General features: G+C 37.2%; 19 protein-coding genes, 7 long non-coding RNA genes and 1 pseudogene across 38 annotated transcripts; 17 read left to right on the top strand and 10 right to left on the bottom strand.

Moving 5' to 3' along the window:
• Nucleotides 1-4458: 4458 nt before the first annotated feature.
• LOC125471191 (uncharacterized protein PB18E9.04c-like) lies at nt 4459-6558 on the bottom strand. The gene is made up of 6 exons (XM_048571354.1): nt 6513-6558; nt 5778-5908; nt 5065-5229; nt 4783-4959; nt 4580-4699; nt 4459-4497 (listed from the first exon to the last, which is right to left on the bottom strand). The coding sequence occupies exons 1-6, from the start codon at nt 6556-6558 to the stop codon at nt 4459-4461; spliced, it is 678 nt and encodes a 225-aa protein (XP_048427311.1).
• A 28811-nt stretch (nt 6559-35369) lies between these two features.
• On the bottom strand, nt 35370-37804 carry LOC103961617 (probable indole-3-acetic acid-amido synthetase GH3.1). Its single transcript, XM_009374187.3, has 3 exons — nt 37391-37804; nt 37206-37307; nt 35370-36995 (listed from the first exon to the last, which is right to left on the bottom strand). Exons 1-3 carry the CDS (start codon nt 37708-37710, stop codon nt 35618-35620), a joined length of 1800 nt encoding a protein of 599 aa, XP_009372462.2. The 5' UTR covers nt 37711-37804; the 3' UTR covers nt 35370-35617.
• A 24191-nt stretch (nt 37805-61995) lies between these two features.
• LOC103961616 (zinc finger protein 4-like) lies at nt 61996-63054 on the bottom strand. The gene has a single exon (XM_009374186.3). The coding sequence runs from the start codon at nt 62884-62886 to the stop codon at nt 62269-62271; it is 618 nt and encodes a 205-aa protein (XP_009372461.2). The 5' UTR covers nt 62887-63054; the 3' UTR covers nt 61996-62268.
• Nucleotides 63055-66572: 3518 nt separating this feature from the next.
• Nucleotides 66573-67985, bottom strand: LOC103961615 (protein NONRESPONDING TO OXYLIPINS 2, mitochondrial-like). Its single transcript, XM_018650977.2, has 2 exons — nt 67709-67985; nt 66573-66918 (listed from the first exon to the last, which is right to left on the bottom strand). Exons 1-2 carry the CDS (start codon nt 67983-67985, stop codon nt 66911-66913), a joined length of 285 nt encoding a protein of 94 aa, XP_018506493.2. The 3' UTR covers nt 66573-66910.
• Nucleotides 67986-86564: 18579 nt separating this feature from the next.
• LOC103961627 (pentatricopeptide repeat-containing protein ELI1, chloroplastic) lies at nt 86565-88723 on the top strand. The gene has a single exon (XM_018650984.2). The coding sequence runs from the start codon at nt 86712-86714 to the stop codon at nt 88581-88583; it is 1872 nt and encodes a 623-aa protein (XP_018506500.2). The 5' UTR covers nt 86565-86711; the 3' UTR covers nt 88584-88723.
• Nucleotides 88724-88794: 71 nt separating this feature from the next.
• LOC103961614 (WD40 repeat-containing protein HOS15-like) lies at nt 88795-97148 on the bottom strand. 3 transcript variants are annotated; one of them, XM_009374184.2, is made up of 14 exons: nt 96793-97148; nt 95949-96094; nt 95452-95827; nt 92869-92951; nt 92695-92741; nt 92062-92212; nt 91766-91829; nt 91491-91649; nt 91291-91412; nt 90688-90762; nt 90238-90291; nt 90067-90140; nt 89443-89517; nt 88795-89354 (listed from the first exon to the last, which is right to left on the bottom strand). In XM_009374184.2, the coding sequence occupies exons 1-14, from the start codon at nt 96851-96853 to the stop codon at nt 89135-89137; spliced, it is 1707 nt and encodes a 568-aa protein (XP_009372459.2). In that variant the 5' UTR covers nt 96854-97148; the 3' UTR covers nt 88795-89134. The 3 variants fall into 3 exon arrangements, with proteins under 3 accessions (XP_009372459.2, XP_009372460.2, XP_048427296.1); XM_009374185.2 differs by having other exon boundaries at nt 92869-92945; nt 96793-97124; XM_048571339.1 differs by lacking the exon at nt 96793-97148 and having other exon boundaries at nt 95452-95835; nt 95949-96091.
• A 3112-nt stretch (nt 97149-100260) lies between these two features.
• Nucleotides 100261-103822, top strand: LOC103961613 (cytochrome P450 81Q32). Its single transcript, XM_009374182.3, has 2 exons — nt 100261-101290; nt 103112-103822. Exons 1-2 carry the CDS (start codon nt 100394-100396, stop codon nt 103724-103726), a joined length of 1512 nt encoding a protein of 503 aa, XP_009372457.1. The 5' UTR covers nt 100261-100393; the 3' UTR covers nt 103727-103822.
• Nucleotides 103823-104680: 858 nt separating this feature from the next.
• On the top strand, nt 104681-107082 carry LOC125471190 (cytochrome P450 81D11-like). Its single transcript, XM_048571353.1, has 3 exons — nt 104681-104710; nt 104930-105361; nt 106840-107082. Exons 1-3 carry the CDS (start codon nt 104681-104683, stop codon nt 107080-107082), a joined length of 705 nt encoding a protein of 234 aa, XP_048427310.1.
• An 11066-nt stretch (nt 107083-118148) lies between these two features.
• On the top strand, nt 118149-121306 carry LOC103961612 (cytochrome P450 81Q32). Its single transcript, XM_048571381.1, is given in 3 exon segments — nt 118149-118730; nt 118733-118748; nt 120828-121306. Coding segments are annotated over 3 exon segments (852 nt in total). The 5' UTR covers nt 118149-118259; the 3' UTR covers nt 121193-121306.
• Nucleotides 121307-124750: 3444 nt separating this feature from the next.
• Nucleotides 124751-126951, top strand: LOC103961611 (cytochrome P450 81Q32). The gene is made up of 2 exons (XM_009374179.3): nt 124751-125732; nt 126187-126951. Exons 1-2 carry the CDS (start codon nt 124842-124844, stop codon nt 126793-126795), a joined length of 1500 nt encoding a protein of 499 aa, XP_009372454.2. The 5' UTR covers nt 124751-124841; the 3' UTR covers nt 126796-126951.
• Nucleotides 126952-131464: 4513 nt separating this feature from the next.
• LOC125471188 (probable receptor-like protein kinase At2g23200) lies at nt 131465-134140 on the top strand (the record flags this gene model as incomplete). The annotated part of the gene is made up of 1 exon (XM_048571352.1): nt 131465-134140. A coding segment is annotated over one exon (2448 nt), but the record flags the coding sequence as incomplete, so codon positions are not given.
• Nucleotides 134141-144969: 10829 nt separating this feature from the next.
• Nucleotides 144970-196061, top strand: LOC125471210. Of its 6 annotated transcripts, none has more exons than XR_007253521.1 (5): nt 144970-145456; nt 170985-171007; nt 195362-195440; nt 195597-195684; nt 195874-196061. It is a non-coding gene; the product is annotated as an uncharacterized LOC125471210 (long non-coding RNA). The 6 variants fall into 6 exon arrangements; XR_007253520.1 differs by lacking the exons at nt 170985-171007; nt 195362-195440; nt 195597-195684; nt 195874-196061 and adding exons at nt 145558-145631; nt 146342-146420; nt 171317-171404; nt 171592-171779; XR_007253519.1 differs by lacking the exons at nt 170985-171007; nt 195362-195440; nt 195597-195684; nt 195874-196061 and adding exons at nt 145558-145631; nt 146333-146420; nt 171317-171404; nt 171592-171779.
• LOC125471211 lies at nt 146429-147182 on the top strand. Its single transcript, XR_007253524.1, has 2 exons — nt 146429-146664; nt 146853-147182. It is a non-coding gene; the product is annotated as an uncharacterized LOC125471211 (long non-coding RNA).
• LOC125471212 lies at nt 151593-152833 on the top strand. The gene is made up of 2 exons (XR_007253525.1): nt 151593-151729; nt 152169-152833. It is a non-coding gene; the product is annotated as an uncharacterized LOC125471212 (long non-coding RNA).
• Nucleotides 151723-161114, bottom strand: LOC125471214. Its single transcript, XR_007253527.1, has 3 exons — nt 159920-161114; nt 159553-159591; nt 151723-152131 (listed from the first exon to the last, which is right to left on the bottom strand). It is a non-coding gene; the product is annotated as an uncharacterized LOC125471214 (long non-coding RNA).
• LOC125471207 (probable receptor-like protein kinase At2g23200) lies at nt 156218-159038 on the top strand. Its single transcript, XM_048571408.1, has one exon. It carries the CDS (start codon nt 156234-156236, stop codon nt 158808-158810), a length of 2577 nt encoding a protein of 858 aa, XP_048427365.1. The 5' UTR covers nt 156218-156233; the 3' UTR covers nt 158811-159038.
• LOC125471216 lies at nt 176428-177602 on the top strand. The gene is made up of 2 exons (XR_007253529.1): nt 176428-176499; nt 176938-177602. It is a non-coding gene; the product is annotated as an uncharacterized LOC125471216 (long non-coding RNA).
• LOC125471215 lies at nt 176571-185785 on the bottom strand. Its single transcript, XR_007253528.1, has 3 exons — nt 184182-185785; nt 183815-183853; nt 176571-176900 (listed from the first exon to the last, which is right to left on the bottom strand). It is a non-coding gene; the product is annotated as an uncharacterized LOC125471215 (long non-coding RNA).
• LOC125471208 (probable receptor-like protein kinase At2g23200) lies at nt 180481-183300 on the top strand. Its single transcript, XM_048571409.1, has one exon. It carries the CDS (start codon nt 180496-180498, stop codon nt 183070-183072), a length of 2577 nt encoding a protein of 858 aa, XP_048427366.1. The 5' UTR covers nt 180481-180495; the 3' UTR covers nt 183073-183300.
• Nucleotides 196062-200802: 4741 nt separating the features above from the next.
• On the top strand, nt 200803-202001 carry LOC125471213. The gene is made up of 2 exons (XR_007253526.1): nt 200803-201428; nt 201552-202001. It is a non-coding gene; the product is annotated as an uncharacterized LOC125471213 (long non-coding RNA).
• Nucleotides 202002-204698: 2697 nt separating this feature from the next.
• On the top strand, nt 204699-209220 carry LOC103961607 (probable receptor-like protein kinase At2g23200). 2 transcript variants are annotated; one of them, XM_048571411.1, is made up of 3 exons: nt 204699-207343; nt 208313-208450; nt 208542-209220. In XM_048571411.1, exon 1 carries the CDS (start codon nt 204778-204780, stop codon nt 207319-207321), a length of 2544 nt encoding a protein of 847 aa, XP_048427368.1. In that variant the 5' UTR covers nt 204699-204777; the 3' UTR covers nt 207322-207343; nt 208313-208450; nt 208542-209220. The 2 variants fall into 2 exon arrangements, with proteins under 2 accessions (XP_048427368.1, XP_048427367.1); XM_048571410.1 differs by having other exon boundaries at nt 204700-207343; nt 208318-208450.
• An 11437-nt stretch (nt 209221-220657) lies between these two features.
• On the bottom strand, nt 220658-221155 carry LOC125471187. The gene has a single exon (XM_048571351.1). The coding sequence runs from the start codon at nt 221153-221155 to the stop codon at nt 220658-220660; it is 498 nt and encodes a 165-aa protein (XP_048427308.1).
• Nucleotides 221156-242945: 21790 nt separating this feature from the next.
• On the top strand, nt 242946-247913 carry LOC103961605. Of its 2 annotated transcripts, none has more exons than XM_018650982.2 (9): nt 242946-243129; nt 243547-243600; nt 243725-243738; nt 244472-244617; nt 244769-244809; nt 245353-245451; nt 246041-246409; nt 246548-247156; nt 247268-247913. In XM_018650982.2, exons 1-9 carry the CDS (start codon nt 242992-242994, stop codon nt 247841-247843), a joined length of 2046 nt encoding a protein of 681 aa, XP_018506498.2. In that variant the 5' UTR covers nt 242946-242991; the 3' UTR covers nt 247844-247913. The 2 variants fall into 2 exon arrangements, with proteins under 2 accessions (XP_018506498.2, XP_009372448.2); XM_009374173.2 differs by having other exon boundaries at nt 244469-244617.
• A 1048-nt stretch (nt 247914-248961) lies between these two features.
• Nucleotides 248962-254757, top strand: LOC103961601 (protein MRG1). 3 transcript variants are annotated; one of them, XM_048571359.1, is made up of 11 exons: nt 248962-249240; nt 249706-249759; nt 249888-249901; nt 250631-250776; nt 251434-251469; nt 251600-251640; nt 252107-252205; nt 252416-252495; nt 252827-252996; nt 253750-253834; nt 254312-254757. In XM_048571359.1, the coding sequence occupies exons 1-11, from the start codon at nt 249103-249105 to the stop codon at nt 254400-254402; spliced, it is 954 nt and encodes a 317-aa protein (XP_048427316.1). In that variant the 5' UTR covers nt 248962-249102; the 3' UTR covers nt 254403-254757. The 3 variants fall into 3 exon arrangements, with proteins under 3 accessions (XP_048427316.1, XP_009372446.2, XP_048427317.1); XM_009374171.2 differs by having other exon boundaries at nt 248963-249240; nt 252104-252205; XM_048571360.1 differs by having other exon boundaries at nt 249106-249240; nt 250588-250776; nt 252104-252205.
• Nucleotides 254758-254785: 28 nt separating this feature from the next.
• LOC103961602 (cinnamyl alcohol dehydrogenase 1-like) lies at nt 254786-256922 on the bottom strand. 2 transcript variants are annotated; one of them, XM_048571357.1, is made up of 5 exons: nt 256661-256922; nt 256274-256387; nt 255887-256114; nt 255245-255684; nt 254786-255157 (listed from the first exon to the last, which is right to left on the bottom strand). In XM_048571357.1, the coding sequence occupies exons 1-5, from the start codon at nt 256735-256737 to the stop codon at nt 254898-254900; spliced, it is 1119 nt and encodes a 372-aa protein (XP_048427314.1). In that variant the 5' UTR covers nt 256738-256922; the 3' UTR covers nt 254786-254897. The 2 variants fall into 2 exon arrangements, with proteins under 2 accessions (XP_048427314.1, XP_048427315.1); XM_048571358.1 differs by having other exon boundaries at nt 255887-256103.
• A 1705-nt stretch (nt 256923-258627) lies between these two features.
• LOC103961603 lies at nt 258628-264589 on the top strand (annotated as a pseudogene).
• Nucleotides 264590-265833: 1244 nt separating this feature from the next.
• LOC103961604 (transcription factor MYB73) lies at nt 265834-267115 on the bottom strand. Its single transcript, XM_048571379.1, has 2 exons — nt 266976-267115; nt 265834-266938 (listed from the first exon to the last, which is right to left on the bottom strand). Exon 2 carries the CDS (start codon nt 266896-266898, stop codon nt 265960-265962), a length of 939 nt encoding a protein of 312 aa, XP_048427336.1. The 5' UTR covers nt 266899-266938; nt 266976-267115; the 3' UTR covers nt 265834-265959.
• Between the last annotated feature and the right edge of the window lie 21243 nt (nt 267116-288358).

Raw genomic sequence — 288358 nt, 5'->3', positions numbered from 1 at the left:
AACTTCTTTGGGTTTTGTAGTTTCAAATATGTCCTCTTTGATGCCTTCTACATCTTCTCCAGCCACTACCTTCTCTTGAATCATTCTTCTTGGTGTACAAAGTCCTTTGAAGAATTCAACACCATCTAAAACTTGCTGTGTTGCACCAAGAATTGGAATAGCATTCTGCACCTTTGGGAAGGCTTCCACGATGTCCTTTTTACTCTCTTCTTGGTTGGGAATCAAAAACCTGCTAGGAAAAGGGACATTGGGTGGAATAACATCAGAATAACATGGAATTGGGACGTCCTTACTTGTGGTGGGTGGTTTAGAGGGCTTAAGGGGCTGCGGCAAGGGTTGTTCTACCCTTGCCGTGTGAATGTCTTCTTCCTCATCCTCAATTAGCAGCTCCTCATCCACTTCTTGGTCACGAAATTGTCCTACAAATTCCGCTATCTGCCCAATTTGCTTTTCCAAGTGGTTCAACCTGTTGTCTCGATTTTGCATTGCTTTCTTTTGATTTTCTTGCCCCTGAGACAAATTGGTGAGTAACTTAATAAGCGTATCATTATACAAAGACGCACCTGAATTTGTTTGGGCAGGTTGTATATGAGGTTGTGGTGGCTGCATAGGGCTTGAATAGAACTCCTCATATGGCTGCCAATATGCTTCTTGTTGAGCCTCCTTGGCTTGATTTTGTGACCCCTGCACCAAAGAATTTAATTCATTAAGAATTTGATTATAATCTATTGACGAACTTGAATTTAATTGAGCATATTGCGTATGAAGTTGTGGTGGCTGCATAGGTCTTGAATAGAACTCCTCATATGGCTGCCAATATGCTTCACGTTGAACTTGTTGAGCTTCCCACCACATAGAGTTTGAATGATCCCTCCAATCTCTTTGTGGACATTGATTGGCTTGAAATCCTTGCCTATATGAAGCACCAAATGTAGGGACACTCTGCATTGTGGTCCTTTCGGCATACGGCGACAATTGAGAAGTAAGATTTGCCAATTGAGCTTGAATGCTAGATAAATCCATATCTTACTTCTCTAGTACCTAAAATCAAAGAAAGAGAACTAAATCAAATATCAAAAGTAACAACAAACAAAGAAAACAACACTAAGTTAGAAACTAAAACGAAAACAACTAAACCAAAAAGAAAAGAACCAAGGGATTAGCAAAGTTGCTAATCCCCGGCAACGGCGCCAAAAATTTGGTGCGAACTAATTAAGCACACAAATTAAAACCCTCTTGTGACAATTGTAGTATATAAATAAGTAGGGATCGTTCTAGACCGGGGATTAGGAGGGATTACTAAATCACTTGGAAACTGACTCAAAAACGTAAAACAAACGTTAAAAACACTAAACTAGACTCAAAGAATGCAAAGCTAAACAATAAAACACTAAAACAAATCAAAAGACTCAAAGAATACAAAACGCTTATAAACACAAACTAAGACACTTTCTAACTAAATTGGACACTAAAGTAAAGGGGGATTGAGGTTTTGACGAAATTAAACTAAATGCAACGATTGTAATTTAAAGGCAGAATGTAAATATGAATGTGATGAAAATATGGATGAATGCTATCTAGAAGGTTCTTCTCCACACATGTCACACTTGCATACACTTTGATTTTCAGTTGATCTTTCGATGAATTATGGAACTCGACACTCCAAGTTAATTAGGTCCGCTTAAATTAACCTTCAAATTTCCCTAGAATCATTGAATTGGATGAATATGCATCGCAAACAAATTATTCCTAACAAGTTCTCTATATGAACAGCATGATAAAGATACAAGTTAGAATCATTACGTTCTTTGGAAATTATAAGCATCGACAAGGCATTTGTAACTATGAAAAGCATGATACTCTTGCCAGGAATTCAAATAACGCGATTGTTTATAAGCAACCTCCACTACTTGTGAATATAAGTTCATAACTATTAGGTGAAACTCACTTATATTCTAGCGTCAAATTTATGCATGAACATTAAGCGTGCACTCTCAATAAACATACACAAACAAGTTATCAATCAAACAGTTAAATGAATTGAATCCAACATTCATGAAATTCCAACCAAATATAATCAATTCATATTGCAAGCTTAAACATGGTTTCGAATCACCCCCTAGCTAACTAGGGGGATTTAGCCTCTCATGTTCGCAACAAGAAAAATAAAATTGAATTTAAACATAAAGAACAAAGGATGGATTACACCTAGAACGCCCAACGAATCCACTTGAATTTCTGCGCGTCTAAGTCCTCTTTCCTCTTCTCCTTACTGCGGCAGTGAGGTTAAATGGATGATTTGGATGTTGTTTTGGGTTGGGGACGGATTTAGGGAGGTTTGGTGTTGCGGCAAGGTTATGGGGTGGTGTTGGAAGGTTTGGAAGGTGGCTGAGAAGGTGGAGGAAGCTGCGGCAGAGAAGAAAAAATGGGTGAAGGTGGCTGCGGCTGTTGGTTGTTTGGTGATGTTATGCACGGCTTTCTTTTGTGAGAAAGAATTAGGGTCAATGATGGGAATGAATGGAGTAAAAGTAAAATGGGATTTGCCCCTGGAATGAAATAAAGGTTAATGGTAAATGGGGGGGGGGGGGGCACGGCTTAGAAATTAGGGTGAATGATGAATGGAATTTAAAAGTTGCGGCTGATTAGTTTAGGGTGAATAATCTCGGCCTGTGAATGAATAATGGGAAGTCAAGGTGGCTGATTAAAACAAATGGAATAATTGGGAAATGGGGTGTATGTGTGACGGCTTAAATGAAAATGAAGGGTTAATGATTATGGAATGCACGGCTGGAATGATTTTTTAAAGGAGAGGTGCGGTTGCAAAGGTGTAGAACTAGGGTTTAAAAGCATGTGTTTTAAGTGCAACCCTAAGACAAAATTGCCTTCCCTTGCACGGCAAGGGAAGGGGAGAAAATAAAAGGGCACGGCAAGGATGGATAAGGAGCCTAGGGTCTTCGTTTTGTGTCCTAAAGTACCTACAAGGTCTTCAAAGTGGCTAGAAAATACGGACGTTTAGATTAGGAAAGGTTACCAAAACGGGAAACTTAGGGTTAACTTTCCTAAAATAGGAAACCTTGTTTGAGTAGGATTCCTCGTTTTAGTAAGAATTCATCGTTGGAGTAGGATTTCGTCATTTCTTCAAGTCTTCAACTCATTCATTCCTCTTTCGCTCCAAAAAGCTCCAATTTGCATCTTCTTGCACACTTTGGCCTTGTAATCTGAAAATACACAAAAGTGGCCTTAAACACTAAAACAACTAAATAAACACAACATAAATGCACGAGAACAAGCTAATTAAGTCGCATGAATATGCTCCTATCAGGAGGTAAACAAGAACAAGGCTCGAGCTATAATAGAGTCACCTTCTTCTACTAACAAAGTGCAGTTGCAAAGGTTACTAGAGAAGATCAACTTTGTAAGGAGGTTCATTGCTAACTTGGCGGGAAAGATTCAATTGTTCACTTCTTTACTAAGACAAAAAAACCAAGAAGAATTCGAGTAATGCCTACAACACCAAGAGGCTTTTAACAAAGTAAAGTCTTATCTAGCCTCTCTACCAGTGCTCATGCTTCATAAGAGAGGGAAACCTTTGAAGCTCTACATCTCTACCTCTGATAAGTCAATAGGAAGCCTGCTAGCTTAAAACAATGAAGGAGGAAGAAACAAGCAACATACTAACTTAGTAGGATCTTTACTGAGGTAGAAACCAAATATACCCCAATTTAGAAGCTATGTTTGGCTTTATTCTTCATTGCCTACAAGTTAAGGCATTACATGTTGCCCTGCCACATCCACATCATTGACAAAACTGATGTGATCAAGTATATGCTATCAAAGACAATGTTAGCTGGAAGAATTGGGAAATCGATTTGAGTACTATCAGAGTTCAGTTTCCAGTATGTAACTTAGAGAGCTATAAAGGGTCAAGATTGATGTGATCAAGTGTTCTCCTTATAACATTTCACCTTGTTGGATTGTTTTTCAGCCTTCTAGTGTTGATGCCTCAATGCCCTCAAATTCTCGAAGAAGTTGAAGAAGGATTCGAATTGATCTTTTGACATTTGCTGAGCCTTATATAGCTTATTCAAAGCCTTCTCAGCATCTTAGAGGGCTTTGAGGCTAAAAGAAGCTATGAAGTCCATCTGCATCCACTCCCTGAAGACTTTACGTGCATCTTGGAGAAGTTGGGATTCGGAATGGTGCCTTGGGGACCTTAGCTTGGTCTTGATTTGCCCAAACTCTCTAACAAGTTCGGGCAAGGAGGTCGTGGCTAGTATGGATGCGAAAGGTGGGGGTATCACTCTAACACCCCCGAAGGCAGCATCGGCGGATGTAGCTTCAGTTAAAATTGGAAGAGGAAGGCCAAAAGTAGCAGAAGCAGAAGTTGCATCAGTGTTGATCTTCTTCGGTCGAGGGATAGGAATCCTAGTGACGGCAGAGGAAGAGTTGCCTTGTGCACTACGGGCTGGAGAAGCTTGCCTGAACCATCACTAGAGCCTATTAAACCAAGAAAAGAATGAGTTAGGATGATGGTCTGCAATTGAAATTAAAGAAAACCACAAAAGAAAATATGGTATACCTGAGTCGAGCTTGGGGCTTCAGGAAGAAGTAGAGGTGGTGATGTGGCTTTTGATGGTTGAGGAGGGTCAACCTTGCTTGCTGAAGGGGGATGAGAGTTACCCGAGCCCTTACTAGAAGCCTGTTTTACAAGGAAAGGAAGAAGTTAGAATCTCAGTTTATATATAAACTAAAGAAAAGACAGAAGTAGGAATACTTCTATACCTGTGATGGAACTTTAATGGAAGGAAAAGGTACCTCTGTTCTTGCAGTAGCCTTAGAAGAAGCCGATGGACTTGCCCAAGAAGTAGCTTGGGAAGCCTGCGAGCTAGTCACTTCTGAGACCACAGGGATCTCAGGGACTATTGGTTCTCTAAAAGTGGTTGGTGGTAGTTGGTTGGCCTTATGCATTGGAGATGATTGAAAAAAGAAAAATATAATGATAAATATTAGTTAAGGAAGAATCTGAAGGAGATTTTAATAGAACTTAGGGAGAAAAGAGCTTACTGAGGTACTGTCATCCTTAACATAGTGAAGCATCTCCCTAGTCCTTGGATTGAACTGGCGAGTGGGAGTCAACACTATCGACGGAGTAGGAGTTAGAAAGACAGGAGTTAGAGAGATGGGGGATGAGTTCTGTCCGATTAAAGGCGCAGGTGCCCCAACCTTTGCCTAGAAAAAACAAAAGTGTTGGTTAATTCTGAAATTTGAGAAACCACAACCTAATTAAAGATCGAGAAGAATTATACCTGTGAAAGCTTGGCCTGACGAGGAGAAAGATGTGCTGCTCGGGCTAGAGGAAAAGAAGGCTCAGGTTGGGTGGTCCATTAGCTTTTAATGTCCTATTTCAAGAGAACAAGTAAAGAGTCAGTGTAAGTATTAAAGAAAATAAACTTCAAGAGTAATTTCTTACTTAAAATGAACAAAAGTTATACATTCAACTCCTCAAGGTTTGCCTTAAAGACTACTTTATCCTCAGGCTAGACTTCTCTGCCCGACTACCCCTCTTTAGGGGTGGGGGCATATTTCTTGGTTGCTAGAAGACCTAGTTACAAGAGAAGAAATGGGTGTTAGTTCACAACCTAAGAAAACAGAGACGAAGGAAAAAAAACTAAAAGTACTTACGAGAGGATTTTTGTTTCTTCCTGTCCACTTTAACTGGCAGGCCATGGGAGGATTTGGAGGCCTTGGATGTCTGAGCTCTTCCTGGTAGGAGTCACCCTCGGGCCAGGCAAAGCAAGTTGAGGTGTAGGCCTCTCTTCGGGCTCAGACTCCGAGGATTCCATTACAGTTGCCCTTGCCTGTCTAGGTGTCTGCTTATCGACTTCGGGCCCAGCCTCAGCCTCTGAATCTTCAAAAAGCTCGGAGAAGTCTTCAGCATTTTTGGTAGTATGGCTGGACCCTGCTTCTTGTCTTGCAACCTCGGCCACAGCCTCTTAGAGGACGAATGTGTTTGCAGCTTCCTCATCTAGCTCGACATCGACTTCTTCAATGTTGCCTTGGGCTGCAAAAAATAAGAATTAATGATTAATAGACTATTGATGTATCACAAAGAAAGGTAAAGTAGAAATGATAGAAAATATACCTATGAGTGAGAGTTGATTCTTCTGGTGGATCATCTCCTTTCAGTTCTCGAGCTCATCCTTCTTGGGGTAGGATTTGAAGAAGAGCTGCCCGAAAAAGCGATCATGGGCCTTCTTGATATCCCCTCCAAACTTCTTCGACCACTTGGCCTTCCATCAAGTGGCAAAGGATGAAGTGCACTCGAAGTTCAACGCCACGGGCTTGAGGGCGATTTTGCTCATCACTTCAAGACTATGCCGGGTTGCCTGAAACGTCATTTCCGAGCGAGAATGAAGGCGGTAAGAGGTTCCGCAGTGCATTGAATCGAAGAATGGTACTGAGATGGCATGCCTGAAGCTGAGCTGCCTACCACAAAAATTTAGGTGGTATACCTCCAGCTCGTGCTCGTATCCTATGCGGTCGCTTTGCACTCTCCATGCCAAATCTTTCTGCTGGATGCAACTCATGAACTTCTCCTTGTAGAGGCTACTGGCATCTTCCCCGAAAACGTCTTGGAAGATTTGGTCTGAGAACCATGGATATCTATGCAGCACAGAGGTGCCTTACTCTAAGTCCGTCCGAGTCCGTCAAACTCTGAAGAAATAGAGGCATGCGAATGTTGATTGATTGGTAGGAAATGCATTGGCCAAGGTGCAGCCATTTGTGGAGCCAAAAATAACCAAGAAAAATATGGATGTAACACGTGGATTCTTAGGTTAAAAAGACAAAATTACCCTCGAGGCACACCAGAACTCCCATGTGCAAGAAGTAGACAATAACGACTCAATCAAGGCCAAAGGTGATCAAAATATGTATTTATTCAAAACCTATTTCATCAATCCTCATCAAATCTTCCCCAAAAGGTAATTCCTATTTATTCTTTTCAAAATAGGATTAATTAGCTAATTAATTGATTAATTACCCAATTAATTGATTACAATTACACCCAAAAATCACCACAAGTGGTCGGACCCCCTTTTTTCAAAATAGGGGCCAACCACAACCCTATAAATAGCCACCATTTCTCTTAAAAACCTAAGTCCAACTCTCTTACAAAATTCTCCAAATTTCTCTAAACATTTTTCCCTCATATTCTAACTTTGGCATGAAAGGTTTTTCGGCCAAAGCTCCCCCCCACAAATTCATCGTGAGTATGTGAGGCTCTTGGCCAAATGTGTTAATTGTTTTGCAAGTGCATTTTCATCTAAGAAGATGAAGGCGGAAATTTGCATCCACAAATTGGTGCTTTCATTGAGAGTCTTGATATAACAATTCTTTGATAAAACGTAAAAGAAAAGTACAATGACAAGAAACTCGAAAACCACGACGAACGGAACTTTCTACGTTCAAGGATTTGGACCACGACGATCCGCGAGGCTTAACATGAGAACAAGTAGAGTGGCGCCACCACAGGGCACCACTGCAGTAGACACCACTGTGGCAACTTTTAGCAAGTCTCCAACCCACAGTGAGTAGCAAGCCCAGGTGCCAAAAGTTGCCCAAGCTGTTGCCCTAGCTGCACGAGCCCAAAATCAACGCACGGCCCAGTGTGAGGAGGCCTAGACCGCAATCGCAGCTACCTAATCAATAGCTCAGGTTTCGCGGGCCTAAGGCTAGCGTGAGCCCAAGGCGCCCCAAGGCCTAGCTGTGCAGTTCCAAGCTTCACGGGCCCAAGCATTGGACTTCCCGAGCCATACCCAAGCCTAAAGCGTTATGCAAGCCCATAATCTAAACTCCAAAAGGTGCGGGCCCAACCTCTGGTGTGAGCAGACCTTGTTAATGCACAAGCCTAATGCGCAATTAGTCCAGCCATAGTCAGCGGGTCAAGTTAACCCATATCCGTGATCATGCGCCCATGATCCAGATTCATGACTCCTAGCGCCCATACAAGCCTATTTTTAGGCTATTCTGATCCATTTTTGGTTGATCCGACCCATTTTAAAAATATTTTTGAACTATTTTATGTAGATTTGGCATATTTTAGCTCAAATCTCACTCTTGGAGTCCATTACACTTCCGCTACTCAAGAAGACACATACCGTCCAAGCTCTTCTCATCCCAATGACAAACAACACTTGCCCAAACAAGTCATAGAGTTAACAAGCACCCTCCCACATCAGACGACCTTGGTGAATCAGCTCTTGCAACGTACCAAGATGCATTGTGCCCTAGACGAGGTGTCCCGAAGTTGGACCAGGGTAGACTACGAATCTCTCTAACAGCATTCTGGCAAGCAACCGTTCGACTAGCCAAGAATTGAGCGTTCTAGCAGTGTACACTCTCGACTGGGCCCCTAAGATAGCGTATACTCCCGTCTTAGCGAACGGAGGAGCATGAACTCTCGACTAAGCCTACAGACGAACATACATTCATGGTTGGGATCACACTCCGATAGTCAACATGAGCAACATTCCGGGTGAAGTGTTTATTCATGACTAGGCCCGCAAGGAGCATCATTCACCTTACATCGAAGTAAGCAGCACGACAGACAGAGTGATGCAGTCACTTATTCAGGCTCAAGTTCAACTGGCAACTTGCGAGGAACATAGCACATGTACGTAGCCGCGACATCTAAAGCAGAAACAAGTTATCACCTCCTTACTATCCAAACCGAAAGCAGCGGAGGACTTATTCACATGTTTGAGGGTATCTGAAGCAGAAACAAGCTATACCCTCATACGAGAAGAGCTGGGGGCTCGACCACCTGTATTCCACAGTTCAAAAGCTAACTTTCGCGACAGTTGTTGCAACCTGGAAAATCAATTAATACCTTCAGATGCAAGTGATCATTTTCATGATGCACTATTCTGCCCAATCCAAATGCACGACAATAGAGGCACAGACACTGGCAGATGCAAAATTTTATGACGAACATAACAACTCAGCCCAAAAGGCTTGCCAAGGGCAGACCAACACTAGAAATACACACTTGGAAACGAGTTTTGTCCTCGTCGCCCAAAAGATTCTATATAGGTGCAACATGTTTAGGCAATTGAGCACCACCTCTTATTGTACGTCACACGGCCCCAATCGACCTTTGCAACATAATTCAACTCTAGAGTGGCTCGATACCGGCAGTTGAGCATCTCCTACAACGTGTAACATGGCCCCAGCTCTACGGCTCACTATTACGCCTTCACGCCTAACCTAGGCGACGCAACATAGCGACCCAATGACGCTTTAAAGGTACCTGAGCATACCCTAGCCATGCCTACTTCACCCGATGAAGATTTTTGGCTTTTGTACATCGACGACACATCCAATTACAAAAGCTCAGGAGCAAGCATGACTCTTGTCACCCCAGACGATTTGATGCTTAAGCAAGCAATCACTTTAGGCTTCAAAGCAGAGTACAATGCCCTACTAGCAGGCCTCTGAATGGTAAAAAACTTGACGGTGAAAAAGCTTGCAATTCATTTCGATTCCCAACTAATCACCAGCTAGACCACTAGAGAGTACATGGCAAAACATCCAAGGATGGCGCAATACTTAGAGAAAGTACGCAAGCAACTTGAGGCATTTTGGACTTACACTGCCACTCAACTTTCGCAGGCAGTTGATGCCCACGGGTACACATTAGCTGACCTAGACTTCGCCCTCGATTACCAACTCAAACGCTCTATCTCAGTGGAGTATCTAGACAAGCCAAGCATAGAGGCAGAGCCGGGAGCCGAAGTGTCACATGTTAGTACAACTCCAAACTGGCAAAGTTCTATTATAGACTACCTGGTCAATGGCACACTTTCCACGGAAAAGTTGGAGTCTAGAAAGCTCCAAATAAAGGCAGCACGCTACTACATGTGGAACTACATTCTTGCCCGAAGATCTACACTGGACCACATCTCTGCTCCTTAGCGCATCCCGATGACCTAAAGGTTCTAAGCTCGAACCACAAATGCGTTTGTGGAAATTACTCTGGAGGTCGATCTTTAGGGCAGCAGGCTCTTAACGCAGGCTACTACTAGCCTACCATGCATCAAGACGCTAAGGAATTAGTACAGAAGTGTGATCGCTACCAACACTACAAGTCAGTACCAGCACTTCCTACTAGCAAGCTACACCTATAAATGAGTCATTAGTCGTTCATGCAGTGGGCAATCGACTTGGTAAGGCCATTACCGCCCACTACTGGGGGTAGAGGTATGATGATCGTGGCAACCGATTACTTTACCAAACAGGTAGAAGTAAAACCCATGACAACCATGACTCAAACGGACATAGAGCACTTCATATAGAGGAACATCATTTGCTAATTTGGCATCCCTCAATTCATCGTCACCGACAACGGCCCACAATTCGTGGGCAAAGACCTGGTGAAATTCTTCCAAAAGTATGACATCAAGTACCACATGTCCACGTCGAGATATCCTCAAGGCAATAGACAAGCTAAAGCATCTAACAAGACGATCTTCGATTGCCTCAAGAAATCCCTTTCCGACAAGAAGGGAAAATGGCCAGATGAACTCCCCGGATGCCTATGGGTATATTACATGACCAAATGACGAGCCACTAAAGAGACTTTTTTATCTTTGGCATTTGGTTCAGAAGCTTTCATTCCTCCTAATGTCATCGTGCCAAGTATTAGTACTCTACTACCAAGCATTGAATAGAACAATAAAGAGATGGCAATAAACTTAGATCTGGCAGAGGAGAAATGCGAGCAGACCATCACCCTCATCACAGCCTACCAACAACAGCTCCTCTTTAACTACAATAAAAGGACCAAGATCTGGTAGTTCTAGTCCTGAGATCTAGTCCTAAGAAAAATATTCATCATTACTCGCAGAAAAGGCTCCAAAAAGATGAATCCCATCTGGGAAAGTCCATACAAGATCAACAGAGTAGGCGGCAAGGGTAATTACACCCTCGCCACCATGTACGACAAAAAAATCGAAAAATAGTGGAATGCCTACAATCTGAGGAAGTACCATGTGTGACCTTTCACTACATTAAAGATAGAAGACTCAAGCAGCTCTACAGACACCACCTCATAAGCCAAGGACTATCTAGTTGTTATACAATTCCTACCTTGCAACTAAGTTCTCATTCGTTTCACTCGTTTTTCAATGAGGAATTAAGAAGTAATATACAACTTGGCTCAGCTGCATGCTTACAACAACTTATCACTCTTGCATTTCAAAAGAAGATCACTCTTCTGATGGACTAATTGCAGGAATCACGCCTCTTGAAGGACCAACCATACCCTCCAATATGAGAGGGTAAACCAATTCCCCGACACCCAACTGGGTCTGCTCTCCAGTGTGAGAGGATAAACTAATTACTCTCCAGGGCAATAGGGTAAACCAATTTCCTAACACCCACATGGGTTTGCTCTCCAAGGCGAGAGGATAAACTTTAAACTCCAAATATTTAGACGTGCATAAGCTGGGCTACCCTAGTATAACTAGGTACACAATGGCTTGCGACGGCATTCCTAGAAGTAGCCATAATGGTCTTTTTCAAGGCTTAGCTAGCTGATGATTTTGGGTCTCTTGGCCTAATCCACGAGGAACCAGGCCTTAGAAATGGAGGGGGCATATTATGTAGTACGCCTACGGACGGCTGCCCTGGAAGCCTAAAGCTACTACCTAGTGCACTAAGGTAGCTTACGATTTCCAGAAGACTACCTATGGCTTGCCCTTCAAGCAGTAAGCCGTGTTAAACTTATACAGCCGCACACTCCTGTGAAAGGTTAAACAAGTCCTAAAGTGTTGTGATACTTGCTACACAACCTACGGAATTGAAAAAAGCTAAGGTTAATAGCTTAGTGATCACGCAAACTTGTCTGCTTTTGTAAGTAAGGTGTCCGGCTATTCCAGCCTGGGCATAAGCTTCTCCAACTACTTCACCAATGGAAGCCTCAAAAATACAGGTAAGCAAGTCTTCCAGAGAAATAGAGAAGGTTTTGAAGCCTTTCCCAGCAAACTCGAAGGTAGATGGCTTACCAAAGAAATGATCTCCATAACCCAGCTTGTAGAAATCGGCCTGACTCTGAACAAGCAAAGCCTGAACCTAGCCTTCTCACCTTTTAGCTACCCATTATCCTCGGGTAGACCAACATAGACACGTTACAGCTCATCCATTTTTTTCTTCAAAACTTTCGTTGATCTTCAGCGCGTCTTGGAGTTCCAACATTTGGGGCTCAAGCTTATCAATGACCTTCTTGAAGTGGATAACTTGGCTATAAGTAGCAATTAACTCTTCATCCTTTGCATAAACAGCGGAATGAAGCTCAGAAACGGCATGCTCAAGATCTTAAATCTGAGGTATGTAACATCCGATCTCATTCTTTGCACTTTCATACTTAACTTGGATCACGTCAAGCCTAGTCTTCAAGTCAACAATCTCTTCGATAGTGGTCTCAAGCTACAGAGAAGTGAGGGTAGAGATATTAAACCCCTTCAAAGCGATGAGCTTAGATTCCAACCTCTTGATCTTCTCGGTAGAAGAATAAGCTTTGGTTGCCACAGCCTTTACCATATCCTTGGCAGCCTTGATATCCTCTTGGTCAAGAAGCATAGACTCGATTGCCAGAATAGTCGTCTTTTGCATCATCGTAAGTGGAGCAGTCTTCCTATACTTAGCATATGCTTCGCAAAGGAACTAAGGCAAATAACCCATCTAACGCCCTCAACAAACATGACATAAGCGTCCATGTCTTCATGCATATCTAGTTTCAAAAGCGCACAGATCTCAATAACCTCCCCAGAAGCAAGCATAGTGGATTTTTCATAGTTGCCCACGCGAGCAGTTTCTTATTTCTCTGCAAACAAATCAGTCTCAGCAACAAGAAAAATGGACCTTGGAGCCACCTTATCGTTGTTCATAGTAGCAAGCCTTTCCAAAAGTGAACCAGACTTAGCTCCTAATGAACTTCTCAGTACAAACTTCGGCAATTAGGTCATAGTAGAACCTTTACGCTAAACCAATCCTATCAGTAATCGTACTAGCCATTTTCGACATGGCTGACGCCATAGGCTCAAATCTAATAGCTTCATTTTTCTTCCCATTGGAAGAAGTCAAATTAATCAGAAGCCTCTCGGCAACAGGCAGACCCTCACGAGCAGCGGAGGAAATCTTCAGTTTTTTCTCAATCGGCATCTCTTGAGCAAGTGGGGAAGATCTCTTCTTTCAACCATCATTCATACTAGGTTCCATGACAGTGTTCGGATGAACCAATGCATCTGCCTTGATCCTCTTAATCTCATCTCTCAGGAGCAGCCCATCTTTCTCCCAGCAAAGAGGACTAAGCAGCCAACGCCATTTACGGTACTCAACGGGAAACCTCTTTATTTTTTCTCAATTACCGGCCTGGCCTCCATCAGGTCCTAGAACCCAAAAGACATAAGCCATGCGCCTCACCTAGCACTGTGCCCTAGCGCCTTAATTCACGGCCCCAACCTCACAGCTACCTTTGGCTCTAGCCAAGCATAGTAGCCCAAGCAATGGTCCCTGCCACAACACTCATCAACCTATGCCTAGCCGACTCCTAGCCCTTGCCAGTTAACGTGCCACACCACCCCGACGGCTGCCCCGTGACAGCACTATCCAAGAAGAAGACAAGGAAAATTAAAATTTTCTTACCTCAGTGCGGCGCAGAAAATACGAAGAAAGCAATAAAAGATAGTCATTTTCACGAGCAAGTGTAGAAGATTGTTAGGGAAGGGGGAACAAATACCCTCTAGCTTTCTCTCTCTTGTAGGGTAGAATAAATTGCTCTTTGAAGTTGATTTAATCACCTACTTAAGGTAGACTTAAATAGACTTTGGAAGTGATTTATTTCCCTTTCCTAGAATGATCTAATTTCCAATTAAAGAGGGAATCTACATCAAAATAAGAAACAATACTATGTCTCCTAAAGCAAGAAGATCTCTACACCTACTGCCTTCTCCTGTGAGCAGCTTAACAGGTGTAGGGGCATTTGTGGAGCCAAAAATAACCAAGAAAAATATGGAGGCGGCACGTGAATTCTTGGGTTAAAAAGACAAAATTACCCTTGAGGCACACTAGAACTCCCACATGCAAGAAGTAGACAATAACGGCTCAATCAAGGTCAAAGGTGATCAAAATAGGTATTTATTCAAAACTTATTTCATCAATCCTCATCAAATCCTCCCCACAAGGTAATTCTTATTCATTCTTTTCAAAATAGGATTAATTAGCTAATTAATTGATTAATTACCCAATAAATTATTTAATTGCCTAATTGATTACAATTACACCAAAAAATCACCATAAGTGGCCGGACCCTTTTTTTTTTTCAAATAGGGGCCGGCCACACCCCTATAAATAGCCACCATTTTTCCCAACAACCTAAGTCCAACTCTTTTGCAAAATTCTCCAAAATTCTCTAAACACTTTTCCCTAAAATTCTAACTTTGGCATCAGAGGTTCTTCGGCCAAAGCCCCCTCCATTCATCGTGGGCTCGTGAGGCTCTTGGCTTTGACCAAAGGTGTTAATTATTTTGTAGGTGCATTTTCATCCAAGAAGAAGAATGTTGAAATTTGCATCCACACCACTCCTTCAGGGAACTCCAGGTTAGGTACCCAAAACTTGGGAAGTACCATTGTAGCCACTATTGGACCATCCAGGTTAGCCCATTAAGGTTGGTCTCAAAAGGCTCGCCTTTGGTCATCTCGAATAGATGCCTTCACCAAGGGAATCCCCTCCAATGTCACTCATTTGGATTTGTTGGGGAATACGTGCTTATTGAGCCAGTACACGATGAAGTACATATGTTCCTGATCTCTATTTGCAATGGTGAAAGGCGGGCTGAAAGCACTATTGGCAAAAGGGATAAAGCCAGTGAAAGACCTACCATAGCTTTTAAACGTCAAGGGAGTGTACTTTAACCAAATCAGGGAGTCAGAAGCGTCTGAGCCTTTAATAGTCAGGCAAGAAGAAAATGACCAATCGTGGGTCACGTCCGCGCATCTGCATAAGCTTTAGCTCGAAGAGTTGAGCCATATGGAGGATTGTTGGTGACATGGGACCCATTTGAAAGTCGAATATGTTAGTCCCAGTGTTCCAGAAAAGAAGAGTTGTGGTCAGGAGCTCGAGCTTGGTAATCATTGTGACCTTGGAAAGCATAATCAACTTGTATATGCCATTATTCATCCATTTCCTCTTCCAGATAGGCTCAAGCTCATCCACCCACTGCAACCATGACTCGTCTGTCATCAATGAGAAGCTTTTCCGATGAGTAAACCACTTGGAGGTCAAGATACCAGACTCGACGGAGTATGGGTTGGGGGTGAACCAATTAGCAGTGGGCATGTTGTTCTCCATTGCAATTAGGACCCTAGAGGTCCAGGCAGGTCCCAGAGAGTGGACAGTTCTTTCCTCAAAGAAAATTGAGGAGTTCAAGCCTGCTCGAGGACGATGAAGGTCATTGAGTCGGTGATGCATGGTGGCAATGCCCTCACCAGACTCACGTGCAGGACAAGTTTTGGGGGTCGGTAGGAATTATAAAAAATTGAGAGTAAAAAGCAAAGAAAAACTGCGAGGGCAAAAGAGTTCTGGAAAATCTGGGAATTCTGGAAACTCAGAGGATAAGAATTACTAAGGTATTTGGCCGAGAGGTTTAAATGGAGGTTATATAATAGGTAGTTAGTTAACATTGGAAACCGTGGGTTAGTTCAATGTTTTATTCGAAAATGGCTGTTTAAATGGTACAAGTCCCAAGGTAAAACATGCGGTTGGTGTTTAATCATTATTAATGTCTCAGTTTGCATACTTAACAATGATTAAAGGGGGCACTGTTTGGGTTAATATTTGAATATTAGGCTTTGTATAAGGGAAAGCCCAAATGCGACAAAACGAGTTGAATTTGCCCGAAGCCCAACGATGAAGCCTGAAACAAATTGAAGTCTTTTCAGCCAAGGCATAGGCCACATACTTATGATTGAAATGACAAGTGACAGAGACCAGCTTACTACCAACCAAAAAGCACTTTATGATGGCATAAAGGTGTAAATACAAGATGACTCACTGCCCCTAAGAGCCCTCTGCCAAGAACAAAGCCAAGACAGTCGAGCCAAACTGCCTATAAAAGGAGAAAGAGACAACAGAGATAACGACACTCAAACCAATCAAGCAAGCACATACAAACTCTACTCTCAAGCCATATTTGCACCTAAAAAGCTGAAACTCACCCAAATTCAGTCCTTTTTTCAATAATTCCTTTAGAAAAGCTATCTTTTGTCTAGTGTAAAAGCTCTGTTACCTTCCATAGTGTTGTAGTATCGATTCCCTCGTGTAAAACTTGTTTACCATCCATCCCTTTTAACATATAACCTCTGTAAATTCAAAGAGAAATGGTTGCAAGAAGTTCAACCTTGCCCGACAAGGTGAAATCTTGCCCAAGTCTCTTTGTTCATCATTTGCATTAGTAGATATGTTGCTTAAATGTACTTTTCAGCATATATTCAAGTTATTTCCAACTGTTCTCTACCTAAGAGTCCCATTTGCATTCGAATTTGGTTAACTTAATAAACCTGTTTTCATTAAGAACAGATTGGGATCAAGGAAATGGTTTAAATGGCTCTGGACTTCCTCATTTTTGGACATACAAGAAGAAGAAAAAACTTAATACAAACTTAACCCATTTGTGACAAACCTTTGATAACAAGAAGTTTAAGCAACTTAGGGTGCAAGTAATCGACTTAAATCACATTTGTTATATTGAGATAACAGTGGCACACAAATATCCTTGTTAGCCTTAATTGCGAGCCTCAAGGCTTAGTTCAAGCTAACTACTAACTTATTTTGCATCACACTAGCAAGAGCAAGCCCAACAACACGCCGAGTGCCAATTACCCCTTGGAAGTTATGCAAAGGAACAATTCCATCTTTGCCTCGAACAGATATATTCAATAAGTTAAGAAGGGTTATGTGGAGTATGATCATCTTTTTTAGTTGAGTTTTAATAAAAATTTGTTTCAACTAACCCTATTTTCTTGAGAGTATCATACCACACCAAGAAATGAAGTTGGGTAGGAATGTGATAAAAGCAAAAGCTGATTGGTCACAAAAAAACTCATTGATACCACATGATAATCACCTTAAAATTAGTTGGATGTAGTTACGAGAATAGTCTAATTCTTTATAAATACATAGTAAGGCTCTTTAATTTTGAGATGAAATTCATTTTTAATTTGTGTCGTCATGTGTGACGTCATTTAAGCCTAATGAGAAGAGTCGCATGTGGGTTGTTTGGCTCAATACATGAATAACCTGTTATGATAGCAGGAACGGAAGGGTTCACCCTAAATTCAATGAGTAATAGGGGGAAATCCCCAAGTACTTAATTATAAGCCCTTTAAAAATGTGAGACAATACTCCACATTTTCACATATAGTTATGTGTGATGATACAAGTAACAGCTTACAAAAACTATTAAACCATTCTATCACAATCACAAAGAGCCCCCCATGCGGAGGCATCGGGGGGGGGGGGGGGGGGGGGGGGCAGTGGCGAAGCCACGTCCCCTCGCTGGAAAAATAAGCCTGGTGCGCTGGTTCACCCCCTCCTCTCTTGGACTCCCACTACCACAATATTAGCTTTAGGTATCTGATGATGGTGGTGGTTTAATAAGCCATTATGTCGGATAAAAGATATCTGACACATCATCCAGTTAGTGTCGGATAACAATGAAATCTTGTCAGTTCTATCCGACATAAATTCTTGGCGGATCCGACATAAATTCTTGGCGGATATTTAATGTCGGATGCAATCGCCATAAAATTATTATAACCGCCAGTATTTTTTAGTTCTTTTTTTTTTATAAATATTTTTAACATATTCCGGTGGTTTTTAAGCTAATGGTGGCTGTTATAATTGACAGAAATTGACTATTTTATTATTTTAGTATTCTAGCGGTTATAACCGACCGAAATTGACTATTTTATTATTTTAAAATGTTATATTGATTAAAAATAAATAAACACATGGACTTGTCGGATGTAACTGACATGAACCAAGCAAAACCCTCACCCATTCTCATTTCAACTTTTGATGACCTCGAGCCCAAAGCCCGCACGGCTCTCTCCTTCTGTGAATGTCCACAGTCTCCTCAGTAAGCCCAGAAGCTTAAGATGCGCATACGTGTCGTGCATCAAGAAAAGGATCTCCCTAAGATTCTAAATGAAAAGCCATAGGTTTCTCTCATTGCTTTCATTTGTGAGTGTAATTAAAAACCCTAAGTCTTTCTCTCTCTAGAAACCGAAAGAGGTTTTCTCATTTCTCTTAACCCTTTCTCAAATCAACACAAACCCTAGGTAGAAGCCATAGCCGCTCCTTCATCAACCATGAGAAATGTCTTCATAACTCTCGACCTACACATAATCTAGCCTTCATTGCTGTTCAACACAAACCCTTCGCCTCAATTTCTCGAGATCTGAAACTGTAATCCATGCCACCATGGCTCTTGGTGCCATTCATGGAAGCCATCATCTGCACTAGATCTCGGTAGCGAAACCCCTAAGTCAAAGGTAAAAATCTCATTTTGCTACCATGGACTTCCATTGAGTTTATTGTCATGGAAAAAAACCAAAGAACTAACACATCCATGTTACATTTTTTTTTTGTGCGAGAGTACGCGGATCTACAACAAGGGAGGCGCACCAACACCCAAAAGTTCTAGACCCATGGCGGATCATCCAAGACTCCCCCATCTTTAGGTAAAAACACAATCACCCCCAAACTTCGGTTTTGATGTTATTTTCAAAGTTTTTTTGTGCTATGATTTTACACCCTTCTGTGTTCTGATGAATTCACAAGAGCGGACTCCAAAGCTTGGATACGACATTACGCAAAAGAGACAAAACACGGATCAAAATCCAAATTAAAGATTCATGCCCTCAGTTGACTGTGTTGGTTTTGCATGTCAAAGATATGTTGATTTGCAAGAATGATAAAGTTTGGGGCTAGTTTATGTAGGGTGCTCATGGATCCATTCGCTGGTTGTTTTGTTGCAGGAATACTTGAGATCCGTTTGCTGGAAAATGCAGATAATGCAGGGGAGGCCAACTTGAAAGGGAAAGAAATGATTCAGAAAGTGGTTTATATTTTTTTTATTATTAATATATTTTCTGTCAGTTTTATCCGACATATAATGCTTTTATTTATTCATTATTAATAAATTCTCAGTTGGTTAAATCAGACACAATTTCTATCGGTTTTAGAGTATTTTCTGTCAAAATTTCATTTCCTGACACTGGCAATTTTGTTGCTTATTATATCCACCACTACATCCATTTTTTGTCGGATTTTGCTTAAAATCCGACAGTAATATACGTTTCTTGTCGGTTATCATAGCGACACTAATAAATGGTTTCATAGCAGTGTCCTGAAATGCTGCGGTTGATTTTTGGAAGTAAGCTCTGAATCACCGACAGAGTCTCATTGGGTTCCGGCTTAAAGGCCAAAAAGGAGGTGCACATGCGACTTGTGTCCGTACAGTTCATGGGGCTTAGGGAGAAAGTTGTGGAAAGGGTAATTTAAAGGAGAAAAAGGTGTAAAAGTATTGGTATTGGATTCCATTGAAGCTTCATTGTCAAGAAAATTAGTTCAGATAGAAGGAAAAAGTTGAAGAATTGTGAAGTGGGTTATGGAAAAAATGGCGGCTTGATCAATTGGTGGGGTGAGATCAAAGATTTGACAAATTGGGTTCTGTTCAGCAGAATCATTGCAGTATATTGGTAGTAGAAAAAGAAAAAAGGGAAAAAAAAAAAGTAAGAACTGGAAAGTGGGTTGTTCTAATTAGCTCAATTTATGGGTGTGGAGTGTGGAAAAATGGTGTCTTGATCAATTGGTGGAGGGAGATCAAAGATTTGATGAACTGGGTTTTGTTCAGCACAACAGAGTGATAGCAAGAACTTTGATGGAGAAGCACAAAGTTGAGTTAAATTGATTTGATGGGTTTGGGAAGAAATAGTAAGACTTGCAGAGAGGCAGCCACCTGGGGATATTGTGGAGCGTTTGATTTTTCTGGCCAAATTGCCCCTTTATGGCTTTCTAATCTTTTATTTATCTCAATCAAAGAAAGGGAGGTGAAAAATATATTGGAAAATTGGAGCCTTTATTCACTCATTAAAAATAGAAGAGAGGTGATCTCAAGAACTCATTATACTCAATTTTAGTTTGGAAATCCTATCTACTTTGACCAAGTTCATATAAATTCAATAATAACTTAGAAAAATTAGGCTAAAACTCTAGTTGTGTACATCAATTTGGTTGAGCTTGAACAAGAAGTTATGAGGAATTTTGTCCCTCTCCAATGTGAAAGCAACCGTTTTGATTAAACTTTGCACTCTTTTGAATTTCACCCCTCCCCTCAATAAATCCTGGCTTCGCCACCCCGGGGGGAGAGGGGGAGCTAAAACATATTCGTTGTTAAATAATGATAAAAGATTAGTACATAAAACTGAAATCAAGACAAATTAGGCTGCCATGGACTCACAAAGTCACAAAGGCCCCGCACGATAATTCACCCGCTAAAAGCCTTGTGATGTGCTTCCAAGCAAGTAGTTAAAATTGTAAAGGGATACCGGTTATACATATATATGGAAGAGTAGCAACAATTAATTTAGATCCCACAAAAGAGAGATAAGGTTATTTATCTTGGCACTCACGAACTGTAAACCTAATTTTCTACCGTGTCTAGCTAGCACGTGCAGTATCAGCATCCATGCTCATGATGCCGACGGGGAGGCATGCATGGGCTTGGTGTGCCGTTTGGGGGATGGTCCTACATTGTTGTAGAAGGAGACTCATTGCATAAAGACTATTTGAACAACTTTAGGGTTGTATTCTGCATTAACTTTTATCATATTATAAATTAAACGAGATCTTTTGTCAAATTTCTGGATTTTCAGAAATTTATCAAAAGGAAATCGTTTATGAATCCTTAATTAGATACTTTCGTTGTGTCACATTATCTTATGTAAGACGCTTTTGTTCCTGATTATTGTAAAATCTCTCCATAGATTAAAATTCACAATTAGTCAAGGCAAAAAGTAAAATATGATGTGGTAAATATAAAAGTAAAGAATGATTAAGCCTCACAAGTATTTATGAACTCTATAGATTTACTTTAAAATACATAAAATTAGTGAACACGTACCCTTGAAATTAATATTTTAAAAACAAAATACAATATTTAATAGATAAAACTTACATTAATAACATAACTGAGATGATCACACTAAAGAATTTATCCATAGTCACCCCAGCCACCGTTCTAATTAAGCAAATCCACATTTCTTCGTGTTGTTGGATAAATCATGACAACAACAAAATAAATTTGTCCAATCTGACTTGGAGACGTGATAACTTTTCTCAAAGATTATTGATTTCTAAAGAAACAAACAAAATTGATGATTGAAGTTGTCGATCCCCCACTCGTGCAAGAAGTTAGTTTAAACCTTATTTTGTTTCTCTTTGAGATCTTGCAACTAATCAGCAATCTGCATGCGTGAACCAATCAACCTCTTCTCAAGAAGCGTATGGAACTCCAAAATATACAATAAGTACAAGAAAATTAGCAAAACGTTAAATGGCTGTACTATTGCGTTTTTTGTTTACAGAAATATGGCGTTCCAAATGATATGGAGTAACGCCACATCAAATTATTTGCCATGTTTAATTTAGCAAATAAATGTAGCATTGTTAAAAAAAAAAAAACTACGGTCTAGTGATATTTCTCTTCATTTGTAAGTAAGAGGTCTTAGGTTCGATTTTCACTAAAGGCGAATTTGAACCACATTATTGCTAGCTCATTGTGAGGGTTAGCTCATTCCTTTGATAATATCGTTTGTTAAAAAAAAAAAAAATTTCCTATGAAGTGGAATTCAATAATGCATTTTATTGAAAACATTAATGCCCTCTTTCAAATGCTTTCAAAGTGCTTTCTTTTCTCCTTTTTTTCCTTTTCAAATTGGGGATATTAGAGCAGTTATGAAGAGACGCAATTTGAAATGTAAATTTTACATCTCATTTACCTTCCATTTATATTTAGAAAAAAATAAAAAAATAAAAAAACTTCACATCTCATTTACATTTCAATCACATCCTTGGACGATGTAAATGTGAATTATACTCCAATAAGAGATGCTTAATAAAGGGCCAACGTAATCAATCTATAAGCTACATTGTTACCGAAATGTGAAATGTATCATGTGTGTGTGTGTGTATTGTTTGGTCCCAAAATAATATTTTGGGTTGAGTCCATGAGTTTCCTCGGTCCAATAAGAAGCATCAGGAATATCCTTATTTTTTTAGCCTAGTCCAGTAGAGTTTGGCCGAATCCTATCAAAAGATGGTTTTGCCTAGATAAGGGTGAAGCGGTCGAATCCTAGTACAATAAGGATTCTTCAGAAGCTAAAAAGGCTTCAAATCAAAAAAGATGTCGAAAGTCAAGGGTTGAATCTAAATGATTAAGGAGCTTGGTTCAAAATCCTATAGGAGTTAGAATTGGTCGAGACCAAATCAGATCAGGATGAGGAATTCCAGTCCGAGTAAAATTCTAACTCGGTTATCAAGGAAATTGCTACTATAAATAGAGAATAGAGTGCATCATTCAAAGCCCTCCAATTCAATACACAACTACCCTATGCAAACCTCTCAAACATCTTGAGATTTTTATTTTCTTTTTCCCGACCAACACATCTTTAGGTTGGATAAACAGCACTGAAGCTGTAGAATCAATCGACCAAGGAGCACCTTCAGTTTGGATAAACAGTACTGCTTCGAGACCGACTGATTATCCATCCAAATCTCGGTCAACGAGGATTTCCGAGTCCTTGTTGGACAAGGTCATCTCATCAGCCTTCTCGGCAAAGTGAGGTGTTACTAGGCTTGGCACATTGAAAGTCGAGTTTATTTTATGATTGGATATTCGCAAGTACATTTTAAAGTTCAGCATTTAGACGACTGAACCACATTTACAATTAAGATACTTATCTCTTTTTGAATATTTGTGTCCGTACAGTCTGATACCAGTCCGGTATACTTATATTTGCACAAATATAATTACTGAGTTCGAACCCAAGGCCGACGATTTGTGAACTTTGAAGAAACTAGCAACCTTGTCTTCATGCTCTAGAACCCAAAGACCGAGATAAGTTCCTTCCTCGGCCACAATCGCAAGACGCAAAAGTCAGTAGCGCGCCTAATGCCACATCAACACATTTTACTCCCCAGCCAAGCTCGGTAGATGAGTTAGCACGCCTCGTTTTCGACCGAATAACGTAGTTAGTTTATTAATTACTCAACATGTGCGCCAAGTAGGGTAGGTAGTTTTTAAGGCCAACATTTTGGCAGGCTCGGTGAGACCCAATGCTAAAGTTACGAAGTTCATGACCATTGAGACACGGTCAATAAAAAAGAAAACAACTATGGGTAAGTCGACTACCAGTGTAGCACCTATGGTTCAAAGTCCATTCCAAAGTAACACATCATATGTACATGATCTTCCTATTGCCGTGACACATGAAACCACATGCATGGTTTGTCGAGAAACAGAAATTAATCTCGGCGGTCAGAACCATGATGTCGTGGTCTTCACCCAGATTACCAGGGTGGCAAAAGATGGTTTTATTGAAGACCTAGTAGAGGTTGCGACGATTACAATGAAACCTCTGTGGACCGTCTAAATCTTTTTTCCGACGATGGTTTGAAGAACAATCTCGGCAATTTGAGCAAATTTTTGGCCGAGAGATGAAATGCGCACTTAAACCTGTGTGTGAGAATAACTTGGTGAATAATAAGTTGCTTGAAATTCTAGTTAACAAAGCTCACGAGAATGAGCCCGTCGATCAACCCAAGCAGCGCCTTTTTTCAAAGAATGCCCCTTTAGGAGGGGATAGGCTGCTGCCAGTACATGCTGAAGTAGAATTTACTCGGCCTAGGACGATTGATCTTGAAAAAATATACAGTGAGCCAAGCACCAGTTCGGCCGAATTTGGCCGAAGAATATAAATGACATCCGTGGATATGGTTAAAGTCCAGAGAATGATCGATTTGGCCTTGAAAAAATGGCCGAAATTCCTAAAGTTTATCCATCCATATCCAACCTTTGTCGAAAGGTTTGAATATCCCCGAGGATTCAAGATCCCAAATTTCAATCTCTTCGTTGGGGAATCATCTTTGTCCTTATTAGAACACATGGCTAGATTCATCGCCCAATGTGGAGATGTCAATAATGATTTCCATAAACTACAACTGTTTAATTTCTCGTTGACAGGCATCACGTTCGCATGGTACATCAACCTTCCACCGAATTATATATAAAATTAGGATGAACTGGTTGAGAAATTTCATGAGCAATTTTATCGGTATCTTCTTTAGCTATGATGGGTCAATCATCTGATGAGTCACCAATGGAATTTCTTACCAGGTTCAAATCGACCAGGAATTAGTGTCGAGTACCTCTCCTCGAGGTTGAAGTTGTTAGGCTCACCCAGAATGGCCTAGATGTGGAATACAAGAAGAAATTCTTGGGGGCAAACTTTCGAGATATGTATGAGTTGGCTTAACACGTCGAGCAATATGATTATTTGCTTAAAGAAGAAAAAATCTCGAACACTCCAACCCATGGGATGATTTATAAGAATCCAACAGTAAGTTATGCATCAACTGGGGTGATAAATCCCAATATGTTAGTATAGATGCGACCGAGATAGTGATTGACAAACCTCATGTATGCAAGGCACTGGCTCACACTAGTTCTAAAGACATCAAAACACGTTTGGCTTTTATTGAAGCAACCGTAAAAACATCAAGAGTGTATACTTTTGACATCACCAAGGCTAATGTTATCTTCAACCAGCTACTACTTGCAAAAATCATTAAGCTTTGGCCAGGGCATGACATTCCTAAGGCTGAAGATTTAAAAAGGAAAACATATTGCAAGTATCACAACTCAAATAAACACACGACGAATAACTGCATCATGTTCCGTGATGCTATTCAAAGTTGGATCGACAATGGAAAACTGAAGTTCCCAGAAAAAACATAAATGTTGGTTGATGTTGATCTTTTTCCTTCGGCAACGATGAGCATGGTAGACGCCCATCTGCCGAAGAATAAGAAAAAAGGAAAAGCTGGGTATATCCCAACATACCATGTCCTAAGACAAAATCCCCAGCCGCGTCTAAAGATAGATTAATCATCCCAAAACAATCATCCTAGTTTCATCTTGAATCTAGCTTATTTAGATAAGTCTGAAGGCCCATTGATCCTCTGCAGTAGATGCCAATCAAAAGTCATCATAGCCGAGCCAAAACCGCAGAAACCTTCGGCCAAATCTATAACCTGCACTTACGATTTCGACGAAACCTCAACCAGTGCTAAGCTTTGGTCAACGCTAGCAAAGGATTTTTGACAGATTTGGCCCTCAACAGCAAAATTACAAACCGCTTTCAGCTAGACGATGACTTGATTTCGACGGACCGTTCTATGATGAGGATTACTATGTACACAACTCTGGAAATTCAAGTACATCCACGACCCAGCGTACCTTCAAACCACCTGAGCCATATGACCACAGTTGGTATAGTTAGAACCCCTTACCGGTGAATATACCATTATGTCTAAGTCCCAGAAACATCGGCGACAAACGATGGACTGCATGGCCCGTCGGCAAGCGGCTCAGGAAGTTTTAGTCACAAAATGATAGCCTAAAAGAACGACAAAAAAAAGAAGATGATCGAGTTGCATCAAGGGAAGAAAGTAATTGATCGTGATTTTGAAACCAAGATTGAAGAAATTAATAAACCAATTAAACTTTTCCTCTAGCCTGGAGAAATGAAAGCTCGCATCGAGCATTTTAGGAATGAGGTCGAGAGCAAAGTTTCTCCATTACCGCCACAAGAGCCATTGATTAAAGTCTGACAGAATTGTCATTCGCCAATTTTTGGCGAGGCTACATAATACATACGGGAATTTCACAAGTAGAATTTGGTAAATGACTTATACAGCCTCCGAAATGCATGTCAGGAGTTTCTTGATTTAGCTTTGACCGGCTCCATCGCTGAACAAATTATCCAAAATGGTTTGATTTAAGAATGAAGGCCAGATTCTAACACATTCACGAAGCCAGTGTTCTCGACGTCGACCCATACACTGATTTAGACATTGCAAACCTCTCATTCTCCTTAAATGATCTGCAATATTTGCGACATCATTTTGAGGTTTTCTCAACCATATACTTATTCGACCTCACGGCAGAAGAAATGGAGCAAGTTAAAAGGTTGGATGCTTATCTGGACACACGAGATGCTCGTATCACATATCAAGAGCGGGTTGTGAACACAATACCAAGTCTTAGGGTTAGTGGAACAAGTTGCCGAAGCTGAAAATGAAACGGCCACGCCAGGTACACCAGATGGACATATTTTACCTGTGGTTGCAGACAACGAAGTTGGTCTGACCAAATATCAAGATATTCTGCCAAACGATCCAAAAGATGGAGATTGCGACCCAATAGGGCCCTCGATCTTCGACAACATGGAAATTAGTATGGCCCATGTCCTCTCTGCAGAATTCCAACCAACCACATCTCAACCAAGCTTTTTAGATGGTGATGTATTTGCTGAAGAAACCACACAAGTAAACATCATGGCTTTCGAAGAAGTTAAACCAATTAGCACGGAGGACAAGCTACGAGCAACCTTAGTTGACCTATTTCCCTGCTCTTCAGCCATCAACATTCATCACCTGAAGCCTTTGTACATAACGACTCATATTGAAGGATATCCGGTATCCAAAGTTTTCGTTGACATCATGTCTGTTTCTATAATGAAAGCTCTACGATGCTCCAAAAATGAAGTCATTCTATTCAGCGTAACCATGAGCAGCTTTGATGGCAATAAATCTCAGACGAAATAGGTTCTACCCTTAAAAGTAAATATCGCAGTTCGAAATTATGTGACCTCATTTTTATAGTTGATTTAAAGACCGAGTACAATGCATTGCTCGATCATGACTGGATCCACTAAATTATTTTTTCGTTACTATATCAAGTCCTTATTTTCGAGGAAGGCAAATCGGTCGTAATTCATCCGGCCGATAACCAGCTGTTTGAAGCTAGCATGATTCAAGCTCGTTATTACGACGACCAGGTAGGCTAAATCATTTTACAAGGCTTTGATGAATAAGGAAGGCCAACCAGAATCACTGTCCAGAAAGCCATCAAGGTTAACGCCGAAACCATTCAACGAGATTCGATGAGACCTGGATTGGTGACTTAGTCAATTATCTTGATGACTGAGACAACATGACAAGACAAACAAATGGTCGCGGTTTCATCTACAAGGGAACGACTGCTAGCCTACTGGTACACCATTTCCAAGCAGCTGAATTATGGCGTGAACTTAGTGAAGTTCCTAGTCGAAAAGAATAACGGCCCAGAGCTATCCTTCGATAAAGTTCGGGTTGCACCGGCGCAGCTCAAAGATAATCGGCCTGAAGTTAAAAATCAGTTAGAAGAGATAAATGTTAGAATGGCCAACAAACCTCGGCCTTTATTTATTAGTTCCTTGTTGCCTCAGCCTATGAAAGGCAAACTTTGTAAATTACTTGAGGAATTTAAATACTGTTTTGCTTGGAGTTACCATGAAATGCCTGGACTTGATCGAACACTGGTTAAACACGAACTATGCATCAAACCTGGATGTAAACTTTTCCGCCAACCTCCAAGACAATTCTCGACCAAAGTTCAACTCAATATACAAGATGAATTTGTTCGACTTTTAAAAGCCGACTTTATTCGGACAACTCGATACGTCAAATGGTTGGCAAATATTGTCCCAGTCTTGAACAAAAGTGGTGCTTTGCGCATCTGCATCGATTTTAGTAATTTAAATTTCCCAACCCCTAAAGATGAATATCCAATGCCGACTTTAGATTTATTAATTGACGCCATAGCAAACCATAAGATTTTATCTTTCATGGACGGCCACACCGATTACAATCAAATTTTTATCGACGAAGAAGATATTCATAAAACTGCTTTTCGATGCTTTAGGCACTAGGGACCTGCTAATGGGTCATCATGCCTTTCGAACTTAAGAACGCCGATGCCACATATCAAAGTGCCATGAATACCGTTTTCCATGACCTGATTAACACAATTGTTGAAGTACACACGACAATGTTGTAGTGAAGTCCAAACGCCGTCAAACACATTTAGAGGATAAACTCCAAATTAACTCTACTAAGTGTGCTTTTGGCGTATCTACAGAAAATTTTTTGGGTTTCCTTATGCATCATCGAGGAATTGAGGTGGATAAGAACAAGGCTCGTGTGATTATCGATGCTCCACCCCCAAAGAAAAAGAAATAGTTGCAATCCTTGCTCAGCAAGATCAAATTTCTTTGCTAATTTATTTCTAATTCGATGGGAAAAATAAAAGCTTTTTCCACGCTCCTAAAACTCAAAGATTCTGACCGATTCAAACGGCAAATGGAACATCAGGATGCCTTTACACAAATTAAGGTTTCTCTCACTTGCCCTTATGTTCTCATGCCACCTTAGTGTGGCAAGCTTCTCAAGTTATATATCTCATATGTCGAAAAATCCATTGGTTGTCTCCAAGCACAAGATAATGACACCAGTCAGGAATAGGCCATTTTTATCTTAACCGAAATCTCAACTCGGCTGAAATAAATTATTCAGCAGTCAAGAAACTTTGCTTGGCTCTATTCTTTATCGTATCCAAGCTCAAGCATTACATGATCCCCTTCGTCAGTCATTGCCTAAACCGATGTTATTCGTTACATCCTTACTCGGCCAATAGTCAAGGGCTGCATTGGAAAATGGACAATAGCTTTATCTGAATTTAGTTTGCAGTATATGCCCCAAAAAGCCATCAAGGGTCAGCCCATGGCCGATTTCCTTGCTTAACACCCTTTTCGGGGCAACGATGTAGAAATCGGCATGGTGTTAACACGCAACAATTATTGGACAATGTATTTCGATAGGTTTAGTACCGCAACCTTGATCGATGTCAACATTGTCATCCAATCACCTGACCACTATCGATGGTATTTTTCTCTCAAGTTAGATTTCGACTGTACCAACAACCAGACCAAATACGAAGCCTTTTGTTATCAATTTTAATATTCTTCATGACTGGAAAACAGCTCGAGTATTTATCCTCGGTGATTCAGAGATTGTGATTAACCAGCTCAATGAGATATTTTCTTGCATGAGTTGTACTCTAGTGCCCTATCGCATGGTCGTCAGCTATTTAGCTGAATCATTTATAGGCATCACACTCAAGCATATCTCTTGAATTCAGAATATTGATGCTGATGAGTTGGCTCAAATCACTTCCGGAGCATAACTCCTAGTGGGCAAGGTAGGCTGGGTTACACCAGTTGATTGACTTCCATACCCATCCTTGGTTAATCAACAAACTCTCAAACCAGATGGTGTAATTTGAACACAAATGATGTCTTTGTAATCATTACTCGAACGAGAGACTCTCATAGGTATATACACAGTCGGAACATTGCCAGATGATTAGAGAAGGTCGATCATACGATATCTCGATAATTCTAGTGACAAACATGACCACAAGACAAGGTACATGCTACGAATTATGTGGTATACCAGAACGAATTGTATTGAAAAGGTGAGGATGGTTTGTTTTTGTTATGTCTCGGCCCAGAAAAGGTTATTCAAGCGATTGCTGAGGTTCATAAAAAAATATGCGGTGCCTATCAATTCGGCCGAAAAATGCGTTGGTTGCTTCCTGTGACACGGATACTTCTAGCCAAGTATTTTGAAGGATTGCGTAGAATATGCACTTAGTTGCATACAATGTCAAATACACAGACATTCAAAGGATGGGCCATGGATGTGATTGGCAAAATCACACCATCATCTAGATCAGCAAAACATTTGTGGATACTTGTAGCAACAAATTACTTTACCAAGTGGGTAGAAGCAAAGTCGTATGCCGAGTTTCTAAAGAAGTTTGTGATTTGGTAAAAAAGAATATTGTAACAAGGTTCGGCATTCCATAAACAATTATCACAGAGAACAACACGATTTTCACAGTTGATAGGTTCAAAGACTACACAGCGAATTTGAAAATTCATCTCGAACAGTCCACGTTGTATTACCCACAAGCGAATGGACAGGCTGAAGCAAGTAACAAAGTTTTGATTGGTATCCTTAGGAAAATAGTGAACATCTATCATGTGGCATTTAAATTTAAACGAAGCATTATAGACATAACAGACTTCACTTCGATCAGCAACAGGAACAATTCCGTACGCTTTAACTTATGGGCACGATGCAATTTTTCCAGTCGAGTTGAATACAAACTCATGGTGAACTATCGAACAAAGTAGCTTGTTCAGTGCCAAATATAGTCAAGCAATGAGGTAGGATTTGGAGTATCTAGAGGAGGTTCGACTTAATGCCTATAATATGTTAGTAGCATAGAAAAAGATGTTCGACAAAGGTAACTTGGTTTAGCAAACGGTGTTGCCAGTTGGGATCAAGCATCCCAAATTTGGAAAATGATCGCCAAATCAGGAATGATCGCTTATCATTCACAAGGTTCTCGGCAAGGAGGCATTCAATATCAAGGATTGAACTGGTTTGATACATAAGTTGCCAATCAATGGGAAATTCTTAAAAAAAGTATTATCCAGTTACTTAGAAGATGCAAGAATAAGAAGATATTTCATTAAATTGGCAAAAAGTACAAGTGTGTGAATAAAAAAGTTAACTGGCTAACAAGTTGGCACCAGGAACATAATCTATGGGGTCGAAAGAAGGAAGGCATGTCGAGTCCTCTTGTCTACCTTCAGAGCTTGTATTCGCTTCATACTGGTCGCATATTCTGCCAGCCGAGGTTTATTTGCCTCGAAGTCCATCTCAAGCTCAGAGGCAATGGCAGATCTTTGAGATTAAAGCTCAACAATCTGACGGTCGAGATCTGCCATTTTCTCTTTCTTTGCTTTGATCACCTCTAACTCTGGTAAGATAGCTTCCTAAGCAGCCGTTGTAGCTTTCAGTTCCTCATCAGCTTGTAAAGCTTTCTCAAAAATATCAAAATATAGCCGAGTTCACTCCAAGATGGTTGTTAAGTGAACGACATTTTCATTCTCATGAGACCTTCAGCTGCAAGATTATTCAAACACTCTCCAACTGAGGCAAGGCTTTTCGTTTGAAGAGCTTGCAAAGCTAAGAAGGACAAAGTCTTTTGTAGTTTGGACAGAGCATTGGACTCAGTCGGGACGACAAAAGGGCCAGCTGTTCCTAATATGCTGGCGAGATAGGCGTTGAGTTCGACTTCCCATGAAGGCCACACAAAAGAAAGGTTAGATGAGGACGATGAAAGAGAAATGTTCTTAGACTTGTCGATAAGTAACTTCGACCATATCTTTTGGGTTGTTGGTCGAACCTAAAGAGTTTAATGGCTGAGCACAATGTTTAAGACAGCTCTTCAATTCATACGACCGATGAAGGTTATCTATGTTTGATGGCCATTGAGGCGGCCAAAAAATATAGACAATGCCCTTTGGCGCATAGAATTTTCTATTAAATGAACGACTGGGCACCTGACAGTTAACGTTTTTACTTCGGTTTAGCGTTATAGGACAAAAGTCATTCGAAATAGAAGAAAAAGACGTACAAAGGCTGAAGTGACATCTTATGTAGAGATGCCAAGATCTTAGTCCTAAGGGTGAACCGGTGTTTTTGTTATCGCTTCTGGTTTAGCAAGAATTGACGGTTCAACTGCTGGACTTTCAACGGCTACCTCAGAATCAGCATAGTTGGTCGCCTCGACCAACGAGTGGATATCACCTTGACTTAGACTCGGCATATAGGATACAACAGCCTTGCCTTTATTCAAAGGTAAGGGAACTACACTTGGTTGCCCACTTGGCCAAGGGCGTTTCACCAGAAGACTCATCTCATCATTACCGTCTTGACAACAAAGTTAGAAAATTTAGTAAAGTTAACTGAAATATATGTGATGGGTACTAGGGCATTTTCATTAGGGGTGGGCGCGATGCAGTTCGATGCAGTTTTGAGTGAAACCGCAACAGAAATCGAAACATTTTGCGGTGCGGTTCGATGTGGTTTTGAAGCCAAAATCGAAATGAAACAAAACCGTTTGGTTCAATTCGGTGCGGTTTCAAATGGTTTCGATTCGGTTTTTGAGATTTTTTTTTTCTCCTTGGATTTCTGGTTCTTCTGGTTTTGGTCCGAGAAAGAAGCGAAAATATTAAGTGCATCTTTTTTTGCAATCGCGGTAGCAACCATATTCCAAAACTGGTAGCTAAAAAAAGGCTTGCTTTACATGTTTGTGCTGGTTGTTTAGGACGAGCACAAGAATTAGCCATGAGAAGAAAAAGGAAAAAGATAACATTATGTCGAATAGAGGTGGAAAATGGAAAAGGATGACATTTCTAGTGTAGTTAAGTCTATACTATAAATGTATTGACTCTAATAAAGAACCAATTAAAACATGACATTTAATAAATGATGCGGTTTCGGTTCGATTTTGAAAACCCAAAACCGAAACCAAACCGTTTTCCTAATTGCGGTTTGGTTTCGAAACCGCAACCATTTCAAAATCGCAAAACCAAACCATTCGGTTCGATTTGATTTGATTCGTGTTTCGGTTTCGATTTTCGGTTCCAAATGCACACCCCTAGTTTTCATACCTCTTCATCCAAAATGAACAGTGTGGTAATGGTTTATGGATTGGACAAGGGAATTGCCGCAGTCGAGTCAGCCACTACCTCGACAGGAATGGTGCCAAGCTCTAAGCCAATAACGGCTGCGTCAAGTTGAGGATCAACTGAAGGTTGAATTACAGGTTTCTCGACCACTAGGTTTTGTATCGACTGATCAACCAAGTCAACAGGTTGTGTCATTGGCTATACAGTGGCCATTTGATCAGCAATTGGGGCTATGAACACTGGTAGCATCTCCATAGATACCTCGGTAATAGAAGGATAAGAGACATCAGGAGTGGTTGCTTCTGTGTCTTGGCTTGAGATGACAAGAATCTCACGATCCCCTTTCTTAGCCATTTTCTTCACTTTTTTTTAGGGTTGTGCGACGGCGCCAGTTGCCTTGGTCGAGGGACAAGGTCGTTTGATTGCCGATGTTGGCGCAGTAGCAATGCCCACTAGCCTTGGCATAGTCGAAGCCACTTTGTGAAAATGGTTGAGGTGGTAATGGCCTTCGTGGCAGTAGCATCTATTGGGGTTGGAGTGGTCAAAGTTATCTGGGGAGAGATGACCATGGCAGCAATGACTTTCTTTAAGGGAGAGGCGAGTTTTTTCTTGGCCGTAACCATCGCAACCACTTCGGCCCATTTTATCGAGCGACCAGCTATAAAAACTGATCGGGTTCGTTCATTGTATTCTTCTAGAGTTGAAGATTGTATTTATAAAACATCATCATAATTGGAGTTAGAATGACCGTTAAATCGTGTTTTTTCGCTTCTAACCGTTAAATGATTTTGTCCAGTTACCTAATCTTCCAACGTTTGTTTTTGGTGATTTTTGGCATATGTGATCACGAAGTATATACAAACATGTTTGATGGTTGGATTATGAAAACTAGTTTCTTAGAATGCATGTCTCACCAAAACAATGGATTCCAAAACACTTATCTTATACTTCCATTACGTAGAACGTAAGCTTTTTTTGTATTCACTAATGTAAATATTTTGTATTGATGATCTGGTTTGTCCATTGTATTCTTCTAGGGTTGAGGATTAATTTGTAAAAATATCATCATAATCGGAGCAAAAAAGACCGTTAAATCGTGATTTTTCGTTTCTAACCATCGAATGATTCCGTATGGCCTGTTACCTAATCTCCAAACATTTTTTTTTTATGGTTTATTGCATATGAGATCTTGGAGTATATACAAACATGTTTGACGGTTGTTTCATGGAAACTAGTTTTGTAGAATGCGTAACCCGTCAAAACAAAGATTTCAAAATATTTAGAGTTTATTCTATATTTCCATTAAGTAGAACATAAGCTTTTGTTAGAGTAAATCTTTTAAATTGATGACTGTTTGTTCATTGTATTCTTCTAGGGTTGAGGATTGTTTTGTAAAAAATCAAAATCTTATCTAAAACGACTATTAAATCGTGAATTTTTTTTCTAACCCTCAAATGATTTCGTTTTGTTATCTATCTCTGAACGTTTGTTTTTGGTGATTTAGCGTTTGAGATCTCAGAGTATATACAAATATGTTTGATAGTTGGATTGTTGAAATTAATTTTGCAGACTATGAAAATCTTCTCCCTCTCTCAAAAGTTTCTAAAGTCCACCCCTCTCCATCTTCCATGGCAGCAGCTGAAATTACAGAAGGGAGTAGTATTGGTGAAAAAATCAAAGGAATAAGTATGAGAAGAGGAACCTTATAGTTAAACCGTCGAGTTAAAAAGTGTCTGCATTTTCTTTGACACCTCATTGTTACACTTTGACCCCTCTGCATTTTTTTAAACGTCATTGTGGGTCTTTGCCCAATGAAATGAAAACTCGACGGTCGACCAATGAACTGGGTTGTTGGGCGATGTTAATCTAGTTGACGAACCTCAGTTACGTCAGGCAAACCTTCAGACATTACACGCCATTGTTTCCCCCTTGGTGCCAAAACATTGCCCGACGGATTCCACCTTGTTGTAGGACTCTCTTCCGTTACGTAAAGATTTTGGGAAACCCTAAATGTTGACCAGTTTTAGCTACCAACTAAATTTTGTCGTGTAAAGTTTTTTATCCGCCGAAATTTTGTTCGCTGGCCAAAATATTGTGGGGCAACCCCTAATTTTTAGCAGTGACGCTAATGGAGTGTTTTAGAGCTTGGGGTCCCCTAGTCAGTATAAAATCTTAAGACTCTCATTAATTTCAAAGAATCGCCCCCACCTTATTAAATGGGCATATCCATACCTGGGAGTGCTCGTGATATGCTTCCAAAACAAAAAGAAACCTAAGCTAGCTAGTTGTTAATCACTCATGATTAACTTATAGATACCATAATGCCCACCTAATTATCAAAATAACCTAATTATGCACTAAATTCTATGCAATTAAATCCCACATATTATCATAAAATAAACAATTGCACACACATGAAACACCAAATGCATTTTTACAAAATTTGACAGGAACATGAGAGACAGAGAGCTACTACACTTTTGCAACGTCTTTTTCACTCAACGTTAAGAAAGATGTTCGGTCCCAAAACAAAGACAAGACAAACAAACATATCTATATATATATATCGGTGATAATTACGTATCACCCATTGAAATACCCACAGATTACTTCGACTTATTGCAGACACAAGAACGACTTCAATTGAAAACAAAAATAAACCAAATAAAAGACACTTTCAAAAGCTATAGCTAGCTATAGGATCATGCTTAACAAAGGAAAATAAAAGCTATAGCCACCACGACATTTTTTTTTTTCATCTATTTGTACTCATGCAACGTTCAGCTTAACTACGTTGTTCTGGGGTCCACTGCGGTGCACTTGGGCTAAAGTGCACCGAAACAACCCTGGAGTCAAGAAGTTCCATGATGGGCGAGAAATTCACACACCTTGGTGCCTTGTACTGATTGATAGACGCACCTCTAGAGATTGCATAGTCCATAAGCTCCTCAAATGTGCCATTTTTTACCACCCTTATCTCAAGTGGTCCAATTGAGCTGTCAGCCACCCTGCCTTGTCTGTATACCGAGTTCAACGACTCTTCCATGGCTAAACAACACTTGTCCAGAACCTCGTGATTCGGGGAATTATTCGCCGGGTCCTTCACCAACAATTCCCAGTAAATCACATAATGCCCCGGAATTGTCTTTGTGTCCGCATAGCTTGTGTACTCAACTACGGTGGTATTGAACTCTCTCAACAACACCGAGGCATTGTCAATGGCCTTCTGCAGCTCAGCCTCATCCGTCTTGTCAGAGTCGATGCTCAACAAGACGTTCTTTCTCCTCACAAACCTAAACTGCGGCGCGGCGTTGTGGTAACCGGTGACCTCGAGAACATCTCCCACCCGGTAACGACACAGTCCGGCGTAGGTTGTTATGACGAGCTCGTACTCCTTCCCAACTTCGAGATCAGCAAGGTCGACAAGGCGGGGAGGGGAGTGTCTGGACAGCGGAGGAGCGGAAGGGTCGTGCGGGATGAACTCGAAGTACGCCATGTTCGGCATAATTGTGTAAGATACCTCGGACGGCTTGCACATTGGCTTGAGGTTGAGTCCGAAGTAACATTCGGACGATGCGTACATAGTACACGCCATCGGCAAGCCATTACTGTAGTATTCAAGCAAAGGAATGTACTGTGCCATTGCACCGGTGACAATCACGTCGAGGTACTTTGTGTTAGGCCAAACCCTTGTGATTATGCCTTCCCAGTTCTCCTCACAACACTCCTTTGTGATGAAATCTGCTAGCTCGGGGTCTGGTTTCAATATGCCGGACATTGTTTCACGGAGAGAAGGGTCTATGATTTTAGGGTTCAGGGTTCCATTGCAAATGTCAATTGCTAGTTGTTGCCAGTTGAGCTGGAGGAACCGAATCGCTCTTAGTAGGCCAGAGGCAAACACGGCGCCTACTCGGAGGACTTGTTGGCGCATAACGAGGCCGCAGACCATTTGGGTGTACATACTTTGGAATGAGTCGGGGCAGAGAATGGCCTCGTTCGGGCTGGTTAAGACATTGTAAGGGTCAATTGGCCTCGTCTTGAAGTGCTCACTCTTGTAGTAGCTTGTCAGCACCGGACGTGCTACGAGTCCTCCAGGCGTCTTGGTCTCCGCCTTGATGAACAAGAAGTAAAGCCCCTTTCCCTTGTCAAGGTCTGGCACGTAACTGTCGCATAAAATTCGATTTCATCATAAATTAGTACATCACTCTAATTTAATGAACAAAAAATAAATACAATTTGCTTTAGTGAAAAATAAAAGCAGTCCCATTTATGATTCTTAGTTAGAGTGACACAAAACGGAGATCTTAGGTTAGATTTTCTTTTATAATTAACATAAATAAATAAAAATTAGTGATTGGAGAAAGGAAAATTACAGATTCATCACTGGCTGAAGCAAGCTATATAGTAGTGTACGACGGTCCAACTCTTCATGTATTGTAGGCATCAATTTTCGTTCACCAGCTGAAGTCCCAGAACTGCATGCAAATTTACAAATATTAATTATTTTTTCGTACTTTAAATATCCCAATAAATTTTAAGCAAAATTTTTAATACATACCTAGTGAGAAACTCAGAGATGGGTTGAGAGCTCAAGATGGGAGAGCGGTCACCATTAGCAATACGTTGGATCTCCGGCTGAAGATCCTCGTACGTAACAACCGGGACTTTGGACTTGAACGAGTTCCGGTCGGTCGCACCGTCGAGGCTGAATCGTTTGAGGTACTCGGTCTCAGCGTTACGACTCAGAATCTCTCCCAGAACCCTCTCCTGCACCAAGTCCGTGTTCTTGGTCATCTCCTCTATGAACTGAAGCGCCTTGGCGTCCTTCTCGGTGGCCGGTGGGCCCAGGGGGGAGGATGTCACTGAATCGACGGCCATGATTGATTTGATCTGGGACTGTTACTGAAAAGCTTGATTAATGAAACGAGAGAGATGTGATGATCTAGGTTGCTGTGGTGTTGGGAGCTGATGGAGGGGGTGGGTTTATATAGGGAGCTGTTTGGTTCATTGCTTTGTGCCACTTAACCAGACCAATTGTTTCTTGGACGGACGCTGACGGATCCTAGTTGGTCAGACCGGACATAAGAAATACTTCGTCTCAGAGGGTGTCTAGTCAAGAGGGGACATGTGGGCCCAGTACACGTCGAATAGCTACATGGATCCCGACAGGTAGGGCCCATGAACTTGCCAGATCAGCAAAGAGTTTTGTCCGGGCCTACCAGTCAGCCGAATCACGCGGCCTTTTTTTCGAGCGAGGTTGTTTGCATATTTGAAAACTATAGTTGCCGGCAACGATACACTCTGTGAGAGGAGAAATTTTTCCAAGTGCCGGGAACACCATGACACATGGTGTTCCCTCACACATCAAGATATGACATCTTAAATATCCTTCAATTTTATATTTCAATAAATATAAAAAACTAAATCCTAATGTGTGAGGGAACACCATGTGTCATGGTGTTCCCGGCACATGGAAAAATTTTCCCTGTGAGAGAGGAAGCAGACGGCCCGAGCTATGCAAGTTGTTGTTGGAGAATTGGGGGAGAGAGAGAAACCTAAAGCTAAAAGCTTTGAGTAATCAGACAAATAGATTTATCATTGATTTTTTTATTATATTATAATAAAGAATTGTTGTTGGCACTTTGAGATCATCATACATATTAAATTTGTAAAAACACAAGAGTGAGTTTATATAAGATATGTAAGATGATTTTTGAGTGTAAATATTATTTGTTTGAAAGTATTTTTAAAATAATTAAAAGTGAATTCAGATCACCAAATATATACTATGTAGTAAATAGAAAGTTAAAAGTTGGTTTAAAAAAGTACTTGAATGCTTTCTAAAAGAAATAGATGTTATATGTCGTTTTTTAAGAAAGATTTTAAGTGCTTTTTGAAATTGCTTCTTTAAAATGTCATGTGTTTATAATAAAAACGACTTTGAGCTGAGTTAACTTTTGAAAAAGCATTTTCAAACAACTCTTAATATTTTAAATGTTTGGTTAAGATAGTGATGGGTGGGGAAGAAAAATGTACTCTAAGGGGGCAGCAAGCAATCACGTGAACAAGACCTTAATGATTTTTAATTTTTAATTTGGTTAGGAGTGTTTTGATTTCTACTTGTTGTATAACTTGTATGAATGTCTAGCTAGCTAATCAAGCGTTGTGGTAAGATTTTAATATGGTTAATTAGGGATAGGTGACAACTCTTGTTCATTTTTTGTACGTCATCACAGTTGCAATACAAAAACATTGTTTTCTTCGCTCTTTTTTCGGAATGATTAGGTTAAATCTTTTGAATAATTAATCACATATTAGCATATGTGGACATTTAGATTAGATTAATCAGTATTTTTTTAATTGTAAATAAAAATGACATCCATGGAATCCTATGGAATATCTTTTATTTTTAAGGGTTAAAATGGCTGGCATCATGACATGAAGTACATGCATGCTTGTATGCCAAATCATCTCTACTTCAACTCTCCCTTTAATAGGGTTAATGCTTGAGATGCCTTAAAATTTACGTTCGAATGTTAATCAATATTACGGTCTACTTTTTTCTCACTACTATTTTAATAGTTGAAACCAGATTGTCAGTATGAGCTATTGCCAAAGTGGATTATATTTGAATATTGTTTATTTCAAATTTGACTATATATATAACACGCTAGATTGTCGAACTTACGTAAGAGAACTTGGCTCGAGTAATATAATGTATTGTAACTCGATTTATACATTGGCTATGTAAGAAGTCAACAATTTATATATTCATAATTCAATCATCAACTTTCATGTTATTTAGTTTGCAATATTTTGTCTATAAATTTAGTCTCCCTAGCATTACCCATTTATTTAGGGTAGTTGAAGAAAGTTGAGGTTACACTATAAAACCAATTGGTAATATGGAGATTAGCCTAACTACTTATAAGCACATGCAAGATCCCTCCTCTCATCAATGTATTCATTTTCAATAGCCCCTCTTACATGTGGCGAATTTTCAAGCCTAACACGTGAACAACACAACTCAGGTGACATGGAGCACATGTGGCTGTGGGGCTTCACACACTACTACAAAAAAAAAACACTTTGAGCAACGAAATAAGTTTGTTGCGCAAAGTACCATTTCGCCGCGCAAAACCTTACACAATGAAATTTTGGTCGCGCATGGTTCGTCACACAAAGCTCGTGAAGATAGGGTTTGTGTGACAAAAATTAATTTTCGTTGCATAAAGCTACTTTGTGCAACAAAATATTTCGTCGCACAAATATTTTTGTTTTTTAATTTTTAAATAAATTAAATTAATTTAATAGCTTTGCGAGACGAAATATTTCGTCGCGCAAAGATTTAAATTTTTAAAATTTTAAATTAATTTAATATTTTGCACGACAAAATATTTTGTCGTGCAAGGTTTTTGACTTTTTTTTTATTATTTCTCTTATATTAATTGTTTGTGCAACGTAGTATATGGTAGTGCAAGATTTTTTGAATTTTTAATTTAATTTAATTGTATGATTTTATTTTTTTTTATTACTTTAATTTAAATTGACATATTCAAAATAAAATTACATATGAAAAATAGTGATCAAATTATCCAATATACATAATATATTCATATTGTACACATAAATTAACAAAGTACAATAATAAAATCCTAATACAAGTCTATTGTGGTGGTAGTGGCGGGGGATATGGTTCAATAGCATCCTAATCCTCAACTTTAGCCTTCAAAGTCTCGGCGATTCCTTACAAAAAAAAAAAAAAAAAAAAAAAAAAAAAACATGGTCAAATAACCAAAAAATAACATAAAATAATACCAAAAAATTGGCATAATCTCCCCTAAAATTGGTATACCCCAAACTCCACCCCTCACCCTATACTTGACCCCAAACCCCACCAAATAAATTAAATAAAAAACAAAAATAAATTGGCATAGGCAATGAAATATTTGGATTACATAGCGTAAAGATTTAAAAAATAAATTTATTTTATTTTATTTATTTTTGTAAAGACTTTGCGCGACGAAGTTTAAAGTTTCGTCGTGCAAAGTGACTTTGCATGACGTGTGTTTCGTCGAGTAAAATTTCATTGCACAAGACTTTGCGTGACAAAGTTTAAAATTTCGTCACACAAAGTGATTTTGCACTACAATGTGTGTTTCGTCGCGCAAAATTTCATTGCACAAGGGGTTTTTTTCACTAGTGACACGTGGGACAATTTGGCTCTTATACCATTAAGAAACTTGAGGTTCCATCATACAACCACTTGGTAATATAGGGAGTAGCCGAACTTTTTATAAGCACATGCAAGGTCCTTCCTTTCATCAATGTGGGATTCATTCTCAATAATGGTGTTATCCACACACTTCTTTTTACCTTCTACGCACCTTACCAATTTTCGGCCCTCAGATCGAATAAATTGAAGAAAATCAAATGACATAAGTTAACAGAAAATATGTAGAAGGTAAAAATATGTTTATGAATAGCACCACCCTTCAAATATAAAAGAGGAAACCACATCCGCCAACGGAGAGGCCTTTTGGTAACAAAATGATTCCCAATTGACGACGGATGACTAAGCTAGTTTAATCTATTGGCATGCATCATGCAGGAGTGTTGTACGTGTAGGCATGTGTGAGGTACATCGTCGGACTTTTCAGCAGGCTACACACTTAGAAGAGTTATGTGTAGGCTATCCCACAGCAACGTTGCAATGAGAGAATTACGCAAATATTTGTTAAATAAATACTGGAAAAATCTTTTGTACTATTCTACATGGAATTGGCTTGGAAGGTCATGTCGCTGTCCGTGGAAACCATATATATGCTTACACTGAAACAGCCAATAAGAACAGAAGAAGATAAAAGTGACACACAATTATGTCGAAGATGGCCCTATCTGAGGCAAGAGGAAAAGACAAATTCAATTTGTTTATTTGTAGGTTAAAAGAAATATATATGCTCTGAGACGTATATTAGGTATTCAGTGATTGCGAAGGTATCAATATCCATGTCAACAAGAAGAAAAAAGGTACTGCTATTCATTGTAGAGTGGTTTGATGATAGTCCGATTGAAAGACGTAAGTTTGGCAGTAAAATTCAAGCAAATTTGAATAAGGCCTCAATGTTAGATTTGGGTCATGATCAACCATTTTGAAGAGAATGCTATCGACATATAGACATTTTTTGCCGGATCCTAATGTTTAGAGGATATTTTTAATGCTTTTGTTGTTATCGTATTTAGTATTATGAAACTAATTATTTGTTTTTTTAACAACAATATTATTTATGTCAAGGGAGGGGTGGGCTTAACCTCACAATGGGCTAATAATAATGTGGTTCAAATTCACTTTTAGCAAGAATCGAACCTAAGTTCTTTCACTTTTACTACTAGACCGTACATACTAAATGGCAGTACTATTATGACACTAATTAAACCCTAGCAAGCTTAGGGTTCTGGTAGCCTATATCACACACTCGTTTTGTTCTCCTACAATATACATGCGTAAATAAATAAGGATGTGTAAGAAGAGAAAAATTATATGCGGTTATCATTTTCCTATGAATACATCCATTCATGGTGTCGTATATAAATAACTCTGAAGTTTTCTCCCTAGTTGATTTCAAATTTTTATGCTTTTAAGGTTACTCTTTGATTTTTTTTTTTTCTCCTTACCACGTTGTGGTGGCTGGTAAATAATTGTTCTGCATGCAATGCAATAATCCACATAGAGAAACATGGGAATTGAGCGCTCGACATATATCAAAAGATTTTGAAAGCTCCGGATGTTTTAATCATTAAATCTTAATTTTTGTATGTTTAAATAAAGTTCTAACAGTTAAAATATCTGAAATACTAAATAACTCCTCAACACTCAAAATAAATAAAATAAAATAAAAAACGAGAAAGGGAAAATAATAAAAATAAATAAATAAAGTAGAAGAGCACAGATTCCAAATCACCCTAAATATATAGATTGCGTGTAGAGCACCATCCTCCACACCATTGAGATTACGACTATAGCTCTTGTGAACTTTTAGAGCATCATCATGGTCAATATAATTGTACTGAAAAAGATAATATAGCATATGATGATGCACATTAACTCCTTTAAATGGGAACTCACGATGACTAATTACTAGTGGCCCTGAACAGCCATAACAAATATATTCAACTGCTGTACGTAAACCAATATATATTTGTTAATTTAATTATTTTTTATCTCAATTTTTAATTATTGTGTTTCTTCTTGATTGAGTTAAGGTATTAATATATGATAACTCTTACCGTTAAAAGGATTAAAAACTCAGTCCATTTTAAACCAAGTTATGAAAGTTCAGGGAAAAATATATAAACTGGCTTTTCTAGTAGAGTGTGACTTCTTAAGCCATGGAGAAGTAGTTGACATGGGTGGTAGGGATTAGGGAAGCTAATCTCCCTTATCAATTTGTAAACAAATTAAATTCGCATATTTTATATAAATACAGATTAACGGTTTTATTGTTTATTTTTTCAATTAACAAGACCTGAGAAAGAGAAAATAGAAAAAAAATTTACATGTGAGACTGTTTAAAATTGTTAATATGGTGGGTGACCGCCTTGCTAATCTGGCATTTGAACTGGGGTTTATATATTGTCCTCGTAAGTATTTCTAGCCCCGTGCCATTTTGTAGTTTCATTTTTAGCATTCGCCCCGTACTTAATAAATCATGTTTTACATCTTATTGTTTGATTGTCTTTCCACTTAGTGCAGATAATATCGTGTATTCAGAAGAAAAAAAAAACATTGTCCTTCCACCAATTTCAATTTTTTTTTTCTCCCCAACATCATCTGTCATATCTTTCTCCCTCTTCTTCCCCCACCATAAATTAAAGCAGTTGAAACATTACCATTATAGAGCAAATCAACAAATGGAGATGCTAGTTGTGTTCTTAGAAAAATTAAGAACATTCTGAGAGAACAATTTGTTGAGCACAAAAGTATTGGAAGAACCTGCAAATGATGTCTCGTCAATAATTGTACTTGTTAGCTAATTAATCCTCGTTTGCTCCACATACCTTCCCCACAAAAAGATAAAAGCCTTTAATTAAAGATGTTGAGTTTATTGTGGTAATGTAGTGCTTTACTCATTGGATATCCTTTAGAAAATTTTGTTTTGGTAACTTTCTACGTCTCACATGTTGAAATTTGATGTAGCATATTATCTACATGTTTGTTCATTTTTGGAGTAGATATGTAGCTGTGGTTTCTGCAAGTTGCATAAATCCAGCTCAGAAAGGAGATGAAGTACACACTTGTTGCAAGTGACATTGCTCCAATTACTCATTGTAATAGGATATGCTGAAATCATCTTTCAACAAAACGTTGACCACTGTGATCGACTTCTCTTTTTGGTTGTTTCACAATATGCCGCTATTCAAATATTTCGCACAAATTTTAGATTCGAACGAGTTCTTAGCGAGGGATAAATATTTTTGTTACAAGTTGATTTTCTGTGTTTAAATAGCATTACTTTTTTAGTATAAAACTATTTTATAAGTTATTAATTTGTATTTTTATATGCCAGTTATTATAAGATTAATTAGGCTAGAATATTGCATTATTTCTTGCCTCTTGGACGCTTTTCCTTGCAGGCCCGTTTATGTCGATAAAAAAAGTCACATTTTTGTTATGTTTGTCTCAGTAGCAAAATCATTAGTTAAAAAATATATATCTATTACTCAAAAAGTATATCAATATGTATCTAGAGAGAGTGGATCCTATCTATGTAACACATGATGTCTCCGTTTGTTGTTTGTTGTTGTATTCTATGAAATTATTTTTTATGAGTAATTCTTCTGATATTATTTTGTTCATTATAATATTTTTTTGTGTTTGAAAATGAACGATTGCTTTATTAATCGATTGAAATCAGTTACATAGTAGAATTTAATATTCATTACAATATCTGAATAATTATTCATTACAATATTTGAGAAAACAATTTTTTAGATTAAAGAAAGCAAGATACTGTAACAACTAACCAGGGCAAGGAGTCAAGGACTTGGAGTCTTGGACATGCAAAGAGGCAAGCATGTTTGACTAAGGACTCGGTCACATTCTCATCCCAAGCCAATCTTTTGCTCTCATAAGAAAACTACATACGTTGTAAATATTCAATGAATTAGATCTTCCATATGCGTAAAAATCGATTAAAGTCCATTTGGCCTAACTCTTTTCCCGAAATTTTACAACATAAAAGCTGATCAACCCTTAATTTCCAAATGATTGACTTTTACCAATTCATTACCTGCAAGTAACATTAAAACATGGTCAAGATGGTTGGCTGAAATAATGATCAGTGTTTTATATTCATGCATTATGTTATATGTATTATATACAATGATTTATTTATTACTTATTTTTTGTGGTTGGGACGGGATTGCATAGGAGAATATGAAATGATAAGGGGAAAGCATAAATTTGGTGAAGACAAATACAGTGCACTATACATGGATTGATTAATATAGCTAATAGCCAAGCGAAAGCGCAGAAGAAAATCGTGCGAAATGCACGTTTGGCTTGGTGCTCTGCATTTTCTTTTTTGGGTCAATATTTAGGGATAGTCATGCATACCTTTTGATGCTGTCCATGCAATACTCGTCAAACAATGGCATTTTTCAATGAAAACTCAACAAAAAAGAAAGCATGCTAATTACCTTGTGGGCTGCCAAATGGCATAACTCCATTTTGAGGTGGAGGTCTTGATCATTTTCACCCTTACAAAAGAGAAAGAATCTATTTTGTTTTAAAACATATTAGGCTAGACATTGTGAGGCTTGACTCACTCTTCTACCCCTTAGTATAGATATATCGTTTATTCAAAAAAGAAAAAAATACATTTTAGTTTTTTTTTTTTTAAGGTGAAACAGCAATGAATTTTTTTGTGTAGGCAAATTGGCTAAAATGATCATTTTTTAGCATGTGATCGATATAATTGCTATGTCATCAATATTTAATCATTATCTTGACAATATTAATCGATATTTCGTTACTATTTGATTTTATTTTTTGAACAAACAATAGTATCTACACTAAAAGATAAAATACTTATCTTTAAGATTCTTACAAACATATGATATAGTATATATTCTCAAAGGATAAGATACTTATCTTTAAGATTCTAAGATGATTCTATCCTTAACAAACTTTCTTATCTATTGACAAGTGTCATTTGTTGGACCTTCAATTTCATCACTCTTACATCCCCTCTCAAGCTCATGTCTGGTGGAACTAAGCATGAGATTGTCACAATGTTGGTGAAAAAGAGGTGCAAAAAGTTATTTAGTCAAAATGTCAACTTGATCCACAGAAAATACATGTTGAACATGGAGATCACCTCTTATAACTCTCTCACGAACAAAGGGGTAATCTATTTCAATGTGCTTAGACTAGAAATGGAACACAGGATTGGTAGACAAGGCTATAGCTGAGATATTGTCACAATATAGTATAGGAGTTAATGAAATTGGAACATATAAATCACAAAATAATTGTCTGGTCCAAGCAAGTTCTACTACTGTGATTGCAAGAGCTCTATACTCAACTTTTGTTGAAGACCTGGAAACAATATCTTACTTTTTCTAAGCCCAATAAAGTGAACTAAAGCCAAGAAAAACAACAAAACCTGAAGTGGATCTTCTCTCAATAGGATCCCCAACCTATATTTTATAGTTTTAAATTTCATAATGTCTTTTATGAAGTGTTTTTACATCATGCCATGCTTTTACTTACAAAAATAATTAGTGATGATGTTTAGATTCATGAAATTATGATAGCATGATCATGCATATTTTATCTGCTCATCATGCATGCTTACACTAGTGTCTACAATATTCTTCCAAATCAGGATTAGCTTCACGTGTATGTTCACATCGCACTGTTATACGCTTGTTTTGCATCCATTATAGGCGTACTAGCTATTTTTGCATCTAGAACTCATATGTGACGTGCTTAGAACTAGCTTCACGCTTATGCAGTACTCGACTGTAGATTATTACACAGTCTATTCACATAGCTACTTTCTGCGTAAAATTGTGTGTCTCCATAATTTTGATGAGCATATTATGTTATTGAGATACTTGTGTTTTACCCATATCATTAACACATCTTCTTTTATACCATTCACTTTGACTTTTCATACTTTTACGTAGTATGATTGTGAAAACTATATAGGTTTTATAGCGAGAGGTTACTCTGTTACGAAAAGCAAATGTTTTGATAAATTTTTATTTTTACCCACTCACACTTACTGTTTTGCACCCCTCTAGGACTTAGTAACAAGATTTTGTGGCGAGCGAGGGATCACTGCTGGTTCTGATATCCGCTTTAGTTCATGCAGGAAATTTATTTCCTATTAGTTGTGTAATATCCAACCTACTAAGGATGAGAATGTTCTATGTTCTGCTTCACTATATTTATGCTCTGGCGTTGCATGCATTGTAATAAGCGTTTATCTCATATTGCTAGTTCTTACTCTTAGCTTAATTTAGTTCCAGACTTGGTTTTAATTTATTCGTACTTTATATTAAGGGTAGTATTGTAAAATAACAATGAGTGGTATTGTTAGAGTTTGTTATAGGAGTTGGTTATACTTTACTTAGTCATTAAGATAGGTGGTTACTCTTATATGTAAATGTTGGTATACATATATATACCTAAGTGTAATCTTATTCAATATATGAAAAACACAATCTTATTTTACTTTCTCTCACTACATCTTTCTCTCACTAAATCTCTCTCTAGATTCTAACTTGGTATCTATCTATAGTGTCTAACGACTTCCGAAGATCCTCTCATTCCGCTTCTCTGCGTTCTCCCGATCTTCCTCTCTGAAACCCTAAGTCACAGACAATGGTGGTACCTCCTTCGCCTTTTTCTAATTCTACCCCTCAGCTTCCTCCTCCAACAGATTCTTCAGTCCCAAATTTGTGCCCTAGTTCAGCCAGTTCTTAGATCACAATCCAGAACATTGGCTCGCTTGTTTCAATCAAATTGACAACCACAAATTGGCTTACCTAGAGTGCTCTATTTGCACCGATCTTTCGCCAGTATAATCTCACCAGAATTGTTGATGGATCCATGGTGGCTCCGCCTAAGTATCTTCTTGATTTTTCAGAAAATCGTACTTCAACCGTGAATCCTCAGTATGTGGCGTGGTTTGAGAATGATCAAACATTCTGATTTAGATCAATTCTACACTCTCGGATTCCCTGATTCCTTACATTGTTGGTGTTACCACTATGCGAGAACTCTGGTCCAAATTGAAGTCATGCCTTGCGACAGCGTCTCATTCACACATACATGAACTTCGTTCTCGACTCAAGACACTCACCAAAAGTGATTCCATCGCAACTGCTTATCTTCAACAAATTGAAGAAATAGCAGACGCTCTTGTAAAGTGATGGAGCTCCGGTTGATGATTCGGAACTTATCTCTGTCACTCTTCATGGATTACTACCTGAATATAATTCCTTTGTGGATGCCATTCAATTTTGTCTTGGTTTAACCACCACTGATGAATTACATGGCCTATTGCTCAGTAACGAGATTCAGTTGACTAGTCGTAAGAAAGTTTCACCATCAACACCATTTCAAGCCTACAATTCATCCACTGGCATTCTTCCTACATCGCTCGGTGACTCCAATTCTCAGGTGTATTATGTTCAACAAGGCTCTAATTTCAACTCATCACAAGGCTGTGGCATGGACTGAAATTTCTATAACCCTAGAAATTCTCAGAATCGCCCTAATAATTCTCAATCCTTCAATCCTCGTTAGAATTTCTCTCTCCAAAATCATCAGAGGTACAATCGAGGATCCAAATCTAATTTCAATAATTTCAACAGAAGAAATTCCTGTCAAATATGTCATCAATCTGATCATGAAGCCATTGATTGCCCTCATCGGATGAATCTTGGTTATGGCAACAAGAATTCTCAAACTGCACTTCATGCTAGTACCTCTTCTAAAACACACTAAAAACACTTAAAAACAGTGAGAAACAACATTAGAAGTGATAGGTGATAAAATCCCACAAAAATCATGCAAAAACAACTTGTTTACCCCCCCCCACACTTAAACCAAACATTGTCCTCAATGTTTTAAGCATAGACTCACAAGCAAACAAACAAATAACACAACTAACAACATGACAAGCTTGGCAAAGTAAAAGCAATAAAGAGTAGGGTTTAGGAACGCAAATCTGGTTGTGGAGCTAGAGTTTCATCATCTCCTCGTTCGAGCACATGGGTTGCCTCCCAATAAGCGTTGCTTTAACGTCTTCCAGCCGGACGATAACTCCTTTTAATCTTCAATAGGGCTCACGGCATGGAGGGATATATCCTCCACTCCATGCTCCTCAAAGTGCTCATAGTATGGCTCAATGAATGGGAGGGGATAGTGATCCTCCCTGATTGTGGTGTTTTGGTTCCTAAAGTCCATGTAAACACTCCTACCACCTTAAAATTGATTGGGTACCTGCACCAAAGAAGGTAACAACCTATTAGTTGAAATGGGGATTGGAATTGGGATTGGAGACTTACTAGGATGTTGCGGCAATGCCCCTAGGGCAGGCACCATCTCGCCAATTTTATCACTAGGCACGGCCATATTGGGTGTTTTTAAGGTAGTGGCATGCTCCTTGTGCTCCACTCCAATTCCTTCCTCGATGGTGGTTCTAGATGCATCCTTCTTGATTGGTGTTGAACGTTCCTGCCCTATATTTTTAATTATACCAATGGCAAAACAAGAACGAACATCATTAGGATTAATAATGGATTCAAAAACTTTAAAGTTAATCATATCACCACCAAATTCCATAGTTAAGGCTCCCTTGGCCACGTCAATCTTGGTGTGGGCTGTTTTCATGAAAGGTCGTCCAAGTAAGAGTGGTGATGGTGGAGAGTGGGTTGAATCCTCCATGTCATGCACATAGAAATCTGTAGGAAAAATCAAGTGGTCTACCTACACCAAAACATCTTCCAAAACTCTTCTCGGGTATGCATTAGATCGATCGGCTAATTGAATAATAACACCATCATTTTTAAGCTCTCCTAGATTCATAGATGCATAAACAGAGTATGGCATGACATTAATTGATGCACCGAAATCTAGCATAGCATGTTCGAACCTTGTATTACCAATTACACAAGGGATAGTGAAACTACCTGGATTTTTGCATTTTGGTGGCAGCTTTCTTTGCAATATTGCAGAGACATTCTCACTTACATGTACCACTTCTTTTTCCCGAATCCGTTTCCTTGTTGTACAAATCTTCTTCAAAAACTTAACGTACTTTGGAATTTGTTTTATTGCATCAAGGAGCGGGATATTGACACGTACCTTCCTAAACGTCTCCAGGATGTCGTTTTCATCCTCATCTGTCTTTGATTGCCTAAACCTACTAAGGAAAGGCACATTTGGTGGAATCACATTAGAAACAATTGAGTTTGGACCTACCTTACATTTGTTGGACGGCCTAGGAGCTTGAAGTGGTAGCGGCAAAGGTTGCTCCACCCTTGCCATGGCTTTGCCCTTGCTCTCTTCCTCTTGCAGCAGCCTTTCATCCTCTTCTTGGCTTGATTTTGGTGGTTGTGGGGTGGTTCCAACTTCCTTGCCACTTCTTAAGGTGATTGCATTGGCGGTTTCAAAATTTCCTTTTGGATTGATAATGGTCGAGCTAGGTAGTTTGCCTTGGTCTCGGAATTGTCCTACAAACTCCGCTATCTACCCAATTTGTTTCTCCAACTAGTCGACCCTTTTGTCTTGATTTTGCATCGCTTTGTTTTGATTCTCTTACCCCTGAGACAAATTGGTAAGTAACTTAATAAGTGTATCATTGTCCAAAGACGCACCTGAATTTGGTTGGGCGGATTGTGGTGGAAGTTGTGGTGGTACGTATGGCCTTTAATAGAGCCCAGGGGGTGGCTGTCTATATCCTCCTTGTTGTTGAGGTTGTTGAGGTTCCCTCCACTTGAAGTTTGGATGATCTCTCCAACCCGGATTGTATGTATTTGAGTATGGATCATTCCTTTGATTTTGGCCTTGATAACCTATGGTATTTGTGCTTTCCCATCCTCCATTCTCTATCAATTGAGGACATTGATCATTGAGATGCCTTTGCATGGAGCACACTCCACAAATGGTCGCACCTTGCATTTTGGATCCATCGACCACCTGAGACATAAGCATAGTGAGATTAGCTAATTGACATTGAATTTCAGAAATTGCACTTACCTCATTCACTTGTTGTCGTGGGGTATCTCTTTGTCCAACACCTTCATATTGTTGTGCATTCAATACTCAGTTTGCAATTAAAAGCTTGGCAACCACCGGTGTTTTGTCAACCAAAGCACCTTCCGCTGAAGCATCTAGCATTTGTCTCTCAATTGAAATGAGTCCCTTATAGAAATATTGAATTAAGAGCTCTTCCTTCATTTGATGTTGAGGATATAATGCAACTAGAGTCTTGAAACGCTCATAATACGCTGGAAAAGACTCCCCTGGATTTTGTTGAATTCCGCTAATCTTCTTCCTCAAAAGAATCACTCTTGAAGTTGGGAAGAATTTCTCTAAGAATGCTCTCTTCATGCTTTCCCAAGAAGTAACGGTCCTGGGTGCCAATTCATAGAGCCAATCCTTAACCTTTTCCACAAGAGATAATGGAAAAGCTTTCATCTTCAAAATATTTCCATCGACGTTAATGGGTGTCATGCTTGAGCATACAACTTCAAACTCCTTCAAATGCTTGTTTGGATCTTCCATGGACAGCCCATGGTATTTGGGAATATGATGCAGCAAGCTTGACTTTAATTCGAACTCATCTGTCTTGCCTTGAGCCGCCCTAGGGTATTGAATGCAAATAGGCACAGCATTGTCCAACCCCGAGGCAGAAAGCTCCTTGATTGTTCGATTATCCGCAGCCATGGCTTGTTCTTCTTCTTCCACTTCTTCTTTAGATTCGGCCTCTGAACTTGAACTAGGTGGATTAGGTTCTAGTTGCTTCCTCTTTCTTCTCAAAGTTCGTTCAAAATTGTCGTCAAACTCCAAGATATTCTCACGAACGGGATCAGAACTACGAGTCATACACTTGTACCTAGAACAATGAAACAAAACAATTTAGCAACTCACTTAGAAGGCACGACGCACAACCAAAGACTAAGAAATAAGGCATGGCAAAAACAAAAAGAAAGAACAAATAAACACACGACACTCTTGACCTTAAGACACACTTTGACACTACACAAACACAAGGGATTAGCAAGTTTGCTAATCCCCGGCAACGGCGCCAAAATTTGATGTGAAAATTAACTTGACACACAAATTAAACCTTATTTGTGACAATTGTAGTATATATGCAAGTAGGGATCATTCTAACCGGGGATTAACTAGGGATGCTAATCTACTCTAAACTGGCTTAAAAACACAAAACTAAACTTTAAAACACTTAACTAGACCTATATGACTCAAAAAAAATTAAAAAGACTCAAAACAGCACAAAACAATCAAATAGACTCAAACTAGACTCTAAAGGGTGATTTGAACAAAATTTAACAAACTTAGACTCAAAACACTAATTTGGACAGATTCAAACACTTTTCTAACTAATCTAACACACTTAATAAAAGAGGGAATTGATTTGGACGAAATTAATTAAATTGGACAGATTGTAAACTAAACAAATTAGGCACTAAATTAGGTGAATTGAATGGGAAAAAGGCTAGTTAGAGGGTCCTTCTCCACACATGCACATATGTAACACAAATTGATTTCCAGATTTTATCCCTTTAAACCATGAATGACAATGCCCCAAATTAATTGTGAAAAGCACAAATTAACTTTCAGATTTTCCTAGTTTCATTGAATTGGATGGAATACGCATCGACAATCAAATTATTCTTATCAAATTCCCTACATGAACTGCATAATAGAGATAAAATCAAAGATCATTAAGCTTTTTGAAAACCCTAAGCATTGACTAGGCATTCGTAACTATGAATTGCATGATACTCTTGCCTAGAATTTACTTAATACAATCATAACTAGTGATTTTCACTACTTGTGAATATAATTTCGTAACGATTAGGTGAAATTCCCTTATATCCTAGCATCAAATTCATGCATGAAAACTAAGTATGCATCCTTAATCAACACACAAGAACAAGTTCTCAATAAATCAATTAAGTAAATCACATTCACAATTCAAGAAACAAAATCTGGAGAAAATCAATTCATATAAAACATATGTCCATGGCTTTGAATTCACCTCTAACTAAGAAAAACTTAGTTACACATGTTCATAACAATTGAAAAGCAAATTAAAATAAACATGGAAACGAAACGAGGGAAGAAAGAACTCCCAAAGTTACCAATGGATGCAGATTCTTGCGGCACAAGGGTCTCCTTCTCCCATGGAAGCCACGGCACTCCTTCTTCTCCCTAGGGTGCGGCACAAAGGTTTATTTCTGAATGGATGGTGTGTGTGTGTATGTGTGTGAATGAATGAACGAATTGAATGATGAATGGCTGCCTAGGGTGTGTAAGGGGGTGCGGCAACTTTTAGTTTCATATATATATAACATGGCAAAACCCTAGCAATCAGATTAGGGTTAAACCTAGTAGATACAAGCGCTTAGGGCCCCTAGGGTGCGACACATTCCTTAGAAATTAAGTCTTAGCCCAATTGGTTTCAAATATGGACTTATACAATCCAAATCCAAGAGGAAAAGGGCCAAATTAAATCAGAATCCAATCAGAAAAAGGTTTAGGAAATTCGTCCAAAATTGGGCCTTCTAGAAACTAAGTGTTTTATGGCTGATTTTGGGTGTTCTAGAAGGCATAAAAAGGGGGAAAGGTGCGGCACCCTTTTAGGGTCAGATAAGCTTCTAGAAATTAGGTTTTTAGGTCCACTTGCAGCTAGGATTAAGGTGGAACAAGATTAGGTTAGGATAAGATAGGATAAGGTTTGGATAAGATAAGGTTGTTAGGATAAGTTTCCATATTTCTTGCTTTTTCCTTATCTTCTTTGTCTTGAACTTTCCTTTTCTGATTTGTGGCATGTTTCTAACCTCTTTTGACTCCAAATTCGTCCATCCACCTTGCTCCATATACAAGCTATCCATAATAAGCCCAAAATTGCTCTAAAAGGCTCAAAATTGTCTTTTTTTTGCCAACTTTGTCATTAGGACCTACAAACAAACGAAAATAGCTTAAAACACTATAATAAGTAGTAATTAGCTCACTAAATGTAAGGAAATAACATAACTAAGTAGCATAAATATGCTCCTATCACCTCGATATGATTCCTTTGTGGATGCCATTCAATTTTGTCTTGGTTCAACCACCACTAATGAATTACATGGCCTATTGCTCAATAACGAGATTCAGTTGACTAGTCGCAAGAAAGTTTCACCATCGGCACCATTTCAAGCCTACAATTCATCCACTGGCATTCTTCCTACACCGCTTGGTGACTCCAATTCTCAGGTGTATTATGTTCAACAAGGCTCTAATTTCAACTCCTCACAAGGCTATGGCATGGATTGAAATTTCTATAACCCTAGGAATTCTCAGAATCGCCCTAATAATTCTCAATCCTTCAATCCTCGTTAGAATTTCTTTCGCCAAAATCATCAGAGGTACAATCAAGGATCCATATCTAATTTCAATAATTTCAACAGAAGAAATTCCTGTCAAATATGTCATCAATCTGATCATGAGGCCATTGATTGCCCTTATCGGATGAATCCTGGTTATGGCAACAAGAATTCTCAAACTGCACTTCATGCTAGTACCTCTTTTGTGAATCCTACATGGCTTCTTGATACTGGTGCAAGCTCCCACATGACGAATTCCTACAACAATCTGCAAAGTCCTAAAACCTACAATGGTCCTAAGCAACTCATTATGGTTCCTCTAGTCTTACTACATATAATCATATATTTGCCTTGAACAATGTGTTATATGTTCTTAATCTGAAACAAGATTTGATTTCTGCAAATCAATTTATTCTTGATAACTGGTGCTTCATTCATCTATATCTTTTTCACTTTATTGTGAAGGATCTTACTTCGGGGAAAGAGCTTTTTACAGTCCCTGTCAAAGCTGGATTCTATCCATTTCTTGCCTCCTCTGTTGCTGGAAATCACTATTCCTATGTAGCAAGTACTAAAGCTCCTCAGGATATATGGCATCAATGTTTGGGCCATCCATCCTTCAAAATCTTAAATAAACTAGCTTTCCAGACTAGTATTTCTCTTTCTGATAGGATCAATAAGTTTATGTTTTCAAGCTGTGCTCTAGGCAAATGCTCTAGGAAATCATTTACTTATGTTCCTTGTAACACAAGCAAGCCTCTTGAGCTACTACACACTGATGTATGGGGTCCCGCACCCATTTCTTCTATTAATGGATATCAGTATTACCTTATCTTGGTTGATGATTTCACCAAGTATTCTTGGTTTTTTCCACTCAAGTATAAATCTGAAGTTTATAGCACATTTGTTCACTTCAAATCTATGGTTGAAAACATGTTGGGTTCAAGATTATTACTGTGCGATCAAATTCTGGTGGTAAGTTTGTTAATCATACTTTCTCACATTTCTTTCAAGAACATAGGATTTCTCATCAACTCAGTTGTCCATATACCCCGGAGCAGAATGGTTATGCTGAAAGAAAGCATAGGCATTTGGTTGAAACTACTAGAACTCTTCTTGTAGCTTCTCAGGTTCCTCACATCTATTGGGTTAAGGCTTTTTCAACAGCCTTATATCTCATTAATCGAATGCCAACTGGTGTCAAATCATCTCCTTGGGAATCTCTATTTCATAAACCACCATATTACAGCACTCTCAAGATTTTTGGTTGTAGATGTTTCCCGTGATTAAAAACCCTACACTTCCTCTAAACTTGATCCAAAAACTAAACCCTGTGTTTTTTTTAGATATAGTCTAAATCATAAGGGCTATCGTTGTTTGGATGCTCAAACTAGAAAAAATCTATATTTCTAGGCATGTTATTTTTAATGAACTTACATTTCCTTTTCTTCATAAGCAAGCCATTGTGAGTTCAATTCCTTAATCTTTACCAATCCCTCTACTGCTCTTCCATCTTTTCTTTCCACACAAATTATACCTTTATCTACCACTTCCTCACCTACTCTATCACCCCCAGATCCCACTCTATCAGCTATTCCATCACCTATACCACCCTCTATTACTACCAATACTCATCCCATGACCACTCGGTCCAAATCGGGTATTTTCAAACCCAAGGCTCTCTTAACAACCAAGCGTTTTCTTCCATCTCATTTATCTCCTGATTTTACACCATCTAACTATCTCCAAGCATCCAAGCATTTGCATTGGAGACAATCTATGCAAGAGGAGTTTAATGCCCTGCTTCAAACCGGCATATGGTCTCTGGTACCTCCTCATTCTTCTCAAAACTTGGTAGGGTGTAAGTGTGTTTTTCGTATCAAAAGAAAACTTGATAGTTCAGTTGACAGATATAAAGCCAGGCTTGTTGCTAAAGGTTTCCATCAGCAACAAGGTCTGGACTACAATGAAATTTTCAATCCGGTTGCTAAACCAGTCACTACTAAACTTTTACTCACTTTAGTAGCTAAATTTGATTGGTTTCTAAATCAGTTAGATGTTAGTAATGCATTTATGCATAGCAATCTCGCTGAGTCTGTGTACATGGTTCAACCTCCCAGGTTTGAGGATTCTGCTAAACCACATCATGTTTGCAAATTGCATAAATCTCTGTATGGTCTGAAACAAGCTCCGCGAGGTTGGTATGATAAGTTAACAGCTGCTTTGTACTCTATTGGATTCTCCAGTTCACATAATGATCATTCATTGTTTGTTAAGAAAGATGTTCCTGTGGTGTATGTCTTAGTCTATATTGATGATATTCTAGTTACAGGACCAGATTCTGCAGCCTACAAAACTGTGATTTCTCAACTTTGTGCTCTATTTCATGTCAAGGACTTGGGATCTCTTCATTATTTTCTAGGACTTGAGGTCAAAAGGTCTTCCAAGGGTATTTTTATTTCTCAAACAAAATATATCCTGGATCTTCTCAAAAAGGCACACATGAATAGTGCTAAGCCATGTGCTACTACATTGAGCACATCCAAATTAGACCACTCTTCTCCATTCCTTTCAAATCCAGATGAATACAGATTTTTAGTAGGAGGGCTTTAATACTTAACTTGGACTAGACCTGACCTATCTTTTGCAGTTAATCTTGTGTGTTAGTTTATGCAAAGTCCAAGGCAATCTCACTTTCAGGCTGTTAAAAGGATTTTCAGATATTTGAAGGATTCTCTCTCCCCTGGTCTCTGGTTTCCAAAATGTTCACAACAACTCTACATAAATAGTTTCTCAGATGCAGATTGGGGAGGTTGTTTTTTAGATCGCCGATGTACATGTGGTTTTTGTGTGTTTCTGGGAGATTCACTCATTAGTTAGAGTGCTAAGAAACAACCTACTGTGGCTAGGTCCTCCATTGAAGCAGAATACAAATCATTGACCAACACAGCTGTTGAACTAACTTGGATTTGCAAATTATTGGTTGACATTGGACTTGTTCTTCCTTGTCCTCCCAAAATCTGGTGTGACAACATATCTGCCATCTCTTTACCTAAGAATCCAATCTTTCATGCTAGAACCAAGCATGTGGAGATTGATTATCATTATATCCGAGAGAAGGTTTTGGCACAATCTATTACAGTCCATTTTGTTTGTACACAGGATCAAACTGCAGACATTTGCACCAAAGCATTGTCCAAGGATCGTTTTTTTCTTCTTAGAGACAAACTTTCTCTTCAGTTACCTTAGTTTAGTTTGAAGGGGGATATTAAGGGTAGTACTGTAAAATAACAATGAGTGGTATTGTTAGAGTTTGTTATAAAAGTTGGTTATACCTTACTTAGTCATTAAGATAGGTGGTTACTCTTATATGTAAATGTTGGTATACATATACATACCTAAGTGTAATCTTATTCAATATATGGAATACACAATCTTATTTTACATTCTCTCTCTACATCTTTCTCTCACTAAATCTCTCTCTAGATTCTAACACTTTATATATATATATATATATATATATATATATATATTATTTGTGTGTTATGGTTTCATGACCCTCTAAATGTTGGCCAACTTCATTATGATGAGTCTTGTCTAACTTGTCATGGCTGCTGAGCCTGCTGCTATGTTTAGAGTGTTGGAAGATCGTTGATTGGCCGATACATTCCAATTAGCTTGTGCTTTTGTGAATGCCATCTAATTATTTTCTGCCCCTTAATCAGTGATAAGAACATGTATCCTACTTAACTCTATTTGCTGGAATTCCTTGACATATTCTTTAATGGAATTTCACTTGAAGGAATAAAGTTAGTCAAGTAGTAATATAGTTTCTAGCTTCTTATTTACAGTCTTATTTAGTTTCTTAAACCACCTTTAACGGGGAGTTGCTAAATACTAAAATTTGGCACATGAAAGACAAATTTTGGGTTTTCAAATTTTTTTTATCTCAAACCCTCCAATGCTAAAATTTAGCAACGCATCTGTATTTAAATGTTGGACGAGTATTTAGCCTTAATTTTTTTTCTTCTGATTAACTGTTTTTCAAATATTTTTTGTTAGATATCTTAATTTATTTTTATGAATATTTTAATAAATAAAAAATTTATTCCGACTAAGTTTGAGGTAAGATTGAGTTAAATATTTAAATATTATTTTAACCATTTCATTTAAATTTGGGCCGTTGATCATATCTTTCACCATTAAATATGATATCATCTATTGTATGTTCTACGAGATTTATGAATAGAAAATTGTTGGAGAGGAAAATTTCGGATACTCCAATTCTCCACCAACAAGTAATCTTGAACACGTTGAGAAGCCTTGGACACCATCTTCACTTGTCAACAATGAGAGTGGGGGGACCTGCAAGAAAACACTCCGACGCTCAAGTCAGTCGTTGTTCAAAATAATTGCAAGACATTGTAAAGCTATCAAATACTTCCCTTTTTTTTTCTCCCCCTAGGCTGGTGGGATTCTTGGCCTTTTATAGGCATTCAAGTCTTAGGCTCCAAGTCCCACTTTCCTTCTATTTCTCCATGTTCCATAGAGTGGGTATTATGTTACTTGAATGTAGCTCCACTCCTCATGTTTGGTGTGCTAGTGGCTTATTTAGTGGAGGAGTCATTTTTGGCTCCCACATTGCCCCCTTTTTTCTTTGCAAACACATATCGTTTAGAGTTTGTAGAGGAAAAATGTTTCTTTGCAAAAATTCATTCAACTTAAGATTTCATCATTAGTTTAGCCTTCGGCTACGATCATATGGTCTTTGACCATGAGTTTGGCCTCCGGCCACAGTCATATTGGTCTTCGACCATGAATTTTGGGTCTTCGACCTTCGGTCTTGAGCCTTCGGCTCTTATTCGGTCTAGGTCTTCAACCCACGGTCTCATGATCTTCGATCATCAATTTATATAGTAATAGTATGCCCCCATAGTAATTAAAATTTGAATAACATCGACAGTACTAAAGAGCATGTGTAAGATAGAAACTCTTATCTGTTGGGCAACTTTGTTGTTGTTGAATTAAATGGATTTCCTTTGCTAACAACCCTTGGGTGCTTGCCGAATAACTGTTAGGCAATTTCATTACATCCATTGCAACCAGAGTGAACTTTGATTGTGTTTCCTTGCTTTGAAACCTTGAACACATGTTCTGTTTGATGACTTGGTAAGAACTCATTGTCTCTTTGTGAAATTGTTTTCCCAAGCTAGAATTGAATGCTTCAGGCCTCGTCCTTCTCATCTCTTGAGTACTTGTTGTCCCAATGGAATGGTTTCTTCATGCAATTCCTCAAATGGTTTCTTCGTGCAATTCCTCAAGGACAAGTTGCTTATCAGGCATCATCTTTAACTGTCTGATCTTTTGGGCTTCTCTTTTCTCTTCATGCTTGTGTTTTCCACATATTCGTTGACCGCAATCCTCACGCTTACGTTTGCCGAATCCCTCGCCAGAGGCATCCCCGAACAATCTTCCTTCGTAGCTTGTGTAAGCGAAGGGACAGGTGCTCAACCAGCTTTCTTCGCCCTATCATATCTTCGTTTAATTTACGAGTGAGGGCTGACATCTTATGATACGAGCGAGGATTTACGAACGAGGACTGACATATGATTTACGAACAAGGATTTATGAACAAGGATTTATATATGATTTACGAATGAGGACTAACATATGATTTACGAACCCGTGATTTACAAATGAGGATTAACATATGATTTATGAACGAGGACTGACTTATGATTTACGAACAAGGATTTATGAATGAGGACATATGATTTACGAACAAGGATTTTGATTTACGAACGAGGATTTACGAATGAGGACTGACATATGATTTATGAACAAGGATTTACGAACCCGTGATTTACGAACAAGGATTTACGAACGAGGACTAACATATGATTTACGAACAAGGATTTATGAACCCGTGATTTACGAGGATTTACTAATGAAGACTAACAAAATTTGACTGAGAAGGTTGTCTGACAGGCTATACATATATGTATATATTATATAAACTTCTATCCTATCTTGTCGAACTGATGAAAGCAGCAGCTGCAACACAAAAGTCTAAAAGTGCGTCTCCCTTATCGAACACGCCTGGTCTGCACACCCATTATTTAGGGTTTTGGCCCGTACCCCCATTGTGGCTCAGGTGGAAACCATAACTTCTCGATACGGCTTTTGTACGAATTCCCACAGACGGCGCCAACTGTTGGAGAGGAAAATTTCGGATACTCCAATTCTCCACCAACAAGTAATCTTGAACACGTTGAGAAGCCTTGGACACCATCTTCACTTGTCAACAATGAGAGTGGGGGGACCTGCAAGAAAACACTCTGACGCTCAAGTCAGTCGTTGTTCAAAATAATTGCAAGACATTGTAAAGCTATCAAATACTTCCCTTTTTTTTTTTTCTCCCCCTAGGCTGGTGAGATTCTTGGCCTTTTATAGGCATTCAAGTCTTGGGCTCCAAGTCCCACTTTCCTTCTATTTCTCCATGTTCCATGGAGTGGGTATTATGTTACTTGATTGGAGCTCCACTCCTCATGTTTGGTGTGCTAGTGGCTTATTTAGTGGAGGAGTCATTTTTGGCTCCCACAAAAATATTATAAAAACTAACAACGGAATAACCAAACGAAGTGAATATCAGCCTTTGGATAAAAAACTCGCTCACTCTTTGAGTCAGGTTGACAATACTTCTAACTAGTATCCCATGTCATCTTAACTGAGATTTACCCTTTTGATGACGTTGTTTTCGGGCTAAATAAAACTATTTAGACCATGGCTAGAGATTAGCTAAACTTGCCATGAGTTTGGACCTCAGCTCTCTCCCTCTTCTATCTCTACGTTAAGTATAGTTCTTATGTAGTTCTTTTAGGTTTGTGTTTGTTACATACGATCAATATTTATAAAATAACTTTCTAACATAGAAAGAAATGGATGACAACTTTTATTTTGTATAAATTATACAGTTCTTCCAATCCTACCATGAATATCCATCATGAAATTCCCTCATGACTACTCGATCTTTCTTCAATATATCTCAATCCTGTGGAACAAAGGCAGGGAGCCTAATTGAATGGGCCTGCCTTAGAATCCAAAGGGCCCAAGAAAAAACAATATATGGGCCGTGCTTGACAACCCAATCAGGGTCCAATTTAGATGCTCAAACCAGCCTTCGAAGGATGAGCATTTCATTAAGCCATTGATCTGAGCATGATTTGAGAAGTAATCAGATCGAAGCCAATTATCAATTATGGTCCAGAGAGATTCTATTGGCCGAAAAAGACAATTCAAATTTTTGTTGCCACTTGCCACTCCAAATAGAATTTGGTTGCACTAAAAGCTCAAGCACAAACTGTTATTCTTTCTCTTTCACAAAAAGCAGAAGGAAACTGAATTATTTTCTAAGAGGAGTAGTTGAAAGTTCGGCGTTATAGCACTATACAATCAACAAACCGATAATTATAGGGAGACTTTAATTTAAACCATATTTTTGTAAACAGATGATTGAATTATTACATAAATATTAATTAACGTATTTATTTCATGTTGATGATACATCACACTGTCATATAAAAAGTTGATATGCCTAGTATTATTCTAAACAACGAACAGGAAACAATAGCAAAGGTTCCATCGACTACAGTACACGCACCAAAGCATTATTTATCAAATTACACATCCTGTCCAGAGAAAAAATGCACACAAATGCATTTATATGATCCTAAAACATGTATTATTTATTTAGACGAATTTAGATTGAAATACAAGCAATACTAGGATCAGAATTTAGGATCACAGCCGAAGATTTAAGTCCAGCTGCTTATTATGTACATCTGACTCTTGTCTGGGTAATTGATGATCCATCCGGAAACTTCCTGGCCATATATGATCCATGGTTTCTTCAAGCATGAAGGGTGTCCATGCCATCCCAAAACCTGCGGCGGCTTCCCTAATTCTCGCCACCATCGACGACCCATCTGACCTGCCGCTAGGTTTCTGCACGAGAGAGTGAGGCTGGACTCCGAGTGACCTAACTGCTGCAGCGACAGGGGTAAACCGAAACCCCAACGCTGACATCATCATTCTGTGAGACTGATAACTTTTGGCAGCTCCCCTCTCTCTCTTGTGTGCGTTTTGATGGCCTCCCAAGGCTTGTGAGCTGTAAAACTTCCTCAGGCAAAAGTTGCATGAGAAAACTTTATTGCTATTGGATGGTTTTGGTGACGGAAAATCGGCATCGACTTCCGCGTCTGATGGCTCGTTGGAGATGAGGCTTAAACTCAACCAGTCTCCGAAATTATCACCTCCACAATCATCACCTAATCTTTCATCATTGCTTTCTATAATCTCATCATTTGCTTCTTGTGCTTCTGCCACTGCTTCTTGTTCTTGCTCCCTTTTGGAAATCATTGCAAACCCTAGACAAAACTCAATTTAAAAGGTATAAGAAATGGAGATTTTGAGATAGAGGGTTGAAGAAGTGGGGGAGCTTGGACTTAAATAAGGGGTGTGATGGAAAAGAAGGGAGTTAAGTTAGTGTTCGAAATGCAAACGTGGACATAACTACATTGGCTGAATTTAAGTTATTTTCCTTGATGTTTATACTTGTTTAAAGTATAATATCGTTTGTATTAAAAAATATATAAAAAAAAATTAATGTTCTAAACAGTCCAAGAAGGAAAGGGAATATGATAATGGTGGGGAGGAAGTGTCATTGGATATCACCAAAATATTTTATCTCTAAATCTATATGGTGCTCCCACTTTTTGATGCTTGAGACTTTTAAGGGGACCAGTTGCTTGTGTCATGCATAATAGTATTGGCCATTCAAAGCTTAGGATTCCTTAGTTCCTTGCTCATCTTTTCTTTCACTCCTCTTAGTAGCATCAATATAATTTGATTCCATATGGATGAACTAATCACAAACACTTTAAATTAACTACTGAAAATGTGCAGATGCTGAAAATTCCATAAAAACTTTCCAATTTCCAAAGTGCTTCTAGTGATGGAAAATTGAAATAAAAAAGCACTTCTAGGTAAATGTTGCTATCTAGAAGAGCCCAAAAGGTGCTTGTAGTAAATAAAACTACGTACGTAGCTAGATTGATACAGAAATGGTCCCAACTCCTAACCCTAACCAGAACCCTACATCATTTGGACCCGTTACTGCAGATTTAAAGCCTCCAGCATATGTTTATGTTTATGGGGTCTTGTTTTCAGATGATCAAGGATTTACAGTCACTCACGGTTGAATTTAATATTAAATATTAAGTTTAAAAAATTAAAAACACATATATTTGTTCTCCACCATTGATTTTAAATAAAATGATAAGTAATCATCAAGTCTTTGATTATCGGATAATCGAGAGAACATTTTTGAATATTTATGTGATGGACTCTCTGCAGATTATGGACACTTATTCGATTTGTCATGCAAAATTAAGTTGGTCTTGCCAGAGGTTAGATATGTACATTATTAAAACTTACAGAGAGATGGAGATTGATCTGTCTACTGCAAGAAATTAAAAATCTTACAGGCCCAATATTCATTAACATGTGGTTTTTGTCCAGATAGGAGGCGGAGAAAAAGATCACAGTGTTGGCTGCTAATTACACCAAGGGGAATGAGAAGTTTGGCTAAATTACATAATAGACAATCTAATTTGGTATCTAATTCGTCATCCACAAGATTCTAACCTAAAACCTCTCACTTGCAGATGAAAAGGAATATCACCAGATCATAGTAATGAATAGCTAAACGTTTAACCCTAAACCAATTAACAATTCAATGGGTGCTACCTCTACGCACAAAGACAGACACCCCACAATCAATGAGTTGATACATGATGTCCACCAATGAGGAGAGTGGAGTTGTTAAAAGATGCTGCCAATAATTGCTTATACATATGGGGCTGAAATGCAATGCAATGGTAGCTTTATCAAGAGTTTGGGAGGACCCAGCAAACTGACATTTAAATAAGAGTAATGTTAGGTATATCAAATTTATAGATTAAATTTGTAAATTATAATGTGTCATTAATAGAAAATAAGTACGTTAATTAATATTTAAATAATAATCCAAACATTAACAATCATGTCATATGGTTTACAAAATGGTGAATAATGCTATTCACACACTATTTATACCTCTCACACATCCTTGTTAATTTTTGTCCATTGATTTTCTTCAATTCATTTAATATCACGGTCAGAAATAAATAAATAATATATATATATATATATATGTGTGACAAGTAAAAATAAATATGTGAATAACTCTGCTTAACAAAATTTGGTCAACAAACTTGATAACGTATGTGAGGACATATACAGATATACAGGTGGGATGTCTGTTTTTCCCATGTAGGGTTTCTGTGGATAATTGTTTGATCGTGTAGTAGTAGTGGGCTATGTGTGCAAATATACATCTGTACAATCAGAGCTGAGAAACCACCACCACACAATTCTTATAAAACAAATCAGAATCTTGGTGCTCATCTGATTAAATAGTAATAATAAAATAATAATAAATAATCATGAATTTAATATAGATGCCCTAGTTTTCTCGAAGGTGTGGCTCTGAATCTTGGTTGGGATTGAATTAAAAAATGTTTGTGTAGTGGAGTTGGATGGATGAATCAGATTATGTGTGCTTGGAGATTGGATTTGCTTTGTGCTTCTTGGGCTTGGGCCGTTTAATCATCAAGCAAAACAAGTGTTTTCTAATTCAATTTAAAGCATAAAAGGGAGAACCAAATGTTTAATGCTAAATTATAAAATAAGAATCGGTCATCGTTCATGAGATATGAACTCAAGACTTACTACGAAAGACATTGTCACTACGACGAAACCGGTGAAGACTAAGTGCTACGTAGTACCGACACTATTGCCTTCATACAAAACACCCTTCCCTCCTTCCACCTCTCAACCAAGAATCAGAGAAGGAATATGCAGGGCATACAGAAATAGTTTGAAGTGGTAGAGATTTGGTTCTCTAAGAAAGGCAAATAATCGTATCGTATCGAGGGATTATACGCAAATTATGTAGAGAGTCGTAATCTTATCCCGGCATCAAGTAAAGCAGTTGTCGATAAAGATCGAAACAAGGATATAAGTTTGGATGCCGAGCAAGTGGTGATTCGAGCGAAACATCAAAATATATGCCCTCAGCTTGTTCATGTACTGCAGGGATGCAAACATACCAGATTCTGAAGCCAACTCAAACCTTTTGCAGAAAGACAGGCTCTAAAGTAATTCTCGACGTATGACTTCTGAAATTAGACCCAACACTCTCTCCAATAAAATGGTATCCAACAATCTCGATATTTAAGTGCATTTCAATCTCAAATTTGAAATTTTCAGACTTCAATTTCGATTCATTAAAATTCGGAAATTTTTTATCAGAATTGGAAAATTTCGAATTGAGAAATTAATTGGATCGGAATCGAAATCTCCTATCGAGCTTGGATGGAATTCAAGCTGGCCCTCAAATTCGTGCAAATTGCAAACTCATGTCGGATGCAACATGTGAAATGCGAGACAAATTACGTAGTGATTTCCGTGGTGCGGGTCAGGGTGTGCCTGGTGCGGTTCAAACACCAGCATGTGAAGAAACAAGAAGCACAAATCACTCACTATATTGTTCATTTGAGTATAACTCATACACCGATGAACCCTTACGGTCCTTACACAAGAAACATTGATCGCATGTTGACTTACTACGTATGAGTATGAGAAGAGAATCATTCATGTTTCTTACTTCCTGACTGTGACGAATAAAAAAAAAGCGACTCCCAACTTAAAATTAGTAATCCAAAACCCTCAGAACCGAGAAGTGGTTCAACTGGTGAAGGGGAGGTAGTAAGTAAACATGGGATGAGAGATAAGAACAGGGAAGAGAGCAATTTCTCAACAAAGTTCACATGCAGTGTATGGACCCGACGAACAAGGTTGACATGCAAGTGTATGGACCCGATCAACATGAATTTGACCTGATTCATAAATGACGTTTGACATTTGGCTACGAACACAACTTGAACAATCATGACACCCTTTTACCATCCAGTGTAAAATCTATAAGATTAAGGCAAAACAAATGCAGCTTACGGGAACAACAATTGAACCCCTTTATGTCACATATTAAATTTCAATTTGGATCCATAGATTCAAATCGCAATAAACAGTAGTAAAATAACATGACCAGACAGATTAAGTAGTTGTATGGACTTGTAATTCTGAACAAAAAAGCCAACACGGGTCAAATGGCTTCTAAGAAAATGAACACATAGTTGTGAAACTAGAAATTATCCACTAAAATGTGAAATTACTTACTATACCCACCTCATCAAAGATAAGGAGTATAGAATGCTTTCACTATCAGAGCACCACGAAATGTAGCAATAACTGCTGCTGTGTTGATCCAACAGAAGCTTGTTCAAGTACCTACACAATACCCAGAAGACCAATAAGCTGAAAAGCAGATCAAAACAGACAGTACTTCCACACAGATAGACAATAACGTAGCCTTGTCAAGTTGGAATCGGATAACCCAACAAGCATTCACTTGGGATGGCACAACATAATAGATGGATAGTTGAATGTAGAGCAGCCACAATTCTGTTCAGTTAATTGGAATTTGAAGGAAAAATAACACCTATACACAAGCTTTCATTATCTACCACCAAAATTTTGGCGACAAAACAAACCGATGTAATTCCAAATGCAACAGAAAATCAGAAGTATTAAATACAAATTCCGCACTCAAGCAATTTCTATTTGGTTCAGAAACAACTATAAGCTTTATTTTCGATTAAACAAACACTGCATTGCATATACAATAAATTCAAATTTCCCATCTTTGCCCTATTTTCGATTGAAATTCTTATCATTTCACTACCATTTCTCAAAATCGAACATACAGATGACAAAAAAAAAATCAATAAGACCGAAAAAAATCCGTAAAAAGCAATAAGCTAGTGCAAAGTATCATGAATCACACGCTTCAGAAAAAACCATTAAGCGCTGACTAACAGTGCATTGCGCACACAAAATATTCAAAGTTCCCAATCGTTTTTTTTTTTTTTTTCCACTGAAAGTCCTTATCATTAAACTCCCATTTCAACAATCTACCACACAGCTAACAGTAAAATCAATGAAATTTAAGGGGGAAATAAACTGTCCATACAAGACGCACCGCAGAAAGAGAAAAACTACGAGGGATCAATGGAGGTACCCTGAGACAGCTCGCAGCAATGGCGCGCTTCGACGGAGATGTGGCTTGTGAGACGAGCCGAAGCCAGGGCGCTGTGCAATGGCATCAGCGAGTGCGCGCAGGCCAAATGGCCCGCATTGACCGGGAGGGAGAAGAGGGTACGGCGGGAGTTGCCGCCGAGGAGATTACGAAGCGGAGTGCGAGGGAGGGATGAGATCGACGGCGATGACCGGAATGTTGAAGCTCTTGCGGTTGAGATCAGAGACCTTGACAACGACGACCCAGATCGCCACGCCATATCTTTGCTGGCTGGAAATTTGGGAATTGTGAAAGGGGAATCGGAGGCAAGGGTTTTAGGGCATGTGGATTTAAACCCTAGAAGGCTAGAACTCAAGGTAGCTATCAGTTTTCTTCACTGTTGCAAAAATATAATTGGGCCTGTTTTAGATTTGTTTTTTTAAGCTCGGTCCAGTTATCATTGGGCCTGTTTTAGATCGGCTTTTTCCGATTATGGTCCAAATTGGGATTGGCCCATCAATATTGAGGTAAGTTTATTTACGTGTTGCGTGTACACTCAATTTCTGTCTCTAAACACTTTTTGTTTTATCAAATGTCAAATAACTTTTATACTTATGTGTCAAATTACTATAAAGGACTCTTACATTGTTTTTATTTCTTTCGGTTCATTTCTCGTCACCACTAAAAGTCTCATCAACACACAAAATAAGGAGTTGTGAGTTTATTTTTATCGTGCTTCAGAAACAGATAATGATTCGAGTTGCAGAGTCTATACTCAGTTGCCTTTAAAGACTTTGTGAACCTCCCAAGTCACCGCCTAAACGATTGCTTGAGACATACAAGAACGAACTTTGCTTACACCCCGATCAAACATTTCCAGTTTGCATATTACATCTATTGCATCCAGTGGGAACTCTGGAGACAACACTGCTTATGTTTTGTTGTCTCTGGCACACAAAAATTTGAGTAATCAAATTGTGATATCTCGTCCTGAGATTTATTATATTTTATTATTAGTAGTAGTTAAATTATCAAAATGCTCTTGAGATGCCACGTAGGCTTTTCACGTGGACCTCAATTTTTCTTTCATTTTACCACTTTTATTTTACTATTTCTGAATAATATTCATTTTTACTAACGCGTGAATACAAACGGAATTGAACTCGGAACGTGTATGATGTAATTATGCTTCCTTTTACAAGAAATAAATTCGAACGTTTTCGTATCCTATTACCATATATAATTAAGAGTGAGACCCGCGTTGAAATATTTTATGGGATTTGGAAATTCCATTTTCGTGATTCCCTGGAGTTGTCCCATTTTCCCTTATTTTAATCACCAATTTGCATTTCTGTCTTTTTTTAATCATATTTTCTTTCCACTTCCTCTTCCCTATGCTTCTCCTTCCCATGCACCATCACCACTCTCACATTCCTGGCTCCACCCATCAAATCAGCCAAACCCATCCTTTTCAGCCCACTATTTCCTCTCATCCTCTCCTCTCATACGTGGCTCTCTCTCTTCTCACTAACTTTCACTCAGTTCTTTATCCTTCTTTTTCTTTGGACAAGGATTGCTCTCGTGCCCTTCTGTTTTGTATGGTTATGGTTAAGTCACGTCAACATTTCATATTATTTTTTTTATAGAGATAATAAGACAAAAATGAATAGCAATATAAAATGTTGACGTGGCTTAACCGTGGTCACACAAACAGGAGGGCAGACAATCCTTGTCCCTTTTCTTTTCCCTTTAAACCCTTACTTCTCTCTCCTTCCACTCGAATCACTCCCTCTCTGTTGTAGCTCTCTCCTCACTCTCTCCCCCTCAGTGCATGTCAAAACCACCATGACACCACCTTCAAAAAATTCTCAAATCACCAGGAACACTAGGCAATTTGTTCAAACCCTCGTGGCCATGCCTAGCTTGGAAAAAAACATGAACTTTTCGTTACGTGTCTCGGTAAGCTTCGACTTTCTCCCTCAAGGTTTTCATCAAGTTTTAGTGAGATTTCACTCATGCATGCATGTTTTAGCGAACACATAGACAATTTCCTATTCCACCATGTTTGCCAGCAAGTTGTAGGATTTTTCCAAGCTAACCCAGGCCAAACCTTGTTAATTTGGTTGAGTTTGAAGGAGTAGGATGACTTCCCATAACCTGTAGGCTTAAGCTTGCATGCTCGAATCCACTGCGAAACCAAAGAAAATGAAGAACTTCAACACGGACCGTCACTTTCAGGTTATTTTTTTACGAGCTCCGGCCAACTTTTGGCCTTAAAATAGGTATAATCTTATTCCTCTCGTCCTAAGCTTCGTTTTGAAATATTATGAGCCAACTTTGGTTGTGTAGCGGCTCCGAACGGGGCGTTTGAATTTCTTCTCAAATTTCCGACGAAAATCTCGTTCTTGTGCAAACTAAGGAAAATTAAGTTTATTGCATTAATTATTATTTCTTTAATGATTAGTGTAGTAATTTTTCATTTAGGAGAGGACCATTCGAAGGTGTACCGCGAGCAGAATAGTTGGACGGTTATGACATGCATATACCTGTGAGTGGGTCTTTTCGTTTTTAGGTATATATATGTATATGTGATTTTTCCCAACAATTGCTTTTATTACTAAGATATCATATTTAGCTTTACAAATAGAATTTTCATACACTTTATGTTTTTAATATTATTTGTGAGCATAAACTTGTGGCATGATATCCTTGCGTTTTATCTGCTAATCATTACATTTTTGCACGGTGTCTCTTAGTTATTTGTATTGTCCTAGATTAAGGAACAGCTTCATGCGTAGTTCACATGCACCGTCTACATTCGCTTTGGATCCAGAGTTAGGTGTCAGCATGTCCCTTTGTCTGATGTTTTGGACTCGTATGTGATGCGACTACTTCAGCTTACATGATGTAGTACTAGAGTGTAATATCTACATCCAGCTTGTTCCATTGTCTGAATATCTCTGCAATGGACTTGTGTGCCTATGTAAATTAACGAGCATTGATTTCTTGTAATAACGATTTGAGATTTAATATTGAGATACCTTGTTGTTGTACCCTATATCTTCTGACTCACTTCTGTTGCAGAGTACCGTATCACATAATTGTATTAGAATATTTTTGGGAAACTTTAAACTTGTTTTATAGTGAGGGGTTACACATTTTTGAAAACGGTTTACAAAACTTTATTTTTCAGGCCCACTCGCTCTTATTTTTCACCCTTCCAGGATTTTAGTGGCAGAGGTTTCGTGATGACAATGATTCCTAATAAAAGCTATCATGTAGGAGACTTCTCATTTCGGTATAAATGCCCTTACTCTTCTTTTACTGCAAATTATCTATGCTCTGACATCACTTGTGTGATATGGGTTCAATCTAAGCTCACATGCACACTCTAAATTAGTCACATTTAGGTTTTAATTTATTCACATTTTCCACATCACTACACTTTATGGTTTCATCATCTTTCAAGTGTCGGCTAACACATTGCAATTCAAGTGCCCAGGTGGACATTGCAAATTGGGGTGTGTCAATTTGGTATCAGAGCATAGGTTAAGCAGTATCGCTATCATCACACATGTGATGTAAGCATTATCGGTTCTTGAATTCTAATGTCATAATTATGCCACCTCATCGAACATCAAATATGTCATCTTTTCATGACTTTTGGGCAACTTGGAATGACTATCACTAACACTTTTCTACGACTTATCGACCTTCTAGAAGCATGCTTTGGCGACTGCCATTAGACTCTTAAGTGAAGAACCTCCTTGCCTAAAGAAATACCTAAAACGAAGACGTTTTGTTGACCCTGAAGCACGGTAGACATATCGATAATTATGTACCACCAAAAATTTACTGATCAATACCAACTACAATCCAACCATCGTTACCAACCCCTCTTTGTTAGGAAACCACAAACGCTTTCATGCTTGACAGTCTTTATTTAATGTGCCACCTCCTAGAATTTCCTCGAGGTTTTGCTTCACGTCGATGTTTCGAAAATGTCTCCAGTGACTATGTCAGTTTAGAAGTGGTTGTATTTAACAGAAGAACATTCACATTGGGTCCCCGACAACGTCAAACTTTCAAACAAGTCAGTTATGATTCCGAATCTTCAGGAGGAATATCAAATTTCAACAAATCCCATTTTGAGGTAATGTTAACCACAATTCTCATTCTCGAGTTTAGGGCAGTTTCACCAACACTAGTTTTCATAATTACTTCTTATGCAGTATCCATCACTAAGGTGAATATTGGCACGAGAGTACAATTTGTTATACTTACAATTAACATACATACCAAAAGTAGTAGTCAACGTAACTAAAAGCAACAAAATCACCTCACATAAGCAGCCTTCCTAGAAAATCTTACTTACTCTTCCGACCATGCCTTTGGCAGTAACCAGCCTAGGTGACACTAATTGTCACTAGAACAAGACTGTCCTATATCCGAGAGTTGTGAACCAGTATCCAGGCGGTATGATCTCCTTATATTGAAAATACATTGTGATATATGGTTATCATACCTTATTGCTAGGACACTGGTTTACAGTTTCATAGAGGTAGACATTACTAGTGTAACATCCCACATTGTCCAAGGGAGTGGATCATGTAAGCTTTGTATGTATATTCTCATCTCTACCTAGCACGAGGCCTTTTGGGAGCTCACTGGCGTCGAAGTTCATCGTAACTCCGAAGTTAAGCGAGTTCGCGCAAGAGCAATCCCATGATGGGTGACCCATTGGGAAGTTCTCGTGTGAGTTCCTAAAAACAAAACCGTGAGGGTGTGGTCAAGGCCCAAAGCGGACAATATCGTGCTACGGTAGGGTCGAGCTTGGGATGTGATAATTTGGTATCAGAGCTTAACCCTGGCTGCGTGTGTGCCGACCAGGACGTCGGGCCCCTAAAGGGGGTGGATTGTAACATCCCACATCGACTAGAGGAGTGGATCCTGTAAGCCTTTTATGTATATTCTCATCTCTACCTAGCACGAGACCTTTTAGGAGCTCATTGGCTTCAGAGTTCATCGAAACTTCGAAGTTAAACGAGTTCACACGAGAACAATCCCATGATGGGTGACCCACTGGGAAGTTCTCATGTGAGTTCCCAGAAACAAAACCGTGAGGGTGTAGTCAGGGCCCAAAGCGGACAATATCGTGCTACGGTGAAGTCGAGTCAGGGATGTGACAACTAGAATACCAAAGAAACGTTAAGTTGTGGCACCACCAACATACACACATATCAAGACAAGTAGAGCCGACGGAATCACAATCATAAAAACTTAGGAGCAAGCTATGTAGGAGAACAGCAAACACGTAGTCATGTCAACGACATTAACCACCAGTCAATCATAGTATCCTTGTTTGTTCGAATACTTCAACCACATGGTACCTTAGTCAGGGACGTCTCGAGAATTCCAATGCCACAAGGCAAATTTGTTATGCCAGTGCGAGTATAGTGGTTACACAGTTTCTATTACCAATCCGATAATGCCTGTTAATCTTATTCTGTTGGATACCGTGGAATTCCACGTAATTCAATAGATGGATCGACTACATTATTATTATTCCTTTGGTGGAGCATCGATCGAAAGTAGTCATTTTTCGATGACCTGCATCCCTATGGTCAGCTCTACTGGCAAACATCAGAACTTGAAACACAAATTAATCCATATCATAAAGGCGAAACATTTATTGAGAAAAGTTGTGAAGGCTTATTAGCATATATTGTAGAGGAAGATGACAATCTGTTATAGCTAGAATTGTGAACCTGACGGACCATGCATTATGCCCATATCCCGAGAGATTCGTGATAACCTTATTGAGAACTTCCTTGTTTACTCCAATAATGAAGTCAAACTTTCTAAACACCGATGATTTGATCTGAAAATTTTCAAAGTGAATTAGCTTTACATTAAATTCCTCAAATGCCAGTTTTGTTTAGATCATGTGCCTTTCTTTTCTTTTTCTTTTTTTTCTTTTTTTTTTTTCCCTTTTTTTTTTTTTTTTTTCTGAGACATGACCTTAGAAGACGACATTCTTGCCAATCCCAAAAAATGTTGCAGTTGAAGAAAAAATTGGAAACCCCTACAAGGTTTTGTAAAATACTAGGTATCCTTGATCTTGTCGATAACCATTGATGGTTTGTTCTAACTTTCTCCACCATAGTCGTATTCCTACAAAGTTGACTAGGAAAAAAGTTAGTTTCGTTTGAGTTTTGGTTGTGATTAAGTTTCTAACAACTGAGGTGTTGTCACATTTCAACTATTATTCTTACACTTTTCGATGACAATAATAATTTTGAAACCTATAGTGATGTATCGCTGAATGATCTGGCTACATGCTGATGCAGCATGGTAGGGTAACCGCTTATGTTTTTTTTTTTTTTTTTACTACATTTGGAGCCACATGGAATGAATTATCTTACTTACGACTTAGAGTTGACAATTACTACCTTTACATTAGAAAACTTGATGGTTTCTCTATGGAAAAACGTGCTGAAATCTTCATCGACTCCCTTAACCGTCTCAAATACATCTTTACTTGGAAGAAGCTTAATTGCAGACAGTGGCGATGAAACAAAAAATCAATCAATGTCTACACTGCACCATCATGTACTACCCTAATTGTGTAAACGTAGTTGCTGACGACTTCAACAGAAAAACACATGAATGATCGAATACCTTTCAGCTTGTCCTATTCCATTTTAGTTACAACTCACGAGTATTGATGTGATGCTACTTACAGATCATCAAGAAACTTTGTCAACTAATTTCCAAGTTCGACCCTTCTACTTTTGACTTGGGATGAAAAAGGATATTGCTTAGTTATTAAGCAAATACCCGATTTGTCAGCAAGTCAAAGCAGAAAGAAAGAAATTGTTCGAGTTGTTACAGTCACTCCTCATATCTGGATAGATATGAGATAATATCACCATGGCTCATGTACGAGCCACATTTTTCATGTGGATGCTATGATGATGTTTTGGTGATTTTCGACTGACTCACTAGAGCACCCATCTTTTATCAGTCCATGGGAACACCCTCTAAAGCACTTGGCAAAATCTCGTCCCACGTTTATTCTTATTTTATTCCTTAATGCAGGAAAATTACGAAAAATCTCATGGCTGAATAAGTGGAAATCCTACGTGGATTTCATGTTCATGCGTGGACATATGAGTCCTTATCACTCTTTGTTCCTTTTCACATCTTTCTAGATAGTACGTGTTCTTCTGAACACATGAGTGTGAACGATGCGTAAATCGGACGATTTATGCATTTTTCTCAATGAAGGGCAAAATAATAATTTCGCACCCTTGGGATTCCAATCACTTGTTTATCGAGACAACCTTGAATTGTCAGTATTGCAGGTTGTAGACTGTAATATCAATAACTTATTCGTTAGGTTCGTTAAGCAAGTGGGCAAGTAGGCCTATTTCTAGTAGTATTTTATTAATTAGGTATCGTGCCTAATTAATTATTGTTTGGGCTTGACCCACACACACACACACCTCTACTCTCGTAGTGCTCACCACTACGATTGTGTGGACGCAAGCAATACCGAATTTGAAGATACCACTATGTTCACGAGTTTTCATGGGAAACGGAAGAAAGTGTGAGAGACATATATTTGTACTTCTCCTCTGATTAAATTATGTTGTTTATAATTTCGAGGATGAAATTTTCTTAAGGGGGTAGATTGTGACATCAATACTTAGTAGTAGTCAAATTATCAAAATACCCTTGAGATGCCACGTACGCCTTCCACATGGACCTCAATTTTCCTTTCACTTTTCCACTCTTATTTTACTATTTCTAAATAGTATTCATTTTTACGAATACATAGACGCTAGCAGAACCAAATTCGGAGTGTGTATGATGTAATTACACTTCATTTTACAGGAAATAAATTCGAACATTTTCCTTTTCTATTACAATAATTAAGAATGGTACCCGCATTGAATTATTTTATGAGTGCATTTTTGTTCACCACCATTCAGCCAGACCCATCATTTTCACCCCACTATTTCCTCTCACCTTATCCTCTCACACGTGACTCTTTCTCTTCTCACTAACTTTCACTCATTTCTCTATCCCTCTTTTCTTTTCCCTTGAACCCTCACTTCTCTATCCTTCCACACTAATCACTCCCTCTTTGTCGTAGCTCTCTCCTCATCTCTCCCTCTTGGTGCATGCCAAAACCACCATCACACCACCTTCAAAAAATTCTCAAATCACCAGGAACACTAGGCAATTCGTTCAAAACCTTGTGGCCATGCCTAGCTTGGAAAAAAAATATGAACTTTTCGTTACGCGTCTTTATGGAACCCGACAAACCAAACCACTTCAGTCTCGGTAAGCTTCAACTTTCTCCCTCATGGTTTTCTTCAAGTTTTAGTGAGATTTCACTCATGCATGCATGTTTTAGCGAACATATAGACGATTTCCTAACCCACCATGTTTTCCAGCGAGTTGTAAGATTTTTCCAAGCTAACCCAGGCCAAACCTTGTTGATTTGGTCGAGTTTAAAGGTGTAGGTTGACTTCCCATAACCCTTAGGGTGTAGGTTTGAGCTTGCATGCTAGAATCCACTTCGAAACCAAAGAAAACGAAGAACTCCAACTCAGATCGTCACTTTCAAGTCATTTTCCGATGAGCACGGGTCAACTTTTGGCCTTAAAATATGTATAATCTTATTCCTCTCGTCCTAAGCTTCATTTTGATAGATTATGGACCAACTTTGATTGTGTAACAACTCCAAACGAGGCGTTTGAATTTCTTTCCAAATTTCCGACGAAAATCTCATTCTTGTGCAAACTAAGAAAAATTAAGTTTCTTGCATTAATTATTATTACTTTAATGATTAGTGTACTAATTTTTCGTTTAGGAGAGGACTATCCGAAGGTGTATTGCGAGCAGAATAGTTGGACAGTTACGACATGCATGTACCTGCTAGTGGGTCTTTTCGTTTTTACATGTATATATATATGTGATTTTTCCCGACAATTGCTTTTATTACTAAGATGTGACATGCCATACTTGCTTTACAAATAAACTTTTTGTACACTTTATGTTTTTAATATTATTTGCGAGTATAAACTTGTGGCATGATATCTTTGCGTTTTATCTGCTCATTATTATATGTTTGCACAGTATCTCTTAGTTATTTGTATTATCATGGGCTAAGGACCAGCTTCACGTATAGTTCACATGCACCGTTTGCATTTGCTTTAGATCCAGAGTTAGGTGTCAGCTTGTCCTTTTGTGTGATGTTTTACACTCGTATGTGATGCGACTAGCGCATGTAGTACTAGAATGTAAAACTTACACCCAGCATGTTCCATTGTTTGAATATCTCTGCAATGGACTTGTGTGCCTACATAAATTAATGAGCATTGATTTCTTGTAATAACGATTTGAGATTTAATGTTGAGATAACTTATTGTTGTACCCTACATCTTTTGACTCACTTCTACTGTAGTGTACCATGTTACATACTAGTATTATAATATTTTTAAGAAATTTTATACTTGTTTTACAGCGAGGGGTTACACATTTTCAAAAACAGTTTACAAAACTTTATTTTTCAGGCCCATTCACCCTTGTTTTTCGCCCCTTAAGGATTTTAATGGCAGAGGTTTCGTGACGACGAGGATTTCTGGTAAAAGCTATCATGTAGGAGACTTCTCCCTTCGGTATAAATGTCCTTACTATTCTTTTACTGCAATTTATTTATGCTCTGACATCACTTGTGTGATATAGGTTCAATTCTGCTCACATGTGCACTCTAAATTAGTGACTTTTAGGTTTTAATTTATTTACATTTTTCACATCATTACACTTTATGGCTTCTTCACCTTCCAGGTGTCGACCATCACATCGCGATTCCAGTGTCAAGTGAACAATCTGGATCGGGGTGTCTCACAAATAAATACAGAGAGAATTCCGGATAAATGAATTCTATTGTAACCCTTTCTTTTTTAATATTTGATTCAAAATACATGAACAAAGAAAGTCGTTATATAAAATTTAGTTAAATAATAGTATAACATAGGGAATTTTCGTTGGGCTAGACTAGTTATCAAGTAAATTAAATTTTGGAGACAATCAACATGTTTGTCCAATCCAAGTTACCCAATTTGCCAACATTTGCTCAGCATCTCCAGGATCTATCATTCTTCCATAAGTTTTCATTTTGGGTGCATATGACCCATCATTCCCATCAAATTTTAAATGCACAAATAAAAATGTGACTTTTACGCACCCTTTTATAGGTTTTGCATACCGCGTCTTAATTTTGATTTTTTTTGTTTTTTTAAATTTGTTTAATTTAACGACTTAAAAAAGATTACAAAAGTTAAAAAGGTTTCCATGAACCATTTTGTACAAATAATATTTGACTAAATGATCCATAAAATCTTCTTTTTTATTTTTTTAATCGTGTTTTGTCTATAATTTAGATAGGGATGTGCTATCTACACATCTCATTTTACTTTTCACACATCCTTAGTTAATTTCTATCCGTTGATCTTTTTCAATTTATCCGATCCTACAGCCGAAAATTAGAAGGGTGTGCGAGATGTAAAAAATGGTGTGTGGATATCACATCCCTTTAGATATTGAGGTAAAACACAGTGATTAAAATGCACTTTTTTTTTTCCAAATTAAAATGCACTTAAGGGTAACCCGACTTTAATTTTTAAGAAAATTAATGAAAATAGTTTAAATACTTTAAATTTTAACTAAAAACCAAGTAATAACTTTATTTAATAGTTATGACAAAATCCAATACCAAACCAGCCTAATAAGACTAGCCCAAATAAAATAATTTATCAACCTTCCGATTTTACCCCTAACGCGTGTCGTGGCCTCTAAGGTTAGATTTGACGACTTGAATACCATTGTCATTGCTAAGCTCTGCACCCCAGGTCGACATTCTTATTTCATAGCATGTTTTACTTCTGAGCTCGGGAAGTTTAAATCCAACTTTATTTGCAGCATCTCAAACAAACAACCTGGAAATCCCAATTAATACAGATACAAATTCTATATACATCCCGTATGATTACGGCGCAGGGGAAGTAGACGATTGTTCATTTTTCACGGAGGTTCTCCAAGTCGAATCTGGATTTTCGTAAAGACCAAAATCTGAACATCGAAGTTGAAGACAACCCCTGATCCTCCCTTTGAGAACCCTCAGATTGTTGCCTTCCCGATTCCTCAATTCCCAATTGAATTGAATCAAAAAATAGAAAATGAAATCCCTTGTTTATTTTCTAATGCTAAACATGGGCACTAGTACAAACCTCCACGTAGTAGCCTTTCAAAAAGTATTTTGTCTTCGTCCACAATTTTTGACACACCTCGACCGGAGTCGAGACATGTTGGCTATCTCCTGAGGGTGACGTAACCATAAAGGAAAGCGAAGTGTAAAAGTATGTGTAAATTTAAACCAAAACTAACATTTATTTAATCTAAATAAGGAGATCGCAGTAGTGGGAATAACCCTTAAAACACAAATGTTAAGAGCATAGATGACATAAGTAGTGCAGTTGAAACTAGTTAAGTACTTATTACTCAACAGGAAAAGTTCCTACATTTATTTAGAGGTATGTCAAAATCGCCAGATATTCCTCGTATGCCACAGAGTAAATTAGCTAATTAGGACCTGGAGGGGCGAAAAACAGAAGGGTGAGTGGGCAAAAACAAAGGTTTATAAAATACATTTATTTTTAGAACATACTAACCCATCATCGTAAAACATGTATAGTTTCCGGAAAATCATACTACGTATAAGTATGAAATCAAATGTAAATCAACAATAAATCCAGAAATATGCCAAATCACAATATCGCAACAGTAGTATAATAAAATCAGGTGCTCATCAATCTATGTTACAAGTTCATGCAGAGGATTTCTGACATGAACAGGACTGGGTGTAATCATAATATACGCTCTAGTGCTACAATCACGTGAAGATTGGCACTATTTGCAGTCACATACGAGTCAGAGTTGCTTATTGCAACCTGTACGACATGACTGGCACCTACTTGGATTCAAGGTGAGCATGCAGTGCAGATGTGAACATACACGTGAAAGACTGGCTTTGGCCCTAAGCGAGCACTAACACCGTGTGTAGCAATGTATGATGAGCAGGTAAAATGCATATGAACATGCCATGATAGTATATAAATCTCAACCATGTAATAACATTTCTAAAATTAAATAAAACATGGGATGATAGGCATAAATCAATCCAAAAGCATTTGTGGAAACTATAAAATTATATATAAATATATATATATGCCCACTCACTGATACGTCGATGGATCGTAGCCTCCTAGCCTTGCTTAACCTATAACGTCCTCGGGATAAGTCTCACTTATGTGGGAAATAACTAAACTAATTAATTAATAAGGACATAAACAGAAAGGCTAGGAAAAACCCCCATAGTTTGCTTAAACGGAAGGTTTAAATATACCAAAACGTTCTACAAGAAGTCGTGGACCCATATAGGTCGGCCTCAGGCTGGACGCGCCCTTACTGTAAAACCCCTCCGCAAATTTATTGTGAATTTTATGTTTCCCCTAAAGGTTTACACCTTTTTACATTTTGGTCCCTTTACCCTTAACCAATCAGAATCTCTTTTAGATTTTCTCTTTTCTCTTTAGCTGCCACACAACAATTCCCTAACCCTTTCCCTTCTTCTCTATTTTCCCCACCCCGAGACTCTCTCTCTCAGCTTTTTATCTCTCACTCCTAAATCTTTCTCCTTTTCCCTTTCTCGATCAATGCAGCATCACCCTCACACCCAGAGACACACGACAACGTCGTAGTAGCACCACCACTCTCTCGGACTTTCTCTCGCTCTCCCTCAGGTCTTCTCTTAGTGAAACAAAGGTAACAAACTTCTTCCCCTCTCTTATATCTTCATGTTCGTAAGTAGATCGGCGAAATGGCGTCGACCGGAGCTTGGAAGGCTCCAACCTCTTTCGCCGACGAGTAATGGGCCGAATGACCCAAGCTTAGTGAACCTAGGCCCTTTGGACCGTTTAGGAGTTGGGCCTTAGGCCCGTTAGCCGTTAAGCCCAAGCCCAAAATCCTTTTACCTATTTATTTTCCTTTTATTTTTATTTAAACCCAAAACGCTTTTGTTGGGCCAGGCCTTCAACCCAAGACCAAAAAGCTTCGACCTGTAAGCTCTTAAGCCCAAAACCCATCAGATAAAGCCTTTAGGCCTTGGAACCCAAGCCCACTCCTTTAAGCCTAACCCAGTCCAACCTTAAGCCTAAACCGATTGACCCGACCTAGTTGACCCATTGACTTTGACTCGGTCTGACCATTGACTTTGACCAGTCAACAGTCAGCGTTGACTTTGATCGATCAACCGTCAACGTTGACTTTTTGGCCTTTTTTCAGGTTTTTGTCTGGGACCCATCCTAGGCTAATTTCGACGTCCTGAATCCGTTTTCCAAAATTCAATCGTTTGAATATAGTTTTATTAATTGGACCCTTATGTGCTTAGGGGCAATTATGGTGGCTTTTCCAGCTTCGGTAGTTTGCGTGGCTCTTCGGTGGCAAAATATCTGTGAGTGGACCCCTTCTAAAATGCATTTTTTAATAGTAGAAATGCATACATGAAAAGCATGCTTTAATGATTACGTTTTATGAGATATTATGCTTACTTAGAATATTTTGAATACCATATTTTCTATCAAACTCATGTTCTTATAGGGTATCTGATGGATGACAATATACTATTTAGAACATGTTTTTACATACTTCTTTATAGTATAGATGATGGATGACTTTATACTATGAAGATGTTCTTGAGATATATGTACCTATGTTTGGAAAGTCTATGTTAAATGTTTTTGTGCGTTTCTAGTGGTCACTATTCTGCCTTTGGGCGGGCATGTGTAGGGTATTGTTCTATGCATATGGAAGATGGTACTTATATTGCCTTCAGGCGGACGTGTGTAGGGCACTATTCTGTGCAGAAGAGAGATACTGATACTGATATCACTAGTTAACACATTATATACGAGATATGTTTTATGAAAATTTTAAGGCAAGCTAGGGATTTTTGGAGAAACCTATTACATATTATGCTATTAGTTTTCATAAAACTTTAGGGGTTATTATGTTGATAATTGTTTTATTATATATATATTAACTTGGTCCACTCATGTTTGTTTTGCACCCCCTCAGGATTTAGAATTGAGGCGTATGATCCTGGCGTCAAGGCATTTTTGTATCGGCATCTTCGAGTCCTGACCCATCCCTTTGTTCATTCAATTTTATATTATTCCTTTTTAGTGTCTAGGATTAGTTGTATATTCTGAACACGTTCCTCATTTGCATATTGATTATATTTAAATTTTTGTTATCTTATTCCTATTTTAGTTCCCATATTTTCAATAAATGGCTTGCGTCACCCTCGAGTGTCAACCAGCACATACCTACCCTGGTATTCAGGGAATATCAGGATCGGGGTGTGTCACTTACGCGTCGCCTTGCCCACGGCCACATATGTGCCCATGCGCAGGACATAAGCTAACAGACCTAGGGAATATTCCTTCAGACTTGACAGAATATTCCGTTAACGGTAATGACGTCAGTTAAAGGCGTTACTTGAGGGCGTCAGAATATTCCGTCAACTTTGACGGAATATTCTCCTTCTTCTCCGATGGTCTTCTGCCGTCTGCCGGTGCCACTGTCTAGTTCGCTAGTTTCTGAAAAAATTTCAGAACTTCATAACTTCTTCATTGCTTAACCATTCTTGACAAATTTTATACGGAAATGAAGCTTATGAAGAGTAGAACAAGTCTATACTTTTTGGAAATCCAAAAATGGACAAGAAATTGACTAAAAAAGCCTTGAACGTTTCGGCATTAACTCAAACGTCTCAACTCACGTGTTTCGACGTTGGCTTGCCTTTGACCTTGAGCTAGAGGCCTCAGGGAGTTGTGTAGGTGCTCCCAAAACTCCCAAAACCTTGTAACTCAAGCTGGAAATCGACGGGGAAAACTCCACCCGAGTTGAAGCTCCGAGTTGCGCACTCAAAACTCATCCATTTGAGAATAAATTGGTATAGATGGGTTCGTGGGGATGAGAGGATCTCGATGGTGGTAATTTTAGGCTTGATCCACGAAGTTTGGTGGTGGTATATGGTTGTTGCAGAGAGGAGAGGGTCTCAGGATAGAGAGAGAAGGAGAAGATGAAAGAGAGAGAGAGAAAGAGAGCTTTCTGATTGGCTGAGAAGAAGAACAAAAATTTGATTGGGTGCAATAGTGTCGGAAATGAAATGATCAGCGGTGAGGGAAAAATAATAGGGCTCGGGACAAATTTTTAAAGAGGGAAAATGGATAAGATTTGGTGCAATCCAAAGGTACACAAAATCTGTCCCCTTATCAAAAACAGTGTTTCCAACACTAAAAAATTAACACACACGTGTACAATTCTATCTGTTGTTAACGCACTTCAACCAAGCATAATTTTTTTCGTTACAAGTCTGATTCAGGTCTAACTCGCGCTCACGCGTTCGTAACAATGAGTACTATTTAATTACGATACTAGGAAAAATAAATTAAAAGGCGAATAAGTACGTCCACGTTATGTTCCACTTTTGCCGAAAAGGGCATAAACGTCAATTTACACTCGGGGAGAAAATTACATAGAAAATTAGGGACGGGTGATCATAATTTTTCTTACATAAAATAGTATTGAAATTATTCTGATTCTTGACTTGCTTGTGTTTGTGCATACATTTATACACATCATGGATCTTTAATCTAGTACATGAAAGCATATCAACTGAGGGGGCATTGATATGAAAATTGAACCAAAATTGTGAAATCGAACCAAAATAATTTACACTATTTTTGGAAGGAACAAAATAAACACTATTTCTGGAACTACAACAAAATAACTACACTATTTATGAAATTGAACCAAAATAACCCACACTATTTCTGGAACTACTGCAAAATAAACCACACTATTTATGAAACGAGACCAAAATAACCCATATTATTTATGAAACTATACCAAAATAACACACTATTTGTCACATCCCAGCCCGGGCGGGACCACTTCCTGGGCTCGACTCCACTGTAACACGATATTGTCCACTTTGGGCCCCTTGCACACCCTCATGGTTTTGTTTCTGGGAACTCACACGAGAACTTTCCGGTGGGTCACCCATCACGGGAGTGCTCTCGCGCGTTACTCGCTTAACTTCAGAGTTCCAACGGAACCCGAAGCCAGTGAGCTCCCAAAAGGCCTCGTGCTAGGTAGAGATGGAAATATACATATAAGGATCACTCCCCTGGGCGATGTGGGATGTCACAATCCACCCCCCTTAGGGGCCCGACGTCCTCGTCGGCACACCATGGCCAGGGTTAGGCTCTGATACCAAATTGTCACATCCCGGCCCGGGCGGGACTACTTCCCGAGCCCGACTCCACCATAGCACGATATTGTCCGCTTTGGGCCCCGAGCACACCCTCACTGTTTTGTTTCTGGGAACTCACACGAGAACTTCCCGGTGGGTCACCCATCATAGGAGTGCTCTCGCACGCTACTCGCTTAACTTCGGAGTTCCAACGAAACCCGAAGCCAGTGAGCTACCAAAAGGCCTCGTGCTAGGTAGAGATGGGCATATACATATAAGGATCACTCCCCTAGGCGATGTGGAATGTCACACTATTTATGAAACTAGACGAAAATAATCCACATTATTTATGATACTATAGCAAAATAACCCACACTATTTATGAAACTAGACCAAAATAACCACACTATTTATGAAACTAGTCCAAAATAACCGACATTATTTATGAAACAATAGCACAATACCCACACTATTTATGAAACTAGAACAAAATAACTCATACTATTTATGAAACTATAGCAAAATAACCCACAATATTTCTGGAAGTGAACAAAATTAAATTTATTTATGGAACTACATCAAAATAACCACACTATTTCTGATACTAAACCAAAATAAGCCACACTATTTTATAGAACTATAGCAAAAAAACTCGCACTATTTCTGAAATTAAACCAAAATAACCCACACTATTTATGACACTATAGTAAAATAACCCAGACTATTTTTGAAACTATACCAAAATAACCCATACTATTTATGAAGCTATAGCACAATCACCCACACTATTTATGAAACTAGACCAAAATAACCCACACTATTTATAAAACTATAGCAAAATAACTCACACCATTTTTGAAACTATATCAAAATAACCCACACTATTTATGAAACTAGACTAAAATAACCCACTCTATTTATGAAACTATAGCAAAATAACCCACATTATTTTTAAACCTAAACCAAAATAACCCACACTATTTCTAGAAATGAACAAAATATACATTATTTCTGGAACTACAGCAAAATAACCACATTACTTTTGATACTGAATCAAAATTAGCCACACTATTATGGAACTATAGCAAAATAACTCACATTATTTCTAAAACTAAACCAAAATAATCCACATTATTTATGAAATAGAACAAAATAAACGCTATTTCTAAAACTTTGTGGTATATTCTCTATATAAACGTGACAAATGCGTTATTTTCTATTACAAGTGTGAATTTCTCATGTCTCACTAATTCATAAAAAATATAGGGCGAGAGTGCCACACCAGCAAACAACAAGCTTTGCTATCATTCCCTGTCAAAGCACCTACCTTCTCTTTCTAGGTGAGTCTGGGTTCCCATTCTCTCATCACCCTCTCTTCCTCCGAACTGCAGAATTCTGCCACTTCTTCTTTTCTTGTCTTGGAATTTGTTACACAGATTTGCAAAGAACTCGACCATCACCTTTCCCCTCATTTTTATTTTCGAAAAATGTTACACACTGTCGCCATCAATAAAAAGACTGCAAATCCAATCTATCATCAATATCATGCCTGCTTGATTTAATTTAGAAATGGATGCATGGTTTAAATTCCATACTAATTGAAGGAATTCTTGCGATATTTATGCCTATTTTTCCAGATGGATATAAGACTAATTTCCTAGTTCGAGCCAGGCACTGAGCAAGAATCTAAATTATTTTTCTGTAATATTGTCGATTTCAATTTGTTTTCATGGCCTCTGAGATAAATTTTCAATAAATTTGATACTTCTCATTTCAAAATCACCATTTGATTCTTTGAGATCTATTAACATTTGTATTTGGGTTCGATTCTGAAAGAAGGTGGCTAACTGACTGTTATGGCGGAGAGAGAATGAGAGGAATAGTTCTTTTTTGTTTTTCGTTTTTTTCATTGAACTGGCAGACAAGAAGGAGATGAATAAGTAGAGAGAGAAACGGAAAAGAGAGGATGAAGATGATGGGTTAATGCTTCTTGGGTTTGATGGAGGGGAATAGCAGGAAATAAAAATAAAGAAAATTAATGAAAATAATTTGAAAAATTTGAATTTTAACAATAAGAATGAAATAAAAGGTAAAGTGAATAGTATCATGATTGATTTTTTAGTGTAAAAATGTGGTTTTTCATTAAATTGAACAGTATCGTGAATTTTTCGTTAAAACTCCCATAAAAGTAAATAAATAAAGCATCTATTGGGTTCGGCTAGCAATTCTCTCATAGTATTTGTGAATTGGCTAACGGGCTTCGGTTAGGATCTACTAGGGGTAATTATGAAAAAAAAGTATTTTAATACGGGTTGGGCTTTAATTCGGCCTGTGTTTTTAATGTTTGTAGGATTCATATGTAAATAGTTTTGTCTTTAGGTTTATTCTCAAGTTCTTTTAGTTAAATAAAAGCTTATGATGATTTTGTTAAGAAAAAATTGGTCCAATAGCTCCCCTAATTTTTCACTTTTTAGCGTGACTGACTAAACTTATTGAAAAATAGAAGAAATTGAGAAGAGAGAAATAAACACCGAGTAAATCACAAATAATATATACACAAGAAGATAAATAATTGAGGGCGCCAAATATTTTTGAGATAGCGTTGGCAAAACAATGTCCTCAACCGCCACTTTGGCCACCACCGCACCCACTCACCACCACCACCGCCGCCGCCACCCACCATCAATTGACAGACTCACATTCCTAATCGACAAGTCAAAATCCATCAACCACCTTCTCCAAACTCACGCCCTTCTCCTCCGCCACGGTCTCCACCACCACCCAATCCTGAACTTCAAGCTCCAACGTTCTTACGCCTCGTTTGGCCGCCTCGACCACTCCGTCGCCCTTTTCCACCGCACCGACAACCCCACTGTCTACTTCTGGACCTCCATTATCCACAGCCATGCCCAGTTGGGTCTTCAGAACCTTACCCTCATGTACTTCACCGAGATGCTCACCAATGGCGTTGAACCCAATTGCTTCACCTTCTCCGCTGTTATGAAAACTTGCCCGCTTGAGCCCGGAAAAGCACTCCATTCCCAGACGATTAAGCTCGGGTTCGATTCGGATTTGTATGTCAGGACCGGTCTTGTGGATGTTTACGCAAGAGCCGGCGATGTTGTGTCTGCAAGGCAGCTGTTTGATACAATGCCTGAGAAGAGTTTGGTTTCGCTGACGGCGATGATCACTAGCTATGTGAAAAGAGGGGCAATTGAGGCGGCCCGCAAACTGTTTGACGGAATGCAGGAGAGAGATGTGGTGTGTTGGAATGTGATGATTGATGGGTATGCTCAGCATGGGATGCCAAATGAGGCTTTGTTTTTGTTTAGGAAAATGCTGGCGGCAAAGTTTAAGCCAAACGAATTGACTGTGCTGTCTTTGCTCTCTGCTTGTGGGCAGCTTGGAGCTCTTGAGTCTGGTCGATGGCTTCATTCTTACATTGAAAATAATCGAATTCTAGTCAATGCTCATGTGGGCACTGCATTGATTGACATGTATAGTAAATGTGGTAGCTTGGAGGATGCTCGTCTGGTTTTTGATAGGATTGAGGAGAAGGACGTTGTTGTTTGGAATTCGATGGTTGTAGGATATGCGATGCACGGATTTAGCCAAGATGCGTTGCAGTTGTTCGTTGAAATGCGTAGAATTGGTTACCGTCCTACTGATATAACCTTCATCGGAGTTTTGAGTGCTTGTGCTTATGCTGGTTTGGTCAACAAGGGACGGGCTTTTTTCAGTTCAATGAAGGATGAATACGGAATAGAACCGAAGATTGAGCATTATGGGTGCATGGTAAATCTCCTTAGCCGTGCTGGGCAGCTGGAAGAAGCATACGAGTTTGTTAAGAAAATGAAGATTGATCCTGATCCCGTCCTATGGGGAACTTTACTTGGGGCTTGTAGACTCCATGGTAACATTGCTTTGGGAGAGGAGATAGCAGAGTTTCTCCTTGGCCAAAATCTTGCAAATTCAGGAACATATATTCTACTTTCCAACATCTACGCCACAGTGGGGAACTGGGATGGGGTGGCAAGGGTGAGGGCCTTGATGAAAAGCAGTGGGATTCAGAAGGAGCCTGGTTGCAGCTCCATCGAAGTGGATAATAAGGTACACGAGTTCCTTGCAGGGGATAGGAGAAACCCGAGGAGCAAAGAAATATACACGATGATCGAGGAGATGAACCGTTGGCTCAAGGCTCATGGTTACGCCCCACAGGTAGATACTGTGTTACATGATCTGGGGGACAAAGAAAAGGAGCAATCCCTTGAAGTTCACAGTGAGAAGCTTGCTCTTGCTTTCGGGCTAATCAGCACACAAGCTGGAACAACAATCAAAATTGTGAAAAACCTACGCGTGTGTTCGGATTGTCACGCTGTGACCAAGTTACTTTCGAAAATCACTGGCCGAAAGATTGTAATGCGGGACAGAAACAGGTTTCACCACTTTGTAAATGGTTCGTGCTCTTGTGGCGATTACTGGTAGTTCCTCTGAGATGCTCTCTTATATCTTGTAGTATGATCCTTCCACAAGTAACTAAATTTGTGTGTCTAATCCGAGCGATTACACACCCTTTTAACCGTGGTTTTGATCTATCAAGTGGAAGCAATCGACACATTCAACTGGTTCTAGTTCTGCTTCTTCAGTATCCGAATTGTATGGGGGCTTTCGCTTTCAAAGTAACCAACACAAAGCAAAACCACAAAAATAGTTGGAATAACAGCCTTCCTGAGAATCTTCAGTAGCATGCCGTACATACTTTGAGAAGCAAAGTACACTAACAAGCCTAACTAAAAATGTTGAAAACAATCCTGTACACCTCTCCTAGAAAAGCAGCTCGATTAACACTTGAATCAGGAAACGAGCTTACGAACAAAATGAACATTAGCGAGCCGAGCCTTGATCTACGGTTAAAATGCAATGCCTACGCACCTAACATACACTCGCCACCCATCCTAATCAAATACGAAGAGCTAATCTACGACTGGGATTTGACGACCAACTTCCAATACAAGACAGGTTTGGCATTTCCAGTTCTACATTCTAAAATCCAAGACGCACACAGTGTTGTTGGCAAAACACGCAGCAAGTTTGTCGCCTTCCTTGTTCCAGCAGACTTCAAATATACCGCCACTTCCAGTGTACGTTTTCACAATCTTGCGTTCCTTCAGTGACCAGATATGCATGGATTTATCAAGAGATCCACTGGCCAAATACTCACCATTTGGGCTAAAAGCAACAGAATAAACAGGTTCCCTGTTGATTCAAATTGAAGTATCAATACACAACGAAGTAAAGAAATTTTATCAAGCTTCAAACACCATCCGTTTGTTTTGTCCAGTACCTGTGTCCATCCAAGCTGCAGAGAAGCTTTCCTTGTTCCACATCCCATAGCTTCACAAAGGAGTCAAATGATGCACTGTCAAGAAGCACAATCACAAAACTTAGAACCATGACACAAACATTCAGTGTATTTTCTCCGCAGAAAGTACTCGGTGTAATTTCTCCACAGAGTATACATGCAGAACGAAAGTGCAAGTTTGAATACTATCAAGAAATAATATTTCTATATAAAGACAATTACGCTTGGGAGCGAAAAAACAGAAACCCGCAAATGCAAGAACATGAATACAAAAGAGCAGTGGCTTAACATACAGTTCTCACAGCACCATAGGGTTAATGGCAATAAGAAGTTAGACAAGAACTTCTTTCATGGCACAGAATGAATCAGGAGAATTACCACCCAACCAGGTTTTACACAGGTAGTAAACCATTTGCTGTCTTTATATAAAATTTCAATTGACAGCATTAAGCTTTTCTCAAAAAATATGAAAACCATGCAAAAGCTACTTATTGAAACAATTTGCAACTTCTAACTGAAATAATAAAGGAACACATGGCAAACACAATGCAAACAATACAGAGAAGCCAATGGTATCTCACTTCATCTGAGAAGCACCATATTTACCTAGCTAGGACCAACTGTTGGTTAGGGTTGTTTGTTCCTGGTCCGGTGGGACTCCATCTGATAGTGTATATCTCCTGCAATACAAATTTCCAACGCTTCTAAGATTCCAGAAAAGTAAATTCAAACGGCCATGATAGGCAAATTAAACTTGAATGACAATCTGAGGAGTACCTTAGAATGCTCTCTTAAATCATGAACATATTTTTCCTGCTTCATGCTCCATATCTACACAATAATTTTACATGAGTTGCAAATTCAATAGTCTTCTCAATGGAAATTAATGAACCAACTGAAACTGATCCATTTAATAGAAAATGGCTATATTCCATTGAATAGGGGCAAGATGAAGAAAAGTAGAATTATATATTATATATGAATTATCTGATTCAAAACTTTTAATCAAGCAGCAAACAAGATTGGTTTAATCAATCCTATCCTTCCCATGTTCCTGAGTAAACAAAACATATGACATTAACCCCATACCAGGTCTGTGTTCAACTTCAGTACCTATCTTTAATTATATATATAAGTATAGATTAAAAATATTATATGCAAACAACTATCTTATTGAACATAAAATGGAACTACTTTACTACAAATTGAGCAGGAAGCACAGATAACCTTTGCAGTGCTATCATCAGAACATGAAGCCAACAATGAACCAGTTGGATCCCATTTAACACAATTAACTTCTCCCTGAAACAGTGAAAACCCATTGATCAGCCACAAAATTTGAAAATTATAAAGTCTACTGTTTGCAAATAACACGTAAGTTTTAGCAGAAATTCAAAAACAAGTGAAACCATTTTTGCTACCTGAGCGAATTCCAGTAACTACAACCAGGCATGTTAAAAAAACTGGTCAGCTCAAGGTTTTCCAGTTGACCAAATCAAAGGCAGGTGTGTAATGGAAATAAAACAGCAACATTCTAGAATGGAGGGCTGGCAATTCCAAGACCCTCTCAAATCCATTTTCAACCAGACAAGGACCAGTTAACACTTATTTACTTAAATGAAATTGAAGATTAACATGATAGCATCAAGAGAATATATCTCAGCCTAGAATTGGGCGTCCCTATATCTTCAACAATCTAAACAGCACAAAACTATCTGCAGCCTCTTTAGAAAAAGAGCATAGTATACACAAATGAATAATAAGAACAAAATGCTTAAAAAGATAATTAACCTCAGGTCTAATCTAGAGCAACTAAATGCTTGAAAATACCTGATGTCCCGCAAAAGTTTTAACAGGGTGGTTTTCCCCAATCTTGCAGACATATATCATATTGTCTGTTGAGCTCATTGCAAAGGAGACATTGTTGCGCCAGTCAACATCAAGTGTTGGACCTAAATGACAGAAAAATAGTCATCAAAATCCCAACACAGCCACTATTACACTGTCTGTTCCATGAAAATAATACACACCTGAATGAAATTCAAATTGTTGTTTCGGTTCCTCTGCCTTTACATCCCACACAATTGCAGTTTTATCGCAGCTTCCTGTAAGAAGATAATCTCCCTTTTTGTTCCACTTTAGAGAGAATATAGGCCCTTTATGTTTGCTCAAAGTACTAATTAATTCACCTGGGCAAAGATACCACACAATATATGTTCTAAAACCTTCCAAAATGATGCTGAAAAGTAAACAAGAATCATAAATCAGATAAAACAGAAAACCAGAAAAACAATCATCTGCTTACCCTTTGTACTCCAAATTCTTGCTTGCCCATCATACGACCCGGTTGCAAGCATTGTTCCCTCTCCCTGAATTAGTGAAAGGTTTATTTGCATATACACAAAAAAAATACAAGTAAAGAAGCTCCTGCAGTTTTAGGTGGTTTTGGAATAAAGAAAACAAGTTTTTTTTTTTTTTTTTTTTTTTTTCTTGATGAGTCTCAAGAGCCCATTACAAAGAGCATCCGCATGGCATGTAATCTATTATATCAAACTTGATAGGTCAATTATCACAAAATATATCCATAACAATAGAGCTCACATTCCAGTCAAGTGTCGTCACATCTTTACTCTTTTCATTTGTTCTACCCTTAACATGCTTCAGCACCAACACATTTGAGGAACCATTTTGTGAACTAAATCTGGAGCTTCCATCAGCAATGGTCCAGATTCGAGCTGTTGAATCTCCAGACCTGGAAAGTGACTAATTAAAAGTGGCAAGAGTAAGGGATTGAAACAAAACGTATGGTAACCCTAACACAGTGTGGTAACGCCATGGACTCAGAAACAGCCCATATTCTGGTCAACATTACAGGCCCACGATTAACATGATATATGTTAAATTACTATCACCATTCCAGCTAGTCTTAAGGGATGTTGATTTTACTGAAATTTAATACTAGAGAGAGGCTTAAATAACAACAAAAGATAGTATAAAATCAAACGTTGCAGACTCTAGATAATCAGTAAAGGAAACACAAGCAGATAAGGGCAAAAACATGTCTCATCCAACGTTAGTATTCAATAACCAGCAAAACATGTGAAAGAATTAGTAAAGAGATATTAAATAAATTAACAAAAAAATTTCAATGGATCATTATGTCTTTTCTCTAAAAAAAAAAAAAAAAGATAACAGAAACATCCACTAAATATGAACAATTTAACAAATACATACCCCGATGCAAGAAGAGAACCTGCTGGACTCCATGCACAAGCACATACCTAATGCAAAAATGGAAAGGAGATCCAATGTCACACTGAGAAACATGTATGAGGAACTATATGGCAAAGAACGGGGGTAAAAGCCAGATAAGGTGGGTAATGCAAGAAAATAGGAGCATGCACAAACCTCATTAGTATGCCCCTCCAAAATTGTCACATCAGAACTAGGGATTTGAACATCTGTAAGAGGAATATCCATTGGTTCTGCTCCAAAAAAAAGAAATGATGATTATCATAATGTACATTTAGGGAATTGAAAGGAATAAGAGACAGAACAAAAGTTGCTCAACTTCATTAAGTGGGAATTTAACATAACATGCTCTGTCTTTTTACACTTATGCTAAGAAGTCTAACTCCTCGTACCTAAATGATTATGGAATGAAGCTAGTTAAAATTCCTTGCACATATTCTCGAATGCCAAGAACTGCACAAGCACCAAATTCCATAACCAATTCTCTGTTAGGAATTGGCTCGACAATGTTAGCGCCGTATTTTGTTTTGGATTGTATTAGGAAAGCTAAATGTGCACATATTCTTGTCCTACAAGGATTAGAAAAGAATTAAGTTTTCTTGTACAATTAGACTAGGAATCCTCAAACCATAAACGGAATAGGAATGTAATTGTACTTTCCTATTCCAAATAGAATAGGAAACTTGATCAGAAAATAGGCATGTAAATCACACCCTGTACTTATAAATTGGGTGCAGCAAGGGGCAGAAAAAAAGAGAGAAGAAAACAGAGACAGCCGAGAAGTCAGAGGAGGGTTAACAAAAACACTGTATATTCAGAAGGTTCTTAAGAAATTTAACATGCTAGAAGCAAAGGCAGTTTCAACTCCTTTGGCAGCTCACTTCAATTAAGTGGGCAATAGCGTCGTAAGTCCGAGAAAGAGAAACAAACAATGAAGAAGGTTCCCTATGGTAAAATCGTGGGCTGCCTAATGTATGCAATGGTGTGCAAACCCAACCTAGCTCAAGCAATTAGTGTCGTTTCCAAGTACATGGAAATATAGGAAGCCAACATTGGGATGCAATCAAGTGGATTTTGTGTTACTTGAAAGGTTCTTGGCGACAAGGGATCTTGTTTGAAAAGCAAAAAAAAAAAAAAAAACGCAAGGGTGTTGGGGTACATTGATGCCAACTATGCAGGGCATTTGGACAAGAGAAGGTCTACCCCAGATTATGTTTTCACATGCGCAGGTAGACCAATCAATTGGAGGGCACTACTGCAACCAATTTCAGCTTTGTTGACCACAGAAGCAGAGTATATTGCTCTGGCCAAAGTTGGAAAGGAGGTAAGCTGGCTTAGTGGCTTGGTAAGCCAAATAGGAATCACTCAGGATTTCAAGAAGCTGAAATGTGAATGTCACAGTGCCATTGACTTGGCAAATAATCAGGTTTTCTTAGTTTTCCATGGTGAAGGTTCTTGAAGATTTCCTTAAGAGACTCTAGGGTGCAACAGTCAAGACTTGGTTTGACTCACCAAGGTAGAGATTGTTAGGAATTGGCTCGTCAATGTTAGTGTCCTATTTTGTTTCCGATTGTATTAGGAAAGCTCAAGGTGCACATATTCTTGTCCTATAAAGATTATGAAAGAATTAAGTTTTCATGTTCAATTAGATTAGGAATCCTAAAAGCAGAAATGGAATAGGAATGAAAGTGTACTTCCTATTCCAAATAGAATAGGAAACTTAATCAGAAAATAGGCATGTAAACCCAAGGTTCTAAAAGACGCTAGGCACTAGTCGGTCGGTGGGCTAGAGCCTAGCGCGTAGGCAGACTAGGCTGATTTAAGTAAATCTATCATATTTCGTGTAAATAAGTGTGTGTTTATACTTAAAATATATATAATTTCATCATAAACTACAAAATAGAATGGCATATATATTATGAAGTATTGGAACATAATGAAAACATGGGGAACAAGCATATAATGTGTGTTCATTTAAGTATTCAACAAGTCTCTTACAATTTATTGAAAAAAATAAAATGCAAAATGAAAGTTATCTGTTTTTTGTTTAAGCAAGTCACAACTTAGGCGGGTGCCTAGGTGGGGCTAGACGGGCTAGGTGGGTGCCGCTATGAATATGGTGTGGCAAGGGACAGAAAAGAAGAGAGAAGAAAATAGAGACAGCAGAGAAAGGTCAGAGGAATTAGTTCTAGGGTTTACAAAAGACCGTACACTCTATTATTAATTCAAATAAGCCGTGATTTATCTACAACAGTATCTAGGCAAAAGATCTGCCATACCAGTATGTATCGTGTGTTTCTAGTTATTCTCTATTTGCTAAGTTTAGTCTATTGTCGGATGCATCAAATAACAAGTTCCAAGGGAATCGAAAATCTTACATTCTCTCCTTGGCAGATCATGATATATTACAAGGGCAAACAAGAAGTTAATGTAAAGCATTGTTCCTTAATTATTTTCTGTTCATTAAACATAAAAAATAAGTCTAAAAGAGTAGTTCACCAGCTAAAGCATATGTTCGAACGGATAAACTTTTCCTGCATCCTAGTAGGCTCCAGAAACAAGTGTCTCTATCTTCTTATTTCTTACCAATCACAAAATAAAAGAACATAATCATTGAATGGATTTGTGGCTGCTTAAAAATTGTGGCCATTTTGTGGCCTTAGTAACTTTATTCAGGCTAATAAAAGAAAAAAAAAAACCACAAAAGAGAAAATCATTTGCAGTAAAACTTGAATCTACCTCCAGAAGCTCCATTTTCTTCATGTCTGATAATAACTTTATCTTCTTGATCTCTAACTACATCTCTGTCATTGCGGTCCTCACGCTGCTTTTCTCGCTCCTTATTCTTTTCTATCCTCTCTCTATCCTTTTCGAAATCCTTCTCCCTTTCTTTTCTTTCTTTCTCTCTTACTCGTGCACGTTCTCCGTCATGTTCTTTTTCAAGCTCCTTATCTTTATCTTTCTTTTGATAAGACTCGTGCTCTTTATCTTTGTCTTTGTCCATCTGTGAATTCTTCCTTTTCTCTGTAATCATTTGCCTTAGTTGATTTACATCCTTCGTGATAAGATCTAAAGGTTGTAAAAATGAGAAATCTTCATCCAAATCTGCATCACTCTGGCAAGCTTAAAACAAAAGCTGGTTAACATATATTCTAAGATGTGCAATCCTGTGCAAGTTCCAAAACAAAAATTACCAGTTATTAGATAATCCAAAAAACAAGAACAAGAATACTAACATTACTCAAGTTAGCTTCCATCTCCAAGTACTGAAGTCCTTTTTGTATAAATGTAATGAGGGCACCAGGTGGAACCAAATTTCCATCTATAGTGCATTTGTTGATACCGGCCTCATATCCTAAAGCAAAAGCTGAGTGTGTGAAGCCTGCAGAAGTATTACAACAAAAAACTTAGAGAAAATGAAATGGGTTTTCCAATTCAATCTTCGATTGAGTTGGAAGCTCCTTCACGTTTTTCACTTTGATGACCGTAGAGTGTGTATGAATGCAACTGGTTTGTGTACAGAACCCCATAAGATCACTCCACAACTTCGATTCGACTGCTTTTATATGATGCTAAATAATCTACTACGTATACAAAACCCCTAATCGCTTTGTGTATTGATTGTGCATCAAATCCAAATCAATATAAAATCTCATATCACCATATCATGCAGGTACAAATCACATTCAGTTAAACATTAAAATTTCATTAAATTTACGGCTAGCCAAACTAAAATAATTTGATTATAAGAAAAAAAATTACTGAAACTCGAGCATTCAAAAGGAGAATTACAAAATAAAATTATACCGACTACTGTTTTCTGATCCATAATCCCATGCCCTCTCGACGCCGGAAAACAGGAAGCCAATTAGCAAACTTATTCCCAAAATTATAGTTCTCAACCCTAATTAAGTTATAATAGCAAACATGTAACAGAAATTGATAAATACACCCTTATAATCTGTACAGCACACCCAAATTCCCAGAAACCCTAGAATGACAATACAATTAAAAACGGGAACAGAAAATTAGGGAAATAAATTCGAAAAGTCGATTGAGGGTTTGCAAAGTGAAGCATACCTGATTCCTGAAGGTAACGAAAGACTAGGAAATTCAACTCGACGGAGGTGATGGAGGTCATCGTCGCAGAAGTCGCCGGCTTCAATGGCTGTGATGAGAGGTCCGCAAATCGTGCGGCCCAGTTTCAATCCGGGAGAGAGAGAGAGAGAGGGAGAGATTGCAATGGCAAACGGGTAGGGATTTATCGGTTTTGCAGAGTTTGGAGGGGCTCTGGAAACCCAAGTCAGAAAGAAGAAGAAAGGGCAGGGGAGCAACGATTTTCCATTTTTCCTTTTTTTTTTTAAGTTTGTTGTGAGATTTTCACTTGGTTCGTTTGTATTTATTTATTTATTGTATTTTATTAATGCTTTGGATAACGTAAAACCTTTAAACATTCTCGCATTCTTGGGTCTGACGACCTGGATTATTGGATCCACTTAAGCACCACTTCATAGGCCTCGAGCCCAGTCTATGCCTCGCCATTAATAAATGGGCCGGCTCGGACTGCCCAACAGAAAAGCCTAAATCAGGTCTAATCTCTTGATCTCGATTCGATTCGTGGCCCATCCTACAAATTGGCTCAATGATATGGGAACGGTTTGCGGCTATAAACGAAAAAAATTGTGGGAGGTTGCAGGTTCGGTGCTCTGAGATAGTGAGTCTGTTTGGCTGTGACCATTAGCATGGTGAAATTCTTCCTAACCTCTCAGGGCCCAAAAAAGATGAATAACCGTGGATTGCCACCAGTTGTCCTTTTTTTAAAAGAAAAAATCACCTCATCAGGTAACCATTATTTATTGGATAGATCATAGTTAGAAAAATACAAAACAAGTATGGTACATGAAAAATATATATATGTATATTTTTTGGTAACTAAATTAAAATAATACTTGTACTATATTTTTGGTAAAAAAAAATAGTACGAGTATGATACATGAAAAATACATATATGTATATTTTTTGGTAACTAAATTAGAAAAAATAGTACTGAGTATGGTACATGAAAAATACATATATGCTTTATACTTGAGATTTCGAGTTCGAATCTTCCGTCTGCCTGTGGTTGTTTTAGTTTTACACTAGAAGAAGAGGGAATTCAGTTAAGCTACGTAATGAGCAGTCTAATTTGGTATTTAATTCATCATCCACAAGATATGAACCTAAGACCTCTCACTTCTAAGCGAAGAAGAATATTACCAAATTATAGTACTGAGTGACGACTGTGTTTATTTTAGTTTGAAGATGAATATAATTTGTTTTTGGCAAGTTCCTTTGTCCCTTAGGTAGAGCGAGTGGGGCCTTACTTTGCTTTTGTTCCATTTGTACCCAGTGCATGTGGACAGTGCGCTTACGCATTCACTGACCTATGCACCGCTACAAGTCGACGATGAAAGGGAAAGACGATACACGACACACCCACATTTTAAATTGGGAGAAATTTTTGGAACGATTGTGACATTTTATTTTAATAAACTAATAATTTGGGTAATTTCAACGTATTATTGTATTATTAGATTAAGACGTTATATGCTCACGAACTCGTTTGTGTAAGGGGCTGGTCGGACTGACTCTCAAGTCACAAACATATGCAACGAAGTATGAATATATCCTTATTTTTATTTTTTATACAATAAAATTTCAAATAAAGAGTAAAATATTGAGCTAAATCAAACAATAAGTTTGCCTTGAAGTGATATCAACTTTGTCATATATGAGAGGCAAATTTAGGACCTCAAACGTACTAATTATTGATATATCATTCTCTTGCTCATTGAATTTTCATCTTTCTATTTAAAGTTAAAATAAAGAGAATTATCTTGATTGTATAATCCAAACCAATAGTATTTTGAAACGTGCAATCTGAACAAATACACCAATAAATGTACATATATTATTTGAATTAAGCACGCAGTGTGACAATCACCTTGAAAAGTCATTCACTTATATGTACACTCAAGTCCAAAATGTCAATGTCCAACATACACAATGTAAAGTCAGTTGTGACATAAATCTAGATAGAGACGAGTGGAAAATAGGCAGAGAGAAGAGAGAGAAAAAATGGGCTTGAGGAATTATGTGATTGATATTTTTCATGTCTTGTGTCTTTTACTAATAAAAACTAGCATATGAGCATACACTTTGTGTGTGTGAACAATTTCATTTCGTTTTTATTTTTTTATTAAGGAGTGTGATTAGTTTTAAAATTTTTAAAAAGAGTATGAAATAATGATGGTGGGACAATTTCTCTTAATAAGTGCATATTTTATCTTAATATTACATAATTACTGTTTTGTCCTCCGTATGTAAATATTGTGTATCAAAAGTGAGGGTAAAATAGAAAAAATAGTAAGTGCATATTTTATTTTAATATAACATAATTATTGTTTTGTTCTCCTTACGTAAATATTGTGTATTAAAAGTGAGAGTAAAATAGGAAAATTAGGGATATGATTGTCATTTTATCAAAAGATACAAAATTACTATTTTGCCCTTCTTATGTGAATATTGTATATCAAAAGTAAGGGCAAAATAGGAAAAAAGGGCAAAAGGTTGACAAGGAGGGTTCACTTATTGTGTATCAAAAGTGAGGGCAAAATAGGAAAAAGGGCAAAAAGTTTACAATGAGGGTTTTATTAGAAAATGAGAAGGAAAGAGGGAGAGAGAAAAAGAGGACAAGGGGGAGTGGGAGGTTTTTGTTTTTGGTTTATTTATTTATTTATTATTTTTTTTAATATTGGAAGTATTTTAACATCACTTGTACGTAAGGCTTTAATAAAAAACAGTAAAATTTGGACCTGTGAAATTACATTATTGCTCATCATTTTTTTATGTGATAGAAGACTAATTTGTCTTATCACCCTCTTTTGATTGACAAAGAGAGTTTTATTAATTAGTAAAGATGATAGTATAAGATAAGAGAAAGATAAATTTGCTCTCCAACTAATATGAACACTACACTATGTTTGGATGAGAGAATTAAACTTGGAATTTGGATAAAAGTTAGAATTTATAAATTGACATGCACCAATTCTTTTATTTGGATTCATAACCATAGAAATTTAGAATTTTTGCATGAAAAAAACTTGGATTTTGGGACCTCCAATTCCCAGGTTTAAATTTCATGTAAAGATGTGTCATTTCTCAATTTCTATGATTGAGAGTTTAAAAATAAAAAATTCTGTATTCAATTCTATTGTTCTTTTAAGTTAACCAAACAAGAAATTTCACAAATTCTAGAAAAAAAAATCCCGTCATTTCAAATTCTGTCATTTTGAAATTTCGTCACCTATTTACGTGGAATTTAACTTGGGAATTGGAGGTTCCAAATTCCAAGCTTTTTTCCCACGAAGAAATTTTAAATTCTATATTTATGAATGCAAACAAGTTAACTCATGCATGTCAATTTCTAAATTTTAACTTTTATTCAAATTCTAAGTTTTTTTTGTTTATTCAAATAGAAATGATCTCTAGAAAACAAACGGTACTTGAACATTGAGATCTAAACTGCTAAAAAAACTTAGCATGGATCACTACTATCGCACACCTCCTCTATAAGTACCACATCTCCACCACACTGTAAACCACCCACTGATCACATCCATCTCAACTCCACAAGCTAACTATGGAACAACAGATCTTGTTATATACATTCCTCTCCATTATCTCCATCCTCTTCACTTTCAACTTCCTGCTCCAAACAAAACGACGCCGTTACAAAACCCTCCCTCCAAGTCCACTTTCTCTTCCACTAATCGGCCATCTTCATCTCCTAAAACTCCCAATCCATCGAACCCTCCACCGCCTCTCACAAAAGCACGGCCCCATTTTCTCACTCTGGTTTGGCTCGCAGCGCGTGGTCATAGTCTCATCCTCGTCGGCCGCACAAGAATGTTTCACCACCAACGACATCGTTCTAGCAAACCGTCCTAGCTTTATCCTAGGCAAGCACTTAGCCTACAACAACACCACCATGGCAACGTCCCAATACGGTGATCACTGGCGCAACCTCCGCCGCATTAGCGCCATCGAGATATTCTCCACCGCTCGACTGAACACATTTTCGAACATCAGAAAGGACGAAATCAAACAGCTACTACTTAAACTTTCACAAAACGCACGTGAAGATTTCGCACCGGTGGCGTTGACGTCTATGTTCCATGAGTTGACCTTTAACACTATAATGAGGATGGTGGCGGGGAAGAGGTACTACGGCGAGGATGTGTCGGTGGAGAAAGAGGAGGCGAGGCAGTTCAGAGAGATTATGAAGGAGGCTTTTGCTCAAAGTGGAGCGGCCAACCCGGCAGATTTTTTGCCGATTTTGAATTGGGTTGGGAGCGACGCGTATGAGAAGAGGGTCATGAAGTTGGGCAAGAGGACCAATAAGTTTTTCCAAGGCCTCATCGATGAGCACAGGAGCAAGAAGGGTGGAACTACTGGTACTATGATTGACCATTTGCTTACTCTGCAGGGATCACAACCTGAGTATTACACTGACCAAATTATCAAGGGGATTATACAGGTTAGTGTTTACTGGCCGTCTCATATATTAATTTTTATGGTTTTTGAACTTTAATCCTTGAAGAAGATTAAAATTCAATAAAAACTTGGTGTTAGATTGTATATTGATTTTATTTCTCTAATGTGTACCTAATTCAAATTTATATTATATTTTTGTTTTAACATTTAATAGAGATCTTATTTAATGTCATTATATTAAAATTAAAATTATTTATTATTATACACATTTTAATTCATTATATTTATTTTACTTCCTCTAATTAGTGTACCTAAACGTCCGTATCATAATATATTTTACTAAATTAGTATACCGAAATGTCTGTATCTAAATATATTATAGTGAATTAGTGGCACATAAGAAAATATGCAAAAACATAAGTGTACCGAAAAATTCCGTACCTAAATATATGATATTAAACTAGTGTACCGAAATGTCGGTACCTAAATATATTATAATAAACTAGTGTAGCGAAATGTCCATACCTAAACATATTATATTAACCTATTGTATCGAAATGTTCGTACCTAAATATATTGAATGAATTAGTGACACATAAAAAAATATGCAAAAACATGTGTACCGAAAAATCTTTACGAAAATATTTTCTTATATAAGATACTTACCATAATGAAAATTAAAATTTTATAATATTTTCATAAAATTTAATTTATAAACACCATAAAATTATAAATAAAAAAGAGAGACATTTAATATGTTGGCATTAAATAAAATCCAGGGACTAAAATCAATTTTTAATCTTGTATAAGACATTCTTCTAAATTGCATCTTATTTAAGGATTAAAATCTAGTTTTCTATTATTTTTTTATCGTGAAGTTTTAGTCTATATTTATTTCTCAATTATATCTTACCAACTGAATGATCACATAGTAAGGTATGAAATGAGAGTCATGAATCAAAGATAGAAAAACAAAAGGAACGAGGATGAGATCCACGCTATAATTGATTTGATTTCTGACTTGTAAAATAGAATCAATGAGCATGAGATCCACTAGCCGCCAATTGATTTGGAGTAGTGTTATTCACACATTTATTTTTACTTCTCACACACTTCTCTCAATTTCAGTCTAGGATTGAATGAATTGAAAAAGATCAATAGCTAAAAATCAACAAAAGTGTGTAAGAAGTAAAAAAAAATGTGTGTAAATAGCACTTTCCTTGATTTAATTCCTGATTTTTTAAGTATGTATTGGATTACATATACTTTTCTTTTTTACAAACACCTGCCAATGACCTTCAGAAATACAATTTCTGGAATTCTTTGAGCATCTCCAATGCAGAAATGTAAATTTAAGATACGTTTTCACTTTGATTGGCGAGACCCAACACCAAAAGATGCAAAAAAGATGTAAATTTAGGTTTATATTTACATTTTTGGGGCAAGATGAATATATTACATTTACATCTCTCTATTGAATTGTTTTCCGACCAACCAAAACCATAAAATTACATTCCATTTCAAGATATCTTACATATCCGATTTGAGTATCTGAAGTCACAATAATATAAGGGAATAAAAGATAAGTAGGTAGTTGGTTTTGACTGGTAATATAATGGGTGACACATTTGATATAAAGCACTTGGTTGGTTTGAAAATAATAGTTCATTTGATGTGGATAGATAACAACTAATCAATCATGAATTGCATATCCAAGCTGTGTGGGAATCCCCTCTCAAACAAGCAATCGCCTACATTTTCCACCCATCATAACTTACAACAGCTAGGTTTAGTGTTTTAGAAATTAAAGAAGACAAGTTTTATTTCTTTACAATTCATAATTTAACTCAAAAGTAATTTTTAGGTCATAATAATGGCGGGTACTGATACATCAGCAGTGACACTAGAATGGGCCATGTCCAGTCTCCTCAACCATCCCCTCGTGTTAAAGAAAGCTAGAGCTGAACTTGATGCTCAACTTGGAAATGAACGCTTGGTGGACGAACCGGATATCTCTAAACTACCCTATCTGCAAAGTATCATCTCCGAGACCCTCCGATTATACCCCGCAGCTCCATTGCTACTACCACATTTTTCATCAGATGACTGCATCATTGAGAGATTCGACGTGCCACGTGACACAATGGTATTGATCAATGCATGGGCCATCCATAGAGACCCAATGTTGTGGGATGATCCTACAAGCTTCAAACCCGAGAGATTTAAGAGTGGTGAGGACTTGTCACACAACTTGATGTCGTTCGGACTGGGAAGAAGGGCTTGCCCTGGGGAGGGCCTAGCGAAACGTGTGGTGGGGCTGACTTTGGGGTCATTGATCCAATGCTTTGAGTGGAAGAGAGTAAGTGAAAAGGAGATTGATATGGCTGAAGGTAAAGGATTCACAATGCCTAAAGCCGTGCCATTGGAGGCTAAGTGCAAAGCACGCTCTGATATTGTGAACCAGATTATGACGGCTTGATCTATAAACAATATTATAATATTGTTTATAATATTTTCATAAAATTTAATTTATGAACACCATAAAATTATAAATAAAAAAGAGAGACATTTAATATGTTGGCATTAAATAAAATCCAGGGACTAAAATCAATTTTTAATCTTGTATAAGACATTCTTCTAAATTGCATCTTATTTAAGGATTAAAATCTAGTTTTCTATTATTTTTTTATCGTGAAGTTTTAGTCTATATTTATTTCTCAATTATATCTTACCAACTGAATGATCACATAGTAAGGTATGAAATGAGAGTCATGAATCAAAGATAGAAAAACAAAAGGAACGAGGATGAGATCCACGCTATAATTGATTTGATTTCTGACTTGTAAAATAGAATCAATGAGCATGAGATCCACTAGCCTCCAATTGATTTGGAGTAGTGTTATTCACATATTTATTTTTACTTCTCACACACCTCTCTCAATTTCAGTCTGGGATTGAATGAATTGAAAAAGATCAATAGCTAAAAATCAACAAAAGTGTGTAAGAAGTAAAAAAAAGGTGTGTAAATAGCACTTTGCTTGATTTAATTCCTGATTTTTTAAGTATGTATTGGATTACATATACTTTTCTTTTTCACAAACACCTGCCAATGGCCTTCAGAAATACAATTTCTAGAATTCTTTGAGCATCTCCAATGCAGAAATGTAAATTTAAGATCCGTTTTCACTTTGATTGGTGAGACCCAACACCAAAAGATGCAAAAAAGATGTAAATTTAGGTTTATATTTACATTTTTGGGGCAAGATGAATATATTACATTTACATCTCTCTATTGAATTGTTTTCCGGCCAACCAAAAACATAAAATTACATTCCATTTCAAGATATCTTACATATCCGATTTGAGTATCTGAAGTCACAATAATATAAGTGAATTAAAGATAAGTAGGTAGTTGGTTTTGACTGGTAATATAATGGGTGACACATTTGATATAAAGCACTTGGTTGGTTTGAAAATAATAGTTCGTTTGATGTAGATAGATAACAACTAATCAATCATGAATTGCATATCCAAGCTGTGCGAATCCCCTCTCAAACAAGCAATCGCCTACATTTTTCCACCCATCATAACTTACAACAGCTGGGTTTAGTGTTTTAGAAATTAAAGAAGACAAGTCTTATTTCTTTACAATTCATAATATTAACTGAAAAGTAATTTTTAGGTCATAATAACGGCGGGTATTGATACATCAGCAGTGACACTAGAATGGGCCATATCCAATCTCCTCAACCATCCCCTTATGTTAAAGAAAGCTAGAGCTGAACTTGATGCTCAACTTGGAAATGAACACTTGGTGGACGAACCGGATATCTCTAAACTACCCTATCTGCAAAGTATCATCTCCGAGACCCTCCGATTATACCCCGCAGCTCTATTGCTACTGCCACATTTTTCATCAGATGACTGCATGATTGAAAGATTAAACGTGCCACGTGACACAATGGTATTGATCAATGCATGGGCCATCCATAAAGACCCAATGTTGTGGGATGATCCTGCAAGCTTTAAACCCGAGAGATTTAAGAGTGGTGAGGACTTGTCACACGACCTGATGCTGTTCAGACTGGGAAGAAGTATTGAGAGATCTAAACCAGTCACAAGTTAGTTATAACAGTAAATAGTTAATTGTGGTATTTGTGTAATTAGTTGTAGAAGATAAGGGTATTGATGTAATGAGCGTCTGTGTCTATATATATTCCTGTGTACTGTCAGTTAACCTTATCAATAAAAATATCTTTTTCTACATGGTTTCATCGCCAACTGCCTCCCGGCATTCCTCGATCCTCCATTTCTTCTGCTCAGTTTATTTGATTTCTTTTCAAATTGATCGAAGTTCTTCATTGATTTGGTATTCTGATCACTGTTCTTGATCTGTAATGGCGTCTTTGAGTCGGTGATATCTTGATTATCTTCTTCTCACCGCCTTCATTTCTTGATCGATTTCCTTCTTTCTCGATTGATTTCTTGATCGATTTCGTAATCAATTTTGTGCTCTCTGTCTTTGATTGATTCCTTGATCGATTTTGCTTCTGAATATCATGGCCTTCTTCTCTGCCTCTTTGTCTTTGATTAACTCACCGCCATTACCAAACCCTAAGGCCCTGTTTGGCAGATCGGATAAAGGATCGGATAGGATTAGTTATACGGACCCGGGTGTTTGGCGTTCACTCGTACTAAATAAGCACCGGATTAATTTAACCGGTCGGATAGGATAATACGGTATACACCTGCTTAATAAAACCAACCAAAACGTCCGGATTATTTAGTCGGGGAAGAAGAATATGGGAGAGAAAGGGAGGGAGTTTGGGGGGTGTGGCGGAGAGAGCTGGGGAACAATTATTTGGGATTCTTCTATCGTCGGGGAAGAAGAAGGGAGAGAGAGGGGGGGTGTTTGAGGGGTGCGGAGAGACCTGGGAACAAAAAAATGATTTCATTTTTTAAAAATTTTTTTTTTTTAAAGTTTGATGCTTCCTATCTAGTATAATATCAAACACAGTATAAATAATACGGTCACTAGTCCGATACTGCACCAAACACCCGACTAATTTAGTCAGTACTATCCGATGGCTATTTATCCTATCCGACAGAAATAGTCAGTACAGTCCGAACTGCCAAACGAGGCCTAATTCTTCTGCAAATTCTCAACATCAGAACTCGTATATGTCTCTTACGATCCAAAATAGTGGTAGCATGGTGCCAATCAAACTCAAACGCACCAATTATCTCCCATGCGTGCGTTATTTGCTCCAATTTTATGCCGGTACAAACTTCTTGGCCTCATCGACGGTACTGAGCTATGTCCGGCTTCACTTCTCCCTGATCGATCCCTAAATCCAGAATTTAAGCAGTGGTTTGAAAAAGATCAAAATCTCTTGGATATGGCTCAACTCGACCCTATCTGAAAATCTCATTCCCTTCACAGTAGGTGTTTCCACATCTCGAGAGCTCTGGCAGAAGCTTAAACAACGTTTTGGTGGCATTTCTGATGCTCATATCCACCAACTTCGCTCTCATCTTCAATCAATTCAAAAAGGTTCTTAATTGATCTCGGGATATCTACAACAAATCAAGGAAATTTCAGATTCTCTCAATGCTGCTGGTGCATCTATATCTGATCGTGATCTCATTGCAGCAACATTTCATGGTATTCCTGATGAATTCGAGTCATTTATGAACTCTATCATGCTGCGATTGTCTTCTACCTCTCTTGATGAATTGCATGGTCTGTTGCTGACAAAAGAGATCTCCATGGCTCGTCGCAAGCAAACTCTGTCCATTGCTGCTACTGAGCCTTTTCAGGCCCTCTCTGTCTAATCTCAAGCACCTTTGCCGCCCATGCCTTCTCCACAGGCTTTTGCTGCATATAGTCAGCCTCTTCAATCTTTTTTCCGTTACAATTCTAATCGAGGCATGACCAATCACAATTCTTCCAGAGGAAATCGCAATTTCCGCACTAATCGTGGACACTTCACCGGTACTTATCATGAAGGTCAGTCTTGTGCTTCTTATTCAGGCTCCCGGTCTAACAACCAAGGTTCTTCATCTCATCACAAGAACACATGTTAAATTTATGGCTTCACCAGCCACGAAGCCATTGACTATTTTGACAGAATGAATCATGAGATCTTTGGACGAGTGCTACCAGCCAAACTTGCAGCTCTTTATGTTCACTACTCGTCCAAACCATCCCCATCTTGGCTATTGGACTCTATAGCCACATCACATATCACAAATGACATTGCCAATCTCTCTGTCCCCTCTCTCTACACTACACTGGTGAAGACAAGGTCTATATAGGAGATGGTAAAGGTCTGTCTATTCATAATATTGGTACCTCTTCATTAAATACATCTCATACTTCATTTAAGTTGAGTAATGTATTACATGTCCATACCATGAAACACAACTTATTATTTGCCTACCAATTTTTAAAAGATAATAATTGTGCCTTGACTCTCGACCCTGATGGATCCACTGTAAAGGATCGTGTTTCGGGGAAGATGCTTTTGCGGGGACCAGTTAAAGATGGCTTCTATCCTCTTCAAGGCTCTAGTAATCACACTTCTTCATCACCCTCGGCTTTAATAAATGTCAAAGCTCCTGTACAGATTTGGCATCGAAGATTGAGTCATCCATCTTTTTTTATCTTTCGCAAGGTTCTTTCATGAAATCAGCTTGTGGTGCAAGGCAAAACTACTAGTGATATTTTCTATTTAGATTGTGCTTTAGCTAAAAGTCACAAGCTTTCTTTTGGATATGCTAGTTCTACAACTACTCAAAGCCTCAAATTGTTACACTGTGATCTTTGGGGTCCTACCTCCGTCACTTCACCTAGTGGTTTTAAGTACTACTTGTTGCTAGTAGATGATTATAGTCGCCATAGTTGGTTATTTCCATTAAAAGCTAAATATGATGCCTATTCTACTTTTGTTGTATTCAAACAATATGTGGAAAATTTACTGGGAAATAAAATCAAGGTTGTGCATTCAGATTCCGGGGGTGAATTCATTAGTGCTATGTTTCAATATTTTCTTCATACTCATGGTATTGCTCATCATTTAACTTGTCCTCACACCCCTAAACAAAATGCCTATGCTGAAAGAAAGCACAGACACATTGTGGAAACTACCAGAACATTACTTGTAGCTTCTAATATTCCCCATCTCCATTGGGTGGAAGCTTTGTCCACGACTGTGTATCTTATTAACAGATTACCCATCTCTGGACTCTCTAAATCTCCTTGGGAATTGCTATTTTTCAAGACACCAGATTACTCCCGACTTAAAGTCTTTAGCTGTAGATGCTTCCCATGGCTCAAACCTTACACTCATTCCAAGTTGGACGCAAAAAGTAAAAGCTGTGTTTTTCTGGGGTATAGTTTACAACCCAAGGGTTATCGATGCCTTGACCTAATCACTAGTCGTATCTATATTTCCAGACATGTGCAGTTTGATGAAGCAACATATCTTTTTCAGTCTTCTCCCCCCAGTCATGTTATCTCTTCAAAATCTGTTTCAGCTTTCATGGATCTGCAGTTCTCCGTTTTTAATGGCACTGGTGTTCCTTCTAGCTCTTCAGTTCCAAATTTGATATTCAACTTTGATTGTTCTCCTTCAAGTTCACACATGGCAATACTCAAGGTCCCATTTCTACAAATGCTACCTCACATACAGAATCTCCACACGATGCATCACTTTCTTCCAATGCACCAATTATCTAACTGCCCCTACCAATACTCATCCTATGATCACTCCCTCCAAAACTGGTATCTTCAAGCCCAAAGTATATGCAGCTACCAAACATATGATATTGACTTTATTCCAAATACATATTTGCAAGCGTCTAAACATGCTCATTGGAGATCTGTCATGCAAGATGAGTTCAATGCATTACAATCAACAGGTACTTGGACCCTTGTTCCTCAATCTTCCTCTCACAATGTTGTTGGCTGCAAGTGGGTCTTCAGAATAAAGAAGAAACCTGATGGTACTGTCGAGCGATTTAAAGCTCGTTTGGTTGCAAAAGGGTATCATCAGTAGGAAGACATTGATTTTCAAGAGACCTCCAGTCCTGTGGCTAAACCAGTTACGATTAGAGTCATTTTGTAACTTGCTGTGCATTTCAATTGGTTTTTAAATCAATTAGACATAAGTAATGCCTTTCTTCATGGTGATTTAAAGGAAGATGTGTACATGTAGCAGCCTCCAGGTTTCACTGATCTCAGTATGCCACATCATGTCTGCAAATTAAGGAAATCCCTTTATGGTCTCAAACAAACACCTCGAGCTTGGTTTGACAAACTATTTTAAGCTCTTCTTCAGCTTGGTTTTAAGCAATCTTCCTCAGATGCTTCTTTATTTGTTCTCAACAGTATTACTCCTGTCATGGTGCTTATGTATGTAGATGACATATTAGTCACTGGACCTGACTCTTCCCTATGCCATCTATTCATTCAAAAACTCAGTGCTATTTTTCTAGTCAAGGATTTGGGTCCATTGCACTACTTTCTGGGATTAGAGGTTCAACGATCCTCCATAAGTCTCTTTCTTCATCAAGCCAAGTATTTACTGGATCTTCTCAGGAAAACTAATATGGATGATGCAAAGCCTTGCTGCACTCCACTTGGCTCTCATAAATTGGATCACACTGGTCCTCTTTTGTCCAATCCAATTGAGTACCGATCCATTGTAGGTGGTTTACAGTATTTGACATGGATGCATCCAGATATTTCTTTTGCTGTGAATCAAATTTGTCAGTTCAAGTTGCAAAACGAGTTATTCGTTATCTCAAGGGTACTGTGTCTGAAGAACTATGGTTCAAAAAGGGTGCAACTAATCTCAAAACCTTCTCCGATGTAAACTGGGTTGGCTGTCCCTTTGATAGACATTCCACTAGTGGTTACAATGTATTTCTGGGATCCAACCTTATCAGTTAGAGTGCCAAGAAACAAGCTATTGTGGCACGATCATCAACAGAAGCAAAATACCGTTCTCTCGTACACACTGTAGCTAAACTAACTTGGATATGCAAAATCTTCCGTGACATTAGTTTCCCTCTTTCTCAAGTTCCTACCCTCTGGTGTGATAATATTTCAGCAAACTCCCTTGCTTCTAATTTGGTATTTCATGCCCGCACCAAACATGTAGAGATCGACTATCATTGTATTTGAGAGTTGGTCTTGGCTCATCTCATCAAGGTTAACTTTGTTTGCAGTCAGGATTAGTTAGCCGACATTCACACCAAATGTCTTTCCATAAGTAGATTCAGCTATCTTAAATCCAAGCTTCCTCTTGGTTCCTCAGTTGATCCCAAGCTCAGCTTGAGGGGGTGTATTGAGAGATCTAAACCAGTCACAAGTTAGTTACAACAGTAAATAGTTAATTGTGGTATTTGTGTAATTAGTTGTAGAAGATAAGGGTACTGATGTAATAAGCATCTGTGGCTATATATATTCTTGTGTACTATCAGTTAAGCTTATCAATAAAATTATCTTTTTCTACAAGAAGGACTTGCCCTGGGGAGGGTCTAGCGAAACGTATGGTGGGGCTGACTTTGGGGTCATTGATCCAATGCTTTGAGTGGAAGAGAGTTAGTGAAAAGGAGATTGATATGGCTGAAGGTAAGGGATTCATAATGCCTAAAGTCGTGCCATTGGAGGCTAAGTGCAAAGCACGCTATATTATTATGAACCAGATTATGAAGGCTTAAGCTATAAACAATATTTAGAACTTTGCTAGATGGTTATTAATCTACTCACGTTCTCCTTTTTTATTTAATTTAAAAAGAAATTTAAAAAAAAAGAAAAAAAAAAAAAGAAAAACGATTGAAGACTGCTATGAAACATTGGAGTGCATCATCTGGTCTTCAGTTCTTCCAGCTATAGTGTTGCGCTCGACGCAAGCTCATCCGTCGGACCACTGGAAAATGCAACTGTTACCTGAATCAATGATTCAAGCTTTTTTTCCCAACATGAACACATTTTTGTTAGCAAAGGTTGATAGTCTCTAGCTAGCGTAATACCTGGAATCTGTGAAAGCACCACAAAAGTTGCAGAAGGTTAAGTAAAGTATGGGCAGCATGATAAACTTTGTAGTGTTGAGAATGAATTCTACATTGGTGAAATGAGAAAGTTTGCATGAGCTTATAAGATGTTGGGCTACTCTTCATATTGTTAATTGGTTTTATGATGGAACCCCAACTTTCTTCATAGTACTCAGAGTGATTTTCCTGTGTGTGAAGCCAAAAGGCCACACGCGTTCCACGTCACCTCGTTGTGTTGTCTACGTGTTACGCTTGAACATTCGCCACACATGAAGGGGCTTGTTGAGAATAATTCCACATTGGTGAAAGAAGAAACCTTGCATGGGCTTATAAAAGGTTAGACAACTTTCCATATTGTCAATTGGTTTTATGGTGGGACCTCTACTTTCTTTATTTAGGCCTAGCAAGTTCAACTAATATCACTGATACATGGCCATCTTTGAGAAGTCGGAGGCCCTGTGCAAAATTTGTAAAAGGACCTCTCCTCAAGATAGTTTTATGAAAAAAGAACAATCCAAACAAATTTTAGCACTCATTGATTGCAAGTTTACATATATTATTAATTATAAGTAAAAAGGGTTTCAAATATAACCTTCACTAAATAATAAAAAGTAGTTCATTCTTAAACATCCAAACATGAAAAAAGAAAAACTTCAAAACTCTAACTTTGAAGTTTCACTTGAACATATAACATTATTATATAATAAAATTGAAAAAAAAAATCGTTTTTAGGTGTTATTACTAGCACACAGAATATCTCATTATACTCCAAATTTTTATATTTAGAAAAGAAAAAAATTACTCTTATAAGAGGTGCATAATAAGATTTTAAAATGCTATCAAAAGAAACTTTTTTAAATATAGAACATTATTACATAATATTAGATGACAAAAATTTTGGGGGCCCTTGAAATTTGAGGCCCTATGAGACTGCACCTTTCACTCCCCCTCAACACCCCCTCTGCACTGATATTGTCTCAACTTAATCACCTATTGTTAAGTGTTGGGTTTTAACATAAACATCTCTGTAATGTTAATTGTGTATTATTTTATCATATAATTAATGTGAACTCCTATTCTCCAACATGTCCGCCCCTCATGAGTGGCCCCTCATAGATTCACAAGGGAAATCAATTCCCACATCAAGAGCTAGTCAAGCCATTATATCGAAGCTAGTGCAATTTTTCAAGAGCCTAGTCATCATTCAAGGACTAGAGTCAACACAACTTTCGAGGGTCGGTCATTCAATATCCTTAAGTTAGAGCTAGCAAAACTTTTCGAAAAACCTAACTTAAGCGCATCTCCAAATGAGATGTAAAAATTCCTACATTGATCGTTTTGACAAAAAAAAATATGGTTTTCTAGTTCCAAAAGAGATGCCAAAGTCTTATATGAATTAAAATTCTTCACCTCCAAATTTGATGACAACGCCAAACATCTTGTTTTTTTTTTTAATTTAGTTTAATGTTGGGCCCACATATTTCTTAATTTTGTTATTAATTATTTTATTATTAAATTCTAACTCACTTGATTTTATAAATAACCAAAAAGCATTTTAAATGACATCTCGGTTGAAATATGAGACTTTACAAAATGTTATTTGCCATATCAACTATAAAAATGAAATTTGACATCTCCTTTGAAGATGGTCTAAGGAGGCAAATTCGACCCCAAGAATCGGATCCAGGACCTGTTGAAAGGATAGCCCACTCTAACTTAACCACCTATTGCTAGGTGTTGGGTTTTTATCACAAAAAGTCTTGGTGATATTAGGGGGTGTAAACTCCCATATAATAATTGCATTTTAGTTTGTCATATGACCGATGTGAGATCCTATTCTTCAACAAGTCCTTTAAATGGTGGTACAATTCAACGTCCAAGTGGTTAATTGCGGTGCCAATCAATATTACGAGGGTGTAGTACAAGTACATACACCACGTGACATCGTATAAGATATGCGAAAGCACATGGGTGTTAGTTAAATTATGTGAAGGCTAGGAGAGCTAGGAAACATGCATTGGAGTTGGTTAGAGGATCACCAAGAAATCTTATGAGGTACTTCCATCCTATTTTTTTGTCTTATGAGCCAAAAATCTTGGTACAGTAACACATATTGAAAACCGATGGAAATAATCATTTTCTATGTTGTTTCATGTCACTTAGACTTTGCATAAGAAGATTTCAAAGTGTTATGAGGCCGATCATAGTGGTTGACGGGACATTCTTCAAGGGTAAATATCGCATGCAAATGCAAATGCAAATGCAAATCCAATTGTGTGAATCCAATAGTGATTTCGAAGTGTTATGAGCCGATAATTGTGAATTTGTTCTTGCACCATGATAGAGATTTTACCACACACGCAAACGGGCTAAAAACTCCTATAATACTTACAAGAATGACAAGGTTATTGTAGTATAAACGGATTTTGCAAGATCATTGCCCACAGGGATTATTGAATAATTCGAAACAAACCAAATTCCAACTAATTATTGTAAAATAAAAATTTGAGATAATTGCTTTTTATGACCTAATTTAATAAAACGAATTTAATTAATAAAAAATAAAACAATCTGCAATATTAAAGTTGAAAGAAAAGGAAAAGTTTTGGAGAAATCAAATTAAGAAAGCACTAGGGTTTCACCATCACCTAGCAATCCTATGAACTTTTACCAATTACTTATGATCTACACATGCCACTTTGAATGTTAGGTTTTCCTAATTTATATTCTACTTAGAACCTTCAACATAGAATGTATATCTAACATGTAATCTGTCCGGACATTTGGATCAAATATGAATGAGAGACTCATTATGCTTTATGAAAACCCTTTGAAAAACCATGCAACCCTTAAGACTGGTGTTCATCTTAAGTGAAATTACAATTATTAACCACATGAAGCCAGCGCCAATTTCAGGGAACCTTCCGACCAAAATTGCATCAAATTACTTTTCTAAAGATCCTAATGGTGATCAAGCATTAAGACAATTAGATAGTTTTAATCATAATGTTTAATAATTCAAAATGTGCATGCAATCAATCATAAGCAATTAAATATTCATGCTAAGACTCAAGGCTTCACCTTAGCAAAAGGAATTAGTTACACATATTCATAATTGAAATCATAGAAAATATTATTAAGAATAAAAGGAATGAAAACACCTTAAAGTAGAAAATCTCCAAGAACCCTAGCAATTCTCTCTGTCTCCAAAGTTGCATAAAAGAAAGCGTAGCCCCAAACTAGGGTTGACTAAAACCTTAAATATCTCACTAAAAGCCAGCCGCACAATCCCTAAGAACCAAGTCTCTTATTTCCAATAGGAAACTAACTAATAATAAAATATATTAAAACATAAAATCCTAATTAAGTTAGGATAAACTGCACAGAAACTGTTCAGCCACGTTTTAGCCTCAAATCTCTTTCAAATCTGGCCCAAGATAGGTTGTTTTAAAGAAAAGAACATTCTGAACACATCTCCAGAAGGCCACGAACCCATCCGAAGTCATCTTGGGCTCCAAAAATGCAAGTTAAGCTCAAAACGTCATTATTCCTGCACCATGCATCGCCCCTTTATTTTATTGCCAGAAAATCATCGCTTGGTAAAAAAATCTAATATTTTGATACGATCAAGCTAAGTGACTCACGAACGTCCTCTAACTGGAATTACTCCAAAATTTGTCCATTTGACCGCGTCTTTCTTTAGAGGAAGTCGAATGTCCTATATTAAAAATACAATTCAAAATATCAAAATTATTCTAAAATATTAACCAAAATATACTAAAAATAAGGTTAAATATATAATATAAAATATACTCTATCACACCATACTCTCCTCTTTGCTTTGCTTTTCTGATCCATGTCGCATGCAAATGCAAATCCAATTGTGTGAATTCGTACTGGCTGACGTATGCACTTACAATACGCACTCCCTGACGTAGGTGTCGATCTAACTAGCACCGGCAGCGCATGATGGAAGCTGTCGACGCCTGATGAGGACGAACTCATATAGTGAAAACGAAACAAGAAAAAGATGATGATTTATACAAAAATACTTTCCTGCACGTCTGCAACTTATGTCACTCGATCGGATTTATTTTACTGATTCTTTGCGTGGGTGGATTCTTCATAACACGGGCGTGTTATTTTTACAAGTGATATTGTCAAATAATGTTATATTTAAGCGTGAGTTAACGGAATAAGATGTTTGACAAAATTTTTTAGAGGGTGAGGTAGAGTAGCTAGGAAGCCAAGAATAATTAGGTAAAGTGGAAAATAACTAAGTGGCGCTATCATTTAAATTTATCTTGTCCTAAACTTTATGCTATCAATTGCGTATGTACATATAAAAAAACTGAAAATATAACTTTAGCTCCTGGAATTCAATTTTCTCTACATAAAACCCGACGTAAATTTTTTGCTCAAATAAAACCCATTGACTAAACTCCACATAAGCAAATTCATTAATTATGTTTGACTTTACCCATTTAAAATTTTTCGGATGCCTAAAACATCCTTATTGAATGTTTAATGTACACAATTAATTCTATGTAAATTGTAAAGGAGAATTAATGATTTTACAAAAATAATATTTTGCATATAAATGTAGGGATTTGTTGGTTAGTTTGGCTCTCGAATTCCAATTTAACATTACAACGTGTCCATATTATATATAGGTAAATTATTGTACTTTAAAATATATAAAAAAAATTGTTGTTTAAGTAAAAATATATAAATTAAAGGAGATAAAAATTGCAGGTAAAGTAATTTTAGGACAAAGAAAAAGAAAAGAACCAACTATAGGTAAATTATTTACATATACAGTCTAGATATTTGATTCACATAAAAAATGTAGGTAAATCACGTGTGCATAACTTACCTACTATTATTGAAATTTACCTACTTGCATAATTTACATACTATTATATTAATTTACCTACTTGCATAATTTAGGAAAAATGCCAACAAAACATGAGAATATTATTTGCATATATCATAGGTAAATTGCCAAAAGAAATATGAGAATATTTTGTTTATATACTGTAGGTAAATGACAGACTATAGGGCGATATTATTTATATAGGTAAAGTAGGGATGTTTAACTATTATATATAAGGAGAATAATTACACCGAATAATAATGTAGTCATTATTTAAAGTAATGCACTAGATTGTTGTAGAAATTAAAAATAAATAAATAGAAAAAACATCAGGATGATTAATTAGATTTTAAGGCCCTTGATTGAAGCTAATTTTCAAGTGTGGGTTGTGGCAAAAATTGTAAATAATTTGTATTAGTAGGTTACTTATATTCTTATGTGGCAGTTTATTTAACTTTTGGATTTTTGTTGGATTTTTAATTATACGTGGGTTTATATTTAAAAATCATGATTTTTCAGTACCAATATCTAATGAATCCTAAAAAAAATTGTTGAAATTAGTGGTCAACACTAAAATGAAAAGTACGATTACACAACACGATTTGTACTGTTATAGTTCGAAAAGATATATGTAAAACAATCAGATCCAAAAATTATAGAGACGAACGGATGCATATGGTCCCCCTTGCTATCCGAAACAGGCAATGTCCACACACATAAGAAAAAAAAGACAAATCGTAATGACCCACTGGATAAGTTGTTTTCTGCAACACGGTACCCGCATGTATGCATGAGTCTTTTGATGGATCAGGTCCACATGTTTATTCTATATAGTTTTATTCAAATGATAAGTATGATAGTTCAGAACTCAGAATAGTTATCTAGCTCCCATTTAAATATAATTCCTTAGTGCCTCATAGAACTTTCGTAATTACTTGAGCAATAATATCTGTTAGATTCCACATCGTTCAGGAAAATGATTTTCTATGCCTTATATGTATATGCATACTTCCATATAGCACGAGGATTTTTAGAAACTCACTGACTTCAGATTCCATTGAAACTCCGAAGTTAAGAGAGTTCGTGCAAGAACAATCCTAAGATAGGTGACCCATTAGGAAATTCTCATGTGAGTTCTCAGAAACAAAACTATAAGGACGTAGTCAGGGTCCAAAGCGGACAATATTATATTACTTGAGCAATAATATCACGTACCACACCTTTTTATAGAGAGGATTTTCGCACCATTCATTTCTCTTCTTAAAATAAATTAATATAAAACAAAATAAAAAAACTGAAATAAACTAAAATTTACGAAGGATTTAAATAAACCGAAATTTACGGACTAAGAAAATGAGTCCATTTCCTCATTATAAATAGGAAAGTTTAGTTGAACCTATATAACTTTTGTCTGCACCTAACTTATTTTTACATTCATTTTATTTTTAAATAAAATATTAATATCTCTTTAAATTCAAATTTACTATTTAAATTACACACACAAACCTATAGTTCAATATGTAAATTTATCTTTAGACCCATTTGAAAATAAGAAACATAGAAATATGTAAATCAGATTAACTGTTGTGATGGGTTGTTAACTATCCTTAATTTAGAAAACTTAGCGAAACACATAGCAGATGCCAAATAGTATGCAAATGTTAGCTGGAGAGCTGGAGATAATAGACATATAGAAGTGAAAGACAGAACACTACATAACATAAACTCAAGAACTTAGTGAAACACAAAAGAAGTTTTGATATGCCGTGAGAAACTTCTTGTTCATTTGTACTTGGTACTGTCAATTTTTATGTAATAAAAAGAAGCATGAACGTAAATATGAAAACTATATTGCTGATAAATTTTCTAATAACATGATTTGTACTGGTTCTGTTACTTTATTAGGGTTTGATTTTTGAGTGTGAATTTATTGATAAATCTTATTTTTATTGTCGAATTCATCTTGTACTTAACGATAATTATGCAATAAAATAATAAAGCATTTCATATGATTCACATAAAATTCCCCTTATAAATATCACTTCTTCACAACTCATTCTAACTCATTTCAACCATGGAAGACTTCTTGTTCTACATATCCCTCTCCCTTATCTTCCTGTTCTTCACCTTCAAATTCCTCCTCGTGAGAAAACGACCTCAACTTAACCTCCCACAAGGCCCACTTTCCCTCCCAATCATCGGCCACCTCCACCTCCTTAACTTCCCAGTCCACCGAACATTACACCACCTCTCCCAAAAACACGGCCCCATATTCTCCCTCTGGTTCACCTCACGCCGCGTGGTCATAGTCTCCTCCTCGTCCGCAGTTCAGGAATGCTTCACCAAAAATGACATTGTCCTAGCCAACCGCCCACGTTTGCTCATGGGCAAGCACATAGGCTACAACTACACCACCGAAGTCGCTTCTCCATATGGCGATCACTGGCGCAACCTCCGCCGGATTAGTGCCATCGAAATCTTCTCCACTGCTCGACTCAATACATCCTCGAACATCCGAAAGGAAGAGGTCAAACACTTACTAGTCTTTCATCCGAAGACTGTACTATTGATGCGAGATTTATACGCACACAAATTAAACCCTCTTTTTGTCAATTGTAGTATAAGTATAAGTAGGGATCGTTCTGGACCGGGGATTAGGAGGGATTGCTAAAACCTTGGAAACTGACTCAAAAACGTAAAAACAAGATAAAACACTAAACTAGACTCAAAGAATGTGAAACTAAACGTTAAAACACTAAGACAAACCAAAAGACTCAAAATGCTTTAAAAACACAAACTAAATTGATTTCTAACTAAATTGAACAATAAAGTAAAGGGGGATTGGATTTGGACGACTTTAAACTAAAAATGGAAACTTGGAAATAAAACAAATTGTAAATATGGATTTGACGGAAATGAATGGATGGGAAGCTAGCTAAGGGGTTCATCTCCACATATGTTATACTTGCATACAAAACGATGTCTAATTGCTTTTCAATAAACCATGAATTCTCAACGCCCCGGGTTAATTAGGTCCGCTTAAATTAACCGTCAAGTTTTCCTTAAGTTAATGAATTGGATGATTGCATACGACAATCCAAAGCATTCCTCACAAGTTCCCTACATGAATTGCATAATAGAGATACAAGCAAGAATCATTAAGCATCATGAAAACTATAAGTGTTGACGAGGCATTCGTTACTATGATTGCATGAAACTTATGCCAAGAATATGTTTAACACGATTGTTTATAAGCAACCTCCACTACTTGTGAATATAAGTTCATAACTATTACGTGAAACTCACTTATATTCTAGCGTCAAATTCATGCATGAAAATTAAGCGTTCATTCTTAATAAACATACATAAATAGGTTATCAATTAAACAGTTAAACAAATTGAATTCACAACTTATGAAACGTAATTAAAAGTAATCAAATCATATTACAAACATAAACATAGTTTCGAATCACCCCCTAGCTAAAGGGGGTTTATTTCCTCATACGTACAAAACAAAGAGAATTGAAATTAAACATTGAAATCAAAGAAACGCCTAAACATTCCAACAACTCAATCTTGAATTGTATGAACGTTTAGGCCCTCTTATCTTCCTCTTTATTGTAGCATAAGGTCTAGGGATAGTTGGTTGGGGGGATGGAAGTGTTTGGGAAATTATGGAAATGGATGAGGAGTGGTGGAAATGGAAGATGGTTTTTGGATTCTAAGGGAGACTCACGGCTAAGGAAGGTGGATGTGTTTGTGGTGTTGTGTTGTGTTGTGAATGAGATCATTTTCGAATGAATGAATGCAAGGGTATTTATAGGAGGAGTGGAGATGTATATGGCTATTTGTTTAAGGTGTTTGTGGTTGCAATGATGAAGAATTGCATGTGGAAATAAAAGGGAAAATGTGGTGAAATGATGAAGTAGGAAGGTGGAAATGCATGTGAGATGTTGGAAAGGAAATGGGAATATGAGTAGGCCATGGCATGGGAGTTGTTTTGTTGGTGTAAATGTGCCATGGTTGCAATGATGAAGAATAAAGGGTGCATGTGGGGTGGAATTGAATGAATGCAAAGTGAATGAATAATGAAATGAGTTAAAGAGGGAGAATGTGGTGAAATGATGAAGTAGGAAGGTGGAAATGCATGTGACTTGTTTGTGGAATAAAGAATGAATGGTGGAATGATGAAGAGTTGCATAAAGAATGCATGTAGGGTTAGCTAGGTTGGCTTTGTTTGGGTGCATGTGTGTTAATGGTGGTTTTGCATGTGAATTGATGGATTGTTTTTGATGGAATGGATGGTTCTTTGCATGGCTTTTGAAGTGATTGTGGGCTTTGGAATTGGAAGGAAATGCATGGCCTTGGGGTTGGTTTAAGAGAGAATGGGCTAGGCCCTTTGTTTTATGTCCAAAATGAATACAAGGCCTTCAAATTCGTCCAACACTTTGGCTCCAATCATATGCTATCCATTCCAAGCCCAATTTTGCTCCAAAATGCTCCAAAATGCATCTTTTTGCTTCCTTAGCCATATGAACCTAAAAACACACGAAAATGGCTTAAACTACTAAAACAACTATGAATTAACAACATAGATGCACGAAAACAAGCTAAGTAAGTCGCCTAAATATGCTCCTATCAACTATTGAAGGATTTGACGTGCCGCGTGGCACAATAGTATTGACCAATGCATGGGCCATACACAGGGACCTAAAGTTGTGGGACGATCCTGAAAGCTTCAAGCCTGAGAGGTTCGAAAGTGGTGAGGATATGTCGCATAAGCTTATAACATTTGGATCGGGAAGAAGGGCTTGCCCAGGAGCAGGACTAGCCCAACGCGTGGTGGGATTGACTTTAGGGTCATTGATCCAATGTTTCGAGTGGGAGAGAGTTGGTGAGGAGGAGGTTGATATGACTGAAGGTAAAGGACTCACTATGCCTAAAGCTGTGCCATTGGAGGCCATGTGTAAAACACGCTCAATTGTAAACAAAGTAATTATATCTTAAATTATATAAATAATTTAGTATTGTATTAGCAAAAGAGGGAAGCTGCAAGACATAGTTAATGATCTTTGTCTACTTAATTGATATACCATTCCTATTCCCCTTTTCCATTTTCAACATTTCGGTTCATCCTACAATTTTCATTGCCAGAACATCTTTCCCAAACATCAATAAAAACAAATGAGTTTCAAATTAGATGTGCTTTAAGAAGAACCATCCCTGAAAGGATTACTTAAATGGTAAACAAAAAAGTTTTGATTACCGCACGATATTAAAGAATGAGAAGGAAAATATAGGCAAAAGGAAAATGAAAAATCAAAGGGTAGCGTCACTTTATCCAAAAGAGTAGGTATATCAGCTTATCTTTACCCCTTTTAAGGAGAGATACTCTCATAACATCTATTGGATTAATTAGAGTATTTCAACCAAATGTTAAAATCTGTTATGTAAGAATATGCTAAACCCCCAAAAGATGAAAGTCAAGCAAATAAATGATCACAACACTAAGGCAAACTATAAAAGCTCTATAAGAGCGCGGCATATAGCTCGATTGGATGTGCTTTTAAAATGATTGAAAACGTTTTTGGTGAACATGTTTTTAGAATTAATTCTTCGTAAAAATGTAAGTAAATTTTGGAAAAGCACTTAAAGTGCTTCTTGGAAGAAGCACATAATTGGTGCTTCTTGCAAAAAGCACTTTAAGTGCTTTTGGAATCCAAAAATATTTTTCCTAATAGCGCTTTTAGTTATTTTAAAAGCACATTCAAACGAGCTAATAAGCTCTATATGGACGTTATGAGAGCACTAAGCGAACCTATGAAGACTCTATAACAGCTCTTAGTCACGTAATTCAAATAAGAATAATGACATACCGGTAGAGAGCGAAGAAGACAAACCATAGTTGACCACAGTAGTAGTACTTCTCCTCATGGTTCAATAATTTACCGCATTTCTTTGTGAGAGTAGAGACCACTATATATACAAACAATCTATGTGATTCTCCTATTAGAATTCATGTAGGAAAAAACTGATTAAGTTTCCTAATTGAATACAAAATACTTTTAGTGGGGTATTTTTTTGCAGTGAGTTATTAGTTTACTTTCCACACCTTTTAATGTGAATACAAAATACTTTTAATTTTAGCAGATACACTTAATAATCATTCAGTCAAGATACACATGCGGGATCCACAAGAATCATCACTTCGTATGGAAGAAAAACATGGTGTTCTCTCCTCTGTTTAATTTGGCTGAAGACCATCTCCAATGGAGAAGGTTAAAAGTTTAAAAATGGTCTGATTTGCTCAAAAATTCATCTTCAACAGATGGCTGGGTGATAATTATGTGGAGCCTACCAAACCATTATTTGGTCAAAAGGCCATCAGGCTAGCCAAATGGAGCCCCCTCCTACCCCTTTTTTGGTGCTCAGCTGCTTAGTTGCAATAATTGGTTCAAATTTAACGACTATATTTGAAAACATCTAAATGTAGTTTTATTAAATTAAACAGTAAATTTAAAGTATAAACTTAAAATTAATAAATTATTGAGGGGGCTATGTTTAGCCTCATTCAGTTGGAAATAGTTTATAGGTATGATCTGACATTGTTTATTAAAAAATAAATTTTTTACAAGATTATAATTTTAGACAGAGCTAGCTATATCTAACATTTTCGATTGGAGATGGCATAAGACACTGTCGATCGAATCAGATGCATGCCAATGAAAAATGCAAACCCTAAGGACGTGTTTGTTTGCACTCACTAATTCTCATTGGACTGGACTGGCTTACTAAGAATATTAATCCCATGTTTGGTGCAAGCCAGGATTGTGTTTAATGGGACTACGTTGGACTCGTGCCGACTAAACTCTTCACTAACTGGTCTTAGCGAGATCGCCCAAAAATGATGGGATTACTAACACCATCGCTTTGCTTTGTTTGCTTGGTCTTTGTCTTCCTCAGCTCACTTTATCTTTGTCTTCCTCAGCTTGCTTCTTCTTCCAAATCCTGCACCAACCGTTGCGTCCTACTCGAGGTCGCCAAGAGCTCCACCAGGAAATGCGCCTGCAAGTTTGTCTCTTTCTTCTGCAAGATCAATTGACATTGATTTGTAGAGGTTGATTGAAATGAATTTGCAGATTCGACGATTTGATGAAGCCTTTGTAAATTAAAAAAAAATATTGGGGATTTTTCTGGGTTTGATTTGAATAGAAAAGTAAATAAAAAGAAGATAAATATGGGTATGAATTCAAGAGAAAGCAAATGAAATGAAGAGAAAATATGAGTTTTATTTATTTTGGTTTGAGTTTTACTGGAAGCAAATTTGGACGTGAAAAACCAAAGCAAATGAACGGAGAAAATAGAGAGACAAGGGAGAGAGAGTCAAATAAAAATAGTTGTATTTTGTTTATTTTTTTTAAAGATAAAAAAATGTGTATTAATAACAGCAAAATGAATTAAACAATGACAAAAAAAGTATTTGAACTCTAAAAATATTTTAGTCTGTGATTTAGTCTGGTAGTACATCAAACACTTTACTGCTCTTATCCAGTTTAGTTCAAGCCAAGACAGTTTAGCTTAGTTGTGAAAGTTGGTCCATTCTGAAATAATCTGGTGCAACAAACGCATCCTAATTGTGTGTACCATGTAGCCACGGATCGCATGCATTTACACGAACTCTCTTACGCAGGGCAACGCCAGTAAGTGTACACGTGGTGGAATTAAACATGGTAAGAACAAAAATACAATTCTTTGCAGACTTCCACGATTGAATTGCCTTTCTATTTTTTTTCGGGTTATCCTGTTCATACACTTTCTTTTCAATGACGATTTCCCGGAAAGAGAAACAAAGTTTATCTATTGATTACTTTCTTTGCAGACTTCCTTGAATTGATTTTTATAAATAAAACATGATTAGAACTTTCATTGAATGAAAAAACAATTCATTTCCGTTTCAATTTACAAAGATCTTTTGTATAGACAAGGCGATTATACAGAAAGAAAATTCAAATTAAAAACTATTGAGTGTATAAGTAAATCCCTTTGAGATAGAATTGACTATCTTATTTTTGTTTCTAGAAGTATAAGGTTTATGTTCTTTTTTTTTTTTCATGTATTTTTTTTATTGTTTCTGTTTTACGAAGAGAAATGTTTATATCCTCCTAATTAGATGTCATTTTTTTTTATTATTAATAAAATTTATGTCGTACCGTTGGAGTTAAAAAAAAAAAACAAACAAACAAACAAACAAACAAACAATCAAAGACACTGCAGTTTTTTTTTGTTTTTTGTCTACCCAAATCTCTTTCAACCAAAAATAAGAATCAATGACCGAGGCCAAAACAATTTAAAAAATATAACTGAATTGAAATTAGTTGGAGTGGACATTTCAATACCACAAATTGAGAATCTTTTAAAAGTCAGAATCATCATGTTATACGCCATCTTTTCCAAATATGAAAAGATAAAAGTTTTAGTGTTCTAGACCTCCCGAGTGATGAAGAAATCATTTTGTCATTGTCCTTCATACTACTTGGGCACTATGTCCCTCCCTGTACATATAAATACCGCAGCTTTGTATTACATAAAACCACATCCAAATAAAAACTCAACAAAATCTCAACCATTTATTAAGCAAAGCAAGGCGCACAAAACCATGGAAGACATCTTGTTCTATACATCCCTCCCTCTCATCTTCATTCTCTTCACTTTCAAGTTTTTCCTCCAAACCAAACGTCACAATCACCAAAACCTCCCACCAAGCCCACCTTCTCTTCCAATCATCGGCCACCTCCATCTCCTAAAACCCCCAGTCCACCGAATCTTCCGTCGCCTCTCCCAAAAATACGGCCCCATCTTCTCTCTCTGGTTCGGCTCACGCCGCGTGGTCATACTCTCATCCTCATCCGTTGTCCAAGAATGTTTTACAACAAACGACGTTGTCTTAGCAAACCGTCCTCGACTGATCATGGGAAAGCACTTGGCCTACAACTACACCAGCATGGTGTCGTCCCCGTACGGCGACCACTGGCGCAACCTACGCCGCATTGGCGCCGTCGAGATCTTTTCCTCCGCTCGACTCAACACGTTCTCAGACATCCGAAAGGACGAGGTGAGACATTTACTCGTTAAACTCTCACAAAACGCACGCGATGGTTTTGCAAAGGTCGAGCTCAAGTCAATGCTCAATGAGCTGACGTTTAACATCATAATGAGAATGGTGGCTGGGAAGAGGTACTACGGTGATGACGTGTCGGTGGACAAAGAGGAGGCGACGCAGTTTAGAGAGATTATGAGGGATGTGTTTGCTTATGGTGGGGCTGCGAACCCAGCTGATTTTTTGCCGATTTTGAATTGGTTTGGGGTTAATGGGTACGAGAAGAAGGTGAAGGCGTTGGCTAAGAGGGCGGATGTGTTCTTGCAGGGTCTGATTGATGAGCACAGGAGTAAAGGAAGAAATGGCGGTAGTATGATCGACCATTTGCTTTCCCTGCAGGAGTCACAGCCTGAATACTACACTGACCAAATCATCAAGGGTCTCATTATGGTTAGTACACAACACTATTATCTTCATCTCATGCATTTTTTTAATTACCATAAAGCTTTGATTTATAAAGGAGTCAATGGAAAGATAAGGTTTAATTTGTTTGTTTGATTAATCCCAAAGAAATATATAATGCTAGGTACATATTATGATATATTTCGTTACCTTTTATTTGTATTTTAAGAATAATTCTAGGCACACTAAATTTTTAAACGAAATTTGTGTACTAAATACGTGGAACCAATCAACTTTGCACTTCATTCAAGTTGAAATTAAAGTTAGAACAAAACTACTCGGCTTTGTAATTTAATTCAAGTTGAAATTTGATTAATAATTGTAATAAAAAAATTTGTGGTGTAGAATGCTCGACGTGATTTGGTGAATAAATTTGATGTAAATAGCACCACCTTTATTTTTAACTATTAATTAACCAAATATTAATCAATTTTTTCATCAGGTCATGTTATTGGCGGGTACTGACACATCAGCTGTGACACTAGAATGGGCCATGTCAAATCTACTTAACCATCCACGCGTGCTCCAAAAGGCCAATTCTGAACTAGATGCTATAGTTGGTAGAGAAAACTTGGTGGATGAACCAGACATCTCCAAACTACCCTACCTACAAAGCATCATCTCCGAGACACTCCGATTATGCCCGGCGGCTCCAATGTTACTACCACATTTGTCATCTGATGATTGCATTATTGGAAGCTTTGACGTGCCACGTGACACAATGGTATTGGTCAATGCATGGGCGGTACACAGAGATCCTGAATTGTGGGACGAACCTGAAAGCTTTAAGCCTGAGAGGTTCGATAGTGGTGAAGATTTTTCACATAAACTCATACCATTTGGAATGGGAAGAAGGGCTTGCCCTGGAGCAGGCCTAGCGCAGCGTGTGGTGGGATTGACTTTGGGGTCATTGATTCAATGCTTCGACTGGAATAGAGTGGGCAAGGAAATGGTTGACATGACTGAGGGCAAAGGAACCACCGCACCAAAAGCCATTCCATTGGAGGCTATGTGTAAAGCACGACCTATTGTGAGCAAGGTTTTATCTTAAGCTAGGGATAATATTGTGTTAACACCAGTATGTACAATAATCGAGCATTATATAAGCTCATATATTTACTCTTACAATAAATTGAATTAACCATAGCAAGTGGTTTTGTTAAAGTACTTTTTGTGACAAATTAAAATACCGAATTTGCTTTCTTTAGTTGGATTTTTTTGAAAAGTTGCACTAGCTCCAGATTAAGGGTATTAAACAAATGATTGAGCCTTCAAAAAGTTGTGTTGGTTTTAGTGAATGAATGATGATTGGCCTCTCAAAAATTTGTGTTTGCTTCCTTATAATGAATTGACTAATTTTTTATGTTGAAAATAGTTTCCTGTACATTTTAAACATGTCCATTTTGAACTTACAAACATTTAACTAAAATTAGTTTCCGAACATTCACTATTCTAGTATCCAAATGTCCTTCTTCTCCTTCACCAACCTTCATTGGATTGTCTTCTCCATCATCGTCATTGTTGGCCGGTAGCCCAACCCTTCCACTACCTCCCCCCATACATCTCCTTTTCTTTCTCTTATCAGAGTCTAGAATTCTAAATAAACTACTTTAAACCTTTAATCTTGTGATCTTCCACGAGTTGTAATCTCGCAGATTTCCAAACCCTAGTTTTACCAAGTGAAGTGGGTCGTTGGGAAAAATATAGAATGGAGATGGGTCATTGGAAAAAAGACTAGAGTGGGGGTATGTCATTATAAAAGAAAGGATTAAGGATAAGTCGCAAAAAAAGAGACGAAGTGGGTTGGGGTCGCCAACTTCAAGGACCATTTTGGCTAAAAAGTCAACCCAAATATTGTCTGTTTGGTTATAAATTTACTCTTACCACATATTTGTACCATCTTTCTAAGAGTGTCTCCACTAGTTGGTGGAAGGTAAAGGCAAACGCAACAATGTTGTCCTCCAACCCAAGAAAACCCTTCTCTAGAAGTCCATAAAATCAAGGGCAGGTGGTAGGCCAATCACTACTAGCCCAAATGCCCAGCTCTCTTAAGCCGGGCCTGCTACCTTCCGGCAAGCTGACATCAACATTACTTCATGTTGACACCAGAAGCATATTTAAATTCTTTTTATGTCACACGTGCCTAGAAGGAGAGTGGCCTAACAAAGATTGCAGAGGTGAGCTCTGGTACAACAAATATCACAAAACCCTCCGACAAATAGTTGACATGGCAAATTGTAGGTCGTTGGATTTCCAACAGTCAGAGGATATTGACCGTTGGATTTCTAATAGTAAAAAAATTACAATATTACCATTAAGCCACATGGCGCAATCTAGTGCGTTCGATTTTGAATCAACGACTAGGATTAATCTAACATTAAAAAATAAAAATAAAATTAGTAAAAAATAGGAAAAAATTATAAGAAAAAATTATTAGAAATTAGAATGGTTTTTTATATTGTTGTTCAATGTCGTAGTTGATTATATGATTATGGGAGTTTTTACCAATTTTAAATTAATTATGTTTGTTGTGATGCTATGCTTTTACCTTATATTTGAAATAATTTAGTAGAATTAAACAATTGTTTTATTTTCAAAGTGTAAAAAAATAAAAAAAAAATTATTTACTTGCCCTTGCCCTTTTCAAAGTGGTGGGGGTGCAGAAAGGCAAGTATTATTCAGAGTGATTAATAAGGGAAACTTACATGCTCTTACCCTTGTCTTCCACCAACTGGTGGAGATGTTCTAATAGAGACGAGACTCACCAATATGTGGTAAATATAGCATTACTTTATAAATTTAGAGAGAATTTTGATTGACATCCCTCTTTTTACATGAGGTCAATAAAATTGGGTACACTTGAAACAGGACATTTTCACCAGGAAATTACGTTGAAATGGGCCCACATGTTGAAGTGGCCCAAATTTGATTGTTTGCAAGAAATGACATGTAAATTGGATACATAAGGGTATGTCGTTCCTACTCTCTCTGTTATTTGGCAATTCAGAAAGTTGAATTGACATTTGGGCACCTACAAGTATAAACTGGTGGCTCGCTTACTAATCTGTAATCAGATTGAGATGAATTGAATTAAGGAGGAATTTAATTGAGGAAGAATCAAAACGAGGTAAAAGCAGAATTAGATTTATGTTGAAGTTATTTTGCTAAAACTATCTGAAATCGGAGTAGGAATGACATTGATCTATATTAACTGTTTACTAATTCACATGAATCGGAATGAAAACTGATATGATTACTAAAATACCCATAGTTGAACTAATCTATTTTATATGCTAATTATTTTTATTCTTTCAAATTTTTATTTTTTTTAGCAGAAAGAACAAATTTCTTTTTTATTTTTTAGTAAAACTTTTTTTTATTCTTTTTCTAGTCAAACAATAGATTTTGTTATATTAAATGTTAGATTAATCACCGATGGGTTTGAATCCACGTCATCATATAAGGACTCAATACATTTCCACCACTGTGGTAAAAGGCCATTTACAAAACTTTTTTATTCTTTCATTTTTCCTTTTTTTGTGTGACCCTCTCTCTATCTCTCTTTCCCTCTCTGCCCCATCTTTCTCCCGACCCACCCTTTTCTAAAATTTATCCTGTTTTTCTCTGCTGCCTACCTACTACTTGCCCAACCCATTCTAAAATTCCCCCCTCTTTCTCTACTACCGATCCGCCCCACGTTTGCAAACAACCTTTCATGCTCCTCCCTTTATATCCCAGCCTTGATTTTTTTTACCCCAATTTTGAGTTGCCCAATTGAGGCAGTGAGTGAGTTGCCCTGTAATTTATTTGAGCTTAAAGAAAACGATAAGATACCAACGGGAACGGAGTCATTTCCAAATGCTTTTTCACAAATGCACAATGCCTCCAGGGCATGTTCTTCAACTTCTTCATCCCGTTCCAAATGGTAGAGTGAAACGGTGAGGTGCAGCATTAGTAGCGAAGTTGCGAGGTGTTTTGGGATATCAAAAGAAGTACTAGGGCAGTTTGGGAAGAAAAAATTGATTGCTGATGGTCCCCTTCTTCCGAAATTCAATTGGAAAATTTTATTTGAACTCATGTAACCTCTTTCTACACTCAACTTATTCTCTGCACCCATATTATTATTAACTAAACTATCAATATCTCTTTAAACCCAAATTTAATACCTAAACTACCCTCACAAACCCAATTTAATATCTAAATTTATCTTTAGACCCATTTAGAAAACAAAAACTCTAAATCACTGTTCTGCAATTCATTCAAAGTGTGCTTTATCTGAATTGGATTCCATTGTTCATCCCATTGCCTCTTCACTCACTCCCATTGCCACAATAATTAAACTCTACCCTATAACTCAAAATCATTTTATAAATGCACACACAGTAGTAATAATAATTATATAAAGACAAATTATATAGAACGATTTTTGTCTGGTTTGTAATGTTTATTAAGCTAGCCCCCTCATCTTTATGAAGATGTTAATTGTTATTTTTTATTCTTCTGGAAAGTGGGTAGAAGTAGGTTAAGGCCGGCAAGAGTGATTTCTCTAGCCGTTGAGATCTGTCTCGGTTTTAACCTCATTGACAGTGTTTTGGTAGAAGAGAGAGTGATGATTTTAAGGTTGCATGGAGTCGGAGAGGATGGTTTTATTCTTGTCCAAATTCTTAAATCCAAGTTCTTTATTCTTGATTCGCCAATTCAAAGCAGCCTCAAACCCTCAATTGTCTCTAGAATCAACAATGGGTTTATTAATAAATTTTAGTTTTATTATTAATTTCACCTTGTATTTGATGGTAATTATGCAATAGGATAAAAAAGACAATTCATATTTAAAATTTAAGTTGGGTGTAGAGAGAGATTATAGGGGTTCAAATAAAATTTGCCAATTCAATTACCATCCATTTCTTGGTAATCGGATTCCAGGTATATCTGGAATTGAATTCTCTATTTTAGGTGGACCCCACCTTTATTTCAATTCCCCAATTACAAGTAAACACATGAATGTTTTATAAGGAGTGCAATTCCATTTCCACTCACGCCATAGAAAATTATTTCATCACGTGGTTTTATGTGAGTGATGAGAAATGTTATTTTTTAAGTTATTAACTTTTTTATACATATATTCCATCATTTGTATAATGACACGTGATGTACCACCCCGTGTGCCGATCACACTAAAAAATTTCTCCACCCCATACCCGTCTCGTAAGCACGCCATGAGGATAAAGACTTGAAATTTGTACAGCTTCGCAAAAGGGGATTCTTTTTCATCAGTTTCTGGCCAAAGGGCTATCTTTGGGCTTTCAAATGAATGGTATCTTTACTTAACTTGATCGTGAATTTTGTAAACTAATTCAAACTGCAAAAATGATAATGCGAACTCGGCTGCATCCAGTAGCACGTTTATTGTAACCAATGTACGTCTTCATCGAGATTAAAGGCTTGAGCTTTCATACCCTATTATGTTCTTTTTCTTCTCCCTTATTTATCACCTTTTAAAGTTGGCATTACCCAATTTCAGCGTTTACCTCTTCTTCTTCTAGTAGCTTTTGTCTTGAGGAAGATGATGGGCCCAGGTAAGTATTTTTCCGAAAAAAAATTCTTATACTAATTTGAGATAATAAAGTTATATACTGGATTAAGTTGTGTGTTCGGTTGGTTTGACATTAGTACATCTTCATTTACGAGTATTTTTTCTTTACAATCCCGTTGGATAATTATTTCTCCTCCATCTCTCATCCCTTCACTTTCCCTCGTTGGCTTATGAGCCCCCTGATAAGTACTTCATCAACTGTGGGTCAAATGCTAATGCCACCCTCAATAACCATGTCTTCACTGCAGATCGTTTCTTCCACTCGAAGGCGAGCGACGGTATCAATGGCGGCAACCAGTCGAATCTTTACCTTACAGCAAGAATTTTCAGGCAGGAATCCTACTATGAGTTCGACATCACTGAAAACGGTACTTATTTTGTACGTTTGCATTTCTTGGCTTTCGCCTCTTCCTCAAGTAATCTCTCCGCTGCTCTTTTTGATGTTTCGGCCTTTCCTAATATTTCGAATCCCGGATTCATGCTGTTGAAGAATTTCACTGCTAAGAATAGTAATAGCAATTCTACGATAAAGGAGTTCTTTCTGGGCATTCATCCTGGCTCATTTAGGATATACTTTACGCCTCGTGGATCGTCTTTTGCATTTGTAAATGCCATTGAAGTCTTCCTTGCCCCTGCAAATTTCAGCCCTAAGAATTACACGAGTAGTTCCCCTTTAGTGCTACATACAATTTACAGGGTGAATGTTGGAGGTCAAGAACTCAGACCAGATGAGGACACACTATGGCGAAACTGGGATTCTGATGATCTTTATCTGACGAATTCAAACTCTGCAGAGGAAGCCGTATCTTCACAGATGCCTGACTACAAGGATTATGAAAAGGATGGTTTTGTTGCTGCTGCTAATGATTCTATTGCCCCAGTTTCAGTTTACGACACTGCCAAGGTAATGGACAATAGTAGTAGCAGCCCGTCCACTTTGTTCAACATAACCTGGTCGTTTAATGTGCGCAGGAACGCTAAACATCTCGTCCGGGCACACTTTTGTGACCTTGTTGGCCAAACTGCCGACATTATTTTTAACTTGTATTCAAATGGAAACTTCACTAAGAGGGTCGGTGGACCCGATTCCATGTATGGCAAACTATTGCCTTACTACTATGATTTTGTGGTGGAGTCTAAGGAGTCTGAACTCATTAGCATCAGCATAGGTCCTAACGCAGAAGAAACTACCACTAACAATTCCTTTCTAAATGGACTGGAAATGTTGGAAATAATGGAGGAATCAGCACCAATTCCAAATATGAAAGAGTCCAAGAGCATAAATGTCGCTGTTGTGGTTGGTTCGGTTCTTGGAGGTCTGTCTCTTATCTGCATTTTGGTTGTCGGGTTCTTGTTGGGTTTGAAATACAGAAAGGCAAAGCATGTTGAAACTTCGGAATGGTCACCAATGCCTGCATTTGGAGGAGGGAGTACCCGCAGCAGGTTCACTGAGGGAACGATTACTGGCTCCCCTATGACTTATCTAAATCTTGGGTTGAAGATATCTTTTGCTCAACTTCAGCAAGCAACGAACAACTTCGACACAAAATTTCTGATAGGCAAGGGTGGATTTGGGAACGTCTATAGAGGAACTCTATCAGATGGCAGAATTGTAGCTGTCAAGCGAGGTAAGCGACATGAACATAGTTCAGGTCAAGGGCTTCCAGAGTTTGAAACAGAGATAATGGTTTTGTCCAGGATTCGTCATCGCCATCTTGTCTCCTTAATTGGGTACTGTGATGAAAGGTCTGAGATGATATTGGTCTACGAGTTCATGGAAAAAGGGACCTTGAGAGAACATTTATATGAATCAAATTTGCCTCGCTTGTCATGGAAGCAAAGACTTGAAATATGCATTGGTGCAGCAAGGGGTCTTAATTACCTCCACAAAGGTGCAGCCGGAGGCATCATTCACCGCGATGTGAAGTCCACCAACATCTTGTTAGATGCAAAATGTGTCGCCAAAGTTGCTGATTTTGGCCTTTCAAGATCTGGTCCACTTGATGAAACCCATGTCAGCACAAATGTCAAAGGCACTTTTGGTTACCTAGATCCTGAGTACATAATGACTCAACAGTTGACAGAAAAATCAGATGTTTACTCCTTCGGCGTTGTTCTCCTTGAGGTGTTATGTGCAAGACCTGCTCTGGATAGGAATCTACCAACAGAGCAAATAAATTTAGCAGACTGGGGAATGAATTGCAAGAAGAACGGATTGCTTGAACAGATTGTTGATTCTTCACTCAAGGGTCAGATTGATCCTAGCTCGCTAAGAAAATTTAGCGAGATAGCAGAGAAATGCTTGCAAGACGATGCTTATGATAGGCCTACAATGGGTGATGTACTGTGGGACTTGGAGTACGCATTACAGCTCCAGCAAACTGCAAAGCATAGAGAGCCCCACGAGGACAGCACAATCAATGCTTCATCAGAATTCGTATTGCCAAACGTTCAGCATTTTCCTTCCCATAGCTCTACAGTTAACCAAGATGATATGACATTTTCCGGGGTGGACGAATCGGACACGGCAGGAAACGAAGTATTCTCACAACTGAAGATTGGTGATGCCAGATAAATCTGTGCAGCTTGTGAGGTATGAAAGTTAACCTTGTTCAAGTATCTATAGATTGAATAGCTATAAGTTCGGGTATGCCTTGTTAATTTTAGTCTTATCTTTGATAATTGTACTAGCATTGCTTTCCTATCGTTAAGATGGGATATGATCACATGAATTGTGTATAAGCAGAAGTTAACAAACTCTATGATAAATAAACTATTTTTCCTTTTTGGGAGTTTCATCTCATTACCCCCAGAGGAGTGTCTTACCTTCGAGATAATTTTAGGTGATATAATTTCTTTACTAACAAGACGGTATTCTAATTAAATTACTCTAATGTACGGGGAGGGATATTGAACTTGGGTGCAAAGAGACTGAACTTCTAGAGTCTCCTCACATATATTAGAGATATTACAAAAATAATGTACAATTAATATGTCGGAGGTCATTGAATACATGCTTTTGTTTATAATTGAGATTTTTTTAAGGCTTAAATGTCAAATTAGGACATAAAAATAGAATCCAAAGTCCCAACAATATAATTCTCACTCTTTCAAATGTAAAGAACTAAAGAAAGAAAGATGCAGAATATCTCAAAATATGTCATTTCCTACAACATATAACAAACCCGAATTTAAAGAACTTAGGAGATTAGTAGTTGGTCTGGATTTAATTGATAGAACACGTAAGTGTAATGGAAAAAAATTATACACCTTGCGATGGGCATCAGAATTAACTATAAGATATAATCAAACTTTACCTTAATCTGAAAGCGCAAAGCTTTATATAATACCCAGGCCTGCAAAGGAAAGTAATCCCAAACCACGTAAGCACACATCAAGAAAAACCCAAACTTAGAAAGCTACAAAAAGGTCTACACATGGACATGCACATGAGAATAAGAAAAAGAGATTTGGTACAACTCTCAAGCCCCAAACCATTACAGTGGATGTTTACAAATTTAACATGCAGCCCCTGTTCAATAATTAACACTCAAAATTTAATGTTTCGCACGTTCCAGATTTAATGTGGTATCGAAAAGTTAGTGCAATATCTTTAATTTGGCAACTCAACATAACAAAGTTAAATACAATTGAGGAAATAAAGATATGCAGAGATGTACTTACACTGAGAGAGCGGAGCAATCCAATTTAATTTTCAACACCAGTGTACGCTTGTAATATCCCTCAAATTAATTCAGAAAAGGTCACATATCTCCATAACTTACAGTCTACAAAACTAGAATTACCAACATTTTACAAAATAGGTTACTTTATCATCAGTTGATTAATAATCAATTACTTAGTTCTTTCTTTTGGTCAATAACAAACTTTGAACGTACGATAATTGACTATATATATGAAACCCAAAACCTCTGAGACGGATGGATTTACACACCCTCCATGTTTCATGTTATTGACTTGTGTGCAGCCGTGCAGGTATCAAATTTTATGCAACACCCCTCCAATATAAAAAAGAAAGGCCACCTTTCATCCGAAAACATATCCGAACTTTTAGTATTCTTAAAATTAACCGAAATAGAGTTCCTTAATAACAGGAAACCCCCACACTGACCATGAGATGCAACAGCAAATGACAAATTTATTCGAGATACAACAGAAAACATCAAGATAATTTATTCGATAAGCTTGACAAAATATCATTGCCGGGAACAACCCCGACGATTCCAAGCCATGGACTTTCAAGGACAACAAACTTTCGACCATATTTTACAGCTGATTAGAACAAATTTCTCAACCAAGATTACCCATCTCAAACAAAGAATTGCTATCACTCATGAATACCAATAGAAGTCAATAATTCTAATCAAGAAAGGAATGACGTTACCCATATGGCAGGAACGAAATGGTACGCACCAAAAAACTGCCATAACCAACCGACGAAGTTCACCTTGCTTGCACTCTGTGGACACCGAGAAGCTGTTCACTGATCTCTTAGGTCGAGGTCCAATTTTGACAGGCTTGGCCAAAAATTGGCCGGAAAACCAATGATCACCGTTTCTTAGATCTGAAATTGAGGAAATTCGGTTACGAATCTGTAGAAACTAACTTGGGGCTTGGAAAGAGGACGGAAAATGATTCTGGGAGTTTAATTCGGCGGCCGTTGGTGACCTGTGGACGGCGGCGGTGTTGCGTGAAAGTGAAGAGGAAGAGGAAGTATATGAGAGGGAGGAACATGGTTGAGGAGGAGGAGGAGGACAAGGAGGAGGAGGAGAGCACAGAGTGCAGAGAATTTGAGGGATTAGAGAGAATGTTGAGTCCGAGGCTGTTGACATTGTAGAGGAGGAGATGTGAGAGTGCAGAGAGATCCGACATGTTAGAGCGAGAGAGAGGGTACCGTTTGGTACGTGGGACGGGATGGAACAGAGTGGGACAAAGCGTTCCGTCCCACGTTTGGTGCGCCTAAAATGGGTGGAACGAACTGTTCCATAAGATGAGTTTTGGGTGAATTTTCGTTCCACCTCACCCCCCTGGAACGACTCGTTCCACGTTCCGTGGAACCCAAAATTATAACATCTCCGTCTCCTTCTTATTCCTCCTTGTTTCCATCCAAGGGCATTTTTGCTCCCGCTCCGTTTCGTTCCGTCCCGTCCCGTCCCATTCCATTCCGTCCCGTCCCGTCTCGTCTGCATACCAAACGATACCAGAGAGCACACATTATTTTAATCAAAGGGCACAAAAAATCTACCTTGACTTTAAATATATTAAATTATACGACACAATAACATTTATGGTGTCATTGCAAATTAATAAAAAAATTTCATTGCTGACATTAGGGTACTGTTTGGTACGTGGGACGGGACGGAATAAAGTGGGACAAAGCGTTATATTCCACGTTTGGTGCTCCTAAAACGGGTGGAACGAGCTGTTCCACAAGACGAGTTTTGGGTGAATTTTCGTTCCACCTCACCCCCTTGAACGACTCGTTCCACATCCGTGGAACACAAAACTATAACATCTCCGTCTCCTTCTTCTTCCTCCTTGTTTCCATCCGAGGGCATCTTTGCTCCCGCTCCGTTCCGTCCCATCCTGTCTCATCCCGTTCTGTTTGCATACCAAACGATACCTAGAGGCACCAAAGTTATGGCTCTGTGCCCAATAATATGTTTGTGTCCACTTTTCTTAACATTGCGCACAATTCATGGTGCCCATTACAAAATGAGCATTGTTCCACCTTATTACTTTTAAACAGGAACAAACCCGTATTTGTGTCCCTTATTTTGTTCCTAAAGGTCATTTTTATTGTAGAGTTAGTTGGATTCTTTTCAAAAAGTTGTACTAGCTCCAGTTTAGAGGGTATTAAATAAGAAGTGAGTCTTTAAAGTTTTGTTGGCTTTACGAATGAATGATGATTGGACTCTCAAAAAATTTTGGTTTTTTTGGGTATAATGAATTGAATAATTTCGAATGTTGAAAAGGGGTTTCCGTATATGTGACCTTGTCTAGTGTCACTCATAAAAGATCGTGTTGGAGAAGAAAGTCGCACATTATTAGAGATATTGAACAAAAAATAATGTACAATTAATATTCGGAGGTCTTGAATACGTGGTTTTGTTTAGAATTGGAGATTTTTTTAATGCTTAATGGCAAAATGGGTCCACGTGTTATAGTCAGAGGCCAATTTAATCTCTATGTTTCGATTTGGACTAATTTAGTCATTGTGTTTGTACACTGTTAGCCAATTAAGGACATTTAATTCAATATCTTTTAAAAATTCATAAAAAAAATTATATGAGATATAATTACCCTTTCTCTTTATAAAAAAAATGTAAATTAATGAGAAATACATATAAGAGATAAAGTTTCTAATCTGAAAAATGATTGAGGTTGTGACATAGAAAATAAATGGGCTATGTTAGGGAAGAGGTCGGGGAGTTGGGAGCAGAATAATTTTCTTTTAATTTTTAATTTTATTTCATTTTTAAATATTTTAAATCAAATAAATATTTTATAAATAAGTTTATAATAAATTTATAATTTTTTTACAGAAATTAGATGGAAATGCCCTTAATTGGCTAACAAAGATAAACACAAGGACCAAATTAGCCAAAATTGAAAATACAGGAACTAAATTGACCTAATGACTAAAACACAGAGACCATTTTAACATTTAAACCTTTTTTTAAAGAATGAAAAATATTATCATTTAGACCATCTCCAACCCTTGAGTTAAAGTCTAAATTTTTTAACAGCAGAAATGAATTTTGGGTTAAAACTCATGTTTGTCCCAAGGGTTGGAGCAAGTTCAGGTAAATTTAGAACTTAAAAATTGACTTTTACTCTACCATCTCCAACCCTTGGCCTAAAACCTAAAATTTTTAGCCCAAAAAATTTAGGTTTTAGCTCAGAAACAACTTTTCTACTCCAACCCTTCTGGAAAAAATTTTTAGCCCCATATTATTAAAGAATGAATTTAAGCTATTTTTCATTTTTTCAATTAACTTTTTAAAAAAATTATATAGACTATCCTAAATTAATTTTATGAGCATTTTAACCTAAAATATTTAAATTTCGATAAATTTTGAAAAATCACTAAATCAATACATGAAACTCATGAAACATTACGGAAGAATATGAAAATCATGATAGGGACGTATAAACACAAAATACATGAAACCCACAAGACACACAAAATACATATGAAGCACATACAAAAGACATGATAGAGATATATAACACATCAAACATGCGAAATACATGAAACACATACCAAAATACATACAAAACACATGATATAGATGTATAACATACCAAACATGTGAAACACATGACACACATGAAACACAGACCAAATACATACAAAACACATGAAACACAAACCTACACATATGAAACACAAGCCTTCAATCATCCTCTATATAAACACAGGTTGAATATCAAACCATCACACAACATATTCACCAATTTTTCAACTTTCAAAGTGTTTTTGTTTCCTAAAAATCCTCAATATCTCATAAATGGGTAATAAAAGAAAGTGTAGCTTGGCAATGCATATGACATAATACCAAGTAAGCCTTGATCATGCGAATGCAGAAATGAACAACGCAAAAGCCGAATTGGCAAACTCACTCATGCAATATGAGCACCATGCCGAATCTAGCTATCGTGGTTTTATCACGGGGCGTTCATTTGCGCAGCATGATAGAGAAGAGTGTCATGACCGAGTGATGAAATCATGAAAGATTATTTCATCGAACGTCTGAGATATACTGCCCATGATTTTCGGAGGCAATTTTAGATGAAGAGAAAGCTTTTTGAAAGCATCTTAAACACAGATGTCAATCATGACCACTACTTTGCAAGGAAGATAGATGTCGTAGGCCGACAAAGTCTATCACCTCATCAGAAGCTCACATCTACATTTTAGATGCTAGCTAATGGATGCTCTGCATACTTAACTGACGAGTATTGCTAACTTGCGGAGAGTACTGCTAGTGAGAACCTAAAACGCTTCTATAAGGCAATTGAAGCCATATATGGAGCCACATATCTCCGCAAGCCAAACCGTGAAGATTTGAAAAGGCTTTTACGCACGGCAGACAAAAGAGGCTTCCTTGGCATGATAGGAAGTCTCGATTGTACGCATTAGGAGTGGAAGAATTGTCCTACTACTTAGGCTGGCCAATTTAAGGGCCGACACAACAAGCTAACCATCATGCTCGAGGCTGTGGCGTCTTACGACACATGGATTTAGCATGCATTCTTCGGCGTTCTTGGATCAAATAACGATATCAACATTCTTTGGTCTTCTCCTCTATTTAATGATGTTGTAAATGGATAGGCACCAGAATAGGGGTACAAGGTAAATGGTAATAAACATGAGCTACGTTACTACCTAACCGATGGTATTTATCCTAGTTGGTCTACCTTTGTAAAAAGTTATTTTCATCCCAATAGTACGAAGAAGAAATTATTTTCGCAGAGGCAAGACTTTTATAGAAAGGATGTGGAGAGAGCGTTCGGGATTCTACAAGCTTGATGGGCCATTGTTAGAAGGGTTACACGATTGTGGCATGTCAAAGACCTTCATTCAATCATGATGACGTGCATAATTGTGCACCACATGATTGTGGAAGATGAGTACGTCAAAATTGAAGAAGGTTCTAACGAAGACGTGGATGACGACCAACCAACACATGCAAAAGCTATGGCAAGAGATGTTGAATATCTCATTGCAACCACATACGAGACCCGATAGGATAAGGTCACATTGAGTAAGTATATGAGACGTTTAAATAGAATTCAAGTTCCTCAAGGTCATGACACACTCCGTGAGGATTTGGTTGAGCATATATGGTGCCAAGAAGATGAACGTTGATGATGTTGGTATATTATTGTGTTAAATTTAAGTGTGCTATTTTTTTATTTTATGTAATAATTTTAAGTGTACTATGTTGGTATTTTCTAGTAATAAATTGAAGTGCCTTCTTATGCAAAGTCTTTTGTCTAGTACATTGTCAAAATTATTGAATGTCGTTTGAATTATTGAAGGCATCAATTGTACATCAAAGTGTGTAATAATAAGTACAATAATTATTGAAGGCATCTAGATTAATAGAAACGATAATTAATAAGCCATAAATTTAATACACACGACAATTAATAAGCCACATAAACTTAAGACAAACGACCATTCATAAACCACATTAACCACATAAACTTAATACAATCGATAATTCATTAAACTACATAAACTTAATAATGATATCCACCATCTTGATTTGGTGGTGGATTTGGGATATAGCCTTGAGATGAATCATCATCTTGAAATATACTCCTTGTGGCATACTTTCACAAAATTTCATTTTGCTTACCACGTAAGAACTTCTTCCTCTCTTGAGTGTATTTGTTGATGTCCTCTATCATGAAATTAACTTAGAACCTCTCTTGCTCCCTATCCCCATCTTCCTTTATGGCCAAACACATATGGGCCGCTTCTTGCTGAGAGTAATGGCTTTCGGTCAATCTTGCAAATCCGGAAGCAATTTGTGCACTCATCGGATCTTGGGACTTCCTTTTTCTCTTTGCTTCCTTTTTCTTATCTCTTCCCAGGGGCCTTGCAAAAGAGAAGTTGCTGTCAATTCAGCACCACTTTCATTGACACCTTCATCTCCATCATTTTTCGATGCAACTTCACATTGAAATAATCTTCCCCATTATTGGTCTGCATTGGTTCCCCACCTCGGACAATCCTTAAGGACGTCCCAAGCATGATGCAACTTAAAAGGCTGTCCTTTTGGTGTTACTCTTGTCTTGTAAATTGTCGTTGCTTTGTCACCCTATGCAAAAAATACAAAAAAACAATTAGTTGCAAAATAATATTATGTACATGACAAATAAAATATCAGCAAGAAACTCACAATTTCTGCGGCACTCCTTACACTAGCCATGTCAACCACGGCTCTCTCCAAGCTTCCCTTTCGTAAAGTGCACGCTTTGTTGATAACCTTCCACCGATCGTAAACACCACCACCTTCCCTTTGCCCGGCGTTAATGTTTTCATGGATCTTATCAACGATTTTACCCCACAAAGCCTTTTTATTTTGGTTTGTGCCAACAACACCATCTTCGTTAATAGAAACTCATGCCAAACGTAAAGCAACATCTTCCTCACAGGTCCAATTACGACATCTAACATGCTCTTTTGTCATCTTGGAAAAATTGGAAATGGGAGAAAGAACAATTGGAAGAATTGTAGGAGAAAAGTGAGTTTTGTGTGGATGTTTGAACAAATACATAGGTATTTATAGAGTTTTTGGGTGAATTTTAAGTTAAATAATTTTTTTATTAATTATTTTAGCCATTGGATTTAAATTTAGACCATTAGATCTTTTTTTTATATAGATAGATTTGATTATATTCGATCTCAGTCATTGGATTCAATAAATATAAAAATTAAAAAAAGTTTGAATCTAGGCCATTGGATCAACCAGCAGCCTGTTGATTCCATCCGTAGGATCAAAAAAGTCGTTGGCTCGGCTGAGGAATGTGGCCGACATGCCCACGTGGGTGGGGCGCAGTCAGTGTGAATGCTTGTGCATCATGTGCGTCTGGTGAGTGGGTGGGGGGTATTTGGCACACAACCGCTCAGTTTCAGTCAAATTGGTAGGGCCCACACAAAATTCTGGGCTAAAATCTAGGCGGAATGTGGCTTTATATTCGCTTTTAGGTTTTAGCCCACACATTTAGTTTGGGTTGGGTTTTTTTTTGGTGGGGGGGGGGAATAAAAGCTAAAATTTAGCTTTTAACCCAGGGTTGGGGAAAGCCTAAGAGTTGGAATAGGTCTAAGGTTGTTTTTGAATCATCTTCAGTCCCACTCTAGCATGGCTCTCACACAAGTGAAGATGCAACCCATCAACTTCACTGCCCTTTTCTCTCACCACCCTTATGAACCCAGTTCCGGTTTGAACAATTTAATCCAATTCAAATCAAAACCAGACCCAATTAAATTCATAACCTTACTAAAACAAAGGATATATTAACTTACAAAAAAATGATTAAATAATAATTCAGCCATCAAATAAACATTTGACATGTATTTTTTGATATCTATATTGGAGATGCTCTAAAATGGTCAAAAAATCAAACCCCAACTACTCAAGATCAATATTAAAATATGAAAGACGATTAATATTTCCGATGATAAACAAAATGGATCATTTCAGTAATTGGAATTTGAAACACGATTTTTGGCTAATTTTTCAAAAAAGTAAAAAAAAAAAAAAAAAAAAAAAATTATTGTGTGATGCTGTTTGTCGATGGAACTGAGTTCCTTGTAGTACTCAGTACCCATAAACTCATTTTCCATCGTGGGAGTATAACAACAGGAGATTGAGACTCAAGAGAACGAAACTTGTCCAACGCTGGAATGGTGGACTGTTGGTAGACAACAGAGTAGTGAACCGGGTTTGAATCGGGTTCTCTCCAGCTTGGCTTGATGGGCTGCTTTGGGGCGGTAGAGTCAAACTAGGCTTTTACTGAACACCTCGTCGCTCTGTCTTGGTTTGGATTTGTTGCGGATCCATATTGGAAAAGAAGGATTCAAACGCTAGACATTGGATACAGAGGTAAGCCCTCTTAACGAGTTGAGCAACAAGTTGCCTTCTGTTTTGGATTGTGGAATTGTTTGACAATGGTTTCGCTGTGTGTTTTGTATATAGGAATTGGTGGAGAATGACAAGTGACATGGGAATTGGGAAGGCTGCTTGAAACCATGGACCAATCAAATTACTAAAAAGTCTGAAACAGTTGGCTAAGAGTTTGAGTAGTTTTCATGGAGGATGAATGGTGTGAGTTTTGCATGTTAGAGAGACTAAATTTTGCAAATTAAATGACGTAGAAGTTGAAGATTGAATTATTACTTAAGTATCGATTACTATGCTTATTTTTGGTTGGAGACACATCATTTAGTTTGTATATTTAATCTATAAATTTAATCTTCCTGACATTTCTTGAGTTTTGACTCTCAGTGGGTCTGAAATGGTTAATTCTTGGGTTCTGATTAGTCAGGACGTGGCCTAACTAAATAATAACACATGTCTATATTTTAATTCTCTATACTCACAATTAATCTTCTAAACTCAAAACCAACAACGTTATTCTTCTAACCAAATGTCTTTCTTCTTTCTCGCCAAAATTTCTCCAACCACCATCCTCTCCCACTAGCCACATACACCGTCCACTGTCCGCTCCCACCAGTTAAATGTTTGTCATTAGAGTTTTTTCAAACTTCGAATCCAACCATTTATACCAAATCGATAACAAATCCTCCATCAACCACATCCAAGTCTCACCCTTTTGCTTCTCTCCTGCGTCGACCCTGTCCCCAATCCAGCCTATTTTTCTCAATGCAACCATGCCACCAAGGAGAGGAAGCTAGCACAAGTTGTGACCAGTAAGCGAGTATGAGTAAAGGTGCTTCATCAGGGGAGAAGAATGTTGCATTATGAGGAAATGTCGGAGTTGGTTGTTTAGTTAGAACAATACTTGGGTACTCATCGAGGAGTATCCAACATATTGACCATCATATCAAATGACACGTGTCCATTTTGAACTCACAAACACTTCACTGAAATTAGTTTCCGAACATTCTCTATTCTAATATCCAGATGTCATTCTTCTCCTTTACCAACCTTCATCGGATTTTCTTCTCCACCATCGTCATTGTTGGCCACTAACCACCCCTTTCACAACTTCCCCTTACGCATCTCCTTCTCTTTCTATCATTAGAGTGTGGAATTCTAAATAAACAATTTTCAACTTATAATCTTGTGATTTTCCACAAGCTGTAATTTTGTGAATTTCCAAACCCCAGTTTTACTAAGTGAGGGTGGGTTGTTGGGAAGATGGAATGGGGATGGGTCGCCGGAGAAGAGACTGGAGTGAGGGTGGGTCATTGGAGAAGAGGGGTTGCTGGAGAAGAGACATAGTGAGGTAATGTTGCTCTCTAGAGATTGAAGGTTGGGCAACGAAGGAGAAGAATGGTGTTTGGCAAGTGGAATGGTGAATCTTTCGCTATCAAAATAATGACGTTTGGTTATGTGTCTAGGGAGTTAAGACAGACTGGTGTAGTTTCCTAATTGTTCCATGTAACAAGGTCAGGATATTGGGTACTCACGACAAGAAAACATGGAATAGGTGACCAAATTTTATGTGGCGCTCAAAATTCGTCACATATTTTTTCTATATGTGACGAATTGTTCAGAGCGTCACGCATGACTAGTTTTTTAGGTATGAAATTTGAGAACACTTAGGTGACGATAAATACATGACATATTCTAGAATGGAGTGACAAAAATCATAAGCGTCACTTAAAATTATTTTATATCTTTTAAGATGAAAAAGTGGTGACACAAATTTTTTGAAGTCCTTACTAAAATCTATGGCGAAGAACAATGGCGTCCTAACGAAGTATGATATGTGAGGAATTGCAAAAGGGTCACATATGTGTATTCTCGGTGACGAAAGTGATTCATCACTTTTCCAACAGTAAATAAATAAAAAAAGAAAAAAGAAACATAGTAAAGTATTATACAAATTTGAGAAAGCCCATCTAAATTCTAAACCGTTCTCTTTCACTTTCACTTTACAGACTTCTCCCATTTCTCATCGCTGTGACCCAAGCCAACCGACACGTCTCTTAATCTTCTTCTCTCTCTACCGCGACATTACCGGGATCTTCTAAGCCAAATGCTCAAACCCTCTCTCATATATTCGCTGTCTATCACACTCCACAACCAAAAACCCTAGAGACCAATTCAACCAACAAGCCAAATCCACACCCTGTCGCATCTCAACCTTCTACCAGTTTCTTGCGCCACAACCGAAAACCCAAGAACCATAGAAACCCTTTCCACCAACTGCATAAATCTATGCTAAATTTCTCCACGCCTACAAGACTACTATGTGGCCAAATGGTTAACGAATTCAATTTTTATCATTCTTTTTAACTTAGGATTTTGGATTTGTTGGTAATTGCCTCCAAATTGAGCACGCCAGCAGCCCCCGACCTCTTCATCCATCTTTCAAGGACTCTAATTGGGTAAAATTTGGTTTTTAATTTTTAGATTTATATTATATATATATATATATATATATATATATATATCCCTGGCTTTTTCTATTTGTTTTTGGAACTTGCAGGTCTACATTCACAAATTTACAAACAAAAAAACTGAAGGAATGAACATTAATCAATAACTTTAGCAAAGAAACTTGTAAGAATTTCTTCTTTTTTCTAGCTACATTTTGTTTCCTTGTGAGATTATATGTATTTGTCTCTGGCTATTTTATTCTGGGTAATAGTTGGGGATTATTCAAATGATTTATTTGCACATATGGAGGCTTTAATAAGTTGTTTTATTTGGTCTTTCTATTTCAATTTTTTGTTTGTTATGAACTTGCAAGTTGGTATTTTTTTTCTAGGCTTATTGGTTTTACATGGTGATTGAAGGTACAAAATTTTGAGTTGGTGATACCATTTATTGAAAAGGAAAGTTGTGTGATTTGGCTTTGAATTGCTCTGAAATTTGAACCATAATTCTTTTAAGTGCTCTGTATTTGAAAAAATATTGAAAATGGTCTCCTGGGCAAGCAGAATGATTTCCCCCATCATAGATGATTTTCTTTCTTCTAATTATTAGTGGCAATGTCTTTTCTGTTTATTGGTGTTATTATTTGGAGTCCTAGAAAACCGTGAAAAACTATATAAAGAAGGATTTAAGAAACGCATATATTTCTCCTGTATATATTTTCAACTGCTCAGTTCTGTTTAAGCATTGGCTTTTACTTCCTTTTAAATTAGAAGTTTAATTATAATTTAAGTAGTTTTTTTGTTAATTTTATCTTTTGTTAGTAGATTATCTAGTCCTAACATTTGGAGTCTTGATAACTTACTAACTAGGATATGATAAATTAGTGAAATCAGATACACCAAAAGAAAATGAGGATATGATAGCACAACTGAAGGGTTGCAAGCCAAGGGCGGACCAACAACATCTCCAGAGGTAGTGACATCAATTTAGCCTTCATTAATAGTGATATCAATTTGATTTTATAAAAGCTGAATGTGTTAAAATTACAGTGAATAAGTAGTCTATGGTATGAAACTAGATATGTTTTTCTTGTTAATTAATGGCCTTTTAATGTTGGATGTTTTCAAGCAAAATTCATATAATTGTAAGAAACAAAAGTATTACCACAAGGGAGGGGCAAAACCATTTCATCCAACATGCAAGGAAGGCTCGCAAGGTAATGAAATTAAAGTACATATAAAACTCATTGTGTAATTTAGATAGGCTCGCCTATTATGTTTCGTTCTTCTTACTGTTAACTATTCCTTCAATTCCTATTTTCTTCTCTTTTGTTTTCAATTTCTCAATGCACCTGCTATTCTCTAGACACCAATGTTTTTTTTATCTTCTCTTTTATTATGTAAGAATAAGATTAAGAAAAAGAAGGATGGAGTTAAAGGAGAAAGTATTCAAGAAGCACTTGAGGTAGTGATGGTGATCTTTCAAATGACAATGATACATGTGCTAAACTAAAGATCATGACATGGATGATGACTTATATTATGTATTTTGTTGTTGGTTTCAAATATGCACACGGTATACCTGTTTTGTTACCGACTCAATGCCTTAGAATCTTGTTAGCATCTCAATATGTTTAGAGGTGTTAGGATGCTTATGTTAGCTTTTGAGATATAAACTTGGTGTATGTATTGGATGTAATCTAACTTATTGATCAATGAAATGTGATTAACTAAAGTATTGCCTCTAATTATTATGAATTCTAATTCTAGATGACGAAGCAGGGAATATGTGGTAATTGGTTTGTCACGAATTGTTCCTAATAGGTTTATGATTTTGACACATGTGACAAAAATTGCACCACATGTCAAAGGAATATGTGACGCTTTCAGTCTCACTTATTCTCAGCCATAGCATTCTAGGATCAAATTGGGTGACGATAAATTCCTCCCTTATACATTTGTTATGTGATGAACTTATAGGTCATTGACTTTTATGTTTTGTGATGCTTCTTTCATCACAGTTAAAGTTATTAAGTGACGAATTTGGTGTCACAAATACTAAAAATATGTGGCGAATGTAAAATTTATCACATGAACTATAGGTGACGCTGTATAAGTGACAAACATAGTGACGTTGAATTTTCGTCATATATAATCAAATGTGACAAATTTTCATGTTTATGTGACGAATGTTCGTCACCACCTAAGCCATGTTTTCTTGTAGTGGTGAGTACCTGTTGGTAGACTTTTATGTTAAGCTAGACTTGGGCCTTGGCTAGTAACATTTTGCTTCCCTTGGTTCATTTACATACCAAGTCTTAGAAAGTATCCTAGTTGATTAATAACTCAAAGATGGCATGTTTAAGCAAATAACGGCTTGCTTAGGTGAGGCGTGGTGTAGAAGCTAGAAGTTTACCAATTTAGCATGAGAGAGAACCTGTGCCTGGTTGTATGATTTTAAAGGGTGGGTAATTTTGGCTTCCTAAGGGTTTGTGGCTTAGGAAACTCAAAAGATACCTAAAGGAAACCTTAGAACCCTAAAGGATGATTTCCCTAAGGATCCAAGACTGTCTGCACTTTAGAGAAGGATTTCTCGGTTTGTTGTGATGCAATCCTGAGTCCTTTCATTTCTCTCTCTCTGTGTTACGTTATCTCTCTACGTTGTGTCTCATGTACCTTTATATAGGTGGAGGGTAGCTTTCTTGGATTTCCCTAGGGAATTCTTTGGTTTCCCCGTTTACTTATGTTTCAGCTAAGTCTACATTTCTCTTATTTCCTGGTACAGTTACAACTTGCTCTTTTAGCCTAACATTGGTGGACGTCTTTTTCCTTGGTTAGCCTTCCATATGCGCTGCTTCTGGCAATGCATCTCTTTGTTTTCCTTCATCGTTGTCCTACATGAGATGGGAAGAAGAAAGACCTCATCTTTCTTCAATAATGGGCACCCTGCACTAGGTTTTCATGTGAGCTGAAACCTTAAGTTCTCGTTCTTTTCTAACTAAATTAGTTGGTTTGCTAGTAAAAAAAAAAGGTTTTGGTTTGTTCTCTCTTAAACTTGTCTACGTGGGTTTCAAAGTTTGTCGGCTTGAGTCTTTGGTGCTCCCAAACAACCCAAAGTCTTCCATAATTATGGATCCACATAGGCACGATAATCTTCTGTGATCATCCATATCACAATCCACTTGGCAAGTCCCAGCACTTCACTTGGGCTTACATGAATGTGTATTGTAGTTAGCATGATTTGTACATGACAACAATGTCGTGTCATAGCTTGACACAATGAATACACATAGGCTTAGAGCTTGGAGTGATTATATAAACTTTCTTCTCATAAATTATTACTTTATTAGCATGGCGTGATTGAAATATTCTCAATTTTGCACCTTTGCATGTATTAACTCTTTGCTCAGGCTTCGAGACGTTATTAGACTTGAATGTGATATTTTTGGGCAACAGTACTCAAATATGCATTTTAGCCAAAATGATCCCTGAGATTGGTATAACTCCTCACTTTGGTTTATGAGATTTGAAATAGGTAGAAATGTTCCCTAAGTTTGTCTACCATCAATTATTTTGATCATTCCATGAAAAAAAACTCTGTTAAATAAGGACTAAAATGACAAAAATACCCCGTAATTTAATAAACAATTGGCCAAAATGATTTGACAAAATTTGAGAGTATTTTTGTCATTTTCATCTTATGTAGTGTAGGTTTTTTTATAGAATGATCAAAATGATTCACGGTGGACAAATCCAATGACCACTTCTATCAATTTTAAATCTCAGGAATCAAAGTGATGAGTTATCCCAACCTTAGGGATCATTTTGGCTAAAAAGTCAACCCAAATATTGCCTGTTTGGTTATGAATTTAAAAATGCTACTCTTACAACATATTTGTAACATCTTTCTAAAAGCATCTCCACCAGTTGGTGAAAGGTAAGGGTAAAGGCAACAATATTGCCCTCCAAACCCAAAAAACCCTCTCCACCAATCCATAAAATCAAGGGCAAGTGGTGAGCCAACCACTGCTAGCCTAGATGGCCAGCATGACATCATTATGACGTCATGCTTTATGTCAAGCGTGTGTAACACACGCACCCAGGAAGAGAGGGGCCTTACAAAATTATTAGAAATTAGAATGGTTTTTTACATTGTTGTTTCAATTTCTAGTTGGTTACAGGACAAGGGTGTCTTCACCAAATTTTAAATTAATTATGTTTGTTGTAATGCTATACTTTTGCCTTATATTTGAAATAATTTAGTAGAATTAAACACTTGTTTTATTTTCAAAGCGTAAAAAAATAGAAAAATATTTACTGACCTTGCCCTTTTCAAACTGGTGGAGGTGCACAAAGGCAACTACTATTCAGAGTAATTAGTAAGACCTACTTTAACCCTTGGAGTAAAACTAAAATTTTAGGTTCTAAACTTACCACAACTTGCTCCCACCCTTGGGGCAAATGCGAGTTTTAACCAAAAACTCATTTCTAGGGCAAATTTAGCCCAGGATTCCTCCCGAGTTAGTGGAGCTAGCACACCATGTATGTGTATTTTTTTTTAGTTTTATATTTATAAACACATTAAATCAAGCGACTATGATCTAATGTGATTAAATTCAATGACTAAAGTAATAGAGGTAGGGTTTACCAACACACGTAGTAAATATGTGGTAAACATTGCATAGAGGTCAGGCTCACCAACACCATAAAACTAATATGATTAGAGATGAGACTCATGAGTGGTTATACAAATATGTGGTAAATGTTGCATTACTTTATATTTTAGAGAGAATTTTGATTGACATCCTTTTTTTCACTTGAGGTCGATAAAATTAGATAGGCCTAAAATGGGGCCTTTTGAAACGGGCCCACATGTTGAAGTGGCCCGAATGTGATTGTTGTTTGCAAGAAAGAACATGTCACTTGGACACATAAGGATATGTCATTCCTACTCTTTCTCTGTTATTTGGCTATTCGCAAAGTTTAATTGGCTTTTAGGCACCTATTAGAATAAACTAGGGGTAAAGACTTAAAATTTGCACAGCTTCATACAAGGAGATTCTTTTTCATCAGTTTTTGGCTAAAAGGTTGTATTTGGGCTTTCAAAAGGCAGCTTTACTGAACTGGACCGTGGATTTTGTAAACTAATTTAAACTGCAAAAAATGATAATTTGAACTTGGTTGCATATGGTAGCACATTCGTTGTAGCAAATGTACATGTTCATCGAGATTAAAATGAAGTTGGCATAACCCAGTTTGAGCATTTGCCTCTTCTTCTTCTTCTGATGAAGATGATGTGCCTAGGTAAGTATTTTCTCAATCAATTTTTCTTATGCTAATTTGAGGTAATAAAGTTATAAACTGGATTAAATTGTGTTTGATTTTTTATTTTTGATTTGGTAAAATTGTGTTTGTTTGACATTAGCATAACTTCATTTACGAGCATCTTTTCTTTACAACCCTATTGGATAATCATTTCATTTTTAATTTTTAATTTTTACTTTTAATTCATTAAATACCCAGGTGGGTCCTAATAATGTAATAAATGTAGACAAGTTCTCTTGGGAAAATGATCCCCTCCGAATCTATTATACGAGGATCTTTGGGATTCTCACATTTCAGCCGTTTATCGTATATCGTAAAATTAGTTTTTATCAAGTACTTTTTGTGTTTAATTTAAAATAGGGTAAATTACACTTTACCATTTCAGCCTTAAGATCTATTGCAATCTCATACAATATCTTCAAAACATTTCACTTTCATATTATATTTCAATATAATATATCTGTTACATTTTCCATTCATTGACCCATTGATCCGTTCCATATTTGTGCCACGTGTTTACCCTATTTACCTGAAACCCAGAAACCCCATTCCCCCGACCAACCTCCGTCTCCTCCGCTCTCTTCACCTCCCCTCTCATCCAGAAACCCACCCCACCCCCACCTCCCCTGCAACCCCCAAACAACCCTCCCTCCCTTCTCTCTCAACAGCGACGGCGTCCTCTCCCGGTCGGAGCTCCGCAAAGCCTTCGAGTCCCTCTTCGGCATCGACATGGGCACCCCGCTGGAGCAGCTGACGCAGCTGTACGACTCCATATTTGACAAGTTCGACAGCGACCATAGTGGGACGGTGGATCTGGAAGAGTTCAGGGATGAGGTGAAGAAGATTATGTTGGCCATCGCTTTTTAGCCACCACCTCTCATCCGACCCCAACGCCATCAAAGCCTCCAGCAAGCCTTTTTCTTCTTCTTCATCAATCTCTCTGGGTTGCTCGACCAGGTAATTTCAAATTTACCTTTATTTTTTTAATTTTTTTTTTCTCGTTTAGGAATTTGGGATTTTGATTCGATGAAATTACTCAAATTTACGGGGAGGGATATTGAACTTGAGTGCAAAGAGAGTATGAACTTCCAGCATACAGCTAGAATTTTTGGGCAACAATCCTACTATGAATCCGGCCGTAGCTGTTTTTGATGTTTCGCCTTTTCAAGCAGTTTTTGATGTATCAAATTCTGAGTTCAAACTTTGAGTAATGTCTCTGCTAACAATAGTAGCCAGTCTCCTATGACAGAGGAGTTCTTCTCGGCAGTGACCCTGGCTTGTTAAAAATATATTTTACTCCTCAAGCATTATCTTTTACTCCTCAACCTTGAGAATTACAGCCGTAGTTTCCCTTTAGTTCTGCATACAACTTAAAAGGGTAAATGTTGACGGGCAGGAAGTCACCAGATACTGACAGAAGATGGAGAAACTGGGACAATGTGTCTAGCATACCTACTGATGTCAAAGAAGTGAAAACCCGGACAAGGTGTCTAGCATTCCTACCGACATTAAAAGACCAGGTGAACCTGGTAATGTAGTATTTAACCTGTATTCAAGTGGCAACTTTGGTGGTTTAGATTCCCCTTTCTACTCTGATTTCGTGGTGAATTCAGATGAGTCTGAACTCATTAACGTCAGTGTAGGTGCTAGGACAGAGTCTATAATAGAACAGCCTTTCAAAATGGACTGAAAATGTTGGAAATAATGGAGGGATCAGCTCCGATATCAGATGTCAAAGAGTACAAATGTTGCTGTTGTGGTGGGAGATAATGGAGGGTTCAATTGTGGTTGGTTTAGTGAGACGGTTGAGAAATGTCTGCGAAAGATACTCGCGATAGGCCTACAATGGGGCATATGCTGTGGGACTTGGTTTAGTGACCATCCACATCACTATTCACTTGACAAGCTCTTACACTTGGCTTGAGCTTACATGAACGTGTATCATAGTTTGCATGATTTGTAAACGACAACAATGTGGTGTCAAAGCTTGACGCGGTGAATACGCATGTGCTTGGTGTGATAATACAAACATTCTTCCCATAACTTATTACTTTATTAGCATGGCATGATTGTAAATATTCTCAATTTTGTACCTTCGCATGTATTTACCCTTGGCTTGGGCTTTGAGACGGTTTTAGGCTTACATGTGATATTTTTTGCTTTAACAATACCCAAATAGGTACTTTAGCCAAAACGGTCCCTAAGATTGGCATAACTCTTCACTTTGGTCTCTGGGATTTGAAATCGATAGAAGTGGTCTCTAAGTTTGTCCACCATTAATTATTTTGGTCATTCCATAAAAATCTCTATTAAAGAAGGACAAAAATGACAAAAAAAATGCCCCTCACTTTAACAATCAATGGGTCAAAATGATTTGACAAAATTTAAGAGTATTTTTGTCTTTTTCGTCTTATTTAGCTTACATTTTTTTTCACGGAATGACCATAATGATTGACGGTGGACAAATTCAGATACCACTTTTATTGATTTTAAATCTTATGAATCAAAGTGAGAAGTTCTACCAATCTCAAGGATCATTTTGGCTAAAACGTCAACCTAAATATTGTTTGGTTATAAATTTTAAAAATACTACTCTTACCACATATTTGTATCATCTTTCTAAGAGCGTTTTCACCGGTTGGTGGAAGGCAAGGGTCAAGGCAATAATGTTGCCCTCCAACCCAAAAAAACCTTCTCCAGCAGTCCATAAAATCAGGGGAAGTGGTGGACCAAGTCTTGCCAACCTTCTTAAGTCCGACCTACTACATTCGGACAAGCTAACATTAGCATGACGTCATGCTGATGCCAGAGCATATTTTAATTTTTTTGATGTCAAGTTACACACACCTAGAAGGAGAGTGGCCCGACAACCATTGCAACAGTGGCCCCGCTACAACAGATATCACAAAACCCTTCAATGGATAACTAATGTGACGAGTTATGGGCTGTTGGATTTCCAACAGTCAGAGGATCTCGATCATTGGATTTCCCACCTTAAAAAATATTATTGTTAAGCCACGTGGCGCAATCTGGCGCGTCCAATTTCAGTTGGCTAAGAATAATCTACATTAAAAAAAATAAAAAATAAAAAATAATAGGAAAAAAAATTATTTGTACCATCTTTCTAAGAGCGTTTTCACTGGTTGATGGAAGGCAAGGGTCAAGACAACAATGTTGCCCTCCAACCCAAAAAAACCTTCTCCAGCAGTCCATAAAATCAGGGGAAGTGGTGGACCAAGTCCTGCCAGCCCAGATGCCAACCTTCTTAAGTCCAACCTACTACCTTCGGACAAGCTAACATTAGCATGACGTCATGCTGATGCCAGAGCATATTTTAATTTTTTTGATGTCAAGTTACACACACCTAGAAGGAGAGTGGCCCGACAACCACTGCAGCAATGGCCTCGCTGCAACACATATCACAAAACCCTTCAATGGATAGCAATGTGACGAGTTATGGGCTGTTGGATTTCCAACAGTCAGAGGATCTCGATCGTTGGATTTCCCACCGTAAAAAATAAAAATATTATTGTTAAGCCACGTGGCGCAATCTGGTGCGTCCTATTTCAGTTGGCTAAGAATAATCTACATTAAAAAAAAAATCTGAAAAAATAGGAAAAAATTATTAAAATTTTGAATGATTTTTTATATTGTTGTTTCAGTTTCGTAGTTGGGTATATGATTAAGGGAGTTTTCACCAAATTTTAAATTAATTATGTTTGTCGTAATTCTATTCTTTTGCCTTATATTTAAAATAATTTAGTAGAATTGAACACTTGTTTATTTTTTTTTTTCAAAGCTTAAAAAAAAAAATATATATATATATATATATATATTTACTGCCCTTATCCTTTTCAAACCGGTGGAGGTGCACAAGGGCAAGTACTATTCAGAGTGGTAAGGGCAACGTACATGCCCTTGCCCTTGTCTTCCACCAACTGGTGGAGAAGCTCTAATAGATTTGAGACCCACATTTGCTCGTGAGCCCTATCTCTAGTAGAGAGATGGTACATATAATAATACAAATATGTGGTAAATGGAGCATTACATTTTTAATTTAGAGTTTTTAAAAAATAAAAATAAAAAAGTAAAAAGGGGGACAAAGGGTGGCAAGCCACTGTTATCCATCCCTTCCGGGCCCGAAGATGCTATAGGGAATTTCAACCTGTCCGTGTCTATAGTCAAGTAGACTCACTAGCTCGAAGCATCGAACCCAAGAGAGAATTTTGATTGACAACTTTTTTTTTTTTTTTTTACTTGAGGTTGAGGCATACCTCACTAGGAAATTACGTTGAAATGGGCCCACATGTTGAAGTGGCCTAAATTTGTTTGTTGTTTGCAAGAAACGACATGTCAATTGGACTCATGAGGGTATGTCGTCCTACCCTATCTCTCTTATTTGGCTAAAGAGATTATATTCACACACTTCAAATTACTTCTTCCATAGTCTTTTAAATTTTTAATATCTTCTACTCACCACTATTAATTAATAGAAAAATATTAAAAAAATAAGAGTGAGAAATAATTTGGGATGTGAGAATATAATATTGGCTATTCGAAAAGTTCAGTTGGCATTTAGGCACCTATCAGAATAAACTAGGGGTCTTGACTTGAAATTTGCACAGCTTCGCAAAAAGGGGGATTCTTTTTCATCAGTTTCTGGCTAAAGGGCTATCGTTGGGATTTCAAAAGGTCGCTTTACTGAACTTGATAGTGTATTTTGTAAACTAATTTAAACTGCAAAAATGAAAATTCGAATTGGTTGCGTATGGTAGCACATTCGTTGTAACCAATGTATGTCTACATCAAAGATTAAAAGCTTTAGCCTTCTTACCCTGTTATGCCTTTTTTTCTCCTTTATTTACCTTATGAAGTTGGCATTGCCCAATTTCAGCATTTGCGTCTTCTTCTTCTAGTAGCTTCTGTCTTGAGGAAGATGATGTGCCCAAGCAAGTATTTTCCCAATCAATTTTTCTTATGCAAATTTGAGATAATAAAGTTATATACTGGATTAAGTTGTGTGTTCTGTTGGTTTGGCATTAGCGTAACTTCATTTACGAGCATTTTTCTTTACAAACCCGTTGAATAACCATTTTGTTTTCAACTTTTATTTTTTTGTTTTTGTATTCTCTTCTAATTTATTAAATATCTAGGTAGAGTCCTAATATTGCAGTAAATGTAGTCAAGTTCTTTGTTCTCATCCAAATGCAGAAGAACAGTAAGAAGCAGTCACCAAACTTGATGCTAGTGGAAGATGCATCAGTCAATTATGTAGTTGTCCTTCACAAGAAACAAATAAAACACCCAAAATATCCTCTCCTGTATATCTACAGCCTATCAAATATAAAGGGTATTTCCAAGAATCTACCGTTATTTTCCCTTGATTTTTCAAGTGGTTGGCATTTCAACTTCAAAGTCCACCACTTGTTCTGTTCCAAGTCTTCCTACTTCAATAATTTACATGGTCACTCAGATACAACTCCATAGCCTAAACACTTGCAAAATTCAGCAACTCCATCAAATTTTCATGGAAAATCTTCGTATCCGTAAAACCCCTCTCCCTCTATTTTCTGTGATTGTTTTTCTCCTCCATCTCTCATCCCTTCACTTTCCCTCGTTGGCTTATGAGCCCCCTGATAAGTACTTCATCAACTGTGGGTCAAATGCTAATGCCACCCTCAATAGCCGTGTCTTCATTGCAGATCGTTTCTTCCACTCGAAGGCGAGCAACGGTATCAATGGCGGCAACCAGTCGAATCTTAACCTTACAGCAAGAATTTTCAGGCAAGAATCCTACTATGAGTTCGACATCACTGAAAACGGTACTTATTTTGTACGTTTGCATTTCTTGGCTTTCGCCTCTTCCTCAAGTAATCTCTCCGCTGCTCTTTTTGATGTTTCGGCTTTTCCTAATATTTCGAATCCCGGATTCATGCTGTTGAAGAATTTCACTGCTAAGAATAGTACTAGCAATTCTACGATAAAGGAGTTCTTTCTGGGCATTCATCCTGGCTCATTTAGGATATACTTTACCCCTCGTGGATCGTCTTTTGCATTTGTAAATGCCATTGAAGTCTTCCTTGCCCCTGCAAATTTCAGCCCTAAGAATTACACGAGTAGTTCCCCTTTAGTGCTACATACAATTTACAGGGTGAATGTTGGAGGTCAAGAACTCAGACCAGATGAGGACACACTATGGCGAAACTGGGATTCTGATGATCTTCATCTGACGAATTCAAACCCTGGAGGGAAAGTTGGACCCTCACAGACGCCTAAGTACCAGGTGTATGAAGAGGATGGTTTCGTTGCTGCTGCTAATCATTTTATTGCCCCAGATTTAGTTTACGAGACTGCCAAAGTAATGGACAATAGTAGTAGCACTAGCAACCCATCCACTTTGTTCAACATAACCTGGTCGTTTAATGTGCGCAGGAACACTAAACATCTCGTCCGGGCACACTTTTATGACGCTGTTGGCGGAACTGCTGCCACCATTGTTTTTAACTTGTATTCAAATGGAAACTTCACTAAGAAGGTCGGTGGATCCAATTCCATTTTTCTCAACCAGTTGCCTTACTACTATGATTTTGTGGTGGAGTCTAAGGAGTCTGAACTCATTAGCATCAGCATAGGTCCTAACGCAGAAGAAACTACCACTAACAATTCCTTTCTAAATGGACTGGAAATGTTGGAAATAATGGAGGAATCAGCACCAATTCCAAATATGAAAGAGTCCAAGAGCATAAATGTCGCTGTTGTGGTTGGTTCGGTTCTTGGAGGTCTGTCTCTTATCTGCATTTTGGTTGTCGGGTTCTTGTTGGGTTTGAAATACAGAAAGGCAAAGCATGTTGAAACTTCGGAATGGTCACCAATGCCTGCATTTGGAGGAGGGAGTACCCGCAGCAGGTTCACTGAGGGAACGATTACTGGCTCCCCTATGACTTATCTAAATCTTGGGTTGAAGATATCTTTTGCTCAACTTCAGCAAGCAACGAACAACTTCGACACAAAATTTCTGATAGGCAAGGGTGGATTTGGGAACGTCTATAGAGGAACTCTATCAGATGGCAGAATTGTAGCTGTCAAGCGAGGTAAGCGACATGAACATAGTTCAGGTCAAGGGCTTCCAGAGTTTGAAACAGAGATAATGGTTTTGTCCAGGATTCGTCATCGCCATCTTGTCTCCTTAATTGGGTACTGTGATGAAAGGTCTGAGATGATATTGGTCTACGAGTTCATGGAAAAAGGGACCTTGAGAGAACATTTATATGAATCAAATTTGCCTCGCTTGTCATGGAAGCAAAGACTTGAAATATGCATTGGTGCAGCAAGGGGTCTTAATTACCTCCACAAAGGTGCAGCCGGAGGCATCATTCACCGCGATGTGAAGTCCACCAACATCTTGTTAGATGCAAAATGTGTCGCCAAAGTTGCTGATTTTGGCCTTTCAAGATCTGGTCCACTTGATGAAACCCATGTCAGCACAAATGTCAAAGGCACTTTTGGTTACCTAGATCCTGAGTACATAATGACTCAACAGTTGACAGAAAAATCAGATGTTTACTCCTTCGGCGTTGTTCTCCTTGAGGTGTTATGTGCAAGACCTGCTCTGGATAGGAATCTACCAACAGAGCAAATAAATTTAGCAGACTGGGGAATGAATTGCAAGAAGAACGGATTGCTTGAACAGATTGTTGATTCTTCACTCAAGGGTCAGATTGATCCTAGCTCGCTAAGAAAATTTAGCGAGATAGCAGAGAAATGCTTGCAAGACGATGCTTATGATAGGCCTACAATGGGTGATGTACTGTGGGACTTGGAGTACGCATTACAGCTCCAGCAAACTGCAAAGCATAGAGAGCCCCACGAGGACAGCACAATCAATGCTTCATCAGAATTCGTATTGCCAAACGTTCAGCATTTTCCTTCCCATAGCTCTACAGTTAACCAAGATGATATGACATTTTCCGGGGTGGACGAATCGGACACGGCAGGAAACGAAGTATTCTCACAACTGAAGATTGGTGATGCCAGATAAATCTGTGCAGCTTGTGAGGTATGAAAGTTAACCTTGTTCAAGTATCTATAGATTGAATAGCTATAAGTTCGGGTATGCCTTGTTAATTTTAGTCTTATCTTTGATAATTGTACTAGCATTGCTTTCCTATCGTTAAGATGGGATATGATCACATGAATTGTGTATAAGCAGAAGTTAACAAACTCTATGATAAATAAACTATTTTTCCTTTTTGGGAGTTTCATCTCATTACCCCCAGAGGAGTGTCTTACCTTCGAGATAATTTTAGGTGATATAATTTCTTTACTAACAAGACGGTATTCTAATTAAATTACTCTAATGTACGGGGAGGGATATTGAACTTGGGTGCAAAGAGACTGAACTTCTAGAGTCTCCTCACATATATTAGAGATATTACAAAAATAATGTACAATTAATATGTCGGAGGTCATTGAATACATGCTTTTGTTTATAATTGAGATTTTTTTAAGGCTTAAATGTCAAATTAGGACATAAAAATAGAATCCAAAGTCCCAACAATATAATTCTCACTCTTTCAAATGTAAAGAACTAAAGAAAGAAAGATGCAGAATATCTCAAAATATGTCATTTCCTACAACATATAACAAACCCGAATTTAAAGAACTTAGGAGATTAGTAGTTGGTCTGGATTTAATTGATAGAACACGTAAGTGTAATGGAAAAAAATTATACACCTTGCGATGGGCATCAGAATTAACTATAAGATATAATCAAACTTTACCTTAATCTGAAAGCGCAAAGCTTTATATAATACCCAGGCCTGCAAAGGAAAGTAATCCCAAACCACGTAAGCACACATCAAGAAAAACCCAAACTTAGAAAGCTACAAAAAGGTCTACACATGGACATGCACATGAGAATAAGAAAAAGAGATTTGGTACAACTCTCAAGCCCCAAACCATTACAGTGGATGTTTACAAATTTAACATGCAGCCCCTGTTCAATAATTAACACTCAAAATTTAATGTTTCGCACGTTCCAGATTTAATGTGGTATCGAAAAGTTAGTGCAATATCTTTAATTTGGCAACTCAACATAACAAAGTTAAATACAATTGAGGAAATAAAGATATGCAGAGATGTACTTACACTGAGAGAGCGGAGCAATCCAATTTAATTTTCAACACCAGTGTACGCTTGTAATATCCCTCGAATTAATTCAGAAAAGGTCACATATCTCCATAACTTACAGTCTACAAAACTAGAATTACCAACATTTTACAAAATAGGTTACTTTATCATCAGTTGATTAATAATCAATTACTTAGTTCTTTCTTTTGGTCAATAACAAACTTTGAACGTACGATAATTGACTATATATATGAAACCCAAAACCTCTGAGACGGATGGATTTACACACCCTCCATGTTTCATGTTATTGACTTGTGTGCAGCCGTGCAGGTATCAAATTTTATGCAACACCCCTCCAATATAAAAAAAGAAAGGCCACCTTTCATCCGAAAACATATCCGAACTTTTAGTATTCTTAAAATTAACCGAAATAGAGTTCCTTAATAACAGGAAACCCCCACACTGACCATGAGATGCAACAGCAAATGACAAATTTATTCGAGATACAACAGAAAACATCAAGATAATTTATTCGATAAGCTTGACAAAATATCATTGCCGGGAACAACCCCGACGATTCCAAGCCATGGACTTCCAAGGACAACAAACTTTCGACCATATTTTACAGCTGATTAGAACAAATTTCTCAACCAAGATTACCCATCTCAAACAAAGAATTGCTATCACTCATGAATACCAATAGAAGTCAATAATTCTAATCAAGAAAGGAATGACGTTACCCATATGGCAGGAACGAAATGGTACGCACCAAAAAACTGCCATAACCAACCGACGAAGTTCACCTTGCTTGCACTCTGTGGACACCGAGAAGCTGTTCACTGATCTCTTAGGTCGAGGTCCAATTTTGACAGGCTTGGCCAAAAATTGGCCGGAAAACCAATGATCACCGTTTCTTAGATCTGAAATTGAGGAAATTCGGTTACGAATCTGTAGAAACTAACTTGGGGCTTGGAAAGAGGACGGAAAATGATTCTGGGAGTTTAATTCGGCGGCCGTTGGTGACCTGTGGACGGCGGCGGTGTTGCGTGAAAGTGAAGAGGAAGAGGAAGTATATGAGAGGGAGGAACATGGTTGAGGAGGAGGAGGAGGACAAGGAGGAGGAGGAGAGCACAGAGTGCAGAGAATTTTGAGGGATTAGAGAGAATGTTGAGTCCGAGGCTGTTGACATTGTAGAGGAGGAGATGTGAGAGTGCAGAGAGATCCGACATGTTAGAGCGAGAGAGAGGGTACCGTTTGGTACGTGGGACGGGATGGAACAGAGTGGGACAAAGCGTTCCGTCCCACGTTTGGTGCGCCTAAAATGGGTGGAACGAACTGTTCCATAAGATGAGTTTTGGGTGAATTTTCGTTCCACCTCACCCCCCTGGAACGACTCGTTCCACGTCCGTGGAACCCAAAATTATAACATCTCCGTCTCCTTCTTCTTCCTCCTTGTTTCCATCCAAGGGCATTTTTGCTCCCGCTCCGTTTCGTTCCGTCCCGTCCCGTCCCATTCCATTCCGTCCCGTCCCGTCTCGTCTGCATACCAAACGATACCAGAGAGCACACATTATTTTAATCAAAGGGCACAAAAAATCTACCTTGACTTTAAATATATTAAATTATACGACACAATAACATTTATGGTGTCATTGCAAATTAATAAAAAAATTTCATTGCTGACATTAGGGTACTGTTTGGTACGTGGGACGGGACGGAATAAAGTGGGACAAAGCGTTATATTCCACGTTTGGTGCTCCTAAAACGGGTGGAACGAGCTGTTCCACAAGACGAGTTTTGGGTGAATTTTCGTTCCACCTCACCCCCTTGAACGACTCGTTCCACATCCGTGGAACACAAAACTATAACATCTCCGTCTCCTTCTTCTTCCTCCTTGTTTCCATCCGAGGGCATCTTTGCTCCCGCTCCGTTCCGTCCCATCCTGTCTCATCCCGTTCTGTTTGCATACCAAACGATACCTAGAGGCACCAAAGTTATGGCTCTGTGCCCAATAATATGTTTGTGTCCACTTTTCTTAACATTGCGCACAATTCATGGTGCCCATTACAAAATGAGCATTGTTCCACCTTATTAGTGTTTAAACAGGCACAAACACCTTATTTGTGTCCCTGATTTTGTGCCTAAAGGTCATTTTTCTTGTAGAGTTAGTTGGATTCTTTCAAAAGTTGTACTAGCTCCAGTTTAAGGGTATTAAATAAATAATTGAGTCTTTAAAAGTTTTGTTGGCTTTAGCGAATGAATGATGATTGGACTCTCAAAAAATTTTGTTTGTTTGGTTATAATGAATTGACTAATTTCTAATGTTGAAAATGGGTTTCCGTATATGTGACCTTGTCTAGTGTCACTCATAAAAGATCGTGTTGGAGAATAAAGTCTCACATATATTAGAGATATTACAAAAATAATGTACAATTAATATGTCGGAGGTCATTGAATACGTGTTTTTGTTTATAATTGAGATTTTTTTAAGGCTTAAATGTCAAAATGGTCCACGTGTTATAGTCATATGGCCAATTTAATCTCTATGGTTTCAATTTGACTAATTTAGTCATTGTGTTTGTCACTGTTAGCCAATTAAGGACATTTAATTCAATATCTTTTAAAAATTCATAAAAAAAATTATATGAGATATAATTACCCTTTCTCTTTATAAAAAAAAATGTAAATTAATGAGAAATACATATAAGAGATAAAGTTTCTAATCTGAAAAATGATTAAGGTTGTGACATAGAAAATAAATGGGCTATGTTAGGGAAGAGGTCGGGGAGTTGGGAGCAGAATAATTTTCTTTTAATTTTTAATTTTATTTCATTTTTAAATATTTTAAATCAAATAAATATTTTATAAATAAGTTTATAATAAATTTATAATTTTTTTTACAGAAATTAGATGGAAATGCCCTTAATTGGCTAACAAAGATAAACACAAGGACCAAATTAGCCAAAATTGAAAATACAGGAACTAAATTGACCTAATGACTAAAACACAGAGACCATTTTAACATTTAAACCTTTTTTTAAAGAATGAAAAATATTATCATTTAGACCATCTCCAACCCTTGAGTTAAAGTCTAAATTTTTTAACAGCAGAAATGAATTTTGGGTTAAAACTCATGTTTGCCCCAAGGGTTGGAGCAAGTTCAGGTAAATTTAGAACTTAAAAATTGAGTTTTACTCTACCATCTCCAACCCTTGGCCTAAAACCTAAAATTTTTAGCCCAAAAAATTTAGGTTTTAGCTCAGAAACAATTTTTCTACTCCAACCCTTCTGGAAAAAAAATTTAGCCCCATATTATTAAAGAATGAATTTAAGCTATTTTTCATTTTTCAATTAACTTTTTTAAAAAAATTATATAGACTATCCTAAATTAATTTTATGCGCATTTTAACCTAAAAATATTTAAATTTCGATAAATTTTGAAAAATCACTAAATCAATACATGAAACTCATGAAACATTACGGAAGAATATGAAAATCATGATAGAGACGTATAAACACAAAATACATGAAACCCACAAGACACACAAAATACATATGAAGCACAAACAAAAGACATGATAGAGATATATAACACATCAAACATGCGAAATACATGAAACACATACCAAAATACATACAAAACACATGATATAGATGTATAACATACCAAACATGTGAAACACATGACACACATGAAACACAGACCAAATACATACAAAACACATGAAACACAAACCTGCACATATGAAACACAAGCCTTCAATCATCCTCTATATAAACACAAGTTGAATATCAAACCATCACACAACATATTCACCAATTTTTCAACTTTCAAAGTGTTCTTGTTTCCTAAAAATCCTCAATATCTCATAAATGGGTGATAAAAGAAGGTGTAGCTTGGCAATGCAGATGACATAATACCAAGCAAGCCTTGATCATGCGAATGCAGAAATGAACAACGCAAAAGCCGAATTGGCAAACTCACTCATGCAATATGAGCACCATGCCGAATCTAGCTATCGTGGTTTTATCACGGGGCGTTCATTTGTGCAGCATGATAGAGAAGAGTGTCATGACCGAGTGATGAAATCATGAAAGATTATTTCATTGAACGTCTGAGATATACTGCCCATGATTTTCGGAGGCAATTTTAGATGAAGAGAAAGCTTTTTGAAAGCATCTTAAACACAGATGTCAATCATGACCACTACTTCGCAAGGAAGATAGATGTCGTAGGCCGACAAAGTCTATCACCTCATCAAAAGCTCACATCTACATTTTAGATGCTAGCTAATGGATGCTCTGCATACTTAACTGACGAGTATTGCTAACTTGCGGAGAGTACTGCTAGTGAGAACCTAAAACGCTTCTATAAGGCAATTGAAGCCATATATGGAGCCACATATCTCCGCAAGCCAAACCGTGAAGATTTGAAGAGGCTTTTACGCACGGCAGACAAAAGAGGCTTCCTTGGCATGATAGGAAGTCTCGATTGTACGCATTAGGAGTGGAAGAATTGTCCTACTACTTAGGCTGGCCAATTTAAGGGCCGACACAACAAGCTAACCATCATGCTCGAGGCTGTGGCGTCTTACGACACATGGATTTAGCATGCATTCTTCGGCGTTCTTGGATCAAATAACGATATCAACATTCTTTGGTCTTCTCCTCTGTTCGATGATGTTGTAAATGGATAGGCACCGGAATAGGGGTACAAGGTAAATGGTAATAAACATGAGCTAGGTTACTACCTAACCGATGGTATTTATCCTAGTTGGTCTACCTTTGTAAAAAGTTATTTTCATCCCAATAGTACGAAGAAGAAATTATTTTCGCAGAGGCAAGACTTTTATAAGAAGGATGTGGAGAGAGTGTTCGGGATTCTACAAGCTTGATGGGCCATTGTTAGAAGGGTTACACGATTGTGGCATGTCAAAGACCTTCATTCAATCATGATGACGTGCATAATTGTGCACCACATGATTGTGGAAAATGAGTACGTCAAAATTGAAGAAGATTCTAACGAAGACGTGGATGACGACCAACCAACACATGCAAAAGCTATGGCAAGAGATGTTGAATATCTCATTGCAACCACATACGAGACCCGATAGGATAAGGTCATGAGACGTTTAAATAGAATTCAAGTTCCTCAAGGTCATGACACACTCCGTGAGGATTTGGTTGAGCATATATGGTGCCAAGAAGATGAACGTTGATGATGTTGGTATATTATTGTGTTAAATTTAAGTGTGCTATTTTTTTATTTTATGTAATAATTTTAAGTGTACTATGTTGGTATTTTCTAGTAATAAATTGAAGTGCCTTCTTATGCAAAGTCTTTTGTCTAGTACATTGTCAAAATTATTGAATGTCGTTTGAATTATTGAAGGCATCAATTGTACATCAAAGTGTGCAATAATAAGTACAATAATTATTGAAGGCATCTAGATTAATAGAAACGATAATTAATAAGCCTTAAATTTAATACACACGACAATTAATAAGCCACATAAACTTAAGACAAACGACCATTCATAAACCACATTAACCACATAAACTTAATACAATCGATAATTCATTAAAACTACATAAACTTAATAATGATATCCACCATCTTGATTTGGTGGTGGACTTGGGATATAGCCTTGAGATGAATCATCATCTTAAAATATACTCCTTGTGGTATACTTTCACAAAATTTCATTTTGCTTACCACGTAAGAACTTCTTCCTCTCTTGAGTGTATTTGTTGATGTCCTCTATCATGAAATTAACTTAGAACCTCTCTTGCTCCCTATCCCCTTCTTCCTTTATGGCCAAACACATCTGGGCCGCTTCTTGCTGAGAGCTATGGCTTTCGGTCAATCTTGCAAATCCGGAAGCAATTTGTGCACTCATCGGATCTTGGGACTTCCCTTTTCTCTTGCTTCCTTTTTCTTATCTCTTCCCAGGGGCCTTGCAAAAGAGAAGTTGCTGTCAATTCAGCACCACTTTCATTGACACCTTCATCTCCATCATTTTTCGATGCAACTTCACATTGAAATAATCTTTCCTATTATTGGTCTGCATTGGTTCCCCACCTCGGACAATCCTTAAGGACGTCCCAAGCATGATGCAACTTAAAAGGTTGTCCTTTTGGTGTTACTCTTGTCTTGTAAATTGTCATTGCTTTGTCACCCTATGCAAAAAATACAAAAAAACAATTAGTTGCAAAATAATATTATGTACATGACAAATAAAATATCAGCAAGAAACTCACAATTTCTGCGGCACTCCTTACACTAGCCATGTCAACCACGGCTCTCTCCAAGCTTCCCTTTCGTAAAGTGCACGCTTTGTTGATAACCTTCCACCGATCGTAAACACCACACCTTCCCTTTGCCCGGCGTTAATGTTTTCATGGATCTTATCAACGATTTTACCCCACAAAGCCTTTTATTTTGGTTTGTGCCAACAACACCATCTTCGCTAATAGAAACTCATGCCAAACGTAAAGCAACATCTTCCTCACAGGTCCAATTACGACATCTAACATGCTCTTTTGCCATCTTAGAAAAATTGAAAATGGGAGAAAGAACAATTGGAAGAATTGTAGGAGAAAAGTGAGTTTTGTGTGGATGTTTGAACAAATACATAGGTATTTATAGAGTTTTTGGGTGAATTTTAAGTTAAATAATTTTTTGTTAATTATTTTAGCCATTAGATTTAAATTTAGACCATTAGATCTTTTTTTTATATAGATAGATTTGATTATATTCGATCTCAGTCATGGGATTCAATAAATATAAAATTAAAAAAAGTTTGAATCTAGGCCATTGGATCAACCAGCAGCCTGTTGATTCCATCCGTAGGATCAAAAAAGTCGTTGGCTCGCTGAGGAATGTGGCCGACATGCCCACGTGGGTGGGGCACAGTTGGTGTGAATGCTTGTGCATCATGTGCGCTGGCGAGTGGGCGGGGGGTATTTGGCACACACCGCTCGGTTCAGTCAAATTGGTAGGGCCCACACAAAATTCTGGGCTAAAATCTAGGCGGAATTTGGCTTTATATTCGCTTTTAGGTTTTAGCCCACACATTTAGCTTGGGTTGGGTTTTTTTTTTGGGGGGGGGGGGGAATAAAAGCTAAAATTTAGCTTTTAACCCAGGGTTGGGGAAAGCCTAAGAGTTGGAATAGGTCTAAGGTTTTTTTTTTTTCCCGGGGGGGGGGGGGGGGGTGTGGGAATAAAAGCTAAAATTTAGCTTTTAACCCAGGGTTGGGGAAAGCCTAAGAGTTGGAATAGGTCTAAGGTTGTTTTTGAATCATCTTCAGTCCCACTCTAGCATGGCTCTCACACAAGTGAAGATGCAACCCATCAACTTCACTGCCCTTTTCTCTCACCACCCTTATGAACCCAGTTCCCGTTTGAACAATTTAATCCAATTCAAATCAAAACCAAACCCAATTAAATTCATAACCTTACTAAAACAAAGGATATATTAACTTACAAAAAAATGATTAAATAATAATTCAGCCATCAAATAAACATTTGACATGTATTTTTTGATATCTATATTGGAGATGCTCTAAAATGGTCAAAAAATCAGACCCCAACTACTCAAGATCAATATTAAAATATGAAAGACGATTAATATTTCGGATGATAAACAAAATGGATCATTTCAGTAATTGGAATTTGAAACACGATTTTGGCTAATTTTTCAAAAAAGTAAAAAAAAAAAAAAAAAAAAAAAAAATTATTGTGTGATGGTGTTTGTCGATGGAACTGAGTTCCTTGTAGTACTCAGTACCCATAAACTCATTTTCCATCGTGGGAGTATAACAACAGCAGATTGAGACTCAAGAGAACGAAACTTGTCCAACGCTGGAATGGTGGACTGTTGGTAGACAACAGAGTAGTGAACCGGGTTTGAATCGGGTTCTCTCCAGCTAGGCTGATGGGCTGCTTTGGGGCGGTAGAGTCAAACTAGGCTTTTACTGAACACCTCGTCGCTCTGTCTTGGTTTGGATTTGTTGCGGATCCATATTGGAAAAGAAGGATTCAAACGCTAGACATTGGATACAGAGGTAAGCCCTCTTAACGAGTTGAGCAACAAGTTGCCTTCTGTTTTGGATTGTGGAATTGTTTGACAATGGTTTCGCTGTGTGTTTTGTATATAGGAATTGGTGGAGAATGACAAGTGACATGGGAATTGGGAAGGCTGCTTGAAACCATGGACCAATCAAATTACTAAAAAGTCTGAAACAGTTGGCTAAGAGTTTGAGTAGTTTTCATGGAGGATGAATGGTGTGAGTTTTGCATGTTAGAGAGACTAAATTTTGCAAACTAAATAACGTAGAAGTTGAAGATTGAATTATTACTTAAATATCGATTAATATGTTTATTTTTTATTGGAGACACATCATTTAGTTTGCATATTTAATCTATAAATTAGTCTTCCTGACATTTCTTGAGTTTTGACTCTCAGTGGGGCCTGAAATGGTTAATTCTTGGGTTCTGATTAGTCAGGACATGGCCTAACTAAATAGTAACACATGTCTATATTTTAATTCTCTATACTCACAATTAATCTTCTAAACTCAAAACCAACAACGTTATTCTTCTAACCAAATGTCTTTCTTCTTTCTCGCCAAAATTTCTCCAACCACCATCCTCTCCCACTAGCCACATACACCGTCCACTGTCCGCTCCCACCAGTTAAATGTTTGTCATTAGAGTTTTTTCAAACTTCGAATCCAACCATTTATACCAAATCGATAACAAATCCTCCATCAACCACATCCAAGTCTCATCCTTTTGCTTCTCTCCTGCGTCGACCCTGTCCCCAATCCAGCCTATTTTTCTCAATGCAACCATGCCACCAAGGAGAGGAAGCTAGCACAAGTTGTGACCAGTAAGCGAGTATGAGTAGAGGTGCTTCATCAGGGGAGAAGAATGTTGCATTATGAGGAAATGTCGGAGTTGGTTGTTTAGTTAGAACAATACTTGGGTACTCATCGAGAGTACCCAACATATTGACCATCATATCAAATGACACGTGTCCATTTTGAACTCACAAACACTTCACTAAAATTAGTTTCCGAACATTCTCTATTCTAATATCCAGATGTCATTCTTCTCCTTTACCAACCTTCATTGGATTTTCTTCTCCACCATCGTCATTGTTGGCCACTAACCACCCCTTTCACAACTTCCCCTTACGCATCTCCTTCTCTTTCTATCATTAGAGTGTGGAATTCTAAATAAACAATTTTCAACTTATAATCTTGTGATTTTCCACAAGCTGTAATTTTGTGAATTTCCAAACCCCAGTTTTACTAAGTGAGGGTGGGTTGTTGGGAAGATAGAATGGGGATGGGTCGCCGGAGAAGAGACTGGAGTGAGGGTGGGTCATTGGAGAAGAGGGGTTGCTGGAGAAGAGACATAGTGAGGTAATGTTGCTCTCTAGAGATTGAAGGTTGGGCAACGAAGGAGAAGAATGGCGTTTGGCAAGTGGAATGGTGAATCTTCCGCTATCAAAATAATGATGTTTGGTTATGTGTCTAGGGAGTTAAGACAGACTAGTGTAGTTTCCTACTTGTTCCATGTAACAAGGTCAGGATATTGGGTACTCACGACAAGAAAACATGGAATAGGTGAACAAATTTTATGTGGCGCCCAAAATTCGTCACATATTTTTTCTATATGTGACGAATTGTTTCAGAGCGTCGCGCATGACTATTTTTTTAGGTATGAAATTTGAGAACACTTAGGTGACGATAAATACATGACATACTCTAGAATGGAGTGAGAAAAATCATAAGCGTCACTTAAAATTATTTTATATCTTTTAAGATGAAAAAGTGGTGACACAAATTTTTTGAAGTCCTTACTAAAATCTATGGCGAGGAACAATGGCATCCTAACGAAGTATGATATGTGAGAAATTGCAAAGGGTCACATACGTGTATTCTCGGTGACGAAAGTGATTGATCACTTTTCCAACAGTAAATAAATAAAAAAAGAAAAAGAAACATAGTAAAGTATTATACAAATTTGAGAAAGCCCATCTAAATTCTAACCGTTCTCTTTCACTTTCACTTTTCAGACTTCTCCCATTTCTCATCACTGTGACCCAAGCCAACCGACGCATCTCTTAATCTTCTTCTCTCTCTACCGCGACATTACCGGGATCTCTTAATCTTTGGGGATTATTCAAATGATTTATTTGCACATATGGAGGCTTTAATAAGTTGTTTTATTTGGTCTTTCTATTTCAATTTTTGTTTCTTATGAACTTGCAAGTTGGTATTTTTTTCTGGGCTTATTGGTTTTACATGGTGATTGAAGGTACAAAATTTTGAGTTGGTGATACCATTTATTGAAAGGGAAGTTGTGTGATTTGGCTTTGAATTGCTCTGAAATTTGAACCATAATTCTTTTTAAGTGCTCTGTATTTGAAAAAATATTGAAAATGGTCTCCTGGGCAAGCAGAATGATTTCCCCCATCATAGATGATTTTCTTTCTTCTAATTATTAGTGGCAATGTCTTTTCTGTTTATTGGTGTTATTATTTGGAGTCCTAGAAAACCATGAAAAACTATATAAAGAAGGATTTAAGAAACGCATATATTTCTCCTATATATATATTTTCAACTGCTCAGTTCTGTTTAAGCATTGGCTTTTACTTCCTTTTAAATTAGATACAAAATAGTTGAAAGCTTATGTCATAGTTTGATTAGTATGACTTTGCACTGATCTTTTAAGTAATTCTTCCAACTAGTGACCATATGACTTGCTCAAAATTCATCCAATGTTTTTTTTCTGTCTTCTATTGGCTGGAGGCCATTACCTCATGTGAATATATCAATTGGGTTGTTTAGTAAGAGCACAACCACCTTTGTAATACCAAAGTTGGTTTCACTTTGGTTGTATGAGATCTAGTGCAGAGTAAAATTTTAATTATTGAAAACTTTATCTGCATGCAACAAATGGTAGACTAATTTAGATCTTCTTTATGCCTCTTTTGCCTATTTTTTGTACTAAGCACACTAATGATTTTATTTCCAAAGTAATTTATTGTTGTGATTGTGTTGTTTGCAGGTTGGTCATGGTTTTTGACAAGGGTAGTTCTCTTGCTTGTGTTTTTAAACCAAGATGTTGTCGGCATAGGCTTTATACTCTGCAAGTTTTGGGAATCAGATACGCCAAAAGAAATGAGGATATGATAGCACAATTGAAGGGTTGCAAGCCTAGGGCGGACCCACAACATCTCCAGGGGTAGTGACATCAATTTAGCCTTCATTAATAGTGATATCAATTGATCTTTATAAAAGCTGAATGTTTTAAAATTACAGTGAATAAGTAGTCTATGGTATGAAACTAGATATGTTTTTTTTGTTAATTAATGGCCTTTTAATGTTGGATTTTTCAAGCAAAATTCATATAATCGTAAGAAACAAAAGTATTACCACAAGGGAGGGGCAAAACCATTTCATCCAACATGCAAGGAAGGCTCGCAAGGTAATGAAATTAAAGTACATATAAAACTCATTGTGTAATTTAGATAGGCTCGCCTATTATGTTTCGTTCTTCTTACTGTTAACTATTCCTTCAATTCCTATTTTCTTCTCTTTGTTATTCAATTTCTCAATGCACCTGCTATTCTCTAGACACCAATGTTTTTTTTTCTTCTCTTTTATTATGTAAGGATAAGATTAAGAAAAAGAAGGATGGAGTTAAAGGAGAAAGTATTCAAGAAGCACTTGAGGTAGTGATGGTGATCTTTCAAATGACAATGATACATGTGCTAAACTAAAGATCATGACATGGCTGATGACTTATATTATGTATTTTATTGTTGGTTTCAAATATGCACACGGTATACCTGTTTTGTTACCGACTCAATGCCTTAGAATCTTGTTAGCATCTCAATATGTTTAGAGGTGTTAGGATGCTTATGTTAGCTTTTGAGATATAAACTTGTGTATATATTGGATGTAATCTAACTTATTGATCAATGAAATGTGATTAACTAAAGTATTGCCTCTAATTATTATGAATTCTAATTCTAGATGACGAAGCAGGGAATATGTGGTAATTGGTTTGTCATGAATTTTTCCTAATAGGTTTATGATTTTGACACATGTGACAAAAATTGCACCACATGTCAAAGGAATATGTGACGCTTTCAGTCTCACTTATTCTCAGCCATAACATTCTAGGATCAAATTGGGTGACGATAAATTCCTCACTTATACATTGTTATGTGACGAACTTATAGGTCATTGACTTTTATGTTTTGTGATGCTTCTTTCATCACAGTTAAAGTTATTAAGTGACGAATTTGGTGTCACAAATACTAAAATATGTGGCGAATGTAAAATTTGTCACATGAACTATAGGTGACCCTGTATAAGTGACAAACATAGTGACGTTGAATTTTCGTCACATATAATCAAATGTGACAAATTTTCATGTTTATGTGACGAATGTTTTGTCACCACCTAAGCCATGTTTTCTTGTAGTGGTGAGTACCTGTTGGTAGACTTTTATGTTAAGCTAGACTTGGGCTTTAGCTAGTAACATTTTGCTTCCCTTGGTTCATTTACATACCAAGTCTTAGAAAGTATCCTGGTTGATTATAAACTCAAAGATAGCATGTTTAAGCAAATAACGGCTTGCTTAGGTGAGGCGTGGTGTAGAAGCTAGAAGTTTACCAATTTAGCATGAGAGAGAACCTGTGCCTGGTTGCATGATTTTAAAGGGTGGGTAATTTTGGCTTCCTAAGGGTTTGTGGCTTAGGGAAACTCAAAAGATACCTAAAGGAAACCTTAGAACCCTAAAGGATGATTTCCCTAAGGATCCAAGACTGTCTGCACTTTAGAGAAGGATTCCCAGTTTGGTGTGATGCAATCCTGAGTCCTTTCATTTTTCTCTCTCTGTGTTACGTATCTCTCTACGTTTGTGTCTCATGTACCTTTATATAGGTGGAGGGTAGCTTTCTTGGATTTCCCTAGGGAATTCTTTGGTTTCCCCGTTTACTTATGTTTTAGCTAAGTCTACATTTCTCTTATTTCCTGGTACAGTTACAACTTGCTCTTTTAGCCTAACATTGGTGGACGTCTTCTTCCTTGGTTAGCCTTCCATATGCGCTGCTTCTGGCAATGCATCTCTTTGTTTCCTTCATCGTTGTCCTACATGAGATGGGAAGAAGGAAAGACCTCATCTTTCTTCAATAATGGGCACCCTGCACTAGGTTTTCATGTGAGCTGAAACCTTAAGTTCTCGTTCTTTTCTAACTAAATTAGTTGGTTTGCTAGTAAAAAAAAAAGGTTTTGGTTTGTTCTCTCTTAAACTGTCTACGTGGGTTTCAAAGTTTGTCGGCTTGAATCTTTGGTGCTCCCAAACAAACCCAAAGTTCCTTCCATAATTATGGATCCACATAGCACGATAATCTTCTGTGATCATCCATATCACAATCCACTGGCAAGTCCCAGCACTTCACTTGGGCTTACCTGAACGTGTATTGTAGTTAGCATGATTTGTCATGACGACAATGTCGTGTCATAGCTGACACAGTGCATACACATAGGCTTAGAGCTTGAGTGATTAAACAACTTTCTACTCATAAATTATTAATTTATTAGCATGGCGTGATTGAAATATTCTTCAATTTTGCAACTTGCATGTATTAACTCTTTGCTCAGGCTTCGAGATGTTATTAGACTTGACTGTGATATTTTTGGGCAACAGTACTCAAATAAGCATTTAGGCCAAAAAATTATTCTTGAGATGGTATAACTCTCACTTTTGGTTTATGAGATTTGAAATAGGTAGAAATGTTCTCTAAGTTTGTCTACCATCAATTATTTTGATCATTCCATGAAAAAAAACTCTGTTAATAAGGACTAAAATGACAAAAATACCCACGCAATTTAATAAACAATTGGTTCAAATGATTTGACAAAATTTGAGAGTATTTTTGTCATTTTCGTCTTATGTAGTGTAGGTTTTTCATAGAATGATCAAAATGATTCACGGTGGACAAAACCCAATGACCACTTCTATCAATTTTAAATCTCAGGAATCAAAGTGAGGAGTTATCCCAACCTTAGGATCATTTTGGCTAAAAAGTCAACCCAAATATTGCCTGTTTGGTTATGAATTTAAAAATGTTACTCTTACAACATATTTGTAACATCTTTCTAAGAGAATCTCCACCAGTTGGTGAAAGGTAAGGGCAAAGGCAACATATTGCCCTCCAAACCCAAAAAAAAACCCCTCTCCACCAATCCATAAAATCAAGGGCAGTGGTGAGCCAACCACTGCTAGCCTAGATGGCCAGCATGACATCATTATGACATCATGCTTTATTCAGCGTGTGTAACACACGCACCCAGGAAGAGAGGGGCCTTACAAATTATTAGAAATTAGAATGGTTTTTTACATTGTTTGTTTCAATTTCTAGTTGGTTATAGGACAAGGGTGTCTTCACCAAATTTTAAATTAATTATGTTTGTTGTAATGCTATACTTTTGCCTTATATTTGAAATAATTTAGTAGAATTAAACACTTGTTTTATTTTCAAAGTGTAAAAAAATAGAAAAATATTTACTGGCCTTGCCCTTTTCAAACTGGTGGAGGTGCACAAGGGCAACTACTATTCAAGTAATTAGTAGACCTACTTTAACCCTTGGAGTAAAACTAAAATTTTAGGTTCTAAACTTACCACAACTTTGCTGTCAACCCTTGGGGCAAATACGAGTTTTAACCAAAAACTCATTTCTAGGGCAAATTTAACTCAGGAGTCCTCCCCGGGGTAGTGGAGCTAGCACCACCATGTATGTGTATTTTTTTTAGTTTTATATTTATAAACACATTAAATCAAGCGACTATGATCTAATGTGATTAAATTCAATGAATAAAGTATAGAGGTAGGGCTCACCAACACACGTAGTAAATATGTGGTAAACATTGCATAGAGGTAAGGCTCACCAACACCATAAAACTAATATGATTAGCGATGAGACTCATGAGTGGTTATACAATATGTGGTAAATGTTGCATTACTTTATATTTTAGAGAGAATTTTGATTGACATCCATTTTTTTCACTTGAGGTCGATAAAATTTGATAGGCCTAAAATGGGGCCTTTGACCAGGAAATTACGTTGAAACGGGCCCACATGTTGAAGTGGCCGAATGTGATTGTTGTTTGCAAGAAAGAACATGTCACTTGGACACTAAGGATATGTCATTCCTACTCTTTCTCTGTTATTTGGCTATTCGCAAAGTTTAATTGGCTTTAGGCACCTATTAGAATAAACTAGGGGTAAAGACTTAAAATTTGCACAGCTTCATACAAGGAGATTCTTTTTCATCAGTTTTTGGCTAAAAGGCTGTATTTGGGCTTTCAAAAGGCAGCTTTACTGAACTGGACCGTGGATTTTGTAAACTAATTTTAAATTGCAAAAAATGATAATTTTAACTTGGTTGCATATGGTATTATGGTAGCACATTCGTTGTAGCAAATGTACATGTTCATCGAGATTAAAATGAAGTTGGCATAACCCAGTTTGAGCATTTGCCTCTCTTCTTCTTCTGATGAAGATGATGTGCCTAGGTAAGTATTTTCTCAATCAATTTTTCTTATGCTAATTTGAGGTAATAAAGTTATAAACTGGATTAAATTGTGTTTGATTTTTATTTTTGATTTGGTAAAATTGTGTTTGTTTGACATTAGCATAACTTCATTTACGAGCATCTTTTCTTTACAACCCTATTGGATAATCATTTCATTTTTAATTTTTAATTTTTACTTTTAATTCATTAAATACCCAGGTGGGTCCTAATAATGTAATAAATGTAGACAAGTTCTCTTGGGAAAATGATCCCCTCCGAATCTATTATACGAGGATCTTTGGGATTCTCACATTTCAGCCGTTTATCGTATATCGTAAAATTAGTTTTTATCAAGTACTTTTTGTGTTTAATTTAAAATAGGGTAAATTACACTTTACCATTTCAGCCTTAAGATCTATTGCAATCTCATACAATATCTTCAAAACATTTCACTTTCATATTATATTTCAATATAATATATCTGTTACATTTCCATTCATTGACCCGATCCGTTCCATATTGTGCCACGTGTTTACCCTATTTTAAAAATAAAAAAAAAATAAAAAAAACCTGAAACCCAGAAACCCCATTCCCCCGACCAACCTCCGTCTCCTCCGCTCTCTTCACCTCCCCTCTCATCCAGAAACCACCCCACCCCCACCTCCCCTGCAACCCCAAACAACCTCCCTCCCTTCTCTCTCAACAGCGACGGCGTCCTCTCCCGGTCGGAGCTCCGCAAAGCCTTCGAGTCCCTCTTCGCATCGACATGGGCACCCCGCTGGAGCAGCTGACGCAAGCTGTACGACTCCATATTTGACAAGTTCGACAGCGACCATAGTGGGACGGTGGATCTGGAAGAGTTCAGGGATGAGGTGAGAAGATTATGTTGGCCATCGCTTTTTAGCCACCACCTCTCATCCGACCCCCAACGCCATCAAAGCCTCCAGCAAGCCTTTTTCTTCTTCTTCATCAATCTCTCTGGGTTGCTCGACCAGGTAATTTCAAATTTACCTTTATTTTTTTAATTTTTTTTTTCTCGTTTAGGAATTTGGGATTTTGATCGATGAAATTACTCAAATTTACGGGGAGGGATATTGAACTTGAGTGCAAAGAGAGTATGAACTTCCAGCATACAGCTAGAATTTTTGGGCAACAATCCTACTATGAATCCGGCCGTAGCTGTTTTTGATGTTTCGCCTTTTCAAGCAGTTTTTGATGTATCAAATTCTGAGTTCAAACTTTGAGTAATGTCTCTGCTAACAATAGTAGCCAGTCTCCTATGACAGAGGAGTTCTTCTCGGCAGTGACCCTGGCTTGTTAAAAATATATTTTACTCCTCAAGCATTATCTTTTACTCCTCAACCTTGAGAATTACAGCCGTAGTTTCCCTTTAGTTCTGCATACAACTTAAAAGGGTAAATGTTGACGGGCAGGAAGTCACCAGATACTGACAGAAGATGGAGAAACTGGGACAATGTGTCTAGCATACCTACTGATGTCAAAGAAGTGAAAACCCGGACAAGGTGTCTAGCATTCCTACCGACATTAAAAGACCAGGTGAACCTGGTAATGTAGTATTTAACCTGTATTCAAGTGGCAACTTTGGTGGTTTAGATTCCCCTTTCTACTCTGATTTCGTGGTGAATTCAGATGAGTCTGAACTCATTAACGTCAGTGTAGGTGCTAGGACAGAGTCTATAATAGAACAGCCTTTCAAAATGGACTGAAAATGTTGGAAATAATGGAGGGATCAGCTCCGATATCAGATGTCAAAGAGTACAAATGTTGCTGTTGTGGTGGGAGATAATGGAGGGTTCAATTGTGGTTGGTTTAGTGAGACGGTTGAGAAATGTCTGCGAAAGATACTCGCGATAGGCCTACAATGGGGCATATGCTGTGGGACTTGGTTTAGTGACCATCCACATCACTATTCACTTGACAAGCTCTTACACTTGGCTTGAGCTTACATGAACGTGTATCATAGTTTGCATGATTTGTAAACGACAACAATGTGGTGTCAAAGCTTGACGCGGTGAATACGCATGTGCTTGGTGTGATAATACAAACATTCTTCCCATAACTTATTACTTTATTAGCATGGCATGATTGTAAATATTCTCAATTTTGTACCTTCGCATGTATTTACCCTTGGCTTGGGCTTTGAGACGGTTTTAGGCTTACATGTGATATTTTTTGCTTTAACAATACCCAAATAGGTACTTAGCCAAAACGGTCCCTAAGATTGGCATAACTCTTCACTTTGGTCTCTGGGATTTGAAATCGATAGAAGTGGTCTCTAAGTTTGTCCACCATTAATTATTTTGGTCATTCCATAAAAATCTCTATTAAAGAAGGACAAAAATGACAAAAAAAATGCCCCTCACTTTAACAATCAATGGGTCAAAATGATTTGACAAAATTTAAGAGTATTTTTGTCTTTTTCGTCTTATTTAGCTTACATTTTTTTTCACGGAATGACCATAATGATTGACGGTGGACAAATTCAGATACCACTTTTATTGATTTTAAATCTTATGAATCAAAGTGAGAAGTTCTACCAATCTCAAGGATCATTTTGGCTAAAACGTCAACCTAAATATTGTTTGGTTATAAATTTTAAAAATACTACTCTTACCACATATTTGTATCATCTTTCTAAGAGCGTTTTCACCGGTTGGTGGAAGGCAAGGGTCAAGGCAATAATGTTGCCCTCCAACCCAAAAAAACCTTCTCCAGCAGTCCATAAAATCAGGGGAAGTGGTGGACCAAGTCCTGCCAGCCCAGATGCCAACCTTCTTAAGTCCAACCTACTACCTTCGGACAAGCTAACATTAGCATGACGTCATGCTGATGCCAGAGCATATTTTAATTTTTTTGATGTCAAGTTACACACACCTAGAAGGAGAGTGGCCCGACAACCACTGCAGCAATGGCCTCGCTGCAACACATATCACAAAACCCTTCAATGGATAGCAATGTGACGAGTTATGGGCTGTTGGATTTCCAACAGTCAGAGGATCTCGATCGTTGGATTTCCCACCGTAAAAAATAAAAAATATTATTGTTAAGCCACGTGGCGCAATCTGGTGCGTCCTATTTCAGTTGGCTAAGAATAATCTACATTAAAAAAAAAATCTGAAAAAATAGGAAAAATTATTAAAATTTTGAATGATTTTTTATATTGTTGTTTCAGTTTCGTAGTTGGGTATATGATTAAGGGAGTTTTCACCAAATTTTAAATTAATTATGTTTGTCGTAATTCTATTCTTTTGCCTTATATTTAAAATAATTTAGTAGAATTGAACACTTGTTTATTTTTTTTTTTCAAAGCTTAAAAAAAAAAATATATATATATATATATATATATTTACTGCCCTTATCCTTTTCAAACCGGTGGAGGTGCACAAGGGCAAGTACTATTCAGAGTGGTAAGGGCAACGTACATGCCCTTGCCCTTGTCTTCCACCAACTGGTGGAGAAGCTCTAATAGATTTGAGACCCACATTTGCTCGTGAGCCCTATCTCTAGTAGAGAGATGGTACATATAATAATACAAATATGTGGTAAATGGAGCATTACATTTTTAATTTAGAGTTTTTAAAAAATAAAAATAAAAAGTAAAAAGGGGGACAAAGGGTGGCAAGCCACGGTTATCCATCCCTTCCGGGCCCGAAGATGCTATAGGGAATTTCAACCTGTCCGTGTCTATAGTCAAGTAGACTCACTAGCTCGAAGCATCGAACCCAAGAGAGAATTTTGATTGACAACTTTTTTTTTTTTTTTTTACTTGAGGTTGAGGCATACCTCACTAGGAAATTACGTTGAAATGGGCCCACATGTTGAAGTGGCCTAAATTTGTTTGTTGTTTGCAAGAAACGACATGTCAATTGGACTCATGAGGGTATGTCGTCCTACCCTATCTCTCTTATTTGGCTAAAGAGATTATATTCACACACTTCAAATTACTTCTTCCATAGTCTTTTAAATTTTTAATATCTTCTACTCACCACTATTAATTAATAGAAAAATATTAAAAAAATAAGAGTGAGAAATAATTTGGGATGTGAGAATATAATATTGGCTATTCGAAAAGTTCAGTTGGCATTTAGGCACCTATCAGAATAAACTAGGGGTCTTGACTTGAAATTTGCACAGCTTCGCAAAAAGGGGGATTCTTTTTCATCAGTTTCTGGCTAAAGGGCTATCGTTGGGATTTCAAAAGGTCGCTTTACTGAACTTGATAGTGTATTTTGTAAACTAATTTAAACTGCAAAAATGAAAATTCGAATTGGTTGCGTATGGTAGCACATTCGTTGTAACCAATGTATGTCTACATCAAAGATTAAAAGCTTTAGCCTTCTTACCCTGTTATGCCTTTTTTTCTCCTTTATTTACCTTATGAAGTTGGCATTGCCCAATTTCAGCATTTGCGTCTTCTTCTTCTAGTAGCTTCTGTCTTGAGGAAGATGATGTGCCCAAGCAAGTATTTTCCCAATCAATTTTTCTTATGCAAATTTGAGATAATAAAGTTATATACTGGATTAAGTTGTGTGTTCTGTTGGTTTGGCATTAGCGTAACTTCATTTACGAGCATTTTTCTTTACAAACCCGTTGAATAACCATTTTGTTTTCAACTTTTATTTTTTTGTTTTTGTATTCTCTTCTAATTTATTAAATATCTAGGTAGAGTCCTAATATTGCAGTAAATGTAGTCAAGTTCTTTGTTCTCATCCAAATGCAGAAGAACAGTAAGAAGCAGTCACCAAACTTGATGCTAGTGGAAGATGCATCAGTCAATTATGTAGTTGTCCTTCACAAGAAACAAATAAAACACCCAAAATATCCTCTCCTGTATATCTACAGCCTATCAAATATAAAGGGTATTTCCAAGAATCTACCGTTATTTTCCCTTGATTTTTCAAGTGGTTGGCATTTCAACTTCAAAGTCCACCACTTGTTCTGTTCCAAGTCTTCCTACTTCAATAATTTACATGGTCACTCAGATACAACTCCATAGCCTAAACACTCGCAAAATTCAGCAACTCCATCAAATTTTCATGGAAAATCTTCGTATCCGTAAAACCCCTCTCCCTCTATTTTCTGTGATTGTTTTTCTCCTCCATCTCTCATCCCTTCACTTTCCCTCGTTGGCTTATGAGCCCCCTGATAAGTACTTCATCAACTGTGGGTCAAATGCTAATGCCACCCTCAATAGCCGTGTCTTCATTGCAGATCGTTTCTTCCACTCGAAGGCGAGCAACGGTATCAATGGCGGCAACCAGTCGAATCTTAACCTTACAGCAAGAATTTTCAGGCAAGAATCCTACTATGAGTTCGACATCACTGAAAACGGTACTTATTTTGTACGTTTGCATTTCTTGGCTTTCGCCTCTTCCTCAAGTAATCTCTCCGCTGCTCTTTTTGATGTTTCGGCTTTTCCTAATATTTCGAATCCCGGATTCATGCTGTTGAAGAATTTCACTGCTAAGAATAGTACTAGCAATTCTACGATAAAGGAGTTCTTTCTGGGCATTCATCCTGGCTCATTTAGGATATACTTTACCCCTCGTGGATCGTCTTTTGCATTTGTAAATGCCATTGAAGTCTTCCTTGCCCCTGCAAATTTCAGCCCTAAGAATTACACGAGTAGTTCCCCTTTAGTGCTACATACAATTTACAGGGTGAATGTTGGAGGTCAAGAACTCAGACCAGATGAGGACACACTATGGCGAAACTGGGATTCTGATGATCTTCATCTGACGAATTCAAACCCTGGAGGGAAAGTTGGACCCTCACAGACGCCTAAGTACCAGGTGTATGAAGAGGATGGTTTCGTTGCTGCTGCTAATCATTTTATTGCCCCAGATTTAGTTTACGAGACTGCCAAAGTAATGGACAATAGTAGTAGCACTAGCAACCCATCCACTTTGTTCAACATAACCTGGTCGTTTAATGTGCGCAGGAACACTAAACATCTCGTCCGGGCACACTTTTATGACGCTGTTGGCGGAACTGCTGCCACCATTGTTTTTAACTTGTATTCAAATGGAAACTTCACTAAGAAGGTCGGTGGATCCAATTCCATTTTTCTCAACCAGTTGCCTTACTACTATGATTTTGTGGTGGAGTCTAAGGAGTCTGAACTCATTAGCATCAGCATAGGTCCTAACGCAGAAGAAACTACCACTAACAATTCCTTTCTAAATGGACTGGAAATGTTGGAAATAATGGAGGAATCAGCACCAATTCCAAATATGAAAGAGTCCAAGAGCATAAATGTCGCTGTTGTGGTTGGTTCGGTTCTTGGAGGTCTGTCTCTTATCTGCATTTTGGTTGTCGGGTTCTTGTTGGGTTTGAAATACAGAAAGGCAAAGCATGTTGAAACTTCGGAATGGTCACCAATGCCTGCATTTGGAGGAGGGAGTACCCGCAGCAGGTTCACTGAGGGAACGATTACTGGCTCCCCTATGACTTATCTAAATCTTGGGTTGAAGATATCTTTTGCTCAACTTCAGCAAGCAACGAACAACTTCGACACAAAATTTCTGATAGGCAAGGGTGGATTTGGGAACGTCTATAGAGGAACTCTATCAGATGGCAGAATTGTAGCTGTCAAGCGAGGTAAGCGACATGAACATAGTTCAGGTCAAGGGCTTCCAGAGTTTGAAACAGAGATAATGGTTTTGTCCAGGATTCGTCATCGCCATCTTGTCTCCTTAATTGGGTACTGTGATGAAAGGTCTGAGATGATATTGGTCTACGAGTTCATGGAAAAAGGGACCTTGAGAGAACATTTATATGAATCAAATTTGCCTCGCTTGTCATGGAAGCAAAGACTTGAAATATGCATTGGTGCAGCAAGGGGTCTTAATTACCTCCACAAAGGTGCAGCCGGAGGCATCATTCACCGCGATGTGAAGTCCACCAACATCTTGTTAGATGCAAAATGTGTCGCCAAAGTTGCTGATTTTGGCCTTTCAAGATCTGGTCCACTTGATGAAACCCATGTCAGCACAAATGTCAAAGGCACTTTTGGTTACCTAGATCCTGAGTACATAATGACTCAACAGTTGACAGAAAAATCAGATGTTTACTCCTTCGGCGTTGTTCTCCTTGAGGTGTTATGTGCAAGACCTGCTCTGGATAGGAATCTACCAACAGAGCAAATAAATTTAGCAGACTGGGGAATGAATTGCAAGAAGAACGGATTGCTTGAACAGATTGTTGATTCTTCACTCAAGGGTCAGATTGATCCTAGCTCGCTAAGAAAATTTAGCGAGATAGCAGAGAAATGCTTGCAAGACGATGCTTATGATAGGCCTACAATGGGTGATGTACTGTGGGACTTGGAGTACGCATTACAGCTCCAGCAAACTGCAAAGCATAGAGAGCCCCACGAGGACAGCACAATCAATGCTTCATCAGAATTCGTATTGCCAAACGTTCAGCATTTTCCTTCCCATAGCTCTACAGTTAACCAAGATGATATGACATTTTCCGGGGTGGACGAATCGGACACGGCAGGAAACGAAGTATTCTCACAACTGAAGATTGGTGATGCCAGATAAATCTGTGCAGCTTGTGAGGTATGAAAGTTAACCTTGTTCAAGTATCTATAGATTGAATAGCTATAAGTTCGGGTATGCCTTGTTAATTTTAGTCTTATCTTTGATAATTGTACTAGCATTGCTTTCCTATCGTTAAGATGGGATATGATCACATGAATTGTGTATAAGCAGAAGTTAACAAACTCTATGATAAATAAACTATTTTTCCTTTTTGGGAGTTTCATCTCATTACCCCCAGAGGAGTGTCTTACCTTCGAGATAATTTTAGGTGATATAATTTCTTTACTAACAAGACGGTATTCTAATTAAATTACTCTAATGTACGGGGAGGGATATTGAACTTGGGTGCAAAGAGACTGAACTTCTAGAGTCTCCTCACATATATTAGAGATATTACAAAAATAATGTACAATTAATATGTCGGAGGTCATTGAATACATGCTTTTGTTTATAATTGAGATTTTTTTAAGGCTTAAATGTCAAATTAGGACATAAAAATAGAATCCAAAGTCCCAACAATATAATTCTCACTCTTTCAAATGTAAAGAACTAAAGAAAGAAAGATGCAGAATATCTCAAAATATGTCATTTCCTACAACATATAACAAACCCGAATTTAAAGAACTTAGGAGATTAGTAGTTGGTCTGGATTTAATTGATAGAACACGTAAGTGTAATGGAAAAAAATTATACACCTTGCGATGGGCATCAGAATTAACTATAAGATATAATCAAACTTTACCTTAATCTGAAAGCGCAAAGCTTTATATAATACCCAGGCCTGCAAAGGAAAGTAATCCCAAACCACGTAAGCACACATCAAGAAAAACCCAAACTTAGAAAGCTACAAAAAGGTCTACACATGGACATGCACATGAGAATAAGAAAAAGAGATTTGGTACAACTCTCAAGCCCCAAACCATTACAGTGGATGTTTACAAATTTAACATGCAGCCCCTGTTCAATAATTAACACTCAAAATTTAATGTTTCGCACGTTCCAGATTTAATGTGGTATCGAAAAGTTAGTGCAATATCTTTAATTTGGCAACTCAACATAACAAAGTTAAATACAATTGAGGAAATAAAGATATGCAGAGATGTACTTACACTGAGAGAGCGGAGCAATCCAATTTAATTTTCAACACCAGTGTACGCTTGTAATATCCCTCGAATTAATTCAGAAAAGGTCACATATCTCCATAACTTACAGTCTACAAAACTAGAATTACCAACATTTTACAAAATAGGTTACTTTATCATCAGTTGATTAATAATCAATTACTTAGTTCTTTCTTTTGGTCAATAACAAACTTTGAACGTACGATAATTGACTATATATATGAAACCCAAAACCTCTGAGACGGATGGATTTACACACCCTCCATGTTTCATGTTATTGACTTGTGTGCAGCCGTGCAGGTATCAAATTTTATGCAACACCCCTCCAATATAAAAAAAGAAAGGCCACCTTTCATCCGAAAACATATCCGAACTTTTAGTATTCTTAAAATTAACCGAAATAGAGTTCCTTAATAACAGGAAACCCCCACACTGACCATGAGATGCAACAGCAAATGACAAATTTATTCGAGATACAACAGAAAACATCAAGATAATTTATTCGATAAGCTTGACAAAATATCATTGCCGGGAACAACCCCGACGATTCCAAGCCATGGACTTCCAAGGACAACAAACTTTCGACCATATTTTACAGCTGATTAGAACAAATTTCTCAACCAAGATTACCCATCTCAAACAAAGAATTGCTATCACTCATGAATACCAATAGAAGTCAATAATTCTAATCAAGAAAGGAATGACGTTACCCATATGGCAGGAACGAAATGGTACGCACCAAAAAACTGCCATAACCAACCGACGAAGTTCACCTTGCTTGCACTCTGTGGACACCGAGAAGCTGTTCACTGATCTCTTAGGTCGAGGTCCAATTTTGACAGGCTTGGCCAAAAATTGGCCGGAAAACCAATGATCACCGTTTCTTAGATCTGAAATTGAGGAAATTCGGTTACGAATCTGTAGAAACTAACTTGGGGCTTGGAAAGAGGACGGAAAATGATTCTGGGAGTTTAATTCGGCGGCCGTTGGTGACCTGTGGACGGCGGCGGTGTTGCGTGAAAGTGAAGAGGAAGAGGAAGTATATGAGAGGGAGGAACATGGTTGAGGAGGAGGAGGAGGACAAGGAGGAGGAGGAGAGCACAGAGTGCAGAGAATTTTGAGGGATTAGAGAGAATGTTGAGTCCGAGGCTGTTGACATTGTAGAGGAGGAGATGTGAGAGTGCAGAGAGATCCGACATGTTAGAGCGAGAGAGAGGGTACCGTTTGGTACGTGGGACGGGATGGAACAGAGTGGGACAAAGCGTTCCGTCCCACGTTTGGTGCGCCTAAAATGGGTGGAACGAACTGTTCCATAAGATGAGTTTTGGGTGAATTTTCGTTCCACCTCACCCCCCTGGAACGACTCGTTCCACGTCCGTGGAACCCAAAATTATAACATCTCCGTCTCCTTCTTCTTCCTCCTTGTTTCCATCCAAGGGCATTTTTGCTCCCGCTCCGTTTCGTTCCGTCCCGTCCCGTCCCATTCCATTCCGTCCCGTCCCGTCTCGTCTGCATACCAAACGATACCAGAGAGCACACATTATTTTAATCAAAGGGCACAAAAAATCTACCTTGACTTTAAATATATTAAATTATACGACACAATAACATTTATGGTGTCATTGCAAATTAATAAAAAATTTCATTGCTGACATTAGGGTACTGTTTGGTACGTGGGACGGGACGGAATAAAGTGGGACAAAGCGTTATATTCCACGTTTGGTGCTCCTAAAACGGGTGGAACGAGCTGTTCCACAAGACGAGTTTTGGGTGAATTTTCGTTCCACCTCACCCCCTTGAACGACTCGTTCCACATCCGTGGAACACAAAACTATAACATCTCCGTCTCCTTCTTCTTCCTCCTTGTTTCCATCCGAGGGCATCTTTGCTCCCGCTCCGTTCCGTCCCATCCTGTCTCATCCCGTTCTGTTTGCATACCAAACGATACCTAGAGGCACCAAAGTTATGGCTCTGTGCCCAATAATATGTTTGTGTCCACTTTTCTTAACATTGCGCACAATTCATGGTGCCCATTACAAAATGAGCATTGTTCCACCTTATTAGTGTTTAAACAGGCACAAACACCTTATTTGTGTCCCTGATTTTGTGCCTAAAGGTCATTTTTCTTGTAGAGTTAGTTGGATTCTTTCAAAAGTTGTACTAGCTCCAGTTTAAGGGTATTAAATAAATAATTGAGTCTTTAAAAGTTTTGTTGGCTTTAGCGAATGAATGATGATTGGACTCTCAAAAAATTTTGTTTGTTTGGTTATAATGAATTGACTAATTTCTAATGTTGAAAATGGGTTTCCGTATATGTGACCTTGTCTAGTGTCACTCATAAAAGATCGTGTTGGAGAATAAAGTCTCACATATATTAGAGATATTACAAAAATAATGTACAATTAATATGTCGGAGGTCATTGAATACGTGTTTTTGTTTATAATTGAGATTTTTTTAAGGCTTAAATGTCAAAATGGTCCACGTGTTATAGTCATATGGCCAATTTAATCTCTATGGTTTCAATTTGACTAATTTAGTCATTGTGTTTGTCACTGTTAGCCAATTAAGGACATTTAATTCAACATCTTTTAAAAATTCATGAAAAAAATTATATGAGATATAATTACCCTTTCTCTTTATAAAAAAATGTAAATTAATGAGAAATACATATAAGAGATAAAGTTTCTAATCTGAAAAATGATTAAGGTTGTGACATAGAAAATAAATGGGCTATGTTAGGGAAGAGGTCGGGGAATTGGGAGCAGAATAATTTTCTTTTAATTTTTAATTTTATTTCATTTTTAAATATTTTAAATCAAATAAATATTTTATAATAAGTTTATAATAAATTTATAATTTTTTTTACAGAAATTAGATGGAAATGCCCTTAATTGGCTAACAAAGATAAACACAAGGACCAAATTAGCCAAAATTGAAAATACAGGAACTAAATTGACCTAATGACTAAAACACAGAGACCATTTTAACATTTAAACCTTTTTTTAAAGAATGAAAAATATTATCATTTAGACCATCTCCAACCCTTGAGTTAAAGTCTAAATTTTTTAACAGCAGAAATGAATTTTGGGTTAAAACTCATGTTTGCCCCAAGGGTTGGAGCAAGTTCAGGTAAATTTAGAACTTAAAAATTGAGTTTTACTCTACCATCTCCAACCCTTGGCCTAAAACCTAAAATTTTTAGCCCAAAAAATTTAGGTTTTAGCTCAGAAACAATTTTTCTACTCCAACCCTTCTGGAAAAAAAATTTAGCCCCATATTATTAAAGAATGAATTTAAGCTATTTTTCATTTTTTCAATTAACTTTTTTAAAAAATTATATAGACTATCCTAAATTAATTTTATGAGCATTTTAACCTAAAAATATTTAAATTTCGATAAATTTTGAAAAATCACTAAATCAATACATGAAACTCATGAAACATTACAGAAGAATATGAAAATCATGATAGAGACGTATAAACACAAAATACATGAAACCCACAAGACACACAAAATACATATGAAGCACATACAAAAGACATGATAGAGATATATAACACATCAAACATGCGAAATACATGAAACACATACCAAAATACATACAAAACACATGATATAGATGTATAACATACCAAACATGTGAAACACATGACACACATGAAACACAGACCAAATACATACAAAACACATGAAACACAAACCTGCACATATGAAACACAAGCCTTCAATCATCCTCTATATAAACACAAGTTGAATATCAAACCATCACACAACATATTCACCAATTTTTCAACTTTCAAAGTGTTCTTGTTTCCTAAAAATCCTCAATATCTCATAAATGGGTGATAAAAGAAGGTGTAGCTTGGCAATGCAGATGACATAATACCAAGCAAGCCTTGATCATGCGAATGCAGAAATGAACAACGCAAAAGCCGAATTGGCAAACTCACTCATGCAATATGAGCACCATGCCGAATCTAGCTATCGTGGTTTTATCACGGGGCGTTCATTTGTGCAGCATGATAGAGAAGAGTGTCATGACCGAGTGATGAAATCATGAAAGATTATTTCATTGAACGTCTGAGATATACTGCCCATGATTTTCGGAGGCAATTTTAGATGAAGAGAAAGCTTTTTGAAAGCATCTTAAACACAGATGTCAATCATGACCACTACTTCGCAAGGAAGATAGATGTCGTAGGCCGACAAAGTCTATCACCTCATCAAAAGCTCACATCTACATTTTAGATGCTAGCTAATGGATGCTCTGCATACTTAACTGACGAGTATTGCTAACTTGCGGAGAGTACTGCTAGTGAGAACCTAAAACGCTTCTATAAGGCAATTGAAGCCATATATGGAGCCACATATCTCCGCAAGCCAAACCGTGAAGATTTGAAGAGGCTTTTACGCACGGCAGACAAAAGAGGCTTCCTTGGCATGATAGGAAGTCTCGATTGTACGCATTAGGAGTGGAAGAATTGTCCTACTACTTAGGCTGGCCAATTTAAGGGCCGACACAACAAGCTAACCATCATGCTCGAGGCTGTGGCGTCTTACGACACATGGATTTAGCATGCATTCTTCGGCGTTCTTGGATCAAATAACGATATCAACATTCTTTGGTCTTCTCCTCTGTTCGATGATGTTGTAAATGGATAGGCACCGGAATAGGGGTACAAGGTAAATGGTAATAAACATGAGCTAGGTTACTACCTAACCGATGGTATTTATCCTAGTTGGTCTACCTTTGTAAAAAGTTATTTTCATCCCAATAGTACGAAGAAGAAATTATTTTCGCAGAGGCAAGACTTTTATAAGAAGGATGTGGAGAGAGTGTTCGGGATTCTACAAGCTTGATGGGCCATTGTTAGAAGGGTTACACGATTGTGGCATGTCAAAGACCTTCATTCAATCATGATGACGTGCATAATTGTGCACCACATGATTGTGGAAAATGAGTACGTCAAAATTGAAGAAGATTCTAACGAAGACGTGGATGACGACCAACCAACACATGCAAAAGCTATGGCAAGAGATGTTGAATATCTCATTGCAACCACATACGAGACCCGATAGGATAAGGTCATGAGACGTTTAAATAGAATTCAAGTTCCTCAAGGTCATGACACACTCCGTGAGGATTTGGTTGAGCATATATGGTGCCAAGAAGATGAACGTTGATGATGTTGGTATATTATTGTGTTAAATTTAAGTGTGCTATTTTTTTATTTTATGTAATAATTTTAAGTGTACTATGTTGGTATTTTCTAGTAATAAATTGAAGTGCCTTCTTATGCAAAGTCTTTTGTCTAGTACATTGTCAAAATTATTGAATGTCGTTTGAATTATTGAAGGCATCAATTGTACATCAAAGTGTGCAATAATAAGTACAATAATTATTGAAGGCATCTAGATTAATAGAAACGATAATTAATAAGCCTTAAATTTAATACACACGACAATTAATAAGCCACATAAACTTAAGACAAACGACCATTCATAAACCACATTAACCACATAAACTTAATACAATCGATAATTCATTAAACTACATAAACTTAATAATGATATCCACCATCTTGATTTGGTGGTGGACTTGGGATATAGCCTTGAGATGAATCATCATCTTAAAATATACTCCTTGTGGTATACTTTCACAAAATTTCATTTTGCTTACCACGTAAGAACTTCTTCCTCTCTTGAGTGTATTTGTTGATGTCCTCTATCATGAAATTAACTTAGAACCTCTCTTGCTCCCTATCCCCTTCTTCCTTTATGGCCAAACACATCTGGGCCGCTTCTTGCTGAGAGCTATGGCTTTCGGTCAATCTTGCAAATCCGGAAGCAATTTGTGCACTCATCGGATCTTGGGACTTCCCTTTTCTCTTTGCTTCCTTTTTCTTATCTCTTCCCAGGGGCCTTGCAAAAGAGAAGTTGCTGTCAATTCAGCACCACTTTCATTGACACCTTCATCTCCATCATTTTTCGATGCAACTTCACATTGAAATAATCTTTCCTATTATTGGTCTGCATTGGTTCCCCACCTCGGACAATCCTTAAGGACGTCCCAAGCATGATGCAACTTAAAAGGTTGTCCTTTTGGTGTTACTCTTGTCTTGTAAATTGTCATTGCTTTGTCACCCTATGCAAAAAATACAAAAAAACAATTAGTTGCAAAATAATATTATGTACATGACAAATAAAATATCAGCAAGAAACTCACAATTTCTGCGGCACTCCTTACACTAGCCATGTCAACCACGGCTCTCTCCAAGCTTCCCTTTCGTAAAGTGCACGCTTTGTTGATAACCTTCCACCGATCGTAAACACCACCACCTTCCCTTTGCCCGGCGTTAATGTTTTCATGGATCTTATCAACGATTTTACCCCACAAAGCCTTTTTATTTTGGTTTGTGCCAACAACACCATCTTCGCTAATAGAAACTCATGCCAAACGTAAAGCAACATCTTCCTCACAGGTCCAATTACGACATCTAACATGCTCTTTTGCCATCTTAGAAAAATTGAAAATGGGAGAAAGAACAATTGGAAGAATTGTAGGAGAAAAGTGAGTTTTGTGTGGATGTTTGAACAAATACATAGGTATTTATAGAGTTTTTGGGTGAATTTTAAGTTAAATAATTTTTTTGTTAATTATTTTAGCCATTAGATTTAAATTTAGACCATTAGATCTTTTTTTTATATAGATAGATTTGATTATATTCGATCTCAGTCATTGGATTCAATAAATATAAAAATTAAAAAAAGTTTGAATCTAGGCCATTGGATCAACCAGCAGCCTGTTGATTCCATCCGTAGGATCAAAAAAGTCGTTGGCTCGGCTGAGGAATGTGGCCGACATGCCCACGTGGGTGGGGCACAGTTGGTGTGAATGCTTGTGCATCATGTGCGTCTGGCGAGTGGGCGGGGGGTATTTGGCACACAACCGCTCGGTTTCAGTCAAATTGGTAGGGCCCACACAAAATTCTGGGCTAAAATCTAGGCGGAATTTGGCTTTATATTCGCTTTTAGGTTTTAGCCCACACATTTAGCTTGGGTTGGGTTTTTTTTTGGGGGGGGGGGGGGGGAATAAAAGCTAAAATTTAGCTTTTAACCCAGGGTTGGGGAAAGCCTAAGAGTTGGAATAGGTCTAAGGTTTTTTTTTTTTCCCGGGGGGGGGGGGGGGGGGGTGTGGAATAAAAGCTAAAATTTAGCTTTTAACCCAGGGTTGGGGAAAGCCTAAGAGTTGGAATAGGTCTAAGGTTGTTTTTGAATCATCTTCAGTCCCACTCTAGCATGGCTCTCACACAAGTGAAGATGCAACCCATCAACTTCACTGCCCTTTTCTCTCACCACCCTTATGAACCCAGTTCCGGTTTGAACAATTTAATCCAATTCAAATCAAAACCAAACCCAATTAAATTCATAACCTTACTAAAACAAAGGATATATTAACTTACAAAAAAATGATTAAATAATAATTCAGCCATCAAATAAACATTTGACATGTATTTTTTGATATCTATATTGGAGATGCTCTAAAATGGTCAAAAAATCAGACCCCAACTACTCAAGATCAATATTAAAATATGAAAGACGATTAATATTTCGGATGATAAACAAAATGGATCATTTCAGTAATTGGAATTTGAAACACGATTTTTGGCTAATTTTTCAAAAAAGTAAAAAAAAAAAAAAAAAAAAAAAAAATTATTGTGTGATGGTGTTTGTCGATGGAACTGAGTTCCTTGTAGTACTCAGTACCCATAAACTCATTTTCCATCGTGGGAGTATAACAACAGCAGATTGAGACTCAAGAGAACGAAACTTGTCCAACGCTGGAATGGTGGACTGTTGGTAGACAACAGAGTAGTGAACCGGGTTTGAATCGGGTTCTCTCCAGCTAGGCTTGATGGGCTGCTTTGGGGCGGTAGAGTCAAACTAGGCTTTTACTGAACACCTCGTCGCTCTGTCTTGGTTTGGATTTGTTGCGGATCCATATTGGAAAAGAAGGATTCAAACGCTAGACATTGGATACAGAGGTAAGCCCTCTTAACGAGTTGAGCAACAAGTTGCCTTCTGTTTTGGATTGTGGAATTGTTTGACAATGGTTTCGCTGTGTGTTTTGTATATAGGAATTGGTGGAGAATGACAAGTGACATGGGAATTGGGAAGGCTGCTTGAAACCATGGACCAATCAAATTACTAAAAAGTCTGAAACAGTTGGCTAAGAGTTTGAGTAGTTTTCATGGAGGATGAATGGTGTGAGTTTTGCATGTTAGAGAGACTAAATTTTGCAAACTAAATAACGTAGAAGTTGAAGATTGAATTATTACTTAAATATCGATTAATATGTTTATTTTTTATTGGAGACACATCATTTAGTTTGCATATTTAATCTATAAATTTAGTCTTCCTGACATTTCTTGAGTTTTGACTCTCAGTGGGCCTGAAATGGTTAATTCTTGGGTTCTGATTAGTCAGGACATGGCCTAACTAAATAGTAACACATGTCTATATTTTAATTCTCTATACTCACAATTAATCTTCTAAACTCAAAACCAACAACGTTATTCTTCTAACCAAATGTCTTTCTTCTTTCTCGCCAAAATTTCTCCAACCACCATCCTCTCCCACTAGCCACATACACCGTCCACTGTCCGCTCCCACCAGTTAAATGTTTGTCATTAGAGTTTTTTCAAACTTCGAATCCAACCATTTATACCAAATCGATAACAAATCCTCCATCAACCACATCCAAGTCTCATCCTTTTGCTTCTCTCCTGCGTCGACCCTGTCCCCAATCCAGCCTATTTTTCTCAATGCAACCATGCCACCAAGGAGAGGAAGCTAGCACAAGTTGTGACCAGTAAGCGAGTATGAGTAGAGGTGCTTCATCAGGGGAGAAGAATGTTGCATTATGAGGAAATGTCGGAGTTGGTTGTTTAGTTAGAACAATACTTGGGTACTCATCGAGGAGTACCCAACATATTGACCATCATATCAAATGACACGTGTCCATTTTGAACTCACAAACACTTCACTAAAATTAGTTTCCGAACATTCTCTATTCTAATATCCAGATGTCATTCTTCTCCTTTACCAACCTTCATTGGATTTTCTTCTCCACCATCGTCATTGTTGGCCACTAACCACCCCTTTCACAACTTCCCCTTACGCATCTCCTTCTCTTTCTATCATTAGAGTGTGGAATTCTAAATAAACAATTTTCAACTTATAATCTTGTGATTTTCCACAAGCTGTAATTTTGTGAATTTCCAAACCCCAGTTTTACTAAGTGAGGGTGGGTTGTTGGGAAGATAGAATGGGGATGGGTCGCCGGAGAAGAGACTGGAGTGAGGGTGGGTCATTGGAGAAGAGGGGTTGCTGGAGAAGAGACATAGTGAGGTAATGTTGCTCTCTAGAGATTGAAGGTTGGGCAACGAAGGAGAAGAATGGCGTTTGGCAAGTGGAATGGTGAATCTTCCGCTATCAAAATAATGATGTTTGGTTATGTGTCTAGGGAGTTAAGACAGACTAGTGTAGTTTCCTACTTGTTCCATGTAACAAGGTCAGGATATTGGGTACTCACGACAAGAAAACATGGAATAGGTGAACAAATTTTATGTGGCGCCCAAAATTCGTCACATATTTTTTCTATATGTGACGAATTGTTCAGAGCGTCGCGCATGACTATTTTTTTAGGTATGAAATTTGAGAACACTTAGGTGACGATAAATACATGACATACTCTAGAATGGAGTGAGAAAAATCATAAGCGTCACTTAAAATTATTTTATATCTTTTAAGATGAAAAAGTGGTGACACAAATTTTTTGAAGTCCTTACTAAAATCTATGGCGAGGAACAATGGCATCCTAACGAAGTATGATATGTGAGAAATTGCAAAAGGGTCACATACGTGTATTCTCGGTGACGAAAGTGATTGATCACTTTTCCAACAGTAAATAAATAAAAAAAGAAAAAAGAAACATAGTAAAGTATTATACAAATTTGAGAAAGCCCATCTAAATTCTAAACCGTTCTCTTTCACTTTCACTTTTCAGACTTCTCCCATTTCTCATCACTGTGACCCAAGCCAACCGACGCATCTCTTAATCTTCTTCTCTCTCTACCGCGACATTACCGGGATCTCTTAATCTTTGGGGATTATTCAAATGATTTATTTGCACATATGGAGGCTTTAATAAGTTGTTTTATTTGGTCTTTCTATTTCAATTTTTTGTTTCTTATGAACTTGCAAGTTGGTATTTTTTTTCTGGGCTTATTGGTTTTACATGGTGATTGAAGGTACAAAATTTTGAGTTGGTGATACCATTTATTGAAAGGGAAAGTTGTGTGATTTGGCTTTGAATTGCTCTGAAATTTGAACCATAATTCTTTTTAAGTGCTCTGTATTTGAAAAAATATTGAAAATGGTCTCCTGGGCAAGCAGAATGATTTCCCCCATCATAGATGATTTTCTTTCTTCTAATTATTAGTGGCAATGTCTTTTCTGTTTATTGGTGTTATTATTTGGAGTCCTAGAAAACCATGAAAAACTATATAAAGAAGGATTTAAGAAACGCATATATTTCTCCTATATATATATTTTCAACTGCTCAGTTCTGTTTAAGCATTGGCTTTTACTTCCTTTTAAATTAGATACAAAATAGTTGAAAGCTTATGTCATAGTTTGATTAGTATGACTTTGCACTGATCTTTTAAGTAATTCTTCCAACTAGTGACCATATGACTTGCTCAAAATTCATCCAATGTTTTTTTTCTGTTCTTCTATTGGCTGGAGGCCATTACCTCATGTGAATATATCAATTGGGTTGTTTAGTAAGAGCACAACCACCTTTGTAATACCAAAGTTGGTTTCACTTTGGTTGTATGAGATCTAGTGCAGAGTAAAATTTTAATTATTGAAAACTTTATCTGCATGCAAAAATGGTAGACTAATTTAGATCTTCTTTATGCCTCTTTTGCCTATTTTTTGTACTAAGCACACTAATGATTTTATTTCCAAAGTAATTTATTGTTGTGATTGTGTTGTTTGCAGGTTGGTCATGGTTTTTGACAAGGGTAGTTCTCTTGCTTGTGTTTTTAAACCAAGATGTTGTCGGCATAGGCTTTATACTCTGCAAGTTTTGGGAAATCAGATACGCCAAAAGAAAATGAGGATATGATAGCACAATTGAAGGGTTGCAAGCCTAGGGCGGACCAACAACATCTCCAGGGGTAGTGACATCAATTTAGCCTTCATTAATAGTGATATCAATTTGATCTTTATAAAAGCTGAATGTTTTAAAATTACAGTGAATAAGTAGTCTATGGTATGAAACTAGATATGTTTTTTTTGTTAATTAATGGCCTTTTAATGTTGGATTTTTCAAGCAAAATTCATATAATCGTAAGAAACAAAAGTATTACCACAAGGGAGGGGCAAAACCATTTCATCCAACATGCAAGGAAGGCTCGCAAGGTAATGAAATTAAAGTACATATAAAACTCATTGTGTAATTTAGATAGGCTCGCCTATTATGTTTCGTTCTTCTTACTGTTAACTATTCCTTCAATTCCTATTTTCTTCTCTTTTGTTATTCAATTTCTCAATGCACCTGCTATTCTCTAGACACCAATGTTTTTTTTTTCTTCTCTTTTATTATGTAAGGATAAGATTAAGAAAAAGAAGGATGGAGTTAAAGGAGAAAGTATTCAAGAAGCACTTGAGGTAGTGATGGTGATCTTTCAAATGACAATGATACATGTGCTAAACTAAAGATCATGACATGGCTGATGACTTATATTATGTATTTTATTGTTGGTTTCAAATATGCACACGGTATACCTGTTTTGTTACCGACTCAATGCCTTAGAATCTTGTTAGCATCTCAATATGTTTAGAGGTGTTAGGATGCTTATGTTAGCTTTTGAGATATAAACTTGGTGTATATATTGGATGTAATCTAACTTATTGATCAATGAAATGTGATTAACTAAAGTATTGCCTCTAATTATTATGAATTCTAATTCTAGATGACGAAGCAGGGAATATGTGGTAATTGGTTTGTCATGAATTTTTCCTAATAGGTTTATGATTTTGACACATGTGACAAAAATTGCACCACATGTCAAAGGAATATGTGACGCTTTCAGTCTCACTTATTCTCAGCCATAACATTCTAGGATCAAATTGGGTGACGATAAATTCCTCACTTATACATTTGTTATGTGACGAACTTATAGGTCATTGACTTTTATGTTTTGTGATGCTTCTTTCATCACAGTTAAAGTTATTAAGTGACGAATTTGGTGTCACAAATACTAAAAATATGTGGCGAATGTAAAATTTGTCACATGAACTATAGGTGACCCTGTATAAGTGACAAACATAGTGACGTTGAATTTTCGTCACATATAATCAAATGTGACAAATTTTCATGTTTATGTGACGAATGTTTGTCACCACCTAAGCCATGTTTTCTTGTAGTGGTGAGTACCTGTTGGTAGACTTTTATGTTAAGCTAGACTTGGGCTTTAGCTAGTAACATTTTGCTTCCCTTGGTTCATTTACATACCAAGTCTTAGAAAGTATCCTGGTTGATTAATAACTCAAAGATAGCATGTTTAAGCAAATAACGGCTTGCTTAGGTGAGGCGTGGTGTAGAAGCTAGAAGTTTACCAATTTAGCATGAGAGAGAACCTGTGCCTGGTTGCATGATTTTAAAGGGTGGGTAATTTTGGCTTCCTAAGGGTTTGTGGCTTAGGAAACTCAAAAGATACCTAAAGGAAACCTTAGAACCCTAAAGGATGATTTCCCTAAGGATCCAAGACTGTCTGCACTTTAGAGAAGGATTTCCCAGTTTGGTGTGATGCAATCCTGAGTCCTTTCATTTTTCTCTCTCTGTGTTACGTTATCTCTCTACGTTGTGTCTCATGTACCTTTATATAGGTGGAGGGTAGCTTTCTTGGATTTCCCTAGGGAATTCTTTGGTTTCCCCGTTTACTTATGTTTTAGCTAAGTCTACATTTCTCTTATTTCCTGGTACAGTTACAACTTGCTCTTTTAGCCTAACATTGGTGGACGTCTTCTTCCTTGGTTAGCCTTCCATATGCGCTGCTTCTGGCAATGCATCTCTTTGTTTTCCTTCATCGTTGTCCTACATGAGATGGGAAGAAGAAAGACCTCATCTTTCTTCAATAATGGGCACCCTGCACTAGGTTTTCATGTGAGCTGAAACCTTAAGTTCTCGTTCTTTTCTAACTAAATTAGTTGGTTTGCTAGTAAAAAAAAAAGGTTTTGGTTTGTTCTCTCTTAAACTTGTCTACGTGGGTTTCAAAGTTTGTCGGCTTGAATCTTTGGTGCTCCCAAACAACCCAAAGTCTTCCATAATTATGGATCCACATAGGCACGATAATCTTCTGTGATCATCCATATCACAATCCACTTGGCAAGTCCCAGCACTTCACTTGGGCTTACATGAACGTGTATTGTAGTTAGCATGATTTGTACATGACGACAATGTCGTGTCATAGCTTGACACAGTGAATACACATAGGCTTAGAGCTTGGAGTGATTATACAAACTTTCTACTCATAAATTATTACTTTATTAGCATGGCGTGATTGAAATATTCTCAATTTTGCACCTTTGCATGTATTAACTCTTTGCTCAGGCTTCGAGATGTTATTAGACTTGAATGTGATATTTTTGGGCAACAGTACTCAAATAAGCATTTTAGCCAAAATGATCCTTGAGATTGGTATAACTCTTCACTTTGGTTTATGAGATTTGAAATAGGTAGAAATGTTCTCTAAGTTTGTCTACCATCAATTATTTTGATCATTCCATGAAAAAAAACTCTGTTAAATAAGGACTAAAATGACAAAAATACCCCGCAATTTAATAAACAATTGGTCAAAATGATTTGACAAAATTTGAGAGTATTTTTGTCATTTTCGTCTTATGTAGTGTAGGTTTTTCATAGAATGATCAAAATGATTCACGGTGGACAAACCCAATGACCACTTCTATCAATTTTAAATCTCAGGAATCAAAGTGAGGAGTTATCCCAACCTTAGGGATCATTTTGGCTAAAAAGTCAACCCAAATATTGCCTGTTTGGTTATGAATTTAAAAATGTTACTCTTACAACATATTTGTAACATCTTTCTAAGAGAATCTCCACCAGTTGGTGAAAGGTAAGGGCAAAGGCAACAATATTGCCCTCCAAACCCAAAAAACCCTCTCCACCAATCCATAAAATCAAGGGCAAGTGGTGAGCCAACCACTGCTAGCCTAGATGGCCAGCATGACATCATTATGACATCATGCTTTATGTCAAGCGTGTGTAACACACGCACCCAGGAAGAGAGGGGCCTTACAAAATTATTAGAAATTAGAATGGTTTTTTACATTGTTGTTTCAATTTCTAGTTGGTTATAGGACAAGGGTGTCTTCACCAAATTTTAAATTAATTATGTTTGTTGTAATGCTATACTTTTGCCTTATATTTGAAATAATTTAGTAGAATTAAACACTTGTTTTATTTTCAAAGTGTAAAAAAATAGAAAAATATTTACTGGCCTTGCCCTTTTCAAACTGGTGGAGGTGCACAAGGGCAACTACTATTCAGAGTAATTAGTAAGACCTACTTTAACCCTTGGAGTAAAACTAAAATTTTAGGTTCTAAACTTACCACAACTTGCTTCAACCCTTGGGGCAAATACGAGTTTTAACCAAAAACTCATTTCTAGGGCAAATTTAACTCAGGATTCCTCCCGGGTTAGTGGAGCTAGCACACCATGTATGTGTATTTTTTTTAGTTTTATATTTATAAACACATTAAATCAAGCGACTATGATCTAATGTGATTAAATTCAATGAATAAAGTAATAGAGGTAGGGCTCACCAACACACGTAGTAAATATGTGGTAAACATTGCATAGAGGTAAGGCTCACCAACACCATAAAACTAATATGATTAGCGATGAGACTCATGAGTGGTTATACAAATATGTGGTAAATGTTGCATTACTTTATATTTTAGAGAGAATTTTGATTGACATCCTTTTTTTCACTTGAGGTCGATAAAATTTGATAGGCCTAAAATGGGGCCTTTTGACCAGGAAATTACGTTGAAACGGGCCCACATGTTGAAGTGGCCCGAATGTGATTGTTGTTTGCAAGAAAGAACATGTCACTTGGACACATAAGGATATGTCATTCCTACTCTTTCTCTGTTATTTGGCTATTCGCAAAGTTTAATTGGCTTTTAGGCACCTATTAGAATAAACTAGGGGTAAAGACTTAAAATTTGCACAGCTTCATACAAGGAGATTCTTTTTCATCAGTTTTTGGCTAAAAGGCTGTATTTGGGCTTTCAAAAGGCAGCTTTACTGAACTGGACCGTGGATTTTGTAAACTAATTTAAATTGCAAAAAATGATAATTTTAACTTGGTTGCATATGGTATTATGGTAGCACATTCGTTGTAGCAAATGTACATGTTCATCGAGATTAAAATGATGTTGGCATTACCCAGTTTCAGCATTTGCCTCTTCTTCTTCCAGTAACTTCTATCTTGATGGAGATGATGTGCCCAGGTAAGTATTTTCCCAATCAATTTTTCTTATGCTAATTTGAGGTAATAAAGTTATAAACTGGATTAAATTGTGTTCGGTTTTTTATTTTTGATTTGGTAAAATTGTGTTTGTTTGACGTTAGCATAACTTCATTTACGAGCATCTTTTCTTTACAACCCTCTTGGATAATCATTTCGTTTTTAATTTTTAATTCATTAAATACCCAAGTGGGTCCTAATAATGTAATAAATGTAGACAAGTTCTCTTGGGGAAATGATCCCCTCCGAATCTGTTATATGAGGATCATTGGATTCTCATATTTCAGCCGTTCATCCTATGTCGTAAAAATAGTTTTTATCAAGTACTTTTTGTGTTTATTTTAAAATCGGGTAAATTATACTTTACCACCTCAGCTTTAAGGTCTATTACAATCTCATACAATATCTTCAAAACATTTTACTTTCATATTTTATTTCAATATAATACATTTGTTACATTTTCTATCCATTGACTCACTGATCCGTTCCATATTTGTGTTTACCCTATTTAAAAAATAAAAATAAATAAAAAAAAAACCTGAAACCCAGAAACCCCATTCCCCCGACCAACCTCCCTCTCCTCCGCTCTCTTCACCTCCCCTCTCATCCAAAAACCAACGCCACCCCCACCTCCCCTGCAACCCCCAAACAACCCTCCCTCCCTTCTCTCTCAACAGCGACGGCGTCCTCTCCCGGTCGGAGCTCCGCAAAGCCTTCGAGTCCCTCTTCGACATCGACATGGGCACCCCGCTGGAGCAGCTGACGCAGCTGTACGACTCCATATTTGACAAGTTCGACAGCGACCATAGTGGGACGGTGGATCTGGAAGAGTTCAGGGATGAGGTGAAGAAGATTATGTTGGCCATCGCTTTTTAGCCACCACCTCTCATCCGACCCCAACGCCATCAAAGCCTCCAGCAAGCCTTTTTCTTCTTCTTCTTCATCAATCTCTCTGGGTTGCTCGACCAGGTAATTTCAAATTTACCTCTATTTTAAAATTTTTTTTTTTCTCGTTTAGGAATTTGGGATTTTGATTCGATGAAATTACTCAAATTTACGGGGAGGGATATTGAACTTGAGTGCAAAGAGAGTATGAACTTCCAGCATACAGCTAGAATTTTTGGGCAACAATCCTACTATGAATTCGAGATCACTGGAAAAGAGACTTTGCTTGCACGCCTGCATTTCTTCCTTTTCTCTTCCTCCTTAAGTAATCCGGCCGTAGCTGTTTTTGATGTTTCGCCTTTTCAAGCAGTTTTTGATGTATCAAATTCTGAGTTCAAACTTTGAGTAATGTCTCTGCTAAGAATAGTAGCCAGTCTCCTATGACAGAGGAGTTCTTTCTCGGCAGTGACCCTGGCTTGTTAAAAATATATTTTACTCCTCAAGCATCATCTTTTACTCCTCAACCTTGAGAATTACAGCCGTAGTTTCCCCTTAGTTCTGCATACAACTTAAAAGGGTAAATGTTGACGGGCAGGAAGTCACCGGATACTGACAGAAGATGGAGAAACTGGGACAATGTGTCTAGCATACCTATTGATGTCAAAGAAGTGAAAACCCGGACAAGGTGTCTAGCATTCCTACCGACATTAAAAGACCAGGTGAACCTGGTAATGTAGTATTTAACCTGTATTCAAGTGGCAACTTTGGTGGTTTAGATTCCCCTTTCTACTCTGATTTCGTGGGGAATTCAGATGAGTCTGAACTCATTAACGTCAGTGTAGGTGCTAGGACAGAGTCTATAATAGAACAGCCTTTCAAAATGGACTGAAAATGTTGGAAATAATGGAGGGATCAGCTCCGATATCAAATGTCAAAGAGTACAAATGTTGCTGTTGTGGTGGGAGATAATGGAGGGTTCAATTGTGGTTGGTTTAGTGAGACGGTTGAGAAATGTCTGCGAAAGATACTCGCGATAGGCCTACAATGGGGCATATGCTGTGGGACTTGGTTTAGTGACCATCCACATCACTATCCACTTGACAAGCTCTGACACTTGGCTTGGGCTTACATGAACGTGTATCGTAGTTTGCATGATTTGTAAACGACAACAATGTGGTGTCAAAGCTTGACGCGGTGAATACGCATGTGCTTGGTGTGATTGTAAATATTCTCAATTTTGTACCTTCGCATGTATTTACTCTTGGCTTGGGCTTTGAGACGTTTTTAGGCTTACATGTGATATTTTTTGCTTTAACAGTACCCAAATAGGTACTTTAGCCAAAACGGTCCCTAAGATTGGCATAACTCTTCACTTTGGTCTCTGAGATTTGAAATCGATAGAAGTGGTCTCTAAGTTTGTCCACCATTAATTATTTTGGTCATTCCATAAAAATCTCTATTAAAGAAGGACAAAAATGACAAAAAAAATGCCCCTCACTTTAATAATTAATGGGCCAAAATGATTTGACAAAATTTGAGAGTATTTTTGTCTTTTTCGTCTTATTTAGCTTACATTTTTTTCACGGAAGGACCATAATGATTGACGGTGGACAAATTCAGATACCACTTTTATCGATTTTAAATCTTATGAATCAAAGTGAGAAGTTCTACCAATCTCAAGGACCATTTTGGCTAAAACATCAACCTAAATATTGTTTGGTTATAAATTTTAAAAATACTACTCTTACCACATATTTGTACCATCTTTCTAAGAGCGTTTTCACCGGTTGGTGGAAGGCAAGGGTCAAGGCAACAATGTGGCCCTCCAACCCAAAAAAACCTTCTCCAGCAGTCCATAAAATCAGGGGAAGTGGTGGACCAAGTCCTGCCAGCCCAGATGCCAACCTTCTTAAGTCCGACCTACTACCTTCGGACAAGCTAACATTAGCATGACGTCATGCTGATGCCAGAGCATATTTTAATTTTTTTGATGTCAAGTTACACACACCTAGAAGGAGAGTGGCCCGACAACCACTGCAGCAGTGGCCCTGCTGCAACAGATATCACAAAACCCTTCAATGGATAGCTAATGTGACGAGTTATGGGCTGTTGGATTTCCAACAGTCAGAGGATCTCGATCGTTGGATTTCCCACCGTAAAAAATAAAAAATATTATTGTTAAGCCACGTGGCGCAATCTGGTGCGTCCAATTTCAGTTGGCTAAGAATAATCTACATTAAAAAAAAAAATCAGGAAAAATAGGAAAAAATTATTAAAATTTTGAATGATTTTTTATATTGTTGTTTCAATTTCGTAGTTGGGTATATGATTAAGGGAGTTTTCACCAAATTTTAAATTAATTATGTTTGTCGTAATTCTATTCTTTTGCCTTATATTTAAAATAATTTAGTAGAATTAAACACTTGTTTTTTTTTTTTTTTTTTTCAAAGCGTAAAAAAAAAAAATATATATATATATATATATATATGTACTGCCCTTATCCTTTTCAAACCGGTAGAGGTGCACAAGGGCAAGTACTATTCAGAGTGGTTAGTAAAGGCAACGTACATGCCCTTGCTCTTGCCTTGCTTGTGAGCCCTATCTCTGGTAGAGAGATGGTACATATAATAATACAAATATGTGGTAAATGGAGCATTACATTTTTAATTTAGAGTTTTTTAAAAATAAAAAATAAAAAAGTAAAAAGGAGGACAACGGGTGGTAAGTCACGGTTATCCATCCCTTTCGAGCCCGGAGATGCTATAGGGAATTTCAACTTGTCTGTGTCTACAGTCAAGCAGACTTACCAGCTCGGAGCATCGAACCCAAGAGAGAATTTTGATTGACATCTTTTTCTTTTTTACTTGAGGTTGAGGCATACCTCACCAGGAAATTACGTTGAAATGGGCCCACATGTTGAAGTGGCCCAAATTTGTTTGTTGTTTGCAAGAAACGACATGTCAATTGGACTCATGAGGGTATGTCGTCCTACTCTATCTCTCTTATTTGGCTAAAAAGATTATATTCACACACTTCAAATTACTTCTTCCATAACCTTTAAAATTTTTAATATCTTCTACTCACCACTATTATTTGATAGAAAAATATTAAAAAAATAAGAGTGAGAAATAATTTGGGATGTGAGAATATAATATTGGCTATTCGAAAAGTTCAGTTGGCATTTAGGCACCTACCAGAATAAACTAGGGGTCTTGACTTGAAATTTGCACAGCTTCGCAAAAAGGGGAATTCTTTTTCATCGGTTTCTGGCTAGAGGGCTATCGTTGGGATTTCAAAAGGTCGCTTTACTGAACTTGATAGTGTATTTTGTAAACTAAATTAAACTGCAAAAATGAAAATTCGAATTGGTTGCATATGGTAGCACATTCGTTGTAACCAATGTATGTCTACATCAAAGATTAAAAGCTTTAGCCTTCTTACCCTGTTATGCCTTTTTTTCTCCTTTATTTACCTTATGAAGTTGGCATTGCCCAATTTCAGCATTTGCGTCTTCTTCTTCTAGTAGCTTCTGTCTTGAGGAAGATGATGTGCCCAAGCAAGTATTTTCCCAATCAATTTTTCTTATGCAAATTTGAGATAATAAAGTTATATACTGGATTAAGTTGTGTGTTCTGTTGGTTTGGCATTAGCGTAACTTCATTTACGAGCATTTTTCTTTACAAACCCGTTGAATAACCATTTTGTTTTCAACTTTTATTTTTTTGTTTTTGTATTCTCTTCTAATTTATTAAATATCTAGGTAGAGTCCTAATAATGCAGTAAATGTAGTCAAGTTCTTTGTTCTCATCCAAATGCAGAAGAACAGTAAGAAGCAGTCACCAAACTTGATGCTAGTGGAAGATGCATCAGTCAATTATGTAGTTGTCCTTCACAAGAAACAAATAAAACACCCAAAATATCCTCTCCTGTATATCTACAGCCTATCAAATATAAAGGGTATTTCCAAGAATCTACCATTATTTTCCCTTGATTTTTCAAGTGGTTGGCTTTTCAACTTCAAAGTCCACCACTTGTTCTGTTCCAAGTCTTCCTACTTCAATAATTTACATGGTCACTCAGATACAACTCCATGGCCTAAACACTTGCAAAATTCAGCAACTCCATCAAATTTTCATGGAAAATCTTCGTATCCGTAAAACCCCTTTCCCTCTATTTTCTGTGATTGTTTTTCTCCTCCATCTCTCATCCCTTCACTTTCCCTCGTTGGCTTATGAGCCCCCTGATAAGTACTTCATCAACTGTGGGTCAAATGCTAATGCCACCCTCAATAACCATGTCTTCACTGCAGATCGTTTCTTCCCGAAGGCGAGCAGGAGTATCAACGGCGGCAACCAGTCGAATCTTTACCTTACAGCAAGAATTTTCAGGCAAGAATCCTACTATAGGTTCGACATCACTGAAAAGGGTACTTATTTTGTACGTCTGCATTTCTTGGCTTTCGCCTCTTCCTCAAGTAATCTCTCCGCTGCTCTTTTTGATGTTTCGGCTTTTCCTAATATTTCGAATCCCGGATTCATGCTGTTGAAGAATTTCACTGCTAAGAATAGTAATAGCAATTCTACGATAAAGGAGTTCTTTCTGGGCATTGTTCCTGGCTCATTTAGGATATACTTTACGCCTCGTGGATCCTCTTTTGCATTTGTAAATGCCATTGAAGTCTTCCGTGCCCCCGCAAATTTCAGCCCTAAGAATTACACAAGTAGTTCCCCTTTAGTTCTACGTACAATTTACAGGGTGAATGTTGGAGGTCAAGAACTCCGACCAGATAAGGACAAACTATGGCGAAACTGGGATCCTGATGATCTTTATCTGAAGAATTCAAACTCGGCAGAGGAAGCCGTATCTTCACAGATGCCTGACTACAAGGATTATGAAAAGGATGATTTTGTTGCTGCTGCTAATGATTCTATTGCCCCAGTTTCAGTTTACGACACTGCCAAGGTAATGGACAATAGTAGTACCAGCCCGTCCACTTTGTTCAACATAACCTGGTCGTTTAATGTGCGCAGGAACGCTAAACATCTCGTCCGGGCACACTTTTGTGACCTTGTTGGCCAAACTGCTGACATTGTTTTTAACTTGTATTCAAATGGAAACTTCACTAAGAGGGTCGGTGGACCCAATTCCATGTATGGCAACCTATTGCCTTACTACTATGATTTTGTGGTGGAGTCTAAGGAGTCTGAACTCATTAACATCAGCATAGGTCCTAACGCAGAACAAACTAACACTAACAACTCCTTTCTAAATGGACTGGAAATGTTGGAAATAACGGAGGAATCAGCACCAATTCCAAATATGAAAGAGCCCAAGAGCATAAATGTCACTGTTGTGGTTGGTTCGGTTCTTGGAGGTCTGACCCTTATCTGCATTTTGGTTGTCGGGTTCTTGTTCGGTTTGAAATACAGAAAGGCAAAGCATGTTGAAACTTCGGAATGGTCACCAATGCCTGCATTTGGAGGAGGGAGTACCCACAGCAGGTTCACCGAGGGAACGATTACTGGCTCCCCTATGACTTATCTAAATCTTGGGTTGAAGATATCTTTTGTTCAACTTCAGCAAGCAACAAACAACTTCGACACAAAATTTCTGATAGGCGAGGGTGGCTTTGGGAACGTCTATAGAGGAACTCTATCAGATGGCAGAATTGTAGCTGTCAAGCGAGGTAAGCAACATGAACATAGTTCAGGTCAAGGGCTTCCAGAGTTTGAAACAGAGATAATGGTTTTGTCCAGGATTCGTCATCGCCATCTTGTCTCCTTAATTGGGTACTGTGATGAAAGGTCTGAGATGATATTGGTCTACGAGTTCATGGAAAAAGGGACCTTGAGAGAACATTTATATGAATCAAATTTGCCTCGCTTGCCATGGAAGCAAAGACTTGAAATATGCATTGGTGCAGCAAGGGGTCTTCATTACCTCCACAAAGGTGCAGCCGGAGGCATCATTCACCGCGATGTTAAGTCCACCAACATCTTGTTGGATGCAAAATGTGTTGCCAAAGTTGCTGATTTTGGCCTTTCAAGATCTGGTCCGCTTGACGAAACCCATGTCAGCACAAATGTCAAGGGCACTTTTGGTTACCTAGATCCTGAGTACATAATGACTCAACAGTTGACAGAAAAATCGGATGTTTACTCCTTCGGCGTTGTTCTCCTTGAGGTGTTATGTGCAAGACCTGCTCTGGATAGGAATCTACCAAGAGAGCAAATAAATTTAGCGGAATGGGGAATGAATTGCAAGAAGAATGGATTGCTTGAACAGATTGTTGATTCTTCACTCAAGGGTCAGATTGATCCTGGCTCGCTAAGAAAATTTAGCGAGACAGCAGAGAAATGCTTGCAAGAAGATGCTTATGATAGGCCTACAATGGGTGATGTACTGTGGGACTTGGAGTATGCGTTACAGCTCCAACAAACCCCAAAACATAGAGAGCTCTACGAGGACAGCACGATCAATGCTTCATCAGAATTTGTATTGCCAAATATTCAACGTTTTCCTTCCCATGGCTCTACAGTTAACCAAGATGATATGACCTTTTCCGGGGTGGATGAATCGGACACGGCAGCAATGCAGTATTCTCACAACTGAAGATTGGTGTGCAGTTTGTGAGGTATCTAAGTTAACCTTGTTCAAGTATCTATAGATTGAATAGCTATAAGTTCAGGTGTGCCTTGTTAATTTTAGTCTTATCTTTGATAATTTTCCTATCTTTAAGATGGGATATGATCATACGAATTGTGCGTAAGCAGAAGTTAACAAATTCTATGATAATAAACTATTTTTCCTTTTTGGGAGTTTCACCTCATTACCCCCCGAGGAGTGTCTTACTTTTGAGATAATGTTAGATGATAAAATTTCTCTACTAACAAGACGGTATTCTAGTTAAATTACTCTAATTTACAGGGAGGGATATTGGAACTTCGATGCAAAGAGTCGAGCACACTGCTCCTGACCAAATTGGTCTAACCCAACCATGGAACCCATATCGGTATATCTTCTCTGCTTGTTCTTATCCTCCGGTTCTCATCCCTTCACTTTGTCTCCTTAGCTTATAATATCCCAGATAAGTATTTTAGCAATTGTGTATCAGATGCTTCTGTGAACTTTACTGGCTGGAAGTTCATAGGAGATGTGACTTATGATTCCTTCTCCTCAAATGGAAGCACAGCTTCCGAAGGCAGGAACCAGTTTCCAGATCATTCAGTCCTACTATCTAGCATACAGCTAGAATTTTCGTGCAACAATCCTACTATGAATTCGAGATCACTGGAAAAGAGACTTATATTGCATGCATGCATTTCTTCCTTTTCTCTTCCTCCTCAAGTAATCTCTCCACAGCTGTTTTTGATGTTTCCGCTTTTCCTGATACATCAACTTCTGGGTTCATACTGTTTAGCTATTTCTCTACTAAGAATAGTTGCTACTCTCCTATGACAAAGGAGTTCTTTCTCGGCAGTGACCCTGGCTTGTTAAAAATATGTATTACTCCTCAAGCATCATCTTTTACTCCTCAACCCTGAGAATTACAGTTGTAGTTTCCCTATAGTTCTGCCTACAGCTTAAAGGGTAAATGTTGAAGGGCAGGAAGTCACACCGGATACTCACAGAATATGGAGAAACTGGGACAATGTGTCTAGCATACCTACCGATGTCAAAGAAGTGAACCCGGACAAGGTGTCTAGCATTCCCACTGACATTAAAAGACCAAGTTAACCTGGTAATGTAGTATTTTAACTTTGGTGGTTTTGATTCCCCTTTCTCCTCCTGACCAACTACTCGTTTCTACTATGATTTCATGGTGGATTCAGATGAGTCTGAACTCATTAACGTCAGTGTATGTGCTACGACAGAGTCTATAATAGAACAGCCTATCAAAATGGACTGAAAATGTTGGAAATAATGGAGGGAATATCAAATGTCAAAGAGTACAGATGTTGCTGGTGTGGTTGGAAATAATGGAGGGTTCAATTGTGGTTGGTTTAGTGAGACGGTTGAGAAATGTCTGCGAAAGATGCTCACAATAGGCCTAGGCCTACAATGGGGAATATGCCGTGGGACTTGGATTATACATCTAAAGATCCAGCAAAACAGGAAAGCATAGAGAAGAACGTAATTTTGAGGACAGCAAAGCCAATGCTTCACCAACGGCATACATGTTGCTAAACGTTGAGCGTTTTCCTTCAGTTAATTCTGCGGTTAAAACAGATGATATTGTTCTATGAGGGGACGATGAATCGAGGGACACAACAGCAATCCAAATTTTATCCCAATTGAAATTTGGGGATGCCAGATAACTTACAAGTTTTCTTGTTCTGTGAGGTAACGATATTGACCTTGTTTAAGTTTCTTGCCAGTAAATTAAGCTAATATCGGTGTGGCTCTGTTAGTTTGGATCTTACCTTTCACTGTATTATTAGCTGTGCCCTTTTTTCATCTATAAGTTTCGATTGACAGAAAAGTTATCCGCCAGAACACAATTGCATTTCATATTCTGATGTGGAATTTCATATTCTGTAACACGATCCCTCAATTGGACTGTGCCAAACATGTGGATCAAATATATTAAGTGACATTGGGCACATGTGACCAAATTGGGCTGGAACGTGAACAAACTGCTCAATACGTGGATCGAATAGAATATTTAACTTGCACCATTAGACACGTGTGGAACCGTAACTCTTCAAATTCCGGATGTGAGATTTCATGTTTTTTAAAAAACCAAGGTATATGTCATTTAACTCCAAACTGTAGGAGATGGTCCAAAATTAGGGTTGGTTAGTTGGCAAACAGATTTTGCTAGCTAGCTGTCAAACTGAAGGAGACGGTCCTAAACAATATGCTAATGTTGTAGAACACATAGTTTAGTTTTTGATACGGATCAATATTGAGGGTGGGAGAATCGAATATAGGACGTCAAGTACCACGGTAAATGCTCTTTAACTACTTTAAGTTATGAGCCACTTGCTAGTTAAGTTAGATTTAAGATGCGTGTTTCGTTTCCTTAATTTCATAAGCATGGTAAACATACATTTGTTTCGGCTACAAATATATTTGCACACGCGCACACACATATATATATATTGATTGAGCTCATACATTTCTAGTTCCAAACTCTATCTTCTGTACAGGTGCATTGAGAAATACATAAGAATTACATGTACCGTACGATACAGCTAGAATAGAGTGAAAGTATGAAACAATGGAGGAAGCCATTGAAAAACAATGAAAGTATGAAACTATGTAAAGAATATGGCTACATCTAGTGGCCAGAACCCTTTCTGCTAGGTCCAGAAGCCAACGTAGACATTTTGTGATACCTGACCAAAACCCTGTCCCTCATCTTCCCGGCAAAGCTCGAAACCGTTGCCTTCGACATCGATCCACCAACGGCTCCTCTACGCCCGTCTGAACCAATAAGACCTCTACAGTCAACCAGAACAACAACATTGGACAGTGAAAACACTATAAACATCATCAAAACTAGTAGAAATGATGAGGAACTAATGTGTCTCATAATTTTTTATGCTTCAAAAACTCAAGTTTTGTTGAATATATGCAGCTCCTCCCCAACAATACAGGATGATTCTTTCAACTATATGTATTATTCTCCAAAGCAAAAAGAATGGAGCACAAAAAGATAGGTTTCGTGGTGTCCTTTGGCATCTTTATTTCCATTATTTAAGGGGTTGGGAGGGAGGATGGATTTGGGTGGCAGAGGACGGTGAAGGCCTTTCTGGGTGTGGGACCCTTATAAGGAAGTGTTGACTTTGACCAAATTTCTGTATTGTCTTTGTTGTTAGATTCTTATTGGTCGTGGCTTATGAGTTCAGTTTCACATTCGTATGGGTCTGTCCCAGTTTTTTTTATTTTTTGAGAACATAGGTTTTCAACCTCCGACCAAAATATAGACAGGGGTTACGCTTTTGAGTAATTTTAGAGGTCGGTTTGGTGCACGCATTACACAACCCTTGAGTTAAAGGTTGGTGCCAAATCAAATTGGGCACTCCTTATACTTGTTACACGTGAAATCGTCATTCTTCTTATTTCTAAATTACAAGTGCAAAACATATAAGGACGGATTTATTAATGGACTATTTGGGTTTTGGGATTCTACGGACATGGGAAATTGACTTGGAAGGTCCTACGGAAACGCTAAGGTAGTTTGGTAGAATATATGGTAGTGCCAACTTGTTTGATGAAATGACTACCCGGCAGATTTCAACAAGTGATGCTCGACCAGCCTCTACAACATTACTCAGTAGATGTTGACAATCATCAAAACACATGGCTTGACATATATCAAAAGTTCTCGTCAACTTTGTTGGAAGTATGCCCACAAAGCCACTCATTTGATGTAATAGCTTTTTGGAATACTTATTGTATTAAACTTATATATGTTTAATAGAGGGCAAAACTTATTGTTAATCACTATTTATAGTATCTTGTGTTTAAGCAATAAGGGAATCCAAGGAATGTATTTGATCTAAGAGACAAGTGATTTAAGTTAGTTAAATTAACGAGACCTTTCTCTTATGTTCATTCCTAAAACGTTCCTAGCCATAGGATTGCCAATTGGGCATTGACAATCCGCTAAGGTTAGTATGTGTTATGTCGACTCAAGCGTGAGTATGAACTAGTCTCAAGTCATTTGGTGTTGGACACTAAGGCAAACACATAGGTGCTCGAAAGAGTAATCGAGTACACTGAACAACGATCAAACGAGAGTTCGAACATACATGTCATGTGAGAACTCAATAGTTGCAATATGCAAAGTAGTCCTTTGACCTGAGGCATCATTGATGTCTAATGGTTAGGTCCTTGATCTTTGATTATGTCAACGGCATTCCATTGGAGTGTCCACGGCATTGTTGGGGTCAAGCTATCTAGTCATGTAGGCATATGAATGCACAACAAAGGATCTCTAACCTTCCATGATGGAAGGAGAATACTCTAAGATATGATTCGAGAGTCTTTGGCCAAAGCATATGAATATGACTAAGGAAGATGTTCCAAATCTTATTCAATTGAATCATATAGAGAAGTATCACATTGGATAGTAGACATGAAACAAACTATCACTTAAACAATGTGATTAAGAGTATTGTATTAGAGAAGGACCGTATTGCATTGTAGTTGTAACTGGATAGGTTCTCCAACCACTTCTACTTAGCTTGGGTAACCATGACATGCTGCTAGGCGTCACCCATGGTTTGTGGAAGCCCTAAAGATTAGCAAACACTAATTTAAGGGAGAATTGAAATGTGGTTTCAATTCACAATCGATCGTTAAGAGTAACATCGCCCACTACCTCGCTAATTGGAACCTAATGGATCGTACACCGAGTAAAGATATAAGTGAAGAAATTATATGAAATGGATAAGCAATTAAATGGTTTAATTGAAGAATGGTCAAGATTAATTAAATAGTTAATTAATTATACGAAACGTTCGTATTGGGCGTTTAAGTTAGTTTTGGGCTTCGGGGCACAAAAACGTTTTGGTCCACAAGGCCCATTATGTTTAAAGTTGTATGACAACTAAAAACAAAATGGGCAATTAAGCCCAATAACAACTAATGGCCGGCCATAAGGGTGGATGGTAGTGAACTTGGCTTAATTGCAAGTTTGCCACTCCATTGTGAGGTGGTATAAAGACATCTTTATAGTCATTTCATCCTTAGGGTTTTCTAATTGAATTTGGGTGAAACCTATTCTCTCAATTTCTACATAGAGGCCGGCCACCTTAGGTGAAGAAAATCTAGCAATCTTTCTTCCCTAAGTCATCCATTTCATCTTCACACAACATCTTTGGTGTGGAGACTTAGAGACACCAAACTTTTGGTGTTTTGGAGAACAAATCCTCAAATCCTCAAAGAAGAAAAGGAGCACTAAAAGGGAGAAAATCACAAGGAAGATCCAAGGAGCAAGGAGGTGACTTGAAGGCCCTCCACTTGGGTGAATCCCTTGTGCAATCAAGGATGAGCTTCAAGGGTAAAGAATCTCTAAAATTCTTATTCTCTTTAATATTGTTAAAGAGTCTTATGGTTCACCATATACTAGGCTTTGAAAGTCATGGGTTTTATGAATTGTTTTTGAATGCATGCCTACTTTAAAGTGTTATTAGTTTGCATATGTATTCAAATGTTCTTACATGTTCTTAGCTAGGACAAAATTTTTCCTTCAAGTGGTATCAGAGCCTAGGCCTAGTTTATGGTGGATCCTTTTGGGTTTTGTGTTTTTTCATATTTTGTGATTTAAGTGTTGTAAATGTTACAAGCTTTGTTCTTGCTTTGAATATAAATTTTACTTGAAAATTTAGCATCTCAAATGTTGTAGATGTATTTCATTAAAGCATGAATAATGGAACTAAAAGTTGGTGCCAAGTGTTTTGGGAATTTCGGCCAAATCCAAAGGGTGATTTTTTGGGTTCATGTTAGGCTTGTTAAAATGGTTTTAAAGTGCTTTTTGGAACCCCTAAGTACCCTAGGATATTAACGTTTTTGGTGAAAGAAAACATCCATGGAGCTATTATGAGTTTTCATGTATGTTCTTCATATTTCTTGAAGTTCTTATCAAGAACAAAAAGTTTTGAAGTTTTGATTCAAAAGTTTTATGTTTTACATAAAGTTTTGATTATTAGTTGATGGGTGATGATTATTGGTGAGAAATGATTAAATGGCTTTAATTATGTCAAAGATATATTTTTGAATATTAGTTGATGGATGATGATTGTTGGTAAGAAATGATTAAATGGTTTTAATTATATCAAAGATATATTTTCTTTTCAAACCATCCCCACCATCTTTAATCTCACCCACCAAAATCCACTTACAAAATTCTTTTTATCAAAAATCTCTATAACAACTATCCTTGGCCGGCCACCCCTCTAGTGGGGTGCTTTTGTGCAATTAAATAAAGTTTTGATACTTTTGTGTATTTGCATTTTGACCCCAAAAGTTTTTTGTTTTAACAAAGTGACCCAAATTGTTGTGGTCATTGTTTTTGGCCCAAAAACAAAATGAGAACAAAAATTGTTTTGTCTCTTTAATGAGAATTTGATTTTCATTATATTTAGTTCCATTTAAATCAATTCTATGGATCCAAAAACCAATTGTTTAAAGTTGCTTTCTTAGTTAATTTAGTTAATTAAGAAAAGGGTGATTATGAACCAAAGGCCTCGATAATTGAGCTATGTGATTGGCCGATTTACATTATGAATGCTTGGGTTTTAAGTAATGTAGATTTGAATGTAATTTGATTAGTTCAAGTTGTTGTAAAGGGCATAAGCCCATTATTTGTATTGTAAAAGGGCATAAGCCCTTCTTATTATTTCATGTATTCCTCTTTGTTTATATGTATCCAAATTGGAATAGTTGGGTCCAACGCCCAATAGGAAATAACGGTTTAATTGGATTAAACGCGTAACTAAAATCAACAACTATCTACCTTAAACCCAAGGTCCAACACAAGGCTCGTGTTGGATCAAATCAAACGGTTCATAATCATCCTAAAACCTAATATGACTATATAGTCCATATGAGGATGCAATGCGTTCGTTAGTAGTTCCATATAGTCTCGCTTGTTTCAACGAAACAGTGGGAGTATTATATGCTACTAAATCATATTAACTTGGACCAATAGTTATGATAGGGCCATGTTCTTTTAATATGATTAAAATGTTTTTGATGTAGCCCAAAACTACTCCCTCAAACGAATATTAAGTTGATAAACGAGAGATGTTTTGAACATTTCTTCGTAGGCCTTCCACCGTGGTGGGCTCCAATCGTTTGTGACTCATGCACCGGCTTCACCCTATAATGGGGAGGTACAAAGTATGGGCTTACATCCAGGAGGAGTCCATAAACATATGATGAGGTGAGTGTAGACAACGAGTATGACCAACATGATATAATTCTGAGGTTGTGCTTGAACCTCTACATAAACTAAGCATGGTGGGAATAACTTAACTAAGTGCAATGGTGCCAACATGATATAATTCTGAGGCATTCATTCTCTAGAGGCCAAACTAGATGGGTAATTACAAGAGTTGTAAATGACTAAAGTGTTATTCTCTCATCATTATTTTTGCTAACCAACATGATATAATTCTGAGGTGGGCTTGGTAATGGTGAGTCTCCCATGCCCCGCTAAGAGTTCAATATAACTCTCGAATTCCATTGAGGGATGTGGAGTTTGCCAAAAATAGTGGGTGGTACTATTTGATTCAAGACCCAATCAAGTAGTTAATCAACAATCTAATACGATTTCTGTTATGTTATGTAGTTAACGACATGCCTAAAATACTACCCACCATTATACTTGACAAAATGGCCCAAGACTTTTTCCTTGCATATCTCTCGGATGATATCACTAAGTTTATTGTAAACTATAAAGTGAATAGATTCGATCATACTTTTAACGAGATGATTGACATGTGCTGTAAATTTGAAAGATGTTTCAAAAAGGACAGTGGGAGTGAGAATGCAAAAACAAGGAAAAGGTTACGTAAGAAGAAGGCAAAGAAATCCAAAGGAACATGCTTTCATTGTGGAAGGGATGAACGTTGGAAGAAGAAATACAGGGTGCGCATTGCGAGCCTTATGACACGAACTTTTGAAGAGACTATTTCGGTCATAGAAAGTGCTTTTACAGTGAGCTCCAATTCCTGGATATTTGATTCAGGCGCTAGTCAACATATCTGTAATACGATGCAGGGACTAGTAGGGAGCAAGACACTGCGCAATAGGGAGATGGTTGTGCGAGTTAGGAACGGCGCCAAAATCTCTGCAAAAGCAATAGGCACCTACATGCTTAACCTACCCTCTGGGGAAGTCCTGGAACTTAAAAATTGTTTATATTTTCCTTCATGTATAAAGAATTTGATTTCTATCTCTAAGCTTTTACGAGATGGGCACTCAGTATTGTTTGACAAAATGAGTTGCACTTTATACTTGAACGGTCGTATTATCTCTCATGGTAATATGATAGAGGGACTTTTTCACCTAGAGACGAATAGTGGGATGCACTGTATTGAAAGCGGGAATACCTCAAAACCCAAAAGGGCTAGAGAAGAAGTTAACCAAGTTAGACTTTGGCATCTTAAACTTGGACATGTAAACCAGGATAAGATTCGCAAGATGTCGAAAGATGGATATCTTAGCCCATTAGGTAATGACCTCATGGGAACTTGTGAACCTTGTCTACTGGGGAAGATGACCAAATCTCCATTCACTGGGAAAGGAGAGCGTGCCACTGAAATTCTAGGGTTAATCCACACTGACGTATGTGGACCTATGTCTACTACGTCGAGAGGAGGCTTCTCCTACTATATCACATTCACCGACGATCACTCTCGGTTTGGCTATTTGTATCTTATGAAGTACAAGTCAGAATCCTTTGAAAGGTTCAAAGAATTCAAGAATGAAGTTGAGAAGCAAACTGGGAAACAGATAAAGACCCTAAGATCGGATCGAGGGGGTGAATATCTGAGTGAAGAGTTCCTAGATTATCTCAAAGAGTGTGGAATTGTATCACAGTGGACTCCACCAGGAACTCCTCAACATAACGGAGTTTCTGAGAGGAGAAACCGAACCTTGATGAACATGGTTCGTTTTATGATGAGTTCCGCTGATCTACCAATATCATTCTGGGGATATGCACTACACACAGCAGCTTATTTGCTAAATGCAGTGCCTTCTAAATCTGTTCCACAAACACCATATGAGATATGGTATGGAAAGAAGCCAAGTCTTAAACATCTTAAGATTTGGGGTTGTCCAGCATACGTTAAGAAACAAGATGCTGGAAAGCTTGAAGCGAGATCCGTTAAATGCTATTTTGTGGGGTATCCTAAACAAACCTATGGATACGAATTCTATCACCCTGACGACCAGAAAGTCTTTGTCGCCAGAACTGCTATATTCATGGAGGATGAATTAGTTCTTAAAGGAACTAGCAAGATAGAATTGAAGGAAATTAATGAGATTAATGATGAACCACAAACAAGCACTCGACAAGTTGACAACCCTGTTCCTGAACCCCTAGCTCCACGTAGATCTGAACGGGTTAGTAAGCAACCTAGGAGGTATGGCTTAGACAATGACTTTGCGGAATTGCACCTTCTAGGTGACAATGACACAAAGGAGGACCCTAGAGACTACAATGAAGCAATGTTCGACATTGATTCAAAGAGATGGCATGAGGCCATGAAATCCGAGATGGATTCCATGTATCAAAATCAGGTCTGGACTCTTGTAGACCCTCCAGAAGGTATAGTACCTGTTGGAAATAAATGGATATTCAAGAGGAAGATAGGCGTTGATGGGAACGTGGAGACTTATAAGGCTAGACTAGTAGCCAAGGGTTACAGGCAACGAGAAGGGATTGACTATGAAGAAACTTTCTCTCCTGTAGCCATGATTAAGTCCATTCGGATTTTGCTTGCTATAGCTGCGTACCATGATTATGAAATCTGGCAAATGGACGTGAAGACAGCCTTTCTGAACGGCTACCTAGAGGAAGAGCTTTATATGGCTTAACCCGAAGGTTTCGTGTCCAAGTCTGAAAAGACTAAGGTATGCAAGCTTCAGAGGTCCATTTATGGACTTAAGCAAGCCTCCAGGAGCTGGAACATTCGTTTTGATACTGAAATCAAATCGTTTGGTTTTACTCAAAACGAAGACGACAATTGTGTTTATCAAAAAGTCGTTGGGGAAGCAGTTGTATTCCTAGTGTTATATGTAGATGACATATTACTATTCGGGAATGACACTGCAGTACTTTCTTCTGTAAAAGTGTGGTTGTCCAAAACCTTCCACATGAAAGATTTAGGAGATGCATCTTATGTACTTGGGATAAAGCTCTATCGTGATAGATCCAGAAAATTAATTGGATTATCCCAATCTATGTACATTGATAAGGTGCTAAGTAGGTTCCAGATGGAACAATCTAAGAAAGGTTTTCTTCCTGTGAGACATGGAATTCACCTTTCTAAGTCCATGGGACCTAAGACTCCTGAAGAGATACGGCAAATGAATACTATTCCTTATGCTTCCGCCATAGGAAGTCTCATGTATGCCATGATATGCACAAGGCCTGATATCGCATATGCTGTGAGCATTACTAGTCGATATCAATCTAACCCAGGATCAGAACACTGGGCAGCTGTCAAGACGGTCCTTAAGTACTTAAGAAGAACTAAGGACATGTTCCTCGTTTATGGAGGAGCGACAGAGTTGCGAGTGGAAGGCTATACAGACGCAGATTTCCAATCTGACGTCGATGATAGAAGTTCCAACTCCAGATATGTATTCACTCTGAATGGTGGGGCTGTCAGCTGGAAAAGCAAGAAACAAAGTGTAATTGCTGATTCCACGACAGAGGCTGAATATGTCGCTGCAGCTGAAGCCGGCAAAGAAGCGTTCTGGATGAAGAAGTTCATCACTGAACTTGGAGTGGTTCCAACCATTACATCACCAGTAACTTTGTACTGTGATAATAATGGGGCGATAGCTCAAGCCAAGGAACCCAGGGCACATCAAAAGAACAAGCATTTTGATAGGCGCTTTAATATCATTAGAAGATATGCTGCCGAGGGGAAAGTCAACATCCTCAAAGTTGCTTCAGCCGATAACGTAGCAGATCCACTAATGAAGCCAATGTCTCAAATCCAACTTAACCGCCATATGGAAAAGATGGGTATTAGATACATGGGAGGATGGCTTTGAGTGCAAGTGGGAGATTGTTGGAAGTATGCCCACAAAGCCACTCATTTGATGTAATAGCTTTTTGGAATACTTATTGTATTAAACTTATATATGTTTAATAGAGGGCAAAGCTTATTGTTAATCACTATTTATAGTATCTTGTGTTTAAGCAATAAGGGAATCCAAGGAATGTATTTGATCTAAGAGACAAGTGATTTAAGTTAGTTAAATTAACGAGACCTTTCTCTTATGTTCATTCCTAAAACGTTCCTAGCCATAGGATTGCCAATTGGGCATTGACAATCCGCTAAGGTTAGTATGTGTTATGTCGACTCAAGCGTGAGTATGAACTAGTCTCAAGTCATTTGGTGTTGGACACTAAGGCAAACACATAGGTGCTCGAAAGAGTAATCGAGTACACTGAACAACGATCAAACGAGAGTTCGAACATACATGTCATGTGAGAACTCAATAGTTGCAATATGCAAAGTAGTCCTTTGACCTGAGGCATCATTGATGTCTAATGGTTAGGTCCTTGATCTTTGATTATGTCAACGGCATTCCATTGGAGTGTCCACGGCATTGTTGGGGTCAAGCTATCTAGTCATGTAGGCATATGAATGCACAACAAAGGATCTCTAACCTTCCATGATGGAAGGAGAATACTCTAAGATATGATTCGAGAGTCTTTGGCCAAAGCATATGAATATGACTAAGGAAGATGTTCCAAATCTTATTCAATTGAATCATATAGAGAAGTATCACATTGGATAGTAGACATGAAACAAACTATCACTTAAACAATGTGATTAAGAGTATTGTATTAGAGAAGGACCGTATTGCATTGTAGTTGTAACTGGATAGGTTCTCCAACCACTTCTACTTAGCTTGGGTAACCATGACATGCTGCTAGGCGTCACCCATGGTTTGTGGAAGCCCTAAAGATTAGCAAACACTAATTTAAGGGAGAGTTGAAATGTGGTTTCAATTCACAATCGATCGTTAAGAGTAACATCGCCCACTACCTCGCTAATTGGAACCTAATGGATCGTACACCGAGTAAAGATATAAGTGAAGAAATTATATGAAATGGATAAGCAATTAAATGGTTTAATTGAAGAATGGTCAAGATTAATTAAATAGTTAATTAATTATACGAAACGTTCGTATTGGGCGTTTAGGTTAGTTTTGGGCTTCGGGGCACAAAAACGTTTTGGTCCACAAGGCCCATTATGTTAAAGTTGTATGACAACTAAAAACAAAATGGGCAATTAAGCCCAATAACAACTAATGGCCGGCCATAAGGGTGGAGGGTAGTGAACTTGGCTTAATTGCAAGTTTGCCACTCCATTGTGAGGTGGTATAAAGACATCTTTATAGCCATTTCATCCTTAGGGTTTTCTAATTGAATTTGGGTGAAACCTATTCTCTCAATTTCTACATAGAGGCCGGCCACCTTAGGTGAAGAAAATCTAGCAATCTTTCTTCCCTAAGTCATCCATTTCATCTTCACACAACATCTTTGGTGTGGAGACTTAGAGACACCAAACTTTTGGTGTTTTGGAGAACAAATCCTCAAATCCTCAAAGAAGAAAAGGAGCACTAAAAGGGAGAAAATCACAAGGAAGATCCAAGGAGCAAGGAGGTGACTTGAAGGCCCTCCACTTGGGTGAATCCCTTGTGCAATCAAGGATGAGCTTCAAGGGTAAAGAATCTCTAAAATTCTTATTCTCTTTAATATTGTTAAAGAGTCTTATGGTTCACCATATACTAGGCTTTGAAAGTCATGGGTTTTATGAATTGTTTTTGAATGCATGCCTACTTTAAAGTGTTATTAGTTTGCATATGTATTCAAATGTTCTTACATGTTCTTAGCTAGGACAAAAATTTTCCTTCAAACTTGACTCAACAAGTGTCATCAAGCTTACTAAGACATAAAAAGGAAAATTTTTAGATAAATATCGTCAGTGGCGAAGCCAAGATTTCTCGGGAGGAGGGACGAACTTAAAAGAATGCAAGGTTAAAGAAAAATGGCAATAACTAAATCTTTTTATATAGTAATGTCTTCCATAATTAATCAATATAAACAAATTACAATTGTTGCCGACGATGTTTCATATCATGAAAACGTCACATAATAGACTCATTATCAATAAAAGCAAATATATATCTCTCAATGTAAACAACCATGCTATCACTCAACCATTAATCTCCCATTTTGTTACGCAATGATGTTTTCACAATCTTCATAGCAGAAAAAAGCTCTTTCCATCGAAGCGGCTGCAACCGGTAACACCAAAGCCAATGTAAGAAGCTTATACACTAACATATAGCTTTCACACCTGCCGGTCTTCATCAACTCTTTTGCAAGATCACTAATTCCTCTTAATGATGAAAACTCACTATACATCTTCATATCATGAATGTAATTGTCAAGTTGAATTGGAAAATTCATGAGGTCGATACGATCAAAATCTTGAGGATAAAGTTGGGCTAAATGAACAATTTTTGCTTTGTCAAAAGATGCAAAATTATTCACCAGACTCAAACATGCCATACAAAGAAGCAACTCGATGTTTACCTCATTGAAGCGATCATTCAATTCCTTTAGTTGCATATCAAGGATTTGAAAATAGAGGTCCACACGATAGTAATGGAAGTTTGTGATTTTTGGAGCTTTACACCTTGATTTTCCAGGTACGAAATGCAAATCCTCCATGTTAGGAATGATAATATCATGCTCCTCACAAAACTTTTCTACATCATGAAACAAGTCCCCAAAGTCATCATCTTTCAAGGATTGTAGTCTTTACTTTTATACTTCCACTAACGTCATCGCATTCACAATATCTTGATCTTTCTTTTACAATGCTTGTAATAACTCATTTGTAATTCCCAATATAAGTCTTATCAAGAAAAGGTGAAGCACAAAATCAAAAGTTTGTATGTCTTTGAATAACCTAGTTGCTTCACCGAGATTACCTTGGTTGCAATCACTTTTAATTCATTCAACCACCTCCACCATGACTTCAAACATAACAATAATACTAACTATAGTACCAAAATGCGAGTTCCATTGTGTATAACATGGACGCATGAGACTACTTTCTTGATTTAACCCTTTACCAGTTTCAAGATTACCAAGATCAAGAGCTTTCTAAATTTGTTCTTGTTGTTTCTCTTTAAATGCATCACGACGCTTACACGATGATCCAACAAGATTCACCAAACTACTAGCATTGATGAAGAAATTGGCAACATCCTCATTTTCCTTTGCCATGAATACAAGAGCTAGTTGGAGTTGGTGTGCAAAACAATGAATATAAAATGCTTGAGGGTATTTGTTCAAAATCTTTGTTTGAAGACCATTTAACTCACCTTTCATATTACTAGCTCCATCACAGCCTTGTCCTCATAACTTGGACATACTCAAATTTGTTGTAGCAAACAATCTCTCAATGGCCTCTTCAAGCGAGCTACTAGTTGTAGAGAAGACATGTTGAACACCCAAAAACTTTTCAATTGTTTCTCTTTTTTTGTTCACATAACGCAATACCACAGTCATTTGCTCTTTAGTTGAAGAATCACGTGCTCCATCAACCAAAAGAGAAAAAAAATGCACCTTCCATATCTTTAGTAATTGCATCTACAGTTCCAATGGCATAAGCACGGAAAAGATCTTTTAATATCAAAAGAAGTATACTTAAGATTCTTGGGAGCATTCTCAAACACAACCTTCCTAACTTGTTCATTATGCTTGGAAAGAAATTGCATAAGCTCCAAATAATTACCCTTATTGCTTGATTTCAACGATTCATCGTGGCCACAAAAAGGCAAACATTGTCCCAACAATCATCTTGTGCACTCAAGTGAGGCACTCAGTAAAGTACAATAATTAATGCAAGCTTCATCGGTTTGCTTAATCAAAAATGTTTCAATGTGTTGTTTTTGTGTCATCAAATCTCTAGCTTGTTGTACAGCTTTGTTATGAAGACTTCCAACACCTCCCTCATGGACTTGAAGATTTTCGGGTCCTTTCTTCCAATTTGTAAACCCTATCTCAGTGAAGACATCACTTCCAGTGCTACCCATTTGATCAAAATCACATTTGAAAAGATAACAATAATAGCAAAATGCAGCATTTTTTGATATACTATACTCCAACCACTTAAACTTATCAAACCACTTGATGATAAAACATCGATTGTCGCTAACCTTTCTTAGCATGATGTGGTCTCTAGGTTGACAAGGATCAATTTAGAGATAGTGTCTACGAATTGCTTTACGATAATTAGGTGGATAATCAAGCATTTGACGTCTATGTGTAGGATTTGAAGGATGATTAGCCAATATTTCATTCAACTCAGTGGCCTCACTTTGTTGTAACCTACTCAAAATATTTGAAGGAGGAGGAGGACTACTTGGAATATTTGAAGGAGAAGGACTACCCGAAATGTTTGAAGAAGGATTTAAGCATTGTTTCTTATAGTATCGTTCCATTACATAACTGTAAAATGGAAAGAAAAAAAAAATTCTTAGACTCTTAATCCTAGAGTAGACTATACTATAGTATGCATAATAACTAATCCAACCAACCAACAATTCAATTAATCAATACCAATAAATAAGCATACAAATTATTCAATAAATAAAAATTCAATTCAACTAATCATCAAGAATTCAAATTTTAATTTTCACCTTAAAAAATAATTTCATAATTTCATATCAATAATCATAGAAGCATATGATTCACATCAATAATTAATAACTAATAACCATATTAGTGCATTACCATATGATTCTATACCAATTAAACGAAATCCGTATTAAATAATTAATTAGGGTTAGGGATTATACATTTAAGAATTAAAAAATTTACCTTTGAAGGGTGGAAGCCGATGGCTCAGCGGCTGGAGAGTGGCTTGTGACAGCTCAATGGGAATCAGCCTAACAGAAATTAAAGGAGAACATTTGGCATTGGAACTTGGTTGGTTGCTGGGATTTTGGGAGAAGCTTTGCTCTCTCTCTGTCTCTGATTGGTGAATAGGACGGGAGGGATTAAAGTAAAGGGGAACAGGGGACAACCAAGGGGCGACACGCGGTCCCCCTTTATAATATATATATATATATATTTTTTCAAATATACAAAAAGGTGCCGTTTTATTTTAAAATTTTTAATTTTTTTTACTAGGACCAAAACGACATTGTTTTGGCCTAGATTTAAAAAAATATATATATAGCAATCTGCTATTGTAGAACAGATCGCCTAGCAAACAAAGGAGATGAACCAGTGGGTTTTTCGGCGAGAGAAATGGCTAACCCAGCTCTCCAATGGTGTTTCCAGACGAGGGGAGTGGTGGCCGCCACTACTCGCCCTCACGTGGCTTCGCCACTGCATATCGTATTGTAATTTGTCAACAACGAAAATTTTTCTTTACATGCAAGAAAGTAAGTATATTTCAATTAATTTCTGAAAATGTGTGCTGCAAATTCTCCAAGTTGTTTGGGGTTCTCAGATGTCAACGTCACAAAAACAACGGCCTAAGTGGTTTTGTGCATATCTGCGTTCAATTAGAATCTTCTTCTTTTATTTTCGCATTGAAAATGTTAAGAAGACCATGTGACACATTATTGGCTCTGAAACAGTGTAGGTGGTGCACCTGCACAAGCCCCTAATTTCGAAAGGCCCCCGATCTTCTGACGCGTTTGCATATTACATATGCAAGTGGATTGCGAATATAAAACAACAGAAATTCGAACCCAGGAGTGTTCATATGTTTGTAAATTTTAGGGTAAAATACAAAAAACTACCTCAAGTATTGGGGTCACGACATTTTCATACCTCATCTTTTAAAATTGACAATGTCATACCGCATCTTACAAATTTGTGACAATGTCATACCTCCGTCAATTTTTCTGTTAGTTTTTCTGTTAAGTGCTGACATGGTAAGAGATTGGGACCACTTTCTATTAAAAAATTATTAAAATATTATTAAAAACAAAAAAAAAATATTGAATATTTTTTAAATATTAAAATAATAAATAAAAGTAAAATTTAAAAAAAAAAAAAAAAAAAAAAAAAAAAAAAAAAAACCCTTAGTCGTCCCTTCCCTCCCCCTCTCTTTCTTCCCCATCTTCATCTTCTTCTGCTTAATCTTTAGCACAAAAAAAAAAAAAAAAAATTGAAAACCCAACCCCACCCGCACCCGCCCCCAGGAGAAGGAGGAAGAACCGAAGAAGAAGAAGAAGGAGGAAGAACTGAAGAAGAAGAAGGAGGAGGAAAAAAAATTTTGGAAACCTAACCCCACCCGCCCCCCCCCCCCCCAGGAGAAGGAGGAAGAACCGAAGAAGAAGAAGAAGAAGAAGGAAGAAGAGGAGGAGGGAAAAAAAAAAAATTTGAAAACCCAAACCCACCCCCCCCCCAAGGAAAAGGAGGAAGAACTGAAGAAAAAGAAGAAGGCGGAAGAAGAGGAGAAGAAGAAGAAGGAGGAGGGAAAAAATAAAAAAATAAACCCCCCCCCCCCCCCAAAAGGAGAAGGAGTCCCCCAAAGGAGAAGGAGGAAGAACTGAAGAAGAAGAAAAAGGAGGAAAAAAAGGAGGAAAAAAAAAAATGGAAACTGCAGCCTAGAAAAAAAAAAAAAACCAGAAGAAGAAGAAGAAGAAGGAGAGGGGAAAAGGTCCCCGCACCCCTAGGAAATTTTTTTGTTTTGTTTTTTTATTCAATTTTTTTAATATTTAATTATTTTTTAATCCAGCTGGATTAGTGAGTGGTCCCTGTCTTTTGCCACGTCAGCACTTAACAGAAAAACTAATAGAAAAATTGACGGAGGTATGATATTGTCATAAATTTGTAAGATGCGGTATGACATTGTCAATTTTAAAAGATGAGGTATGAAATTGTCGTAACCCCAATAGTTGAGGTAGTTTTTTGTACTTTACCCTAAATTTTATGTATTGAAACCAATTTATGGGAAAGCTAAAAACAAAATAATTTGTACCATCTTTTCATGGATTTTTTTTTCTGGGTTTCAATTAACATTTTGCATAGGATTCTTGAAGTTTCAAAGTCAGCTCTGGTATAGTAATAAGGTAAGACTTAAAGATTTCAAAAAAAAAAAAAAACTCTTAACAACCACATCAAGTGATTTAAAAAAAAAATGATATTTCTAGCGGAGTATGATTCTTTCTCTTTCTATTTTTATCTCATTCCCTTCTCTCCTCTCACATTATTCTTTTTGTCTTTTTCTTTCTATAAAAAATTCAAAAAATACTTACATCACTTAATTGTAACCGTTTAAATAGAAAATGAAAGTACAAGAGAGAATTCAGAGGGAGAAAAATTTTTACTCCCTTTTCTAGCACTATCCTTTAAAATATTTCTTCAGCTCTCAAACTCCAGCTAGCGACAAAGCAAATGATACCATGAAACTGGATTCACATATTTCAATTTTCCTTGGGAATCTCAATGGTGGATATTATATTTATAAGAAAAGGCCAATGCGGTACACTATGTCATTGAACACTGTAGAGTACACTTGACAATTTCTTAAATAATGGGTTTAAGAATGTGCTTAATAATGCGGTGCACTATATAATAACGAAGCCAATGCGGTACACATGTTAACATGATACTTAAACAATACGAAAAGAATGAGTTTCGGATCGATACGATTAGGGGTGGAAAAAATTCCCGAAAATCCCAAACCGAACCGAAAAAATCCCGATCCCAAACCAAAAATTTCCCAAACCGAAATTTCCCAAATTTTCGGGATGCTATCCCGAACCGATCCCGAAATTTTGGTATGGGATTTGGGATTGGCTTCTCAATATTTCGGGAATCCCATACCAAACCGAAATTATATATTATTAATTTATACATATATATTATATATTATTCTTTTATAATTGATGCTAGTATTTCTAATTCATGCTCTGCAACCTGGAATGCCTTACACCTTGCATATTTTTCATGTTCTGTTTGATATTCATTTGGATTTTATTATTGCTGCTGTCATGGCTAATGATTTCAGAAGATTTGATTCTTTTGTCTCTTAACAGATTGTCAAAAGGGTTTAATTAATTTGAATTTTGACTCTGATAAAAACAATCAAGCATGCCAATATTTGATTAAATGGTAGTGTGAATGAAATGACATTCCTAGTTCATGAATGTGTTCTTAAATTATATATTTGAAGAATAATTCATAATTTCATATTTTAATTTGGGATTCCCGATTTGTCCCGAAATCCCGAAAATATTTCGGGATTCCTGATACGAGCATATTTATGCGACTTAGTATGCTTGTTTTCGTGCATTTACATTGTTAGTTCTTAGTTATTTTAGCTCTTTAAACTACTTTTGTGTGTTTTCAGGTTTTAAGGGCCTAATATGCATTAAGGTGCATTTTGGAGCAAGTTGGGCCTATGTTGGTTTGGACATGCTTGGAGCTAAACGAGAGGATGAATTCGAAGTGCATTTGAGCCAAGAAGTGAATGGTGATGTGAAGATTGGAAATTCAAGACGGATGAAGAAATGAAAGTGAAGAACAAAGAATTTGGAATTGGAGATCAAAGTTTCTTAAGTTGGAAGTTTCCATTCTTGGAAATTTCCATTTTCGAAACTTTCTATTCTCGGCTTTGGGCTCTTAGATGGGCCATTCCTTTTCCCCTAACCCTTGCCGTGGCACCTAGGGTCCATTGACTTGATTTCCTTGCCTTGCAAGGTATTTTAGGAAGCCCATTCACTCACCCCTAACCCTTGCCGCACCTTAGGCCTTGTTCCACTTAAAAAACCCAATTGCTTTAACCTAATTTCTGATGGATTTGGGTTTTTAAAGGCCCTAATCTGATTGCCCTAGGGTTTTGGATGCCTATATATACATAATTTAACCCCCTTGGCCGATATATATACCCTAGAACTCATTCTACATTGGAAAAAATAAAAACAGCACTGCAGAAAACCTTTAAGCCTTGCCGCAGCCTTCCTCCCTCCTTGCCAAGCCTTCCACCTTCTTCCAACCCTCAAACACTCATCCATACTCACCCTACTACCCTTGCCGTGCCTCTACACCTTCCCCATTCCATTTTACATCATCAAAACAGCCCAGAAACTACACCTACACAACCTGCCGCAAGCAAGGAAAAGGGGACAGATTCTGTGCAATTGTTTGGCTCTTCAATTGGAGTTGTTGGAACGTTCTAGGTGTTTTCTACTTTGTTATTCTATGTCTAAATTTTTTTGTATCTGTTTTATTGCAAATATGAGGAACTAAACCCTTTTTGGCTAGGGGTGATTTCAATACCATGATTATTTATGTGATATGAATTGATGAATTCCGGTTATGAACTCTTGATTCGTGAATGCAATTGGCTTAACTATTTGATGATTAACTTATTTGTGTTTGTTGATTTAGGGTCGACACTTAATTAGCATGCATGAATATGTGGCTAAAGTTTAAGAAGGTTTCACATAATCGTTACTAACTTATACTTGAAAGTAGTGAAGGTCGCTTGTCACGATCGCGTTAAGTTTAATTCTTAGCATGAGTAACATGATGTCATAGTTGCAAATGCTTTGTCAATGCTTATGGTTTTCATTATTCTTAATGATCTTCGATTGTATCTCTATTATGATGACATGTAGGGAACTTTTGAGAATGTTTTGGGTTGTCGAATGATGCCATCCAATCCAATAATATAAGGAAAATCTGAGGGTTAACTAGTGATGTCACGGTTAATTTGGGGCATTGTCGTTCATAATTCAATGAAGGAATAACTGGAAATTGATTCATATGCATAAATATCATGTGTGGAGAAAGAACCTCTAGCTAATTCACCAACCATCTTGTTTACAATCTGTCCATTTTTGCATTTTGTTTGTTTATTTCAACTTCGTCAAAACTAAAACCCCCTTTTTATTTCCTTGTTTCCAAGTGTCTTAAATCTGTTTTAATTTAGTTTTTATGTTTTTAAGTCAATTTAGAAGGTTTTAGCAAGCCCTCCTAATCCCCGGTCTAGAACGATCCCTCACTTATTCATTCTACTACAATTGTCAAACGAGGGTTTAATTTGAGTGTCAAGTAATTCTCACATCAATTCCCGAAATTTGGGATTCCCAAAATTTTGGTTTGGGATTGGTCTTCAAATTCCCGTCCCAAAACATTTCGGTTTGGGATTCGGGATACTACTTTCGGTTCGGTATCCCATACCGAACCACCCCTAGATACGATAACTAATTGGGTTGTTATTGGGTCACAGGTTAAGAATTTGTTAATAATGGGTTCTTAATAGGTTTACACGAGAATGACATATGAGTAACCTGTTTCAAAATGTTAAGAAAACTGTTATTTTGATGATTTTAATTTTTTAAACTACTAAAAAAACTTACTATAAAATACAATAGCCCTAGTGTATATGTATATATTGTCTATCAAATATGTATTATTGTATTATTATTCTATATAAAAGTAAAAAAAAATTTGATTTTATTTATTTTTATAACATACTATAGGCAAAGAGTGAGATTAAACAAAAACACATTAAAAATAAAAATATCAAGTAATTTAAAAATACCAAACATATTAAAAAATTATAATAATTAATTTACAAGTGCGAAAAATGTGGAAAAAAATATGCAAACGCTTATGATCGCATACTTTACGCTTTGAGGATGGGTGCATCACCGTTTGAATTTTTAAAATCATACAAATCTGTATGAATAGTATTTTTAAGGGAGTTTAAAATAAAATTCATATTCATTAATGTACAAGTCTGAAAAATATGAAAGCATATATAAACGCTCGTAATTACATCCTCAACCTTGAAACGCAACTCCCTTCTTTTTGCATATCCTTGAACATTTGGTATTTTGTAGTAATGTACTAATATTTTTTCATTAGACTCTTATTTTGGGAAATGTAATACTTGAAAGACAAATATTTTTTTTTTTATGTTTTGAAGTAATATTTATAGGACAATATGGTATGCATATACTAATTTAATATCATGTTTTCCATTTTTTTTGGGATCAAATTATGTTTCATTTTCATTATTTATTAATTTAAAAAATATTTTTTTTAACAGGTAACTGGTCGAGTCATATTACTTGATAATATTACGGATCGATTTCAGGTCAATTCATATTACCCGTTTATTTTAACATGTGTTACATGACACAATCCGTTAAAATATCAAATATATCACAAAAACGATACAAACACAAGAAATACGACATGAATGTCAGGTCTACTCTAGAGATGGTCATCTTCAGTGCTTGTTTGGCAATCCCTTGTCCCCAGTACTATCCAGACACAACATAGAGAACATGGGCTTTCCACGTGTCATCACCCGGTTCGGGCTTTTATCATAACAATCAAATGGTCATCCAAACACATGGACTGCGCCATGGGTGTGGTGTAGCAGATTTTACATTGTATACCAAGGCTTCTTCAGTAGAGTTTAGGAGTGGCTTCGGTTTCAATCGGTTTGATTTTTTGTTAAAATAAAAATTCAAACTGAAATATTGTTCGATTCAGTTCACTTCAAGTTTTTCAATTTATTTCTGTTTTGGTATCAATTCGCTTTTTTTTTTTTTTTGGTTTACGTTTGATTCGATTTATTCTTTTACATAACTGAAAATTTAAAAAAAAAAAAAAATAGAAAATTCTGAAAAGCACATATCCACTTTGCTAAGGAAATCAAACAGTTTGTCGGAGGGCTAGCTTGGGACACACCAACTGATTAAATGCACAGATCTAATTTTCTAAGGAAATCAATTGCGGATGAAATGCACACAAGCAGAAGCTGTGAGATCTTGATGATTCATATAAACCCTTGCAGCAATTGATCCAATTTGCTAAAGAAAAGGTACGGACGGCAGCAGTGAGATAGTCAAGCAGAGTTTTACTGACTTCTGAGGAGCAGCAGAGGGTAAGAAGAACATCATAAGAGAGGGCAGATGACAGAGGGCAAGAGGAAGTGTCGAAGTCGAAGTGTGGAGTCTAGGACTAAGGATAGCAGTGTTAGCCTAGGGTTAAATACCTAAAAACTACGTCGTTTTAGAGTAAAGGTTATTTTGGTTATGTTTGGTTTCTAAACCACTGAAACCAAAATCGAACCAACCAATTTTAGTTTCGTTTTTTAAATTCGGTTCGGTTTTTTTATTTCAATTTGATTTTTTTTTTTAGGTTTTTTTCGGTTTTCGGTTTTCGGTTTTTCGAGCCCATCCTTAATAGAGGTTATGGTGTTTTGATGACAAGCTAGAATCAATTCCTAGCTAGTTGGTTTATCTAGGTTTGTGGTTGTGTGAAAGGTAACTAACTAGTTACACAAACTAGCCTAGGAGCATCTTCAATTGGAGTCCCTATTTAGAGAATACAACCCCAACTTTGAGAACTCGTTTAGGAACTTCAAGGGAATATTCAGGTCTCTAAGGGGGCATTTGTTTGCCCTCATTCTCTCTCAATGGACTAGATTGGACTAAAGGTTAGTCTAGTCTCGTGTTTGTTAACCAACGAGGACTAGCTTTAGTGGGACTAACTTTCACTCACCACGACTAAAATCTCACTATCTGTTCTTAGCGAGGCCCTCTAAAAACCATGGGATTAGCTAAAACCATCTAGTTCTCTCGCATCCTCGTCCTCTCTCTCACTCACACTGCGACTGTTTGGTTCTTTTAGATCCGTTTCACAAGCAGTTTTCACATAAATATACCAAATTGAAGTTGGGAGTTATTCTTTAGGTTAATATTTGAACATTGGGCTACAAGTGTGTGATAGCCCATAAATGCCTATTAGAAGGGAGACTTGCCCGAAGCCTAAGCATCAAGCCCAGAGACAAATTGGTACATTCTCATTAATGCATAGGCCATGTGCCTATGATTTAAATGTCAAGTGATGGGGACTAACTCATAATCAGTCAAAAAGCACTTTTCAGTGGCAATACAAGTAAAAAGCTAATGAGTCACTACCCTCCAAGTGCTTTCGGGCAAGAGCAAAGTCACTGCAGTCGGCCTAATTTGTCTATAAAAGGAGGAAGAGGCCCCAGAGACAAAGACACTCGACCAATCAAACAAACAAACATACAAACTCTACTCTCAAGCCAGATTTGCATCTAAAAATTGTAATCAGCCCAAATCTCAATCAATTTCAGGATATCTCCCTCACAAAAGCAATCTTTTGTCTTGTTTATAAGCTCTGGTATCACCCCTAGTGGCATAGTATTGATTCTCTTGTGTAAACTGGTTTACCATCCATCCCTTTTTAGCATAGAAACCTTTGTAAACTCAAAGAGAAGTGATTGCAAAAGGTCCAACCTTGCCAGACAAGGTGAAATCTTGCCTGAAGCTCTTTGTTTGTTTTCTGAATTTATAGATCTATTACTTAATGCATTCTCTAGTATGTATTCAAGTCATATTCACTTGTTTTACTACTTTAAAAGTCTTATTTGTATCTGGATCTGGTCAGTTTAATGGATATGCTTTCATTTAAAACCAACTAAGAACCAAACAAATGACTTAAGGGATCTGGGCTCCCGTCATTCGAATATACAAGACTATGAACTGAAAGTCCTTGGTCACAAGGCAAGAAAAAGAACTTAATATGGACTTAGCCCATCCACGACAATCCTTTGATAACAAGAAGTCTGAGTAACTTAGGGTGCAAGTAATTGACTAAACACAATCTTGTTCTACATCTGCTATATTGAGATAGTAGTGGCACGCCTAGCACTTAGTTAGTTTTGATTGCGAGCCTCAAAGCCTACACCTAAGGCCCTACAAAGGCACATTTCAAAACTAACTATGTCCTCATCTTGCAACACATTAGTAGGCAAAAGCCCGACTTCACATCCAAAGTGCCAATCCCTTGGGGAGCTGTGTTAAGTGCCGATGAGCCCTCTCCGGAGAAATCTTTGCCTTAACAATTATAATTCTACTTGAATCGAAGCAAAAGATGGTCAGAGATTGCTGGAAAATGGCCTAGAAGTCTCAGCCTGTTTGGGTTTCTTCGAATTCATGACAAATTCGAGCATGAAAAGCTTGAATCTAGGTCCATGGATGGTGAGGAGTTTTTTTATGGTGTTAACCTCGTCCAATTTGACAAAGTTTGGCTAGAAAACGCTTCTAGAAACCTGCAACTCGTCGGGAAAAAAAGAGTCGTAAGGTTCCATTCGAGAGATAAAGATTGGGAGGAAAGAGACAAGGAAAGAGGAGAGACAGAGATAGAGATGAGAATCGAGAGAGAATTAGACGGGAAAATATGGCTAAGTCTGATCTAGGGAGGAAGATAGTGGGATGGAGAAGGAGAAAAAGAGGGAGAGGGGAGGGATATAGTGGTACGGGGAAAGTAGACAAAGAGGGAGAAAGAGATTAAATGTTAATTTTTAAGAAAAATTAATAAAATATTAGTTAGATATGGATTAAATATTAATCGAATATGAATTAAATAATATAGTATTATAGTTTGTTAATTATCTTGCTTGTTAGTTCGATACTACATCAAATACTTCATTAAGTTAGTCCAACTTAGTCTAATATAAGCCAGTCCAGTTTAGTCTTTAAAGTTAGTACAGTATGAGATAGTCCAGTATAACAAACGCATCCTAAAGGAATATTGTCTTCAATAGAAAGTCCTTATAGTATAATTCTTAAACTTAGGGACTAAAATATTAAAAAAAATCATTGTTCATTTCATTGTAGTACTTTGACCTTTGATAAAAATAAAAAAATTATCTCTACCATTAGTTTTCCAATAGTTCAAAAAAAACAAAATAAACAAAAAACATAAATAAATAAAAAAAAGGGATTGTAGGAAAACCAAAATGAGAATCCCACGTGGGTGAGTTCAGTAAACAAGGTTAAAAACAAAAGACCTGTTGCTGCGCACCATTCCTTTCCAACGTTGCTGGGTTTCTTTCCTGCAAAAAATCAACAAAGGGCAAGGAACACTAGACTATGGAAACAAGTATAAATGGGGAAGTCAACTATCCTAATTGGGTTTTGTGACAGTGACTAGAATGGCGGTGAAGATGACTGCAGAAATACATCAAGATATGTTTTTACTTTTGGCTCAAAGGTATTTTCATGGGCCTCAATGAAGTAACAAAATGTTGCACTCTCTACAACAAAGGTTGAGTATGTGAGTGCTTCATAAGCAACATCTCAAGCCATTTGGCTGAGATTCACATTAAAGGATTTTGGGGAATTGTAGGTTAATGCCACACCTTTTTTTGTGTGACAATACCTAGACAATTTTCATGGCCAAAAACCCGGTATTTCATAAAAAACAAAGCACATAAAGAGTAGATATCATTTTATCAGATAAGCATTACAACAAAACATTATCAAGCTACACCACTGCAAAACTAAAGATCAAATGGTAGATATTTTCACAAATGCACTTCTAAATGAGAGATGACCTTACCTGAGAAATTTTCTTGGGTTACAACCATAACTAATTTAGAGGGGAGTGTTGGAACCTAATGATTCTAATTCTTGGACTTGAAGGATGAAGTGAAGGATCTACGAGGAAGCAATTGGATTGCAGGATCGAGAAGAAGAAAAAAGTGGTTTTAAAGCATAAGGGCTAGTTTTGTTTTAAATGGTGAAGTTTTGTAATCAAATGTCAAGTGTAAAATACATATTAGATCACTTAAAATCTCAATGGAAGGCTAGGATTTAATCTGGATAATGGTTAGGTGAATTCATGGTACAACTTTGTCATTTAGCACATTTTGAGATAGGATCGTGAGTGGGCACCAAAACCCTACAATCCATTTCGTATATAAATCAAAGTATGGTTGCTACATTTGCACAACCTCATAGCTGTCACATATTGAAAAATATTCCTTATTCCTTTTGTTCATTACCCATTCCAAGAAACCAATAAAACAGTAACTAAAATATAACAAAATCACAAATTTTATCAGTAGGGTTGTGAAAGTGGTGTCAAAGTTGAGAAGGGTGCGTCGAGCGGTTTCGGTTGTGGTGAGAGGGATATAGACACCCTTTGAGGCGAGGCACGTGGCGAACTTGAGCATGGGGTTAATTTGGGCTTGCAACATCTAAAGTTCTAAAAGACGTTAGGAGCTAGTCGAGTGGTGGGTTAGGGCCTAGCGCCTATGTGAATTAAAGTAAATTTATAATATATTGTATAAATAAGTGCTTATTTATACTTTAAAAACACACATAATTGTATTGGAATACATAAATTGATAAATAAAATGACATAAGAATTATAAAGTATTATAACATATTGAAATATGGGGAACAAGTATATAATGAGTGTTCATTCAAGTATTCAACAAGTCTCTTACATTTTATTGACAAAATAAAACGCAAAATGAAATTATCGATTTTTTTGTCTATATGAGAATCAAGACCTATGTGTGTTTTTGCGCACTTTCTTTATTTTCAAACGCCTAGGGACTAATCGGGATAGTATCCAGCAGCCTAGCTAAGATCAATGTTGAAGTTAGCACTCAATATACTCGTTAACTGTGAATTTCGCATGACAAATATTTTTGATGCACACAAAAATTTCTACAAAGTTCAATATCAGAACTAGAACACCTTTAGACAACTTATAAGCTAAAAAAATTGTCTAGCTAGGAATATAATGGTCAAGGTAGTTAGGAATATTGATTGATTAGGCAACGAAGAGATTTAATGTCTGTTATACTACCAAAATAGGTTAGTAGGTTGCACAATTGATCAAGTAACTTAACAATCTTAACTGATAAATCCTCATTCTTCTTCTTCTTCTTCTTATTCTTCTTCTGGATTAGAGCATTACTTATTTTGGCTTATCTTTATTCTCATTTTGTATTTGAATGTCTTGTTCACCGTGCAGTCAAACTATTTTGGTGATATTAGAGCAAATCTGCTCGTTTTAGGAGTGCAAAAGCAAGGTAAGGGCAAAGAAATTGCCCTTACTATTAAACAATAATTGCCTTTGTGCAAATCTACCCATTTGGAAGGAGGAAGGCAAGGGTAAGGATGATTACTATTCACAAATATATATATATATATATATATATTAATGCTTTCTTGGTCTTATCCTCCATATGTCATTATCACCTTAGATATTATATGAGATTTTCAAAGATTCGTTACGCTACATGTCATTATTCATTGCTAATATCCGCTCAGGTTTTTGTTAAGATTATTGATCATTTATGTAGTTTCATGTCTCCTTATCCAATCTTATGATTTTCTCATTTTTCTCCATAAAAACCCTTCAACCCACTAGATATACTCACACAAAGCCTCCCCATCCTCCCTACTCATCTCAATTCATGAATTCTTACAAAAGAAAGTTCTTTCAACCATGGATAATCTGAGGAGGTTGCAAGTGAAAGAAGAACGAGAAGATGAACACTTTCCGAAGGAAAAACACATTGCAGCAAAGCAAGATGGGTATAAGAAGGATGTGGGGAGGTATTTTGGTATCCTCTAAGCTCGTTGAGTAATCATTACAGGGGCTAATCGACTGTGGAATGATGGGACGCTTCGAAGTATCATGATGACGTGCATCATCCTCTATAACATGATTATGGAAGATGAATTTGATTATGATGAAAAAGATTTGGACGAATACATGATGAACAATTCAAAAATTAGAATTTATCAAGCTCATGACAATATTGAAGAACCTGCCCAGAACAATGCATTACAACAACGTCAACGTTACCACGAGATGGTCATTCAACGTTACTTGACCATACATTCGACTTACATCCACAAAGAGAAAGCGCCAAGTGGCACATCAATGTTTTTTCAAAAAAAAAAAAAAAAAATTACTGTTGGATTTGCGCACCCATTTTAAGTCGTTAGACTCGCTGTCATTCGGGTGTTTTTTGGGGGGGGGGGGGGGGGGGGGTATCTCCTGCTTACGACCACAAATCTAAATAGCACAAACCTGTGTTTCAATTGCAAGGGCAGCTCAACGAGCTTGTGCCTTTGCTTCAATAGCCCTCCGTTACTTTTTTTTTTTGGGCCAAAGGAAATTCAACTCAATTTCCCTATCAATTGGGATACTGATGAACTTGCTCTTATTTGGTGAGCCGAATTGGCCTGGCATGGATTGAGCTTTAAAATTGACATATTAAAATGGATCGGCATGGGTGGGCTACATTAAGATAAGGTTATTATACTAAGGTGTCTCACATGCATTATTGTCGACGACTTAATTTCGTCTAATCTTTTTTTACATTGCTTAAAGAAAGATAATAATATAATGAGGTATTCATCATTTTATCCCCTAAAGTTGTAAGGATTGGCCAATTTTCCTCCTCAACTTTAATTTTGGCCAATTTCCCCCCTCAACTCTCATAATTAGTAAATTTGCACCCTACTGTTAATTTTTTTTAATTTTCCATCTATTCTTCCGTTAAATAGGTATCCGCATGATTGTCTTTAAAGGGCAAAAAAGTCATTTTCCCTACACCTTCTATCTGCTTCATTTCTTTGAACTTTCTCTTGTTCTTCCTTTTCTCCAAGCCAAGCCCGTGATTGCCACCAATGCCTCCCTCCTCCGCTGTTTTCAGCCCAATCCATTTGATATGTTGCTTTTGCAATTTGTAGCTGCCCACACCCTGTCGCCTCCTCCCTCAACCTCGTCTACCTCTGGTAAGGTGTAGGGAAACCTACTTAATGGAAAATGACAATAGGGTTCAAATTGACTTTTTTTTGCCCTTCAAAGGCAGAAGAATAGATGGAAAATTAAAAAAATTAACAGTAGGGTACAAATTGACTAATTATGAGAGTTGAGGGGGGAAATTGGCCAAATTAAAGTTGAGGGGGGAAATTGGCCAATGATCACAAGTTCAGAGAGTAAATTGATGAATACCTCTAGTATAATTGGTGAATTACTCTGGTAATTATGGTCTTCTTTATTAATCCACTTCTCATGGTCAAACCATCTCCCTCTTCTGTATGTGGCCTTCGTGTTGTCATGCAAAAGTAGATTAACGGCCTCAATTGTACCCAAAACTGAGAGTCCTAGATTAAATTACAAGCTACAATCAGACATGAACATGTACATGCCTACCTCTTTTGGTTTGTCAATGATGGTGGGCTACGTATATTGTCCTTAATCTCCTCTAACTGTAAGAGAAACAATTAATGCTAGAAACTATATTATATACGTCCTATGATATGATAATTAAATCCTGTCACGTTTGGACCTAAATTTAGAAAAGCTTCCATGTAGCATGACATTCTCAATTTTCTAATGCTTATGTTTAAGCTCCGAACTAGGTTTTTATAAATCTCAAATTACGTTTCCAGGACGATTTTGAGACCGATGCATGTGTCAATCAATTCAAAATACGTCATGTATTAAAATTAGAAGACAAATATCAGATTTCAATGTATATATGCATGGTAGTTGAAAAACAAAGCTAAAATTTTCAATTGAAAATTAGGAATTAAATGATGTCTATTCAATGTACACGTATCACTATACGTATTTGATAATGTATATATGTATCATATCACGCATCGTATTTGAATATGTACATACGTATCTTATCACGCATCTACCATGATGCTTATTTTGATAAAATTAAATTTAAAATGCAGCTAGTATACCATGGTGCCAATTGATATACTACAACTAGTGAAATTGACTGGTCATGAAAATCCCTATAAATCATTTTTTTCCCTACCCAATAAATCATTTAAGTCACGTTACACTGCAGCCATGGAATTCAAACAATGCATGCATTTAAAAAAAATAGAATTCAAACAATGCATGGTCTTTGACTCTTTCTCTTTCGTCCCCGAGCTGCAAGAACTTCTGATGGCTTGGGGCGGCCGGCCGGACCCAAATAAGATTCGCGTAATTTTTTGGTTGATTCAGAATGCGATCAATATAATTTTTTAGTGAACTCAGAGCACGTTTAAATCATTTTATTGCTTTATTCAAATAAAAATACGTGTTCTTTTATTGATATGAATATTCGTAGGATAACAATATTACGTGACAGTGTTCCGTGTACACAAAAAATTGTTCATAACTCAAAACCGTTAACTAATTCCATCATATATTATCATTTTTCCACATCTAAGTCCAACTTGGACTCACAATACTTTATTTTATAAAAACCCGTTTTTCTCCATTTTACATGGATTACGAAACATCCTTGTTGCTTCGTAATTCCAACACATGACTATGAGGATGGGAAATGTCGCTTTTGTTTGTAATTTATTTAAATAATTTTTTCATGTCAAGATTCTTAGTCAAAGCTCATCATCTCATAGTCTAACGTGCTTGCCAAGCAGCAAACGTTTTTGTTGTTATAAATAGGAAACACCCAATACTCCACGACGCATATCACAATATACCAACAGTTGCAGAGCCTCTCTCTTTCTCTCTCTCTCTTACCAACATGACTACCAAGTTCTTCAGTTTCGTTTTGCTGTTTGTTTTGCTCAACTCTACATTCATTGCAGTAAGTGCCCGGCCCTTGAATATCATGAAGTACAGAAGCTCTTGTTTTGGAGCAGTTGAAGTTTTCTTTGATGGGTTAGCACTTGGAGCCATCAAGGAATCGGGCCCTAGCCCGGGCGAGGGGCACAAGTTTACGAACCAACAAACTCTCGGAGGGATTAAAAACTCAGGTCCAAGTCCTGGTACAGGAAACGAGTTTACAAATGTTGAGACTCTAGGTGGGATTAAGAATTCTGGCCCAAGTCCTAGTACTGGAAACAAATTTATAAATGTTGCGATTCTCGGAGGAATTAAGGGCTCCGGTCCAAGCCCTGGTACGGGAAACAAATTCACGAATGTTGAGACTCTCGGAGGGATTAAGGACTCGGGTCCAAGTCCTGGTCAAGGAAACAAATTTACAGACAACATTCATCAATAAACATGCATGCGTGATCACAAAAATAGAAACTAGAAATATTCTTTACTTATTATCGCATTCATATCTTTTGGTTGATGCATATATACGCCATGTGTATCTTGAAGATAAGATCATTCATATTATTTTCATTTCATTTATCTGTCCCAAAGTTTCGTTATCATGTTAAGAAGCTCTATGCTTACACCATTGTCAAATATTATAATTTAATATAAACCAGGTAATGATTTCGAACTTATATTTAGTTGTTTGTTATTTTATTCATGTTTTCTTTATGCCTTTATACTTTCTTTTTAATGACTGAATTATATAATAACGAAGTCATGCAGCAGAATGTAATAAAGAGAATCGAATGATAATCTTTCACTAGAAAACAACTAACCCTAGAATTCACTTGGAAGAAAGATAGTAAACTCACATTGGATTGAAAATAAGCAAAAGATAACGATCCTTACACTAAGAAGGTGTATACATACGTTCACAACATGAAACCAAACCCTAATAGAACTTAACGTCCAGATAGAAAATAAAACAAACAATTAACAAAGTTCCAAAAGTATCCCTAAAACTTAAACTGTTGTTTTGGACTAGTAAACGAAAGCTAATGTGTCTTAATCCTTGCATCGTTATGTTCAAAACAATATATTATAGGCCCTTATGTCATGAGCAAAGCTGGTGAGTCTTGAAGATAAGATCATTTATATTCATTTCATTTATTTGTCTCAAATTTTCTTTATCATGTAAAGGAACTCTAAGTTTCAATATTATAACTTAGGGAAGTGTTATTGACACTCCAAAAATCTCATTTTACACTTCTCATAAGTGTATTTTTCTTTCTAAATATAGAAAGTTTGGAGTGTAGAATGAGAATTTTGGAGTGCCAATAACAATTCCCATAACTTAATATAAGGGTGATGATTTTTGCACTTATATTTTGGTTGTTTGTACTTTGAACAAGTTTTTTTAGTTTTTTTTTATGCTTTTGTTTGGACCCAGAATGGCGTTTTGGGCTGAGCCCATGATTGTTCTCGGTCCAGTATAAGGTGTCATGAATGTTCCTATCATGGGCCTGGCCCAGTGGATTTTGGTCGAGTCTCATTAGGATATGGTTCCATCCGGATAAGGGTGAAGCGGTCTAGTCCTAGTGCAATAAGAAATTGTCAGAAGCTAGGAATGCTTTGAATAAAAAAAGAAGCCGAGAATCAAGTGTTGAATCTGAGTGATTAAGGAGCTTGGTTTAGAGTCCTACAAAAGTCATGATTGGCCAAGATCCATTCGAATTAGGTTAAAGAATTATAGTCCGAGTCAAAATCTACCTCGGCCATTGAGGAAATTGCTACTATAAATAGAGAGGGGAGTGCATCACTCAAAGCCCTCCAAATCAACATACAATTGCCCTGTGCTCTCGTTCTACGCAAAACCTCTCAAAGACCTTGAGATTTTTATTTTCCTTTTTCCGCCAACACATCTTCACTTTGGGTAAACAACACCGTGGTGGCAACTGGCAACATCTTTAGTTTGGATAAACAACACTGGAGCCGTAAAATCAGCCGACTGAGAAACTTCTGAATCCTTGTTGGAAGAAGTCATCTCATCAGCTTCTCGGCAAAGTGAGGTGTTACCAGGTTATGACATTTGGCACACTGAAAACCGAATACTTATTGAACTTCGCAGAACTAGCAGCCTTATCTTCAGGCTCTAGAACCCAAAGGCCGAGAAGTATTCCTTCCTCAACCACAGTCGCAAGATCAAGAAATCAGCAGCGCGCCCAAAGCCACATCATCACTCATTTTACTCCTTGGTCGAGCTCGGCCGACGAGTTGGCACACGCGATCGAATGACGTAGTTAGCTTATTAGCCCACATTCGATCGAATGACATAGTTAGCTTATTAGCTATTGGGCATGTGCGCCACGTAGGCTAAGTAGGGTTCTGACTTTCTAATAGTAAAAATTAAAACAAAAGTATTAAAGTTGTTGACCCTAAAAACTACTTACCTTGCGCGGCGCACAAGCCCAATAGCTAATAAGCTATTAAAGTTTTTAGGCTTCACAAAGTCAGAACCCTACAACTAACGTGAAAAACTGATTCATCACCCCAAGGGTAATTTTGTAAAAAATGAAAACATTAACCAAATCAGTAAAAAATATGAAGAAAAGATAATAAAAATGAAAAGCCCCGTGATAAAGAGATAAAACATCGTAACAGAAGAGTTCTGCGGGATGAGGGCTAAGAACCGTGAATATGGGATTCAAACTTAAAACAACCCTTCACCTTCTGCAAATTTTCACCTTCTGCAAATTTCCAATTAAATAAAAGCAATTGAATTGAACTCATGACTCCCCTTCAGTTTAGTTAACGTATGGTACTCCTCTCTTTTTTTCGAGAAATTGAACCCAATTAATTGCAAATTCGTCACTCTTACAAAATTGAGGTTCTTTTGTTGATTTTTGTTTTTTTCTTGATACGTTGGTCAATGCTAGAGAAAGTGAGAGAAATTTTTTAAAGAGGTCAACCGGTTGTTTGGGATTTTAGAGAAGATCAGTGACAAAAATCGTTGAAGATCGAATTTTTTATTAGGTAAGTAATTCGTTGTGTTCAAATTTCACTAGGTAAATTCAATTTCATATAATTTCGAGAGGAAGATACAACGAAATAACTGAAAGTTATTGTATTTCAAGATTTGTCCTTGTTGTATCTAAAAAATCTTGCTTTTTGAACATAAAAAGATAGAGAAGACATTGTAATTGCTGGAAATACTAAGCCCACTAAAAGCAAAAAAATAACATCACAAAATTGAATCAACTCAGATTTAGGTTGCTCTCATGCGCATTTCATATTTTCTTTCATCCTCATAGGAATCGAGAGTATAAAAGTCAAATTGTCACAAAAATAAGAAAAACAAACCAAAGAATATTTCGCAACAAAATCTTTCAACACACATTTGAGCATTTTACACGATCAATTATCTTTGGGTAACATTACAAAGATTACATTTGCAAACTAAATAGAAAATAAGTACGTTTATTAATGCTTAAGTAATAATCTAATCATTAAGTTCTATGTTATTTAATTTAAAAATTTTGAATACAAATTTAATCTCCTTAACATTACTTAGAACCACCTATTAAGAATGAAGCATGTGCAAAAGTCATCTTACACTCTTCCTTTACAAATTTTTCTCCTTATTGTTTTAAAAGATGAATTTCTGATGACATTTTAAAAAAGCTAATGAGGTTTTCCTATTTAATTAGTTGAGAATTGTGGATCAAACCAAATCCAACCGGTCAGACATATATTTACAACCAAACCAAACTAGTTGGTTCAAATCAGTACGATCGAATTCAATTTACTAGTTTCCCAATTTAGATATTTACAAGTCATTACTCAGATTTCTGCTTATTTTGATTTTTTTTTTTTTTAACAAACGATATTGTTTACATTACAGGGTGAAGATGAGAGAATAAGTTAGTAATAATGTATTTTAAATTCGTTTTTGGTAAGAATTGAACCTAAATCTCTCACTTATAAATGAAGAGGAATATCATTCGACCGTACTACTAAATCACTCTTCTAATTGTTGCTTAGTAAAATTACAAAACGCCCCACAAAAGGTGAGGGAATATTACATTAGAGTGACAAGTCGGATCGGGCTTTTTATTCTCCCGCGGTTGACAGCTGGGTCTACAAAAATGGGAAACTCGTCGACGGATGACTACGCCACAACTGGCGACGGCTCTTGCGGCGACACTCCGCCACTAAATTCCAGCATCTATTCCGAGGGCGAGAAGGTCCTTGCCTACCACGGCAAGCGCATCTACGACGCCAAGGCAAGCCATCTCTCCTTGTATTCCCCCAATCCCCATCTTCTGTAATCTAGCTGACAACTGCCCTATTTTTCAAATTCATGTTATTTTTTTATTTATTTCTGCAATTTCATGATGGAATTTTATTGAGCTTTTTTCAACGCTGATTGTATTTATGAAATTTTCACCTACAAATTCTTTAAACCTTGTGCTGGAAATTTGAAATATTAATCTAATTAGTAATTACTCTTGAGATAAATAGTTAATCCAGTTTAATTAGTGCAATGTAATTATAATTTACTAGCTTTCTCTAGAACTAGTGCTCAGCTAGCCAGTATAGTCAGGGTTTAGTTAAATTTGGTTTCGTCCGAAATTGCTGAATTTACTATTTTGTGCTGCTGTAGTTATGATCTGAACAGCTTTAATCTTTCACATGTTTAGGTTCAAAAGCTTGAGCTCAGAAATAACAAATGGACTTACTTCGTTCACTACCTTGTAAGTCGAATAATGCCTCTCCCTTTGCTCGGTCTTGAATTTAATGCGCGTTATGTGACAATTTGTAAGCAAGCAGCATAGTTTCGGATTATGATATTGAGTGTTTCAATTTGTTGGTTTGCAGGGTTGGAATAAAGTGTACGTGTGATTCTGCCAGTCTTATTGTATTGTTTTCATTTTTGAATTCAAAGTTCTTGAGGTAAAGAGTGCAGAAATCAGCTCTCTTTCTCTCACTCTCTCACACACACATACATACAAAAACGCACACACTAATGAATGTTATGATAGGTTTTGGAGTGAAATCTTGTGTAATTTAAAACATATTTTAAACATTCCTTCTTCTTGCTTCCCAAAACTCTCCTTTGATATAGATAACAATCATGTGCACGGTACCAAAGCTAAGTCATTACACTTAAAGGTAATAAAAGCTTCTCCAGAAATAAAAGGTTTCAGCTGGTTTTGTTGTTCAAGTCTTTTTGTTTTTGCACATAAACTCTAGGATTTCTTTACCAGGATGATGGTGTTATGGATAGAAGAGAACTACTCATATGGTGTAGACTTTAGACCTGATGGCATCTAATGAATGTAGAAAGAGAACAATGAAATAAATAAGAATTTTGTTCTCTTGTTTCTTATACAATCATGCAAGCATCGCTTAACATGTTAGAGCTAGGCTTGCGTTCTATTATTTTAAAGACTGAAGGCCCTCCTTAAGTTGGCAAGTTATCCTTGAAATAATTCGTGTCATGGATGCTGTCTACTGAGATTCAAGGAAAGACATGGACTTGTGTAATCTTCATTTGAACTGTTTTTTCCCTTTTCAAAAGGGTATACAGAAATGATTACAATGGGTTGGATATCTTTCCAGCAGTTGGGACGAATGGGTAGGTGTGGATCGCCTTTTGAAACAAAATGAAGAGAATATAATAAGGCAGCAAACTCTTGCCAAGCAACCATGCGTGGATGATAATACAAAGTCAGGGCAATTGACACAAATGAATCCAAAAAGTTCAGCTGGTTAGCTTTGGCCCCTATTACTCTCTTTATGCTTCCCTTTTCTTTAAATTTGGATTATTTTGTAACCGAAACTTCTTTGTATTATTTCCTTAAAATGTTTGCTTGTAAAAAAATGGTTTTCCTTTGTAAATTAATATCAAGTTTATTGCAGTGGGAAAAGAGAGGAAGCGAAAGAATAACTCAGGCACTGAGGTCTGGCATGCATTAGGATTAAATCTACTGCATTGCATGCTTCCTATTTTCCATTTTCTGGATATCTATATAATGCATTGTTGTTACTTGCCATATCTCTGTTACTCCTTAGTTTCTTTATATTTGTCTTTGTTATGCTTCTGATAGGTTTATACACTCAAAAATCTTGGGAGCTGGTATTGTCACTCCAATAGTCCTTCTTGCACTCCTACAAGTTCAATGCATCTCTTATGTTTTTATAAAGAAGGAGGGCATAACGATTTTCTTTTTAGCTGGTTTTTATTTTTTATTTTTACGATGCTATAAGGATGCATACAGTGGTGGTCCTTGAGCTTTTTCAAAATGAAAAATGAAAGATAAGAAGTGCTGTTTTCATTGTGAAATATCGATATTTTCCTCTCTTACGATAAGCAAGAGTATTGTGAAATTCTGATGTTTCTTGCTTGTTGTAGAACTGTTTTATATTCTTCCAAGGTCTTATTATAAGTTTTCTCTTGTTCGAATTTCTTTCATGGGGGCTAATTCAGGGTCTACAATTGTTAGGACACTGTCTCCTTGGAAAGGATTGTCAAGAATAAGGTTCCCTCAATTGTTAGGAGGCAAGTTATTGATAATCCGGATTTTGTTTCTCAGCAGGATAAGGTACACATGAACTGTTAGAAGCAACTTTTCTCCGTTGTGTCATTTGACAGTTATACAGAATGAGTGGTTAAATGTCTTTCAAGATTCTTTTTGGTTCGTCACTTGCATCTCTTGATTGAAGGGCCCCCAACCTTTCAATAATTCATTTAAGTGTTTCAGCATTGTAGGGATTAGCTAATCCAAATAATTCACTCTCAACAGGAGTACTTTATGTTATGATATTTTGCCATATTTATGTTGTTTTCTTAGTAGATATAATATGTTATTCTTCTTTCCTCAGTGCAAGTCAATATCACTTTATCATTATATGGAACCTCTACCTGAACATCATGAATACATTCTACAAATTAAAAAGACTCGGTAAAGAAGAAATATGGGTTATGATTCTATGTCATCAAAACAGGAATTTTAAAACGCACATATGACTTCATTGGCTCTGCCTTTTTGTTTCTCAATTTGTACTAGCATTTTACCAGTGAGACCAAGAAAACAAGAATGTAGCAGTCAAATTCTAAATGAACATGAAAGGGTACATTCTTGTATTGTAATTATTAATGATTGTTACTATTAACTTTTTGAATGTCGCCAGGGACTTTTAGGAATGGATGCCGGAAGTAGCAGTCAAATCAATGAGAAAAATAAAAGAGCGAGTAGACGTGTATGGACCAATGAAGAGGAGGATGCACTTTTAGGCATCCTAGAGGATCTGGTTGCAAACGGTCATCGTGTTAACCGTGCTTTCATACCTGGTACAATGACTATAATAGAAAATGCATTGCGCAATTTGTGTCCAAGATCGGCATTGAAAGCTAACCCACACATTGAGTCAAAAATTAGAAAGTTGAAAAAGCAATTCCGTTTAGTATATGACATGGTCAACAACACCGGGTTTGGCTGGAATAAGGTGAAGAAATGTGTGAGGGTAGACAGTGAAGAGACATGGAAAGCATATCTTCAGGTATGATAATATGAACAACTCTATCATAGGCTAGTATGACTTCTTGTTGTTAAATGAGGTGTCAACTCATAACATATGGTTTGCCTATGATCTTACAACTGAACTATACTTAACAACGCTCGTTGATTGATCTTGTAGCATCACAAGGAGGCATATGGGTGGAAGGGCAAACATTTTCCTATTTATGATAGGCTTGTTAAAATATTTATAGTGGACTACGTAAATGAGAAAACATCCCAAACTCCTGCTGAAATAATTGAAGAGGTGAACTGTGGTGAGGACAATTCCCTTGGGATGGAAGAAGACACTCGTCCAAGGTCACCTGACCAAATCTCAACTACAAAGCAAACGGATCAATCTCATTCGTCCAAAGGAAAGAGGAGAAGGCAAGATGATACTGCAGATAGTAGTCAAATAGTTGAAAAAAAGAAAAAAGGCAGCCGACGTGTATGGACCAAAGAGGAGGAGGAGGCACTTTTAAGCATTCTAGAGGATCTAGTTGCAAAAGGTCATCGAGAAAATCGTACTTTCAAAGCTGGTACATTGACTCTGATAGAAAAGGGTTTGTGCAGTTTATTTCCAGCATCGGGACTTAAAGCTAGCCCACACGTTGAGTCAAAAATGAAAATATTGAAGAAGCAACACTGTATAATAGATGACATGCTCAACCAAAATGGGTTTGGGTGGAATGATTTGAAGAAATGTGTGGAGGTTGACAGTGAAGAAACATGGAAGGCCTATGTTCAGGTATGATTTTATTCCATCATAAGCTAATAAGCCTGCCTAATATCGTATAACATATGCCTTGTAATCTGACATTTGTAATATGGTTATATTAATTGTTTACTGAACCTGCAGCATCACAGGGAGGCTGATGGGTGGAGGGGCAAATATTTTCCACTTTATGATAGACTTGTTAATATATTTGGAGAAGGCCGTGCAACTGTAAAACCATCCCAAGCCTTAGTTGAAAGAGTCGAGGAGATTAACTGTTTTGGACGTATGAATCGCAATGAGGAGATGAACTGTGAAGAGGAATCAACCGACTCTGGAAGTGAGGAAGACACTTTTTCAAGGTCGGTTGACCAAATCTCAACAAACAGACAGACAGATCAATCTGATTCCTTGCTGCAAAGAAATAGATGCGAACACAATGGTGTAGCTGTTGCATTGGAAAAAGTTCCAGCATCAGTCGTGGAAACAATAAAAACTTCAAATGAGCCGATGCGAGTCTCAGTTGAATCCAAAGGTAACAAAATAGATGAGCTACATTGTGAGATTAAAAGACTAGGGCTTTCTGTTCCCGGTCGAGTTAAAGCATTAAGACTACTTGTGGCTAATTCATCCAATGCTGATATATTCCTTACCTTAGATGATGAAGAGAAAGCGGAATTTGTTAAGCAACTCCTTGATGAATCGTCAAATAAGAAATGAATTGTATATTATTGACATACTGTAGATTGTATTTGAACTAGTAATTTTGCTGAATGATTTTATTAACTCATCTTTTAGTGTCGAATAGTTTTTAAGACCGAGTTTATTTCGCAAACTTTTTGACACATGTTGCTGGTCCGTAGCTCTGAAGCTTCAAACTAGCTTGCTAAATGTTGCTGATAGATGCATCAGAATACAATGTTCATTTTGCCAAGGTCGGTTGCACACGCAAGACCGTTGACGAAATGCAGAACTCACATGCATCAACGGTCAGAAATTGCCCACATGCAAAGAAATGTTGCGTTCCATTTTCTTTCATTAAAATATGATATTGGATTTGGATCAGTTTCTACTGACAAGCCAATGAAACAAACTATTAATTGAGCTTCATTTGTATGAGAATGTGAGCGTCCGATCAAAACGTATTTGACCTTAACTTGTTCCAGTTTTGTAAGGTGACGTAGTAGCATGCTTGATCGTCACGTGGCAAGCCTGACCGTTAAGTGGCATGTTTTGATATCATTTTAAAATATAAGCAACAGACTCGATACTAATTGGCACTAAGTGGAGTGACATAAGGTCTTTTAAGCACTTTATGCAAGACCTCCCCAACTACAATGTGAGTTACTGTCAACATTTTGTAGGAGAAAAGTTTCTCTATTGCTGATTTTATATCATTATATGGAAAGTAGTTTACATGGCACGAGTACATTACCATGTGACGTCTCGTTCAAATGAAACAAGAAAATATGAACAAAACTTATGAATATTTATATTTCATTAGCATAGGACACCACTATAGCAGTGAACTCGCTCCTGTACAAGTCATATAACACCGTAGCCCATGCTACTTAGTACAACAGTCTAATGTTATTCCTCTTCATTTGTAAGTGAGAGGTCTTTGGTTCGATTCTCGCCAAATGCTAATTTGAACCCTATTATTACTAACCTATTGTGAAATTTAGTCCGCTATCCTATCCTTTAATGTAAATAATATCGTTTGTTTAAAAAAAAAAAAAAAAAATCCCATGAGCCTCTCTGGGCCCAAGTACAGCCCATTTTTAACCGAAATCCAACGACAAATGGAAAATAAAAATATTTGGGGATTTACTGACAAATCGGATCGCATCTTGCGCTTTAATTTGAACACCCGCTGCAACCGGTCACTCTCAGCTCAACAGTGTGAACGCTCCTCTCAACTTCTCAACTGAGAGAAGGCGCTGAACTGAAGCCTTCCGGCCACCGCTGCTCTGCCAAAAATGGGAAATTCATCGAGAGACGACTCCGTCACCGACGGAGACACCTCCAGCGGCGACGCTCCTCCCTCCAATTCCAGCCTCTACTCCGAGGGCGAGAAGATCCTCGCCTACCACGGCCCTCGTATCTACGAAGCCAAGGCAAGCCAAACCACCCTCCTTTTCTCTTTCCCCATCATCAATTTCTTTATCTTTTTGCCCTAACTTTCCAAATTCTGGTGCTTTTCTTCTAGTTCTTGAATTTTGTTAAGCTTCGTTGGAATTTGGATTTTAGGGTTTTGGGTTTGTAATCTTTAGTGTTTATTCGCAATTGGATTCTTTTAGGCGTTTATTTTTTACCACACAAGTAAAAAGAAAGAGAGAAAGGTTTACAAGGCTATTTATTTTTCTGGGCAGTTTTTTATTTGATTAGTTAGTTCAATTTTAATTGGGAATTCTAATCTAGCTGATGCATTTGTAATTAATATTTACTTTTTTGCTTGAAGGATATTATTAAAATATGTTTTTACATATCTTTGTACCCTCTATTAGACAAAATTAACATAATTCAAATATGCAATGTTGCTGTAGTCATAATCTAAACAACTTTGAGCTTTCATTTTTTAGGTTCAAAAAGCGGAGCTGAGGAAAAATGAATGGAGATACTTTGTTCACTACCTGGTAAGTTGAATAATATCTCCCCGCATTATCCTTTTTGAACAAGAATGCATATTGTGGTGACAAGATGTGGGTAACCAAACTAGTTTCTGGACATTATACTAACCGGTGCACGATTTTTTGTTTTGCAGGGTTGGAATAAAAAGTGAGTGTGTTTCTGTAACTTCTGTTCTACTTCTGTCAACCACATTACATTTTCCGATTTTAGACTTAAGGTTAATGAGGTAAAGAATGCAAAACTTCAGAAATCTACAATTTGGATTGCGGCTATGTGGAATTTGGTGTAGTTTGGAATCTTTGGATCTAGTTTCTTTCAAGAGTCTAAAACCCTTATATTTAATATTTTCAAACATTCCTCTATATTGCTTCCCATACCTCCCCTTTTAGGAAGGCGGATTCCTAACAAATTTGAAGTTCTAACTTCCATAGTATGGCGAAATTTACAGATCACGGAAATACAAATAGAATTAGAAGGTTGGAACTAGTTCAACTAGTAAAGGTATTTTGTTGTCGTACATAGATTCTAGTATCTCGTTTCTGACTTGAAATTTCGTATGAAACATCTTTTCTAGTATCCTCTGAAAACTGCTGTGTTGTCTAGCTTTCTGAGCTATATAACCATTCCTGCGTCATTCTCCATTTCATGGGGTGCAACATACTCCTTGCTTGCACCTTTATGACAATTCATAACAAGGCTTGTATTCTCTTATTATAAAGATTAAATACTCTCTATAGCTTTCTGAGCTATATATGTTGTCTAAAAAACTACCATAGAGCTGTACAATCTTTACTAGAAATGTTCTTTCGTTAATAATTGCCCTTTTCAAAAAGGGATACAGAAATCATTACTGTGGCTTGGACATCTTGCCAACAGTTGGGACGAATGGGTAGGTGGAGATCGCTTGTTGAAACATACTGAAGATAATATATTGAAGCAGCAAGCTCTTGACAAGAAACAGGGCGTGGACAAGAATACAAAATCAGGACGCTCAGCTCAGACAAAGCCAAAAATTTCTACTGGTTAGCTGCGCTCCTATTTACTTTTGTTTTGGTGCCTAAAGGCTCCAATGACAGAATGTGATTTGCCTTTTATCCTTTATACCTCCTTGTTTGTCATATGTGCATGGTAACACCTGTATTCATATTATTATAAACTTATTTTCCCGGGAAAACATATGTTTGGCAAGAGGGAATTAACTAATGGATTGTTTGAGGGAAACTCTCACTTTCTCTCAAAATAACGGAAGCATTTTCACTTTCTTAACCATTGTAATCTTTCATTTTCATTTGCATTTAGTATGTATCCAGTTGTACTGTGTTTGTTGATTTGGCAAAGCTGCATTACTAATCCTCTGTAGTAGTTTTAGGATTAATGGTTGTTTTGTCTTTACTAGTATGGTCCTATCACTGTGATTGATGTGCTTGACAATAGTCTAAGCACCAGAGAACACTTAAACTGAATGGTGTCGTTGAAAATTGATGATATTCAAACTTTTCATCTTGAAGGTTTTCACTTAAAAAGTTTAATTCTGAAAGAGAGAGTGAAAGATCTCTCTCTCTTCACAAATAGACCCAAACACTTGAAAGTTTGTTTGGCAATGTGATATTTGTTATGAATACTTTTTATTTTTGTTGTATTTTTCATTGATACCAGTTTTCGTGTATTGCATTTTGTAGATGTAAAAGCAGAGAAAGAGGACCACAAGAACAATGGTACAATTTACTTTCTGATTTATTTTTCTTCAACTTCGATTTTTTCATGAAAAATATATGATTTACAAAGCAAAAAATAAAAAAAAAACAAAGGATTTTTTTAGTGAGTTGATATTGAAATTTATTGCAGTAACGAAAGGGAAGAAGCGGAAGAATGACTCAGGCACTGAGGTTTGGCATGTATTAAATACACTACAAATTTTTTTCCATTTCCTGGATAACAGTCAGATGCTTTGTTCTCACTTGCTATACTCCTCACTTTCATTTTTTTTTATGTGATAGGCCTCTATGTATATAAAAAAAAAATTTTGCAGTGTTTATGTTCTTGTGCTTTAAGGTGCATGTAGTGTAGTGGTGGTCCATTGATCTTTTCCAATTGAAAAGAAGATGAAAATAAGAAATGAAGGGATGGAAGTTTTCCCTGCTAAATGTTGATATTGCTCTGCTAATATGGCTGATTTTCATCGTTTATTATATTCAATTTTTCTTTGTCAATGCAATGCAGCATGTATGTTTTCCCAGACGATTAATGCTGCCTTCTGGAACTGTTTAATATTCGCATCAGGTCTTAGTTAAGTTTTCTTGTTAACATTTCTTTGATATTGGGCTGATTGTGGGTTCCTTTAATTGGTAGAAGGATACTGCTGCACTGGAAAAGCTTGTCAAGATTCAAATTCCGTCAACACTAAGGAAACAGCTTGTTGATGACTGGGAATTTGTTTCGCAGCAGGATAAGGTACGCATAAGTGTTAAAAGAAAAACTTCTTTTGACTGTCATTTCATTTGACAAATATGTACCATGATGGTTTTGAAGTTAAATGTCTATCAAGAATATTTTTGGTTCTTCACATTGCATCTCTAGATGGAAATTTATCCCACCTTTCAATGACTCTTTTTAAGTGTTTCAAAGTAATTTTTGGTTCTGAAAAAAAAATTCCCCCTGCAGCTTGTAATGCTTCCACGTTCTCCAACTGTGGATGACATTTTGCAGAAATACCTTGACTACAGAACAAAGAAGGATGGAAAGTAAGTTTACCCAAGTCTTGTTATGATTGCATATAAATTATTTTTTTTATCCTTCTACTAGCTTTTGTTTGTTATCTTTCCTGTTCATGTCATCCACCAGTTGGTCCCGGTTAATTAGATCTGGCTGAAACTTTGATATACAAATATGTTGCCACATGGATCAATTAGTGTCAATAACATATAATGTGCAATGAGTTAAATCTATATGAGTATGTCTCATTTAAATATTTTGGTACTCTAATCTAATCTTGCCGTTTCTGTGTATAAAGATCTAGTTGGGAGTTTCAATACACCTGATGATTATTGCATGGTCTATGTTTTTCGAATACAGGGTGACTGATCCAGTTGGTGAAATCCTGAAAGGAATACGATGTTACTTTGACAGAGCTTTGCCAGTGATGCTCTTATACAAAAAGGAACGCAAACAGTATGTTGAAACAGTTGTAGGTGATGTCTCCCCGTCAACAATATATGGCGCTGAACATTTACTGCGACTCTTTGGTATGATCACCCATAAGTGTCGAATCTTTGAAATTTGTATGCTATGATTGTTTATAGGGTCTGGTTGTATTCTATGTGTGATGGCAACTGCTGCTGCTAGTTGATTCCGATGAATGTGTGCTTTGATGTCTCTTGCATTCAATCTAAACATTTACAGCTTAGAGAAATCCTAGATATCCATATTACACAATATAGGTCCATTGGGCCTTGCTTTTGTGGTAAAGGAGAAACTGGGATTTGGAAAGGGTTGGGGTTTGAGTGGAAAAAAAGTTTCCTGATCTGTGCATGTACAGTCTATCTTTGAAAATCCAGTACAACTTCTCTCCAGAAAGGACATTAATTTTAAAACTTTGTTCTACACTGTTAATGTGAATTTTCTTTTCCAATGGAATTGTTTTCCTGCAATGCTTAAGGACACTACTAATATTATTCTATCTGAATCTCTGTCTCACACATCCTCCGTTGAGGCATTGTGTAGTAAATTAATGAATATCTCATTCATACCTTAGACCTTGACACTGGTAACAACTTTGTGGAGAAAATTTCATAGACCAATCTAAGCTGTTGATTTTGAATTTCTAATGTTTTCCTTTTGCATTTTGAATTTGTGGTTTGTATAAAAGTTATTTTCTGATCTAACGACCATATAACAACAGATGATTTGTAACATTTGAAAGTAAGATATGTTTTGTCATGAAAGTTATTATAATTTAAAGTTTTTGTGCAATAGTGACATATTTCTGGTGTTTGCAGTTAAGTTGCCGGAGCTATTGGCATATGTTAACATCGAGGAGGAAACACAAAGCCGCTTGCAGCAGAAATTACTCGATTTCCTCAAGTATCCTCTCAAACCTTATACATCATATATATTACCCTGTTGGACATATTTCTGTTTCTCTATTTTAGCTTCAGTAAGAAAAGATGAAAATTTAAGCACCATCACCGTTGTCCCATTTTGCTACTTTCTCACTATTCTTTCAAAGTTTCGAACTGAAAAAAAAAGAGTTGTGCGTGGATATTCGCAAGTCATTTCAGGCACAATCAGGTATCTCAAACATTGATAAGGGAGGAATCCGGCTTTCATTAGGATAACATTTCGGTTGTGTAATCATTTTAAATCAGAGGAAAAGATGAGTTGAGATGATGTAATGAGAAAACCTGAAAAAGTTGATGGGGACTCTAGTTTTATCTTCCAAGTATAATGATTTATTTCATGTACTTTTATTTTGATGATGTTCTTCAAATTCGTTACAGCTCACTGCAATTATATCCTTGTACACTTTTTACACCGAGTAATTTTTTCATTGTCATGCAGGTTTATGCAGAAAAATCAGAGTACGTTCTTCCTTTCTGCTTATGATGGCTCAAAAAGCGTTGAAGGGAAAGGTAAGGGAAAACATGACTGAATTGCCACATGAACTGCTCTAACTTCTCCTCCCACATACCTGCCACCGTTGGACGGATGGTAGAGACTGTAGAGATTAATGACCGTGGCATGTTATCGATGCTTCCGTCTAGACAATCCAGAAACATGGAACATCCAATTGTTGTTGTAACATTAGCATTAATTCATTCTTTTTCTTTTCTCCTCGACTTCTATTTAGTTTTCTTTAGCGTACTCTGTCAGGAAAATTGTTTCACCGACAAGATTACAGAGATAATTGCTTGCTGGAATACTGTAGTCGTTCTTGTAACCTTGGAAGTAATAGTTGTGTTTGTTATGTGCATTTGTAAAAGCTCTGATCAAAGTTCTGTTTTGTATTCTTAATGTGCGCATCGATTAGGGATCTGTTATAATATTTCTCTTGAACTTCAGGTCTACCATTTTGGTGTCAAATAGAGCAATTAGCAATACATTTGTTGAACTATGAAAATTTCGATCAAATTTAAGCGATTTCAGGCTAAAGAATAATATCACAATGATTTATGTCCGCTGTCGTGTTTATTTTTGAACCGTCTTGATCATCCAGGTTGCTTCCGGCTACATCCAGGACAAACCTAAACCTCACATCATTTCTTTCCATTCTCTCAAATGCCTTGTTAACATAATCCATCTTCACCACCTCTGTGAAAGACTTCAAACCTTTCTCTGCCCAAAACTCCAATATCTCTTGAGTTTCGTCCATGCTTCCGATGAAGCTCCCGGCAATCGCCTTCTTCCCTGTACGGCAACACAAATTATATCTTACAATATGGCTCTAATATCAAAAGATTGAAATTGAACAGAGATGGGAGCAGAGGATGGTACCTAGAATTAAGTCGACTGCATCAAACTGCAGGGGTTTAGGCACAGCAGCAACTACGATGAGCTTTCCATCAACCGTGAGCAGTGAAAGGTAAGATCCCAGAGGATGAAAAGCGGGCACCGTGTCGAGAATATAGTCAAGGCTGTTGGCAGCTCCCTCCATCTCAGCAGCATTGGAGCTCACCAGAAAAGCATCTGCACCTAAAATGTCCAAAGCCTCCTGCCTCTTCTTATCAGAAGAGCTTATGACAGTCACATGGTGGCCCATTGCCTTGGCAATTATCACACCCAGATGCCCAACTCCTCCTAAACCCAATATCCCTGCCCTGAGAACCCTGTTAGACCCCATGAACTGCTTCAATGGACTATAGGCTGTCACCCCAGCACACAACAACGGAGCTGCCTGATCTGGTGCTAGGTTTTCGGGTATCCGAACCACAAACCTGCATTTTACTCTTAATTATAAGGCAGGGTAACTCAAAATGGAAGGCTACAAAGATAGATTATAGAGTTCATGTGTTTTGCTATGAGTGGACGTTCAAACCGAAAAACTGGTGAACCGGACTAGACTGCTGGTCTGATCTGAACTGAACTAAACTGAACTAAATTGGTTAATTCGTAACTAATTAAATAGTTGTTGATTACCTTTGATGAACAACCATGGCAGAGGAGAAGCCTCCCCTATTGAAACTTCCATCTTTGTTGGTGCCATTAATAGTGGGGATTATATTGGGGCAGTATTGCTCCATGTTGGATTGGCAAGGCGAGCATTCTCCACAGGACCCAACTATGCATCCAACTCCCACCAAGTCCCCAACCCTAAATTTCTTTACCTCTGAACCCAACTCCACCACTTCTCCCACTATTTCATGCCTCCAAAATTTAAACCAAAGCAAGTACAAAGAAGGGTTAGACAGTAAAACTGTCAAAAGCATAATATCTATAAACATAAAGGTTAATTATTTGATAAAATGCTACACGCATGCCTGCATGCATGAAGAATATTGTCAAAATGTATATGGTCTCACTTACCCAGGAACCAAAGGGTAATTAGTAGAGTGAATCTCATTCCTCATCTGATGAAGATCTGTGTGGTCTACTCCACAGTACAAAACCTTCAACATTACATCTTCTGCACCTGTTTCTCTGTTCATGAGGACATTTAGTTTACAATACAGTACATTACGAAGGTAGTCGAGGTTTCACTGTAAAAATCAGTTGGCAATATTGGCCGTGCTTGGTATAGAGGATTGGATTATACGGTACGAGATGGATTACTCAAGAATTTCAATCATCTCTGAAATAGGAGAATTAAAAAGAGCATGTATTTAGAGAGTTACTTATACCAAGCGAGGCCATAGAGAGTAACCCAACTGTTTATAACAGATGAGAGAGAGAGAGAGAGAGAGAGAGAGAGACCTGAGGTTGAATGAAAAGGGTGAAAGAATTCCAGAAGTGTCTCTGGCAGCCCAACCAAACGCCTTTCTTCCCTCCATTTCTTATGGATCAATTGGTCTGGTTACCAATGAACAAATAATTAGTAATAAAAGTAACAGAATTAATGGTGAAGGTGGAGTATTGCTCTTTGGGGTTTTATACTGATCATGTCAAACCTCCATATGACCATGGCGTTTGCCTTAATCAGTTTTTTAATGAATTCAAACACGACTGTATAAAGAATTGAAGGCGATCTGCATTCAGTCACAAAAGGTTACAAAAAATAAAGTCCAAAGCTGTGGCTGCTGAAATAAAACAATTAAATATAAGTAAATATATTATTAGGACAAAAGTCTTTTCTTTGTGTTGTGCTCGAGTGGGTTATGTTGCCTCATCACACACGTCATGCATGGAATTAGAAATTTAGAAAGTTGGTGTTTTTTAGCATCTCATAGTTACTGTCTATTTGATAACAATTTTGCTTTTAGTTTCAATCTTTTCTTGATAGATATAGAAAAATGCATATGGAGGGACTAATGAACAAAGAAGGGTAGAGGGAGGAAGGACGGAAAAATGAAGAACAATTTACAAAACAAAAACTTGAAAATTCTGAAAAATTACTCGAAACTTATCAATTTTTAGTTAACATTACATATGTACTCTTTCATTCCTTGTACCTCTTTCCCACCACTCATCTTCCACCTTTACTCATCATTCTTTTTTCTCTTGTATTTCTCCACTATTTCCAACAAAATGGTAAAAATTACACTAACAACGAAATAATTAGCAACCAGACACTTGATTTTCCAAGCTGCTGCCCATATTGGATGGCCAAATTTGTTCCTTTAATGTGACCAGCTATATCTGGAAAGTTCTCTTGTGGAGCCCAAGATTGTCAAATATAATTAAGTTTTTCTTGGGTTTGATTTCTTGCCAAAGAAGTTTTCATTGGACAAAATACCCATCATGAACATTCAAATTTACAACTTCAAATCACCAAAACCTTCAGCAGACTTTTGAGGTTTTGATCAACACTATAAGATTCTGTTTATAATTTTCAGAAGTTGTGTCGTACTCTATATATCTTTGTTCAGAATTGGTTGAAAGGGAAAAATAAAGCCATGCGAAAGTGTGGTTTTGTGAAGTCTTAAAAATGAAACCTGCTTATCCATTCATGTTTTTTTTACCCGCTAGATATAATAAAGAAGTTACGTCTATTGGTCTAGACGCGTTACACTAGGATAAGAGACATTAGTTCATGGTGAAAATGGGTCATCACCATTACCCCATCATACAAATTGTTCTTTTGAATGCACTTCTAAAAATGTAAAACGGTTATGTATATCCTCATGTCGTTTAGGGACCAACTTGAAACAAGATAAATTTGTAAACGTCAATTTTCACATGGTGTTTCGTCAATTTTCATGTCATTTCGTCAATTTTTGTAAACATCTCTGTATATCCTCATTAAACACATTTTCATAAGTTTAGGGATCAACTTGAAACAAGATAAATTTGCATGACCAAAGTGAAAAAGAAAAAAAAAAGCCCAAACATGCAAACGACAAATTTGTAATTAACCAAAAAATTATGCTAACAAGATGACCTAAAGTATACTTGATACCACCTAGATTAGAAGTCAGATTTAAAATGAGACACGAGGCACCAATTTTCTCGCATAGCATATCTATTTACATCTTCAATTAAGTTGATTGTCTAATCTGCTCACGTAAATGGTCTTAATATGTTCTTTGCAATATGATTAGTAAGTTTGGAAAGTGAATTACGTATTGTGCTGTCATGTGATATTTAGAATTAATAATTGACCAAACGATCAATCAAATAAAAAGTGCAAATTAATTTAATGATGCGATGTGAAAAGGTAAAAAATGTCATAACCTATTACGAAACAAAAGTTAAAATTTGATAGTGTGAAGTTAATTGTGATGGCAGAACGAACGAGTGGAGTCGGTGTGAATAGTTTGAATTTTCCAGCAAGAAATCAACGGCGCCATATCCCATTTGCGACTTGCAGCGTTCGAAATGAGCACATGCTGTGGAGTGTGGAGACACAATGTCATCACCCAGTTAACGTTTAACAGATTCACCACTCCAAACTCCCATCTCCAAACTCTCGCAACAAATAAAACACCGAGGGAAACACAACTTCCACTTCTCAGACTCTCACCGACGACCATGTCTTGAACACACACACACACTCTCTCTAACATCCCAATGGAATCCCTGCTCCCTCGTCCAATCCCAATCAGATTCATTAGCAACCACCACCACCACTCCCTTCTACTGAGTCATCTCCCCACCACAACTCGACTCAACTCGCCCTCCCCAAAACCCATCTTCTACCACCCCCTCCTCCGCCCTTCTCTCTTCCGCTTCAATGCCCTCCCTCCTCCTCCTGCTCCTCCTCTCCGCAATTCCACCGCTCTCCGATGCACCGCCAGGAATGCGATCATGATCACGATCACGATCACCACCACCCCATAACCACGACCATCGCCACGACCACCATCACCACCACGACTATGGGGAGCTCACCGGAACTCAGAAACAGTTCGTCCGATTCGCCAAGGCCGTGCGATGGACCGACCTCGCCGATTTCCTCAGGGAGCACATGCAATTGTGCTTCTGTTCCGCTGCTCTGCTTCTCGCCGCCGCCGTTTGCCTTATATGATGCCCAAGCTGGCCGTGAAGCCTATGCAGAATGCTTTCATACTCGTTGCATTCCCTCTGGTGGGGGTAAGAACTAAAGAACTTGCATCCTCCTGTTTAATTGATTAAAACCCTAGAATTTGGTCTGCAATTGATTGAATTTGAATTGGATTTAATCGCAGGTCTCCGCGGCACTCGACGCTCCTACTGATTTAAGTGGCGGGAAGGTAAACATTCACGTATTGATGGCTTTAGCAGCATTTGCATCTGTGTTTATGGGGAATGCATTGGAAGGAGGGTTACTTTTGGCCATGTTCAATCTTGCCCATATTGGTAAGCATTTAAATTTCGCTACTTTATGGTGGCAACTTATTGTGTATTGATCATTGTGTGTTGTCAATGCAGCTGAGGAGTATTTCACAAGTCGTTCTATGATTGACGTCAAAGATTTGAAGGAAAATCATCCGGATTTCGCCCTTGTGCTGGATATCAATGACGGACAACTTCCTAATACGTCTGATTTGGCATACAAGCAGGTTCCCGTGCACGACCTACAAATGGGGTCGTACATTTTGGTCGGAGCTGGTGAGGTACGGGAACAAATTTACAACCTTCGTGTTTAATAATATCACTAGTGGAATGATTTGGTAGCATCTTCAATAGGTTTTGTCCTCACTACAGTGATGTATCATTATATCTCACCTAAATGATCCATTAGAATATGGAAGCATTGTAATGGGGGCTGGTATTGGATTAGTCTGTGCCTGTAGATTGTGAAGTTTCCCAAGGTACTGCCACCTTACTATCGAGCACTTGACTGGAGAGATCAAACCGTTGGAGACAAAAGTTGGAGACAGGGTTCCTGGTGGTGCAAGGAACTTGGATGGCAGGATAACAGTGAAAGGTACATTCACAAATATTTTGTTTTCAATTTTTTCAGAATTGGATACATGAAGAACTCGCTTTTCATATTATGTTCTTAATGTAAACGTTAGGAGCTATGCTGAAAGTTACATGAAACACGTTTGTGAATGAGTCTTTTTTGCCCCCACTTTTTAGATATTTTTATAACCCTTAAACTTAGCATACAAATTCACTAGATTCCCAATTTATCTTGGAAATATAATTCTTGCCACAGTCGTTGACGGGATGATCTTGAAAGTTGTCATGGGTGGGTTTCTAGAGTTCTCATGCTAGTAAGATTGTTGTAATGAGCTGTGATTAGGTGCTAAAAGCAATTGTTTATGCAGGCAACAAAAACTTGGAAAGAATCAACTCTTAGTAGGATTTTGCAATTGACTGAAGAAGCACAATTGAATAAACCAAAGCTTCAGAGGTGGCTGGATCAGTTGGTGAGCAATACAGCATGGTGGTTGTAGTTTTATCAGCTGCTATTGCTCTTCTTGGTCCATTCCTATTCAAGTGGCCATTTATTGGAACATCGGGTAATCTTCCCTAAGCGCTTGAAGCACTCTTGCCACCAATGATTTTTACATTAATTTTTTTTTTCAATAGAAAAGAAATAGAACAAAAAGCAGTGGTATTTTAGCTTTACCAGATCCCCACTGATAAACCAGGGAAATGTAAAAAGATTACATACATTGTTTTACTATTATTTTTATGTTAAGTCAGCCAAAATGAATGTTAGACAGGTTTGCAATATCAAAATCTTAAAGAACTACCTTATTTTCCTGCCTCTGAAAGAACTAGCTGAATACCGCTTTACTATATGTATTCAAAATAGAGGGCATGCTCATCGTCCATCAAGCTGATATTTGCTTAATCCTATAGCTTGCAGAGGATCAGTTTATAGAGCGTTGGGCCTCATGGTGGCAGCTTCACCTTGTGCTTTGGCTGTAGCTCCATTGGCACATGCTACTGCAATTAGTTCCTGTGTGAGGAAGGTATGCATTTTAATCGATGCTACAATATGAACTGGTTTGCTTTTCATGCATTTCCATGTTATAATCTTAAATTCTGTGCAGTAATATGGCATGCGCTGTTTGGGTATGACACACCGCCTTTTATGTTTGTTACAGGGGATACTGCTGAAAGGTGGCCATGTGCTAGATGCTCTAGCTTCTTGTCACACTATTGCATTTGATAAAACTGGAACCTTGACAACCGGGGGGTTGGCGTTCAAAGCAATTGAACCAATTTACGGGCATCGGATGAGAAATGGTGTATCAGATTTTTCTTCCTGCTGTGTCCCCAGCTGTGAAAAGAAGGCTCTTGCTGTTGCCACTGCAATGGAGAAGGGTACCACTCACCCTATTGGAAGGTAGTGATTTTGGACAGCAGCCCTATTTATTTGTCTGTTTAACTTACTATCCCTTGCAATTGTAATCTGCAATGCATCCTTTCTGATTCAACATGTACCCACGTACTTTGTTTCCCGCTCAGAAAGGGTAATGAACAATTTTACTTCTCGCTGACAACATTTATTTTAATCTTAATGCCCTCTATCAAGTAATGGGAGATGTTGGAATCAAATATACTAATTAACAGATGACACATGTTGAAGATGATATTATCAATACTTATTGGTCTTTCTATTTTCCTTTCAGAGCTGTGGTCAACCATAGTGAAGGGAAAGACCTTCCTTCTGTTTCTGTTGAGAGTTTTGAGTATTTTCCAGGCAGAGGTCTAATTGCTACTCTCAACGGCATCGAGGTATTTTTTTTTTTCCAACTAGCATAGACCTTTTTCTTTTAAAAATTCCAACTTTAATAATGAAGTCCTTCGCTCATTTTCTTATCCAATTGACCCCATTCCGTTGTGTAATCTATACTTGCTGCCACTTTTTCATGTCTTTAGCTAGTTTTCAAATCATTCCGATATCTATCGATTACATACCTTGTTTCCAGCGGTGCTCTAAGTGCATGGTTATTTTCTTTTCTGATTGCATATCAATACTAATGTAATGAATGTATCATACAGGCATCAATTGTCTTTCACCTAAATTTTTTTTAAGTGTTTTTGGCCAGTAAGAGGTATAATGATTTCCATGGATTTCTGTCTTTTTATAGTTAGGAACTGAAGGGGGTAAACTGTTGAAAACATCTCTTGGTTCAGTAGATTTCATTACCTCACTTTGTAGATCAGAAGATACATCAGAAAAGATCAAGGAAGCTGTGAATGCATCTTCATATGGAACAAAATTTGTTCGTGCAGCTCTTTCAGTCAATGAAAAGGTGAGGTTTCATTTTAAGTGTATGCAAATAAGGGAAACTTTTGGTTTGAAGTGGGTGTGACGACTGAAATTTTGGGGGTTAAAATTATGAGGGTATATTCATTTGGTTTGGAGTTAAAAGAAATGTGGAATAAGTGTACAGTAATTGGGTTTGGTTGAAATTACGAGGGTATGAGATATAACTGAACTGCAGAGTGAATATAAATAGATTAGTTTTCAGCCTAAATGTGCTTAACTAAACTTAATTCTGTTTTAAATGTCTGTAACTAAGCTTATTGCAAAAAGGTGTACTTGCATACTGGTGTTCAAAATTTGCCAACCTACGTACATATTTGGGAGAGTATGTTAACAAGCTCTTCCTGAAATTTTTGTTTATCAATACGAGTACCCATTTTCCTATGGGGTGTTTTTTGTTTAGCCTTTTCTAAATCATGATGAGTCTGTGCAGGTAACATTGATTCATCTAGAGGATAGGCCTCGACCTGGGTCCTCGGATGTCATAGAAGAGTTACAAGATCAAGCAAAGCTCCATGTAATGATGTTGACTGGTGACCATGAGTCAAGGCTTGGAGAGTTGCAAATTCTGTTGGTATCAATGAAGTTTATTGCAGTCTGAAGCCTGAGGATAAGCTCAGTCATGTTAAATATGTCTCAAGGGAAACGGGTGAGTTTATAATCTTTAACTCTAAGAACATGCCATTTGATTAGTGGTCCTTGTATCTCAAAATATAATTGATCTTCTCCCTCCTCTTAAGTATATCTGAGGTTCAGCAGATGCACAATTGATGACTAGTTAACGGTAACAATAAGTAGTGTGTACGCCCTCGTTTAGGTCTTCTATCGAATGTCATAGCATAACGAAAAGTTTGAGGAATTTTTTTACCATTGTACTTTGTTAAATTCATTCCTAAACGTGTTATATTTTAACAATTTGTCTATGCTCCTGCACGTTTGTTAACTATTATTGCTATGAGTACCAAAAAAGGAAAATGCATTTGCATTATGTATTTTCACTGAGAATGTCTTTTCTTCTTGTTTCCCCCGTGTCCATAGCCTTTCCATTCTAATTTCAGTAATGTACAATGCATTATATCAAGTGTTGACTTGATCATGTCTTTGGTGGTGGGCAATTTATCGAATGCATGCCAGTCTTTCCTCACCTGTTTTTCAAAGCTAATATGTTCATCTCAGCACATTCTGGGATTTACTACAGGTGGAGATCTGATAATGGTCGGTGAAGGTATAAACGATACTCCAGCGCTAGCAGCAGCCACTGTAGGGATTGTCCTTGCCCAACGTGCTAGTGCAACTGCCACAGCTGTTGCAGATGTATTGTTGCTGCGAGACAATATATCTTCTGTACCATTCTGTATTGCCAAGTCTCGCCAAACAACTTCCTTGGTACCTGCTAAACATCTATCCCATCGTTTGTTTGTTATTCTGTTACTGACATTATTTTCTGCATGCATATACAGGTGAAGCAGAGTGTAGCCCTTGCTTTATCCTGTATAATTTTGGCTTCTCTTCCATCCATATTAGGATTTCTTCCCCTGGTTAACGGTATGAATTGCTTCGTTTTTTTAAATTCCTGAAACCTTATTGCTACTTTCTTTTTCATGTCTTTTAAAGTACACTGTTGGAAGCAATACTTCCAGTTTCATGATTGCTCGTTTGGTTGACATGTAGGTTCTGTTACACGAAGGTGGTACCCTTCTTGTTTGCCCGTGCTCTAAACCACCCGACGTGGTGCTGGAGGCAGGATTTATGGAATTCGGTAAAAGAACTGAAATCCAGACTTGTATCACTGAGGACCACTTCAATCTGGCACAGACACCATCCAAGCTGCAGCTGAGTAACTTAAAACACTTTTTTTCCCCTTATAGTTCGTTGGTCAAGTTGGTCTACAGCAAAGGGCAACGGCACATGTTATGTATAACAAGAGAAAGGTCTGGTAAGTAAGTATCATTTTGTTAAGAGTCCATCATTTAACCTGTAAAAAGTCTTGATTTCGAGTCCGATATCAGTGTGGGAAGCACCACAGTTTCTTCTGTAAGGCTTCCAATCATGGAGTTTGTATGTTTAATTTTAAACCCTAGAAAGCAATAAAATTGTCCTTTAATTTACAGAAAAATAAACTTGGGCTGGGGGGTGGGTGGGTGGAATTTTACAAAGTCTATATTCGTTACGTAAAGGACTTGGGCGGCGACTGGGAGGAGTCGTATTTGTTGACATGTTTCCCATGTCTTGCTCTCCAAGCAACCTCTTTTAACCAAGTTTGAATGTATTTCCCAACCGTCCATTTTTCAACTTTCCACCTAATTTTACCATGGGCGGTTTCTCCAATTTATTTAGGACAGTTTTTAATTTCATGTGTTAGCTAAAAACGCATGCACCATTTACGTAATATGTCCTCAGTGATTACCCTTTATCGTCGTATCTCATAAGATGAATTACACCTTCCAATCTCATCTCAACTTCGTTATGGCAGTTCATTTTTATAGATTGGAAAAACTCACAAAGGCATTTTAACTTCATCTGACCACCATCATGTGATTCACCAACGTTAAGAATCAAATCTAAAACGTGTCACGTGGAATACTAACCTGAAATTCGTCCTCAATTATTAGATCACCTCAAGGTGGTTGCATTTGTTTGTTTGTTGGGTCGAGATATTTTTCTTACCCAACAGGGGAACGTATTGCTTAACCCTAGATCCCCACCCAACCTCTTCTTTTTATGAAGAGGAACAACAAGACTTTCCTCCCTTTTTTTGTACTATTTTAAGCATGAAATTATATTTACTCAAAGGCCCTTTACAGTTTTCACAAATGTACCAGAAAGCAAAGGCTTTGTGTCACCAGGACTGCATGGGTGGGTTCTCCAAGAAAAACAGCCAGGCTTCAATTCTCCACTCTTTGTTTACCAAGTCAAATTTCAGATTAGGATCATGGTTTCCAACATCAAACCCTCACTTGTTCAAATTGTAATTTATCTCCCATCATCATCCTTAATAATATTATGATTGTGCAGTAAAAACAAACCCAGATAATAAGGAGGACGAAAATTCAGATTGAAATTTCAAGGATCCATTTTTACCCCTTCTTTTTTTTTAATCCTTGGAAGGTGTGCATGTCTTCCGATGAACAAGGCCAAATTTTGCAGTCTCAAACCCTCTCTCTCAGTCTCGCACTGTACACTGACCAAAATTATTATTTTCCCCTACTCAACAAAAACATAGATAAATAAAATAAAAATAAAACCAACGCTTCCGTCCTTCCCTCCCCCTCCATCGATTTTATGGTCAGGCATGCACTGCCTACCACTTCTTCTCTCCAAAAAGCTCATAACTCTTTTGCATTGAGCTCCCTTCGATCATCCAAATTGCCAACTTGTCCGGAATAATCCGCACTTCTCTCGCTCACTCAATTCTGCTAAACCCAATTCGCTTCACCCCAACATTCCTAAACCCCTCATTGCCAGCAGCAGCCTGCTGAAAACAAACCCCGCTCTGCTCCAACCCCGCCATGTAGTTCCTCACCTCCTTCCTTATCATCCCTTGCATCACCGCAAGCAACTCCGCCGGAATATTCTGCACCGCCACCGACGTAGTCGAGACCGCAGCTGGAGCCGGAGCCTGGGTGGACTCGCTCGCAGCCGCAACCTGGTTCGACACCTCCTCCGGGTCGACCCCGGGTAGTGACAGAGACAGCGAAGTCGGAGGATCGTTCTTCTCGCTGTTACTGCTGTTGTTGTTGGAAGACGAAGTCGTTTCTGCCGGAGGCAACACCCCGCCAGTTCTTGCCACGGGCCTGTACACGTGGCAGTCGGACAGAGACATGACTTGCGCGCTGGAGTCGCTCACGTCCGACCCGGACGGGCTACCCGGGCTCATGTAAAGCCCGGTTGAAACGGGCACGCCCGACCCAGCACTAACCGACCGCTTCAGCGGCGGCTGCTCGTGGTCACGGAGAAAATGACCATCGTACCCTCCATTCAAGTCGACGCCGCCGCCGTCTGAGCACTTCCGCTTGAGGGTGGAGTTCCAGTGGTTCTTGATAGCGTTGTCGGTCCGGCCGTTGAGGAGGCGGGCGATGGTGGCCCACTTGTTCCCAAACCGAGCGTGGGCCCGGATGATCATGTCGTCCTCCTCAGGCGTGAAAGCCCGGTGCTCCACCTGCGGTGACAGCTGGTTACACCACCGCAGCCGGCACGATTTCCCTGACCGACCGGGAATGGACTTGCTGATCAGCGACCAGTTCCTGGGGCCGTGCTTCTGCACCAGCTTCTGCAGGGAGTCGTCCTCCTCGGGGCTCCATGGACCCTTGATCCGATCCATATCTTTTCTGCTCACCGCCATCGCAATTAACTCACAGACTCTCTCTCTCCCCCCTAATCTTCTTTTTTTTTTTTTTTTTCGTAAATTTTAATTTCTCTGTAATCCTTCGAAATTTGAAAGTTGAGAGTTCCTGGTATTTTGATTTGGGAGAGGCGAAAAACAAAGTGGGGAGGAGGAGGGAGGGGTTTTTTATACGAGGGAGGGAGGGAGGGGTGAAGGGTGACCGGTTGGGCCGGTGGAGGTTGGATGGTTAAATAGTTGGTATTGACGTGGTAAAGCGGCACCGCTCGTTGGAAGCAATCGGTTAAGAAATGGGGAGTTTTGGGATACAGCTGGTGAAGGACACGCGTCATGTAGAAAGTGCACTGAATTACATAACGTATCGCTCTTGGCCTTTTTTTTTCTTTTCTTTTTTGTTTGCTCTTTTTAATGCCCATTGCTGCAGCAGGAGCGTCCGCTTTACTCTGTCACAGTTGGAGTCTTGGGCGTTCGTTTCCCCTTATTTTTCAATTATTTATTTATTTATTTAATATTTTTGGAAGTTGTAGATAACAATCAGCGGATTTAGGCATTAAGTTAGCTGCGCGTCGTTTATATTCTTCTAGAATTATTTTCACTTGATGGTTAGGAAAACAAAATCTAATATCTCATTTTGTTAAGAGCATCAAGTTTCAATTATAATGCTAACGGCGCATAATAACTAGAACTTCTATTTCCGTTATCAATCATTCATATGTCATATTAGTTATTGTAACGTACCGTTAAAGAACAATGGTTGAGATTGATGATCACGGAAAATTAAATTTATTAAAAATTGAATAAAGGAACATATGCGGAGGGGATAAGGATGGATGGTAGGTCTGATTTGGGTGCGAGACGGGTTTGACTGAGGAAGTCTGCCAGGCTGTAGAGCATTTTCGTGTGGGATTTTTTACGTTTCTTTTTCAAACGTTTAAATAATAAAAAATTTAATTTAAAAAAGGGCAATGCTGAGGGGTGAGGTGGCAGAAGGCGACAAGGAAGGCCGAATCCGGGGGCAATCATTACAAACTATCCCATCAAGTCCAGCCTGTAAACCTGCCACCACCCACCTCCACCGTCCGATTCATCACATCATGATCTCTTCTCCCTCTCCTTCCTTCTTAACGGCCAATCTCATCTTCTGATCTTCCCCTCCCCTCCCCTCAGCCACCGACATACTCTTTCAAAATATAAATATGTACTGGAGGACAGAGTCCTAGGGGGAGCAGGCTCAGGCTCTTTCTCTTCACCTTCCTCTCCCCGTTAAACATGTACTTAATTACCTTAATTGACTTCCAGTTTGTTCTCACTAATTTTTTTAAGTTTAAGTTAACAGCTGCTGTATCGAATCATGACGATAGATTTCATCAAATATAGATTGCGGAGGCAAGGACGACTACTTTATTGTTTTTGTAATTCATTCACTGATCAATTTTTTTTAGTAAAAGCATTGGCGTTTCATGTTAAACAGTTAATTGATAGTAACAAGGGAGTCCGTCCTATTCGAATTCACCCTCAAAATGTTCATGCATAATTGACTTTCGTCATTGGAGTAAAATTAACATATACAAATTGATGGATTAAGGAGAAGATAAATAGTAAGAAGACTCATTCAAAAATATTATGCATTCTCTCTGCCATCTCATAATTTTATTTTTTTATTTTTTTTTAAAGTTTGATATTCATTGATTTATAAAATCAAAACACTTACACATCAGATGATAGGGTGCACAATAGTAGATCTTGATAAAAACCTAACCGAGGATTTTAACCCAGTCTAAGAAAAAAAGAGCGTCTATCATAGTTTGTACAAAATGTTTTATAATATTATCATGGTACTTAACGTTGAATTGTGTGAGAATAATCTGTCATTACATGTTTTTAGCACAATATTTTATGATATTGAAATGAAAATTCATGTTGGCACAAGATATAATCTGTTATTTAGTACGATCGGAAATATTAGGGGCTCTTATGGACTCTCTGCCACCTCAAATTTTTGGCACAATGTTTGTGATGATGGCACAAAAATTAACGTTAACTTGTAAAATAGCAAAGAGTTTATGAAGAGTCAATTTTGAGAGAGTCTTCTTAACATTTCTCTTAGTACGATATGTGCTAGTATACATTTGTCAATTCCAATTTGCTTATATTCGTAATAGTACGAGTGTTGAGTTGCAATGAAAATTTATAATGTTTCAAAATAGAAGAGTTGTTGAGTGTGTAACGTTAAATCTTAATCATTATGTAACTATTGGTAGAATTCTTAAAAACTTTCAGAACATAGAATAATCATCCAACAAATTTTAAGATTGTGATTGTCTGTTAAAAGATAATTTATTTAGAGAAGTGCTATTCACACATTCCTTTTTACTTCTAACACATCCTTGTTAATTTTTGTCCATTGATCTTCTTCGGTTTTTTCGATCTGACGGCCGAAAATTGAAAGGAGTGTATAAGGGGTAAAAATTAATGTGTGGATAGCACCATCTTTATTTATAAAGAATAAAAATAGATATAGAGAAGGAGACAGATCTTTCTCCATATCTATTTCTGTTACTCGTACGTACTACCGACTACCTAACGCATTGTTTCATTTTGTATGGATGTGGGGAGGGTACAGGTGCCTATCTCTATTTATTATTTTTGAAGTTTAAAAATTATTAATAAAAGGTATAAATAGTTGTCTATTAAAATGTGACTGACTCACCTTACATATTGTGGCAAGCAGCTGGTACATATTGCTTAACATTTTGTAGCAAGTAATAATAACATCCAAAGTTTAACATTAGTACTACGATTTAATAATATTTATTTTCACTTGTAGTAACATGTTATAAGTCTGATTTTAACTAAAAATGAATTTGAATCATATTATTGTTAATTTATTATAAACTTTAGGTAATTCTCGTATTTTTAATTATAAATAATATCATTTATTTAAAAAAAAAAAATTAACTACAATCATTTCGTTCAGGGAGTCTAAATCTTATGCAACTTTTTTTTTAAGTAACTATAAGTACTTTGGAAACTTAACGTGCTTTTTCTGATTTGTATATCGTGCTTTTAGAATTGTGCTTCTATTTTCGAAGTTGTTATGGGCTTTGTTTGTTTTCTTTCTGTTCTTTATAATTTTTTAAGTCGCTGGCAACCATTATGTTTGTATTCTTTTCTCGAAATTGGTGTTAACCATCATAGTATCGAACGATTTTTCAGTACATTTGAAAAGAAAAAAAATCATATATTACTATATAATTAGCAGAGTTTTTATTAAGTGTTTCTCTAATTATATAATATGTGATGTTTTGTCGTGTTTCTAGCACACTCAAAAATCTTTATGTCGTATCAACGCAAGATTAACCCACGTATTAGGCTAAATGGACCATGGACTCCCACATCACCTAATATTTAGTGTCCATGTACATAAAACAATTTGTTGAGAATGAACCTCACATTAGAAATTAAAGAACCTTGCATGCGCTAATTTTTTTTTTTTTTTCACCCCGTGTGATTCAATTCGTTCAAGAACCAAGCCACGTCGAAGGTCAACGAGTTTTAAACAAGGCAAGCCTTGAGAACATCATATTTTAGAGATACATATTTGAGATGAAAAAGTCCATTTGCATCTCAAACTACATTTTCAAAAGATGTAAATGTGAGTTATGCTCCATTAGGACAAATGTAAATTTGAGATCTCATTTACTTTTCACTCTTTAAATAGAAGTATCTCCTAAACATCCCCTTTACGGGAAATGATCCCCATTTTTAGGAAAAAAAAATTGAATCGTCTATGTTGTAAATCTCAATTCATAGATCATTCTTGCAAAAGTTAAATTCAATCCGAAACCAGTTTCTCATTCAATTGTCACGATAAAATTTTAATGTTTCTTAACCATAATGTTCGTCAATTTCTTTGAACGCAATTAGATGTCTCACATATTTCCGATTCGGCTAATATGCTGCAAGAATGATCTATGAGGTACAACTTGAAAAATAAAGGTTTGGATCATTAAAGTTTGATGTCGTTTGGACCCCACATGTTTGCCTACTGTCCACATGCAACACTGCATTTGCGAAACTCCTAGCACAAATTATTAGGCTAAGGGCTCACCAACCTGATTATCTAATCAAGTCGATTCAAGTGAATAACGCTGGAGAGTTTACGTCATAGACTTTTGACGATTATTACATGTCAGTTGGGATTGAAGTCAAACATCATGTACCCCATGAAGCTTTCATAAAGCGTCTTCAATTGATAGCTCAGACTTTGGTTATGCGAACCAAACTGCCGATATCTGCCTGAGGCTATGCAATATTGCACATAGCTATACTGGTCTGCCTGAGGCCCACTGCTACCCAACCTCATTCACCGTTACAGTTGGTTACTGGATACGAGCCTAACGTCTCGCATTCACCGTTACAATCGGTTATGATTCGCCATCAATTATTCGCTATTTAGAGCCCTTAACAAGATATCTCTTTATCTTATGTATTGCGGATTGTCACTTTGATGAGACAGTCTTCCCGTCGTTAGGGGGAGATAAGCATGCTAACGTTCTTAGAGAACACCACGAATTGTCGTGGTATGCTCCCACTATGTCTCATTTAGATCCTCCCATTGCCCAGTCTGAAACTGAGGTGCGACAAATTATAGATCTTCAGAGCATTGCTCAAAGTATGCTGAATGCTTTTACTGATCTAACTAAAGTGACAAGATCACATATATTTGTTGCAAATGCACCTGCAAAGATAGACGTACCCCACGTACGTTGTAATCTCGCTTGGGAAGGCCGAATCATCCCCGAAGGTGGGGAGGCCGCACCTTCCACACGGACAAGTACATTGGCGGCTAGCCAATCATCTACTCCAATCCTGAAGCGTGGCAGACCCTTTGGTTCAAAGGATTCACAACCCCGAAAGAGGAAAACGGCACAAACTAGCGACCCTAGTCTGAATCCGACCATCGCTCACTTATCTGTTCCAGCGCATAAGGTTTTTCTAGATTACGGTGATGTCTTAGATGAGACAACCCGACCTCCCATGAATCGCGAGATTTCGGTCCACTACGCAATATTGGATGAAGTTTGGAATCAGAATTAGATGATCGTCAACGATGTATTTGCGTACATAGTAGTTATTGACATCATGCTTAACAATGACATTAAACCACATTCCGTTGATGAATGCCGACATAGAATAGATTGGTCAAACTGTAAACAAGCAATTCAGGTCGAACTTAATTCGCTTGTGAAACGTAAGGTGTTTGGACCTATAGCTGCTACTCCACCACATGTGAAGCCTGTGGGCTACAAGTGGGTTTTCGTGAGGAAGCGTAATGAGAATAATGAAATAGTGCAATACAAAGCACGTCTCATAGCGCAAGGCTTCTCTCAGCACCCTGGGATTGATTACGAGGAGACGTATTCCACCGTAATGGACGTTATAACGTTCCGCTACCTAATCAGTTTGGTAGTTTCCGAAAAATTGAATATGCAGCTTATGGACGTGGTAACCGCGTATCTTTATGTGGATCTAGATGTGGAAATCTACATGAAAGTTCCAAAATGACTTCCATTGACTGGTTCAAATAGTTATAGACCACGGAATACTATCTCTATTAGATTGAGGAAATCATTCTACCGATTGAAACAATCCGAGCGGATGTGGTATAACCGTATGAGTGAATATTTGACAAGTCAGGGTTATGTGAACAATGAATTATGCCCATATGTGTTCATAAAGAAGTCACATTCTGAATTTACGATCGTTGCAATTTATGTCGACTACATGAACTTCATCGGAATTCCTGCAGAGCTTGAGGAAATTGTCGTTCACTTGAAATTGGAATTTGAGATGAAAAGACTTAGGAAAACTCAATATTGTCTCGGCTTGGAGATCGAGCATTGTTCGGATGGAATCCTAGTACATCAATCGAACTACACCTAAAAGGTGTTTCGACGTTTTAATAAGGATAAAGCGAAGCCTTCGAGTACTCATATGGTCTTTCAGACTTTAGATGTTATACGAGATCCTTTCTATCCCAAGGAGGATAAGGAAAAGATTTTGGTGCCTGAAGTTCCATACCTAAGTGCAATTGGGGCTTTATTATACTTGGCTCAATGCACTAGACTCAACATCTCTTTTGCTGTTAATCTTTTGGCTAGATACAGCAATGCGCCCACACACAGACACTGAAATGGTGTTAAAGACATTTTCTGCTACCTCAAGGCTACGACGGATTTGGGTTTGTTCTAAACCTACGAATCCTTAAGATAAGTCGCTACCCCTTCAGTTCTTGGGTTGATTCCCACCTTGTTGGTTACGCAGATGCTGATATCTATCTTACCCACGTAAGGCACGTTCTCAAATGGGTTATGTCTTTACCATTGGGGACACCATTATATCTTGGAGGTTTACCAAGCAAATGCTCTTTGAACCATGCTAAGATCCTCGTTCTGCATGAAGCATCACGTAAGTGTTTTTGGTTGAGAGCAGTCATGGAATATATTTGAAGCACTAGTGGTCTTACTTCTGTCATTAACCTTACTACGACGATCTTTGAAGACAATGCAGCATGTATCGAGCAGTTAAAGAAGGGATACATCAAGGGAGACAACACCAAGCACATAACGTTGAAGTTCTTTTATTCTTATCAGCAACAATAGCATCAGAACATTGAAATCAAGCAAATCCGTTCCGAGGAAAATCCTGGCCAATCTCTTTACCAAGTCATTGACCAAATTTACTTTTCAAAAGCTCGTCCAATGAATCGGTATGCGTAAATTATCTAAGTTGAATTGCTTACAATTCTCTTATTTGGAAGTTATGTCTAACTCAAGGGAAGTATCTTGAATCTTAATGTACTATTTTTCCTATGATTATGAGCATTTTTCCCACTGTGTTTTTGCTACCTAACAAGGTTTTGATGAGGCACCCATCCTGGGATGATTAAACTCTGTTGAGTTCACTACTTTCGTCTTGTTTGACATTTGTTTTAGACATTATGCATACTTCTCACTTTTCTCCTTAGTCTATGGGTTTTCACTTGTCTTATGTTTTACCATAGCGAGGTTTTGTGAGTTTTACTACCAATGCATACTTTCTTTAAATTTGAGACTCACATTCGACCTGTTGTGCCGCTAAATTCATCAACTGTTCTACCTTATCTGCTGAAGATCTGATACAATGTTTTGTTTGAGTATTTACACACTCAAGATGGAATGTTGCAATCATATTTAGAATAAGAATGTGATTGTGTAAATCCTAATGTATCTAGGGATATCTTTGAATATTCTCTTTAGTAGTTAATATCTTATTAGAGTTGTAATCCTAAAAGGGTAAGGATTTAACATATCCTATTACTATAAATAAAGGTATAATGGGCTGATACAACACACACCTCACAATTAAATCTCTCTTTTCTCTCTCTTATTGTCGACGGCCTCCCCCTCTCTATTCCCTTAGAATAGCTCAGTTACATAGGTCTACAACAATTATAACCTTAGTAATAAAGATATTGAGCGACTCTGAGGTATACAACCGCTTTTCTAAATAAAGGATTGGGTGAACCAAGGGATTAAAAGAGTTCCCCTATTAGATATTGGAGAAATTTTTCAGTGTGTCGAAATACGATCTGGTATACCAAGTGTCATAATATAATTGGTTAAATTTTCTTTTTCTTTTTTCAAATTTCCAACCAATTATATTATTACACTTTGCGTAACATGTCGTATGCCCGACACACTGAAAAATCTCACCTAGATATTAAGAGAGCAATTGTTGACGAGGAGACTGATCAACTTGAGCCATTTTCCTTAGGTTGGGTGCTAGATGGTTGAATTTTATTTTTAATAATTTAAATATGGAATCCAACTATCAACTGTCACATCACATAGTTTATAAATATAGTATAAAAATGGGGTGTACTATCCACACACCTCATTTTACTTCTCACACACCCCTTAATAATTTATGTTCGTTCATCTTCTTTAATTCATCCGATCCAACAGAAGAAAATTAAAAAGATGTGTGAGAAGTAAAATGAGATCTGTGATATCACACCCTTATAAAAAAAAAAATATAATCTATCTAGCATCTTCCCATCTTAAAACTCAAATGGGATTTTTTTGATATAGGTCTAAAGTAACTAAAAATTGGACCTATTTCAAAATTCAAAAGTCACTAAAAATTGGATCTATTTCAAAAGGTGGTCTATAAAATTGGACCTATTTCAAATTTTCCTAACTCAAATACATAAATACACCATTTTTTAGAACTCAAATATGAAAACATAAGTATAAAATTTGAGTCTCCACATCGAAATCGGATTGAGAATCTGCGAGTTGGTTGTTTAATTATCACTAAACACGAAGATTGTCACATCCTAGCTCGGGCGGGACCACTTCCCGAGATCGACTCTGCCGTAGCACGAAATTGTCTGTTTTGGGCCCCTAGCACACCCTCACGGTTTTGTTTCTGGGAACTCACACGAGAACTTCCCAATGGGTCACCCATCCTGGGATTGCTCTAGCCCCCTTCTCGCTTAACTTCGGAGTTTCTACGGAACCCAAAGCCAGTTAGCTCCCAAAAGGCCTCGTGCTAGGTAGGGATGAGAATATACATATAAGGATCACTCCCCTGGGCGATGAGGGATCTTACAATCCACCCCCCTAAGGGTCCGATGTCTTTGTCGGCACACACGCGATCAAAGTTAGGCTCTGATACCAATTTGTCACATCCCGGCCCTTGCGGGACCACTTCTCGGGCCCGACTCCATTGTAGCACGATATTGTTTGCTTTGGGCCCCCTAGCACACCCTCACAGTTTTGTTTCTGGGAACTCACACGAGAACTTCCCAATGGGTCACCCATCCTGGGATTGCTCTAGCCCTCTTCTCGCTTAACTTCGGAGTTCCTACGGAACCCGAAGCCAGTGAGCTCCTAAAAGGCCTCGTGCTAGGTAGGGATGGGAATATACATATAAGGATCACTCCCCTGGGCGATGTGGGATCTTACAAAGATAGTATTTTCTTGACCCATCTAGCTAGTTTTACAAGGCTGGATCGTAAGGATCTGTGATCATATATATATTTTTAACTTTTTTGTTTTGGGCTGCGAAAAATTTCGAAAGACGAGGTCAAGCAGTTTCTGATAAGAGCAATACAAGTAAAATTAACATTTTAGATCAAATTTATCATTTATTTAGTGTGTCATTAATGAAAAATTAAAACGTTAATAATATTTTAGCAATTATTCGATCATAAATAATAAAGTCGTAAAATTTGTAAAATATAGTTCAAATAAAATCATCTCTCTAGCATAATCCACGTAAAATTTTTGTTGTTGATCTTGTCCATAACAAAATGCCAAATTGTGGTAGCTAAATGGTTACGTGTTTAACTACCAGAAAGATCAAATTTAAATAATTAAGGAACGACAACATATATCATTAACGACTCAACTTTGCAATTTGCATCAGAGCTACCAAATCACTCAAATGACAAATTTTTATTAAGACGTTTTTGAACTTTAATCCTTGAAAAAGATTAAAATTTAATAAAAACTTAGTGTTTAATTGGATATTGATTTTAGAATTCTAATGTGTACTTAATTCAAATTTATATTATATTTTTTGTTTTAATATTTAATAGATATCTTATTTAATGTCATTACATTAAAAAGAAAATTATTTATTATTATACACATTTTAATTCATTATATTTATTTTTCTTCTGATAATTAGTGTACCTAAATATATTATAATAAACTAGTGTACCGAAATATCCGTACCTAAACATATTATACTAACCTAGTGTACCGAAATGTTCGTACCTAAATATATTATAATGAATTAGTGGCACATAAGAAAACATGCAAAAATATGTGTACTGAATAATCTTTGTGAAAATATTTTCTTATATAAGATACTTATTATAATGAGAATTAAAATTTATAATATTTTCATAAAATTTAATTTATGAACACCATAAAATTATAAATAAAAAAGAGAGACATTTAATATGTTGATATTAAATAGAGTTTAGGGATTAAAATCAATTTTTAATCTTGTATAAGACATTTTTCGAAACTTCATTTTATTTAATCAATCCCATCTTTGTTGTTTATGACACAATAATTTAGTCTTGTACTATTTTTAATATAATAAAATATTACAAATTACAAATTCTTACGCTATCAGCTCCAATTCCATCTAACAATTTGTTAATCCTTGGCAAATATGACTTTTGGATTAAAACCATGAGTAAGATCAAAATCTAATTTTAGTCCCTTGATACATTAATAACCTCATTTATTAATTATATTTTTTATTTTTTAATCATTTCTCTTTTTCTTCCTAATTTTTAATGTATTAATTGTATTTCATTTTCATTTTCATTTCATTTATCCTAATATATTTTAGTATAAACATTTAGATAAACTAATTTTGGTTATACAATATATTTCGATGTACTTTGTCTTATTCATTTAGGTACATTAAATTCATTATAATAGATTTTGGTACACACATTTAGGTATAATACATTTTCGTACTAACATTCGGTGCATACATTTTGGTATACACATTTAGGTACATTAATTTAATATAATATATTTCAGTGCATATATTTTGGTACTAACATTTAGGTACATTAATTGAGCCTTTCAAGTTTGAAGAATGTTAAATAAAATTAATAAATTAAAAAAACTCTTTTTTGGTCAAAAAATAAATTAAAATTTGTATATTAATAAATTTAAATATTTAATGGGAGACGTTAAATAAATGCACATTAATTATTTTGAATTAAGGACACATCAAGGGATTATAATCAATATGTAATCTAACACTAGGTTTATTTTTAATTTCAATCTTCTTGAATGATTAAAGTTAAAAAACCCCAACAACAAATAATAACTAACATGATATAGAACAACAAATAATAAGGATTTTACTTTCTAGATAGGACAAGTCTAAACATGATTCACAATCACGCCAATCCAATGTACATGTATGTTGAGAATAAGATCATCAATTTTCACCTGAAGAGACAGATCAACGACAAACAAAAATGTCGAATAATGTAACAATTTTGTTGCGGTATCCTGCATAAAGTTCCAGGATATATTTTCTCCCTTGTAGGCAGAAGTTATGGTAGCAAGGGTTTGTTCAGTTTGGGCGGACTCGAGGGGTTTCAAAAATTTCTTATTGGAATGAGACTTTCTTCAAATTGCAACGGCTCTTTGTGATACCTTCACTAACATGTCAACATCAATTGGGCAATTACTAGAAGACATGAAAAGCATTCTCGGCGCACTCACTGAAGACTTATGCACCCATGTCTGTTGCCAAACTAACACAGTTGCTCATAGACTTGCTAGGTTTGGTTTAAATATTGGAAATAGTGTGAGTGGTTTGCTCAACCTCCTAGCTTGATCATTGACCTCCTTGTTGAGGATAATATGTAAGGTCTTTGGTTGAGACTTCATTTGGTCTTTTCCTAAATGAATACAACACTATCGTTTACCAAAAAAAAAAAAAAAAAAGGTGCGTCATAATCTCACCGGAACCAAGACTCCTATGTCAAAGTGAAAAGCATAAATCTACCCTAGTACTTTCAGCCGTTCTAACAACTGTCGGTATGGCAAATATGAGAATAAAAGGCAGAAGAAAGAAAAAAAAAAAAAAAAAAGCGCCATAAACATGGAATCCATGCGGAAAGCCCTCTCTCCTGAATTATTATCCCCATCTTCGGGTCACGTGGAAAACGAGCTTAATTGGGAAAGTAGACGCCCTGTGTTAAACGGACAAATATGACAGTTGTTATGACAACATAGATGACACACATGTTCTTCTGTTTCCGGTGCCACGTGTGCGCCCGAAATTGATTGTTTGAGCTCCGACAAGTCTCCGTCCTATGCATCGTAGAACTGAATTTCTCCCCTCCACGTCCTCAAGTTGTTGAACCTCACGAGTAAGGATTTTAGTCGAATTCTTTTTACGAGGATTTCGGAAAAGTTTAAATTATATCCGTTTATCGTATATTATATGATCAGTAATTATTGTAAATTCTTTTATTTAAAATTGAATATAAACAGTCTGATAAAAACGGATGTGATTGAATAATTCTCGAGATCCTCACAAATAGGATCCGACGAGGATCCTTACTCAAACCTAACCCCACGGCACCACCCCGCCTCCTCCCTTTTTTTGATGACGTGGCACCATCATAACCCAAATATTTCATCCAATTCATAAATAAATGACATATTTGTCGATTTACCTCCTGAAGTTGTATAAAATTGCTAATTTTTCTATGAACTCTAATTTTATCTGATTACTCTCTTGAACTTTTATAATTAGATAATTTCCCACTTAAATTTTAATTTTAGCCGATTATTCTCTTGAACTTTCACAAATAGCCAATTTCCTCCCAGAGTTAGATTTTAAATTTTTCATCCAATTTTCCATTACGGAAACAACACATGGCAACTGTATAAGGGCAAAAATGATGAAAAATTGAATGAAAGTTTTTAAAATTTAACGCTAGGGAGGAATTGGCTATTTATAAAAGTTCATGAGGTAATCGGCTAAAATTAAAGTTCAAGGGAAAATTGGCTAATTAAAAAAGTTCAAAGGGGTAATCGGCTAAAATTAAAGTATAGGAGGGAATTGGTAGTTGCATACAAGTTCAAGAGGCAAATCAATAAATATCCCTAAATAAATTACACTTTTATTTTTATTTTTAAAGATGACGTTCAAATGCTATTTTTTCGCTTGTAATTGTATGTAAGAAATCTAGGTTCAAATCTCGTCCATGAAGAGTTTGATATCAATTAATTATCCCCTCTCTTAATGTAAAAATAATTGTTATGTAAGAAAAACGAGAAGAGGATATTGAACTAAAAGATCATAATAGCTGGCTAAGTGAATAGTTATTTTCATCATTTGTCAACTATAACTATTTAACCACAACAAATGGCCCAGTGATAAAGAGTGCGAACTGCGGCTCCCAAATAAATAAAAAAATGTGGGACGTCTTGGGTTTGATGCTTTGAGTTGGCCACGGGCATGATGAATTCCTCATAGCCTCTTTGGGCCCAGAAAGAGTGGATAACCGTGGTTTGTCACTAGTTGTCCCCTTTTTTTAGAAAAAAAAATCATCTATAACTATTTGGTTTATATTATTGATAATGACGCTATGTAGTATACATATTTGCCAGTATCATGTTATTATGTTTGCAACTATATCATCCAAAAAATTCTAATCTAAGAGCATTAATAGTGAAGAGACTCATATTTAAAATGAGAAATTATTATTGGCTTTTTAAAAATTTTCATTTTGCAATCCTCACAATTACGTTTTTTCTTAAATATAAAGTTTGCTGTGCAAAAAGAATATTTTTGAAAACCAATAACAATTTCCAATTAAAATATATAAAGCTTTCCTCCACAATTACGAGAGAGACAAATGTAGGTTTTTTTCAAGATAAGGTTATACTTTTTTTTCTTTCTCTTGGAGATAAAAATCAGCATGTAAATGTACATAAATATTACATCTTTTGGCCAAGAGGGTTTTTTTATACATTTAAAATTGGTTATTTCAAAGTTAACATTCGAACCAATATGATAGATAATGCGTAGTCACATTCGACTCAATATTATAAGCTCAAAGATATCAGATATGTGTTGGGTGTCCGTTTCCGTTGAGGATAAGAAGGGATAGAAGGGAGGCCGCGTCATGAGTGGTTGCAATGCCAGCTGTCACGCATTTTGGGCGGCGAGGTTATCGAGAAAGACAGCATCTCTTTTGGGTTAGGGTTGGATGTTTGGTGTTTCGCTTTTTGAATGCATTTTTGTTTATCATTATTTAATGTGATGTATACTTATTATTTTATTTATCATCGTTAGATAAATTTGAATTTTGAGATTTGTGTTTATTCACTATACGAATCTCGAAATTCAAACTTATTTAACGGTGATAAATAAGATGATGAGCATACACCACACTAAATGATGGTGAGAAAAAAAAAAATACTTCATTCGTTTTTTAGGTTGCTTTGGGATTTGGGTGAAGTGGAAGACTGGAAATGGAGAGATGCACACGCATCTATGATTCCTGACTTTTGAAACAAGACCGTATGCATCCATCGTACACAAACTTTACTTGTCCCTTCGTACATGCATGTACTTGAGTGTTGTAATGCCAACGGTGTCGTTTTCGCAACGTTGTTGTATGGCGCTTGCAGTAAAGGGGATGGGAGGTTTTGGATGGGTTGCAAGGGACTTCGCTTGGATTTTAAAGGCAGCAGGTGGTATCGGCAAGTACCCCGTATGTGTCCAGCTTGGTGGCGGAGGCAGAGGCAGTTAGAGCCGCGGTAGGGGTGTGCGTAGAACATGGCTTCTTGGACGTTCATATAGAGTTTGATCTAAAAATCTTATTGCGATGATAAATGGTAATTTGCAGAGTGAGGTAACGATAGAAGGCATTTTTTCGATATTCGAATTCTGCAGTAACAATTGAGAGGTCTGTTGAGTTTTGTTATGTTTCTTGTGACTGTAATAAGGCAGCCCACTTAGTAGCGTCATTTGTGTCTAAGGAAGGTGGCTTTCATAATAGGTTTGAGTTTGAGCCAGAGTAATTATTCAATACTCTGGCTGCTTATGTAAATGTTTCTATTCTTATTTAATGAAATTTTTATCGTTAAAAAAAAATTGAAATTAGTTATCAAATGAGTTTTCAATTTTTCGAAAGAACTAAAAACTAAAAATTGAAAATAAAATAGTTATCAAACAGCCCTTTAACAATTTAGTGTATCACAATATTTCAGTTTTATATGTTAATTTTTTTTTAAACAAACAATATTATCTACACTAGAAGGTGGGGCAGTAGCTTAAGTCTCATAATAGTTTAGTAATAATGTGGTTCAAATTCGCCTTGACGAGAATGGAACTCAAAACCTTTCACTTACAAGTGAAAAAAATAATTATTAAATCGTAGTACTAAGTAGCTATATGTTAAAACTTTTAAATTAGTAAGATATAATCATTTTGCATTATATAATCGTCTTATCGCATATGTAGTCCTTTTTTACTCTTTTCGGTTAGTAAAATAATAGTATAAATTTATAATATGTTTGTTCTTTTTTCTCGTTCTTTGGCTTTTTAACACTATATATGGAAAATCCCTTGATGTCATTTATTTTAACTTCTGTGTAGCATTTTTTTTTCTCGATACAAGAAAGAGGGAGGGGAGGCTACCTCATCTTAAGGGCAGAATATACCACAAGCCTTTTGGAGTATTTATAGAGAAAATCTTAACTCTTTTGATTTTTATAAATCACCTACCAAAATGGTTGTTGACAACAAACTCGAACCTAGGCCTTATCTAGTGATGATAACCAGTCCCAACTAACTCAACTAACCTTGGTTACCAGCATTTTTCATTCATTCGGATGCTTGTTGACAATACTTGTTTTTCTCAATATTTGGCATTTGATGAATGGTAGGTTACAAATTAACATCATACTCGAATCTCCGTACAAAATACTGTTCAAAGTATAGAATTTTTTGGAATATCTCTAGCATTATTCTTCTTTGATTATATTAGGTGAGATGAGATAGGATGAGTTTTAAGGTTATACATACTCCATAAGATTTATATATGCTTATAACTGTATGAACTAAAAAGTTTTGTCCAACAAAATAGAACATCAAAAGTTATGTGGTACGGATTTGGATTCTCTCCTGAGCAGAGGCTCCGAATCCTCCTGAACCAATAACACGGGTCGTTGGATTTTAATCCAATAGCTATAATTATTATAACTTTTAGAGGGACCCCTTGTTTGTAGCTGTTGGATGAAAATTCAACGGCCCGTGTTATTGGGTCAGGAGGATTCGAACCCCCTGCTCAAGAGAGGATCCAAATCCATGTGGTACAATATACTTTTGGTTAGTTTATCATCCAAAGATGTGTGAATATATAATGAATAACTTTTTATATTTATCTTTTTACCACTTCAACTAATATTGTTCATTCCTACGTGAGGCATACATTTTAATAATATTCATCTTAACCTATAATAAGACTGTTATAAGTCTTAAGTTTGACTTGCGTAAATAACAGATTCAATATCAAATTGATAATATATGACAAACATTGTGTGTGGCTTAGCAAGTTCCCTTATTCACTAATATTAATATACCCGAATATTCTAAACTGCCATCTCCAAAATAATTGACTACCACCAAAAACAAGGACATCCCTGATATAATTGACTGCTTAACCAATTACTGGTTTCTCTATCTCTATAATTTTTGCCCGGCCTATTTCACAGAAAAATGTTCATGCATATATATAGAGAGAGGTCACCATCTTTATGCTCTCCTTTTGTTTTTATACAAATATATACAATTGACAAGTGCTTCTAATAATTCTGGTTCATTAATTATCGTAGTAGGCCATGCAGAAAAAATAAACTGCAATTGTTTTCATGTGAAACAGAAACTTGTTTTTGTTGTTTCTCTCAAAAATAGTTTGAACCTTTCATGCGTTATTCAACGGCAATCAAATTTTTATACATATCGCTTATCTAATTAGTTAAATAATCGTGAGCCACACATTCCTTCAACCGTCGAAGGAGACTTGAGGTGGGCTAACATTATGGTCAATTCCATACTATCTTTGTCGTAAACACGTACCCTTACAAGTGCTTATAATTGACAAAAGTGGAAAAGAAAACTATGCAAAATTTAAGTGCTTTTTGAAGAGGTATATGTATTTGTTCAAATACTAGGTTAAAATGCGTTCGCTACTCATAAGCATTTGTAAAATTTGTTGTCAAACACTACTAAAACAATTTTGGTTATCTAACAACAGTTTCAGTTTGTTTAAAAGCATTTTCAAAACATGGCATCGAGAACTAAACGCAAACATGAGAATTATTCGTAATGTGCTTCAAATAACAGGTGTAATCCAAATGGGATTATCATATTAATTAATATTGCTTTTCATGGATATAATGAACTATAAAAAGTAGTTACATATGACAAAGATGGTCAAACGCATTCAAGCATGAAAGGAAAATATATGTAAGATATTCATCTGATCATGCAAACAGATGGCACAATATTAATTGATTAATTGGACTACTCCCGTTGAAAATTGCCTCCACTTAATGTATATATATCCATGATAAAGTAGTCGAACGACCTTTTTCAATTATTTCTAGTGTTTGCCAAACCATATTATTTCTTTATATTAATTAAGCTTGGCCTAACCGTATTTCGAATAAATAAAAATTCATGTGCATCTTCCTGAAAACTATTCGATAGTAGCACTACTTGTCATAATATATACAGATTTGTTAAAAGGATTAGTTTAAGTAGTTAGGCTGTAGATTCAATTATCTTCAAAGATTTTGGAACATAATTCGATATATTTTGAGCATAGGAGAGTGACCCTACCTTGTGAGGATGATTGAACCTTTGCTCCACTCTTGCAAAAGCTAATTGTACTGATGATTGAGGCTAGATAGAAGCTACTTATGAATTATGATCATCACCCATATACTCTAAGGATAGAATTTTACAGTTGTATGGCATTTTGTATGACATTGAGAAATAATGATAATATATTCTATAATTTAATAGGAAAGAAGATTTACGAGTGGGTTTGTCATTAAGTCTCCATGCTTTTCACATACTAATTAACTAAATTACTATATAGTTGAAGGTTACAACTGATTAATTACTGAAAGCACACCAAGTTGAAGCTTATGATTGACGAAAGATATGCGGATTACTTTTCTATTTAATATAATCATCTTCTTCCTTTTATTCTCCTTTATTATTTGCAACTCAAAACTTAGTGGCCTTCCCTTCCTAGTTCCTACCACAACCAAAGCAATTAGACACATTGATGGAATCTAAGCAACATTGCTTCCCCTTAATTTATGGCATATTTAATTTATTCTTTAGTATTGTGCTTCTTCATGAAGTATTGTACGTTAAATAAGACTATTCAAATTAAGTTTTAGTATATATAGGAAACGTTATTCACACCTCAAAGGATGTCATTTGTTTATGCAAGCGATACGACTGATCGCTATAGTAACATACGATTCTTCTAAACGACTTGTAGGGTCTACTAAAGGTATATACCTTAGTTAATTTAGAGGGAGGTGAGTACGTATATTATAGAAAAAAATACCTGAAAAAGATTATTATGTTAAAGAAGGTGCTATACGAGAGAATTTAGAGGCCCCTAATCACCCAATGATTTCTGGTATTTGTCAAATGCATCGATCCCTATGTGTCACCTTTTCTTGGGGCCTCTGGTTAGGTTGGAGGTCAGTGTATTTAGACAGCCTCCTGCAAGCTCAATGGCCGGCCGGTTACCCTTACCCACATCAAACTAAGCATCTGAAAATAATACAAATATATATCCATCGATCGAATGCAATTATTGCAGTTGAGAAACACACAAAAATACTTCCAGAATATAAGTCGTTTAAGTGTGGCCTATCTTTTGGAAGCAGACCGTACCCTAATTCCACTCGTGTTTACAGTTAGAGTCAATATGGCAAAACGAAATGTTTTCCGGCTCCAACCGTTCACATTGCAATTTCTACGTACCCATCTGGACCACTCCAATGACGTTAAATTATGTTATCAAACTATTAATCTGAATCACGTTTATATACATAAAGTTGGTTTTGGATTTTTAGCTTTAATTTGTAGTGCCTGTCTATGTATCCATGTATCCATAAAAGCGACTAAACACCTTTTAATTTCACACACGTACGGATTACTGACAACATACGGTTTAATTAAAGTCGTACTCGTATCACTTGAGGAAAAACTGAAGAAGTGGAAATTAAGAAGTTAGTTCAACGTCAAGTTTTTTCCTTCCTTTCTGCTTTTCACTGGTGATCTGAACTTAGTTGGAAACCAATTAGTGCTAAACACTATTAACAAGTAAAGACAAGAGCCGCCTAACAGCACCAAAACTTATTGGTAATGAATTTTTAATGTAAGTTATTGGACGGTTTTGTAGGGACCTGCGTGGAAATTTAAAAAAAGAAAGAGAATTCTTCACTAACCTCAACTTGTGATTCTTTGTTGTGTTTGGAATGTATGTAGGGTCTGAATGTCTGTGATGTTCTTCCTTGTTCGTTTGTGGCTGCTTGCTGGGCTTTCCTTTTAATTTTTATTAGGGTTTTCGTTTTTCTTTGTCTCTTGATTACGACTTCTAACTGCTTATTTACTTCATATTTTTCTCTCTGTAGTTCCAATTTGCATTTTTAAATGATGCTACAGTATTGCTTTATTATTCTGTCTTAATTTTCTTTGCTTTTTTTTTTTTGTTAAGAAAATCAGAAGCTACATAATGCTCGATGGTTTAATGAAAACAAAACTTTATGTAAAGTAATAAAAAGTTGAGATTTTGATCACAAACCGCATTGGCTGAAAGCTCTTCCTTACTCTGATGGTAGATCACTAGACGGAGAAAATTTTCATTGTGACCTGAATACGGAAGGCACACCACGTGTTTTTATATAAGTGGTAGAAAATTTTATTTTTTAAGTTATTAACTTTTTAACACATGTATCCCACCATTTGTATGGTAGCACGTGGTATACCCGTTTACAGATCACGTTGAAAAATTTCTCCACTAAACCTCAATGATCACTTAGCGAAATTGATTGAATTCAACCAGAAAATAATGACTGGAAAAACAATAAATTTGGAGGGGATAACTCGTATATAATAAGAAACGCGAGTGCAAAGGTTAAGGCTCTAAAATATTTGAGCTATAAGCCTAAGCCTATCAGCATTTGGACTGCAACTTATTGTTCTTTTCTTCAGGGTAATAGGGCGGAGCTAGAAAATTTTTTATGGTTGAGCTAGCTAAAAAGATTACCCCAAAATCAAATGATTTTTTTTTTGCTACATACGTATTGTATGCAAAAATTTAAGTTTAACTTCTGTATTTGTATACTTAAAATTTGTTTGGCATGAACTCAATAAACTTCGTAATTGCAAACTGCAAAAATTACAATGAATCATCAAATTTCACATATATTAAATGCAAACACAAGAAGAAGATAAAAAAAAAAACTTGAGGCCATCTCCAACTGAAGGCTGGTCAGAAGGCTCGTTTTAGCCCTCTGGTCCTCCAAGAAATTAATATTTTAATGAACAGTGCAGAGCCATATTCCTTACCATCTCCAACCGAGGGCCATAGGGCTCATTTTAGCCCTGTCACAAAAAACTGTTTCCTACCGAGGGCCAAAGGGCTATAGTATGAAATGTGAAGAATTGAAATAAAATGAGGTAAGATAGTATGAAATAGTGAAATGGTGTAGGAAAAAAAATTAGAAATTAAAAAAAAAAAAAAGGTAGAAAAAAAAAGGCTGATGGGCATAAAAACAAAAAATGGGTTGGGACCATAAAAAAAACTAAGCCCTAAACCCTAAAGTGGGCTGGGCAATGGAAAAGAACAAAAGAAAAAGGGATGGGCTAATGGAAAAGAACAAAAAAAAAAAAAAAAATGAAATTGGGCTAGCCAGTGGGCTAGTTGAAAGTGGCCAACTGGTTGGCCCTTTGGCCCTTTCAGATTTCTTGAGGCCCACGAGCCCTCTGGCCTAATCTTTGGTTGGAGACGGTTTTCGGACATTTTTCGGCCCTCTGGCCCTCAGAACCCTTTGGTTGGAGATGACCTAATATCTCAACTACATCCACACAACTAGTACAAAACAAAACAATGAAAGTAGAAGTAAAGGCAATCTTAACAAAAATTGACTGAAACTAATATATATAAAATTATCAGAGAGACGGGCCAAGGGACCACTTCCAACAATTTGTTCCCAACTTGGTAATTATTACTTGCACAATCCGTCAGGTATGAGGTTTTATCACAAACGGTCACGATGTTAGTTAGAGTGGGGTTATGATATTTAAACTATTACTTTTTGTTTTTCTACTACTGATGTGGGACTCAACAATATAAAGACCACTAAATCAAAGCAAAATAATCTTGAACATGATATCTCAATTTTCATGGTAATTTTTATATTTTTAGTTGTGCTAAATACTCATTGGGCTAGTTTCATTAAAAATAATTCTTCTTGCACTTTTTTATTTTATTTATTATATTATACTATACACTAAAATATGTATACATATTGCCACAAACCCTTCCTGAGCTACAACCCACCGTAGCCTTTGGTGTGGCTACGCCAATTATGTCTTCACTATTTGGTTATGGTGATTCAATAAATATTGTTCATAGATAATGATCCTACAAAGTAATTTGTGTATTCAATGAATTTAATTTAAAAAAAAAAAAACCACAAATATGTATGTCTTTAACGGGCTCTTCAATAGTGATAGTTGTTTGAGACTGCTTTTAAAAAAGTTAAAAATGTTTTTTTGACAATAAAAATACTCATATATACATTTG

Source organism: the organism of the source record quoted next, unplaced genomic scaffold, assembly GCF_019419815.1.
Source record: "Pyrus x bretschneideri cultivar Hongxiangsu unplaced genomic scaffold, Pyrus_bretschneideri_v1 Contig59, whole genome shotgun sequence".
In the NCBI taxonomy this organism is placed as follows: Eukaryota; Viridiplantae; Streptophyta; class Magnoliopsida; order Rosales; family Rosaceae; genus Pyrus; species Pyrus x bretschneideri.
This window is presented reverse-complemented; position numbering and strand designations above follow the sequence as displayed.

Coding starts and splice junctions, on each gene's coding strand:
- LOC125471191 (XM_048571354.1), bottom strand. CDS start 6,558: ATGGAGAGTGCAAAGCGACCGCATAGGATACGAGCACGAGCTGGAG. Junction 4,700..4,782: donor CCATTAAAGTTCCATCACAG/GTATAGAAGTAT, acceptor CTTGTAAAACAG/GCTTCTAGTAAGGGCTCGGG. Junction 4,498..4,579: donor AAGCCCCAAGCTCGACTCAG/GTATACCATATT, acceptor TTGGTTTAATAG/GCTCTAGTGATGGTTCAGGC.
- LOC103961617 (XM_009374187.3), bottom strand. CDS start 37,710: ATGGCCGTCGATTCAGTGACATCCTCCCCCCTGGGCCCACCGGCCACC. Junction 37,308..37,390: donor ATCTCTGAGTTTCTCACTAG/GTATGTATTAAA, acceptor ATTTGCATGCAG/TTCTGGGACTTCAGCTGGTG. Junction 36,996..37,205: donor CTTCAGCCAGTGATGAATCT/GTAATTTTCCTT, acceptor TTTATGCGACAG/TTACGTGCCAGACCTTGACA.
- LOC103961616 (XM_009374186.3), bottom strand. CDS start 62,886: ATGATTTCCAAAAGGGAGCAAGAACAAGAAGCAGTGGCAGAAGCACAA.
- LOC103961615 (XM_018650977.2), bottom strand. CDS start 67,985: ATGGCGTGGCGATCTGGGTCGTCGTTGTCAAGGTCTCTGATCTCAACC.
- LOC103961627 (XM_018650984.2), top strand. CDS start 86,712: ATGTCCTCAACCGCCACTTTGGCCACCACCGCACCCACTCACCACCAC.
- LOC103961614 (XM_009374184.2), bottom strand. CDS start 96,853: ATGACCTCCATCACCTCCGTCGAGTTGAATTTCCTAGTCTTTCGTTAC. Junction 96,095..96,792: donor TCGTTACCTTCAGGAATCAG/GTATGCTTCACT, acceptor ATACTTCTGCAG/GCTTCACACACTCAGCTTTT. Junction 89,355..89,442: donor TGCAGCTTGGATGGACACAG/GTACTGGACAAA, acceptor TTGAATCAACAG/GGAACCTGTTTATTCTGTTG.
- LOC103961613 (XM_009374182.3), top strand. CDS start 100,394: ATGGAACAACAGATCTTGTTATATACATTCCTCTCCATTATCTCCATC. Junction 101,291..103,111: donor TTATCAAGGGGATTATACAG/GTTAGTGTTTAC, acceptor AGTAATTTTTAG/GTCATAATAATGGCGGGTAC.
- LOC125471190 (XM_048571353.1), top strand. CDS start 104,681: ATGGGTGACACATTTGATATAAAGCACTTG. Junction 104,711..104,929: donor CATTTGATATAAAGCACTTG/GTTGGTTTGAAA, acceptor AGTAATTTTTAG/GTCATAATAACGGCGGGTAT. Junction 105,362..106,839: donor GTATTGAGAGATCTAAACCA/GTCACAAGTTAG, acceptor CAACAAATCAAG/GAAATTTCAGATTCTCTCAA.
- LOC103961611 (XM_009374179.3), top strand. CDS start 124,842: ATGGAAGACATCTTGTTCTATACATCCCTCCCTCTCATCTTCATTCTC. Junction 125,733..126,186: donor TCATCAAGGGTCTCATTATG/GTTAGTACACAA, acceptor TTTTTTCATCAG/GTCATGTTATTGGCGGGTAC.
- LOC125471207 (XM_048571408.1), top strand. CDS start 156,234: ATGGTCACTCAGATACAACTCCATAGCCTAAACACTTGCAAAATTCAG.
- LOC125471208 (XM_048571409.1), top strand. CDS start 180,496: ATGGTCACTCAGATACAACTCCATAGCCTAAACACTCGCAAAATTCAG.
- LOC103961607 (XM_048571411.1), top strand. CDS start 204,778: ATGGTCACTCAGATACAACTCCATGGCCTAAACACTTGCAAAATTCAG.
- LOC125471187 (XM_048571351.1), bottom strand. CDS start 221,155: ATGGAGGATTTGCATTTCGTACCTGGAAAATCAAGGTGTAAAGCTCCA.
- LOC103961605 (XM_009374173.2), top strand. CDS start 242,992: ATGGGAAACTCGTCGACGGATGACTACGCCACAACTGGCGACGGCTCT. Junction 244,810..245,352: donor AGAATAACTCAGGCACTGAG/GTCTGGCATGCA, acceptor TACAATTGTTAG/GACACTGTCTCCTTGGAAAG. Junction 247,157..247,267: donor CATGGAAGGCCTATGTTCAG/GTATGATTTTAT, acceptor CTGAACCTGCAG/CATCACAGGGAGGCTGATGG.
- LOC103961601 (XM_009374171.2), top strand. CDS start 249,103: ATGGGAAATTCATCGAGAGACGACTCCGTCACCGACGGAGACACCTCC. Junction 252,206..252,415: donor TTGTTTCGCAGCAGGATAAG/GTACGCATAAGT, acceptor TTCCCCCTGCAG/CTTGTAATGCTTCCACGTTC. Junction 253,835..254,311: donor AAATTACTCGATTTCCTCAA/GTATCCTCTCAA, acceptor ATTGTCATGCAG/GTTTATGCAGAAAAATCAGA.
- LOC103961602 (XM_048571357.1), bottom strand. CDS start 256,737: ATGGAGGGAAGAAAGGCGTTTGGTTGGGCTGCCAGAGACACTTCTGGA. Junction 256,115..256,273: donor AATTACCCTTTGGTTCCTGG/GTAAGTGAGACC, acceptor TAAATTTTGGAG/GCATGAAATAGTGGGAGAAG. Junction 255,158..255,244: donor TGCAGTCGACTTAATTCTAG/GTACCATCCTCT, acceptor GTTGCCGTACAG/GGAAGAAGGCGATTGCCGGG.
- LOC103961604 (XM_048571379.1), bottom strand. CDS start 266,898: ATGGCGGTGAGCAGAAAAGATATGGATCGGATCAAGGGTCCATGGAGC.